General features: G+C 42.2%; 8 protein-coding genes and 1 long non-coding RNA gene across 38 annotated transcripts in view; 4 read left to right on the top strand and 5 right to left on the bottom strand.

The window, feature by feature from the left end:
- Window positions 1–33,874: 33,874 nt before the first annotated feature.
- On the top strand, window positions 33,875–41,835 carry LOC311445179 (galanin receptor 2b-like; the record flags this gene model as incomplete). Its single annotated transcript, XM_084537010.1, has 5 exons — window positions 33,875–34,263; window positions 35,923–36,652; window positions 36,932–37,063; window positions 39,655–39,936; window positions 41,662–41,835. The coding sequence occupies exons 1-5, from the start codon at window positions 33,890–33,892 to the stop codon at window positions 41,833–41,835; spliced, it is 1,692 nt and encodes a 563-aa protein (XP_084393136.1). The 5' UTR covers window positions 33,875–33,889.
- A 1,959-nt stretch (window positions 41,836–43,794) lies between these two features.
- Window positions 43,795–58,388, bottom strand: ROGDI (rogdi atypical leucine zipper). 3 transcript variants are annotated; one of them, XM_084536968.1, is made up of 11 exons: window positions 58,313–58,388; window positions 56,573–56,644; window positions 55,372–55,454; window positions 54,013–54,067; window positions 53,065–53,145; window positions 50,576–50,671; window positions 47,326–47,424; window positions 46,740–46,853; window positions 45,917–45,966; window positions 45,257–45,383; window positions 43,795–44,711 (listed from the first exon to the last, which is right to left on the bottom strand). In XM_084536968.1, the coding sequence occupies exons 1-11, from the start codon at window positions 58,352–58,354 to the stop codon at window positions 44,670–44,672; spliced, it is 861 nt and encodes a 286-aa protein (XP_084393094.1). In that variant the 5' UTR covers window positions 58,355–58,388; the 3' UTR covers window positions 43,795–44,669. The 3 variants fall into 3 exon arrangements, with proteins under 3 accessions (XP_084393094.1, XP_084393095.1, XP_084393096.1); XM_084536969.1 differs by lacking the exon at window positions 50,576–50,671; XM_084536970.1 differs by lacking the exon at window positions 47,326–47,424.
- A 729-nt stretch (window positions 58,389–59,117) lies between these two features.
- Window positions 59,118–86,378, bottom strand: GLYR1 (glyoxylate reductase 1 homolog). 7 transcript variants are annotated; one of them, XM_084536965.1, is made up of 18 exons: window positions 86,255–86,347; window positions 85,627–85,756; window positions 85,410–85,502; window positions 84,163–84,199; window positions 82,740–82,819; window positions 74,738–74,876; window positions 73,901–74,143; window positions 70,924–71,010; window positions 69,403–69,459; window positions 68,293–68,343; window positions 68,130–68,203; window positions 66,237–66,336; window positions 65,035–65,145; window positions 64,632–64,733; window positions 64,062–64,224; window positions 63,413–63,592; window positions 62,823–62,947; window positions 59,118–62,458 (listed from the first exon to the last, which is right to left on the bottom strand). In XM_084536965.1, exons 6-18 carry the CDS (start codon window positions 74,822–74,824, stop codon window positions 62,384–62,386), a joined length of 1,455 nt encoding a protein of 484 aa, XP_084393091.1. In that variant the 5' UTR covers window positions 74,825–74,876; window positions 82,740–82,819; window positions 84,163–84,199; window positions 85,410–85,502; window positions 85,627–85,756; window positions 86,255–86,347; the 3' UTR covers window positions 59,118–62,383. The 7 variants fall into 7 exon arrangements, with proteins under 7 accessions (XP_084393091.1, XP_084393089.1, XP_084393090.1 ...); XM_084536963.1 differs by lacking the exons at window positions 85,410–85,502; window positions 85,627–85,756 and having other exon boundaries at window positions 65,035–65,127; window positions 86,255–86,378; XM_084536964.1 differs by lacking the exons at window positions 85,410–85,502; window positions 85,627–85,756 and having other exon boundaries at window positions 64,632–64,727; window positions 65,032–65,127; window positions 86,255–86,378.
- A 1,327-nt stretch (window positions 86,379–87,705) lies between these two features.
- MRPS34 (mitochondrial ribosomal protein S34) lies at window positions 87,706–89,791 on the top strand. Its single transcript, XM_084536971.1, has 3 exons — window positions 87,706–88,076; window positions 88,169–88,211; window positions 89,062–89,791. The coding sequence occupies exons 1-3, from the start codon at window positions 87,759–87,761 to the stop codon at window positions 89,337–89,339; spliced, it is 639 nt and encodes a 212-aa protein (XP_084393097.1). The 5' UTR covers window positions 87,706–87,758; the 3' UTR covers window positions 89,340–89,791.
- A 2,581-nt stretch (window positions 89,792–92,372) lies between these two features.
- Window positions 92,373–161,334, bottom strand: MAPK8IP3 (mitogen-activated protein kinase 8 interacting protein 3). Of its 20 annotated transcripts, none has more exons than XM_084536978.1 (33): window positions 160,966–161,334; window positions 148,667–148,787; window positions 147,855–147,925; window positions 146,993–147,084; window positions 140,881–140,904; window positions 137,164–137,212; window positions 132,041–132,287; window positions 129,287–129,389; window positions 126,503–126,621; window positions 122,132–122,143; window positions 120,581–120,598; window positions 118,179–118,236; window positions 117,073–117,225; window positions 115,398–115,479; window positions 113,493–113,644; window positions 112,644–112,700; window positions 112,036–112,206; window positions 110,163–110,289; window positions 109,205–109,300; window positions 107,463–107,624; window positions 106,367–106,532; window positions 105,721–105,906; window positions 104,903–105,089; window positions 103,957–104,079; window positions 103,640–103,720; window positions 103,034–103,101; window positions 101,406–101,554; window positions 100,577–100,748; window positions 100,331–100,444; window positions 98,900–98,938; window positions 96,246–96,425; window positions 95,826–95,969; window positions 92,373–95,262 (listed from the first exon to the last, which is right to left on the bottom strand). In XM_084536978.1, exons 1-33 carry the CDS (start codon window positions 161,281–161,283, stop codon window positions 95,141–95,143), a joined length of 3,963 nt encoding a protein of 1,320 aa, XP_084393104.1. In that variant the 5' UTR covers window positions 161,284–161,334; the 3' UTR covers window positions 92,373–95,140. The 20 variants fall into 20 exon arrangements, with proteins under 20 accessions (XP_084393104.1, XP_084393109.1, XP_084393103.1 ...); XM_084536983.1 differs by having other exon boundaries at window positions 137,071–137,212; XM_084536977.1 differs by having other exon boundaries at window positions 137,164–137,215.
- A 9,121-nt stretch (window positions 161,335–170,455) lies between these two features.
- Window positions 170,456–174,513, top strand: LOC311445180 (lysosomal dipeptide transporter MFSD1-like; the record flags this gene model as incomplete). Its single annotated transcript, XM_084537011.1, is given in 7 exon segments — window positions 170,456–170,529; window positions 170,531–170,620; window positions 170,712–170,767; window positions 171,255–171,398; window positions 171,872–172,027; window positions 173,576–173,687; window positions 174,402–174,513. Coding segments are annotated over 7 exon segments (744 nt in total).
- A 791-nt stretch (window positions 174,514–175,304) lies between these two features.
- LOC311444992 lies at window positions 175,305–214,338 on the bottom strand. Of its 2 annotated transcripts, none has more exons than XR_014698156.1 (4): window positions 213,630–214,338; window positions 186,210–186,305; window positions 177,685–177,812; window positions 175,305–175,761 (listed from the first exon to the last, which is right to left on the bottom strand). It is a non-coding gene; the product is annotated as an uncharacterized lncRNA (long non-coding RNA). The 2 variants fall into 2 exon arrangements; XR_014698157.1 differs by lacking the exons at window positions 175,305–175,761; window positions 177,685–177,812; window positions 213,630–214,338 and adding exons at window positions 192,514–193,142; window positions 193,227–193,353; window positions 211,881–212,677 and having other exon boundaries at window positions 186,115–186,305.
- Window positions 207,809–211,907, top strand: LITAFD (LITAF domain containing; the record flags this gene model as incomplete). Its single annotated transcript, XM_084536992.1, has 4 exons — window positions 207,809–207,914; window positions 209,627–209,692; window positions 210,773–210,966; window positions 211,360–211,907. The coding sequence occupies 4 exons, from the start codon at window positions 207,809–207,811 to the stop codon at window positions 211,510–211,512; spliced, it is 519 nt and encodes a 172-aa protein (XP_084393118.1). The 3' UTR covers window positions 211,513–211,907.
- A 4,808-nt stretch (window positions 214,339–219,146) lies between the features above and the next one.
- The window catches only part of USP7 (ubiquitin specific peptidase 7), a 72,783-nt gene continuing 3,571 nt past the window's right edge, over window positions 219,147–288,358 (bottom strand). Inside the window, exons 2-31 of one of the 2 annotated variants that reach the window (XM_084537277.1) lie at window positions 260,072–260,176; window positions 254,061–254,259; window positions 252,550–252,688; window positions 251,741–251,829; window positions 250,975–251,083; window positions 245,410–245,540; window positions 242,428–242,482; window positions 241,821–241,901; window positions 241,643–241,733; window positions 240,697–240,779; window positions 239,590–239,699; window positions 239,119–239,275; window positions 237,891–238,035; window positions 237,171–237,301; window positions 235,966–236,100; window positions 235,690–235,791; window positions 234,932–235,037; window positions 234,454–234,546; window positions 233,414–233,481; window positions 231,346–231,446; window positions 229,810–229,963; window positions 229,031–229,098; window positions 227,724–227,832; window positions 227,555–227,632; window positions 227,169–227,269; window positions 226,558–226,657; window positions 225,581–225,700; window positions 224,227–224,298; window positions 223,240–223,330; window positions 219,147–220,515 (exon numbers count right to left, since the gene is read on the bottom strand). In XM_084537277.1, the coding sequence (XP_084393403.1) occupies window positions 220,409–220,515; window positions 223,240–223,330; window positions 224,227–224,298; window positions 225,581–225,700; window positions 226,558–226,657; window positions 227,169–227,269; window positions 227,555–227,632; window positions 227,724–227,832; window positions 229,031–229,098; window positions 229,810–229,963; window positions 231,346–231,446; window positions 233,414–233,481; window positions 234,454–234,546; window positions 234,932–235,037; window positions 235,690–235,791; window positions 235,966–236,100; window positions 237,171–237,301; window positions 237,891–238,035; window positions 239,119–239,275; window positions 239,590–239,699; window positions 240,697–240,779; window positions 241,643–241,733; window positions 241,821–241,901; window positions 242,428–242,482; window positions 245,410–245,540; window positions 250,975–251,083; window positions 251,741–251,829; window positions 252,550–252,688; window positions 254,061–254,259; window positions 260,072–260,176 (3,230 nt within the window). In that variant the 3' untranslated portion in view covers window positions 219,147–220,408. Of the gene's footprint in view, window positions 220,516–223,239; window positions 223,331–224,226; window positions 224,299–225,580; window positions 225,701–226,557; window positions 226,658–227,168; window positions 227,270–227,554; window positions 227,633–227,723; window positions 227,833–229,030; window positions 229,099–229,809; window positions 229,964–231,345; window positions 231,447–233,413; window positions 233,482–234,453; window positions 234,547–234,931; window positions 235,038–235,689; window positions 235,792–235,965; window positions 236,101–237,170; window positions 237,302–237,890; window positions 238,036–239,118; window positions 239,276–239,589; window positions 239,700–240,696; window positions 240,780–241,642; window positions 241,734–241,820; window positions 241,902–242,427; window positions 242,483–245,409; window positions 245,541–250,974; window positions 251,084–251,740; window positions 251,830–252,549; window positions 252,689–254,060; window positions 254,260–254,949; window positions 255,174–260,071; window positions 260,177–288,358 lie in introns of those variants that run through there. The other variant, XM_084537278.1, reaches the window with a different exon arrangement.

Genomic DNA, 288,358 nt, shown 5'->3' on the forward strand with positions numbered 1-288,358 from the left:
AGTACTTTCTGCAAAACTTGCTAACCCTGTCAGAGTATCATCTTTCCTCCCTAGTGGTTTTCAACCTTTTCAATTTGTGCATTATAATACATTTTCTTCTGGAGAAGAAATCCCCATATAAAAAATGTAGGTGTCCTACTCACAAGTATGGTTTACACAGTTTTCGTTGTACTTGCCTTACAGAAGCCTTCAGACCAGTTTGAAAACCATTACTCAGAAATTCAGCAACATGCAACTTTGATTTCTAACTCTCTAGGGAAAAAAATAATACTTAGATGGAAGCCAACCCTAACGTCTAGCTCTGTTGATGACCTGGGTAAATCCCTTTAAATTAATTTTGCTTTATTATGCTAAAAATCATCATTTGTGAAATGAGGGTTATGAAACACACACAGATCCTGTGGTGAATGGCACTGAATAGGAGGTAGGTGCTACTACTGATGAATTAGCTGTGCCAACAGATCCTTGAAAACAACATTTAAAAAAATACAAAACTTTCTGTAGAAACAGTATCCCATTCACTGGGATTTGCATTAGCACTTTGATAACAAGCCCAAACTGTGCATTTCTTTAGAGGGAGCAAAGAACAGCTTGTCTCTGCAGTCTATTTTAATTACCACCAAACTGCACTGGAAACTTGGCAATTTTGAATTTCATAACACCCATGACTGACATCCCTAATTAATACTATTGTTTTTCTCCTCTGGCTGAATTTCCTGAGTGCCAACATGCATAGCATACACAATAAACACACATTAAAGAAAATAACATCAATGTTAATCTCTAGCACAAATATATCTAATGCCTCAGTGAAGTGTACAGAAAAGGAGAACATTCCTATAAATAATGGATCGTTGTAGGCTGATGATCTTTACCATCTTATTAGTGTGGGAGGCTAATCTTTCCCCTCCTGTGTTGTTGCCTTTGAATTTTGGTACTGCATTGGCTAAAAGCATATTACCATCTCTTCTTGTCATTTGGCTTTGAAGTTTGAAAGTGAACAAACCTTCCAAAACAGGGAAGCAAAAATGGTTCAATGACGATATAATGCAAAATGCTCTGCTGTGTTAGTCCCTGACTAGTTCTGACACCAGATTTTTCTTTTAATTTCTGTAGTTTTCATGTAGATCTAAGGCCAGGAAAATTCACAACGTTATGCATTTTCTTCATGTTAGTTCACTCTGGGCACATCTCTGATGTGCAGTAGAGCTCAGATGTCCAGGGTATTACAAACTAACTCCAGAAGAAGAATTAGCATATTTGAAAGCATCATCCACACCCAGCTGACAACTGTCCACATTTTATTTATGAACAGATTCCAACTACAGTGAACTGGAAAGAACTTTTACGTATTTAAGTACAGACTTAGAGACTTCTTATTTTAAATGCTGGATGATGGAATGGTGTATGGAAATCTTACTGCGTCTTTTGTTCCTAACTCTGTAGACTGCTTTCAGATTTCTCACTTCCATGAGAACCAATAAAAAGAGAAAATGAATAGCATGTTGGAAAACGTATTCAGAAATGGATGCAACTGCAACTGTTGGAGTCTGTTCTGCAGCAGTGTTCAGCAAAACTAGAGGATGTATGACTGATTGCAAAATCTGTTCTTTTGGAGATTCGGCAAGAAAAGTTTTTTCCAAGCCCATGAAAATGTTAAAAATATCAGAATCTCAGTAAAATGTCAACATTTTCAATTAACTTAATTTAATAGTTTTGATATACTTTTGACTTAAATTTCAGTTTTTCTTTCTTTCAAATATCTGAGTTTAACTGAAATTTCAAAACAGGATAATTAAATCAAGCTGGAGGAAAACGTGCCATTTGAAAATAATTTGAAAATATAGTGGATGCTTCCACAACTTCAAACTTTACTTTAAAATGTTCTGAGCTAAACTTTAACAAGCTCTCTATTGTCAATGTTCATTAACAATGTTCTCTACTGTCAATACGTTCTGCAACTTATTTTTGGTTAACATGACTTTACAAAATTTCAAAATGCATATTTTTGCTTCACTTTCAAATCACATGAGAAAGCAAAATTGTCATATATACTTTATCCTAGTAACTGATTTAGCCATAACCTTGCTAATATCAAGCAGAGTGTCCATCTACAGGGTTTGCTTTGAACACTTTTATCACAAGGTCATTCAGTCAGTAATTCATTCTTTGAACACAATATTCAAAGTCCAAAAGCCTGTGCATGTCATATGTCTTTTTTTCATCTGTAATGTCATCTTCAAAGTCTGTGAAGAGCTTGGAAGAGACTATAGTCCCCTGGTAGCCTTGTGTTTCATGTTGTGTGGTTTAGAAGAAATGCTTTTATCAGGAAAAGTGTCACAAAAATTTCTTTATGAACTTCTCCAAGTTCTGTGCTTTGGTATCAGTACATTCCTAGAATCATCATTGGCACTGCCTGAATATTTCTCTTAAAACTTTGACAGGCTTAAACATATGGAAATTCTAATGATCTTTGCCTTATCCTTTTCACCTCATGACACTTTCTGCCGTTTTATTTCGCTCTTGATAATGCCACTTCCACAACCCCCTTTTAAGCAAATTCCTCTGAAAAACTCAGTGCAGTTGACAGCAGCCTCTCTTTTCATATTTCTTTGGAAGTGCTTTGGGAGATGTACTTCTAGTAGGCAGAGACAGATTGTCCCTTAAGCCATTTTTGGTGACAGATAACAAGAAGAATGACAGATGTGACACTAGGGACAAGAACATATATTTTCATAGGGTTCTGGAGAAAATATTTGTAATTCAGAAGCATTCTTGTTTGATTAGACAGAAACCCAGACTCTGCAACCCAGAATTTGTTGACTAAATGTCTTCAAGACATTGAAATTCTAAAATCAAAAATGTGAACTTAGAGCATAATACTAGCAACAACAAAAAATAACCGTAATAAACCACCACTGTATTAGTATTTGTTCTATCTATCTGCCCCTTCTACTCTTCTCCAGTCTTCTCTCACAGATTTCTTTTTTCCTTGCCTCTAATGGCTCTTCCATTCTACTTGTAAGCTAAAAATGTACCATCTACACTTTTTACAGATGCTAACATTTAAAATGCTACTACAGACTAAATGCAGAGAGAATGTAGTCCTACCGTGCAACAGCATCCCAGATATGCATGGAAGTTACAGTTCTTGTGGAAGGTATGTATTGAACCTGATATACGTGTTAAAACTGTTCTCCATTGCTCGTTATCCAAACCATTATCTGTTCCATTTGCCAGTGCTACAGGTGCAGCAGTATGTATGATCAACTTGGAATCTTTTCTGCTGTATATTATAAGGCTGTATCATCATCTCTCTAGATACACCCTGTTCATTTCAGTCTCATTCATTCAGCCTCACTGGCACTGTTTAAAACAACTTGTGACAACTGACATATGCTTGCCTTACCAGTTCAGCTTCAAGTAGTTATTGTGAGCATACTTTTTCGATTGTGTATGTAAAAAATAATAATAATAATAATAATAATGAACTATAGAAAAAAAATGTTATTTCTGAATACAGCTGACTCCACACCCTCATGGTAAGAAAAAAAAAAAAATCAAAATACTAGAAAACTGATTTAATGAGGAAAAAAAAATCTAAAAACCTAAACAATACCTACAAATGTGTGTAAGTATGAATTACTACACCCTTCAGGATAAATGTGCCTCTTAGACATGGGAGCCATTACTTCATTTATATTTTAGATCCAACATTACGTGAGTGTCAGTTATGATAATACAGGCTGATGGTCATGTCTGAGCTGTCATCGCTTTCAACACTGTTTGCCTCAGAAGGTTGCACTGTGTGGTATGACAGTTAAACACTGTCTGCTCTCATAATAATGACACTTGGGGGAAGGAATGGGCTTTTAGGAATTATCCATTTAATATATCCCTTTGAAAGTAACTGTTTCTACAAAATCTAGAGAGAAGCAATTGTGTTGATAGGAATCATTTCTTCTGTGTTCAACGCTACTGAAATCTGTGCTGTCATAGGAATTACAGTTTTTCATGGCTAACCACAGGAGAAGTAATAGCACAGGTCTCTCTGTTCATGACAGGGGACTGTTAGACCCAAAGCATTCATTGGCTTGACTACCTTGAGAGGCAGAAAAAATGCCTTCAGAATTCAGCACCATAAACAGAGATCAATCAGCTATGGCCCCTAAATTCCCCTCGGAAAAAGTAAAACCATGGGAACCCCCTAATTAAGATGCATCTCATGATTGGATAAGTTCATATGAAATCAGAAGAACCACAACCATTAGGATGTACAGATCACAACCTCTGCCATCTGTTTGTGAGTGGCTCATTTCAACGTGTCCCATTCCACAAAGACTACACAGAGGCTCCGCTCAGCTGCCACAGCTGATGCTTTGCTGTTATCTAGCACTTCAAAAAAAAGTACCATATTTAATTTTCACCTACAGACATTAAAACGAGCTTTTAAAATGGGATTTGTGGCACTCAGTCCTGGAAAGTAGGACAGTTATATTAAGATACATAAATGTACATCCATTGCTTCGCCTGAGCCAGATCTGAAAGTTTTACCATTTGCTTTTCTCAATGTCTTTCACAGTATATCTTAAAAATATATCATAATACGGTAGAAATGCTTTAAAGACCAAAATTTCTCCTCTGTCTCATGCATTGTCCAGTAAATAATCACAAATGGTTGTTAATCTATTCACTTTGTTAATGGGATCATGCCAAATTCAAGAAAACATTGCAAATAATTATAACTCACAATTAATCACCACACCCATCCTCATCTTTTCTCAGCCTTCCTTATTCCTTTTCTTTTTCCTCACCGACTGCCAGCTGCTGGTACAGATGTCATTTCCTGCCAGATGTTTTCATAAAAACCTCAATTATTATCTATCCAGAGATGAGACAACCATGCTATGGAGTTGTACAGAATTCTAAAGTCTGCACAAATCCAGACTTTGGAAGTATAAGAAAATTAATGAGATTGTATTGCTCCTCAGACATTGGTTTACCCAGTGATTATTGCTTGCAGGCAAAGGTTTCATCTGTGTGATTCTTTCTAAATGAAAGAATAAGCCAAAGATCTAGTTGTGCTTTTTTTTTTTTTTTTTTTTAAACAAAAGTGTAAAAACAAAAAAGTGTAAAAAAAAGAGGAACTCAGAACTCAAACCCACAAGAAAGAAAAATATGGTAGCAGCATGGGGGCTGCAGTCAGTCCATAATAGTTCCTTTCTGCTGCTGCTCCCTCCTCACACTTCTCTCTACTCTGGCCTCGTTTTTTTCCCATGGGCTGCATGGATTCAGGATTAACCTCTTTTAGCATGGGCTTTTCTCCCAGCAGCCGTTCCTGCCAGCAGAACCTGCACCAGCATAGAGGCTGCAGGTTCCTTCAGGGAATATCCACCTGCTATACCATGGGACCCTCCATGGGCTGCAGCACAGATATTTGCTCCCATGGGGTCTCTCCAGAGGCTTCAGAGAAATACCTGCTCCACCCTCATCTCTCCAGGGGCTGCAGGGGAATCTCTGCTCCACTGTCCGCAGCATCTCCTCCCCTCCTCCTTCTGACTGCAGCTTGCAGGGCTGTTCCTCACACCTTTTTGTTTCTCCACTCCTTGCACTGTGTGCACTTTCTTAAATCTGATTTCCCAGAGGTGCCCACTGAAGGGCCCAACTGTGCACCGTGGTGGGTTTGCACAGCTGGATCCCACTGTGTGCAGCGTGGGGAACCCCAGGGCCTCCACTCAGTGGCCCCCCCTTGGGCACCTGTACCAGAACCTTATCAGGGTCCCCACTGCAGAGTCCATTCACCCTCTTGGGTTTTTTCTTTGGATTGTATGACAGATGGCATGGATGTGGGAAGCATCAGAGCATCCAGATGGATAGAAAGGCTGAAGATTTCAGTGCAGGCAACCAACAGCATGCTCAAGAGAGTCAGCAGAACTGCTTAAGTACTAGACCTAGCTCTGCCTTGATAATAAGTCACAATAAAGATATAAAACACTCCAGGAATAAAAGCATTTGTGTTAAGCTTTTAGGAAAAAATAATATAAATGGAATTAAACAAGAGATGAGGTGAGTACAAAAATCTATGGTATTGAACAATAATATATCGTGCTTAGGTTTTGATCTTGCTCCATTTTAAGCTGCCATCACTCCTTTAACCTCTCCATTAGTGTAAAGTACAGCTGCGCAAGATACTGCCTGACCAGCAAGCCTTGCATCAGTACAATAACAGCTATAATAAAGGAATGAAGTTTAAAGCATTACCTTTTTCAGCATCTGAAAATACAGAGATTATTAAGCCTGATTTTCTTCAAAGCATTCCACCCTTCTAATGAGGTCTAATGAATTCAGCACCGAAGGCTTACCTACAGGTGCCTGTGCATTAAAAGTACAGGCAGTGTACAGACATAAACAGCACCTGCAGCCCTCTTCCTCAGGAGTGCTAAAAAAAGGTTTCCAAACTTCTCTCTTCAGCAATAGCTGCCTTGCTACACAAACAAATCCACACATACAACTATTGCTTAAAATTCCTAAAGGGCCAAGGAACAGGTCACAGCCCCAGCACCCAGATGTCTATGTGTATCACAAGCATTGATTCACTCTCATAACACACACATTGCTTCCCAATTCTTGGTCTCATCTTGGACTGCTTGATGCAGGTTGGCAGGATTGGTTTTATCCTTTGACCTGAGTCTGCGAGAAAAGCAGGAGAATCCTCAGCAGCTCCTATCTGATATTTACGGAGAAACACCATGCTCTTCCCAGATCCCAGCAATGAGCTCACAGCCTAAGAAGTCTCATAATGTCCTTAACAGCACAAAGGAAGCCTGAGAAATATTCAGAAACTGTATTGTGCCTCAGGCCAGGCCTTAATCCAGAGCCCACACTATGTTTTCCAAGTGAATATATATGAGCTACTTTTTCTGCAGCGTAAGACACTAGTTTTCATGCCCATGCTAGCTCTTTGAGCTAACAGATGTTCCCTGATATGACTCAGATTCAGCTCACAGAATGGAGTGGGTTCAGAGGAGATGAACAGAGGAGAGTAAAATCCCCTCAATACAGGGGAAGAGATGAAGAACAGAAACTGCCAAGGTGGTTTCACAGGCATACAGTGGCAGCTAAATGTTCAGAACATAGCTCCTGTGAGTGACCCGGTGCCTGTTGGTGCTCGCACCTATTTTGCCCAAGTCCAGGGCATTTCCTTTTCTGCCCAGATTATCCTCAGCATGCAAAGACTCTTGTTCTCCTGTGTCTTACTGCTTTAAGGCAGTTTCTCAGCATTGATTTCTACCTCTTAGCAAACAAGCCATCTAGTGAGAATTCACAGAGAAACAGCTTTAAGAAATGGTGCTGACACTGATTATTTTGTTACCCATGACAGCAACTCAAGGGAGATTTTTCTTAATATATCTCGAGAAACCTCAAAAAAAAAAAAAAAAAAAAAAAAAAGGGGGGGGGGGGCAAGAAAAAAAAAGCAACTGAACAAGAAAATAAACACAAATACAGCACATCTCACTTACTCTATTTAGGAGAATTCTTCTCCTGCCCTATATCTGGGCATAAGATCCCTAAAGCTACAACCTTCTCAAAAGAAAGCAACTAAAGACACTCTTAACCACATACACAGAGCAAGTAAAAAGGTCTTTTTCACTACTTAACTTACCTGAGAATGTCTCCATTTCCAACTCACTACCTTTCCTATTCTGTTTGCCTCCATAGGACTGATCTACTCTCCTGTTTCGAGCTCATGATGCAAAGAGAACTCCTCACAGAAAGCTGTTCCCCAGGCTCCTGGGCCTTTCAAGCTGCTCGTTGAGATTTATGCTTGTCCCTGAGGAATCTAGATATTTACCTACCCCCTGTGACCACAGGAGCATTTTACTCAGATCTCCAGCTGTGCCTCAAACTAAAAGTTTCTAATTCTATTCTTTAGAGCACCCAACACGTCTCCTGCCTACCCATGTCTTACTTCTTGTCTTGATCTGCGCAGAGGTAAAGGCGGATTTATCTAAGGTGTTCAGAGCCAAGGAGATGAGATTTAACAGACAGAATCCCAGTTTGCTGATTTTGTGTGTTATCACTAAACATCATTGTCTGGTTTTGCTTGTTGAAAGAGGAAACATCTACACGACAAACTACATGATCCTGAGACTAGGCTCTAATAAGCTGCATTAGGTTTAATAAGCTACAATACATAAAATATGTTTTCTGATTTAATAAATATGCTCTAAATAACAGATAACACTTGTGAGTCCTTTCATTAAATTTTGAATGTTTTCATCATAGATGACACCCACACAAAAAAAATAAGACATGAAATATAACAAATTTTCCTACCAAGAAACACATCTACAAGATCCATATCACAGCCACTCCTAACCAGAAGGCTCCTAATCAGACTGTAGGAATACCGCGAGCAGCATTAGCATTACGGTCACTGTTCACTGCTGGGGCACATTCCACTTGCGGCTTCAATTTTGGAGGGTACAATGGCTGAGTATGATTAATCAGAGTCTATTTGTTGCAGAAGCTAATGGAAGAAGCAGTGCTAAGCATTTTTCAAAAATGAATAATAACCTAGGTACGTGGCACCTGCAGGTGAAGTGAAGCATTACAAACAAATGAGGAATAATAGAGCTTACTTGGCATATAATGTTATTGTTTTATTTTAAAAGTGCAGAATAAGCAAACTAGAAGTAATCAACCTGAACACTTTCACCAAGTAAATAACCTTTAAACTTTCTGATGTCCTATAAAATAACATGATTGATTAGCATTTGCCTGAGTCTATCAAGGGGAATGGGACCTACATTTCATGAAATGATATTAGAATTTTACTTCTACCTTTTCTCCATAAAAGGGTAGAGTCTCCTGTTCAAGTAGTAAAACACTGAGTTAACCATTTTAACAGCCCAGATCTCACTAGTGTGTTTCCTGGGCTTATAACTTGCTCACAGAATTATTATTCACATCTTCAGAATTTCCAAATATATTTCTGGAGACTGCCAGCAATTTTAAAAAGAAATTACAATTAATTGTTTCCCTATATTTTTGTTTGTTTGTTTGTTTGTTGTTGTTGTTTTTTTAAATATGCATTGGTAGAGATCCATCTCACTAACAGAAACAGGATCATAAAGTTTCCCTGCTTAGAACTTTAATTGAAGAATTAATTAATTAAATAAATAAATAAATAAAGAGAGAAAGAGAGAGAAATTTTAAAGGAAACAAGGGCTGATGCATGTACAGGTGGTAGGTTTACATCAGGACAATACACTGTTTAGACAGGTTAGCAGTTACTGCTTTTGCTAGGTAAAACATTGCCAATTTGGTGATAGCTCATTTCTATGGGCTTAGAAATTTTGTTTTGCCAATTGTATAAATCCTACCCTAGAAATCAAAACTGAACCTGGCTTCATCATTGCCAATTTATCAGTTTTAACAGGTTTCATAACTACTGCTGGTTTCATAATTTCCAATCAGTTTTTTCTTCTCCCGTAACTTCTTGCTATAAAGAAGATTACTTCTATCATTTCTGTCTATCCATAAACCTCCTGAGCTCAAAATCTTTCTCCTGATGTGTCCTAATATAAGGAAGGTCTTCAAGGAGTTTGCAGTGCAAATACTCTTGATTAACACCAGAGAAAGAACAGGAAATTTATTGGCCACTAATTCTAGCCACTATATAATAAGTCCTATTTAAAAGAAGAATTAATTCACGGTATACATGTATGAGCATCTAAAAAAAGGATCACAAGGTATTTATATTTCTGAACAGTAAAATAGTCTCTTGAGTATTGGGACTCAAGAGACTATTTGCTTATTTTTTAGAATTCTGAGAAGTTCAGAAAGTTGAGAAAAATAGAACTTTTGGGTGACACCTACTGCCAAATCCTTTTGCTTTTATAGATCACACATCAGAAAAAGAAACGAAACACTTTTTTTTTTTTTTTTTTTGCTATGAGAAAGTTAGGGAACAGAAATTTTAAAATACTTAGAGCAATCACTATTAAATCTGAGGAATGCAAGGTGAATACATTGAGAACGTGTTAGATGTTTGTGATGTGAAATTGGCTAATATAAAAATCTTAGCTATCTTATTTCTCCTGAAATTAAAGTATATTTCTATGAGCTTTTTGGAAAACAATACAGTACCATTCTGCTCTGAAAGAAGTTAGATATTTATCAGGCAGGCTGACATTTGGGGTTGAATTTGCATTCAGAATACTTTAAATGTTCAAACTGAAAGGAGTGAAAGCTTTTGTTTTGAAAAACAGAAATATCACACTGGCAAAAGAGAAAAAGAGACAGTGAAAACAACTGAATGATTGATTGAGAGATAAACACTGCACATTATTGTTTATTCAAGCAGCTAGGAGCACTAAATAAGGTTTTCCTAATATCATTACTATGGTGATTAACATCCTTTTTCACACTTAAAAATCATTCCTGAAATTCAAGAATGAATTGATTTCTTCCTACTATAATTAATTACTCCACATCTAATTGCAGGAAGCTGCTTATTTTTCCAATTCTGCACTTGCAAAATAGTGGCTTAATTCTACCCCCTTTCATCTCCTGTTCTACACAGTATTAGTAAACACTGCTGGTGTCAGGATGATAAAGTGCCTGCTCCTAGCCTTTTTTTTTTTATAAAGAAAGCAAGATCTACCATCCTGTATCTCTTCCTCAGGAGAAGAAAAGTGGCTGGGTTTGAGTTTTAAAGAAAGAGCTCAAGAAACAGCATGGTAAAAATATTCAGTATGGTTTAAAAAGCACAGCCAAGTGTTCTGGTGTTTGCAATAGAAACACTGTCTTGAGAGTTTGTGTGGTTATAAGATACCAGGGGTCACCTGGGCTGCAGTTCATCAAATAAGTGTTTGAGAGAAAATCCCTACAAAAAGCAAAAGAGTAAAAATTGTTGAGTAGATATCAAGAATACCATATTTTGTTTTCAGAAACTTCTTGGTTTTTGTTAAGCTTCTTCTTGACAGAGAGGACAAAGAAATGGTGCTAATGTTTCCTGTTCATCAGCTATGAGCATTTCTTGGTGTGAGTTTGTAAGTAATATAATAGTGATTTATTTCTGCCATTACATAAACATGTTTTTCTTTTATTTTTGGTAGATTTCACTTTAGCATCAGCAACACTGGAACATTCTGTGGCACCACTAACATACTATATATGTAAACAACAGTGATAATCTACATATACTGAAATGAAAAAATGTGTGAAGTAGTTCTCTGCTCCCACATTTGCAACGAGAAAATTTTGGCAATAGTTATTCAGCACTGAAGCAGTTTGGAATCATTCTGTATTTCCTATGGAAACCTGGCATGTAACAAATTCTATAATAGTATAAATTTGGATTTTTTTCTTGATGTAGTAGGTACTCATTTAACACAACTTCATCAAAAAGAATCAGATGCAGAATACCATCATTGTATCAAATCAGATCAACATTTTCAATCTTTGCTTAAGGATGACTTCTCTTCAGTAGTTCTCAGTACTTTTGTTCTTTTACTGAAAAAAAAAAATAGTATATTAAGCCTTTATTAATACATTGCTGCAACATATTCTATGTCACCAGTGCAACCTTTGAAATATACAGAACTGGCTTTGAGACTCTTACCAACATCCAATTCCCAATGCACAAAATAAGCTAAGAAACGAGTTTCCTATACATATGTGCCCATATGTGCACATACACTACTGTTCTATGGCTGTATTCATGATTGATGGGTCAAAATGACTCTTAGCAAGTTTGCAGACAATTTTAAACCTGAGAGCACAATCAACATGCAGGACTGTCTCTCAAGGGGACCTAGCCGAGATGGAGATATGAGCTGACAGGGACAACTTCAGGGTCAACAAAGGCAATAGCAGCTCCTGCACCTGAGGGGGAAGAAAACCATGCAAGAGTGGGCTGAGCACAGAAAGAAAGCAGATTTGCAGAAAAGGGCGTAGGTATCTTTGTGTACAACAAGCTGGTGAGAAGCTAGAAAAGACCACCAATGGGCTTTGTAAGGTGTGTTAGCAGGACCGTGGCCTGCAGAACAAGGCAAGCAACCCTTCTCCTACATTCAGCACTTGTGAAACCACACCTGTGTCCAGTTTAAGGCTTCACACTACAGGAGAGACATCCACATAGAAGAACAAGAACAGCAGAGGCACTGAAGATGGCTACAATGACAAGACAAGAGACAATGGATATCCTGGAACACAAGAAATTCCCACCAGATATAACGAAAATGAATTTCAGCAGACAGATGGTCAAACACTAGAAAAGAGTATCTAGGGTACCCATCCTTGGAGCTATTCCAAACTCAACTGGACACAAGCCTCAGCAACCTGATCTACTTGCACAGCACGGCGGGTGGGATGGGAGATTTGGGATGTTCCTTCCAGCTTACATGACTGCATGAATCCATTAAATGTTTCACCCATGGAACTTACCGAGTAAAAAGAAGAATGAATAATCAAGTGTAAATAAAATCCTTAAAATGAACACATGTACCCTGATAATTTAATTTTTTTAGTGTCTTATTGCAGTCAAGAATCAAAACCCAATTGCGACAGACTCCAAAACCAAGATATTTCAGCACCCTGGGGTGTTTAAAAAGTGAAGGTACTGATAAAGTGACTGATAAAACACACAGAGGAAAAACACAGATTCACAATGAAATGGCTCTGAACAAAGAATCAAGCAGCAGTAACATCATGGAAGTAACAATACAACATCAGTAACAACATATCCTACACCTCATAATTAATTTCTTGTGTTAACCAAAAATTCAATAATCATTTCAATATGTTAAAATATCTTCCACAAATAAAATCTTTGTGGAAAAAAAACATGTTTTCAGAAGGACTTGGGTGATGACTGAAGAAAAAAAGCCAAAGGTGCACTGGCTGAAGAACTCATAATAAGAAGGATGTCAATGGCTGTAAATTGAAGGCGTAACTGTCTTCACTGAAAACTGTTTCATTTGTGCAGACTGGGATTGTCTTTCCTCAGCAGGTATTAAAAAACAAACATCTGTAATTATAAATGCTCTTACACAAAGTCTTTCTTCCAATATGGAGCTGCGTATTTTAATATTGCGGTGGATTAGAAATCATAGCTTTCTAAAAGGCAAAAAGAGTGTCCTAAAAACTATTTCCTCTTCTAAAATGCTAATTACCTTTAGATAAACAGCATTCCTGTGTCACATGTCAATTTATTCTAAAGGAAAAAAAAAAAAAAAGAAATGAAAGGAAAACTATACACATACTTAGACTACAATAATACAAAATTGCACCTTTTGAAAAGCTTTGATTGTTTCCTTACCGTGACCTTTTGCCTCTTTGAATTGCTAATTCAGTTAATGTGTTCATTTTGCTCTGAAATTTGCATTATGAAAATTACCAGACTTACAAGGTCCTCTATGTAGGACACAGTTTGCATATTTTGTTACAAAGGTTTCGTTTTACACTGGAAAACAGCAGGATGTCTTGAAAAGGCAGAAATGTAAGAAGTTACGTTAGAGTCAATGGTATAACATGGTGCTTGTTAACACTTCTTAAAAGACAACATGAAGATATGCATTATTTTTATTCAATTTGTTTATTAATGGAGAATCTAAAATAAGTCTGTGATCATTGCTTAGTCTTTAAGAGTAGCTAAGGACCAGTCAATTTGACTTACAGAGATGGCTCTTTAACAGCCATTTTATGGTATTTGGTAACTTGGCATTGGGTAACTCTTGCATTGGGTTACTAAACTCATCTGGTAATAGGGTTTTACTGCATCAGAGTTTGAACAAAACATTCACAAAGATTTTATTATTTCCTCTGATGGCCCTTACAGGGTAACAAGGCTGGGGAAATGGCTCTGTGCTGTAGTGTGTCCAGAGGGAATCCCTTCGGGCAGCTGCAAACAGCAGGCAGAGACTAAACACTTAGGACTTAGCAGTTCACCAGTGGTTTACGGACCATTGTTTTAGAAGTCCTGAAGTGATTTATGTGCAAGCAGCTCTCAGGACAATTGGGATGTCACATGTCCAAATAAACTACAAAGATTCTACAACACGTGCTTTATGAAGCAAGTAATTCATAACTTCTCTAAAGCCCTTAACAGTCCCAGTAACACAACAGCTATTGAAAAGGAAATATTAACACCAATAACTGACGGCTTGTACATTTCAGCATGAAATATCTTTTAAGTACAGAAGTTCTGAGAGCAGTTGTTTGCACTGTTGGCGGGACTGTCAAAGATAGTGCATATGAATAAAGAATTACATGCCACTAGGAGAGTACACTGACCTGAGTTACCCCAACTTCACAGATATGTTTATAGAAAAAAATAACCTGCAATTCTTGCCATGAAATGGTACTTTATGAAAGCAAAAATGTAAGACTGGTCCAACTAGACTACTTTATATTTAGCTGCCAAATCTAAACTCTAAAATCATCTGCTTGTCCACTTCCAGCCCCTGCAGGTGCAAGCAATACTCTTGCTAGGGACCCATTCACACACACATCTCCAGTCTCAGAAGTGCATGATGATGAATTAGGAAGAATTCCTTTACTGAGAGGGTTGTGAGGCATTGGAATGGGCTGCCCAGGGAAGTGGTGGAGTCACCATCCCTGGAGGTCTTTAAAAGACGTTTAGATGTTGAACTTAGCAATATGGTTTAGTGGAGGACTTGTTAGTGTTAGGCACTCAATGATCTTGAGGTCTCTTCCAACCTAGACAATTCTGTGATTCTGTGATTCTGTGATATGAATTTTTGCATCAAGGTTTTCTTTTCAGGATCACATGTGATGCTATTATATGGTATTTCTCATACCCCCTTTTAAAATGAATCAACATTACTCTTTGGATTCAATGTTACTGTTTAATTCAGATAGAAAGACAGAAAACACCACAAAACTAAAATGCCCCAAACTCCTCCCATACTATGATTCTAAAATTCCAACCACTCTTTAGCATTCTGCTTTAACACTGGTTCAGCTATCATTACTCATTTTGTTGTTTTCAGGCTTTCCTAGCATTACCAGTGCATTCCTGTTCCAGAGTAATATCAATGAGCCAACACACATCAGAAGTAGCAAACATCAGGGACTCAAATTGCAAAGTTTTCATATAAGCAGGTTAGAGTTAAGCAACGAACCCGGCACAAGTCATCAAGAAACTAAATCTTTCTAATGCATGAGAGCTTGGACTTCAGCAAACAGAGGTCTTTTAACTATGCTGAGAGCATCTAAAGCAGTTCTCTTGAAAAGAAGCTAGAGAGGCATCCTTAGAAATTCAGCGCCTACAGAAATGCTCTGATTTAAGTGCTGCATTAGCATGTTTTGAATGTTTTGAATGTTTATGCCATCTGTCGTTCACTGAAGATTCAGAGCACAATCTCTGAAAGCTAAAATGTCTTGCCAAGCTGAAAACCCACCTTTAACTTTAAAATAGCACTCAACCAATGAACCAATAGCTAAGATTACTTACAGTATATGGTTCTAACTGAACTTCAATACAATGTTTATTTTTATTAATATTTACTATTTATCCCAGTATTTTGTAGGAATTAATTTAATGATTAAACAGACATTATGACTATTAGAACAGATTTTTAATGAAGTAGGTCTAACAGAAGCTATCAGAAGGTCCTTAATTGAGAGGCAAATGTTTGACACTTTTCCCCTAAGTATTTCTCTTCTACGCTAGTACATTTTATTTCAAAACTTCCATTTTACCGATTCAGACCTAAAACACTGCTCAGTTTGTAGGCTGGATTCAATGTAAGCCTGTCTTACGAAGACACATTCCTTTGTCGAGTGGCTATTTCAGTCTCATTTCACTGGTGCAAAACACCTTTCGTTTTTTTTTCTTTCTTTTCTTTTTTCTCTCTCTCTCTCTTTTTTTTTTTTTTTTTAATCCTGTGTTAATAACTTTTGTTCCACTGGTTGATTTTTAAATTTTTCATTTTGGTTTTAGATCTATTGCCTAGTTGTAGGCAATTAATTTTTCAGCAAGGTTAGATTTGTGGTTTAATTTAACAAAAATGTTGGTATTTTAAGCTTTCTCAGAGATAATGAAACAGAACTACACCATTATTTGCTACTATTAGCATATTAATGGCTCATACTCTGTTCTCTTTTTAAGTCCTAGTTCCTTGCTTTCATTCCAGTAACACGTTTCTTTGCTGCACACATCAAGTGTTTTATCAATTGACACTGGGTAACAAACACACTCTGGCACATCCATTTTGGGCCTCACAGGTTTACTTTCTTCTTTACCTCTACTTTTGCACATTTGTTTACCATATTTCAGATGCTTGAGGCCATGATAACAATATAATAGAAATATTTAATCAAACTCACAGTTTACTTCAATTATTAAAAACAGTTTACTTCAACAATATTTGGCATCAGTAACAGCTATAATTCACTATAAACATTCAGCTGGCAAGCTTATTTATATGAGATCTTTGGTAGCTTTTAAATTGAAAATCATGCGGCATAAAATAGATATATAGATAAATACTGTAATTCTGAATTATTGGGCCACAAGTTTTTGTATACGTGCATGTATACAAATCTAAATTATCACCGGATTTGTTCCATTGCTATATATAAGTTTTAAATAAAATAGTTGCATCACAGAAACCTTGTATATTCCAAAATTAAGCATGAGCCTACACTGAATGAGCTTCTATTTATTTTCACCAGGAACAATGTTTCTATGCAAAGCAATTCTGAAACAGTAACTAATAATATTATATCACTTTGGAGCATTAGAAAATATCACCCGATATATCAGATTTTATCCCTTATATGATATATATATATATATACACACCCTAAAAGGAAGTGTTTGAAATTTTCAACCTGATATTAAACACATTCAACTTTCCAGGTCACCTTTTTTCTAATTGGATGTGTTGGCTCAACTAGGATTACCACACAGCTGACATGAGCAGGTCCAGGAGGTTCCTAAAGCACCTCGATGATAACTTCTTGGTGCAGGTGTTATGGGAGCCAACTAGGAAAGGAGCCCTCCTAGATCTGTTGCTGGAGAACAGAGAGGGTCTTGGGGGGGACATGGCAATTGATGGCTGTCTTGATCATAGTGACCATGAAGCAGATGAGTTTAAAATTTTTGGTGACACGAGGAAAACTGCCACCAAAACTTCAGCCCTGGATATGGGGAGAGCAGACTTCAGGCTGCTCAGGGAACTAGTCAGCAAGGTCCCCTGGGAAATTGCTTTTTTTCTTTCCAAATTATCAATACAGCCGATTAAACACTTCCAGACAGTAGTCAAGGTATAAAACCTTTTTCTTTTAGGGTAGTGCAAAAACAATGAGGTTGGTACCATTATCAACAGATAATTTTTTCCTCCAAATCAAGTATTGGTATCCAACTTTTAAAACATTGATTTTTAAAACTCCTTGCAAAACAGAGCAATGCAGAATTAAATTTTAAAGTAAGGACTTTCCCTCTTAATCCAGAAACCTAAAATTATCAAGCTGATCATTTTACATACCTCCAGTTTTACACTATTGTCATTCTGAACAAGGATTGAGCCTTAAAGCACAACGTTTGTGACTCAAAACACTAGAGGAACCACATTCCTACTGGAAATCACAATACAACTGTGGATTCTGCATCACTCAAAGAGATGTTATTTCCCAAAATAAAACCAAATCTTTCTTATTATGCAATTTCAGTATAGACTGATATATTCTTTGTTTCAAGAGCATGCCAATACATGGAATGGGACAGGGTATCTAGGTCCTAAAGGAACAGACCTGAAACATGCACAGTGAGCATTGCTTCCAGTGCAGCAACCCTGGGCACTGAAGTGAAAACATCAAGCACAAAAAGTATGTTGGAGCTTCCTCATTTCTCATCTATACTACGAAGTTTCTTAAGACAAAAAGATCAGTAACAAATCTCATGATCTCACCAGAAATTCCATGTTCAGCAAGTTTTCCTGAATAGAGTTACAGAACTATCTATCCAACTTGACATTTTTGTTTCTTTTAGAAGTAATTTAAACCACTGCCCATAATACAAGAAGTAGTGGATAGCACCCATGAAAACCAACTTCTCTCTTTACTAATGGACATCCACATTTTCCTTTGTGCATATCAAGTACTTGCAAATGACATATGATATTCAATCTTCATATGATATATATGACAATCTTTAATCAAACTGTACTGATAAAGTTTTTCTAGCAAGGATTGCAGCAAGAAATACATATTCTCTTAAATTATGCAGGAAATACAATCGCTAACACAATCAAGAATGTCTTGCACATGTAGGTCTCTTTGCTTTCTTCGTCTTCATGACACTGGCCATGGAACAGTTGTTAGGAAAAGAATAACAACAAATACTAAAAATTCATCATTATATGCAAAAATCTATTTGGCAAACAAATTTTCAGTATCACTCAGACTTCTCCCACCCACCTCAAAAGGGCTAGAGAAGAGCTAGGTATAGGGAACAGTCACAGAATGAAGGAACATATTTGTTTTCAAAACAACCTAAAAACAGAAGATGGAGTGGGACTATGACAGACGAGTCAGAGAGAGAACATGGATAAGCAGCAGTTGCTCATTACTTCTTCCTTTCAAATTAAATTAAAACCATCAAAAGGAATCTCTGACTGCACCAACTGAATAATCATATGTAAATTTAAAGATACTGCAGCTGCCAAAAAGATGGGCAGTTTCAAAAACTGATTATACAGAAGCATAAGAAAAAACTTTATTATGAGCTATTAACATAAAATAGATATATTGGCTTGTTAAGGAAGTCTTTATGTCATAGGTTGGTGGAATTTAGGAACATGTTAAAGGTTATTGTGCATCTTCTCTAGAATTCTTTTTCTCTAGAATACCCATTATTTGCCATTATTAGAATAAAATATAATACTGGAATTTTCCTGGGTGCCGTAAGACAGCACTATTCCAATACAAACTGGATTATGTCCAGGGAAAACAGATGTCAATTACCAGCAAAGCATACATATCATTCATCATCTATACTACTTAAATACTACGTATGTAATTTCAATTTATGTCAAGTTGGTGCTTTTCCAGTAAGGAATAAAGGTCTTGTCAAACAATAAAAAAGACATTTTATGTACCTAGTATTTCTAAGCAGAAAGAGTGAAAATATCTCCCAGTAAAGAACTGGGGAAAAAAAAATCAAATGCTGACAAGTTTAATTATTAAAAAATCTAATTTCAAAATAGCTTCTTTCATTATTAATGATACCTTCTGCCAGGTAAGAGTAGAAATGCAGAAATTAACCTTTACCAAATTCAATGAGAAACACCTTTTATGCATAGCAAAGAGACCAGCTGATTTGGAAAAGGCAGCAGTGGCAGATTTATAACACGGTATTTGCCTTGCAAAGCAAAACCAGAGGTAAATATATCAGACTACCACTGCCTACAAATGTCCCTCATTTAATACAGCAGAAGTTGAATCTAATGCAAAAAAAAAAAAAAAAGAAAAAAAGAAAAAAAAAAAAGTCCAGAAAAAAACAATTCTTAATGAGCAACAACGTGACAGTTCAATTTCTACTCAGAGGTAAAATCTTTGAATCCTCAGTAAGAGAAGAAAATGTTTCTCCAGATTGTGAACTACTATTTCCTATAAAACGTCACTAGATGGCACCTTGTCATCACACTTTAAACTTAGTGTTCCTCATGACTGTCATTTCCTTATGACAGAAAACACTAAACAGAAAATATTCTGGAGACATTTCAATTTACTGTAATTCCTAAAATACCGTTTTTACCACTATGAAATGCATACTGTCCTACCGCAAGTTCACTAAAAATACTAGAAAATTGTGTATTCATGGGTTGCTTGTCAATACATATTGCAATGTGCATTTAAAAGTGGTATCAAAACTATGACTGAGTTGAAAGGAGTCTTTTTTATTATTGTTTTTTTTACTCATAACTTAGGACTCTGAGCATACTGAAAAATTTCCGCCTGTAAGTTTTCCAAATTCCAGCGTGTAGAACTATCCCAAATTGAATAATACTAGTAAGAGGAAAGGTATTTGGTTTTCTCCCTTGCTTTTTCTGCAGCTCCCATAGGGTTGCTTCGTTCATCTTCCAAGTAGAAGATGAGGCATGAAACCAAGCTTCATTGCAAGCCTTCTAACATCAGTTTGGCTCACCTTTAATGAGGAGCAGTGCAAAGAATAACTTGCATCAAAGCTCATTCAGTTAATAAATATCTTCCTCATTACTTATGTCTTCCTTCTATGTATTGAGCCACTGTCCAGCCCCAGCTTTCCTTTCCACATTATAAAAATGAATGTTCAAAAACACGCAATGATCTCCTATCAAACTTTACCTGACATTTAATCAACTCTCTAGATTTTCATGCCTGCTAGCATTTGAATTTCTAGCTAGTAATTAGCTTTCTTATTTTTACTTTATTTAGACTGACATTTAACTACATGACTAAAGCACAGAGGAAATTCTGATAGTGAAAGGAAGGTTGTTAAAAGAACAATGCATAGCTTAATATCTCTACTGCCAGCCCAAACCACCACCAACATTTATCTTAATACAATGAAAAATTAAAATGTCAACCTCTGTCAACTTATCACTGAGATCTGCTTTTCTAAGAATAAAACAGCTATAACTTGCTGCTATAGGCAAAGCTAAACAGTGATAACAAAAATCATAATTCAGCAAAGTATGCACCTAATTTAATAACAATGCACTAGAAAGAAGAGAAAACGTGTATCAAAACACAAAGCTGGGAGGAGCGGCTGATAACCCATAGGGCTGTGCTACCATTCAGAGGGATTTTGACAGGCTGAAGGGTTGGGCCAAGAGGAACCTCATGAAGTTCAACAACGGCAAGTGCAGGGTCCTGCACCTAGGGAGGAATAAGCCCAAGCACCAGTACAGGCCGGGGGCTGACCTGCTGGAGTGCAGCTCTGCAGAGAGGGACCTGGGAGTGCTGGTGGCCAGCAGGCTGACCATGAGGCAGCAATGTGCTCTTGTGGCCAGGAAGGCCAACGGGATCCTGGGGGGGCATTCGGAAGAGTGTTGCCAGCAGGTCAAGGGAGGTGATCCTGAGAGAGGGAGTTAGGAGAATACAATAACTCACTAACCTTTTATGAAAGAATTTACTAACTTTTAGAAAAGGGGGAACTGAGAGAGGGAGTTAGGGGCAAGTAGAGATAGAGTGCTGACAGCATGCAACTAGGATGGTGCAAATTAATTAAAGCAAGAAGCCTTGGGCCCCTTTACCTAAGGTCAGTCTCATAATAAGAGTGTGAGCCTATCTTAAGAAACTGGTAGAAACTGGTCCTGCGGATGGACAAGAGCCAAGCAGCAACTGAGTCTGCGCAAAGACAAGAGGTCAAATAGTGGTGACAAGGAGGAGTCATCAATCTTCATCCCCACGACCCCCGACGACCACCACCAGAATACACTGCGCAGTGCAGATGGGAGGAGTTTATGGAAATGACTCCTTGGAACTAATTTTAATACAAAGTGGGGACAGGTTATGAATATGTATAGGCGTATTGTGAAACTTAATGCATATGTAACTCTTTACTGCATAAAACCAAGGCAAGTTGCTGTGTGAGGTGTGCACGACTTTGGCAGGACTACCACCCGTGCTGCCCAGTGCTGAATAAACATACCTACTGTACAATCTTACTGATTGTGGAGTCTGTTTTCCGCAAGTCAGTCCTCCCGTGGTGAGGACAGGCTGAGAGAACTGGGCCTGTTTAGCCTGGAAATGAGAAGACTGAAGGGAGACCTCATCAATGTGTATAAATATCTGAGGGCAGGGTGTTGAGAGGATGGAGCTGGTCTCTTTTCAGTTGTGCCCATCCACAGGACGAGAGGCAATGGGCACAGACTGAAGCACAGGAGGCTTCTGCTCAATATGAGGGTGCACTTCTGTACTGGGAAGATGACAGAGTACTGGGACAGGCTGCCCAGAGAGGTTGTGCAGTCTCCTTCTCTGGAGATATTCAAAACCCAGGTGGATGCCATCCTGTGCAAGGTGCTCTAGGTGATCCTGCTTGGCAGGGTGATTGGACTGGATGATCTTCAGAGGTCCCTTCCCACCTCAGCCATTCTGTGATTCTGCAACTATATTTTGTTTATCATTAAATTCCATTTATAGTTTATTTGAGGTTTTTCCTCTACTCAACCTACAATAGTAACACTATCACGTCAACTAAATGATATCAGAATATTTTCAGGGATATTATATCTTGTTAACAAGGCCTGTACCTCCAGCCACTGGGCCAACTCATCTAATGAGATTTAAAAATAAAGTGGTGTGTGATAGCCATGAGCAGTAACACAGTAAACAAATGAAAATATACTGAAGAGAAGTCAAGGTTCTCTACCTACTTCTAACTGCTTCTATCTATTGTGCGTTAATTAACACAGCAATAAATTTTGTATGCCTGGGTACCTCAAGGATGTAAAATATGATAAAATCCCACTTTAGCCATCTCAGGTAAAATTTTGATCTTATTCTGAACACAATTCACATTCAGTGAAACTAAAAAAAATACTCTTAGAACAAAATGATAGAGCTGTAAAGAAATGAAAAAATGTATATTTTGCAGCAGTTAGATTAGGTTGAGAATTCAAAAAAAAAAAAAAAAAAGAGTCAAGATTTTCACCACATTTTTTTTTTACTTAGATAAGTTCTACAATATCACGCAATAAATGCACAATGTACTTCCTGAGGCGATCAGCTCCGGGGTGGTCGCGTGCTGCAGCAGAGCAGGGGACCGAGGCGGGCAGGGCACTTTTCTGGCACTGAGGCCACTCGAGGCAGCCAAGGGAGCTGCCAGGGCCTGGCAGCCCTTGCGAGGGAGGATGACGAGGTGTAGGCGCAGCCAGCAGTGTGCCCTCCCTGGCCGTGTAAAGGCAGCCCCTGGGGAACGCGGCGGCCAGGATGGGCAAACAGGGTGTGGAGCCTCAGTCAGGGCATGAGGTGGCAGTGCATGCAGGCAGGGCACCCTCACTGCTCTTTTCCAACCTTCTTTCCCAATGGTGGTTGTAACCTGCTCATAAAGAGCCCGGCCATGGTATCCACCAGGCAGAAAACTGGAGATGCCAAGAAATGCATCTCTTGTGGCCTCTCCTGCCACAGTCATCGATGTGACTACTCAGACGGAGGGCTCAGGGAAACACGACGCCGTCCAGGTCTTGGGCTGCAGGGTGTGCCCGAGTCTTCTGTCCGTATCCAACAGCAGCAGCAGTGGGTACACCTGTGGGAGGTGTGCCCAGGCTGAAGAGCTGCTCAGCCAGGTTGTGGAGCTTTGGGAGGAGGGGAGTAGGCTGAGGAGCATCAGGGAGTCAGAGAGGGAAATTGACTGGTGGAGGCATACTCTGCCCACTGAGACAGACTCACAAGCCTGCCACAGCACAAGTGTCTCCTGCCACACAGAAGACAAAAGTTTCCCCATCCTGCAAGGCAGTAGGAGGGGACCTAGGCCAAGGGGGGGAATAGAGGCAGGTTCCTGTTAGGGTGGTAGGCGAGCCCTGTCCCTGCCCACCTCACCTTCCCATCTGCCCTTATATAACAGGTATGAGGGTCTAGAAACAATAGTCAAAACAAAGATGTAGATGAAAGCCCAACCCAGTTGGAAGGGGTGCCTAAGGCAAGGCAACGTATCCCTTGCATCAATATATCTTCTGTCAAAAAAGAAAAAAGGGTTATCATTATGGGGGACTCCCTCCTGAAAGGGACAGAGGGCCCAATATGTTGACCGGACCCAACCCACAAGGAGGTCTGCTGCCTCCCTGGGGCTCAGGTGAGAGACATTGCTAGGAAAGTCATTTGCCTGGTATGGCCCACTGACTACTACCCACTACTGGTATTTCAGGCTGGTAATGACGAAGTAGCAAGGAGAAGTCCGAGAGCAATCAAAAGGGACTTTAAGACTTTGGGGCAAATAGTTAAAGGATCAGGGGCACAGATTCTAAGAAAGCTTAGCAGGCGACCTTGTAAAATGCAGACAACTAAACTCCTTAGAGCAATTAGGTGAAAATCACAGTGTCAAGTCAAGTCAGATAAGTGAAGAAACATTACCACTTCAAACAGTAAAAAAGTCAAAATAAATTTGAAATTTAACAGGCCAGCAACTGAAGGCCATGTATTGTCTGTGAAGCATCAAATAAATTGTGAACCTGGATTACCCACTCAGTTGGGAATCAGGGCATGGTCCTAGTCATCAAAAAGTATGTAAACTGTGTTACGGAACTAGCAGGTGTGCTCTTGCTTGTGGGACGCCAGCCATTGCAATTGCAAATAAAACTGCTGCTTCACTGAGATCCTCACCTGAGCCTATGTTATTGGCTACAGAGTGTTTCTCACACTGACCTTCTGATAGGGGGGATCGATGTTGACAAGCAGACTCATCTTATTAACACATGGCTTCAAGACTGGTGCAACCAGCAGAACTTTGGGTTTGTTGATCGTGGGAAGGTCTACATGACATCAGGGTTGTTGGCACCAGATGGGATGCGCCTCTCTCAGAATGGGAAAAGGATTTTTGCCCAGAAGTTAGCGGAGCTGATAGATAGGGCTTTAAACTAGAGACAAAGGGGGAAGGGAATAAAACCAGGCCTGCCGGTGATAAGCTAAGTTATGGCGCGCTAGAATCAGAGGGACTGCGTACCGGTGAGGTCCTTCAGTCTGCTCCACAAGGTGCTGTGTGCAATGAGGCACATTTGAAGTGCTTCTACACAAATGCACGCAGTATGAGGAATAAAATCGATGAGCTAGAAGTTTTGGCCCAGTCCCACAGCTACGACATTATTGGCATAAGCAAAACCTCGTGGGAATAGTCCTGTGGCTGGTGTGTTGCAGTAGATGGTTACAGGCAAGGCAGGTGAAGTGGGGGGTTGCAATATATGTGAAGGAGGGGCTGGACCATGTGGAACTTGAAATTGGCGATGGCAAAATTGAGAGCCTTTGGGTAAGGATTAAGAGATGAACAAATAAAGGGGATGTCGTTGTGGGAGTATATTATAGACTACCTGGCAAGGATGACAGTGCCGATGAATTATTCTTTGAGGAACTAAGAGATACCTCGAGATCAAATGCCCTTGTGCTTTTGGGGTACTTCAACTTGCCAGACGTCAACTGGGATTACCACACAGCTGACATGAGCAGGTCCAGGAGGTTCCTAAAGCACCTCAATGATAACTTCTTGGTGCAAGTGCTATGGGAGCCAACTAGGAAAGGAGCCCTCCTAGATCTGTTGCTGGAGAACAGAGAGGGTCTTGTGGGGGACATGGCAATTGATGGCTGTCTTGATCATAGTGACCATGAAGCAGATGAGTTTAAAATTTTTGGTGACACGAGGAAAACTGCCACCAAAACTTCAGCCCTGGATATGGGGAGAGCAGACTTCAGGCTGCTCAGGGAACTAGTCAGCAAGGCCCCTTGGGAAATTGCTTTTGAAGGCGTTGGCGTCCATCAGTGCTGGTCAGTCTTTAAGCACTGCCTCCTAAAAGTGCAGGATCAGACAATTCAAAAATATTGGAAGTCACACAGGTGAGGCAGAAGGCCGGCCTGGCTGACCAGGGATCTTCTGCTGGAGCTTGGGCAGAAAAAGAAAGTGTACGGCTGCTGGAAGCAGGGTCAGGCAACATGGAAGGAATACAGGGACGCTATTTGCATTTGTTCATGTTTGTTTGCTATTTTACTCCCAGTACCTTTTCTCATCTCTGCATTAAAAACAATACATGATATTTGTTATTGAAATATAGGCATGAATTTTAAGAAATGGAGCCTGAGGATAAAGCAAAGCTATTTTAGTAAAAGGCAAACCTTTAAATAAGCAGGAAAGAGATTTTACAATAGCCTAGCCTAGGGGAAGGTTACAAAACCAAATAAAGAAATAGTGTAGCACTTAGACAAGGCACATAAGAAAAGAGACAAAAAGAGCAGAATCCTATCCCATGTATACACCTCTAGAATCCAGTTAGCAGTTCAATGACCTCCTAAAGCTTCCCAACAGTCATTTGTTCAGTTATGTTTTTGTAGCTCCACAGTCATAACTGGTTGCTTGATGAGATTTAAGAAAAAAAGTAACAATCATTCAGCTTAATGAAAATATCTTGAATTATTTAACTAGCTATTAAGCAGCTATACCTGTTAAGAGATATGAAATTGGATAGATCTGATTCACCACTGAGTAACCACTGTAGTTTTATACCATTGTAGCTCCAGCCATTTCAATGAAGTCTCAATTATGTAACACAGAAGTGAATTTAGTGATTTTTAGCTGCATTAGATTCTCATATAGGATCTGTCATTGGGAGCAGGAAAAGCAGTCAGTAATTATAAAAAGAAGTCTGAAAATAAGTCTTTCAACCTCTGGAACTGGGGCATTATTTAATAATTCATTCACAGATCCATTTGAATTCTCATCTGTCAACTCTCTTTTTACCACCAGATTGTTCTGTAAGTAATGAGCTGGCAACACACTCGAAAAATCTTTGTATTCCTTCTCATCCATCACAACAAATAATTTTCCAAGCAAAAAGAGAAACAGTGTAATTTCAAGAGAAATGAGCTCAACACTTAACTCATTATTTTTTATGCCGTGGTTGTGTGGCATCAGGAAATATCATGGAAAATATGAAAACCCTTTCTCTTCCCATCACAACCCTTTTCATGAGGTCAAAACATGCTGCTCTACTTGCCTTTATAACTCTACCCCAACCCCCAAAAAAGTAACACAGAAGCAATAATTAAAGGTCTGGAAGTTACAGTGGCTCAAGTAAGACAACTGAAATTGTGTTTTTAAGGTAGTACTTTGATGTTTGAGGACACTTTCTTACAGGCAACAACAACCAAAGGATACAAAGTTTAAACAAACAAACAAACAAACAAACAAACAAATGACCTTCCAGGTTTGGCCAACAAATTCCGTAAAGCCCCCCTGCACACACACCTGTTCCTCTCTTTTTAAAGGGGAGAGGGAGCTTTTCTCTAAGAGAAAGACTCACTTTGCGGTGGCTACTCAAACTTTCATAGGCAGTTCTAGCAGGCGGAAGCGTCAGATCCGAGAGGCTTGTGACGGAGCACATTGTCCCGATGTACTGGACTCGCACTGTCTGCAGTCACTGCCAGGCCTCCGGGGCCGGTCGCGGTGCCGGTCAGCGGGCGGCAGCAGAGGCACAGGCAGCGCGGCCGCCGGGCAGGGCAACAAGATGGCGGCCCGCGGCCGGGGGCTGCCCGGCCCGGCATGTTATAGAATCACAGAATCACAGAATTTCTAGGTTGGAAGAGACCTCAAGATCATCGAGTCCAACCTCTGACCTAACACTAACAGTCCCCACTAAACCATATCCCTAAGCTCTACATCTAAACGTCTTTTAAAGACTTCCAGGGATGGTGACTCCACCACTTCCCTGGGAAGCCCTCGGTAAAGAAAGGGTTGTTGGCCTGGGGCACCGCAGTGCTCAGGCATCCGATAGTCTGTCCCGTGGGGAACGGCCACCTCCTTTAGCCATGGCCTGCAGGTCAGAGATAGAGGAACTGAAACTGAGGAAAGGGCAGAAGGACACAAACAGAGAGAGAAAATGGACCACCAGTAGGGCGGTGAGACAGGGAACAGGACAGGACTTGTTAGAGAGCGGGACAGGGACAGGGAGCAAAGGACAGCACTGGAGGGGAAAAATTGATGCAAGGCAGAGAAGAGAGATCGAGAGAGTTAAAATACTAAAGAAGAAAGGACGGGAAAGACAGAAGAAAGGATACTGAAAGAAAGGACAGCCCAAGGTGATAGAGCAAGACAGGATGGGACAGGGAATCAGATGGAGAGAAAGACTGCAAAAATAGGGAGGGGAAACAGAGCAGATATATAGCTGGAAGAAAAATAGGGACAGGGAGCAAAGCAGAGTGATATCGTGAGAAACAACAGAACGGGGGCATCAGGACAAAGTTCAACAAAGGAAAAGTGTTAGGCTTAGAGGCAGAGAGACAAGGAAAGAGACAAGAAGCATGACCAGGGGATGGAGAAGGGCAAAACAGCAATAGGCAGAAAGACAGACAAAGAGAAAAGAGAAAAATGACAGAGGGACAGAGAAAGATTGGCATGGAGGGAGGACAGGGAATACAACAGATGGATTGAAAGAAGAAGGGGTGAAGAAAAAGTGTGATAAGGGAGTGGAGTGGGACACAAAAATATAGAAAAGCAGAGGTAGATGAAGTGGGGAAAAATGCTAGAAGAAGAAAGGGACGAAGGGGAAGGAAGAAAGCTTGAGAAAGAAATTAGTGATGGGCAGCAGAAGTGAGCGATGGAGAATTAAAAAAGCACTTATAGGGAATGGGACAGAGTGGGAGAGTAACAGGACAGGACACTGGGATAGAGAAAGGGAGGGGCACAGAGCAGGAGAGAGATGGAGAGAAAGCTGTAGTGTGAAGTGAGACCAGCTGTAGTGAGACCAGGAAAGAGAAAAAAACAGAAGGGCAGTAGCACAGACAAATGGAAAAAGGGTGAGCCATCTGAACAGGAGGCAGAGAACAGGAAATGGTGGGGCAGGCTGCCCCACTGACAGAAGGATGAAGGCAGAAAGGACAGGGAGTGGAAGGAGGGCAGGGAAGCAGCAACAGGGAAAAAGGACAGGGTGCGGGACAGGGGAGAATAAAAAGTCCTAGGATAGTTAGCAGGGGAAGGGAAGGTGGGAGTGGATGGTCGGGGATAGGAAGCAAGACCTAGCTGTAAGAAAATGTACTCATGGGGAGCTGGACAGAGAAAGAATGAGAGAATGAGATGAACAGGAAGCAGGGCAGTGGGATGCAGAAAGAAAAATAAAAAGAAGGAAAAAAAGTGACAATGAGCAGGATAGATGAATTGACAGAAATCGGAAGTATAGGAAGATTCTTTCTTTTTACACGGAAAGCCAGGAACAAAGGAGCAGGACAGACTGGCTAAGAATAAAGGCAGAGAAAGAACAGACAGAGAGGCAGAGTGAAAAGGGAATAGGGGAGGGGCAGAGGGATAGAGAACAAAACAGAAGGAGAGGGAGGAAGAATAGATGAAGATGGGTGGGAGAGAAGAACATACTTAGGGGAAGACAGGGAGGAGGACACAGGCATTGTGTAGGGGCAAGGTGCAAGGAAGGGCTGCAGATCAGGAAAAAAAAAAGGAAGGAAAAGGATAAAACTGATGAGTTGCGGGTTGGAGACAGAGGAAGAACAAAAAGGAACAGGTGTCAGGATAGAGGCACAGAGAGGGAAAAAAAAAACGACAGCTGGATGAAGAGATACAGTGAGAAATGAAGGAAAGGGCAGTGGAACAGAGAGACAGACAGAAAAATTAGAGAGCAGAAGCATGACATAGGAACAGGCAGAGAAGGACGCTGTAGAGAGCAGAGAGAGAGAAAGAAGCATCAGGGGCAGAGGGGAAAAGAAAGAAATACACAAAGAAGTGTGAGAGGGACAGAGAGAGGAAAAGAAGAACAGGGAGCAGAACACCAGGATTGTCAGAGAACAGCAGGGACAGGGAGCAGCACGGAGATGAAGAGATATTGTCAGGGACAGAGGGACAATGCAAATTTAAGAAAATAGAAGAAGCAGGGCAGAGAAGCGGAAAAAGGAGAGGAAGCCCATGAGACAGAGCAGAATCACAGAATCATCTAGGTTGGAAGAGACCTCCAAGATCACTGAGTCCAACCTCTGACCTAAAACTAGCAAGTCCTCCACTAAACCAAATCACTAAGCTCTACATCTAAACGTCTTTTAAAGACCTCCAGGGATGGTGACTCCACCTGAGTGACTCCCTGGGCAGCCCATTCCAATGCCTAACAACCCTTTGAGTAAAGAAGTTCTTCCTAATATCCAACCTAAATCTCCCTTGGCGCAACTTTAGCCCATTCACCCTTGTCCTGTTGCCAGGCACGTGGGAGAACAGACCAACCCCCACCTCTCTACTGCCTCCTTTAAGGTACCTGTAGAGTGCGATAAGGTCACTCTTTTGGTTCTGGTTCACTGAGCCTCCTTTTCTCCAGGCTGAACAATGCCAGCTCCCTCAGCCGCTCCTCATAAGACTTGTTCTCCGGACCCCTCACCAGCTTTGTTGCCCTTCTCTGGACTTGCTCGAGCACCTCCATGTCCTTCTTGTAGCAAGCAAGGGGCCCAAAACTGAACACAGTACTCCAGGTGCGGCCTCACCAGAGCCGAGTACAGAGCCGAGTACACTTTCCTAGCCCTGCTGGCCATGCTGCTTCTTATACGAGCCAGGATGCTCTTGGCCTTCTTGGCCACTTGAGCACACTGCTGGCTCATATTCAGCCAACTAGCCACAAATACTCCCAGGTCCTTCTCTGCCTGGCAGCTTTCTCACCACTCATCTCCCAGCCTGTAGCTCTGCTTGGGGTTGTTGTGGCCCAGGTGCAGGACCCGGCACTTGGCCTTGTTGAACTTCATGCAGTTGACCTCAGTCCATCGGTGCAGCCTATCCAGATCCTCCTGCAGAGCCTTCCTACCCTCGAGCAGATTGATACACACACCTAACTTGGTGTCATCTGCGAACTTACTGAGGGTGCACTCGATGCCCTCATCCAGATCATCGATGAAGATATTAAAGAGGACCGGCCCCAGCACCGAGCCCTGGGGAATGCCACTAGTGACTGGCCTCCAACTGGATTTGACTGCATTCACCATGACTCTTTGGACCTGGCTACCCAGCCAGTTTCTAACCCAATGAAATGTTGGGGTTTGAGCAAAGCAAAGAGACAAGGGTTGAGAGCTCCCAGATCCCCCTGAATCCTCATAATTACCCCATACCCATCTCCAGAGATCCTGCCAGTGTGCCCTGGCTGCAGGGCACAGCAGGACTGATGCACGGGGGTTTCACCGTGTGTGCACAAAGCATGGACTCACACAGAAGAGCGCCAGGGAGGTGGCTATGGATGGGTGCATGGATGTAAGCAGGTGCACAGGTGTGTAGGGCTGTGCGTGCTCGGTGCCAGCAGAGGGGCTTGTGCTTGCTGCCGGGTTTCGTAGCGTGCTGTGGGCTGTGCACAAGGGAGGAGCAAACGCTCCGTGTTGTTTTCCCGGGGGACACACGAGTGCCTGGGGCGTGCGTGGCTGCCAGGATGCGTTTGTAGGTGTGCGTGCACGCGGGAGCGGGGGCACTCGTACCCGTGCGTGTGTGCCCGGGGGTGCTGGAGCAGGGGCGGAGCGAGCTGTGCCCGAGCAGCACCGGCAGCAGCCGCAGCGGGCGGCGGAGCGGAGCGGAGCAGGTAGGGCCCCCCCGGTACCGCATGTGCCACCGGGAGCGGGGCAGGGCACGGGGGCGGGCGGTGCGGGAACCTGACCGCTGCCTTCTGCGGGCAGGGCAGCGAAAGGAGAGGCTCCCGGGACCAGACAGCCCCAGCCGTGGCCGTGCCTGCCGTAGGAGGCGGGGAGCACCGAGGCTGCCCGACCCGGGCTGGGCACAGGAAGGGTGCTGGGGGGCTGCTGCGCTCCCGGGCTGAGCCCCTGAGGTTGCCGAGCAAATGGGCTCTGCCTTGTCCCCCAGCAGAGCAGATGAGGCAGCTTTTTGCGGAGCTGCTGCACAAATGGGGAAATAGAGGCACGCTGCTGGGGTTGGCAGTGCCACCAGCAGAACGAGCCCAGAAACGCTGGCTCCTGAGCCCACTGGGAGAGGAAGCTCTAACTGCCTGCTCCTCCTCTCCTCCCTGTGCTGCTCTCTGTCCAGACCATCCAGCCTGTACCTCCCTCTTCCCATCGCTCCTGTATCTGTGCCCTTGCCCTTTCAGCCCCTGCCCTTCTTGGCCTTCCCTGGATGTAAGAGCTGCCTGTGCTGCTCTTAAAAACCTGTACAAACCTGTACAAACCTTACAGGTTTGACCTGCTGCCTGCCCCCACCTCTGTTGGTGTTTTTTGTCTGTGTTTTGCCCCCAACAGTCAGGCACTGAGAACCATTCTCCCTACAGATCCCTTACTGAACCCTTCTTGGAGAAGCCAGGTCTCTTGGGTTCCATTCCCAACTTTGCCATTGATTCAGTTCTCATGCCTCGCAATTTTACCTCCCCTAATGCATCACCTTTGCCCCTCCTAACCCTGAATAGCATATGCGGAAGAGGAAATTCATTGCCCATGGTCTCCTTTTTTCTCCGTGTTCAGCACTTGTCCCTCTCTCAGTCACTGCTAGTCAAGGCTGTTCAGAACCAACTGAGACTCAGGACCATTGCCCTAAACCCGTTCACAAAAGTGTAGGGAGTGAAATGTTTGCAAAATGCTTCCAAGGGACAACAGAGCAGTGGGAGGTACTGGCCACCTCGTGAGCAGACGCTGAACTGGGACTGCATCCAGGTCCCACTCTGTGAGAGATGTTCTGAATGACTCCTTGAGAGTCACTCACAATCTCAGAGCCATGGCAATATGACAGGTGGTATATATCACTTTTGAGATCAGAAAGGGTAGCACTGCTTTTACTCTGTGCCTGTTCCTGTCACTCTCCTGTCTGCAGGCAGGACTGTACACAGAGGTGGGAATCAGAAATTGAGAGGAATATTCATTTGTCTGCTACATTAGTGACAGCCCTGTCAGACCAGCCACCTCTTTACACTCACCATGTCTCAATTCCCATCTGTAAAGGGAAATTGAAACACTGCTTGGCCTTCATGTAGACAGGCCATGAGCCATGGGCAACCAAGCAGAACCTCAAAGCTGTGGCAAGGCTACATAGTCAGGCATCCAGGAACGCCTGCAGTAGGGGACCCATGCTCACATGCCCCTTGCAGTGCTTCTGCTTCAGGTGCTCACCCTGTCAGTGCTCACAGGGAGCCCTTGCCCCATCCCCTACCTGAAGGCAAAGGCACCAGCTAAAGCTCCATTTCTTTCAGAGCTGCTGCAGTCTCCATAGTCACAGTGAGCCACTGTTGGGCCACGCTCTAATAACCACAGCACATCCATACAAACACTGAAGAGGAGAAGGAACCCAAATTATGTGTTTTTGTTTTGTTTTGTTTTCCCCAAGGGGATCTGTGCCTATGTGTACATCTGATATTCCACCAGCTCCAGAAGTTAAATACATGCAGGCAGATTTCTGTGTGTGTGACAGAGAAATTCATGTTTCCCCACACAAACTCACCTGCTTTCAATACAAATGCTTATTTTTGGGGCAAGAGAATGATAAAGGAAGCCCAAGTCCTGAGGAGAGCTGCCCTATGAAACAGAGAGCATATATCTGGGTCACTGAGTCCAAATCACAGGCAGTCCCATCAGCTGTCCTCCCCAGAAAGTCCTCACTTGGGCACAACACAGAACTGTGTAGTAGCTGTCACTGCCAAAGGCATTTCCAGCCTGTGTCTAGCGTGCGATGTTTATTGTAGAACCAAACCAAAAGGGCTGGGGCCGGGGGTACTATCAAACCGCACATCAGTACAGGAGGAGCAACCACCTTAGCTCACCCAACGTGTTGGTTCAGGGCTGAAGCCCTGCTGCCATCACACCTCTGCCTGCCATCAGCTGGGAAGGGAAAATCCTGGCTCCATTCTCCCAGAGAGGAGGAGGCTGTTCCACCCATGGGGATGATATTCTCTCCTCTCTCCCAAACCTCACCTTCAGCATCATCAGCCCAAGGTGGCATCTAAATCTGGGGTATGGGTTCACTCCAGGGTCAGAAGGGGGGAGCAGGGTCCTCCTTACTGCCAGCCTAACCCTACCTGTCCTGCATGCCGGCTGTGTCCAGGGGAGCCTGCTGAAAAGCATGTGGGTGGCAGAACTGAGAACAAGGCTCTGTCTGTCTCCAGCCAGCCAGCAGGCCGATCAGACAATCTAAGTGTTTAATTGCAGTGTTTCTGCAGTCTCTCACACCTTTCCCTGTGTCACCACAGGCTTTAGCACCTCACCACGGCACAGAATGATGGAGTATGAGGACTTCACCAGCTTGGCTGGGTACTGGAACCCCTCTGACAGTTACCAGTTCAGTCCTGCTAGCATCATTGTCCCTGTGGTTTTCTCCCTCATCTTCCTCCTGGGCACAGTGGGCAATAGCCTGGTGCTGGCAGTGCTGCTGCGCAATAGACAAATGGGCCACAATACCACCAACCTCTTCATCCTCAACCTCAGCCTGGCTGACTTCTTCTTCATTGTCTTCTGCGTGCCCTTCCAGGCCACCATCTACTGCCTTGAAGGCTGGGTCTTCGGCTCCTTCATCTGCAAGGCTGTCCACTTTTTCATCTACCTCACCATGTATGCCAGCAGCTTCACACTGGCTGCCGTCTCTGTGGACAGGTAATGGTCTGGCGACGCCCCCCGGCTGGGGAAGGAGGGCAGTTTGAGAAGCTGGGTGGAGTGAGGGCATGGGAAGGCCATAGCCCATCGCCAACAGGCAAATCATTCAACCCCCAGTGGTGCTGGTCCATGCCAAAGGCAGTTTGGGGACCACTTTTAGCTCCTTTTCCCTACCAACCCCCAAGCAGCACTTCCAGCTCTCCTCTGTGCAAAGCTGGTGCTGCTCCTGCCTGCATTTTCTATAGGGAAGACCTGCCTTGTAGGTAGGACACCTGAGACCCAGGCTGAGCTCCACACTGTGCCAGGGACTCCCCCTCACCCAGCTCCACGTTACAGATGGCATGCCAGGGGCAGTGGCTATCCCCAAGCCACCACTGCAGGAAAGCATCAAAGCATCACATGAGGGCAGCAAGGTAACCAAAGAGCACTAAAGGAGAAGCCATATAAATATACAGGAGAGATCCCAGTCCTGTAACAAATCTCTTGTTCCCCTAGAGCTGCCGGCCCAGCACAGAAGCTGTTACCTAACAACTCTGCTCCCTCACCTCTCCCGAGCCCTCCTGGGCCCCACAGCAGCCTGTACAGAAAGGCACCCACACCGTGAGCCAAGTTTCTTCTTGGGAGATCACCCAGGCCCTGCTCCATCCATCTGAATTGTTCCTAAGGGCTCTGCCTTGTTTCCCCTCAGTGTAGGATTGCTGTGCTGAGCTCCACTTTTGGCTAAGCCTACACTGACGGTGCAGGAGGAGGAAGCCTGATGGTGGGAGCTCCCACCCTGATGGTGGGAGCTTACCCGTCTGGGGTAAGCTCCCAGCCTTGCCTGCCATAGAGAAAACATGTCCTGGTCTATCTCGCCCATTGTCCTTGCCCCTAAGGGTACTAAAACAAGTTGTCTGTGCTCACAACTTTTCTCCATCCCTTACGCACGAGCACCGAGCCATTTTCTCTCCTTTCTGACATCTTGCAGCTCCTGCTGGACTGCCAAGACAAACGTGGGAAAAGGGATTCCCCTTTGCTGCTTGTTCCCCCTCCTGCCTGAGCATGCAGCAGAGTTCTGCCAGCTTTGCTCTTTAGAGTTGTCTGGGGCTGGGGAAGCAGAGCTGGCTGTCACGCTGCCTCTGGACACCATGTGCTGGAAGAGGGACAGGCACCCAAAGGCAAGGGCCCACCTGCCCCGCCCCCAGTAGCCAGACTGAGGCACACACAGACCTGGTTACAGTGAGCAAACCTTTTCCCTGCCAGCCTGATGTGAAAACTGGAGCAGGCTGAAAATAGGCCCTGAGTGGGCAGAAGCCTGCACTGCATCCACCATCCAGTGAAGCTTGCCCAGGTCCCATAACCTCAGCTCAGACCTTTCTCCTGCTGCGTAGTTTCTGCCAAGCAGCGAATATCTGCATGGTCGTGACAGCCCCATTTCTGATCCTAGCGCAGGGACGTGACTACCCTCCCTGCACAGAGGTGTCAGCCAGCCCAGGCATCCCTGCTGTAAAGATAAAAGCTGTTTCACCCAGGACTCTATCTCAGATGGGGCATGAGATAGTACATAGGGCCCCTACTCAGGGATCTTCAGGAGAACAAAGGAAACCTTCTTGTTCCCTTTATGTGGCCAGCTACAGCTTGGCTGAACCATCAGCTGCGGTTGCTTTGCTCTCCCTCCAGGTACCTGGCCATTTGCTACCCGCTGCGCTCCCGGGAGCTGCGGACCCCCTGCAATGCCATGGCTGCTATGGCTGTGATCTGGGGCCTCTCCGTGGTCTTTGCAGGCCCCTACCTAAGCTACTACAACCTGATCGAGTGGGAGGCCAGCTACATCTGCATGCCTGACTGGGAGGAGTGGAGACGCAAGGTCATGGACACCAGCACATTTGCCTTTGGCTATGTCATCCCAGTGCTGGTCATCAGCCTCTCCTACACTAGGACCATCAAGTACCTGTGGACAGCAGTGGAACCCCTGGAGGACGTGTCAGAGTCCAAGAAGGCCAAACGGAAAGTCACCAAGATGATCATCATTGTAACCATCCTTTTCTGCCTGTGCTGGCTGCCCTACCACGTAGTCATCCTCCGATACCTCTATGGAGACTTCCCCTTCAACCAGGCCACCTATGCCTTCCGCCTGCTTTCCCACTGCATGGCCTATGCCAACTCCTGCCTCAACCCCATCGTCTACGCCCTGGTCTCCAAGCACTTCCGTAAGGGCTTCAAAAAAGTCTTCAGCTGCCTCCTGAGGAAGAAGCACCGCAACAAGGTGCACGTGCTGCACGCTGCTCATGCTGTGCCGCGCTTCGAGGCAGCATCGACGGAAGTGTCCCAGATGCACGGGGACAATAACCGGTGTGAGCTGAACCCAGACTCCCCGGCAGCCCCCTCCCGTCCCTCCAAGCACCTTCAAGTTTGTTAGTGGCCAAGCTCTGCACCACCTGCCCCCCAGCTGCGTTGCCAGCCTCAGGCCACCCTCTCCCACCCGATGAATGAGGATGCTGGGAAAGGCAAGCCAGAAACCCTGATGTCTCCTGCTTCTGGCTTTGCCATTCCTTTTCTTTCTGTGTGTCAACTGTTCTCCTAAGCAACGTACTACATGAAATGGACCCAGATTTGCACCAGATCCTCAGCCCACCTGAAGTTCAAGGACTAAATCTCCAGCTCCTCTGTTGGCTCTCATCCTTCCAAGTTGTCTACTCAGTGCTCCCACTACTCTGGACACATCGGCTTGTTGTCACAGTCTCTTCTGCCTCCCACTGTCCCATCTAGCCAGTGGTCCCCATGGAGTGTCAGGGGAGGCAGGCAGTGTGAGCAGGGCCAGGTGAGCAAAGGTAGTAGGGAAAGCAACTGCCACAGCCCGTGGATGGTTGCAATGATGGCTTTTGCACTGGATGTTCTGCTCTCCCAGTGACCAGGTCCTTCCCTGGGGCACGGGGTGGGCCACAGGCTCTCTGTGTGGGGGATGTTGCTGCTGTACATACTAGGGAGACATCTTTCTAACCCAAAGCAAATAAATGCACTTTATTAATCCAGGCAATAGCAGGAGCTGTGGTAGTCATCTGGGGTGGGGATGGGCTACCCATACCTCAGTGGGGCCTTTCTCCTAACTGGTGTAAATCAGTGTACCGCAAACATCATCACTGAGTGATGTCTGCATCCCAAACCCTACCTGGCATAGACTCATAGACCAGCACCTTCCAACCAGGGTTGGAAGGGAGCTTAAAGACCATCCAGTTCCAACCCCCCTGCCATAGGCAGGGATGCCATCCACTAGATCAGGTTGCCCAGGAACACTTCCAACCTCGTTTTGAACTCTTCCACTGATGGGGCATCCACAGCTTCTCTGGGCAGCCTGTGTCAGTGTCTCACCACCCTCATAGTGAGGAATTTCTTCCTAATATCTGATCTCAATCTCCCCTCTTTCAGTTTAAAACTATCTCCCCTTGTCCTGTCATAATCTGCCTGAGCAAGAAGTTGCTCTCCATCTTTTTAATAAGCTCCCTTTAAGTATTGAAAAGTTGCAATGAGGTCTCCCCGGATCTTTCTCTTCTCCATGCGGAACAGCCCCAGCTCTCTCAGCCTATCTCCGTAGGAGAGGTGCTCCAGCCCCCTGGAGACAAGCTACCTACAACACAGGCACACATTGTGCTCAGGAAGAGCAGTTGGAGGGACAGGGTCAGACACGAGCACAAGCACAGCACTGCTCAGCCCAGGTCTGACTGCCCAGATAAATACAGCCCCTGGCATGAGGCAGAGGTGGGGAGAGGCCTCAGATGGAATTGCCCAGGATGGCCACAGCCTGCTCACACCTAGCACCCTGCTTGTGGTCCTGAGAGCCCCCTCCAGGCCCCAGGAACAAGGACATGGAAGGACACCCAGCTCAGGTGTGTCGAACTCTCTCCAGGTAGCACAGGGTCTGGCTAGCCTATTTTCTACAGGCATCAGGAAAATGATGGAAAAATGGACATAAGATTCATTAATTACCATGTCACACTATGGTAGAACAGAGGTTTTACAGATGCCTCTCTTCTTCTGTAAAATATCCAGTTCTACTGAAAAAAATCAAGTGACTTTGATGAGAACTATTTTCTATAACCCACTTTGATTGGCACTGTCTACCAGATCATCCCTGAATGCTCGATTAGCATATGAGAACAATACAGAACCAGAATAATGCACACTAAGTGGGTTAAAACCCCATTAGGATGACTGTGCCACAGATCGCTGCTAGAAAGGGAGAATCAGTGCTGAGTGAGTACTGCTAGTGACGTGGGATCCTTCATCACAGCCAGCTCACTTGGCAGGCTGGGAGAAAGCAGGAGTTTGGCATTTCAGTCTGGCTGGATGCTGCCTGCTTGTGCCAGGGAACAATGAGAAGCCCAATTTGCAGGCTGGGATCTCAGACCTGGCTGGGAACAGGACTTGTACATGCTCAGAATGGTTGTACAGTTCTTTTACCAGGCAAGGTGACAGTCATTAAGGATTGGCAGCAAGACCTCCACCCTGCCAATGGAAGCGGCTCACATCAAAGGCTGTCTCAAATTAAAACAAATTAAAGGACAGCCCCAGAGATGGGAGCCTGCAGAAGCTTGGGTAATCCCAGGTTTGCAGGGGAGCAGGGCCCACTGTCTGAGCACACAGGTTCTCTGGAGTGAGATGAGGTCTAGAAATACCACCTGGTGGGCAGCTAACCTGAGCAGAAAGTCACTGAGTAGCTCCTTGGCCCCTTTCATGTACTGGTAGCAGTGTTTGCATTGCCTCCCCCTCTGCTTCACACATGGCCTTACTCCCTATGCAGGATTTGACTCCCAAATCTCTGTCACTTGTGGGCTGACCATACTGATAACCTGAGCAACATTGCCGATACCACTATAAAGTATACAGAACCCAGGGATCTAATTTTTAAAAAAAAAAGTATAAATTGCTCTCGCACCTCTCTTGCGCCTCCTAACACTCAACAATCACAGCTGCTGAAAGCACTCCATACTCTTCTGGGGATGCCCAGCAAGAGGGAGTCCCAATCCCAACATGTTAGGGGGAAGAGGGAAGGTCTGGGACAGTGAGAAAAGTTGAATCAGCAGCAGGAAGGCAAGGAGAGAGCAGAACAAGCAGGATGAGGGGATTCAGCAAGATGCTGAGTGATTTCGGAGTTAAAGTGCCAAGCATCTCCTACGCTGGCTCCAGCATTTTGGAGTCCGCTTCCTCTTGGACCAGAAGTCATTTTTGCTCCCAGGGGTATGTGAGACACAACACCTCCATTTTCACCAGCTGCTTAAACAAGTTCTTGCTCATGTCTGTTTGTACCTACCTAGCCCGTCAGCAAATAAATGCATTCTTTTGTCTCTTGCCCACTTAAGCTTTCAACCTCCACAACTAACTTTCTATCTGTCTGTAATCCACTCCGTCCTCTAGCCAGCCATGTGGGCAAATTTATCCCTCTCCTCTACTGCCACTACCCCATCCCAGCTTTCACAACCAGCAGCCCAGCAATGGAAGTCCTTAGGGACCAACCTGCGCCCTTACCTGTATCCTGAAGCTCATTACAGAGCCCTGCCACAACGCCTCCCCCCACTGCCTGCGCTACAAGAAGTGGGCAGGGATGGTCTTCTGGAAATGAAGAACAAACCAAGGTTTATGTCCCCCATGCCCCATCCCAGGAAGGAGAGAGGCTGTGAAAACAGGGGACACGAGGAGGTACAGCAGTTCTGCTAGAGCAAACACCCCGAGGACTGGGCATTGGCTCCGCCAATTCAAGTCAGCTTCAGAAGCAGGAGTCTCACCATGACCCAGCATCAGCCTCTGCACCACCTCCTCTCCTGAACAACATCAAGGAGATGGGACCAGACAGGCATGAAACATCACTTACTTGTTTGTGACTCCATGGAGCAAAAACCTGACTGCCAGGTCAGCTTGCGAGCTGTCATTTCAGATAGCACAAGTGCTGTCAAACCTGGGGCACACGTCAACACAATCCCTGTCTCTGCATTTAGAGAGCAGGGCTTTTCATGGGGAGGCACGAAGCCCGTCCCAGGTGACACTGAAGACAGTGCCCATGCAATATGACTTTGTGACGTGCGGGCAGAGCTGCTGGATGCCTCTCCTCTTCAGCATCAGACCCGTGCACACTGCTGGGAGGCATCATGCCGCTCGTACTTCCACAACGTCGTGCACAGAACTGTTCTAACACAGCTTCTGAACCGAAACGCAGCCTGTGGCCCCACTCCGCCTTCCTCTGTACAGGTGCACCACGCATCACCGGCTCTCTGGGCCATGCATCTGAAGAATCAAGCCAAAACCATTTTCAACTCCATTAACAAAGGCTGTGACAGTTACCAGCAGCTGAACATCCAGCCCTTATAAACTGGAGTCAAATCTTGCTCTAAATTCACACAACTGTAAGACCATGCATCTTGGTCAGCGTGGCTGCAGCCTGCATCTTTGCCTCACGGTGATTGCCCTCCCCTTGCACCACCAGGATGGTTTGTTCTGGCAAATTAATTTTACGTGATTTTTTTTTTTTTTTTAATGCAAAAACGAGAAGCACATCTCATTAGATTTTCTGTATGAGCAGCATTCATAGAATGGTTTGTGTTGGAAGAGACCTGGAAGTCCATCCAGTTCCAACCCCCAGCCATGGGCAGGGATGCCACCCACTAGATCAGGTTGCCCAAAGTCCCAACCAGCCTGGCCTTGAACACTGTCAGGGATGTGGCATCCACAGCTTCTCTGGGCAAACTGCCTCACCACCCTCATAGTGAGGAATTTCTTTCTAATATCTGATCTCAATCTCCCCTCTTTTAGTTTAAAACCATTACCCCTTGTCCCATCACTACACATCCTGATGAAGAATCCCTCCCTATCTTTCCCACAGGCCCCCTTTAGGTACTTGAAGGCTGCTCCAAGGTCTCCCTGGAGCCTTCTCTTCTCCATGCTGAACATCCCAGCTCTCTGAGCCTGTCTTCACAGGAGAGGTGCTGTTGGCCATTCCTCTGCTGATGCAGCTCGGGACGCAGTTGACCTTCCCTGCAGTGGCACAACGTTGGAGCGGCAGAGCATTCCCTCAGCACTACTGCACCTCTCAGTAATGTGTTGAAGGTTCTGCTAAGGAATTGATTTTTATGGCCTCAGTCAAGTCAAGCACCGTGGTCTGAATTTCAAAACTAGTTTGGCACCTCTCAATACTAAACAACATGGAGCACAAGTAACGGCAGAAAACATTGTCAAGAAAGGAGAAAATAAATTACAGCATGTCCTGTGGGTGCTGCTCTCTGACCCTGCAAGAGAATGCACATGGGGGTACAGGAGCCCACCAGCTGGATCGGGGCCTCCAGCCTAGCCCCTTACTTTACGCTACCAATAATCCAAACACGTACTAGAAAAAGTGCCTCTGTGGAACCTGCGTCATAAACATTTTCAAAGGCAGAGAGCCAAGGTCCGGAGAAGATATTTGCCCAGGTACTTCAATCCCCCTACAATGGGGACCACAAAAATGGAAGTCAGGTCAGCACCGTGGCCGGGGGGCCATCGCCACTGCGCAGTGGGATGCAAACCTCACGTTGTGCGTTGGGTGGAGGCAAGCAGGGAAAGCTGTAGAGAGGTGCCCTGGCTTCCACGAGCCTTCAGGTCTGCTCCGATCGAACACGGTGCCTCCAGCCAGACCCTGGCAACACCAGCCCACAGGGATTTCCCTGTGGGGTTTGTGAACCACTGGTACTGCCTGGCTGCTCCCAGCCGGGCAGTAGGACCAGGAGGTCTGGAGCCTCTGAAAAAGGGCAGGAAAGCCCAGTGGGGTGACCTCTGAGAACAGATGAGCTCTGCAAACCCTGCTCCAGCAGAACGGGGCTGTGGCAGAAAAGAGTTAGTTAGCAGCAGGGTTTGCTGGGAACGGAATTTCTTCCTGACAAAGTAAAAAGAAGCAGCACACAAGTCTATGCAGGCAAACGCAGAGCTCTCCCCACACCCCCACCCCAGATCCAGACTCCTTTATTTCCTTATGATACAGTTAATTGCAATCCAGTCTCGTGTTGCTGGACACATGAGTCCAATCCCTGCCACTCTGGGCTTTATGGGTTAGGTTGATGAAGCATGGCCTCACAGCACAGCTGCTGTGCATCAGAGCTGGAATCAGGACAGCCATTCCTCTCTGCCCACTCCTGCCCTCCAGTTCTAAAGGAGACCATTTTCATCAGAAGAAAACAACACGCTGGGTTTCACATCACGTCCCTGACAGCAGGAAGCTAAGCAGGAAAGGATGTGGCAACATTGATTGGATTTCATACACCAGGATGAATTAGAAGAGGAGCCTCCACCCACGTACAGGGAGGGTTAAAGAGAAGCTCAGACAGCTCCAGCGAGGTGATTAACTATAAAAATACTCTAATGCAAGAACTTGTTAACAGTGGGCAGTTCCCCAAATGTATAATCATTTTCTAAGCAAAAAAAAAGTCTGGAACAGAACAAGGACTGGTAAATGCATACCCTGGGTCATCACCACAGTTAGTTACATTAGTTACAAGGATAATGGACTGGAGTCAGTAATGCATCTGCTATTGAATTAGCTGATCCAGGCCTCTCTACTTTACACCTTTCATTACTAGCATACATGTACACATCCATTGGTCACAGCCTGATACTTATTTACAGGAGCTCTGTCTGCAACCTGCAGCATTAACACATCAGAGAAGCACAGTACCAGGTGTCAAGTCCTCAGACAAGGGAGGCAGCAGCAGTAACAAGGAAGCACCAACCCACTCAGGTTCCCATGGACCTCAAAAAAGGAACAGAAAGGGAAGTAACAGACAAAGTAGGCCACACATGCCTGGAGCAAGTATCTATAAAGGAAAAACAAAGAAGTGACATACCTATGTGACATACATGTACCTATTACTAGTCTCCATCCTTGGAGCTATTCAAAAGACATCTGGACATGGCTCTGGGCAAGTGGCTCTGCTTGAGCAGGGGTGTTGGACCAGATTACTTCAAGAGGTCCCTTCCGACCACGGCCATTCTGTGATCTCTCTCTCCCTTCTGAGCAGGGCACTCTGGATAGCGCTTGGAAAGCAACAGGATCCTGTATGCTGTCAGGACAGCCCCCAATGCCCCTGATTTCTTGCAGGGACTACCATGAGCCTGCAGTCTTCTCCTCAGTACAAATGTAGGCTCACGGGTAAGGTCCTCCAGCAATTAAGGCCATCGAAAACAGGCTGGATAGGTCAAACTGGATCCAGGCAATGCTTCCTCATCACTTGACAATCAGCTCCATGTGCTGATCCAGCCCAGCCACAGAAGCTACAGCTTCTTCCAAACATGACCATCAAGGGATTTTTGGCGAAGTGCTTCAGGTAGTACTCAGGTGTCAGACAGCACTGGCCTAAGAGCTACAGGCTGAACCAACCCTGGCCTTTTGAAGGGCTGCACAGCTCCACCCTGAGAGACCGCTACTGTCCTCCCTTCTCCAAGCACTAAAACAGCAAGCAAAACTAAAGCATTCACTTGTAAAATAGCACAGAATTTTTGGCAACATTCATTCTCAGCACTGACACTCCACAGAAGTATGGCAGGAATGAGGTTCTTTATTTCACAATTATCAATAGCAAGAGATTTACATACTGTAGCATTCATAGGTAGGCAGCAAATCATGGTAACATGGTACTCACTTGGAGTTTAATGACAGAATGTGAGACTGTACAACTGTGCTGAAGGTACAAGGGCAGCTTCAAAGGCTGGCAAATGAAAATTATACACTACATCAGGAAAAAATCAAAACCAAAAAAACAAAACCAAAAAGCAAGTGGCTCAACTAAGGCTTAGGAAAAATAAATAACACAAATGATCACATTGATGCCAGGGGAAAAAAAATAGTTCAAATAGTAGCAAATAAGAATTTCCTCAAAGGGGAAACAATAACGTGGGCATGACCAGAACAGATTAGAGAGAAGAGCTCTGAGCTAGTCATAACGGCAACTGGATGAGGCCACAGCAACATACTTTACTATATGGAGAAACATGCCCAGCACTTTTTTGTGGTATGTTGCATTAGTCTAACTTCATCCCTTCCCAACCAGCTCACAGTCCAGCAGTTAGTTACAGCACTGTGTGTAAATACAGTTACTGAGAGTGTTCCACAGCTCCCTGTCCCTTGTAAGGGACTAGGCTTGCAAAGTGTAAACCACAAAAAACACATGAGAAAGAAGACAGGCGGGAGCTCCCACCATCCACACTGCATTGCTTGGTGCCCTGCTCACGTACTGGTCCCAGACAAAGACACTAGATGTGTGTTTCCAGATGCATCAACCCTACCCTACGAAGGGCCACAGGGTAAACAAACCACACAGCACTTCTCACATTGACCTGGACTCAACAGGCAAATGGAAAACAAACAGGGAGATGCTCGAAGTGCCTTAAGCATTTGGACAATCCACAGAGAATTAATATGGCTTGTAGTTCCAGTAACTGGAGAAAACAGAGATCTGGAAAACAAGAAGATAAGCAGTTAAGTTCCTGGATCCCCTCAGCCATAGAAGAACGAACGCGTAACGAGTGTGTAAAGATTAAGCTTTACAGCATTATCCAGCACTGCACAGCAAAAGGGCAGACTTGTTACTGTTGTCACTAAAGATGCTCAGAGCACATTGATACTTGCTCAAGGTGACAGCCAGGTCAGCTGCAGAGCTGGAATTGAACTTTGTTCCCCTGGAATCTAGTTCACTGAACCTCTCCATGCCTCCTCTTCAGCACCCTGGCGTTTCCTAACATCCATCTCATGACTGAGAACACAAAAGCTTCTACCTGCTCCTTTCAGCCTTGTTCAGCAAACATCTGCCATGCTGCATTTATCCCAGATTACCGCCTGCTGGGCGCTGCCTGCCAGCTACAAGGCTCCGGAGCACTGACTCATTGCTTGTTTTCAGTTCACGTACCACTCACACAAATTAACATCACATCAGATTTTTAAACCTGAGATCCTCTCAAAATCCAGAGTTAAAAAACAAAGACCTTTCTCTAAGGGTGTTACCTTGTCCTTAAGTTGCTGGCAAAGCTGCAGTGAAACTGTGAAGAAGACGAGGGCATCGTTTAACCATGGGACAACACATTCCACTTTATGGACATGGCTGACTTCATACCGCTGGTTGCCAAACTCACTGGAGAGGAAAAAAAGCAGTTTCACACAAAACAGCACCAAAACAGAACTCAACCATCCTCCATTCTCACCCAAGGGATCAGAACGACTTCTACGATTAAAACAGCATCTGGCAAAGTTACAGAATGCGAACTCTCAGTTTATCTCTGACTGGATTCAGAATTACAAAAAAAATATAACAAGGTTCAAGTAGAAACACTGCCACTTTCCAGAGAGACATAACACAGGAAATGTAGATGGCAATACCAACAGCCTGATGTTCATTTTGGCTGACAGCTCTGATCTCTTGCAAAACTCAAGGCACTCTATGAGCGGCTGGAATCCTGAAAAGCCACACCTCCATGGTGGGATGGCTTGCACGACCAGAGTGCTGCCATGGATGGCCACAAATTCTTCAAAAGCGATAGGCCATGAAGAAGTGGTGGGGTAGCCTTTTTTGGCAGGGAGCGTGTGGATTGTCTTGAGATCTCATTTGGATCTCATCCTCAGCATCCTGCTATCCCTTATACACAGCCTTGTAGTAATTGTACTTACAACATGGCTCCAGGGTTGTGTAGAATGGATCCTCCAGCAGGCTTGAAGTTCTAGAGGAGAAGAAAAGGGTCATTAGGACTTTAAAAGTTAGCAAATTAATCATTTAGAAGACCCTATTATTTGCACTCACAGTAGCCTGACAAGAAACACCTGATACATATGCCTGAATATTCCATTCATATTGAATACAAGCCAGTTGATCCCATCTTGCTCCTTCAGAAAAAGCACATTCTACATAGTAGCTGAGTGCAATTAAGATCCAGATTTCAGAACAAGAAAAGTAAGTTTCCACTGACCAGAAGAAAAATAGGAAATTGATTTTAGGAAAAATATCTGTGTGGAAGGACTGCATCTCAGAAACCTTAAGGGTTTAAGTCTGTTTTTAGGGGACATTAAGTTGACTCAAATGCAACATGTGAAGCAGAAAAGTAACCATCAAAACTCTATTCAAAAAACCCCAGATGCTACTTCAATGTGAACTGGATTACTACAATTATACCCTTCCAAAAGCATGTAAAGTTATCAAACTATACTGTAAGATAAAACATTATTTGGCAAAAAAAAATAGTTTCTGACTTTCTTCAGAGTACTATTATTTTATTCAGAGTACTATTATTTTCTTCTTGGCTAAGTGGCCATGACCTGAACTACATTTAGAGCCAATGCTCTGACTGGAGCAGATCTAAACATAGACACAGTGTCAGTCAGTCACTTCTGCATTATCTTATGCTTATAATAGTGCACGAAATAACAGCGTGATCTCCTCATAGTGATGAGTAAGAAGGGGGTAAATAAACAAGGCTGAAGAGATAGCAAGCATCACCTTAGTTGTGCTGGGCTGTAGCACATGGAGTTGGTAGATGGTCAGGCACAGCTTATTGAGGTTAATGTAGAAATTCACAAGGATGTCTGGAGGCAGAGCAGGAGCGAACATTCTCTGGCAAGAAAGTAAGTTGGTTAACAGTGAACTGACCATTATTTCTAATGCTAGGCAATCACTAGCTTTTTATAAGCTATACTGCAATTATCCCACAGTGAGAGACATGTTAAGAAAGAAACAGATTGAGCAGCACACATGCAGTGGTTGTTCCTCTTGCTGCACTTGATCAAGTTGTGTTGGCATGAGTGCTGGTGACAAAATAGGATGGAGCAGTATTCATATGGGAAAATCATCCCTGAACAACCTTCCAGGGAAGGGAACAGAACTTCTCTGAGAACCAAAGTCCTCATGCCCAAGTCATCTGCTCTCCCACAGGAAGATACAGAAACAGCCAAAACCATTGAGCTCAGGGCTTGCGCTTCCTTCATCTCTCTCTGCCTCAGGAGGGGTTTCAAAAATCCACTTTCATCAAGCTGTAGCGTAACATCCTGACGCAGAGTATATGAGTCCTAGACTACCACACACTTACTGTGAGACCACTGGAGGCAATTTCTGGTAGAGTCAGAGTGGCTGGAGTGGTAAGACGATTCCGTGCTCTTGAGAGCTGTAACATCACAGCATCCATAAGCTGTAAGATAACGTACAGTACACTGCTGAGTGACAACCCCTGGATAGCTCTTGATAGCAAGGCTGTAGGATTTTGCAACAACCACTACCCCTTCCACTCAGGATTTAGGGACTTGGGAACGGACTTGCTAGTACCACAAAGACTAGCAGACAGAAAAACATCACCTAGACACAGATAGGACCCTGGAAAAGGTGTCAACCTGTTGCCATGAGTTATAAGAGACCATGACAATCATTTCTGCAAAAATACCAACCAGTAACAAATATGAAACTTTGGCAGCAGAAGAAATCAAAGAGCAAGACTCACACAGTGAAACTGCACCAGCTATGCCTGTCAGAAGTTGCAGAAGAAGATGGAAAGTGCTGGTAGTAGCTCCCAACTGAGAGGCACTGAGACACTCATCTGTCAGTCCGTTATGCAGTCAAGGGAAGTCTGCTACTTGCCAGGAGCTAAGGTCCAGGATGCTGCAGAGATTGCCAAAATTGGTAAAAGGCACACACCACTTCCTACTTCTTTTCCAAATGGGTACCAACAATATGGTACAGCACAGCCTGAGCAAGATCAAGCAAGACTTCAGGGTCCTGAGGTCACAAGTGAAAGGGACAGGGGACCAGATCATCTCCTCTATCTTGCCAGTCAGAGACAGGGGCATGGGCAGAAGTCAATGCACCATGCAAGTTAACATCCAGCTACATGCTCATGAGCAACAGAGAGAAAAAGCACATCTCTCAGAGTAGCAAGGAACACCCTAGCCCAACCCTCCAGAAAGGTTCTGCCAAAAAGGTTAGACAGTTTAAGACCCAAATGAAATGTTTCTACACAAACACACGTGGTATAAGTAACAAACAGGAAGAACTGACAGCCACTGCCCAGCTGGAAAACTACAACCTGACTACTATCACAAAACTTGGTGGGATGAACCACATGATTGGAGCGTTCCAACTGATGGCTACAAACTGTTCAGAAGAGACAGACAAGGAAGGAAAGGTGGAAGAATTGTCCTGCATGCAAAAAAAGAGGATTGATTGCACAGAGCCATCTTTAAAGAACAACAATACACTTTTGGGTGAAAAATAAAGACAAAGGGAAATGTGGCTGGCATCTATTATAGTCCACACACTCAACGAGAGGATGTTGATGAAGAGTTCTTGCTTCAGTTCCAGGAAGCACCAAACATGCAAGACCTTGATCCTGCTGGGTAACTTCAACCATGAAGACACCTGCTGGAAAAGCAGCAAAACAAACCACAAGCCATCCAGGAAACTACTGGTGTGCACTGAGGTTAACTTCCTAGTACAGGTGGTAGAGAGCCCAACTAGAGGACAAGCGCTGTTGAACCTCTTGCACTCATGTCCAGTTAATTCCAAACATGAATAAAGGCTTGGAAATGAGTGGACTGACAGCAGCCCTCTGGAGAAGAACTTGGGACTATAGGTGGGTGAGAAACTGAGTATGAGCTGGCAATGCACACTTGCAACCCAGAAAGTCAATTGTATTCTTGACTGCATCAAAAGAAGTATAGCTAGCAGGACAAGGGAGGTGAATGCCTCTATTCCACTCTCATGAGACCCCACTTGGAATACCAAATCCAGATCTGGGGCTCCCAGCACAAGGACATGGACCTGTTGGGGAAGGTCCATAAGAGGGCCACAATGATGATCAGAGGGCTGGAGCATCCCTTCTATGAAGACAGGCTGAGAGAGCTGGGATGTTCAGCATGGAGAAGAGAAGGCTCTGGGGAGAACTTAGAGCAGCCTTCAAGTACCTAAAGGGGGCCTGTAGGAAAGATAGGGAGGGATTCTTCATCAGGAAGTGTAGTGATGGGACAAGGGGTAATGGTTTGAAGCAAAAGAAGAGAGATTTAGATCAGATATTAGTAAGAAATTCCTCACTATGAGGGTAGTGAGGCACTGGAACAGGTTGCCCAGAGAAGCTGTGGATGCCACGTCCCTGGCAGTGTTCAAGACCAGGTTGGATGGGGCTTTGGGCAACTTGATCTAGTGGGAGGTGTCCCTGCCTAGAGCAGAGGGGTTGGAACCAGATGGCCCTTAAGGTCTCTTCCAACCCAAAGCATCCTGTGATTCTACAATTCTATGACAGATGTAGTGTAACTGTTACCACAAACTGAAGAGAGAACATCATCTGAAGAGAGAACTCATTACAAGAAAAAGCAGAGAAGATGAGATGAATTACTGATGCCACAGAAGCATTGACAAATATACCGTGAGCTCTTCTGAAGAGCAGGTATTCAAGGAAAGCAACCTATGCCCTAGTTCTCCCCACTACCACATCATAGATACAGCAACTACTGAATGGCCCCTGCCCCATCCATAACCACATATGAACTAGGGCACTACAGAACCAGCTCATCGTTGGTCCAATCCTGCCCGGAACACCACAGTTCAAATGCTCTATTCAGGAAGACTTATTTTTCCAGACATGGGAATCAACGTATGTCTGTTATAGAGCTCACGACTGCTAAGATAAAGGCATTAGAAATGATGTCTAATTACCCTCCCCCCCTTCACCCAAAATTAAAAAGGAGATTGGTAGTAAAAATTTGGCAGCCCTTGTGCATACAGAGATTTAAAAGATGTGGCTTTTTCATGTCTGATATTGTGGCGGGTTCTGAGTAAATCCCAGCTCTGGTCCAGAGAGCACAACCAAGCAGAGGGCTGGGCTTTACGCCACACAACAGCTGGCCTGTATCAGACAGCATCAACAAGTCATTGTTCAGCAACTCATTTTCATCAGTAAATTGTAAGCATGATATGTCATTTTTTCTTTGCCGATGACTGCATCATTTCTTCTCTCAAGAGCACTGAGTGACAGGGAAGAGCATGATCTACATAACTACACCATCCAGGAAAGATTAAGGGAGGTTCTCTCAAAACACCACTGCTGTACAACAGGGCACTCACTGCTCAGTTTACCATTCACTGTGATTTGCAACACTGTTACTGATGCTAGATTGATAATAGATTCATGTCAAATATGAAGTTTCATGGATACTCCTTGACGCACACATATACCAGGTACAACTGAGGAATCCATTTCCAGTCAAGACGGCAACACGCATTAAGTGTCAAAAAACAAATGAAGGAAAGAAACATGTATGTTCCAACTCAACTAGAGAGTGCTTTCTCCTCACCTTGAGAACCTCTGAGCCTGTTTTGAAGTGGTAGTTTACATCTCTCTTCATAAGCAGGTAAATTGCTTGGTTAACATGGTTTCTAGCATCCTGTATCTGCAAAGGTACAAATGCAGCACCATTATAGAAGCACTGTCTATAATACATGCAAGAAAGCAGAGGGTACTCTATCTCATTGGCCCTAAGAAAATGGTGACTTTTTCTTTTCTAAGAAAATTTTTAAGAAAATGGTGACTTCTCAGACATTAAGGACATTTTTCTATGAGTACCAGATATTTGCCGACACAAATCTACCAGTGCTGTCCAGACCCATTACCAGGTTCTTCACCCAAGGACCGGAGATTCTAAACAGTTTGAAAGCTACAGCATGAATTGTCAGCAAAAATACTGCTGCTGCCCCAAAGGAACAGTGACATCAGGCATTCTCATCCTGTGAGAACTCCAATGATGACTATTCAGGTAGGAATTCTCACTGCTGATGGCATATGGTGGTCAGGTCTAGCAACACACACGATGATTTATTCCTTAGAGATAAAAACAAATGACAAATTGTATCAATAGAAGAAATGAGCAGCAAACACTGATCTCTCCCACAGTGTCTATGGCATCATGCCAGAGTCCTGTACTTGTTGGGGTTGAGTGTTGTCACCATCCTCAAGAAGCTGCCACTGCATTCCTTGTGTGGAACATGACCAGACTCAGGACACAGCTAGCCAAGTTCCTCTTAAGCAAGACTGCTTGCAGCCAAGAGACAACTACGAAAGCAAGCTTGATAGGTGCAGCCCAGCGCTTTCACACAAAGGCAAACCAGAGGAGGAGGAAATGGACTTGTATTCAGTTCCGTGAAGCAACAAAAGAAAGAAAAAAAAAAAAAGAGGTAAGGCACGTGGAGAAATAGATGGAAAGGCAAGTTTGTACGACAGGTGACTGCTGGGAGACGGTTAACACAGCTTGGGCTATTTGTAGTTCAATGCATCTACACTGCTCCTCAGCAACATGAGATCTGAGCTCAAATTTGCAGTGGCCTCCCTCGCACAGATCTAGTCACCGTTTCCTTCTCACCATGGGCTCACGGATACTAGAAGAGTCCTGCTGCTCTGGAGGTTACAGAAAGGAAAGATGATAAAACCCACTGACAGCTTGCACAGATTCTGCAGGTACCGGGGCTATAACATCTCTAAACACCATCACCTCCAGTCCTTACATCTTCCAGATGCTTTTGGAAAAACTATGCGGTTCCTGGCAGTGCTGGCAAACTTGCTCATGCTGCTATTATAAGGACATGTATTTCCCCTTGAATTTGCTGTCTTTTCTAATCAAGTTACTAAGAACTTCTGTGCCTGTACCTGTGTTCCTCAGAAGTGTGCCTATACTACAGTTTCTTACTTATGACTTTGACCTATTTTGCACAAAGAAAAAGAAGAAGCCAGCTGGCACCATGCACTATGGAAAGATGCAATGAAGGATTCGAGATGGTCCTTTTCAATTCAGACAGGACAAGGATCTCCACAGTCACAGTAAATGCTTCTACACAGAGTCCTTTAGGTACTCACATTCCACATCTGAACAACGTTGCAACAATTTTTCCAAGTAAATAAAGGTGTTCTGCATAAAAGCTGGCAGAAGCCCATCAGCTGAGCACTGGTACACGACAGCCAAAATACCATATGGGCTGTGCAGTCTTAGCACAAAAGTTCCCTTGCCTTGTAAGGCACAAACCCACTTCATCTACACTTTGATTGTTTGCAATTCAAAGACAAGGCCCACCTCAATTTGCCATTAAGAATTCAAGCACACAATTTTCTAGATTTCTACAAAGTTACCCAGTAGAGTTTTCACTCCACTGCCAAAACAGCCATTGCAAACTGCATTCAAGGAACAAATGCACTGATCACCTAGAAAAATCCAGGCTACGGCAGAGGAAAATACACAGAATACACCTTTCTTCAATTTACTCAGCTATAACAAAGTAACTGTGGGAAACTGTCTTCAAGATCATCCACTAGATCAGGTCCTGGAAACAGATCTCTCAGCAGAACGGGGAAGAGATTCAGTATTCAACATCCATCGACTCCTTAAGGAAGAAATTCAGCTATGCTACAAGAGCACAATGCCGTGAGATCTGTTCTCATCATAAAGAAACGCTTCTGTAAGACAACGAAAGCAAGCTACTGAACCAGCTCCAAGCCACTGAAGTTGCTCTTTGTCCTGCTAGCCTGGAGTTTACAACTAGTCACGTACGACACACACACCCTTGGCACTCCTTTTAAAAGATCACGACTGCGATGTCGACAGCCTTCAGCTTGCTGGTTTTCAGGAACAAGCAGAACCCACTTCTCTCTCCTAGCACTATAACTCAATTTAAATGCACGTTTCCTCCCTCAGCTTTTACCACTGGAACTAGGTAACGCAGGACTTCACGCAGCCTTCACTGAAAGCGAGGAGGGCACACATTCTGCAAAGGGCTAGACATCTGAAGTTAACAGTACCTGCTGCAGTTTCCACTGCTTGTCTTCCCGAAACGCGAAGTGCAGAAGCTGATTACTTCTGGGCATTTTCAGATTAACGTCCTTGAAGAAAGAAAGAAAACATAAGAGCAAGCAATCCCCATAAGCCAAACACGGACGCTGCCAGTCCCACTCCGTTCTGCCTCCCACACCACTTTGACAAGCTGCTGAAAGAAGTTCTGGCACGACCAGAACCTCAGCCCTCTTCAAGGAAGATGTTAATACCAAGGATAAGCTGAAAGGCATTTAGTGTATCAAGAGGCAGGCAGGACGTACCGTCTCAACTCGGAAGGTCCCCGATGAAGTTTGAAAGTACAACAATACAGGCAATAAAGGTGAGGAAACCCCAGAAAAGTCAATGTCACCACTCGCCATAGGAATTTTAGTATCAGTTGGTATTACTACCAACGCATACCCCTGACAGTTACACTTCTTTCTTGTGGACAAGCTAGTAAAATTTTTGCAAAACAAGCAAGTCCAAAGGTTTACATAGTTAAGACTACAGACTGCCTCATCTAGCAGCCCTTCCTCCTTGCTGAAGACGATACCACAGCAGAGCAGCACATGCAGGCAAAGTCAGATGTCAGCTCTGCAATGAAGTTTTTAACAGAATTCAACAGTTGGAATCCTAAATCTAGGCAGCATGACAGTGGCTCAGAGGTTGCTATCATATAAATAACTCAAAGGCATCTCATATCCACTGCCTAGTTCAACTGGCACCAAAGCTGTGGTAAAACTGCATTGGCACTGCAGTGGTACGTCAATACAATTGAGGAAGAGGGCTCAAGATGCTGGATCTTGACAAATTTCAACAGTTGTTGAAACATTAAGGATTTAAGGCCTGTTAAGGAAGACAAAGAATACTTGTTGATCACTTGCAAAATGTAAGGATGACTTATGGTACAAAGCAGGAAGCATGGAAGTACTCACAGCTTGACAAAGGGCATCTCCCTGCAGTGTCAACACACCTTTTACCTGGTCTGTGCTGAAATGAGAAGAAAGATCTGAGCAATGCAGGTCACAAGAAGCAATAGACACCTACAGAAACTGCCAGCAGTGCACTGTCCCTCCCCATCCCATGCAGCCAGTCAAGGTCATCTCCTGCCAGGGGTCAGCTGGAGGATGCAGGTGTACTCTACACACACTTCCAGATCCCCAGTCCAGTCCACCACGCCCTACCCGCCCTGCCTAAAACATTATGTTCTGTTCTGAACCAGGCTTATTTCATGTATTAAATACTAACAATTTGGTTGCTGTTACAAACAGCTCTAAAAGGCATAATCACAAGATAGTATATGGATTACTGACACTGCAGTGTCAATGAATCACATGGGAGCTGAAAGCTAACAAAAAAAAAAATCCAAAAGTCCGGTAAGATGGCTCTTATCTACAGCAAACAGTGGGGGAAGACCGAAGCACCTGGGCCATCAAGAACTTAGTTTAGCCATACCTGACATTTCAATATATTAAACTCTTCAGATAAGCTCTTTAAGATCCACCTTGCAACAACAGTGAATAAGAACTGGACTCAGTTTTAATGCTTTAAGATTTGAAGAACACAACTTCCAAAAGCAATGCAGTAACAGTGCACCCTTCTTTAGTGCTCACCATGCTGTTTCTAAGAACTAAGGTGTGCTACTTTTCAGCAAGCTTGAAAGCTCCATCAGGGCACAGGTATTCAGACAGAGGACTATGCTGAAGATGAAAAACTGGACAGCTTTTTCAGAAGGACTGCATTTCTATAGCAGCTTATGCACAAATCTCACTTCGTTCTGTGCCTAAGAGATTTACAATTGCTATCTTAGGGAGATAAGGCAAAGATCAAGATTTGTCCAAGGTCTGTCAGAAACTGAGTCAAGAGCAGAACTCAAGTCTTGTAACTCCAATTCCCAAAGCCCAGAATCCAACAAACACACCTTGGCAAGAATGGCTGACAACAGTGCACTGGTGCAACACATCAGCACGTGGTCAGGAGTCAATGTCTGTATTATAGAGTTCAGCAGGGAACTGCACATGTCTGGCTATGGCAGCCCCTGGAACACAGCTACGACTTGTAGGGAACCTGCCACAAGAGTTTGTTTTTCCTTAGGGCAAGCTCTCACACTGAAGGAAGCTCCTTCGCTCTGGTAGCCCCACAGGGACCTTTACTGCAGATGCTCAGGTGACCACATCCCTTAGCAGCACCGGCAGATCCCAGGACAGACGCTGGCACGGCGCAGGCCAGGCACGCAGCACCCACCCTCGGCGGCCCAGCAGAGCAGCCGTGACCCAGCAGTGCCAGCCACTCACCCCGCCGTGCTCAGCACGAAGCTTTCCTGCTTGGCCGCACCTTCTGCACCGCTGGCGGGCAGGGCGAACCTGTGCGAGGCCTCCTGCTCAGGAGAGAAAGCAGAGCGGTCAGTGCCAGAGAGCCTACCAGGCCTGGCCCACCCGCAGCACAGGGAGAAAGGCGAGGCAGGAGCAGAGGGGAGGTGCCGGTGGGGTCCTGGCACAGCACAGCCACTTCTGTGACTCCAGCACACTGCCCAGCGCAGACAGGAGCACAGAGACTTCGGCCAGTGCGGATGTGCCCAGGGGCTGCCCACGACCTCTCTCACATCAGCCCGTAAAGACCAGCCCTCCTGACTGGTTATACTGGCTGCTATCTTTTAACCACATTTCACCTTTAGAACTAAGAAATTCTTCAATACAGTTACTTTCTGTACAGATAATGCAGGTTATCATCACCTGCTACTAAGCCATATGCTGAGTCAGAACTACTGCACTCTTCCCTCATTTGGCAACCTCCCCTCGCCTCCACATTTTTGCCCCTGCTCTTCCATCACACACTACCCCACCATAAGGGTGTTAACGGGCTGGGCCTATTGAAGACCAATCAAGCAGAAGAGCAGTGCTCCTGTGAGCATTCCCTCCTCTAACCAGCTCACTTTATGGCTGCCCACACACAGCTGAGAACAGCCCATACTCAGGCTGGCTGAAGTGCCACAGGCTGAGCTCAGCTGCGCGCTTCACGCCTCTGGAAGGGGCAGGAACTTGCAGAGAAGGTGGTGTACTGAGGGGAGGATGATTTCAGATGAGGAAGGCATGTGCTGCGAGTTGCTGAACAGGTAGAAGCTTGATAGTTAAGATTAACACACTCCTTTCCACCCTCACATGACAAAATTCTATGAAGATCCACATTCTCTGTTCCAGAAAATATTCACATTTAAGGCAAACACTTGTCACACATGCCTGGCTGCCTCCACATGGCTTTCCTAAGCAGTTCTCTCAGCAAAGAGTCAAAAACAGAGCAATCTGGGAGAAAACAGCTTCACTAGGAATCCTCAAAACCAGAGGACTGGCAAACACTGGACATGCCTGATGGCACTTTTTGTGTACTATCAACTCAGATTTTTTTTCCCCTCTAAGAGAAATCTACCGCCACTCCTCACATTGATGAGCCAACAAACAAACCCACAGCACAAAAACAAATTAAGCATGTTACCCTCACCTTCAAAATATCCTGCAGCTGTTTCAGAACAGCATGGACCTCTTCTTGTAAAAGCCATTTAAACTCTTCTTCCTACGTTGTGGAAAGATAGCAGTGGAATCATCAGAAATGTTCACCAAGTACTGGAAATAAATCTCAGACATATGGAATTATTTAAGTTGTAAGCATACTGTTGTGTGTGATGTTTATATCACATGCTAGTAGAAGAAAAATGTCTCAGTTGTATTCAGAGGCCTTATTCCCCACTTTTCCACCCCAGCCAAGTGAGTTGTCCTCATTTTTGTTTTAACAAAACAGCATTTGTACTAGTCACTGCATTGATAACCACAGCATTAGGAGATAACAGACAGCACAGTGTGTGGGTTTCAGATGAAAGTTCAGATTCTGCTGCTTCACACCCTGAGGCCTTTTTTTAAGCTGCTGTGTTGGGCTGACACCACATCTCCTGCTCCTCCTCAACAGGATGCAGGGAGAAGACAAGATTAAAAGCTTGTGGATCAAGACAAAGACATGGAGATCTCTTATCAGTTACCATCAGAGACAACTACAGTATAGCTTGGGTGAAGTTAACTTATTGCCAAATAGATGTTGAGAAACAAAGACAAAAACTAAAACATCCCCACCCTAATCCTGCCTTGAAATACATTTTACCAAGCAACAGCAGCCTAAAAATAAAACAAGCTAAATTAAAAAGTGTCCAGGGGAGAAAAAGACTGAAGATTCCCATCATTTGGGCAAAATTCAGTAACAAACAAGTTTGTATCTGTTGATACAACACCTCAGGTGTCGGTCAGCTGTCTGCTACAGTAAAGCCTGGATAAAACAGATCCCCGGAACACAGCCGAGCATTTCTGCTAAAGCCCAAGAGCATTCAGAAAATCATTGGAAAAAGCAGGGAAAGAAGCAAGTAAGGTATAGGGAAGAAATTTATGCTTGCTACCTTGTAAGACATGGGAAATTTTCCATTTGGAAAGTACTAGAAGGGAATGAAGTGAGCACACTGCCCCCAGAAAGTCAGAAAGCTGTGGCCAACACAGAATTTTAAGCCAAGTTATCCAAGCCCCAGGCCTAAGGTTTCTCTGCTCCTGTTTACCACGAGAAACGCGAAATGACTGCTGATGGATTTACTTACATGTACTTATGCAAGAGTTGTATGAACCAGGATTAGAACAAGGCCCTGTGTGTTTGAACACACGCCCACCCAGGAGGTGCACACAGCGGCACCAGGTAGGATTCTGTCCGTCCCCCCAGGGCACACCACAGACCGCCTTCATTTCAGAAAATCCTTATTTTCTGCGCTTTCACGTTTTGAACCCCGTGACTCCCCACCTACCCCGGGTGATCCCCAGGCTCCCCCCCCCGGCAGCCCCGCCGTGCCCGCCAGCTCCGAGGCCTCGCCCCCCCGGCGGGCAGGCCGAGGCTGGCGGTTATTTACCCGTAAACACGGCGGCCTCCGCCACCGCCGCCACCGGGTCCCTCGGCCCCGCGGCCACCGCCGCCCCCCTCGCGGCCCCCGGGGACCCCTCTGCCCGGCCGGCCCCGTCCCGGCGCCTCCGAGGGGCGGCTGCGGGGGGCTCGCACCCACCCGGCCGCAGCCGCACGCGGCGCCCCGGGCCGGGCGCAGGCAGGGCCCGGCTGCGAGCCGCGGGGGGGGCCCGCCGGTCACGAGCGGCCCCGGCAGCGCCGAGCCCCGGCCGCCTCCCGGGCCGCCTTGGAGCCCCCGGCGCCGCCCGCACTCACCAGCACTGCGCGCTCCGCCGCGCTCGCCATGGCCACCGCCATCCTGCCGCCCGCCCGCCCCTACTCGCTCCGCCCCCTGGCGGCTGCCGGCGCCGTGCTCAGCCCGGCCCCCGCCCCGCCCCGCCCCGCCCGGCTCCCCCAGCGCTCCCCTCAGGCTGCCCCACGGCCCTCAGCGCCGGCACAGCGGCTCGAGGAACCAGCCCAAAGAACCGCAAAGGAAAAAAAAAAAAACAAAAAACAAAAAACTTAATTTTAGCAGTACCTGAAGCACAGCACAGTCAGCAGCAAGCAGTACGAGCCCGTTACCTTGAGCCACGGCCTAGATCAGCACAAAGCAACGTTCCTGCACCTGCAAAAGCCTCGGCTCGGGGAGCTTGGCTTCAGCAGCATGGAAAGCCTGACTCGGTGCTGAGGCCGTGAGGCAATGCTCAAACAGCCCCGGCTGCTAGAAGGAAGAATGCTCCCAACACGGCAAGATCCCTCTGCTCAGACACCACAAGTCATAGGTATAGTTGCGGCAAAGCCCACGAACCAACAGACCTCAGCTGTTTGTTAAAACGGAGCCTTCACCATCCTCCTCGGGAGGATGTACACAGCCCTCCCTGCAAGCAGAACGGGAATTTAGCCTTAATCGTCCATCTTAGTGCCTCTGAGGAGGCCACAGCCACCAAAAGGCTCCCAGGTACACTGCTGTTCTGCAGCAGCTCAAGTTGTTTGAGGAGCACATGTTGTTTCTTTTTGTTTTTTTTTTTAAACATTAGAATACCAGTTTGAAAGGTTCAGAAACTGCCACAAGAACACTGTGTTACCAAGAAAGGTTTTATTCTTTTTGCCAGTAGCTTTGTTAATTGCACAAAAAAAATTTTTTGTTTTGCCATTTAAACATTTTCACACATCCTATGAATGACAAATGTTAATTAAAAACAAGGCAAAAATTAAAAATTCACAACCTTAACTATAGGTTCTATCATTGAGGAAAAGAAACGGCTTTTCTTACAAGCTTTTCACAAGTGTCACATTTTTTCTTTAAAAAGGAGGGAGTCAGAAAAGCAAATGGCTAAAACAGAAATCTTCATAAAAAGGAACTTTACAGAATTGTCAACAATATTAAGACAACATTGACTAGCCAGTTTTATTAGAGCATCTCTCAATCCACACCTTTCCCCCCTCTGCCCCTTCCCTCCCCCAAATACCAGGCCTAGGAACAGAGTGAGATCTATGTTCAGAGGCTACAGATATAAATAGAAGAATCCAAGTGAGACTATCACAAGTCAGCCTCAGACAGCATCTGAAACAGTCCAGTTTCCACCATTTCCACCCTTCCTCCTCACTTCACATCCACTTCAGCTCTGTCTGGCCTTCCTGTGACCACAGAGCTGGCTGGGCAGTGCTGCACCCTCCACCCATGTACCTATCCAGGCAGAAAGCTGCAGTCAGGCTTTTCCGGGAAAAGTTACAGTGTTCAACCAGTCTGCACCTGCAACTCCCACAGAAAGAGTGATATCCGTTTTGAGAAATGCACTATTTCTGGAAAACAAGACCTGCAGCAGAGATGCCTAGGGACCCTTTTGTAAGTATGGTTCTTTGAATTCACTATGAAATATGTCATGAGACTTGAGAGCTCCTTTTGCATTCCCACAGCTTCCAGAGGCACCGCCAAGTAAAAAAGAGGGAGATCCTTGATTAAACTGGCCCAGACCCATTCACCTTCAATCTAGTCCAAGAGGCTTTGCTGCACTGACCTGGAACTGTTCCACTCTCAGCAGAATCTGGGACAGTACCTCCCTTCCCCTCTTCCTTCCAAAATACATCTTACAAGACCTCTGGTCTTATCTCCTGTCCCCAAAATACAACTTCTCCCAGATGCCCTCAAAATGCAATTCATAATGTCATTTCTTAACTGCAGCATGTTTAATCAAGGACTTCCAGTGCTAATTGCTGTGTTTTTCTGGATGAGGGAAAGCAAAAGCAGGCTGATGGCTGGTTATCCTGGGTAGTTACATGTGCCTTTAATACAAGTATCTACATGTGGGATGACAGTTGTATTGACAAAGAAATACAGATGTGTAACTAATACTGCTCACACATACTACTGACAAATGGGCAAAGTGATGTCTAACAGATCTCTTACTAGATGTTTGCCACAGGACATGAAGCATAACACAACATTAGCCTACAAATAACAGTGATAGCAGGTGAAATATTCACTAAAATAACATTTACAACATTAAGAGTTAGATGTCATGTTTCATAATGAGCATCTGATGCTTTCTCTGTTTCTTAATAAGGTGCCCCTGAACCATATACACGTTGCACAAAGCAGGATTGGTAAGAAATCCTAAGCCACAGGAAAATTTCTTTAAACAGCCATTAAGTTCCTAGAAAAATAAGATGGTGGGAGGGGCAGACCTCAGGATTTAAAAGAACACGGTCTAATTTGAATGTGCTTTCTTTCCTTTCAGAATCCCAACCCAAGGGAGGAGATTGTGCCACTGAGAAGCGATTTTGGCCAATGTTTCTTACTGGCATTTTACTAACTCTCAATTCTAAAATGCAAAAGTCCTCCTAAAAGGCTAATACTGAGAATAAAAAAAGAAAAACAAACAACCATGCCCTGTGCATTTTTAGAGACAGGCATCCTTTGGACTCTGGGCTGCTCTGATAACCAACAATGAGATCATCTCAGCTTTTTAGCTTTGGCCTCTGCAGTTCAAGTCCCGCATTTTTAAAGTAAAGCTCAGCAGCAACCTTAGCCTCCCATTTTATCTACCAGTCTTTCTTGAAGTTATCTGGCCACAAGCAGAGTCACAAATAACAGGGAAAATTCTCATGCTGTGCTAGTGTTGTACTCAGAGTAGTAACACTAAGAACATGTATGGAAAATCTGACATGTATAAAGATCACTCACTAATCAGTACACAAAATATCCCTGTGAGGTAGGTAATTATCACCCACCTTGAAAGATGGGCAATCAGGCTTATAGATAAAATGACCATGAGAAGGCCAGAGAGAGAACATGGAAAGGAACTCAAGATCCTCCATCTCTGGGCTCTATGATCATTCCTCTCACCCCTTTCAGACTCTCCTTGTGACACTGCTACAATCCAAGACGCCTTTGTAATTACTGACTACTAGGGTACAAAAAAGTAAAGCAAATAGTGAAGCAACATAAACTAAGGCCAGAAGCAACTCCAAGGTTTGTTCCTTCAGCAAATAAAATACCTCTGGCCTAGTTTTAAACTAAATATTTCTCTTGCAGCTTTCTGTGAATATCTGTGTTAAGCTCCCATGCTGTTTGTGGGATAGGCAGCTGTGATTAGCCTTTTAGGAGGCCACATTTACACTGGTATTCTCATTTTCAGTAAAGTTTGTGTTCCCTAAGCTAGAGTTATCTGTGCAGGGGAAGACATGGATGCAATCTGTTCTTCTCAACAGTATGAAGAATTCCTCCATCAGGGTACTGGGGAGGTGGAAGTTTAAAAAGAAACAGAATCTAGACAGTGTTGCATGCAACCCCATTACCTTCTGGAACTGCCATTCTCCTCCACAGGAGGTGCTTTGTTCTCAAACAGTGGGTGATAAACAGAAATGCTCCTCACCTTACTTGGGACCAAGGACTTTACAGATACTCACAGGTAGATGGGATGTAATTCACCTGTCCCCTTGATGCAAAAAGTCCAACACACACGTTATTTCACAGCAAAGGAGAAAAGGGATCGTTAGAAACAGCATCTTGGACAAGCGTACAAAGAGGAAAATAAAATCAGCCAAGCAGCAGATTTCTGGCAGAGTTGCCTCAGAGCTTCTGAACAAGCCGCCACTGTTCTGTTCCACGACTGTCAGTGCATGGCATGGATTTTCTAATTAGACTGCAACAATCCGAGCCCCCTCCTCCCCCCCCCCCCTTCTGCCAGGGGAAGGCTGATCGCAGCAGCTGCCTCCATGGCAGATCTCAAAGTCTGTGTATAAAAGGAAATGGAGAGACAGAGATGGACTGGTCCAGAGTTAAAACCCAGTATCATAATAATATTAATCAATAATCATAGTATTTAACAGTAAGAATGGTGCAGCCTAGTGGATGTAGGCCCTGTACACTGCAGACATGTCGTTGTCTGATTGGTCCAATGCTTTTGCCCGTTTATAGACCTAGAGAAGAGAAATTAGAAAAGGATCAGTGTCTGCTTTAGTAAGAAACCTTTCCCTAGAAAAAGTACTTGCTGACCACTACAAACCAGAATACTGCATGTTACTTCAAATAATTACAGCATCACAGGTCAGAACAAACCAGATTTTGTTTAGACCATCTGTTTTTACTGATGTGATACTGTAAGGGCTTCTACCATTGAATCAAATTCAATTCCATTATTCCATCCTACTCCAAATATATTTCACTTGCTGTTTCCTCGTCTTAGAGGCCACCACATTCTTAGATTTTTGTCCCTGTTGACAAACGGCTCCAACTCTACCTATTGAAGAAACACTGAGTAACACACATCTGAACAACTCTCACCTCATTGGCAGCAGCTGCCATAGGAGTTGGGTGGTTGACAGAATCGCCCAGTGCAATAGCTAATCTAAGATCCTTCTGTATGTATTTCAGGTAAAAATCAGGTTTAAAGTTTCCTTGCAAGATATCTGTTGAGAGGAATGCATGCAAAATATAAGCACGACAAAAGTAAATCAAGCCTAATGCTAAACTTTCCTTCCCCATGCTGATGGCCAAGAACACTGCTTTTAGATGTTCTGTTTCTCCTTCTATCTTCATTAGGCAAATAACGTCACTATCACCCACTGACAAAGTTAGTTAAGATTTCTAAGCAGTTGCTCTCCGTTTCACTTATTACCCTGCCCCAATGAAATCCTCACTGTCAAGTCAAGTCCTAAGCAGGCAGTAAACAATGCAGAGCTTGGGCTGTATTCTCACAATCCCTGGCTATAAAGGATAAGGAACAGATCTCAGGTCTTCATTCCTAGCACGCTTAAAATACCTAGAGTCCCAGGCTGATGAAGATGGGATGGTTTTCTCCCTTCTGCCATTAATTGAAATGCTAGTAGGTTGTGGGAAATGTTCTATAATAAAACAACGTAAGAGAACTTTACTTTGGCACTTCTGGTCCAGGAAGATGCTGGCAAGTTGTCCCTGATTGAGGATATCCAGAAGGGTCTGTTGGGACTGACCAGTCACTTGAGCCAAAGTCAGTCCTTCTGCTATCGTAGCCATGAAGCTGCCTTGGACCATGTTCACAATCAGCATCATCTTGGCAGCATTGCCTACTTCACCTGGGAGTGAGACACACCATTGGGCATTCCTCCACAAGAGATGCAGCAGCCTTTCTCCCCAACCCCACACAGTATAACACTGCTAGACTCTTCATATTGATCCCAAACACACAACAGCTTCCTCTTTCCATAAAAGACTTTGGAAAATTTAGCCATTTCCCAAGCACTCAAAGGAAGGGGGGAAATCATAAACGCATGATTTAAAAATAAAATGCAACAAAGTCTCCAAAATGAACCAGTACTCCCCAAAAAAAAAAAAAAAAAAAAGAAAAATTAGGCTGGGGGCTCTGGAATTGGCCAAATTCCAGAAGAACATGCCAGTTTCCCATACTGCCCACGGAGACAGGAAACAACCAAACCCTCTCACCAACAGCGTACAAAGATAACATATATGCTTCTCAGACTCCTTGCTGTATACCCCAGTCCTTGCACTAAGAAGCCATGATCAGGCCCTTGGTGTTTAAGTTACCTAGAAAAAAAGAGGTCTTCCCCATTGCTTGGAAACAGCTACTGCAGTCCTCGTATAAACCCCTGTCACCAGCTGCCAGGATCACAAGCATCCCATCGTTTGATAGCTGCTGATTTCCCGAGACCGGTGCTTCCAAAAAGCGACCACCACGGGACACTATCACCTGGAAAAAGAATATCTCTGGTTAGCAGTGGATAAACAGCACACAAGGATCTTGAGTACACAGAACAGCAAACAAGCATTGTTTAGGGTTTCCCTGTCCTTAAGGAGAGGATTTTAAAGCACAAATAGCTTAGACACACAAACAGGACAGGGAAGCACTGTAATGCACCTAAGACAGTGCACTGCACCCTGCAAAGGGAACCTAAACACAAAAGTTGCCCTCGTACTCAGCAACACTTCCTGCACCCATCGTTACTGTGCGTATTTTCAGCAGCTGAGCTTGCATGCTTTTACCTTGTCAACCCCTAGTGGCCAAGAAACACTGCTAAAGGCTTACAGCCTGGAACAACAAGAACTGCCACACTGCTGCTGAGTCACAAGTGTTAGAAGTTCAGTTGATGTGATTACCTGGGCCAGCTCTGTGACTGTATCTGCATCCACGGTAGACATATCCACGTAACACTTCCCTGGCCGAATTCCCTGCAACACTCCACTCGGACCAAGTACCAGCTGTGAGGAACAGAAAAGCGGTAAAGCAATAGGGTGTCTGCAAAGAAACTCCAATCCTAAAAGCCCAAGCTAGTCTGGCACTGCAATGGTAGTCCATTAGAGGGATGTCAATATCTAACCCCCATGGATTATTTGGGGGTGGAAGAAGCTTGATTTTGTTGGTAGACTTATTTTTACATAGCTGTCCTACCCAGCATCTATGAATACCCAGGCTACCGTTGTCAGTAGGAGTCAGAGCTAGCATTCAGTGACTGTATGTTCCAGTCTAGCTGGTGGAGGAAAAGCAAGAGCTAATCCTTACATCCTTTGCTGCTTTTGGATCTGATACACAGGCAAAGGTGATGTCACAGGTGGAGACAACTTCAGCAGGGGTTCTTCCCAGTCGTGCCCCCTCCTGGATGAACAAATCACACTGCAAAAGTCACAAATCCAAACGTAAGAAAAAATAAGTACAAAGCAAATGAGGTCTCTAGCATTTTGCTGAAACAAACTCTACTGCTGGACCCAACCAAAAAAGTCAGGCATATTAACTACTTAGCAACTGGGTTATTTGGATTGTTCTTTGTTGGTTCATCTCCCAACATACAAGGGACTCTGTTGCAGCTTTTCTGAAACCCCAAGTGAAAAAATTCAAAAGAAAGGCACAAGAAAAGAGAATTCTTCAGTGAAATCATAAGAGACTGAGTACTGCGTTTTTTAGGAGAGATAAGAGCAAAAGAATTGGTAAGTGGACATAGCAAAAGGTGTTGCTGGACTGTAAACAGGAATATGCACAGCCGAGACTGACACAGGTTTTAATGGGCTGCTGTTTCAAAATCTTAGCTCCTTCCCACCACATCCCCTTATACCGTCCACGTTTTGTGATCAGAAAAAACTTTTAGTCCCTTTCAACAAAGTAGCCAGAGCACCCTTATTGCCTTTGATATTTTACAATATAATCTGTGTACCAATGTACCCACATTTTCACCTCCGCTACACAGAATAAGCGGCTAGAATGTGCGTAAACATTCAGCTTCATTTCCACTTTGAAGTCAACCCTTCCCATCCTCATCTTGTATTGTGACACACAATGGCTGCAAGAAAACCTTTTGCCACTGCAACGTGAGCAGCACAATGTATGTGTAGATGAAGCTGCAGTCAAGCAGAGCAATCTCACCACACCACTCCTAGGATCAGCTCCCCAGCACCTGGTCTTTTGGTCAATCTCTGAAACCTAAGGACTTAGATATTTAGATCAGCAATATTCCCAGAACTTTGTAGTCCTCAACAAGGATACAAGCAACCCCATAATTTAATACAAAATAGCAACGTGGTGGGTGACTGTTCACAGCTTCTAGGCCATCAACAAGCACTATGGAAGGAATAACAGAACAAGGTGCCAAGCATACACCTGTGTTTCCTTGGTGTCCTCTCCCAAGCACCAGCAACTGGTGACCACAGCCAGTAACTACATGTTTAAAAGAGTTAAGTACTGATGCCTACCTAAAGCCCACGCCTACCTACCTTCTCAGCAGTCCGGTTCCACACAGTAACGGTGTGACCCATCTTCAGTAAATTGGAAACAATGCCGCTCCCCATCAGACCAAGTCCCAGAAATCCTATCCTGAGGGGAAGACAAACATTAATGAAGAAAAGGGATTATGTAACAGAAAACAATGGTTGTGAGCCTCTTGTGGTCTTGGAAGTGATGAAGAGCAAACCCTGAAGCATCACCGGCAAAAAAAAAAAAAAAAAATCACACTACACAGACAGAACAACAGGATTTTTAAGCCACACGTTTCAAATAGGCAAATATTGTGCTTTAACAGCAAGCTGGTATTTGTTTTGCTTCGTAAGCAACCCTGACAATTTCCGGCAGAAAGTCTTAAGCCCGCTTCAGAAGAGTAGGAAAATATTAAAATAATAGGAGGCTAGATTCGTTGTTTTTAGTTATTACATTTTGTTGCTTGTGCTTTCTGTAGCTAGCTATTGCTATGCTGGAGAGAGGATGTGTTAATTAGCAGGTGCTTCTCTATTTTTTTTTTGAACAAGTTCGTGTGTACAATGGCTGGCTTATACTATTGAAAGATACATTACTATTTTTATTTCAGTAAAATCCAGCAAGAACTACTGCACTATGCAGCACACAGACATACCAGAGATCTAGTCCCTGCTCCACAGCTGTGATTTCACAGACAAAGAAAGGAACTAATAGCCCAGTACAGGTTAACATGAGTGAGACAATCCCTGACATCAGCTGCCTTTCCTCCCCTAAGCTGGCAAAAGTTTTGCTCCCCCCAGTTCAAGAAAAAGACAATGCACTAAGTTCCATCCCTGCCATTACCCCGCAATTTGAATTGTTTTGCAGTCATTGCTGCAAGGATCCTTTTATATATCATGCAGCTCGCTTCACACCAAAACCACAATCTGGCAGGAAATTCTGAAGCGTTCAGTTACATGGCTGATGTAACTTCAAACTGAAATCAGCCTCGCAGCTCCCAACAGTTAGCTCTTTACCACTAGCCACGCTACAGTCGCACTGTAGCTTTCGCAAGCCACCCATGCTCTCCCATCTAGTCACGCTATTTTCTGTTAGAGCAAACTACTTTAGACAATTCAGAGCAAGACACTACAGGCTCCTTAAACAGATCGACCACGGTCCACCTGTTTTCAAGGCTCTGGAACAGTCGTCATCTTTCTTTCCCAGCCCACGTCTGAGCCACACTTTCCTGAGAGACTGTTTTACCTGAACAGCTTCATTATTATTTTGGTTCCCCTTGAGTACAGTTGAGAAATGATATCCCATTGAGAACGACCCCAACGGCAAAGAGCAAGCTGTGGCCTGAACTCTGTTAGAACAGAGCGGAAGTTACAGAGTGACACAGGAAGCTCAAGTGAAGCTGCTCTCACTCTAGAAAGGAGAAGGGGGGGCGTTAGAAGAAACCAGAAGTCTCATATGCTACGTAGCAAAGCTCCTGGGCTGGGAGAACACACCTCCCTCTTCCGCTTGCCTTCTATATATGCAGGATAGCGATTAAACAACCCCAGTCAACTGCCACACGCTACCAGAAAAAAACATCTTTTATCCTTCTGCATCATGCAGCACACAGAAATACTGCTTCTTCACATTCTGCAATATACCCTACAGAAATAGGGCAACTGCACGAAAGCACTGAACTGCAAATATACCCAGGCCAGACCTTGTTTATAATTTTTCTACAGTACAGCTCCTGTTTTGTTTCCAGCTGCTTCCCTCCCACCTCCCCCCAAATTAGAGTTTCACACAATGACAGAAGAGGTCTCTAGTTACAGAGAAATGTTAGGTTTATTTATTCTCACAAGCTGAATATGGCTGCATGTATAAAGTGGGAAGGAGAAAAAGGAAGGGAAATGGCTGAAGTGCGTTGGAGATCTTACTTTTTGTCTGTGGGCGTGATACTGCCATTGACTGCTGTGCTGTCTGCTGCCTGGATGGAGGTTGATCCCGTTTCCTGAAAACAATGAAAAGCACACAGCTCTGGAGGAACTGTAAATCCTTATGACAATAAGGAAGATCCATCAAAGCCAAGATTTGCCTCACCTCTTCACAAACCTTCAGCTTCTTTGTGATGGCTTGATAGCACACAGCTGGCTGTATGAAGAAGACAAAGCATTCAGAGGAAGGACAGTGCTGATTTGCTCTGCTGAGTAAACAGACTACATCCTTGCTACAAAGAAAACAGGCAGCTCACCCACACACCATCTACAACACAGGAAAACTCTCAGGCTTCCTTCAACGGGTGAAAATAAAAACAAAAACCCACTGTAACATACCAAGTCATTCCCTTCCTACCCTACTCCAACAATTCAGACTTTTGTCTGAAGCAGGGACTAGGACCTCCTTTCCGCAGTTCATAGGACAGGCTCCCCTAGAGGCAAGGACTCAGGGCATCCCTACTCTTTGGCACATTTGAGCCAAAGAAAATAGAACTCCAGAGCCTGACACAGAGCACCTCGTCTCATACCTGTGCTCATTATGTCAAGGCAGCTGTGGAAGCCTTTTCATTAAGCTAAGGCAGCACATGGCTTACAACAAATCGCATGGTGAAGGCTGCCCCTACCTTGGCTCCTTATTTTCAGCTACTCTTAATCTGTCTCTGCCCAGATCCTCAGCCAGATATGTTTTTTTTCTATTTCATTTAATCTTCTCTTTTCCTCCAGATTTTCACTGGCTGAAGATAAAATCCTGCAAGACTTCTGACTCTTATGAGATAAATTGGCTGTTTTTCTGGTCACAGGAAGTTCTCCTCCCATATTAAGCTAAGTAACAAGTTTATCCAAATGAAGAAACTGGAAGAACAACTATCAAAGACAATCAAAAAAGTGTTTTTAAACAGAAAAACAGCTTTACCTAGCCCTCATGTTCAATCTGCAGAATTTAATAGAACAAGCCTGCCAAATCCTGGTGCTAGAAAATCTTTAATGACTTGAACTATTTGCTGTCTTCACTTCTAAATCATTCTAAACCTAGATGTTAGGAAGTAATCAAACTATTAGACTGCATGTGACAATCTCATTGCTACTAAGCCCCAAAGAACAGAATTTCAGAGCTGGTTACGCCTACTCCTTGTACTTAGCCCTTCATCCCAGCAAAGGGCAGGATGCCAAGATAGACAGATTAGCAGAATGATTCTGTCTGCCAAATCCTCACCTTCTCTGTCTGGCTCAGCAGGAAGTGATGGAAGTGTGGATCACTGTCCTTCACAGGCTACAAAAACAAAACAAAAACACAAAAAACACAGACTCAGAAACCTCCCAGAGTCACTGAGCAACCATAGCACTATTCCCTTGCTCTCCCAAGCTGCATGACAACAATAACTTAAGGTGTAAAATATTCACTATATAACAGCTGTATCAAGCAGCCTGTTTCAATTAAGCAGTTTACACTGTTTCATTCTCAAAAGTAAAGCCTCCCCTATCACAGCTTGACTCCATTCCCTTGGGTCCTACCTCTGGTCACCAGAGAGAAGAAATCGGTGCCTGCCCCTCCACTCCCCCTCGTGAGGAAGCTGTAGGCTGTGATGAGGTCCCCCCTCAGCCTCCTCTTCTCCAGGCTGAACAGGCCCAGTGTCCTCAGCCGCTCCTCATATGTTTTCCCCTCTAGGTCCCTTTTCACCATCTTCATCGCCCTCCTCTGGACACTCTCCAACAGTTTTACACCCTTTTTGTACTGTGGTGCCCAGAACTGCACACAGTACTCAAGGTGAGGCCGCACCAGCGCAGAGTAGAGCGGGACAATCACCTCCCTTGACCAACTAGCAATGCTGTGCTTCATGCACCCCACGATATGGTTGGCCCTCCTGGCTGCCAGGGCACACTGCTGGCTCATATTCAGCTTGCTGTCAACCACAACCCCCAGATCCCTCTCTGTGGGGCTGCTCTCCAGCATCTTGTCACCCAGTCTGTACGTATAGCCAGGGTTGCCCCGTACCAGGTGCAGGACCCAGCACTTGCCTTTGTTAAACTTCATGTGGCTGGTGATCGCCCAGCTCTCCAATCTGTCCAGGTCTCTCTGCAAGGCCTTTCCATCCTTTACAGAGGCAACAGCTCCTCCCAAAACAATTATTTTCCAGCTTCCAAGAAATTTCTTAAAACAGTATTCTGGGAGTTGGCTGGACACTAATCCTAGCAGTCATATGGTAGGCAAACCCATATTAACAGCAACAAGGACTAGAGCCCATGTATTTTATCTGCCCAATGAGCATCGTAAGCACTATTGTAGAATCATGCTCTTCTTACTCCGCCTTATTATTTAATTATGTACAAAATGGAAGGTTTCCAAAAGCTAGTTAAGAGTGAAATTGAAGTAAACTACCCTATACCACAGTATCCATGCAGGAGAGACTATCCACATCTTCCCTTCCAGTTTTGGGAAGCCAGTCACAGAAATATTTTTGAATCCAGAAGTACAAAAAACATGTGCAGTAGCTGAGGTGTGAATTTGCAGATGATTCCACAATGACTGAAATATCACTTTTCAACATACTTACTAGTTGCCCAGGAGACTGTCAAGCTTTGCTACAATACAGAATGACATAAAGAAAGCATCTTCTTGGTCCTACTGGAGAAAGGGAAAATCTCTACCACAGCTGAGATAAAAGGTTCTAAATCATCTTCTACAAGCTCAGTTCCTAGATCAATTACACTGTAAAGAAAACCTAGAGCTTCTCACCTCACTGACGCTTGGTGGCCATTTAAATCCAGCTACTGTTCCAGTCATCACTCTCTTCACTGTACTTGACTCTGGAATTGTGAGGTCCTAAGAAGATATGAGGAAGATCAGAGAGTTTACAACCTGGCTCAGTAGCTGGTAACAGCATGTTGATCATAAAATCATACACAGTTTTGAAAAGCACTACACATGCTCTTCCATGAAGAGGTAATATTGAAAGCACATGGTATTACCAATGCAGGTGATGTTAAAAAAAAAAAAACAAAAAACCATGAACTGCCAAGAATGGAATTCAACCAGTTACATATGAAGAATGGATTGTCCAGCAGCTGCAACAGTAATCATTGCACTTGTGTAATCATGCAGTGAGCAGAGAAACAAACACACTTGATCCAGCATTTCCCTCTGGTGGATGCAAAAAGCTAAACAAATGGGTAAAGAACACCACCACAACCAAGCACAGCTTTGAACTGTTCTAATCTTCTACTGTCACAAAACCAAAGAAAGTGGCCTACCTGCTAGCAGAAGCTTCTAAGTGTGTATCTGATACAGTCACGTCTGCTCAAGTTTGCAGAATGCATGAGACAGGAACTGGTATGTGGACTACTCCCATTCATTAACAGACCCCAATTTGTCATGTCATGATGATATTAATGCATCATTACTCTACTGTAAGTTTTAATATATGCATTCTTATGTTTTAACCTTTATCTTTGGAAATATGTTCTCACACTATATGAAGAGAGTGTGCAAGACTTCTATGTACTGGGTGTTATCTTCCTGCAATGAGGACTCAGAAATGAAACACCCTTTGGGAAAATGCATGGTGTATCTTGGTGCCCACACAGAACCATGAGAGAAGAGCACTTTGCAAAACATGTAAGAGCAAGACAGCTGTAGGTAACTCATACTGATACAACTGTTTCAGCTGATAGCAGGGACAATTTAGACTTCAGCCTCCAACCTCGAAGCGCCATTTCAGTCTAAGGGACACCTTTTGCACACTAAAATTCTCTCTTTAGAGACCACACTGCTGCTTCAACTGGCAGAGCATGGGTGAAGACTACTCTGATAACATATGATCGTGCTGGTCCTTTGAAAATATCCATATACACTCGAAAATGAGAGTATGTGAATGATCACGTATGCCTAAAGAGCATTTCTAGATAGAGCACACCTCAGCAACAACTGGATCCTTGAATTTTGTGCACACTAAGTGCTTGGAAAACAAGGATTTGGACTATGAACAAAAAACCCAGATCCCAACATTGCAGTAATTCAGGACAGTAACAAATGTTTTCTCCTTTTAGGACTAATATATTGGGGAAGTTATGAGAATAAGGCAAGCAGAATACAAGATTTTAAAGTTATTTCACAGGCTGAAAAATAGTGTTATGACATAATTTTATAGGGATTTCTCTAATTGTCAGTACATTACTTTTCTGAACTTGTAAAAGTTACTTTCCTAGAGAAACTCACTCACTTCTATGGTCTGTGGCCAAACATTTATCAGCTAGCTGGCCACCACTTTGTGACAAGCTGTTTAAACCCACCACACTTCTAATTCCCCAGTAAAAATTCTGGTGCCACAATTAAGTCACTCAGCATTCTCTCTGATAACCCAAAGCAGCTAATAAAGTAAAAACTAAGCATGTAGCACGTCAGCACTATCGGAATTCTCACAGCCATCAGTTTTGATCAATTTTGGAATGAACTTATCTCAAAGACAAAAGCATTTTGCATCAGAAAAAAAGGCCAAGGGGCTTATTGTAATTTGAAGATACAATGTGACACTTAGGAAGGAGAAAGTAAGTTCCAATAAAGTGTATTCCTGCCTGAGTCACTCTAATTATGAGTAAGAATTCACGAGTATGCAACCATTCCTCCCCTCTTCCAATTCCCTCCAAAAGGAGAAACTGATGGTGTCTTCTGCATGGTCTGATTTAACAGAACCTGGCTCAAGAAAAAAAAAAAGCCAGTATTTATTTCATCAGCTTCATTTTACTACCAAGGCATCAAGACAGAGTTTGCTGTTCAACCTGTTAGGGCCAATTCAGTAATAATTTTGGAGATCAAAGACTACCATCTTGAGTTGCATCCTGAGGTATGCTGAAAGTAAAGATTGTGAAGCACAAGAAAACATGATCCCTTTGAAGCACTGGTGAGCAAGCAGGCTGATGCAGAGTGTTATCAGCTGAAGTCTCCCAACAGTCTTCATCTGCAGTCTCCGATGGAACATACGCATTGTAAAAAAAAATCCACTGAAATACTTATCCTTTCGGAAAAGGAAGATCTGGACCTCAACACGGAGTTCCACAATAAAGAAAAAGGCTGGAACTCTAGATGACTGCTGGCTACTGTTGCTGTCACGACATCCAGACGTAAAAGGGAAGTAACAAGGATAAAATAACACTCTTATACTGGACTTTTGTAATGGAGGAAGGAAATAGATCCTATAGCACAGAAGCTGACACAAATAGAAATAATTCTTCTGGTGTATTCTCTCCATGCTACAAGAATTTCTTCTTTAAGCCTTTGCTCTTAAGAACACCTTTATCCTCAGTGCTTACTAAGAGTGTGTTAAGTGACTATAAATCACTTAATCGCACAAAGCAGATGAAATGGGACAAGTCAGGAATCAGATGAAGACCCACATCTCCTCACTAATCCTTCCCACGTAAACTGAATTTGAGGGATGGCAAGATGGAAGGTGGAATCTCAGGAGACAGCTCTCAAAGCCCTCTCCAAGATTTGAACAGAGCCATTTAGTAACTGCAATAAATTCACAGAAAGAATCAACAATGTGCTTGCCAAAGGTATCCGACAACCAATCGGTCTAGAAGAAGCAACATGGAGCAACTTAAACCACCTGATACTGAATTGACTCTTCCTGCTGGCCTGATACTTAAGGTGCCAGTCATTCCTAGAGTCCACCTGCAAAGTCCACAGGGCTCTGGCGGACATGCACAACACAAACCTTCTCATCCTTGGGCGGACGCCCCCGCTTTCGGGGGCTCTGATCCTGGGCTCTTTTCAAAGGTGACTTTGATCCTCTCTCTGACGATACAGAAGAAACCCTCTTTTTTCCTTCCCCTGTGCCCTTCTTCAACTTCCCTTCAGACAAGCTGGCTTTGCGTTTCTCTTCACCAGCAGATTGCTTGCCTCTCTCTTCACTGGAATTACGTCGATTCTTCTCTTCACTGGAGTTATGGGAAGATGCCTGAGAGATTACAGAATAGAAGATGGTAAGGAAAGAAGAGAAGAGCTTGAATGACTTTTATGTAAAACCAAGGATGCGAAGAACCCAGTGCTGATTATTATCAGGCAAACCAACAGCACGGTAACATGAAAACTAGGTATTTGTTAGCCCCTTGAAGTCAGTGAGTGAAGTTGCTGGTCAGTTCACCTGCAAAAACACATCAGTTTAAGTAACTGAGTAATAGAACAGGCTACGAAGATTCCCTGGGAGTGCGTGCACATATATGCACTTCTACTGTACTTAAGACAAGATCAGTAGATATCAAATTCTAGCCCAAGACTTAAGACTGATTTATAAATTCATCATAAGCAGATCAATTAGCCTCTTCAGTTTCTCCATCAGTATTAGAATACTTTTTCCCCCTCCTCCTCAAACAAGACTGAGTGGGGAAGAAGAGAGGATGGGGGGAAAAAAAGACACAGGAATGAAAACCATATCCCCCTCCCTCCCCAAACTTGAGAGAAGCAATGAACTCCTATCAGATAAAAGATACGTTTCACCATCATTCATACCAAGTCTTGTTTTGATGCACACGGTAAAGAACCACCCACTCACCTGATCCTTGCCTTTGGTTTTTCTAAGGAACTCCTCTACAGCATCCACGGCTTGCTGGAAGCGCTTACCCTTGTTAATCTTTATCATTTCCTCTTTGTGAGGGTGATACGGCTTCAGCTGCTCCACTTTGATCCAAGCACTAGAAATCAGAAAAAATAAGTTATATTCTCCAAACAGCAAACTCCTCCACCACTCTACTTCTAGAAATACAGATGCACTTTCTTCCCAAGAGCAATTGATGATAGCAACCCAAATTCACATGTTTGTGAATTTCTACAGCTTGGAGGACTGTAATGTCTGCATTCACTGAGAACTTACTTCTGGCACTTTTACTTGGGTTTCTCCCTCAGGTTTCACATCCTCCTGTACTAGCACTGCTCCCTTCTAAGCACTATTCACATACTCTGTCAGCAGACCAGCCTTTGGACATGGCCATAGGCACTTGTTCAGTACAAAGGCAGTCTAGTGGCTGTTCTTGTATCACCAGTAGAAACACCCCCAATCACGTCTCCATATTAGGTAGCCCCCAACACGAATCTGTTCGTAAGGCTGTTAAAAGTGGAGGTCACATAACAATTCAAAGTAATCAAGCCCTTGCTCAAACAGTGCAGAAGTGTCTGCAAAAACTGGAGAAAGAACAAAATCAGATACCTCACAAATGAAGTACAAACACCACAGCTCATTGCCAGGTGCATTTCTAACGTACCTTGACATTCTGCACAATAACGTTTTCACTTTTGAGGAAAAATAACTGTTTTCTTCATTGTTACTATCTGACTTAAGGTAAACTGGGACAGTAGCAGAGCATTCACTTGATCGCAGTTGAAGAAGAAACTCAGAAGAGCACTGCTGCTGAATAGGACCTCTTGACATTTCTCAAATGGGTAAGTGTTCAACTACAGGACGACAACTTCCCTTCCCTTCTTATTGGGAAGCTCTTCCACAACTCATTCACTGCAGCTTAAGGGAATACCTTTGCTTTCATTATTCCTTGTGGCTTTCACAGGGATTCGACTACTTTTCTCCCTCCTCAGACTCAAGCCTAGACTTATTAGCCACACTGTTAAAAAGCTACTTCCACCTTATTGAAAATATACCTAAGTTTTAGAAAACCTGTTTGAACTAGGATTTTTTTTTATTTTTTATTTTTTTTTTTAGCATATAGCAGCCCAGCACAGAGTATGATCCAGTTGAATTGATTTTCTCTGGTCCCCAAACATCCCTGTGTTACAAACATAATCTTGATTATACATTTTAAACATTCTCCAGTACTGTCTAGCTCCTGTAAGCAGGTGAAATGGTTTAACAGATGCCTCTTTAGAAATCACATCATGCAATTAAGCTTAACATAAAGTGAAAAAATTATAAAAGCAACTACTTAAAAGTTATTTAAAAAAATAATAAGTCAATTGCTTTTCTGGATCCTGCTTGCCCTCTCTTCATGAGTAAAGCCAGCAAAGTTTACTCTTCATGAGTAAAGCCTTTAAAACTTCACAGAGAACCTCACTGGCATTAACCACTTTTTGTAGTTAGAGCACAGCTTCCTGAATCTAGACTTAAACTTTTTTGTATCCCATACAGGGAAAGATAAGGTCTCCTGCTAAAACTGACTGCAGTAGCACCAGCATCCTTTCCATACTACCAGTCATAGCCTGGAAGCAGAACCCAGTACTCTCCTGCACACGAAGCCGAATCGTTTTGCTTAGTTCACATCATCTTCAGAACACCTGACTTAACATACCAGAACAAGTCATATCATTGCTTTCAGCCTAGAGCCTACAGTTTAGCAGCTGTTCAGAGAACCCCTCCACAGCTGCCCAGCTATCAGTGAAACATCCGAACACTCACTTTGATGCAAAGCCTTTCTGTGGGACACTGAGGGACAAAGCGGGACGAGGTGCTACACAGCATCAGCACTAAGTCTTTCCTTTGTGCATACAAAGGAAACAAACTTTGGGGGTACATTACAATAAGGCACATTAAGCACTGTTCCCAGATTTAAATTTAAAAGTAAGAACAGTTTTTTCTTTCATGTTGTTCTTTTAGGTCTCCTTCAGCCTGCACATGCTATCCCTCTTTGCTGTACATGCTCATTAGTTTATTTTCCCCATTACTTCTCCTTTGGGGTAGAGAAAGGCTGAAGCTTTCCTCTTCCAGGCACTGAAGGTAAATTTTGGTACTCATGCTCACAGGGGACAAAGAGCTAGAGATCTCAGAGACAAATTAGAAAGTGAAAAACAGTCTTAAGAGCTGCCTCAGGTAACATAACTGAGAAGGGTCTTTTCCTTTCCAGTTTACCCTTTGTGTGTCACACCTTGGATAACCTTCTGTAAGACACAGACATGGCTTTTGACACTGGATGTCCAGAAAGCATGTGTGTGTTTCAGGCACCTGAAAACTAATGAATAGATGTGTTTGCTGGGAAGTTGTTTACAGACCAGATCTCTGTTAAGCAATAACCTCACGGCCAATACTCAGATAGGTCTCCTCTAGGTGTGCTGGCTCTGGCTGGGATGGAGTTTGCTTTCCCAGCAGCAGCCCATACAGCACTGGGCTCCGCACTTGTAGCTAGAGCAGCACTGGTATCACACCAGGGCTGTGCCTGTTACTGAGCAGTGCTGACAAAGCATCACAACTCTACAAACCCTGCCAAAACCAGTAGGCCACAGGTGAGCAAGGAGTGGGAACAGGGTAGCATCACGGCAGCTGACCTAAACAGACCAAAGGGATATTCCACACTATATGATGTCACATCCAGCACTAAGAGGTGGGGAAGGGGATGGAGAGGAGGGGCTCTCATTATGAAGATGTCTGTCCTCCCAAACAACTGGTAACAGTATTGGGAAGCAGCGCCTCAGGACGTGGTCAAACATTATTCTCTACTTCCCATCAACAAGAAATGTTTTTTTCCTCTCTCTGTACTTCTGCACAGCCTTTGCTTGTTTTTCACTCCTTTTTCCTTCAAGGAAATTATCTTTATCTCAACCTGTGTGCTTTTTTCCCCCTGCTCTGCCATGGAACCCATGGGCTGCAGGGGGACAGCCTGCTCCACCTCCTCCACTGCCCTGGCTGCTTGCAGGGCTGGTTCTCACTCTTCTCTCCTCCAACTCCTGTTGCACAGCAGTTCTGCCCCCTGCCACCCCCACAGCCCCTTTCTTAAACCTGCTCTCCCAGAGGTGCGACCAGCATCACTTGCTGGCTCAGCTCTGGCCAGCAGCGGGTCTCTTTTGGAGCTGACTGAATTTGGCTCTTGTCTACGATGGGGCAGCTTCTGGGCTCTGCTCACAGAGATCACCCTGCAGGCTCCCTGCTAACAAGCCCTTGCCAGGTAAACCCAGTGCACTAGGATGCAACGTACAAGGAACTATTTTTCTCCTAACTTGGCAATGCATTAATACCCCCAGAAAAGGAATTAATGACATTACATTACTGAAGCTGTCATATTTAAAATGAGATTGCATTTATATTGCCGCACAGCGTCATCCAATATCCATAAAGAATGGATTAAATAGAAAGTGAAAAGACGTTAAAAAGATCATAGAATATCCAAGTTTCAAGGGACCCACAAGGATCATCACGTCCAACACCCGGGTCCCCGCAAAAAAAATCAGTTCGTGTGTCTGAGAGCATTAACACATTTTTATATATGAGATACATTTTAGTAATGGGCTTCTCTGCTAACTTCTTCATACTCTTCTGTACAAATGTGACTTAGAGCTGCATGAAAAACAGTGCCATAGAAGAGATACAACCAGAGACAGCAGATTCAAATCCGTGAGGGGAGCTTAGGACAGGTAAGATGACCTTAAAGCTCACCATTTTCTAACCACTCTTCCAGTCTAAAGATACCAGTTCTTAATGATACCTTGAAAAAAAAAAAAAAAAAAAACTAGAAAGATCGGAGAAAGGGAAGCAGCAGAAACTCCACAAATACTTTTTGCAAGCCTTACACTTAGGTCTGCAAAATGGTGGCACTGTATCTCCAAGGTTCTTTTACTTAGTAAAGCCTGGAAATGTTCAAGTTTACAGAGCACCAGTTCAAAGGCCCACACTAAACGTTAACACAAGCAGTCTGAAGTCAAAACAAAACTGCCTGGCTATTTGCAAGATCTGTGTTAGTGAGCAGATGACCAAGAAACACAATGCAGAAGTAAGGACAGGGTTCCTGACATCAAAAGGCAAAGCCCCAATTTTCATCAGTATGACAACTCAAACGGCAGAACAATCTAATTTGGTATGTAAAGATTTTAATGGAAAACAGCACAAAAATGATCACAGGTTAAAGCAAACATCCATGCAACTGAAAGGAAGGGATATTTTGCAGAAGAACAAGCAGAAGTTCAACATTGATAAAAGTTGTGTTAAATTCTTCAAATTTATGCAATAACAAAAATATTACAGAGTACTTAAATTCAAAAATATCAACAAGACAAGAACAAGTTTTGACTACAGTAATTTTCATCTATGGCACTCTGCCTACAGAGATGTCCAACGACATCCCAGCTGGCTCCGGCATACAGCAGCTCAACAACAGCCGAGCTCTGCATGGGATATGCCCAACCAAAAAAACAGCAGCAGTGTAAGCTAACCCTGCATCAGCTCAGCCCACAGCCTCTGAGTCTTTGAGGATTCCCAAAAAGTATCACATTCAACACCTGGCAAACTAATCACATGTTTTCTGATGTCAGGATCTCATATGATGTTTTACAAAGACTACTTCCATAAACTTCTTTCTCCCTGAAAACCACGGAGGACAGTGGCATAAGAAGAGGGTACGTGCTGGCATCACAACAGTATATGAGAGATGGGAAGACACTAAATGCTGTGCCAAGATTGTCAGGCCTAATGCAAATAGGTTGCAGATCATTAGTTATCTTAGATTACAAGCTTCTTTCATTTTTCCTTAGTATATCAAGCCAGGAAGTGACCCCTGACCCCATGGTATTTACTGACACTATTTAGTTTTCCTACCGATGCTTCAAAAAGATGCTGTGTGTTAAGAACAAGCTGCTCCAGCTTCCTATTAAGACCGATGCACATGACTTGCAAGACCATGACTATGACAGTATAGCTGCAGTGGACGTACATGCACACACGTCCATAGCCCTGATGACTGCAGAACTCTCCCTGATACTTCCATGAAGTAGACTGACAGCTTCATAATAAAAAGCAATGATTTTTTTTTCCAGTTCTGAAAATGTCATAATGAATCTCCTAACAGGCCATGAAATGTCAGAACATTTTGAACTGGATGGAGTACTCTAAGAATTTCTGTAAGACTGGTAGGCTATGGGCCTGCCAGCCTAGTAACTACTAACAGCAAAAAATAAATGCATACAGCAATTCTTGCAGCTGCTGCCCTTGATTACTAGAATGATGTACGAGTATTTCCTAAGACATGCCTGTAGCTTGTCATAGGAAATAGAAAATAAAAGGCGATCTGAAAATCTATTTAAGAACCACAGTTAAAAACAAAGGTAAGAGGTCAATCTTCCATTGCTATTTAGAAAGGCTAAAAGAAAATTGTAGTTTATAATCCATCCACTATATGCTGCTACATGCTTGTCAGTTCTATGGGCAAGAAACATCAACTCTTCTTGATTTTGGATGAAGAATCATTTTGATGTGACTTACTTTGAGGACAAATACTCAGAAAAAAAGTCCTGGGCAGACTAGGAAAGTCTCACTATAAGAGAAGAATTTAGAGAACAAGTCAATAAGAGGCATTACGTGAGCACGTGCATCACAATCAAGGAAACCACTTAGAATAGGACATGGATATTATATTACCACTATGAACACCAAGCTGCCTCTAACTATGCTAGAGCACAGGTGTACATCAGTTTAAATTAATCAGCAAATTCCTCTTCCACGTTAAAGCAATAAAATGACTGCAAAGCCATTCTTACCTTTAAGCAGCTTTCTCCTTAACCTTTGGTATGGGAAACTGGAGCCACATAGGTCAGAAAGAAATAGCTTTTCACTAGCATTTTGGAATTCCTCAGAAGAAAATAGTCTATCCATATTCTGAGGTTGCCTAACCACTGACAAACTGGCTGTCAACCACCCTCAGAAGTGTCCAAGAAGGACTCTACCCATTAACTAACATTGCCTTCACCTTACACAAACCGGCCAATAACCAAAAGGTCCAAACACCAAATCTGGACAGAATAAAGCAGTAACAGAAGAGCTGTAAAATTGGATCAATGATAATGTCACCCTGCAACCTTGAAAGGTATGGAAAAAGCAAAGCACACGAAAACAGGAGCAACATGCACTAGAATACCAGTATGAGCCAGTGTGGATTCATCACACTGTGAACTACAGTCAGTGAAAGGAGCTCTGCATGCTCCCATTTGTAATCCTGTTCATTAGATAGAGATTTTCTTAATTTGTTATTTCCACTGTTTATATATGTCTTTAAAAAAAGGTATTTGTAAAATGCATTAGTTTACTTACAAAAAATAAAAGGGTTTCCCCTTGATGCTCATATGTTAAGTGAAAGCACTTAAAATTTTCATGATTTGATTCTTTGACTATGCTCAAAGACAAGGATTTCTCAGTTCTACCACCACCATAACTCAGGAGAGGGCAGGCACACAAGATTCTCTCTCCTGTCTATCAATGTTACTTTATAAGAGCACCAAAGAGGACAGTATTTATTTCTATTTAGTTTTCAGATAGCATACGCAAGTCAAAACGAGCAAGCTTCTGAACTGTGATCATCTAGCAGGAAATGATAAAATTTCACAAGCAGCAGGGAGAGTGGGAAGAAGGCAGGCAGGTGTATGCACAAGCACTACCTTCCTGTGTTACATGATTGGATTTTCCCTAGTAAGAATACAGAATCACACAACAGACCCCAATTATTTTGTAGATCTGAACTCTACACTTGCAATTATGTTGCTGACCTCAGCTTCAGTACCACAAACACACAACCACTTCTTCTAAACTTGTCTTAATACAAAACACCTCTGTATTTGATCCAAAAACATGAAATTGAAGAAACAAGAGCAAATGATTAGGATAGAAAGAGACAGATCTCAGCTTTTAGAGCCTGATTAGCTCGAATATCCATTGGCTAACAAGAAAAAAAAAATCCTTTGCCCTCAAATCAACATTCACCTACCGTATGTTACTAGAGATCCTACAAACCTTCCTATTAGTGTGCAGCATTCATCTCTACCTCATCAAGTTTAGATATCAGTTCTTAATGGATTTATTTTTTTTTTTTAAATAAGCAAGAACATGGTTGAAAACAGTTCTCTTAAGCAACATCCATTTCTTGGTTCTTGTTACTCCTGTCCTTACCTGAAGTAAATGTGTTTGCTAATCTCCTGCAGGTTTCTCACTTATTGCATGACTGAACACCAAATAGCAACAAAGAAAAGAACAGGAAAACTGGAAACATAACATTCGTCTTCAAAAAATGTTGTGTTTTTTCTCTCCAGATTGTAAACATCTAAGTCCAAGACAACTATGATCTTGCATGCTTATTTGGAACCAATAAATTCTGCCTTGCAAAAAGAGAGTCTACAAGTTTTTGCTGCCTTATGCTACAAAGTCTTCCAAAGGTGCAGCAAGAACGTTTTCAGTCTTCAGGCATAAAAATACGTTCTTTATTATGAGTGGCAAGCATAAAGCCATGCTATTCTTCCAGCACAAAAATAAATGAATGCTCTTCACTGTACCTGTCTCAAACAGTTGCAAGCTAAAACCTAACCCAGGACCATCACACCTACTCCCTTACAAATGGCAAGCTACCAAGAAGTTTCCTTCACAGCAGCAACTAAAATCCTGGTGTAACTGAGTATAGAAGTCTTTCAAGTCTTCAAACAGCCACTTGCATGGCTATAGCATGCAGTAACAGATGGATTTTTATTGCATATAAACTAAAAACTTCTACAAATTCACACTTTGCCGTGTTAGCAAAAGTTTCTTCCATGAAAAAACACGTTATAGGGAACAGCACTTTCAACAGATGAAAACAAGCAGTACATACTGATCTTCTGTTCCAAAAAACTTCACAAAGAAGCACTTTTTTCCACGAGGTTTCTTCAGATCTTTAGGTGGATTAACAATCTAAAGGCAATTAAAAGTGAAAGTTAAAAAGCACATAAAGAAAGGTGAAACTCTGTGACTTCATTATCCGGCATTAGAACTCTTGTAGATTTTTATTTTTAAACCTAACAAGGAAGAGAACTTAAAACTGTTACAAGTCTTTTAATTAAATATGTAGCCCATATATTTCTTTAGATATGCTTATGCAGCAGCAGATTGAAAAAATACCCAAACTCCACTGATACATCACTACGTTCTTAGTGAGGTTCCCTCTCCCCAATAAGACAGCAATCTTATTAAAATTTATAAAGCCAAATGGCATTCATAAACATTTGTTCCACTTAGTTAAGTTTAAAATTCATATTCAAAATATTGTCCTTGCTCCCAAAATAGTTTACTCATGAAGTTTAAAGTATTACAGAAGAGAAAATCAGTCCTTCTCTTACACAGATGACACCTGAAAGACTGCAGGCGAGCCTGGTTTTAACCTGATTCAACAACCAGAGTGAAACCAAATATTTATAGCTGTCAGCCACATTAACAACACTTTTCCCCCTGTGGCATGCTTTTATCTCAGCATTTCCAGTCCTCATACCTACACCAAAAATAAAAAAGTTCACAGAAGCACAGAATATCCTGAGCTGGAAAGGACCCAAAAGGATCATCGAGTTCAACTCCTGGGGCCCCAAAGGACCACCAAAAAAAATAAAAAATAAAGATCAGACCATGCATCTGAGAGCACTGTCCAAACACTTCTTGCTCTCCGGCAGGCTCGGTGCCATGGCTTCCTTGGGAAGCCTGTTCCAGTGCCCAACCACCCTCTTGGTGAAGAACCTTTTCCTGATATCCAGCCTGAACTGCCCCTGAGTTTTTTCATGGAAACCGATGGCATGTAGAATTTAATTTCCTGAAATCTTTTGGGTCTTTCATCAGCAAAAACCAACTGAACCAGAAGTTCAATGCCTAGAGTTCCTCAAAAAATATAGCTCTAAACAATATCTTGAGAAGGCAAACTCTTTATTTCTATTATTTAAACCAGTGGATTTAACTAAGTCACCAGAGGAGGAAAGAAACCTGAGTTGCAGAAAGCAATAGTGATTAAATAGCTAAATCTGAGGAACACAATCAGTTCTAGAGCTGGATGAATTGCTTTTCATCCCATCTGAGCTAACAGCTGTTAGTGACAGGCTGAACTTCCAGATCAATTAAAACCCTGAAACTGGTTCACAGCTTAGACTCGAGGATTTGGTACATTAAAAAAAAAACACAACTAATACTAATCTTTAACTGAAAAGCTTTCAGGTAAAGCTTTCCCTGTACAGAAGGAAAAAAAAAAAAAGTGAATAAGTAAAAACCTAACTCACCTTTCCTGGCCATGGTGGATACCGGCCCAGCTTCCCCCTAAGGACAAATTAAAGCATTAGGCACTAAAATCAGAGATGGGGGGAGGGGGGGGGGGAAAACAAGCAACCCAGAACAAACCACACACGCCACCACCAGCTATTCCATTTCTATCTTATCTCATTACATCATATTCTCATATGAAGAGAATTACCATTTACAGACAAAACCTACCGTGATGGGCAAGGCACAAGCACTTGACACATAAGCATCATTATTGGTAGATACCTGTACCTAGCCAAAGTCCCTATAAAGTCTCCATGAACTCGGTGCACTATCAGAATTTAAGTCAAAAGAACAGCAGCAGAGCGACTGCCTGGAAGAAGGAGCGACATAGCCTTTATTCTTCTTGTAAAACTGGATATTCCATGCAAGAAATTAAGTGCCGATTCGGGCAATCAAACCAAAGATCAGTTCGGTAGCTTATTTCCATCAGGACAGAACAGTCCAGTAAGATAAGCATATCAGCTGCAGATTTCCAGCTCAGGCAGCTGAGATTGATAGAAGTTCTGATAGAAAAGCTCTACTGGCAGGACAGTAATGTCAGGACACCCGCAATAGGTGTTCCATTATCACTTCCTTCAGATGCTTGCCACTGCACGTGGTGGTGTGCTAAAGATATAAAAGAGCCAGAAGAAACGCAGAAAAGTTTATTTCCTATACTTGCAAATGTGTCCATTACAAGAACTACATAAAACTATTTTTTCCACAGAGGAGAAAAGACATTAGCCTTAGCCCACAGCACACCAGCTTTATTATCACCTTACCCTTGCCACTTACAGAGGCTGCAGTACTCTCACAGAAGCTGATCAGTCATTGTCTTGACAGAGAGGAGCAGAGAATCTGCAAAGCCTGCCAGCTCCTGAACAAAAAATCCTCAACAAGAGGCATTCCAGTCCCTCCTGAGACGGTAATTCCACGGAGAAGATTCAGTAGTGATGGTCAGGCAGGAAAACTGCCAAGAGCTATAACCACAACCACGTCTCATATCTGATGCTTGCATCCTCGTGCTGAACAGCATGTTCATCAAAACCTTTCATATGGTACTGTTTTACTGTTAGAGCTCTCCTACAGCCACTCGAGGGACGGTAGCTGTCTAGGCTGTCACATACAAAAGTAAAGCAGGATAATCTGCATTCCAACACCACGAGCACTGCATGGCCCAAATGCTTATTTGAAAGAAATTTTACTGAAAGGAACCTTTACTTACTTTGCTATAAATATTAGATAACTTCACAGCACTTTCAATTTTTCGGATGAGAAACTGCAGTTGTCGCAGCCTGGAGCGCACACTTCTTTTTATCTGAGATATAAATATAAACGCATACACCTGCGTGTAGGGGATTAGCTATTTCTTGCAAGCCCTAGCAAGAAGCCCTAGCCTGTCGAGTGAAGCAGAGCCTATGCACTTAACAATCAGTGCTTACAGGCCTTGATGGAATCCCCTCAGTTCTCCTGAGCAGGAAATACAAAACCACAGCTCTCCAACTATTTGAAGGTAAAACTGGAGTGACAAAGGGAAGTAGCTTCCGTGAGCTTCAAAGGAAGCATCCTAACCTGCGAAAACAGAAAAAAAGGTGCTTTCCCACGTTACTGCGCTGCTTTATTGGAGCACTCCCAGGGAGCAGCACCTCCGCCCTCACCGGCCGCCTCTCTCGCTCACTCCCGCTCCTTCTCGCCTCCCCCGAGGACCCCGCACCCCGGAGCGACCCCCGCCGCCCGCCCGCAGCCCCGCTCCCCCACCCGCCGCCTCCCCGCGCCAGCCCCCGGGGCCGAGCCCGCCTCCCCTCGGCCCGCTCCGGCCGCGGCCGCCCCCGGTCCCTCCTCAGGCCGCCCCCGGCGAGCAGGGCCCGCGCCGCCCCGCCGGGCCCCTCCTTCCCCGCGGCCGGCGGGTGACGGCGCTCGGCCCGGCCCGGCCTCGGCCGCGGCCCCGCCGCCGCCACGGGCGGAGCCGCAGCCCCGTTCCCTCAGGCGGCGCCTTCCCCGCCGGGCCGGGCCGTGCCGGGCCGTGCCGGGCCGCGTCCCCCCGCCCGCCCGGCGCCCGCCGCCACTCACCACACCAGGTCTCCGAGCCTCAGGCTCACGGCCGCCATCTTACCGACACCGCCACCAGCCGCACCGCGCGGGGCCTGCCGGGACAGGACGGCGCCCGCCGGGGGGCCGCGGCCGCGGGGATTGGGCGGCCGCTGTCACGGGGTCGGCCGGGGCGGGGCGGGAGGGGCCGGGCCGGGAGCGGAGGGGCGGGGCCGGGGCGCTCCTCGGGGGCGGGGCCGCGGCTGCGGCGGGGCGGGGCCGGGCGGGGCGGGGCGGGGCCGCGGGCACCCCCCGGGCACCCCCCGGGCACCCCCCGGCGGCCTTGGGCTGCGCCGCGCCCGCCGCGCTCAGCCTGGGCCCGGGCCCCGCGGGGGCAGGGGGCGGCCCAGGCAGGAGAGCTTCGCGCTGAGCTCGGCGGGGCGGGCGGCGGGCGCCCACGGGTCACGGCCGCTCTGCCGGGCCGCCAGGGGTGGGCGCTGCGTGCCCGGCCTGCGCCGTGCCCGCGGCCGTCCCGGGGTCTGCCGGTGCTGCTGAGGGACGCGGCCACCTGAGCGTCTGCAGGAAAGGTCCCCGTGGGGCTACCGGGGCGGCGGGGAGAGCTCGCCGTAAGGAAGGACAGGCGAGGCGTGACAGCGCTACCCGAGAAAACCCTGTCAGGATGTCCAGAGCGAAGTGTGCCCGGGTGCCAGCAGGTGCCCGTGCACTGCACTCGTATCCCCGGTGAACTGCATGGCCGACCGGCCAGTGTGTGCTTTATGAACATGAGCGTCGTTTGACACGGAGTTTTATTCTGTAACCTCCACACACGTCCCTTTCCTGTGCACATCTCTCGTCTGCTCGCTGACAAGACTGGTGTCTGTGTCTGAATGCCTTCAGTAAAGGACTGACAGAATTACCAGGATGGATGCATTTCCTTCAATATAAGATACGTTAAAAAAAAAAAAAAAAAAAAAAAAAGAAAACGAAACCGAAAAGAAACACCTCTGTCAGGTTTAATTTGCCAGTCTGCAGCCACAGTCCACGGGCTAACATGGCCAGACCCAAGCAGTGTTCTGCTTCCCCAAGGCACACGGTGGGGCCCGGCCCCGTTACAGTCGCTGCTGTCGGAGCGGTCGTTGCTGTGGGGGACTTGGTCTGGACTCAGGGAAGCAGGTCACAACTTGGCCTCATCTTGCTAAAACCTCACTAAGTGATTACCCGAACCCCTTCTGACAAGTGTGACGTGCAAAGGGACTGCGGTACAGTACAGCGTCAGGGCGCTGCCTGCGACAGCCCGGGTGTTTGGGCCCTCACCGCCGCCCACAGCGGGCGAGAGCCTGGGGGGCCCCGGGCGGGTCTGACCGCTCCGCGCCGCGGCCCTGCCCCAGCCCTGCCGGGGCTCCGGCCGGCAGGAGCCGTGCTCAGCGCACCCCGCCTGCCGCTGGGCCGGGCGCCTCCCGAGCCCCGCCCGCCGAGCGCTCCGCCGCGGCGCCTTCCGGGCCGGCAGGAAGCGGCGGGCGGGGCCGGGCCGGGGCCGCGAGGGGCCATGGCGCGCAAGAAGCTGCAGCGGCCCATCGCCGCCATGGCCGAGAAGATCCGGCAGTACCGGGCGCTGAAGGAGCGGCCGCGGGACTCGCAGCGCTTCGCCCTGGACTACGAGAGCATGCGGCGGCCGCTGACGCAGAAGCGGCTGCCGGCGCTGGCCTGGCGGGACGCGCGCAGCGAGAGCCGGCTGCTGGCGCTGCTCTGCCGCCTGCCGCGCTTCGGCGTGGGCCGCACGGTCACCCGCAAGTCCTGGCTCTGGGCGCACGACGAGCCCTGCTACTGGGTCGTCGCCAAGGTCCGGGCGGACTACACGGCCGAGGTAACGGCGCCGGGCCGCCTGCGGGCGGGGGGGCTCCGGGCGGCAGCCCCCGAGGCCGGCCCCGCGCTGAGCGCCTCTCGCTTCCTTTGCAGAACATGGACCACGGCAGGGCCTGGGGGTACCTGACCTTCAGAGGTAGGGGCTCCCCGCTGTCCTGCGGGCTCTGGCAGCGCCGGGGAACCGAGCGTGTGGGGCTGGGGGAGCTGCAGGAAAGCCGCAGTTTGTTTGTGTTTTATTTTTCTCAAATTTATCGGTAACAAAAAAGTTTTCATTTTTTTAGTTTCAAATGTTGGGGTCTAGCCCTCGCGTTCCCATTCTAAGGAATGTTATAGGAAAGCCAGTGCACCTTGGGCATGGGGAAAGGTACCGCACTGACAAGGCACTAGGTGAGGTGCCAGACTGCTTTCAGGCTTCAGAAGCGAGACACGGGATGAACGCGTGGGGACACCCCAGGTAAAATCATCAGTGAAACAGGAGCGCTGGCAAGTAAACTTACATTACCAGGATTTTAAAATAATACGTAGAGTTGTATGAGTGAATTTTCCAATTTTTAAAGCTGCTTTAGAAACGTAACTTATTGGAGTTTCTGAAACACTTGTCACCCGAAGCTTTTAAAGTTGTTGGTTATTTTTAACATGAAACTTCCCAGGGAGCCTTCATCACTGTAGAGATAAATTGCTTTCATTCTTACTCACGGTAAACAAAACAGAGAGAGGCAAAGTGATTTTTATATTACAAGTCATGACTTCTGGTCAGCACAGAACAATTTGCCTGATACCTTTTCACTTTGTTCGTGTTCTGATTTCCAAGGACAGAAGTGGGACCTCATAGTATAGGCTGAACATACTGTGTGATCTTTCCAAAGTTTCCTTTACTCTTGCCTCTTGTACCATCTGTGATACAGGAAAGTTGACGCTTGCTGTGTTTCGTGGAAGGAGTCTGTTGTTGAGAGCACTGACCACTGGTGTTCGTCATCTTTTCTCAGGCAAAACCGAAAAAGTAATGAAAGAGATCGACCAAGCCATGTACCATGACTGGCGTATGGTGCCCAAGCATGAGGAGGAGACCTTCAAGAAATTCACCCCAGTGCCAGAGGAAACCGTTCGGTACCTTCCATACCCACCTCTGCTCCGAGCCATGATCCTTGCTCAGTGGCAGAAAGAGGGAAGAGCAATCACAGAGGAGCCACTGATTGATCTGAAGAAGGCCGTGGCCTCTCACCTTCAGGAATCAAAGAAAAAAACTACAGGGACATCCGTGTAAAGTCTTGTTCTATCACCTGAGCTTCCCCCATGTTTTTGCTGCATGTGAACAGCACATCACCTTAACGAAGACCCACTGCCCACTGTGGTATGGTGGATCCAGGTTTCGTATTTTTCTCCACAGGACTGTATGGTAACCTCATCTAAAAGGAAAGGTGCAGAAACACTCAGATTTTTTTTTTTCCATAACTTCAGTTTCAGTCAGCAGAGGAAACCTTCTTGGTTCCCTGTATATTCTCTGAATTTGTAGCTCCTGTCACCCGGCTACAGTTCCTTGAAGTACAGTTTCCCTTACAGCCTGAAAAAGTATATTTCTTTTTAAAGAATGTTTTTCAGGTAGTTTAAGTACCTTTGTAAATCACAGAAAAATAACTAAGAATATCACTTTGTTTCCCAGAGCTGTGTGTAAATGTATCTCTCTGATTAAATAAATGATTTCTTATTTCCACAGTACATTTCTAAGAAAACTTGATATTTTTTTCCAATGCCTGGAGGTCATCATGATTAGTTGAGGTACAAATGCAGAACCTTTAGTTTACCAAATACAAGAGGGACATCAGACTCCTTTTACCCAGGGTGGAGTATCTGAGTTGCTTAAATATTATAGCAATGAACAATGTGGGAGGAACACAACTTTTTTTGGATACTGAGCTTTATTCCCAGCGATGACTGTCCTGAGATGAGAGAATCAGTTCTGGAGGTACAAGGTAGCTGGGATTGGCTTCAAACAGTAACAGCTAATAACAAACTAGCACATATTCCGGTCATGGTAAAAGTTGCAAAAATGCAACTCTTCAGTGCAGTGCTCAGAATTTCACTTTTTCTCACAGTGTTTGTGGCTTCTGCTGCAGTGTCAGGAGCTGTTAGGGTGCTGGGGAGTGGTTCTGTTCTGGGTGTGGTGAAGGTATCACAGAAGTTGCTCAGGTTAGGAACCCAGCTTCCTGCAGTAGGAGCTATTTGGCACTTTTGTCTGCTGCAGTAAATACTTGAGAGTTGCTGTTCTATTTGCAGCAGCATCCTAAAATCACGAAGGAATTTACTGAAAGCAAGTAAAAACTGGACTCTGTGCCCTTTCCAGTGTGTATGGAAGGCCGGGATAGCACAGAGTGATGTGTCCACAGCTACCAGAAGGGGGTTGTCAACAGCCAGGAGCAAATGGGTCAACATCGGCCACCTGCACTAGCATGGGGTTCCTCACCAAAGGCTTCTGAAACTTTAAGCTGCCATGGGATGAGGGTTTTCTCATGGGCTAAAAGCTGGTCCTATGGCAAGGCCCAAAAGCTGGGAAGAACTGAGCTCTCATTCCTCAGCCCATGGCAGGAGCTGTGAAGGGTACATACTAGTGCTGGTTCCCTGGCTTTAGAAGCAAGGGGAGTGGAAAATTCAGTGGTGATAAATGCACAAATACTGTTACAGGCTGTGAGACCTCCAGCTGCAGCTTGCTGCGGATGGAGAACAGCTTGTTTGTTTTCTGTAGCCTCCTTAACCATGAATGCATTTAGGTACAGCGCGTGCAGCACAGCTCCCCTGTGGAGGAGGCTCCCGTCAGGCACTGCTGCTCAAGGCAGGGCTGGCTCCTGAGGTTAAAGGCCTCCAGCACAACTCCTGCTGGGGCTCCTCTGCCTTCAGGAGGGCAGAGCTTTCAGGTCCCGTGACAGTGGGATCATTGCAGGGGGTCCTCAGCTTCTCTGGGATTAACAGGTGTCTTGGGTGCTTTTACCCCAGTGTTCCTCTGCCTGCTGCTCCTGCAGCTCTTCATGCCCCTGACTGCTTCCAGAATTTATGCTCGGCCTTAACAGCACTCCAGGACGGGGACAACAGCATGAGGATGTGTCATGGAGTAAAACCAAGAGAACAAGCATATGCTTAAAACCAGGCTCTCCCTCTCTTGCTTTCTCTAGGGAACAGCTGCTGCTCCATGGGGGAGGAAGGAATAAACTCAAACATCATTTCCAGCTCCAGGCTGGGCTGGAGCCACCGCAGGGCAGAGCAGGGAAATCCTGGGACATGCAGTAGAGGGGACAGAGGAGCTGCCTCGCCTACCTGCTTAAAGCACGCAGCACCCTGGCAGCCCTTGTCAGGCAGGGCTCCTGCCCTCAGGGCCTTTTCCAAGAGCTTGTTTACTGCTTCCAACATGCTACAGATTCACTTGGGTCTTGTAAAGCTTTGGACTCTTCCACTGGTCTTCATAGGGATTGCAGGTGGGAGGCCTAAATAGGCCACCATAGGCAGAGCAGTTAGTTGCAAGGCAAGTGACCATGTTCCAAGTGCTCTGTTCTCAAGCTACTGCACCAAACTATTCGTGTCACTGATACTACAGTGTGCTACTGTTTACAGTTTCACACACGTGCCCTAAGGATGCATAGGCAGTTAATGAGGAAGTAGATTCATGTAATTGTCTGGGAGGCCAGCAGCAAGGATCCTGCTTCATGCAGTTCACTCTACGGACTGACAGGTGGTAATTGGCAGAGTCAGGATTCATAATCCTACTCACTAATTTTTACTACTTTTCTGTCACTTCTTATCTATTACTGCTACGCATATCCTTTGAATGAATTCAACTCTAAAAAATAAATACAAACTTGTATAAATGCTGCTGAGACTAAGAGGAGCAGACAAGTGTGGTAAACTTTCTGCAGTGTTGAATGTCACTAATGCCTACTGCACTTTGTGAACCACCACCCTGTACTGACAGGACATTGGTAACTTGAGCGCTGAAAGCTGAGACTTGCCATGTTAACCCTACTATCTCACCAGAAGGGGACTCCACAAGGGCTGCTGTAGATAGCCAGCAGCTGAACAGTCCTTTTCTACCTTTTATATCGGACTCTGGGAGAAGCAACACATTGCACTTGCCTCAAGGGCATGCGGCTTGGAGGATCAGCACCTCCTGCTCAAGTACAGTGAGTAATAAACATCTCATTTCTTGCTAATAAATTGCTAAATGGGGGAGGCCATTTAAATATCATGATGTTATTAAAGGCTGAGTAGAAGTCCCAGTGCCTTTATACGAACACGATATACAGGCACTTGCTGATGTTAACACATTTATTACATACAGAACAGATATGGTTTGTTGTTTGATAGCATAGGGGAAAAAGCATGGGAACGTATTCATACAGCGGTCTCTTTACAGAATGCCATCTTCTGACCAAACAGCGGAGTTTACAGGCCTTAAGACACTTCTTAAAATCCTTTTGTAACATACAAGATACTTTACATACATCACAGTGGAGATATGACAGGGAAGTGTGGTGAAGCCAGTCAGTTCTCACCTTGCTGCCCAGCAGCCACCAAATAACAGAAGCTGACAGTAGAAAATGGTTCTACTTAGCTGTAGCTACCCCTCTTACGCATGTGCTTCTCTTGGAGGAAGACATGCATCCAACTGGAAAGGAACCTGTTGCTGGAGACTCAAGACCAGTTTCCTTATGTTGCCAGGGATCAGTGGGTAACAGAAGACCGAGTCACTTTTACTGATAAAACCAAATACAGAACAAACAGGTAAGAACATTGCAATTCTCTATTTTCATGTTGGAGGTTCAACAGAGCTAATAAACTGGACTTACTATGCCTTGTTTTTACCTTAAATTAGGCCAAATTATGAATTTTTCTGGGCCCTAATTAACTGTTAGATGTCTGTGGAATCTGCTAGCTAAATGTCTATCTTCTTGTTAACTTTAATGCATTCTGCGCCGTGACCCAAAGAACTTGTCCTAGCAGAAAACATTTGGGGAAAGCGAACAAGAAGTCTAGCATGGTCAGCAGTACCCCAGTGAGATGTTCCTGGTGAAACGTTCCCATTCTGCATGCGGGTGTCTGTTCCAAGAATCCCTTAGCCAAAGGCAAGGCAGAGATTCCAGTGTGTTGATGGCTGGAGGATGTTATCCAGCTGGTTTCCTGCCTCTGTGAGGAGTGGTGCAGGTCCATGCATCACGAGCAGTGCTCACAGGCAGTGCAGGCACCGCTGTGGCCCCGTGCTTTGGTACTTGAGGTCTCTGTTCTCTGGATGTGTCCTCTTAGTTCCTTGTGGAGAGGAACTGTGTGCCCCTGCCTTTTCTGAACTGTGGATTCAAAAAGCATTTCAGTGCTGCTGAATCAGGACAGACGTTACATGTTAGAGCTTCCCCAGTGAATACTGTGTCCCTGCAGCACACAAATAGCTGTAGACCACAAGCCTTGGGAGCAGCCTGGGTCATGGCAACAAGCGCAGGACACACCTGGGACATATTCCCCAGAGATGGAGGCGAACATCCCTGTGAGACCGAGAGTGCTGCACAGCTCAGAAAAATCAAGACGACCACCAGGATCTTCTCAATTCATCGCTAACAACATGCCCTTTGGAGGCAGGTCTGTCTCCACTGTCAGAAAGGAAGGACAAACCTCCACATCTGGAGCTGCCATGCTCTGAATACGGAGCTTAAAACTACTCTCCCTGACCCCGATTTTTGCTGCTTCTCCTATAAGCAGGACACACACTTACAATCCCACAGCACAGCTTACACAAGAAGGGCAGTCAAAATTTCTCTCGGGGTTGTCATTCTTTTCAGGAGTCAGAAATGTACAGCTTTTCAAGCTACTTAATAAAAAAGTCAGTCAGTGCTTGTGATGTAAAAGATGCTGGGAGATCTGGCCTCATTTCTCTTTTCCATGTGACCTCAGGTGAGAGACAGCCTGTACACCTGGACTGCATCTGCACACTTCCCGAACCTGACAGTCACCGTGTGAAAACAGCCACCCCCTTCCAGCAGAATGCCTGCAGTTCCTAGGATGGGACACATCCTTATGAGTCAAGGTAACCTCACCGTGTTAATGCAGAATCCACAGTACACCAACGTTATCTGCCCTACAGAGTTTAAAAGCCAACGAATGCTATATAGAGACAAATTTATCCTAAACCTTTCAGGCTCAAAAAGAATGAACTCAAGAGTTCTTTTTTGCCTGGCATTTCTAGGAAAGGGAGTTAAAAGTATTGCTGACTTCTCTGCTCTCAAATAACAAGGTTCCAGTACCTCTTTGTTACCATAGCTTCCAAAGGCCCCATGGCCTCCACAATCAAACACTTGCCACCCATCGGAGGCTACCACACAATTCTCTCTGGACACATACAGTCACCCAGCGCACTACTGCTACGACGACAGCAGCAGAAGAGGAGGGAGACTTTGCATCCGCTCGTATGGAGGATGTGTTCCCCACAGTAATGGCCCTGCCACCTTTTCCAGCCAACAAGCAGAAGTGCTCCTTTCTATTGAAGGCTCCTTGGACCTGGCAGCTGTCAGTCTGGGGGATATTATTCTGTGCTTTAGTGTACTCTGTGCATAGTGGATAAGGTGAAAAGTCCACTGGTGAACTAGAAAGGATTTCTTCTAGTGTTGTAGGAGTTGTGATTTACCACCACTGCTTTGGCGGGGGACACCAGGGTGACATACTACTTCTCATGCAGGTGGGAGCAAGGCAACCTGCTGGACAACCACAGCCACCACCAGTCCATCTCCCCAGCCCCAGGCAAAGTCTTTGCACAGCTCTGGCTCCAGGCTTCACTTTATCAATGCGCTGCCATTTCTCTTCCTTGTAGACGCCAGCTCCAGAGCAGAACAATAACCCAACCACGCAGAAAGCGCACAGGCCCAAGATGAAAGCTGCAAGTTCAGAGGTTAGAAGGGGGTGACAGTCCGAGGCAGGAGCCGCTGCAGTTGTCTGGGGTCGGTTTCCAGCAGTAGGTATAATGCAGACGTTCTGTATGTACATCTTGGCATTCAGGTGGGAGGAGGGACACTTACGTTGGTAGGAAAGGAGAAATTCTCACTCAGGGATATATGATACCTGCCACACAATAATGTGGCTCCTTTCTGCCTTAGAAAGTACTGGCTTCACCTGGGTGGCATCTCCTGCGTTCTCTTCTGTCTCATCATCTTCTCCATCCCCTGAAGAGAGAAAGCAGAGTAAGAAAGGCAGGACACAAAATCCCAAGTTATGCTGCCCTGGAATTCTTCAGAAGAGGTGAGTATCACTGCTACAGTCTCTGCAGCCTGATGACAGGCAGCATGAGTGCAGACCTTCCTGTATGCATATAGAACATCTATAACAACAAGGTATTTTTCTGAAGCAGGCCCATATGAATGGAACAAACTATCTGTAGCAGTAGGGTAAAATGCCCTTCTGTTTGGGGAAGCCAATGTTTATGACACAGTGCCACAGACCAGCATAGGTGACCACAGTGAGACAACAACGTTTGGAGCCTGTGGCACAGATGGTTTTATTTTTTTCATTCATGCTGACTGCATGGCACTACAAGCTCAGGCAGGGGCAGGGTCTGGCAGCCTTGTGCTGTGCAAGGAAAATGCTTGCTATCTGCTCCCACTGCAGAAGGTAGGAGAAAAACAGCCTTGCTTTCCAGATGTCTCTCCCCACAGCAGCGATCCTTCTCTCTGTGATCATAGCCCTGCACCCCTTCCTGTTACAGATGTCTCCCACTGCAGGCACTCACCGATCCGGAAATCGATGTACCCTTCTCCTCCACTCAGCACTAGGACATTCTTCAGCTTCTGCCCCTCGGTCTCTGTGGTTGCTGTGCTGGGGTTCTCTGAAGGGCTGTCCAACACACTCCCATTCAAGGTTGCGAGGACGTTCCCTGGGTCAGGACAGAGGTACCGTTAGTGCCTCTGCTCAACCCTCATGTATTTAACACACACAGATACAATTGCACAGGACAACTCCTTCTGCTGGTGAACTCTGGGAGACACTGCAGTTTAAACGACTAATGTCTGAGCCACAGTGACATCTGTGTGGCACTGATCGTGCTAAGAAATCGCACAGATAAGCTTTTGCTGCAGATCAGCTCAAGCTCCTGCCACAGAATGAACAGCAGCACAAGGCCCTCCTGAGGAAGGGCAGTGCTCATCCTTACCAGGCACAGAGACAAAGAACTTGACAGCATCACGGTGACCATGGAAACAGAGTTGTGCCTGAGCCATGGAGCAGTAGGGAATAAAACTGCTGGCAGATTTGTCGCTGTTGTCATCGCCATACACGTGGATGACCCCACCAGAGCGGCTGCCCTCTCCAGAAGTGGGTGATGTCTTGTTGGCTGGGGACAGGGAGAAGGAACATCGTTAATGATAGTTTTGGTCCCATTTACAGAAGGGGCTCAGTGAAAGAGAAAACTCATGAGCCATGAAAGAAAACCTTAAAGTTCAAGTCTCTTTAAAGGTCTCATAGAATAGAATAGTTCAGGTGGAAGGGACTTTCAAAGATCATCAAGTCCAACTGCCTAACCACTTCAGGGCTAACCAAAAGTTAAACCATATTAATGAGGTCATTATCGCAATGCCTCTTGAGCACTGACAGCCATGGAACCTTAGGAAGCCTGTTCCAGTGTTTCACCACCCTTACAGTAGAGAAATTTTTCCTCACGTCCAATGTGAACCTCCCCTGGCACAGCTCTGTGCTGTTCTTGCACGTCCTATCCTCAGTTACAGGGCACAGACACCAGCACCTCACTTTGCACTTCCCCTCCTCAGGAAGCTGCAGAGACAAAGGAGGTCACCTCCTGGCCTCCTTTTCTCCAGGCTAGACAACTCAGGTGTCCTCAGCCTCTCCTCATAGGGGAGGCCTTCCAGCCCTTTTACCAGCTTTGTTCTCCTCTGGACACTCTCTAGGACCTTAACACCCTTTTTATATCATGGAGCCCACCCAGAACTGCACAAGATACTCAAGGTGGGGTTACACCAACACTAAACTTAAGGAAGGGACCTTAAAGATCATCTAGTTCCAACCCCTCTGCCATGGGCAGGGACACCTCCCGCCAGACCAGGTTGCCCAAAGCCCCATCCAGCTTGGCCTTGAGCAGGGATGGGGCATCCACAGCTTCTCTGGGAAACCTGTTCCACTGCCTATGAGTACAGAATTTCTAAACCTACCCTCTTTTAGTTTAAAGCCAGTACCCCTTGCCCTATCATTACAATCCCTGACAGAGTCCCTCCCCAGCTTTCCTGTAGCCCCCTTTAGGCACTGGAAAGCCACTATAAAGTCTCCCTGGGGCCTTCTCTTCTCCAGGCTGAACAACCCTAACTCCCACAGCCTGTCTTCATAGGAGAGGTGCTTCAGCCCTGCGATCATCTTTGTGGCCCTCCTCTTGCCTCATTCTAATACTTTCACGGTTTCCAAGTCAAGTCCTTTGCTCATGCCAAGCTCTGAGCACACAGGCTGCTGAAAGCAGCCTCGGTGTCTGGCTGCAGGCCTCTCAGCCCAGTCAAGGTCACAGCAGCAGAGTACGAGCCTTCCTTTGTCCTTGAGTTAGCTCTTAAACAGAAGATCAGCTACTCAAGCAATGAACATCAGAAAGATAGATGTTCACCACCCACAGCTTCCAAGGATTTCAAAGTCAGCTCAGAGGCCTGCACCTTGCAGGTCTGAGCTCTCAGGATGCGGATGCTTCCACTCACCAAGGAACAGAGAACAGTGCTCAGAGGTCAGGACAGGAGATGCTTTCCTTCTGCAGGTACCCATATTAGTAAACCAAAAACAGTACTAAAATCATAAGGCTTCACTTTCTCTATTTCCAGGCAGAACTGAATTGCTTAGTTAATCATCTGTAGTTCTCTGTGTTGGCTTGGGCTGAATTTCAGCTGGTAAGTGGCTCGGGAACAAAGGAGATTTTTACCTAGCAGGTTCATGATAGGATGCTGAGGTAAATACAAATATTTGGACAGAAGAATGAGAATCAATGTGTGCAGGGACAAGAATATCCCTAAGATGAAAGCTCTCTGCACATCTCTGTGGTTTGGTTTACTGTAAGCATCTACAACTGGCTCAGCTCCTCTGACTGAGGGACAGGGCTGGTACTCGTGCTTCAAGCTTCAAGTTCAATATCTGGCTTCTCACAGTGACCAATACCAGATGCTTTAAAAGGAAGAGAGACATGCTGATAATGTTTCTGGACAGCCACAGGAACATCCTACAATGGGAAAAAATCTTCTTTTCTGACTGTGGAAAGGCTGAAGTATGAATCTGAATGGCGAACTCAGACCCTGCCTTAACTGGCACAAAACCAAACAATCTTCAGTATTTATCCAAGTCTCTCTTGTTAAAAGTCTTGGTTGATTATCTGCAGCTGTCAGGTGCCACAGCACCTACTACCACTGGCCTGGAAACTGATTAAGAGAAGCATCCTTGGAAAACAAAGGATGACCATGGAAGACCTTGGAAGAACATTCTACTCCTGCTTCTTGGAGCTGACTGACTAAATCTTTACAATCTCCATCTCAGACCTGACCTACCAGAACAAGGGAACTGATTCTGATAAGAGGAAAGTACCTTTGACACACAAAAAAGGAGCAATGGCTGATGAGATGGATAAAAACGTTTTGGCTATGGGAAATGATGACATTTACATTACTGTCTCTGTTCACTTTTCTCAGATGACTAGCTTAAAATGAAAGAGTGATGAGGAAAAATGGGTGGAGAGGTAGGATGTCAGGATGGAAGGGTAGAAAAATACGAATGCTAAGGTGAGCGGGTGTAAAAGGAGTGCAAGCTGAAGGAAGGAGGCAGTGGACTTACCCCGGAGCCCAAGAAGTTGGCCTCGGTGGAGGACTACAGCTAGGTACAGGGAGGGAGTGGGAACACACAGGGGCACAGGAAGAGATAGGCAGGATGGGAGAGAAGAAAAAGGTGGTTACTGGGAGAAAATTCAGGGAGCAACAGAAATGTATAAACTTGGAGAAACCACAACAAGAGCTACAGGTTTGATCAGCTTATACCAACACTGTTCTTGCTCATTTTGCTCTTATCATACGAGGATAAATATAGTATCCGAGACAGAAGAGGGTCCATGGTCACAAAGATCCATTGCTAAAGTTCTTAGTGAAAGTTTACAGCTTACCACATTTTTACAGAAGCACCAAAAGATAATGCAACTGATTTACAGCACGGAATAAGCTTAATTCAGAATTATGACAACAGTACCAAGAAAGAATGGGATCTAATGTAGTGATTCAGAAATGAGACAGAGTTTACAATGTACAGAGGACTCTGTCACTGGCTTCCTGGTGTCAGTCCCAGGGTCTTCAGCAACCCTAGAGGAGACAACTTCATCTCTGACTTCCAGGAAAATTACAACAGATTTGCTCCTCTTACACAAGAGCTATTTGCTTCTCAGCCTTCCTGTCACCAGTGGTGAGAAAATGTACATTTCACTGCTGTCTGTTGAAAGCAACTGCAGTCAACCTCAAATCCTACTCCCTCAATATATTTTGGAACAAATGTTCCACCAAGGAAATTAGATGCTGACCAGAAGGTACAGAACAGAATTACTGAGAGCTTCAATTCAACTTTCAGCTTTAGATATGTGCCTGTTAACTACTACTGCTAGGTCTCTTCACCAGGTTTAATTTGTGTTAGGATACTGATTTCTACTTGACTGATAAAAACTGAACCCTAATATGAGTAAACGCAGCTTTTCTAAGGTCAGCTTCTGAAAAATACTGTCATGGAGATGTCTACAGCAAATTAAAATTTCCAGGGAAATCTTCCTGGTGACTCAAGAGCCTCCTTTTGGAGGCTTGCTACAATTTCCAAGGCTTTGTTTCTCCTTTTTTCCAGTAGCTACAAAATCAGCTCACATCAGTCTGCTCTGTCAAAAGAGAAGACCATAGAGATTGTAGAGACATCATTGGTGCCCCAAGAAAAATACAGCTTCAACTGAACTGAAAGGAACAGTAACAAATCTCCATCTGGTTTTAAATAGGCTAAAAACATTTAAATGCACGCTTAGTTCCATAATTAAGAAACAGTTAAACCAAGGGCAAGGTAACTCGTACTCAGGACGCTTCTCTCTGAACGTGGCTATGATCAACGGTGTGTCAGGTTCAGAGGAAAAACATACAGAAAATATTAGCCTGCCAGGGCCATCTGCCACACTGCACAAATAACATGCAAAAGCACTGTTCTTTTCAGGGCAACATGGAACAGTCTCTGATAAAGATCACTTACTCTCAGTCAGTGGAATGGAGATAACAACACCATTCCCTGTCCCCACCCAGAGACGATTGCCAGCAATGAGCAGAGCTGTAATCCGTACAAAGGAGAAGCCCAGTTTTCCAGTACCTAGGTAAATGTGCATAAGAATTGTAGTTAGTTAAGACTGCAGGACTTTGAGCAAGGTCTTCTACTGAATTTTCATTTCTCTCTGATCTCAGTAAGCAACAGACTATTTACTGACAGTCCCTACTGCCTCACCTAGCATCTTGCTGACATAAGGCTCGATGTCAACATCCTGCAGATGTTGATGGCTGTGAGCATGGTAAAGCCTCAGGGTGGAGTCCAGGCGGATGGAAACCCATACTCCATCTCCAATCCATGCCAGCTGTCGCACCTGGCTCTCGCGCCGAGGGTGGGCATCAAAGGATTTCTGAAATGCAAAATAGGTGGGCCGGTGTGAGTTCACAAAAGATGTGCAGTTATCTGCACATATATTCTATTTTCCTCGACTGAGATTGCATGTTTGGGTTTCAAAGCCCTTGGAAGAAAATGTATTAATGGCAGAAGTTAACTATAGTATACAGAAAATCCCTTGTTTGAAATGAGGAGTTGCATGGCACAGAGTTGCAGCTTCTCAGAGGACATGGGCTTTGCAGAGCACTTTGGGAGCAGGAACATTTAGAAACCAACTGCTTTCAATGTGATTGGCAGAGAAGGTAAGGACTTGCTAACTACATCCATCATTTGTGCCTCATCACCTACAGATGGAGAAGTCTTAGACCATACATGAAGGAGAGCTGTAAAGCACAGGCATACATTTGTACAGTATGTGATCCCATAGCATTAGTAAAGACAAAGAAAGTCCTCAGTTCAGACTTATCTAAAGATTTAAGCTCTGCAAAGGGAGGAAGGATTAAATGCCTCTCTGGCAGATTGTGTCATAAGATGACCCAGACTGACAGTTTGACAATTTTCATCCTACAGTCAGCAATGGACAATAAAAATGTTCTGTATTTCCATAGCAGAAAACAGCGAGAAGAATAAATACAACACAAGTATGTGCATACATACACATTTGCTCTCATACCTCAATCTGCATTGTCTTAGGTTGAATAACGTGGATTTTGTTCTTGTAGCCACACCAGACTCTGTCATACACAACAGCCATGCAGCGGATAGAATGGTGAGTATGGCCAAGGTCCATGAGGTGGTAATTACTGAGATCCCACTGACCATCTAAGGTGAAAAAACAAGGGTGAAAAACAATGCAGCTCCTTCATGACATGGCAGTATTTAACAGAATCCTCTTGCCTTTCTATTTATATCTAGGAAAACAAGCCTAGCTGATACTGAAAAGCTGACCTTGCTTATGTCTGTGAACTTCCCATCAACCCACAAAACCACTTCAGGCACAGCGTTATAGTTACCAAGCACATGCCAATAGCACATAGTTTAGTAGGCTCCCCAACTCAGGCTAATTTACACATCCCTTGACTGTAATGAAGTAAACACCCTTCCATAACAAGTACAACAAAAACAGCAGGGAAAGAAGAAAGACAAGTTAACAAGACTATGTGGAAACTTAAAAGGAAAAGAAGCATACAGTCTTTATGGTAAGGCTTTCTCATATCACAGACAGACATCATTATTTCCCTGAAGTGTCAGGTCCAGGCTGAGGAATCAGATCTTCCTTCCCTTGGTTTTATTTGCTACCTAATCAGGCAGATACTTTGTCTTTTGCAGACAGATTGCCTCTAGGTGATGAAGCATTATCATATTTCTGATGGGAACATTTTGTATGTGCCAGTGGCCAGGACTGAACTCAGGAGACAGGCTGAATTGAAAATTAGATTGCACAAAACCAGAAAATCTCTGCATTTCACCCTAGCTGATAAACTGCTACTCAGTGAACAACTGAGTAATATATTCTTAATATACAAATATTATTCCCAATTAGCAAATTCCCATGAGCCTCAGGGTATGAATATAGCTTAAGAACTGCTGAGGTTAAAGGGAAAACACAATCTCCAACAGTGAAGAGGACAAGAAATACAGAATTCAAAAAAGCGTCTTGAAATGACACGATTAAGGCATGTCAGGTTACTCAGACATCTTTTTTTTTTTTCCACAAGAAAAGTGAAATGCCAAGTGCAATATGAAGGTTCTATTTGTTTGGGATTTACAGACTTCCAAAAAAATCCAGCTCTGTCTTCTGCATATGCAGAGACCAATTCCACTGTTTACAGAGAGATCCATCTCACCTGGAAAGCAGCAGGGCTGTTTGTACTGCACAGGTGATCTGCTCAGGTACCGCTCACCTGAGCTGTTTGGAGCTCCCCGTGTGTGCACTGTACAGTTGATTTGTGAACGCCCAGTAACACTGATTATGGCCCAAATGCATTAATCTTGCCAAACATGCCTCAAACAACTGTATCGCACGTGTGTTCCTAGACATGTTACAATCACTCCACATGTGCTTACACAGCACATACACACACTTGCTTTTCCCCCAGAAAACCTCAGGAAACTATGCTAAAGTATGTCTTGGGCGTTTCAGGTTAAGGGTTACATGTGTATAATAGCTACATGTATGCATCTTAACCACATGTTTGTACTCTAGCAAGCCAGCACCTTTCCTTCTTGACTAACTATAGCATTTAATTCACTGCTGCACTCTTGGCCAGCTTATTTTTCTTTTATTATATTGATCTTTACCTTCTCCTCGGTGGAATATGGCTAGTGTTCCATCTGCCAGAGCAACAAGGACCCTTCCCTTCACATGCCTGAAATCACAGGAAAGTACTTTTTACAAAGTCTGTGGAAATAAAGAACTTAACAAATCCTTTCTAACTTCCACGCAAACCTTCTTCATATTCTTTCTACAATTCCCATTCAGTTAAGCACTTGCAGGAACATCCTGTAATGGCAGAGGATTGTTCTTACTTATGTATAGTAGGATTAACCAACAATTTCCTGTTTAGTTTAACTTCTCTTTCACACTTTAAATTCCCAACAATTTCAACAAATTCCACCCAATTTACACCCTTTTGAAATTTTGCTTTTCTCTTTCCCACTTCTTTCTTCCCAATAGTGCACTTGTCCTGTAGCACCTCATTCACAGTATCGGGTCAGGTCTGCAATTGAATGGGGTAGTGGATCAGTACAAGGCTTTCTAATAACAAAATCCTCAGGAAACTTTCCTCACAAATTGATGTACTTAGAAGTGTAAGGAAAAAGACTGACAAAAAACTATCACCCCAACAAAGACATCACTCAGTCACCAAACCTCCTCCTTCAGCATCCCTTGGAGTGCACACTTACACTAGACTCAGTACGGAGTCTTTCAGCTTTATTGAGTGCAGACACTTCTTCCAGTTAGACACCGCAGAGTGCACATACAACCTGTAAGAAAGGACAAATCAGGGAGGATTAGCAGCAAGGTCCCACATCTTCAGCCTGATAAAAGTAGGACACGAATGTGCAATGTGAGGTGAAATCACAGTGTCCATGATGAGCTGAGGGCTCAGAACTCGTAACGAATCCCTACTGCAGAAATGAAAAGCAAGCTAGATGTATGAGGATGAGTAGAGGCCAGAGGACAACTGAGACAGAAACCTGCCAGCCTAAGGGGAACCTACCAGCCATTCTGTGCTCCCAGCCACATGGTGGGGGCAGCACTGGTGCAAGTCCCAGCAGCATCCCCATTCGGTTCCTGATCTGGCAGTACTGTGCTCGACTCTGTCTTCAGCTGACCATTCTCCCTTAAGAGACAAAAGAACATTGTTAGAATTGTTTATGAACAGCAACGCACAGAATGCCCATCTGCACTCACAGGCTGGCACTGCACAGGCAGATAAGGGCATTTGTGTATACACATCACATCCACAAAAACACTTCAGTGTTTTTCAATTGCTTGACTCCTGAACATGCAAAACTTTTTTCTCCCCCAAAGCAAATAGCCAGTGCTTTACAGCCATAGAAGTTAACTTAGTGTTTAGCAGTAATTTTCTCTGTTCAATAATTTCTCTGTTCATTTCTAACTTCAACAGAAACAACTGAGAATGACTTTCAGGAATAACTGGAACAAGGAATGACTTAGGAATGACTTTCATCCCAGATTTCCACCTTACTCCTCAGTCCATCACATCAGACACATTTATCTTAAGAAGTTTTGGGCAATGACTTTCTTCATCATCTTTACAGCACATAATAGTTATTTGTTCTTTCTTCATTATCTTTACAGCACATTAGAGTTACGACTGGAATGAACACAGGATCATTTTCACATGTCGATCAATAAGGTCCTTTGGTAAGAACATTAAGTGCACGTGCATTTAAACTCAAAGAGATCAAAATTTTTGCTCTTTAACAGCTGATACATAATCTGCTGCTGTCTAAACCATGCTTATTTTCATTTTGTTTTCTTCCTCTCCTTATCATCTCACCTGCAATACTATTTGGACACAAAATTGAAAAAAAAAAAGTTTGACACTTTATCAGAAGATCAGGCTTATTCTCATAAACAGCTTATAAAAACAGAGCTTGTAAAGAACTGTACTGACACATTGGCCCCAGAGCGCCTACCCATTCTGCCTAAGAGGTGCCTGCACAGGGACTGGATCCGTAAACACGTGCTCTGTGAGGGGCCCAGGCCGGGCTTGAATAGGGTCTGCTTCACTTGTACCATTCTCTGGTACCTCTGTAGCTTCTGTTGCCTCCTCTGTGGACTGGGACTGGTTGATCTTCCCATTGCAGACAGCAGCCACTTCACCTAAGAGACAAAGAACAGTGGGAACTGTACAAAGGGCTGAGGACTGAGCTGTAAGCTTGTTAAAATCATCTATTTATTTATTTATTTATTTATCCTTCTTTGCCAGATACAATCAACCCCAGAGCCTGCATCACAGATAGCAGTTTATCCAGAGTGTTTGCTGCTCTGATGGGAAAACAGAGGTAGTTTTCAAGTAAAACACCATCTGTGACTAGTAAAACATCAGGAGTTCTCCAAGGCTACCACTGCAGTATGGAATCAGCAAGAGCATTATTATGTTTTCCATACAGGTTTAATTGACTTAACATGAAGCCATGGTTGAGAGGAAAAGCCACAGCTGAGAGAAGAACAGTAACAAATTTAACAGGGCAAACATATAACCTGTCCAAAATACTCTGCTATATTAGCCCCACAGCCAGGTTGCAGGATGGGGATTCGCTTGGAGAGAAAAGAAGGGCTCTAAAGATAAAAGTACCAAAGGGACTTTGGTCTTCATGTACTGCATTAAGAAACTTCTTGAGATCTCTGAAGTAGTTCAGTCAGGGGCAGAAGGATGCAGCTATAACACTAGAAGGTCATATGGAACTAGCTGTAATTTGACTGCCATTAAGTTTTATATCCCAGAACTCACTCTGTCCCTTGTCCAGCACAGGTGTGTCACCACGCGAGGAACAGTTGCTTCGTGGCACATTGCAGCGGGTTGCACAGCCCACCAGAGTGATTCCTGCCAAGACACCATCTGTTCCAGATGATTCTTCAGGATTTACATCTCCCTCCAGAAAGATCTCGCCTGGAGGATAATCACTCTCACTGGCCGCTGAAGGGCAAAGAACAGATTCTCCCATGAATCTAGCAGCCACTGCTAATTTAAATGTAGCAGTACTCCTGAGATCACCACTTGGAGGGAAGACACTGATCCTCGAGGTTCACTAGCCCCATGGAGGCACCACAACATCAGTCAACACTGTGGCGAATCCCCTCATCCCTAATCCAGGACAGCTACAGAGCCCTCCCAAACCTGGGCAAGGCTCACTCTTGCTCCCAAGAGACATCCTTTACATGCCAAAGAAACCACTTAGTAAATGCTCAGGAGTGAAGGATCTCCATAGAAGTGTCCTAACAAGAAGGCAAGATCTTGAGTTACAGTTTTGAGGGAAAATTACAGAATGCAGCAACATCCAAGGGTTCATTCTGAAGTGATGATGCTACATTTGTCACTCCTTAAGTGGAGAAGGTGACCTTGTGCAGATCACAGACAGTGTATGGACCATACTTACCAGGGATGCTGGAGATGCAGAGCACATGAGCATTGCAGACAGTGAACTGGTCCACTACTGTGCCAGGCTGATTGGCATCAATGATTACAACTTTACTTGTTGACAGTGTACTGGTGAGAATCCAGACACGACTGGATGTGGCATCCATTTCATGGAACTCCTTTGCCTTCAGGAGAGCAAACACATGGGCAGAATCAGCGCTCCTCCCAGATCAGACTGAGCATATTATCACTTGGCAACATTTGCGGATGCAAAGACAACAATACCAGCTCCAAAGATCCAACTCTATCTCTAGCCAGTGCAGATAAACAATATGAGCAACATCAATTGCCTTCACATTGCTGCACTTCTATCTGGAACAGAGGCCAAAAGCCTGTCTGGCTCCCTAGGGCCAGGGAAATTTGGCCATTAATTTGTATTCTGAGATATCTGACTAATACCACTGAACACTCACTTTGGACAGAATACCATGAAGCTGGGATGCACTCAAACTATCAGCTTAAGCATGCTGATCACCGAAAGACTATATGACAGCAGTGTGAGACAGCCATGAACAACTCCACAAATCAGGAAGGATAAAATGCTGTATTATCTGTATAAGTATCTGTATTCTTATACTAAAAGCAGAGCCAGAATATATCTCAAGAGCTTCAATTTCTGAACAAAATGAACTTACAGACTTGTCTATACTCTTCATGTCTATACTCTTCTTAAAGTTTTTTGATGATGTTGTTTTTTTCTATTTCTTTGTTTAAATTTACAGTGATGAGGACTCCACAGTCTTCCTAGCAAACTTGTCAGTCCTTAACTGTCCCCATTATAAGCAATTTTTTCAAATATTCCAGGTGTTTCAAAAGCTGAAGCTGGAAAGTTCTATCCTGGATAATTGATCCCAATTACATAGGGTTCCTGACAGAACCTTACCACAAACCTTCCCCCACAAGAAAGAATCTCAGAAATACTGCAACAGTAGTGACAGTAGAAATGACTTTGCTATATATGTAGTAAGTACAAAGGTACTGAGAAGAGAGGACATGTAAGAGATGGAATGAGAAAGAACACTGGAGGAAAAAAAAAGTCAATTCTCTTTTCTGACCTTTTTCTTTTCAGGAGAGGTATGGTTACTTTTATTGTTCTCGCTCTCTACTTCCCGATCACAAGTGAGGGGATCACGTCCAGGATCCAGTTTCTGCCCATTCCCAGACTCCTGCTCCAAAGGTCTCCACCCCATGAGATTGACTCCAGCTGCACACCACAGCTAAACAACAGAAACAGAAATCTGAAGCAGACTGTGTAAACATACCAAACAACTAAAACATTTAGGTAGAAACAATAGATCCTGTTGATTTCTACTAGAGGACATAGTCACACTTGATGTAGGTAAGAAAAGGGATCTCTGCAATCTAGCAAAAATCACCAAGTTTTTAACAGATGTGTCAAATATTTAAAAATAAAAATAATAAATCAGGTACATAACTGGAAACAGTTTTCTGAAATGTCCTCAGTTTTTCTGAGCATTCCTAAGTGATTGTAGCAAAGCAAGATGGAAGCTGCTACTAGTCTGGGGTACAATAAGAAGCATTATACTCAACCTAAGCTGACAGTGACTGCACACCCAGTGCACTTCTGATCCTCAGTTCTCCTCCCACCCTTGTACTCTTCTGTCTCCTCACATATCCCTTAGCCCAAAATCAGTGCTTGCCTGATCTTAGAGACCTATTCAAGGAACTAAGCCAGCAAAAATTGTCCTAAAATAATCATAAAAGAAATATACTGAACAGAATATTATCTAAAGATCACATCAACCTTCTAAAAACAAGAGCATTACGAATTTTCTTACAACTTAAATATCACAATGAAGTCTAAAATCAGCACTAAATTTTGGTGAAGTTAATGGTAGACTGCTTAGTTAGAAACAATTAGTTATGGCAGATAAATGTGCTACCTGCAGAGAAAGGATCACTTATTCTCAACTGCAATTCTACTGAAAATATTCTAGTATTGAGTGGGGTGGTTTTACCCTGCTAGGAAGCTAAACTCCACCACAAACACTGTCTCACTCCCCCTCCTCAAAGGAAAAGGGGAAGAAAATATGATGGCTCAGAGGTTGAGATAAGGACAGGGAGATCACTCGCCAATTATTGTCACAGGCAGAAGAGACTCAATGGAGGGAGATGAATATAATTTATTGCCTATCACTAACAAACTAGAACAGTGACAAACTAAAACCACTTTCCCCCCATCCATGCTTGACTCTGGCCAGCAGCGAGTCCCTTTTGGAGCTGACTGAAGCTGGCTCTTATATAACACGGGGCAGCTTCTGGGCTCTGCTCCCTGCAGCCCCCCTGCTCCTAAACACTTGCCATGTAAACCCAATGTATTGATAGACACAGCTTCACAAAAATCTTCTCTAGCTTCTTTTAGCCTTTTAACTGCTAACTTTATTCCCAGTCAAGAGTGAAACCCAAAGGAATGATGATGAAATGTGTGATTCCCCACTCTGCTGTAGAACACATCTGCCCCAGAGCCTTATACCCTAAGGAGTCTTAATAAAAGCTTTAAATAGTATAAGATGTTGCTAATATTATGTATGTCTCAAAATAAGCAAAACCTGTATGACAGACATGGGAGCTGGCATCCAGAATCAGCTGAGAATTATGTACGAGTGGTACTTTTCCCTACGTACACTAGAAACCACCATTCCTAAATGGGAAGCGGAAGGTAGGATTTGGAATGAATAAAAAATGCAGACTGTTGTAAAAACTGTGTATTTAGCAACCAAGTTCTGTTTATTCCATGTCCACTTCTGGACTGCAATTGTGTGCAGAGGCAACATACCTTCATTGTTGGATCCTTCTCTACTAGTGGGCGACAATATACAGGCACAGGGACATTTTTCATCCGATTATCTTCCTGACCACCATTGGGGCTCAGCTGTGGGGAAGAGGAAATGGAAAAGACAGTACCAAGGCATAACCACTAGGCTATGCTAACTGCAGTGCAACCAATATGGCAAAAACAAACTTCTTAGCCTCATGGGTGGGTGCCAATAGCAGTTGATGCTTCATCTGTCATCTTGCATGAAAAAGTCCCTACAGGAATGGGAACTTGAGAGACTGTTTCTCTCACCATTATATGGTGTACCAGGTGTGGTCAGCTGAGGCTATCCGCTGCACTAGCAACAGACAAAGGGTTGTTAAAGGACACTCCCTGTGCTGAAGTGCGCAGAAGCCAGAACACTGGCACTCTGTTCCACCATGTTCTGAAACTCCTCCACTTTCAAGCCACACTACAAGACTCCTTCTTTTTAGATGATCTTTGACCAGAGTTAAAGGAGCCACAGGCCAACAAATGAGGCTGGTGACATTTTATTTTGTGTTACTGCTGGGGAGAATAGGGTGCAAACTGCACTACGTTTGTTTTTTTATACTAAACAACTAGTAGAGTTCTCAGAGTATAAATTAAATATCTGATGTTGACTTCCAATGATAATAATGAAGGAAATAAAAAAAAAGGACTGGGCTCTGGACAAAGACTGATTACTTCTGTTTTAGACTAGGTTCTTTCAGCACCTTCACAAAGAAGAATGCTCCCCTATTGACTGCAGTGGACATACAGAAAAGATTAATTTATTCAGTGCCTGCAATTATATCATACGGAAAAGACATGCACATAATACCTCTAACTGGAGGTATTTAACAACTATGGCTACAGTCACCAGTGGGAGAGTTAGGTTTTCACTGGTATAACTGAGAAGGACAGTGTCCCCTCAGCCTCTCTAGGGAATGGTATCTACCTGTTTGTACTTGGCAGGGAGACTCCAGCCACAGGCCTGCAATCGCCCGTCATCATTCCGCACATGCTCCCGGACCTGGCGGTACTGCTCCCGCTTCTGTTCACGACGTGCTGAGGATGTGCAGTCACTGAGGAGAGAAGCAACAGCGTTACTTTTCAGTCTGTGGTTAAAAACACAGGCAGTAGGTTAAGGGACTTTGTCATCATGGGGAGAGTAAACTCAGACAAAAGAGTTTAATACAAAGCAGTAAAAATCCATCTTTGCACAAGGTGAAAAGGAGACGCAGGAAATGAAAGGAAAACTCTGTTATGAAGCAGACATTGGCAATCATAATCTCTAATTCCCTGTTACCTGAATAATGTGGCAGGCCAAATCATGATCATCTCCACTTCAATCTTCCAAGAGCCCTTCAGAAACAGAATCAACTTTCCATGTGACCATTTATGAGATAGCAACTTTTGTTTAGCTGCTACAGTTTCCTTATCTAAGGTCTTCATGAGGTAGGCATTTTGAGTTCTTCTTTATTATAGTCAACTAATTATATTTCTGTCCATTTTTAAGCTTTCACTGCTGACAGGGAAAATATGTACTAATTACTATTGAAACTGCAGCTTTCAACACAATGAAGCCAGCTGTGGCACAAGTAAGATGAAATATTGATCTGTGAGCTCTTAGGATACAATTTAATATAAAAAAATGCTGATTGAATATCAGTTCTATCTCTCAATAGGTTTTTAAAGAATCACTCCAAGGTATGAACATCAGAAAAAAATCCAAGCCAAAACAAAAACACCTCTGCACACATGTAATGACACACATACTTAAAACAAAACCCCTAAACCATATACTTAAAAATTATATTTAAATTATTATACCTAAAATAAAATTTAAAAATATACTTAAACCAAACCCCTAAAACAAAACACTCTCCAGCACATGCTTTTTCCCTTGGGGAGAGGATGAGAAAACAAATAGCTTCTGACAGCTGTTAGACACACCATTTCATGCAGTTTTGAAATGCCTGAGACAGCACACGCAATGGTTACACTATGGTAACTAGACAAGAACAGAAGAAAGGCAGTGGGTAACTATAAAATATAAATTTAACATTCTATTTTTTTCTAAAGAAAATCTGTGTACTCACAATTTATTGACTTTCCAGCAAACACCTGACATTGCAGAAGTTATACTACTTTACCATCACATTCTCCAAAGTCCTTCCACAAAAACACAGCACCTACAGACTGTACAACCTCACAGCTGTAGGACACAGACACTCTGAAGTCAAGTAAAGCACAGAATAGTTTTCCCCTTCGTGTCAGAGACATAAATGACAGGGAGAAAACTCTGCAGTAGCAATATTTAGAGGCTCTTTTTAGCATACTTAAAATTAAAATCAAATATTGTGTCACAAATGTGATGTTGAGAGAACTTTTGTCTTTACCTGAAGAACTTTTTGACTTTACCTAAGTCTCTGTCAACAGGGTTGGGCAAGACACTCTCCAAAACACTGCCTCTGCACTGCCAAACTACCACAAAAGTCCTACTTCATTCTTTCACACAGTCTGCAAACATGAGGACAGAACTAGTGTTGAGGCCGACCCGAAGGCCAACAGCAATCCCTGCTGAGATGAACCTAGAGAGGTCTAGGAAGCCATAGTAGCCATACTTGGGGAGAGTAAACTTGCTGTGAGTTAGCTAAGCTTATCCATGCAGTACAGTAACTGATGAGTGAAAGATCAGGGTGTTAAACACACGAAACATTTTAACAGCACATAAACTATTTTTGCAGTGGAAAGTAGCTTATTTTAAGAAAAGGTGCTATCTGAGAGAGCTATGGGGGAGCCCGTCTTGGTTACAGCATGTGACTCACTCTTCAGGGAAGAACTCCAGGGTGCGGCTGCCAGAGGAGATCTGGCACATGGTGTGACTGCGACGCTGGCTGAACCCTGCTGTCGTCGGAGACTTGTAGTGGATGTTCACAGATGGGTAGGTCCTCTTTGCTGGTGGGGGACTTGAAGAGGAACTGAATAGACGGCTGAAGCTAGGGACAGGAAAAGGCCAACAAATATTAGAAACAGAGCAGAGATTCACAACAGGGAAAGCACAATGCGTGCTACTAAGGTAGGTGCTTTAAGGTACTTTAAGCCCTTCATGAAAACTGCACTTTTAGCTTCCAAAACCAAAGTCCTTCTGAAAACACCCCTTTATTCAAACTGATTCTGAGCATACTTAAGTTTCCATCCCAGGGCACTCACAAGCCCTTCCAGCTTGTAAAACAAAATGATAGGGATGTTCAGATCTGATTTTCATTTCACTAAAGGGCAAAGGAATCCCTTGAAGGCAAAAGGCTTCAGCTAAGAATAACTTTAGTTGACCTCTCATTAACATCAGAGGAAGAATCTGTTAAGATGCTACATGAAGTAGAAATGACAACACTTGCCCTTTTCTTAATCTTACACAGGCCACCAAAGAACTTACAACTGCCAGATGGTAGACTTCTTCTTCTCCTGGACGGATGGGTGCTCACGGGAAGCTCTAAGGATAAATATAACAGAATCAAGTTAATTTCAGCACCTTTTGCCCAAATTTCTGCCAACCAGCAGGCCATTTCCATTAAAGAAACCATGCCACAACTCAGAATTCATTCTAGAAACTTTCTAACAACGTTTAAAACGCAGAGGAATTGACATGCAGTCATTTTTATGAAAGCACACCCAGCTACTTTATATTTCAATACTAATATTTAGTGCAAATAAGAGTGTTCAATGATTTATCATAGAATCATATAACATTTTGGGTTGGAAGGAACCTTAGAGATCATCTAGTTCCAACCTCCCTCCCATTCCTTCCACTAGATCAGGTTGCCTAAGGCCTCGTCCAACCTGGTCTTGAACACCTCCAAAGACAGGACACCCACAACTTCTCTGGGCAATCTCCTTTATTAACTCCCTCCAACAGTATCACTGCCACAGTATTAGTCTGGTAATTACAAACCCCAGCATCACATTCATTTTAAGCCACTGCCAAAGGAATTAATTAATTAGAAGTAACCCTGTTCCCTCTAGCTTCTAGCTTAATTAGCACACAAGAAACTAGCAAGACAAACAGCTGCCCGGTATCTCCAAATAACAGTGGCAACTCTTGATTTGCAGCCCACATTCAGGAATATGAGAAAAAGAATCAGGTATTAGGACAGAAGAATTTATTATTTGGAAAACTTTCAGAACTTCTCCCATATCTTGGTAAGAGCTTCAAGGCTAAAAGCTCGAAGTCCAACATGGCCAGGTTTTGTCCTAAATGGGAATGTTCACCAATATCCAGCCTCACCTGATCATCTCTGTCCACCTGACAGCTTCCTGGAGCTCCATCAATCTCTCTTTGTATTGGTTGCGCTCCATCAGAACCCTTGCCATTTCTACGCGGGTGAAGCGACGTCGCTGAGCTATGGGAATGTTGTCCTGCAGAGGGGAGGAGCACTGCTTCAGCCAACAAAAGATGGAAGGGGATTGATGTTAGTATAGGGCAAGTCAGGAGATGGAAAGAAATACTTGTTAGTGCTCTTCCTTGTTTGCTTGATTACCCCCTCCTGCCTTTCCCATTTCAGGTGCTAATTCTAGACAAGTGATCTCCAAACCATGGCCCACGGACCTCTGGGTGTTCTGAAAACCCATTGAAAGTAGAATTAGAATCATCACCAAACTGAAAGCCCTACCCAAGGCCTATTGACATTAAGGTGTTTTGGTAATCTGCAAGGGATTTTGAGAACTGACAGTGGTCCCTTGGTCCATAAAGTTTGGAAAACAAGGATTTAGTGAAAAAGATTCAGTAGCACATTCAGTTAGAAGCAGCAGGGAACACCAGGTTATGTTCTCTTTCCCTTCACGAGGACTAGGAAGAAGGCATTTTGTTAGTACACACTGATAAAGGTACAGGGCACAAGAAATTACCGAAAGGCTTTTCCTTTTTGGTGACACAATTTAGCCTTCCAGCGAAGGCACGTGTCACTCTGGCTTAGAAGGCAACAGCAAAGAGATTCTAAATGCCTCTTCTAAGGAGTGGAAAGTGAGAATAAGACTACTAAAGTGGGTAAAATATCTGCCCCAAAAGAAATTCTAACAATTTTGGGAACTCTTTACTACAAGTGGCACTGGGTTGTGTCTAAACTGTGGCAACTCCCAGTCACACCTTGGTTGATGCAGTAGTGCAGAGAGCTGGACCAACACAAAATAACTAAGTCCCTCCTCAGCCTCCCTTGACTTGGAATAAATCTGTATGGGCACTTAAATCAAGAATTATACACATGAAGAGGAATTTTACAAACATCATCTCATTAAAAATATAAATAAACAAACCTCCTATCAGCTTGTATTAAATAGAATCCAGTTCTCTTCAGCATTTCACAAGAACAACTTGAAAACTTTACTACCTACCTAAATTATCAACAGACTAATTGCATCCCAGTTAAGTCAGGAGAGTTAGACTAAAATTAAACTTTGTTCAATACCTCCTGGACAGGAAGAACATGGTAATATTGAAAAGAGGTGTATCTAATTTCCTGTCCTAGCAAAGGAGACAATTACAGGGGATCTCTCTCTTACCCTCTGGTTTGCTTCTTTTTTGGCTACAGTGGAGTTTGCTGAAAAGCCTTTATCTCAGCCAAAACAGCCTAAACAGCTGTCATGAGCCTTCTCTGCCTGTACTCTGAAATAGGCAGTACTGGCTTATATATATAAAATAATGAGGAAAAACAATTTGCAAGACTGGAGATTACAGAACTGTTAAAAGAAGACAGTTACTGCTGCAAAGCTGCCTATAAAACCCAAGTTTCACTGCACAAAGTCCTCACAGTTTACAGCTTCCCTGCCAACATGAGATAAGGTCTTCTCAAGAAGGCTGACTATCACAAGACCCTGTGAGAAAATACTAGACTGTCATTCAAAAGTGATGAAAACCAGGTAAAACGGGAAGGTGCTGAGCAGGGTGTTGCTCAAAAACTGTTCTGCTGAAAGCACACCATGCACTTTATTGTCACTGTGTCAGCTGTTCATCTTTGCCAGTCTACAGTTTGCAAGTCGTATGGAAAGGTAATCTCATGGCAACAACCTGCAGTTCACCAGCTTTGCTCTCATTGTTAACAAAGAGGGATCAGTCTGCATCTCAGGTATCACACATGAATAGAGTAGTAGTACATAAACCCCCTTTCCCCACAGCCATTTTAGTAATGTAATATACCAATTCTGTACAGAGATAGCTGCTTACATCCTCCACCTCCTCTTTGGGTTCTCGTCGTGCAACAATCGCTTCAGATTTCACTCTAGGAAACAGGAAGAAATGATCAAACCAGCAAGTAACACTGTGACTACAACTGGTGGGCTCTCTGTGAGGTGTTTTGGGGAAAGAATCATCTGTTCACAATGAGAAATCATGTGGAGGGAGAACTGGATGCATCACAAGGCACCCATTCTGAGATGCTTCTCTGATACGATTCCTCCCCCTTGCAGCTTGTTACTCTGAACAGCTCCATTGACATCAGCCCCTTTCTTTGGAACACTTGATTTAAGCACCAGGCCCCAAAACACTGACCACCAGAACAGAACTGTCAATTGCTATTTCTGAACCATAATCTATATTCAAATGTTTGATGAGATCTTAATCATGTAAAACTGAGCCATCATAACAGCTAATGCTAGCTTAAGCTTGTCTAGGCTGCTTTTCTTTTCAGTGCAGTGAAAAAGCCTCTAATATGAAGATCAGTTTGCCATAATGGTAAGGAAGAGAACACCAAATATGTTAATAAACTATTTAAAGTATTTATCTGAATGTTTCTAATTACTTTAAACCCCATACTGAAGTTCAGTCCCATTTGAATTACAAGAACTTCTATTAGCAAGAAAGACAGTGTGGAAATGCCATCTCTATCTCCTAAAAAAAAGCACACTGGACAATTAGAAGTCCATGTCCATACTGCATAATATATTACATACGTTATGAGAGATTCAAAAAGGCATTTTCAAAAAAATCTGATCTACTTCCACTGCTAGTGAGATTGCCTTCACTTCAGACAGTTGGAAGAGACCAGTCTGTGTTATTCTTAGTGACTCCGTGCTCAAATTACAACGTAACAGAGATAACCTTCCAGATTCCAGATGCAAACTAAGCACTGTCCACTGAATCTGAGATACCACAGTGCTGATAGTACAGCTAGTTAAAATGTAATTATTTATCTTCGAGCCCCACGGGGCATGCATAGCCTTATGGATATGAAATCTTCACAGGCTTTGCTAGGCATACAGGCTGAGGTTTCTCTAGTTCAAGTGGAAAATTAGAAATGGCATGTCTCCAAATGCTACCTGCATAGGGCTCTAAAATCTCTTCTCCCTCTTCTTACTTTTGACTTGAACACTGAAACAATTAAATACTGACATTTAATCATTGTTTGTGGGAATCTGCATGAGCTCTTTCATTAAATTAGTGGGCATTCATCCCTCTCAAAACTGTCTTGGCCACTGCCAGCATCGAACTTTTAACAGTTTCCTTCAAAACAACTGTTTGAGAAGTTCCTTTAAAAAAAATAAAATAAAATATTGCAAATTGAAATTATGAACGCTGCAGTCTGGGGAGCCTACATTTGCAATCACTGCGATGGAATCCTAATGTTGGGGAGAAAATTCTGCAGGTTTTCTAAGGTTCAATAATCTTTCAAACCAATAATAAACAATCTAAAAACATTAGAAATAGCTCAGCCGCATGCCATAAACCTTGAAATGCTCTGTAAGGTACCTTTGAATTCCAATACTAGTGTCCATGAGGGAAATACAGTAAAACTAAAAGAGCAGGTAGATTTACCTCTACCTGATGATAGAGCTCAGGTTCTCCCAGTTCCCTGGGGCAGCAGTGAATCACTCACCTTTTCAGCTCTTCCTCCAACTCTTTGACTCTGGTTTCCATTTTGGCTTTGGCCTGCTTTGTTGCCTCAAGTTCTCCCTTCAGCACCTCTTGCTCTCCAGACAGCTGGTCCACCTTGGCAATCAAATCATTCTTCACAACGTTCAAAGCATTTCTTAAAGGTGTGAAAGGGACAATAAGCAAAAATGCCCAAAAACAGCAGCCGTCCATAAGAGAGACTTGAAACTAAACTCACAGGCACTACAAGGAGAGTTGAAATGAGCACATTGAAATAACTGTCAGTCTATAAGTCACGAAAAAGCACATTCTGGCAACAAAGAGGTGCAGAAGAAAACAGAAGTCACCATAGTTGGTCATGATGAGGTTTGTGTAGTCCTGCATTCTGACTGACAGACCAACATCAGGTGCAGGAGGTTCAAGTCTATTTTAATAGGATTAAGATTCAAAAAACACCTTTCAGAACTTATATTATCTGTAGTTGTTGATAACTGTGGGTGAAGGTGACAAACATAAGCACTTCTGATCAATTCTGAAATATCTTAAAATCTTTAAAATTAGCAGCTTCCCACCATAATTCAACTGTTACCCTTAGGATTACTTTGGCTTCCTCTCCCCTGTTGCTTAGCTTCTTTACTATCTAGTTTGCCAACCTTTCGCACAGGATGAACCAATTACATTGTCTAGCTCATCTTTATCAACTATTAAATCTCTGAAAACTCTTCTCAACAGTAAGAAAGTTTTCTTTCAGAATACCAAACCTTGCAAGTAATAACTTAAAAATTGCAATATCCTCACAGAGGCCCAGACCCATCTAGACTCCCACTGAAGTTAATGAAACGCTTGCCACTGATTTCACAGGTGGAATCAGACCCTACAGGCACATGTCCAGAGACATCACCCAAGTGCCTACAAGAAAGAAAACAGCTACGAAAGTCACTCAGAAGAGGAACTTCTCTTCTGCAATTCAAGATACAACACGTATTCAAGAGAGCCTGCTAGATAAACAAGCAAGCCCCAGTGAGGCTGGGGTTCTCGCCAAGACCTACTTCAGGATGATACCTCATTTACAACCAGGCAGACAGTTCAGAGCATGCAACAGTTCCTTACTTGGTCTCCAGTAGCTGCGAGTTTTCCAACAGCAAATTCCCCACTTCTTTGCCCATTCCTGAAAAATAAATAAATAAATAAAATAAATAAATAAATAAAATGGTCAGGCAGGTTTCATCTGCTTTCCTAGAAATACGAAGCTTGTATGGCACTGACTGACTCAGACTTGAGGAAGAGCATTTGTTTTTGTTAGGCTTTCCTACACTTCTGTGTCCTGCTATGGAGAGTGGAGTGCCTCTTGCTGGAAGACCATGCAGCACAAAGATACCCACATGTCCTTCAGCTAACAGCAAAAATGCACACCTAGCTTCTTACCTCAACTTTAATAGAATCCCCAGAGAGGGACAGAGCAGAGACCTTCACTAGTACTAGTTAGGGGAAATTAAGTCAATAACTCCTGGTACAGCCATGAGCTATTACAAACATTTTGTTCACTCATACAGGAGAAAGCTAGAAGCTCATGGGTTCTTCAGAGTACAGCAGAACACTGCCCAAACTGCTGGCCAGATCTGCACAGCAGTGCTCTTCTTCCTGTCTTAGTTAAGTCAAATACCCTGCTTCCCAGAACAGATTTGGGATCATGGATGTGGCCGGTCTGATACACATGAAAGGCTTCCCATTATCAACCTTCCACCACTACACTTTTAAAAGGACTTTGAATTGTCCGCTGCTCCACTATTTAACAGTTCTCCCATAAGTGCTTACAATTTGGAGTCTCAGGCCCATCACTTAAGAACCAAATTCAAGAAAGCACCTAGATCAGATGCACTGCACTTCCACTTGGGCACGAATGTACAATAGCTGCAACGTGCAGGTTAGGTTCAAAGGACTTTGAAAAGTCTGCAGCTAAGAGCAAAGATTGAATTCAATATTTTGTAAAACCTAACGGAAAAGAATTTAGGGACCAAAACCATAACTGGACTGTTTACTGCTACCGGGGACTTGCCGAATCCCAGAATCAGCTTCTATTTTACAATAGGAAACAGAGGCTACCTGAGCATATAAGACACAAAGACCTCTTCCTTTCAGGGGACAGTGCTGAGGGTTACAGCTTATTTCTCAACACAAGTCCTAGAGCATTAAGAGGTATCACAACAATCAGTGTTTGTGCTGAAGTGCTCCTTGTTCAGCCTTCTGAACTACCTCTTCCTTTCCAGTAAAGGCATCAGCATTTTTCACAACTGTTATTTGCTCGTTAATATTTACAATAAAAGAAAAACAACAAACTTTAAGTAAATGGAAGTTAGAGAAACATGGAAGCATACAAGAAGTGAGAACACATCACAACACCCCAACAAACAGATCCTCCTCCCACAGTTAGATGGGATGAATTTATGATGGCAAAAGCAAATTCCTAGCAGGAATGAGTAAAAAGCAGCATTTTATTTATTTATTTTTTTTAAATCAGTGGACAGATAATTAATCACTTTGATGTTTCAGGCAATATGTTCTTTGGGTAGTGTGTCAAGCAATATCACAAACAAGATGTGACAAGCAGTAACTGCACTGTGAACTGAAGTGCATTTTTGGTTTGGTACAGTAAGGTATAGCCTTTTCTTTCAAGACATTTATGTTGTTCAGAAAATCCAGAGGTCACAGGATATAGACAACATTTATTAAATGTTTCTCTCATTCCTTTTTAGCAAATGATCAAACAAATATTTAGCCAGTTAGACATTAAAATGGTACAAAGATGTTATGGGTGCTGAGGAACATAAGAGGAAAGCATTCCTCCTTGTATTTTGTTTTTTTTTTTTTTTTTTTGGACTGTTTTCCTTCTGTTCATGAGTTAGTTATCACTCCTTGGGTCTGTCACAGGGAGAGAAAGGAATTCCGGTGAAGAGGGTGAGCTATTATCAGAGAACTGAAGTCATACAGTGCCCCAGCCATCAGTGCCTTCACAACTACCTATTTTGTGTGACACAGTCACAGCCTGATGCTTTAACCAGGGAGAGGTATGAAGGGCTTGCTTTGCAATAAAGAAATGGGTGAAGCCATCCCACAGCCACAGAGTGGATACTATGAGATAACTTCATGCAGGCTGTAATGAGAAAGCCTTACTCATGGGGAAAAAACACCACTGTAGAGTGACCAAAAGGAGAAGTCTTTACTCCTTTGTGATGTGGAGAAAAGGGGAGAGCCATTCCACATTCTTAGAGTTGGGCAAACAGTGTGAAGCATCAAAGTGGGTAATCAACCACATCAAGAAAAAGAAGAGAAACCTCAAATCACCACTCAATGACCAGCTGCGTCCTGCTTTTTGGAGAGGTGATACCACCATCACAAAAAAATAATGCAAGGTAATGCAAGACACATGGAGAGATGTTGGGTGAATGGAAGAAATTTAGAAATAAAAATACAGTTAAAAAAAAAAAAAAAAAGAAAAAAGGCCTTCGCCTTACCAAAGAAATCATCCCGTACTATGAGAGCCATCCCATACGAGAAAGGGAACAGAAAGATATGGGGACAAAGGGAGGAAAGGAAGAGAAAAAAGCAGCCATTAAATACGAATCTGTAAACAGCAAACAGAGCAGCTCATCAGCATGTGTAAACGTGTGTGGTGCCAGTGTAAGTGATGCTGAATGTAAACTAGTCTACACCTTGTTCTTCTGCAGCATAGCCTAAGCAGTTTTACACCTAAGATTTTAGGACAAGCTCAAGATGAACTCATTTTTTTCTTCCATCTTAATAATTTCACCTGGACTAAACATCTTCAGGTTTCCCATCCCCACGACAGAGGTAATTCAACATACATTACAAATAGGGTGCAGGAAGGATAGGGGCAGGAGGGAAAAAAAAAAGGGGGGTAGGGGGAATATCAAAGTTCTGTCCTTTTTGACAGGGCCAAACCCACTTTGTTACTGAGATCAATTCTTACTCAACTTCAGTGTGATGCTTTCTGAGGAAAAAAAAAATAGAAAAAGTGGCTTACAGTAAAAGAGTAAAAGCAATTCATACTAAAAGAAAGAATAATGCCATTCTTCCTTTTGTAACCTTACAGACCCAACATCAAGAGGTGTTGTGCAGAGGAACATGACAGCTCAACACTGCACAGTATTTTGTGTTGTGTGTTCATAAGTCACCTGCCTTTATTGTAGGGAAACTTCATTCAATTTGTACTGAAATCACGAGAGATCCCATTGACTTCATCTGAAATTTTATCAGGGCCCAACTGCATTTTATGGAAAGGTGAAAATTCTGCAAGTCTAGGGCCTGCTGACCTCCTGATGATAAGAGCATGGCTCTAATGCAGCAAACCTTCTTTACAAAAATGGAAGAGAGATATCACTTCAACTCCTACCAGAAAGACAAAGCTTAAAAAAAAAAAAAAAAAAAAAAAAAAAGACAGAGGCTCTGTCACTCTCTTATTCCTCAAGTAAGTCTTTGTTTTCATAACAGCCGTGTCAGAAGAGGGCCATTGTGCATACATTATGAGAGATTCAAAAAGGCATTTTCAAAAAGTATCTGCTTCCACTGCTGGTGAGATTACTGCTAGTGAGCGGCCTTCATCCAAGCAGAGGGACTCCTCACAGCCTTGTTCACTTGAAGAAAAGCAGGAAGCAAATTTAATTCTGTACCCACTTGAGCTCTGCTCAGAGCACAGCACTCGTGCAGAAAAAAGGCACTTTGCACCCCAAAAAAAAGGACAGCAGAGTTTTCTGAAGACCTTGAGAGACAGGCCAGTGTAATATAGTGGAGCAAACCTGCAGAAAGCCACACCAAAAAAAAGCAGATCAAAATGCAGCAGGCGTGTGAGCACAAAGCAGGGGTGTCCTACTGTCCAGAGACCTGTCAGTGCAAGGAACCAAGCAAGGCAAAGGTGGGAGAAAGTCTGCGAAGCCAACCGTGATTGGACAAGAGCAGGGGAGTATCACACGTGTATACCATGTCATTCAGTCTCAACAAGAAAAAAAGAAACAAGAAAGGAAACTGAGTGGAGGAGAGATACACACCTGAGAACTCCCCTATGGGCCATGTCCAGCGAAGCACAGAGAGACAAGGGAAAAAAGGAAGTGAAAAAATGATCAATCACTGACTAAAAACAACAAAAGAAAAATTTTGTTTAAAAAAAAAATTGACAATGATTCAGCCATTTCAATGTCAAAAGGCATGAAATAGTAAGGACAGGACCTGCCATGTCTGTAGATGGCATGACTCTACATACAGGACAAAAAAACTAAGGGAAGATAACCCAGGGTACAACTGCAACCACAGGCCTTAGCTACCCCCAGTTTTCTATGCATGAATCTCAGGCAATCCCATATTGGTCTGGGTAAACCTTTATTTTCTCTCTAATGTAGTAGTAAATGCAGAACAGCTATTTTCCACTGTCTTCTCCTTTCCCCTCCCCTTGCAATACATCTCTTTTTAGCAACCAGATTTGCTGAAATTAAATGTGCACTTCAGTGATCCATCAGTATGCAAAAGACAATCAGTTTTATTTCAGAACACCTTTTTTTCCCCCAGTGCAGTGCAAGGACTTGGTTTGATAATCCAACTTTTGTTTAAAAGAACATATTAGTGGTAAGTTTACATATATATATATATAGCTGAATTTCTGTCTTCACCTCAAAATCCCTGTTATTTGAAGTGAGGTTTTAATCTCCAAAGCACAGTTGGAGTCCTAAAACTGAAAGGACTTCACACGGTCCACAACTGAACCACTAGTCCTCTTCCACATCCAGAGTCTCTCGGGACAGTGAAGAGCAAGGGAAGAGTACATGAGAAAAGAGAGTGAGCCCACCCAGGATTGGTAGGAAAGAACAAGCAACTAACAAGTGAGCAGGGAGGCAAACAGCCAACTAGGTGGTGGCAGCGTTCCTAAGGCTGCAGTGAGAAAGAAGGGAATTAGGAGAACAATTACCACTGCTAAATAATTGTTCTTGTTCCACATATTCCTCCAGAATATACCCTATACAAACTAATGTGTGTACAATGGTATTACAACATGGGGAAAAAAACAGGTTTTGTATTCCAAAATTGCGATGAGGAGTGCTGCTTTTGTACGAAGAGATTAGAAGTAGTTTAGAAGATATTCTGAAGGCAAGAGTGAGATTTTCCACTGAAGAAACAGACCTGTCTGCCAGCTATTGTTCAAGGGTAATTTTTCCAAGATCATTCTACTCTGAGGTCCTCTTTAAAGATGTTTCTCTTTCTTTAAGAAACTGAGTCCAAAAGGAAAGAATATTCTTGAAGGCTGATTTCCAAGCTTTGAGAAAGACTAGAGGAAGAATGAAATTTTCACTTTTAAGTGTAAATGAAGTTTACCAATTCTCTAAATAAGACCCAGAAAGAAAGAAATCTTTCAGATTGTGGATCTTGTTTCTTATATCATGTCCATAGAGCACAATTTCGTCTGTGGCTCTTCAGGCAAAAAGTTACAGAAAAGGGAACAATTTACCTAACAAGAATGGCAAAGTTTTGTATAATGTTGACAAATCTGTCAGTACTGAGATCTAGACTTTTTCCCTCCAATTTTATGAGACATTCTTGGTGCTTTCTACTGTGAAAAGACAAAAAAAAAAAAGTGTTTAAATCTCATTTCTAAGTCAGAGAAATACAGCCTCTCGGATCTCTCTGCCTTCCTTCCTTTATACAATCCTAGCATGTCTGATGTCTGTTCATTTCAAAGAAAACTTTCATGTGGGCAAAGCTGGTAGCCAGAACTCAACAAAAGGAGTAATTAGATTTACATTTCTGTCACGAAACTCACTCAGCGAACTGATTTCATCACATATCACCTCCCAGGTCTGGAAAGGAACTGGATGAATCCTTCCTATTCTGTTAGCATGCCATGCTATCAGCTGCAAGAGTTTTGCTGCCCTGCAGAAAAAAACTACTCCTAATAATAATAGCATTATCCAGGAAACAAACCTTTATTTTTGTGCTTAATGAAAAGAGAACAAGAAATTTCTATTTCCTTAGCAAAAGAAATGTGAATATTAAGCAATCCTTTTTTTTTTTTTTTTCCCCACATGTATTTGGTAAGGTGAAAAAGGACAAACTTTAGAATCACAGATATATTTGGGTTGGAAGGGTCCTTAAATATCATCTAGTTCCAACCCCTGTGCCATGGTACACCATCCACTAGACCAGGTTGCTGCAAGCCGTATCCAGCCTGGTCTTGAGCATTTCCAGGGATGGGGCATCCACAACTCCCGTGGGCAACCTGTTCTAGTGCCTGACCACAATGACTAAAGAATTCCTTTCTATGGAATAACATTATTCTTAAATTTAAAAATTAGCTCTGTACATATTCATGGTTCAGATTTTAGGTGGAAACAAATCTGATCTTCACAAGCCATACTTACATAGGCAGTGTTCAAAGTTTCTGTACGCTGTTTATTATACAAGTGTTAACTGCCAAATAACTGATGACCCAAGATCCGGAATCAGTCATTGATCTTTAGGCAGTCTTACTACTGGAAGAGAAGAAGCACCTTTGACTAACTGGAAATGTAGTGATATAACTAGCATGGTCTCCAATTGGGCAACGAAAAACTTTGGCCCTTTGAAAACAACAGCCTGTATTTCTCACTGATCACTGGGTTCAGGATGTAAGCCAAGTGGGGAGTGGATTACCAGACGACAAATTTCCAGAAGTAGGAAGCAGGTTGTCCCAAGCAGTTAATACAGTTAGTCATTTTCCTGAAAAATATCTCTTAGAAGTTGACACTCCCTGAAGCCACAGCCATTTCAGGGAGAGGTAGAAAGCAGCAGGTGGCACAGAGGATATACGTGATTTAGTGGAGTGATTTGTTTTAGTCATCACTCCATGCACAAGAGCTATCTTGCATGCTGCAGAGCTTACACCATGCTTTCAAAAAAATAAAAATCTAGCTATATCAAATAGCTATTGCAAGAGTTCTGATAAGAGCCTGGATCTCATTTTTAAATTCCAGTCACATATTTGCCTATAACAGTACCACTTTCAGAGATTTTGCCTTAGATAAAGCAAGAAGTGTTATGCTAACCTAACTTTTGAGTCTTCAGTCCTCTTCTTCATAGTTAAGTCTACAGTGAATAGGTTAAATTCGATCCTCTCTGCAGAAACATACTCTTTCAGAGGGTCATAGTACAAGATTCATTCAAAGGTGATACAAATATCTCCCTAATTTAAGTCTTACAAAGATGTGCTGCTGGAATTCTGTGACATGATTCAACTGATTCTGTTCTAGATATATATCCAGAAGTTCTTTGATAAAAACTTTTTCCAGAACCAAAGTAGTAAGATTATCCAAACACTCTGGTCACTAACTACCAGGAAGATAACGTTCACTTTCAGATCATATCTCTTGCTATTCAAAGCATAAATGACATACTGTAGGAGTCCTCATGTCTCTTACGTCTCCTTAAGTGAAACAGCAAAATTGAAAGTGAGCTAAACTGTTATAAACTTTGTCAGGTGCTTGCGCTGTCTGGATATTCAAAGACCATTCATATCTTCCTGATTCAGAAAAATATTCAGAAGGAATTAAGAACATGCTTAAATTTTGTTATGAATTAAGGTCTACAAACTCAGCATCCAACACCAGAAAGCATGACAAGGGCTCAGACTGCTACCTGAGACAGAGCTGTTCCTCTGACTGCCTCAAAGTCCTAGTCGGGAATACAGAATATAACCAGACTTCAGATATTAAAACCTCCTTCAAAATTAGCTTTAAAGATGAATTAAAATTTCTCTTAGATTGTCTATAAAAGGGTAAAAACTGCAATATAGACCATGATATTCTCATTTTAAAATAAAGAAAATCTATAGAATCATAGAATATCCTGAGTTGGAAGGGACCCATAAGGATCATCAAGTCCAACTCCTGGCACTGCACAGGTCTGCCCAAAAGTTTAGACCATGTGACTAAGCGCACAGTCCAATCACTTCTTAAATTCAGACAATTGTTCCTTTAAATTTCAAAAACTTAACAAAAGGAGTTACTTTCTTGCATATTTCAAACAAAACCTTTATTCCAAGTGAAGTTGCTAGTGTGCAAAATTATCGAAGTGAAAATTTAGGGGAGGAAGTGGAAGGAGCAAATTTTCTCTCCAAACTGTTCATGTGGGAGAATCCTATGGAGAAAAAAACACACCTACAGACAGACTAAATAAAAGTTACTTAGATACTAACTTAAATTGTTGGATAAGCATTACTGTACTACAGGCACATATTTCAGGCACAGTATGTCCCAAATTCCATGCCATTCCATGCTAAGGACAGACATCCAAGTCCCAAAAAAAAAAAAAAAAAAAAGAGAATTTAGATGCTTCTAGAAGCTTAATAGAATTGTCATTGTATCAGAGAAAACAGAACGGTTCTAACAAGTTTTTACCTAGCAGATCTGCTCCTTCATCAACATCCCCAATAACCTCGGACCCTGCTGTGGAAAGTTCATGATACAGAGAGTCCGTGTTGATGCCGAATGCTTTGTTCACAATCCCCTGTGTTGGGCTGTTGTTGGAAGAAGAAAAAGTAAGGACACTTGTTACTTGACAACATTTGAGCTATCACATAACTCTCTGAAATACTGAGCATTACAGAACATTGAAGTCAAAACTCTGAGAGTACGTTCTGCCTGTTCACCATAGGCTGACACAGGGAAATTAGTAAGTAAAGAAAAAAAACATATTTTATTTCCTATATCAAGTACAAGTACCTACCATGCACAACCTCAAAGCTTGCCTGGTTGATTTCTTTTTACATCATGAGAGTTGATGACAACTCAGTATCTCACAGAAACCTTTCAATTCACAGCAGCTCTGAATTCTGACTTTTAACACTGTGCGATGGTTCCCATACTCCTATCAACTTCAAAGCAACCTTCAAAGCAGGTAAGATAAGCAGATCAGATAAGGACTCAGATGCTGAAAACAGCAATGGTCTTTTTTCTTTGCCAACTAGTAAGTGAAATCAGCCTGAAGGTTAGTTTCTTCTTTGGGTTCTAAGTGCACAAATGCTTCTTCCTATGTCAGCAAAATGTATTTCGTTAAACGTAAATCAAAGTTAATGTTATCTAATCACATCATATGGGAGTGCATTTCCACATCTTACTGTCTTCTCTACCAAGAATCTTCTCATATTCTTTGACAATCTCATGGCTTAAACAGAATACAACTGTTGCAGAAAGACACAGTGAGCAGGAGCGAGGCATCCTCTAAGATTGTCAGTGCTTACTACAAAAAATGGGATTAAAGTGGGTATAGACACGTCTAAGTGCCCTGCCTTGTACAAGGGGAATCAGCCAATATGTAGTGAGGCTGCGCAATTTTTCCAGCACTCTAACATAAAGGTCAGTACCAGTGGATATTATCTCAAGTCATGTGGCTTTGTTCTTAGCTAAATCAAGTCTCTGTGATCAAACATGGAGATTACAGATGTGTTGTGTTAGCTGTCTCTGATATTTGAGAGGTAAAACACAATGCAGATAAAAGGAAAAAAATAGAAGTTTTAATTACAGAGCTACCCAGGAATCTGAGAACACTAAGGAATTACAAAGTTGATGCAGTCTAATAGACAGTACAAGCAAAAAGAAGCGAACAGCATTCAAGGTCTGACTTGAAGACATAATTCAGCTTCAGCACTCCACTTTCTGAAGCAATACATCTCTCAAAAGGATTCTGTTTTTAAAGCAGCAAGCCCACAATTCAGCAGCTCCAGAGTTATCTTGTGTCTCCTCTGGTTTTCTGCCTCTCTACGTGGATCAAAGATCAATCTGCATGAAGAGCTTCCAGTGCAGCAATACTCTCCACTCCTTTCTTTTCTTCACGTTCAGACCAATTATCAATCTGATCACATCAGTCACTTTTACTTGTTTGGCTACCTAGATTCCTCCTGCTGCTGACCCTAAAAATTGTCCATGTACCCTACGTATTCTAAAGGGAACTTAATTGTGTTTCACTGGTGAGAAAGGCATCTGTTATTGCTGCTCACACGCACTTTTAGAGGACTAGAAGATGGTGCTCAACAAGTGCAATCCAGTCCAGATTTGGTCTGTGAGATAATTTTGCCTTAACTTTATCAGCGTATTATTTTCTGCATACCTGCAAGAGTTGGGGGGTTATTTTTGCTGGTGTCCTGCTAAATTACCCACTGGACCAGGGTAAAATTAATGAACCCCATAAAATTAATCTCTAGACCTTCATAAAATTGAAACAAGGAACCTAGACTTTGTTCATTCTAGGTTAATGATATCTCACAGAAATGTGGTGCCAAAATTAACAGCCTTTAGGGAGCCTCCCACTGAGCACAAAAAGGGTGCTAGACAGGAAGGGTATCAGCATAGGAGTTTGGTAGAAGTTCACTAATTCAGAGGACTCTGTCATGGTCCTGAGTGCACTGATGGTCCAAAATTACTCTGACCAGCCTCACCTTAGACCTGAACACAGCCACCTTCTGTCCACTAGTCCAAGGGCTCCCTTCAAGCTCAGGCCTGTGCCTACTGTCCTTATCTAACCTATGCTGTAGGTGTACTTGTCTTCAGTCCTGTGTCCTGCTGCTCCTGTGTCCCTGCACCTAATTCATCCCCTTCCTTTGTAGGGGACTGCTTATGAAGCCCATTACCAGGGCCCTGCTCTGCTCTCCCTGCTCCAATCTTGCAGGATTGCACCACAGTCACTGCCCTGCTGGGGTCACTTCTGCTTGTCCTCCTTCACAGATCAGACCTGCTCCTCTTCCAACACTTTTTTTTTTATATACATAAAAAAAAAGAAAAAAAGAAAAAGTCCTGGGATTTCAAAACTGAATTCAGATCTGATCTCATTAGATGAATGCATCTTTTTCCTCGCATTGAAAACTTACGCCTCTGTCCCCTTTGCCTGTTTAAATGTTTTGTTGCTACATTTCTCTGTGCTCCTTGATCCTGCAAGGCAAACTAACCTGTCTCAAACAAACCTCATTCAGTTTGCACAGATTGCACAGATCCTTCCACAGATTACCAGCTCATATTAGCCTTTCATGGACAAATCAAAAATAATCAAGACCCCACACATTTGCACTAGGCAGAATATATGGATTTTCTCAAAAAGCTCCATCTTGAACTCTGTGAACCATGGCATCCATTCTTCACTCATCACAAAACCAAGCTAAAGAGCAAACAGCAAAAAGTCACAATCTGTACCTGTTACCAGTGCGTTCCAGGCGGGGATCTTGACACATATCCAGTTCTGGTGTCGAATCTATGATGTCCTGAACATCGGACCACTCATCACTGCTTCCCATACCTAAGGAACACAATACATATGGTTTACAGTATCAGTGCTCCTTGAAGGCACTTTTTCAGCTTTGAATACCAAGGCTTCAAAACTTCATGGTTCAATGTACAAAGTGTTAAAATAGGAACAGAAAGTGGCTGATCACCTTGAGACAGAAATGCAACAGGGCTGGGAAGGTGCCTTCATGATTCATTTTAAATTTTAAAAAATAAAAAATTATTTTTTATATAGCTTCACAGAGATTACTCTAGTTATGAATTGGCACTGGCTTATTTTAATAGAAATAATTTGTCAAGATGACTTCTCAAGTCTACAACTAGTTTAAATATCCATTACAGTGAATTTTTACTTCAAAAATGTGTTGTGCAACATTTGAAATCGTCTGTTTTCTGTATAATCTATAGCTTAAAGACAATATTTGAAGAACATAGGGAAAATAAGAAACTAAAAAAATAAGAAATTAAAAAAAAGAATCCTGTTGTCAAGTTACTCATATTAGAAACCAAAATGTTCAAAAACTCAGGCTTGGACCTATTCTAAAAAAAGCAATATAAATACAGTGTCTGTTTACACATAAAATTCCCGAAGTATTGAAGACCTCATATGTAAACTATATTAGTCCCTTAACTGTTAGACATGAAATCTTTAACCTTTCCAAACTTCCTCAGCAGCCAAATATACCTAGCCCATGACACCCTGAGTGTTGATTTTACTGTTTTAGGCTGGCATTGTGGACTTGCTGGCAACAAATGTCATGTTGAAAACAAAGTCCAATGTGTATTTGTTGACAAACTAGGCATCCATACACGAATGGTTCCCCACCTCACAGAAACAGACGATTCCTTCTCTTTATTTTATAACCTGGGAAGCTTTTCTGCAAATCCCTTTTTTGTAGGTTCTGCTCTTAGACATCTGCATCACTGACAGACATTTTAATTACAGATGAAATACCTAATTAAAATTCAAGTATCTAAGTTTCTTCTCAGCATGGAGACATACTTCTGCATCACACGTGAAAAATAGTTGAAAGACTGAATATGCAGAGCACATAAGAAACATACACCTATCTGCTTTGAGCAGATTCCACAATATGATAATTTCAGCAAGAAAATTTAAACTTTCGTATACACATCCACTTTAGAGTTGCATGCATATAAAAGAGACCTGACTTGGACCCAAAAAAACTATTGATGGTAAATGACCATATAAGCACCAGCTGTAAAATTAAGGATAATTATTTATAGTGAACTTGAACTACTGCCCTCTGAACTCTGAGAAATACTGTAGGACAAACTTTTATCTGAAGAAAATTAAAACTCATCACTCAAATTTCTCCTTTCTTGCATTTCTTGTTCTAGCTTATTCTTGTTAGGTACAATTCCTGGTTTCAGCCACCAAAGACATCCATACTCAATTTCTCTTTTAATAATGCTCATAATGACTTGCATTGGCCAGGATGCACCGGAAATAACAAGGAGGTTCTCCAGGAGAATACTATGGGAGGTTTAGGCTGAATATTAGGAAAAAATTCTTCACTGAAAGGGTTATGAAGTATTGGAAGAGGCTACCAAGGGATGTAGTTGATTGACCACTCCTGGAGATCTTCAGAAAACATGCAGAGGTAGTGACATTGCTCAATGGTGGACTTGTTAGTACTAGGTTAAAGGTTGGCCCAGATGATCCTGGAGGTCTTTTCCAGACTAAATGATTCTATGATGCTAGCATCAAAACCCATTTTTTCATATGCTCCTGCACAGACTTTCTTGTTCATTTTACAGTCCCTTTGTATTTAAGCTCATGACCTGCAAAAACCAGACCACTACTCATTTCTGAAGGTTGCTGCAAATCTAAATACAATACAAGCTGGGAGGTGCTCTGACACTACATTGGTACAGCTATATTGAACAGCACTGAAAGTGGCTTTTATCATGTTATTACATCATCTTCTTTCTTTAAACAGTCTGGTGCTAAAGGCTTAGGTGATGGCTTTCTTCACAAGAAATAATTAATTCAGTTTACTGAAGCACTCCAGGAAGTGGAAAGAAAACAACTGAAACTTCCAAAGATTTCTTGTATGAGAAACAGACTAAAAGAAAGCAGCTTATTTAGCTTAGAAAAGTGGCTAGATAGGGATATAATTGCTATTCTGAAATACAGAAAGCTGTAGGGTAAACACATGGAAGGGAAAATAATTAGTTAACCCAACTGATAATTTTGGCATATGAACAACTGGATGTAAAATACTTGTGAATAAATCCAGAGAGAAAACTAAATGCAAGTTTTTAACTACTATACTGATGAGGTCCAGAAATAGTGTTCCAAAAGCTCAGACTGAGATGGGACTTACCCGTTCCTGAAAGGCGTTCAATGACATGAATTAAAGCAACTGCAGGGAACTGAGCTCAGTAATCCATTGTCATCCTGTGTATTATTTGTGAAACTATTTTTATTACTGACTTTTCAAAACTTGCGACTCAGAAAATAACTCACATCCAATTAGTGGTTTCTCTACATATCCTTCTAAGTAAGCTTGTCTCAAATTCTATACCTGTGAAGCTGATTACCCTTCAGTCTCCCAGCCTCTTCGCGTAACAGACAGACACAAGCACTGTGAAGGCAATTACTTTAACGACAAATTAAGCAAGCTCCAGCTTCCATACCTATGCTGACATTCCTCATCTCCTGTGTAACCTGGACTTCCATGTTCCGACTGTTCCGCTTTTCTCGTGTCCTCTTGTTGCCCTTGGTTGTGCCATTGTATTCACTGATGGGCTGGATGCTCTCGTTCAGGGGCGTGACAGCAGCAGAGGGCACAGATGACGTAGGAGTGTTGGACTTGGTTCCTGTGGTGCTCGGTGTGGCAGCTGCCGAGGACTGCCCAGATTCAGACATTTCATCTTGGGGGCACTATAGAAATTCCAGGACAGGGAAAGAATAAAAAGGGAAAAGCACAGGTAGATATTTCAATTAATCTCCTATTTGCTGGAATATGGCTGCCTTAAAGTATTACGGAAAATGAGTCTTGCTCACTGTGCCAACTAAATGTCCATCATTCTCTGGTGACACATAGCACTGCAACCAAAATGAAGGAGTGAGTTCCCATGCTGAACTCAGGAAGCAAATCCTACCTGTGAAAGGACTGATAACCTTCTTCTTTTACCATTTAAGACAGGTCTTCACAAGTCTTATCAGTATGTGACCTCTTCATCATGCACCTCAAGGAAGATAGCTTTATCATAACTGAAAAGCACCTGCAACTGCCACTGACTATTGTGGAAGCTGAAGGCCTTTGGCACTTGCAGTAAGCTAGGTCGGTGTTTCCCAAGACTGGAAGGCAAAATGGACTTTGCTTTGGAAAGATCTGAAGTGACCTCTTAGATGATTTGGAAGCTGTCATGACAGTAAGCAACTGAACTAACACAACCAGGATGAGAATCTCTAGTGTTGAGACAATGCCAACATATTTTTGATGCCAGACTGCAGAACCAAAGTGAATACCAAGCTGGGATAGTCTCACTTTATTAGTGGGGGAAGACCTATGTCCCCACACCACATTATGCGGAAGCTAGCCAAGCATGCCTTCAGCTTGACAACACGATAGGAACAGATGTGGGCTCCCCAGTTACAAATGACAAGACAGGATTCAGGAATTCAAAAATCAAAAGCTGACGAATCAACACAAGAGATGGATTTCCAGTGTGAAATGTACACAAATGGGTCTCAACTCTACAAACATTACAGCCCCATTTCTTGTTTAACACCTCTTGAAAAACACGGGAGACTTAAGGCTCTGTGAGGATTTTATTACTGTGCCTCTTGTTTGTCAATTAAAGCAGCACTGCTTCAAAATCAGCCAATTAATGTCTTAACCAATGCAGTGATCATTCCCAGAACCCAATGAGATCTCCCCATTCTTCACGGTAGCCTGCTCTAATTACTGCCTGCAGGGAGATGACAAAAGTAATTTTGAAAGCTATATGCGATAATGAATTGCAATTGAGTGCAGTGACATTCAGTATCTGCACACCCAGACTCAGCTATAATCTGTATGGCTTGTCTCTTCCCTCCTGTGCAACTATGAGAAAGATTCTGGCTCTGCTCAGAACCTGCTTCAAGGCCTCACAAACCTTGGAGCTGTGATGCTTCACTCATTTGTAAGTCTTGTTCTACTGTTCTAATAGTAACTGCACAACATGACAAAAAAAAAAAAAATCAAATTCAAAATGGGATGAGAGAGGTCTGAAATAAATTAACCCTTTGCAGCCTTTTTTTTTTAAAAAAAAAAAAAAATCTGGAATCTTATTAACATCTTCCTTTACAGACTGGCCTCTGTATGCTGATCTTAAAATAGCCTTCTATACATTGTACTGTAGAGGATTTACATTGCATTTGCACACTTGTATCAGAAATTAAGGTTTCTTAAAAAATATGCTACCATTGAATACTATCCACGTTTTGTTTAGTTTCTGCACTGTCAGTCTGAATAGCCCCCATATTCCCACATGGATGTTCAAATCGTCTCCCTGCACATTTGCTGATTTTACCGTCAAAACTGTGACTGAGACACTTTACTTAGGCTGCTACAGGTGGAAACCACACTTCCCACATGTACTTCATATTCTTGTTTTGTGAGCTACTTTTCTAATATGTAAAGAAAATAATAGGAAACTTGTTTTTTAAGAAAAAAATATGATCCAGTAAGCCTTATAATACTTCAACTGCTATTTGCCTGTTGTGCTTTCTACTGTACAAAGGGACAAAGAGTACCAATTGTAAACTGTAATCATAAAACCTCTTCCCTCCCCTCCCCCCAAACAAAACTTCTTTTGGATGAATGGATTCAGAGATCTCCTTGTATGCACTGTAAGTCTGTAAGCATAACCAAAGTCCTTGAGGATCTTAGCACTGTAAAAGAGACACCCAGATGGGTCAACATGTCATTCCTTGATCTTCAGAACTAGATGTTGTTCAGAAATCCTACACTATTATTGTCTATGCTATATACAGTGCTATTTATACTGGATATTTATCCTGTAACTTCTTGTTTATTGACATAATCTTTCCCTTACCCGGAATACACCCAAGTGAGTAATTACCCTGGCCTTTCATTTATTTTTGGTTATACATCTGAATTTTATATTTATCTAAAGTACGTTCTTTATCAGCCTACCAGCCTGCCCTGGAGAAATTCATCTCAAATGTAAACACTACAAAGACACTCCTCTTCACAGTCCAGAAGGTCTATTAAACTTCACTGGTATCCTCCTTCTATTGTCCTGATTGCTCCATTAATGCTAAATATTCCACTAACCATACAGGTCTCCTCTGCAGCCTAGGAGGCATTCTCCATAACCCATAGCTCACACAAAGAATACTCTCCACAACCACCACTTACCTACAGCCATACCTGTCAACCTCCTAAACATCAAATGTGTAGTAGTGACCTCCAAAATGCATTGCAAAGGCCCAACATTCATAGCAGTCATATGTCACCATGAGTAGCCACAATTGTATGGTTATAACACTGAAAGCATAGTACATAAAAACAAAAACGTTAAGGACTTTCAACTCCAAATTATTATATAAAATAAATGTACAACTGAATCTAAAAGTAAAGTAATAAAAACAGCAGCTTAAACAGAAAATAGTAATAAAAAGTAGAAAAGGACACTTAAAACATAAGTACAGTATGGCCCCATGAAATAGAAAAACTAGTCAGAAGAGTCAGGATATACAGATTGGGAAGGTGAGTTACATGTGTGCAGTCAATGTCAACAAAATATCAAGAGCAGCTGAAGAGGCAAAGAGTATACGAGCACTACTGCTGAGATTTCAGTCATGCAGAATAGTTGAGAAATAGCACTTCAGTCAGAGTAAGTAGCTTGCACAAGAAAAGTTCTGCATTCCAAATTGCAAATCTAGCAAGTCAGTTAATCACTCCCTTTAATTATTCACAGGTTTGTTCCATACTCTTAGGAAATCCACCATAACACATTAACCATCCAAGTCTTCCATAGCCCAAGCTCTCTATCTGCAAACTACCAGCTGTCCTCCTTCAGACCTGCTGATTTTTTTTTAACAAGCACCAAAAAAAATCCCAGCACTACCCATCAGACACATGTAGTATCTGACTTCAATAGCATAGTACTACCTCTGCAACCAGAGGTAGTACCTCTCCTAGTACAGCAGGTAGTACAGTTTCCTGTAACCAGAAATTGACTTTTTGTCTGACACCACCAAGAATAAATTACTAAATGATCAAAGCAGTAACCCTCCATTATCTGAACTTGGAAATCAAAGCTTACAATTTATTTGCATTCCTGTTGTATTCTCCTGCAATGGAGATGCCGAGTTATCAATGAGATCCACTCAACTATCACTAAAAAGCTTCCAGAAGCTCTGCAAGGGCATGGCTTAAAGAATTATGCCTTCAGAAGTCTGGAAGGTGGATCTAACCCCAGCTTCCTACCAACTCTCCTATAAAAACTTATGACTGCCACACATGCCTCATCACTAGAGAGCTCAAGAGCATGTCCATACCATAGCACTGACTGGAGACCATAGCACTGACTGGAGACCCCAAGGAACAGACTCCTTCCAGAACTAGAAGTATGGTCTCTGTACATTTTGGTTGCTGCATGCATCCCTGCAGCAGTGGTGTGTTGGCACAGCACTAGTCTGTCTGCAGTAACGCATTCATACCATATCTTAATTTCCTCATCCTTGATTATGCTATTGCTCCATGGCAATGCTACCTATTAATTATAGGTAGAGTCTTCAGAAACGACTGTAGGACCTAGCAAGCATTCTGGAAGTTGCTACATTTCCCAAGACTCTGTGCCTTTAACACTACAGCAAGGGTTCGGTTTCAAGTCCTATCCAAAGATCTTGATTTTGGATTTCCAACTTCTGCAACGGCAGAGGCTTGACACAGTGCTAAGCTCTGTGCTGTGCTGGGCCTGGCTACTTTCCATTGCCTGTGTCAAAAAAAAAAAAAAAAAAAAAAAAAAGAAGTTGCTAAAGTTGCTGCTTCGTGTTCTATGTAATTGAATTTGTCAGAATTTCTTGAGCTATGCATCAAGGAGGCCACTTGGATGTAAACAGTGTAAGTCTAGAGCAATGGACTAGATGTGTGAGAAACCGAAGAGCTTTAAGCACAGTGCAGGACCTGGGCATACAGAGCTTTTAGTATCCCTTTTTACCAAACACAGGAAGGCCAGAACAGCGATAAGTCAAGAAGAACAAACAATGAAGAGCAAGTGCAACCCAGTCCCTGGCCCCAGCTGAGGTACAAAAGCACTGGTCTTATTGAGGGGGAGAGAAGGGTCAGGTTTCATCATTTCCTCTCCCAACTAAGACAAAAAAGGTGTAGGATTTATCTTCTCTAAATTACTAACTGCCTCCCCACACATTCCTTTCAGCTTCGGGCCAGCCAAGTAAAGGAGATTAACACTGATGCAAGGTGAAAAAAGAAGCATGAGGAGCTATATTAAATCCCTCCCATACTGTATGCCAGATCTGTGAAAGGATATCCTCCCACCTACAGTACAGCTACCACCGGAGTAAATGCACAGCAGGAAGAGGCTGCAAAGGGTTATGGACACGGATTTATCTCCACCTTAATGAAAACATGGGATGCTATTGACAGTGGAAGAGTGGGAAACCCTTGCTCCGTGATGGTCTATAAAACCTTGTAGCTGGAGTTGGACTGCAGCTGGCCGAGGTCACTCAGGTGCCAGTGGTCCAGTGTTGGGACGATCTTGGCCCCTATCTGCCCACGTACCATGCCATCCGCGAGGGGGAAGACATTCAGAGAGTTAGGACGTTCCTTCCTGCTAAACAGAGAAACAGAGAGAGAGGGAAAGCCAATCTGTTAGCTGCTTACAAGGGTCTTACACAAAAGAAACAACACACCAGCCTATGTGAAATAATTATCATTAGAAACTGAGTCACACTCCTCACTTAGCAGCTGTGTGGATTCCCAACCCCACACCTCCAAAGGGTTGTCTGTTCAGACCCAGGGTGTCTATTGGTAGAGCCATGAATCTTCCTGGGGAGAGTCTAAGAAGGCAGAGGCATTCAAATGACCAAAACAGGCAAAAACAACTTCACTATCAGTATAAAATATTGTGGGGAAATGTAAAATGCAGAGAACTGAGCTGATTTAAGCCAGTGTATCCTCTGAGAAATGGAGGTGCTGTGAGCTTCAGTAGACAACTCCCACAAAAAAAAAGAAAAAAAAAAGAAGATCCCAAAGATTCTAGAGATGTCATCACTGAAACAGGAAAGAGGCTTAAGTGAGACATCTACGTGTCACTTTGTATATTCCACCCCAAATCTGATTTGCACCAACAGCAGAAATCAGTGGGTTTTGGATCACTTCAAATATTAAGCAAGACAAGTAATACTTGGACTCTCTGATCCCCTCTCCATATCCAATTATAGCTCACTGAAAATTCAGAATTTAAAGGAAGTTATAAATGAATTCATATGGCCAGATGTCTGTAACTGCATTCTCTTCAGCCCCCTCCTTTATTGCAAATGTAGGTGATTAGCTAGCTTGGATCTGATTCTGAATATACAAGCTGGTACACGTTTTGAGACCAAGTTCTAGTGGGAAAAAACGTAGAGCAATCAGTAGAAGTGGAAAAGGCTGAAACAGCATGCTGAAACCAGCATCCACTTTCATGCCGGAGGCGCAAGACCGTGGGGACAGACCACAGCTCCGCTTAGTGCATCGCCCCAGCAGCCTCTGCTAGCTGGACTAGTGGCCTTTGAGATGAACTGAGCTGATCCTGTGTGGCATTAACCCAAAAAGAGTTTAAGTGATGGTTTGTCACCTACTCCTGGATAGGACTATTCACACTTCACTGCAGGTTTCTGCTTTCTGGTGCAGAGAGTGATGAAATCTGCCATTCTGTACACCAGCATTTATAACAATAGACCTTTATGTACCTTTCTTTAACGATACTCAGCACTGGTTTAAATTGCTATGCAAAAAATGTTTGGCTGTGCATAAAGTAGTCAGCTCAAACTGCCCAACTGCCAATGTTAAGGCTTGGAAATCAAAGAAGGAAGGTGTCTAATCAGCACTGACACTCCAGAAACAGGGTACCAGTGAGCATCTCCTCAAAAGACAGAGATGTGCTCCCCTTCCCCATCAGGCTCCAAGCCAACGCTGTGCAGTGGTGTTCCTAGACACAGAAATAATTTTTGCTAAGACTCAGCTAAGCCACAACCACTTCATCACAGGGTGGGACTGGATGACTTCCACAGCTCCCTTCCAACCCAGCCTGCTCTGTGATTGTGATCTGTGACTGTGGACAAAAGGACTGCAGCAGCACCTAAGGCCACCCCAGGGCTTACTCACACACACTGACACGGGCTGGGGCACAAGCCAGCTCATTTATGAAGAAAGAAAGTGAAATGTCTAACAGAATAGAAACGTGTGGAGAAACCAAATAGCCCAGCCTTTCCATTCTCAGCAACAGAGCATGCTGCTCCCTTGTGCCACTGCAGCTTCTGCTGAGGAGTAACTGCTTGCCGTGGCCCATCTTGGGAGGGAAGAGAAGGAAGAAAGGTGTTTTCAGTGTTGTCCAGAAAGGATATTTGGAATGCACTTTTCCTAAGAATCTCCATTAACATTTTCTCCTTAAAATCCTAAAGGTTCATATATGGAAGTTTCATAGATAAACCCTCTTACAAAAGCAGCACATGTATGTGAATTTTAAAGGAACACAGATCACAGACATTATCTGGCTGTATTCACTTTTGCTTATAGAGAACACACTATTGCAGTTTGCCCAAATACTGATTTATCACCTCCATCCTGCCATTTACTCCTGCTCCTAATAAGTCAGGATGCAAGATTTGTGACAAATCCCATTTACCTCTGAATGGCTTCCTGCATTTATCTCTCCTTATCCTACCTCTGACATTGAAACTCCGAACAGTTTCAAACAGCTGTTTTAAATTTATAAATAACATGCTAGGGAAATTTTTCCCCTTAAATGAAATATTCACGCTGGCACTGTACCCATGAAAAGTATCATCAATTATACACAAGAGATTGTTAAACGACTCAAAATTAAAAATTAGAGCTTTATGCCACAAAGACAAAATTCCTACTTTGACAGTTAAAGACATAACTTCTGAAGGGTCCCAAAGATTCTACCCTTTGTCAGTTAGAAAAAAATATATTTCAGGCCATTTTCTGAGCTGCTTTAACTATTAGTTTTTTATCTTCCTTCTTTCTTCAAGTTAGAAGGGTGGTCCTAAGGGATTCATTCTTCACAGCTGTATGTAATTGGAGAAAAGTCCCTAACGCTCTAAAACATTATTTAAAATAATTTATTTCTACAAAACAAGTGGTACAGTTAGACTATCTAACAATATGCTATAAACGCTTTTGTGATTAGAGTGGTATGTCCTAATGTGGCAACACTGCCATATAAGAAATACCAGCCATCCCAAACATGCTGACACAGATATTGAATTATACTTCCTCTTCAGGTAAGCTTTATTAGATTTCTTTTGCGAGCCCCCAGCTTGTTTCTACATTCTTATGAAAACACATTTAACATGCTAGGAAATGTAGCACCATGCTAAACAAAGAACAGAGGTATGAAGTCCCAGCAGCAGCAGAAGTTGTAGGATCTTCAGGAAGGTTGCATCAGTTTTAATGTAGACTGTTAGGAGAACTGCATTCCAAATTTCCTTTCTGAATTTTGTTGGAAACACTTTCCAGCCTCTTCTGCATCTCCCAGAGAAGAGCAAAAACTGCTAACTTAAGCTTTGCAGTACTGGGGCTGACTTTGCCAGTCTTCAAAGAAGTTTAGAGTATCCTCAAGGTTGGCATAAATTCTGAGTGCTCACTACAACCCTTTGTACCTTTACACACCTAAGCCTTTCTGGTACAGGGGGACTCAACACTTGGTTAGTTCCACTTCATGTTACAAGATAAACAGCAAACACCTCTACAGAGGTTTGCAGTAGCCAAAACCTGGGTGAGAATGCTCCTTCAGTAACATCCTACAGCTTATAAAACTTAACAAAACAAAGTTTGTCAACATTTAAAAATAAGAACTGCCCTCTTTGTAGGCTAAGGGGGCACAGAACTCACTGCCTAGCCCAGAGTCAGATGTGCTTTCTGAGAGTTACTAATGACATACATTTTCTGCCCTGCTTAGAACATATGCGTATTTTGTACTCTTTCAATAAAATAAGGGAGAAAATAAGTTCTGGGAAGTGAAGTGTAAATATCCAATCGCACAAGGCTGATCCTGTTTTGGTACAAGCTTCTTCTTGATGTGGCAGCTTGTTGCCCTCCGTTTGCATCAGTTAAGGGAAGTGGCACACATGAGCAAGTCTAATGCAAATGTCAGTAAACAAAGAGGGCAAACAGGCCAGAACAGTACATTTCCAGCACCACACCACTGCCACTCAACTGCAACCTCCAAAACCACGATTAACAAAATTAAGGTGCAACAATAGAATTTACCTTTTCCTCCATGACTGGCGATGACTGCAGTGACAAACATAACAGCCAAAACACAGCAGCAATCACACAAAAAGCAAGACAAAAAGAAAGAAAGAAAGAAAGAAAAACAACTATTAGAGAACAAAGGTCATGCAAACATGCAGCCCTACAAGAGACAGTGTAAAGAGACAGTGTATGCATGCGCCCTAAATCGCGCTATGTGAAGGTGTGCAACACACTCTTTACCCTCTCAGGTGGCAGTAAATACCCCAAAAGTTCTCACACAAACTTCTCTCAAGTGACAGACAAACACACTTTGGGTACGTATGGTCTTACGCAAATATGCACCTTCAGAGCCTGCCATACATAAAACACCCAAGCACATTCATGGATGAAAATAGGAAATGATACCTGTATCTTCCCCAAATCAGTGCACCAACAAACACAAATAGTGGTGTTCGTCCACACACAGCTGTGCGGTGACACAAAAACACATCTTTAAATGCTTGTGCCCAACAGGTAAACGCAGCACATGCTTGAACAGTGCAAAGCTTGAAATGAAGGAACAAGTCCCACTTCCCACTGGTTGTTCCTACAAACTCAGATAAAGGCCTGTCAGGGACTTTCACAGAAATACAGTGCTGCTTTTTTTTTCCCCTCTTCCAAGAGACTAGCAATATGCCACACTTCAAAGCATTCATCCAATACAAAGAAGCAATTCCTGAAAATTCTTGAAAATGAAACTTTTGCCCTTCAACCCTTAGAATGGTGGCCCTGCAGGTAAAACCAACAATGCTTTTCGCTATCCATCTCTTTCACTGAATGATGACATAAAGTCACAATTAATTTTAGCTTATTTGAAAATTCAGGAAGGGAAATCTCATTAAAACCAATTTCTACTGCGTACTCCAATCCAAACTTGGCAGGTGCATACGCATAGTGCCTATTTAAGGAGGGAGGCCCTGAGCATGCTTTTGCCTACAGCACCTTTAGATTTTATCATCTAAGTAACTGCACAGATATATTCTTATTTACAGAAGGATAAGTGGGAAGGGAAACAAGCCTAACCTACTCATACCATTACAATTGTGACCAGGATTAGACTGGGGCAGTTGTAAACAAAAAAAGTAGTCTGATGAGGATGTCTTTATGAACATCTGCTCTCACACTCAGAAGAGCACCTATAATCTACTGGCTCTTTTTATACCATGTCTCCTCTTTCTAGAAGAGGAGGAGAAGAGACCCATCATACCCATCTCTTTTACCTAGAGACGGTACTATCTGTCTTTTGATATTTTTCCTACATAGATTTTTATATTTTGGACAGTTCATTTGGATATTAAGTATAATCTGCAATCAGGCAATGGCTAGGATGCCAGACACCAAACACTGTCGTCTGTAATTGTTTTTGTTCTTCTAAACCATTCTCTGTTGGGACACTGATTTATTGGTTTGCAGAAACATAGTACTGAGCACTTACTATTTAGACCACTGAACAACTACCACAACCTTTATTTCATCCTCTCTAGAAGGAATACTGTAAGATCCTATTTTCTGAAAGGACTATTTGATCCTCAGAAGAGGAAGGGTAATTAACTGTGGCTTTCCTTCCTTTACATACACACTGTAAAAAGGTTTTGGTAGCCTTACAAATGAGATGATAAATACCTTATCAACCAAATAAATGAAGGATCTCTTTTTGAGGTACCAATATACATGTATTCCCGCTGCAAATTATTCTTGCAGCCAAGCCTACAGAAGTATTTTTAATTGATAGCGAATGTAATGAAGTAACACTACTCACTGTTGTTTGTTTTTGTTTTCCCCTGGGGGAGCTTGAGTCATGCAGCAATTGTGATTTAAGTACAATTGTCATTTTAGAAAAACAGATCCAGAGAGAAGGCATGTGCAGTTGACCAAATTTCAAGTTTTGAAATGCTTGGGATTTCCAAGACTATGGAAAGAGCTCATCCAGACCAGAATGCTCCTGGTCCAATTCCTTATAGATCTGATTAAGAACTGCACTATAAATCAGAGAGCACATGTAGAAGAAAAACTAGATGAGTCAGTCTGCCTTTCAAGTTGAGGTAAAGGCTGTTTAAAACCATGATCTTGCTCCCCCAAGATGTTGCTGAATCTTCTCTGTCTAGTGGATGGCAGGGTAGCTGTGCTTCTCTTCACAACAAAAGAAACAGAAGCACATGTGGACACTTTACTTCCAGCTACACTGTGCCATGTCTGCTCAGCAGCTCACAGCCTACCCAGTCTCCACCTGAGACATGGAAAGAGTAGCAAGATACAGATGCAGACATCAGCACGGCTGCTCTTTCTGTAAAATGTCCATGAATTTCAGATGGGCAAGCTCAGCTGGACTGAAAATGTGAGAAACAATCAGCAGCCAATAACACAGGCTCGAGCGAGGATCTCAGTGAAGAAGCATTTTTATTTGCAATTGCAATGGCAGGCATCCTGCAAGGAGGAGCGTGCTGCAGGAATGCATCATAACCTTATATCCCCTATTACCTGACGCTTGATTCCTCCCATTTCCTCACTGGTGGAGTACTACAACATACTAGACTCTTTTTACTATGCTATGTGTGTACAATTTTATTTGGCCAACCTTTAATTTTTCCTTTCTCCCTTTTTATTTTTAATTCTCTCACGACTGGAGGGGCCTGTGATTCTTTGTTTTTGCTGATTTTGCAGCTGCTTGTTTTTCTTTGCTGTCCTTATTTTGGAACAGTGGGACCTTCCACTGTCCCACTGTGTGCTTAACACCCTGGCCACATACTGTTATGCCTGCACAATCACTTTCGAATATGCAAGGTTAGTAGAATTTTCCACTGCAAAAAGACAACTTTAAGTCTCATAACAAGACCTAGCCTACCCTGTTTATCCTCTACCACAGAGTGTCTAAGAGCTTGTGTAAAGTCATCTGACAGCAAAGGCACGCAGTGCAGCAGAAGCCTCAAATACGTATGTTTTTGTAGTAATTGAGCTCATTTTCCTTCTGCATCCTACCTTCCTTCCAACAACAGGTCTACGGAAGGCTTTGCACCGTATTTTCCACATATGCAATGATGTTACATTGCCAAAAGTTGTGAACAAAACTATTAATGCCATCAAACTTGTGTGCACACCACAGGGTCACAGAACCATCTAGGTTGGAAGAGACCTCCAAGATCACCGAGTCCAACCTCTGACCTAACACTAACCAGTCCTCCACTACACCGTATCACTAAGCTCTACACCTAAACGTCTTTTAAAGACCTCCAGGGATGGTGACTCCACCACTTCCCTGGGCAGCACATTCCAATGCCTCACAACCCTTTTGGTAAAGAAGTTCCTCCTAATATCCAACCTAAACCTCCCCTGGCGCAACTTCAGCTCCTTGTCCTGTCACCAGGCACATGGGAGAACAGACCAACAATACCACCAGTACAGAACCAGAAGATAAGCCCCCCAGCCCAGCAGGATGCCCCACCTTCCATTCATACACACCACTCGCATAAAACAGAGTGCTAGCTGGGGAAGGAATATCAAGGCTGTAGTGAACCTGGAAGGAGTCTCAGGCTATTTACCAATGTTCTAAAAAATCATGGTTTTTACTACTTCCTTTTTGCATCCTTCAAACCTCTTTCATGTGGGGAGGCAGGGGGCTGTCTCTTTTTCCTCTCCCTTTTTCATTCTTACAATACTATTTCGGCAGTTTGAATTCAGCCTTCCCCAGAGCCGTCCAATTCAGCAAAAGGAAGGCACTGCTTCTAGGGTACTTGTATTTCTTAAGCCAAAGCCTGAAATTTCCTTTCTTCTTCATTACCTCAAACCCAACTGACATTTATTCTTGCTATCTTTCTTCATTAGCGATTTTGCTCTTTCTTCACATCCGAATTCTGCTTACTGCTCCTCTTTCACATTTCCTTATCCCTAAACGGATGATATCATTCTCCCTTCAAAAATGTTCATGACTTTCTGCTTATCAATTTTCCTAGTTTTGTCATATCCATGTCTTCTCCCAGGCTGTCCTTTGTGTATAGTCTGACATGCCATACCTTTTCTTAGCCTAATGCTTTCCAAAGATTTGGTTTTTGAGAGAAGCACAGCAGTATTAACTAAATGAAGTTCGGAGTTATTAAGAAAGACCAGTCAGACGTATTTTCTAAGACATAAGACAGGACACACCTATCGGGCAGTCTTTTTTGAGTACTCCCATGCAGCTGCTATTCCCCTAGCCAACAATGCTCTAATCCCATCGCAAAAGGCTACCAGATCTGCCAAGGCGCCGTTTGCCCTCAGTGAAGCCATGCTGACTGCCACCAGTCACCTCCTTATTTGCCATGGGCCTCCACGCAGTTTCCAGGATGATCTGCTCCATGATCTCACCAGGCACACAGGTGACACTGACTGCCCTGTAGCTCCCCAGCTCTTCCTTTCTTCTCTTTTAAATACGGAGGTTATGTTTCCCCTCTTCCAGTCAGTGGGAACTCCACCAGACTGGCACAAGTTCTCAAATATGATTGATAATGGCTTAGCAACTTCGTCTGCCTGTTCCCTCAGTACCCTCAGATGCATCTCATCAGGTCCCATGGATCTGTGCACCTTCAGGTTCTGTAAATGGTCTCCATGCTGATCTTCTCCCACAGCAGACAGCCCTTCATTCTCCAAGGTCCTGCCTTTACCTTTTGGGGCCGAAGTTATGTGGCTGGAGCTCTTGCTGGCCAAAAAGTCTAAGACTTTGGCCAAAAAGTCATTGGGTACCTCAACCTCCTCCGTATTCCAGGTAACCAGGTCTCCCATTTCCTTCTGGAGAAGGCCCAGACTTTCCCTACTCTTCCTTTTATCACCAATGTACCTATAGAAGCCTATCCTGTTGGTCTTGATGTCCCTGGCCAAATTTTATCCTAACAATGCTTCAGCTTTCCAAACCTGATCCTAGGCTGCTCGGACGATGTCACTGTATCCCTCCCAGGCTACACGCCCTTGCTTCCACCTCCTGTAGGCCTTCTTTTTCTGCTTGTGTTTGGCCAGGACCTCCTTGTTCATCCATGCAGGCCTCCAGGTGTTTTTGCCTGAGTTCCTCTTTGTCAGTATGCATTGCTCCTGAGCTTGGAGGTGACCCTTAAATATCAACCAGCTTTCTTGGTTGATATTTTGGTATATTACCATATTTGATATTTTTGGTTTCTTTTCTCTTACCTCCAGGGCTTTGTCCCATGGTACTCTATCAAGCAGATCCCTGAGGAGGCCAAAGTCTGTTTTCCCAAAGGCCAGGGTAGCGAGCGGGCTAGTTTAAAGCCCATTAACAGAAATAATAATTTGTGAGACATAAAAATCGCCACAGAAAACGTATTTTTTATGTCTCAGTGGCTCAATAGGTTGTGCTTATTCTGAGTAGATTTATATGATGTTTTGTTTGATTATTACTTCTCTAACCAGTACTTATGAAACATTGCTTTTTTTTTTTTTTTCTTTTCTTTCTCACCCCAAGGGCAGTATTACTGGTATATAAAACACATCTGTAATGAAATCAATGCAGTTGCAACTTTTGTGCTTTAAATTTGGTCTAAGACTACAAAATACTAGGGCTTTTGTGTACTGAACTTCATTACTACTACTGTCATTCTTTAAACAAAGGCTGTTTCTATGAAAATGGGGGAAAATCACTTTCTTTCTCATAAGTAGGTCTATTGGGTGACTGACCTGCAGAAATTTTCCCTTGACGAAATTGAGGAAAAGCTTTTATAATGGCTAATGGATTTAATTGCCACAGTTTTGCTGGCTATCGCACACATGCACGCAGGCATTCACACAAATAAATACTCTCTGCCACCTCCATTCAGTTTACAGATAAACCTTTTACATGCTACCTGAGAATACAAACATATTTTTCCAGATGTCCTCCACCCATGGCAGTGTGATAAGGTCTAAAGTTTCTAAATGAACACAAAAAACTCCTCTGTCAAACCTTAGAAAACTTACCTACAACTCACCCACAACCATTACAAAAAACTTCAGCTACAATCCATGCCCAGAGGGAAAGATCCTTCTTCTGGTTTGTTTCTCTGTCAAATACGTGCACTCAGTTTACAAGTTCCTGGATGGCATATGTTATACGGAGAGGTTATGGCCCTACCTTCTCCCAGGTACACTGCTCTCAGTTTGATTATTTCCGCCAACCTGCTGCATCTTGGATCGTTCAATGTGCTCCACGTAAGTCTGGATCATCTGCAAGGAGAAAAAAAATCCATGAGCCAACCACAACAGAAGAAAAGACTCAATTTCTGCTTTTGTTTGATTTTCTCAACCATCCGTTTCTCATCTCCCTTTTTCTTAAAGAACAAAACAAAACAGGTGAAATAAGATGACACTCCTCAACTTTGCTCTTCTTCTAAGCTGATGACATAATTGAATGGAATAAATTGACAGAAAATCTGTCAGAAAATTATGTCAGAAATGACTTAGGATTAACCAAGAACCATGAAAAAACATATTCAAAATTAATGTAAAAGGTATCCTGGAGGCTGGTTAGTAGCAGGAGATGAGGCAGGGGGGCTCTCTTCATAGAATAAAAACCTGGTGACTTTGCAAGTGACCTACAGAGGTTATCTTGTCCAACCCCCCTACTCAGGAAGGACCATCCAAAGCAGGTTGCCCAGGACCACACCCAGATGGTTTTTGGGTATCTCCAAGTATGGAGACTCCATAACCTCCCTGCACAAACTATGCCAGCACTTCATCAAATGCACAGTAAAGAAGGGCTTCCTGAGGTTCAGACAGAGCCTCCTGTGTTCCCTTTTGTGCCCTTTGCCTCTTATCCTGTCACTGGGCACCAATGAAAAGATCCTAGCTCCATCGTCTTTTCATCCTTTCTTTAGATACACCTGATGTTCTTCAAGATTCAGAAGCTCTAGTACACTATGGTAAAGATGAATTTTTTGACATGATTTTATGGGCAGGCTAAGAGTTTGTTCAGAAATAATGAGATGATAGCCTACCTCTGTGTGACGCTGATGTAAAGCATTATACTCTTTCTTCATTTCTGATTCACGCTCTTCCAGTCGTGAAACTATCAAGAAAAGATTCCAACCATTAGCTAACATACAGATCAGTCTCCCCAGAGCAACTAGAGAAGTTTCAAAACTTATACTACAAAACAGGCACACTTTGTTAGAAATGAACTCTTATCTACTGAATGAAACAAACCGAAACAGAGTAATGCAGATTAGAGTCTCTGGTTTTCATTACAAACTTACTTCATGGGTACCAGCATGTTCCCAAAACAGGCAGACTGGGCGGTGCAACAGAAGTGCAGAAAAAGAGCACTAGCCAGGTACCCTATAAATGTGGTGGTTTATCAAATTAAATTATCCTCTGGGGTGGGTGCCTCCCAGCTGTTTGAGTACAAGAAGCATTAGACAAAACATGATGGGAACTTCATCCAACAAAATGCAGCTGCACCTGTTAAGAAAGCACGTGCATATAAAAAAAAGGAGGTGCTGTTCAAGCGCAAGAAGAAACTGGAAGCCAGGTACAAAAAGCTTTACCAATGGCCCAAATCTTGCAGATGGAGAGACTAAGCACGTTCCATGCCAGAGAAACACTGAATCCTCTGATAAATTAGTGTATCTATATCCCATCCTTTAGATGACTCAATTTTATACCTAAGAAAGGCATAGCCAGAGATTTCAGCTTTTGCATAAGTTACATTAAAACAAACAAACAAAAACATGAAATATTTGCACAATAGCTGTTGCATGGTCATATAAGGCAAACTGTATAATCACGTCTGGTGCACAACTTTGCTTACTCTGATCTGCGTAGTTTTTGGTCTTCAGCTCCAACTGTCGAGTCTGAAATTCAAGGTGTTCCACTTGGATTTGTAGTTCTTTCTTCTCCTGCTCCAGTGCATCTTCAAACTCTATAAACTTCTGTATAGGGAAAAAACAGGAGGCAAGAATGAGAAATAAACATAAAATACATTTGCTCTTTATGACTTTGCCCCTTCTCTCTTCCCTCATTAAAAAAAGCATAAATTTTAGAAGAGGAGATAAGAATTTCTACGTACTGGAAGTAGTACAATAGCATTTAACTGAGCTGAAGAAGGTATCTTACAAGAGAAAGTAAAAGATGCATTCTGTGTATAATTAACATATAAACTATGGTCCAACATAAACCAGTAAACCAGTGCAATTCTATCATCTTCAGTAACATTTTTTTTTCTCATGCCAGGTGGAATTTTGATGCCTGTTTATTTTATGTCAGAGAAGACAAATTCTATGTCTATGGTCATATATTAATGACTACGTATGTCAGAAACCTTCTTCAGAGTGATTTGTGTATTTGTGCAGTTTTAGAAAGCTCTGACTGTAATTCCTGCTGTGCGTAGGTTTTGCAGGAAATCTGCAAGTCTTGTAGAAAAACCTATCCACAGCTGTCAGACTTCATAGTGCCTTTGCAATCCACTTCCCAGAGCTTTAACCAGAGGTTAGAAAAAGTAAAATAAAATATAGAGAAGAAAACTAACAGTTAAAACTGTAAAAATTAGAGTAATGTTGAATGAAGTGATTCTGTAACTCTTGAGTCACTGAGAAATTCCAAGAAGTCTTACTTTTGACAATTTCATAAGTTGTGTTACAGCCTGAATCAGTGCAGAAAGGAAGAAGTAGCTGTTGGGAAGCAAAGCTTCCCAGCCTGATGAGAACTTGCAGGAAGGAAATCCCAGGGAGCCTTCCCCCAGCCAGACACCACTAACCCCAGAACTTCTGACATCTCTTCCCCCACTCCTCCTCTTCCATGCTGGCCTTATTGGGGAACCAGTCATAGGCAAGGAGCTCAGAGTAACCTCAGTGCCCAGTGATCGTTAAATACCCCAGCAATGAACTGGAGAAAGGCTCTGATATGTGGGAGCCGACCAAACATGACCAAGTAAGCGGAGGAAAAGATTCTCGCAGCAGAATTCGATGAATTTATATTTTGAAAGAAAAGGCTTGGCTTGCCACTCTTGGCAAAGAAGGCAGGGAAGGGATCATCTCTGATAACTCTGATTAGTAACAACAAAGTGTCAACAGCACACACAGCAACACAGGTTACTTACTGCAAAGCAGTAAGAGCTGAAGGAAGGATTTTTACACACATACTAACCTCGTTATGAAATCACAACAAAATAGTACCTAATATCAGGCTCAGATTTCTGTAAAATGTTACTTTCGACCAGGGACTTTAGTCATTCTCTATATCAGATGCTATCAATGTAGAGCAGAGAAAAAAATGCTAGAAAAGTAAAACACACAAAACATTCCATTTAGCTCCACTATAGTGGACTGATACTGTATGTGACTCTAGATTAGAGCTGTAGTCACAGCTGCTTTCATGACACATTTAAACTAAACGTGGCCCCTGGAAAGCAAATGCCACCTTCAAATCTCTAAGTATATTTAAGCAAGCCTAGTTTTCATGTTGTACGTGGGCCCATGAATGGTTCTGTACAGCCAACTAACACGTACTGCTGCAATAACTTACCATCAGTATTACTAGACTAGGAAACTCAATTAGTACTGATAGCATTACCCACCACAAGCACATGGAACAATCCATACAGCTCAGAAGACGTTTGTTCTGTTACCCATGCACACCCTCTCCACAGCAAACCACACGTAAAGCACAGGACCACCACACTTACAAGGAAGGTCACTGAAGCTATCAAACCAGCTTTAGAACAAATCCTTTCCTGACCTCGAGGATCCAAAACTTCTCTTTCATCTCTACTGTGCCTCATTACATTATTCCTAAACAGCAACATCCATGGGAGGTAAAACCACAGCACCAGCTCTCCTCTCAGAGATTACATGTGCACATAATCATACCACGCTGCAGGGTGTCTTTTTTCTCACTTCATGTCTTCCATTTAGACAAACTGCAGAGACCACTGGAGCAGCCCTACAGCCCCTTATTCAGAGCTGCATAGGAAGAGAGCGAACAAAAAATAAAGGGGAGATCTCTAATCTACATTTAAGATGTTTTCTTGAAAAGAGCAGGCCTTGGGAGAGATAACTCAGGATTATGAAGGGCAAACAGCTCCGAAGCACGCTTTGCTGCCAGCCCTACAGCTCCTATTCTCGGTATGCCTGCAAAATGCCCCTTAGGCTGGGTTCTGACAGACTCATCACAACACGTGTACAGTGAACTGCTGAAATCTCTGTTTAAAACCATGAACACTGGGAAGGTAAGATTGCTTTCACCCTCCTCTGTACCCTGCACAGGGCAAGTACTGCCCTCTACAAACAGCGACTCCCTGCAGAGCAGAGCAGTCCCATGGAGCAGCAGCAGAGCCCTCAGCCCGTCTCTTTGGAGACTGCAGCAGAAGGGGACGTGGCAAATACAATTTTAAAGAGTAAAACCTCACTGGACTCCAGGAGACACAATCTGGTTGAAAATCATTTAATAAGATTCCCACAGAAATTAATGCAATTAAATATAGGGAAATACTCTTTCTCTGGGGTTTGTTAAAACCCATCACATGAAGCAATACAGCCATTGACTACTCTCAGGTAAGCCACGCGCACATTTTCCGTTCCTTTTACTGGAATTAGCAGCCACAGTGGAGACGTCACGATGCTGGTGAACTGGATCCTCTCTTCAGGTGACTGAAAGGTCCCATCATTTATCATTCCTGTTGACTTTAAAACCCTTCAGTAACTTCATCTGAACAATGAGTCAGTTTTTATTCCTACAACCTGTATTTATAGAAACATGCAAAAACACTTTGGTCATGTCTTATTTTTCCTGCACTCGCTGTTCTGCAGTGCTTTTAATCCTTAAAGGCGCTTTTAAGTTTCTTTTCCATTCTGCCCAGATGTATTACAACACATTTTATTTTCCCCATAGCTTTTTTGATGCAGTATTTTCTAGAAATACCAGAAATGTTAATACCTTTTTTTCCTCTCTATATTCTTAAAAGAGTTACTGGATATCTCAGAGGCTACGCGTAGACTTTTTCATTAAATTTTAAGACTGTACAAAGTTTTAGACTTTTAAGTAAAAGCATTTTCTCTTTGAAATGTCAATTCAACATTGAAACCACTTAGTCATTAACAAATATCCAGTGATCTGCTTTGGGGATTTTAAAAAGGGCAGATTTTTTCTTGAAACTCTTTCCAGAATAACTATATCATTTCACACCGAGTGAAAAAAAAAATAACCAAGACAGTTACACTGAGCACAGACCTAACGAAGAAGTTTAACTGGGCTTGGATGACTGGTCTAAGCTATACCAAAAAATCTATCTTCCTCCACCTGCTCTCAGGGATTTGCTGGAACTACTCCACGGTAAAGCTCTGCTGACAAACTTAATTACGACCAATTTCTAAATCCACATCACATCTCACGTCTTCAGCTTTCACTCTTGCTCAGCTCTTTTGGCTCGAGATGCCCACCTTTTCCTAACTCTCCATCCAGGATTGTGCCACCCTGCTCAGGCAGGAATCATGTTTTTAGTGGCAATAAAAATTAACTTACTTTAAGGAAAATAATCATGTATCTCTGGGCAGTAAATTAGGAAGCAAAAGAAGGTACAAGACCAATTTTATTCCCACTACGCAGGTCATCTTTAAAAGGATTCCTGGATTTGTTACTGCTGTTTGGGCTTAGTTCAGAGAAACTGAAAGCTTAAGTCTTCTCAGGCCTGTCCTGGTCCCTCCGGATGGCACCTTCCCTCCAGCGTGTCCGACCCCACCACACAGCTCGGTGTCACGGGCAAACTTGCCAAGGGTGCACTCAGTTTCACTCTCCATGTCACCAACAAAGATGTTCAACAGCACCGGTCCCAGTACTGACCCCAGAGGAGCACCACTCGTCACTGGGCTCCACCTGCATACCGAAGCCCTTTGACCGCAACTCTCTGAGTGCGGCCACCCAGCCACTTCCTTACACCAAGCGGTCCGTCCGTCACATCCATCTCTCGCCAATTTTCAGACCAGGATAGCATGCAGGATGGTGTCAAGTGCTTTGCACAAGTCCAGGTAGATGACACCAGCAGCTCTTCCCCTAGCCAACAATGCTCTAATCCCATCGCAAAAGGCTACCAGATCTGCCAAGGCGCCGTTTGCCCTCAGTGAAGCCGTGCTGACTGCCACCAGTCACCTCCTTATTTGCCATGGGCCTCCACGCAGTTTCCAGGACGATCTGCTCCATGATCTCACCAGGCACACAGGTGACACTGACTGCCCTGTAGCTCCCCAGCTCTTCCTTTCTTCTCTTTTAAATACGGAGGTTATGTTTCCCCTCTTCCAGTCAGTGGGAACTCCACCAGACTGGCACAAGTTCTCAAATATGATTGATAATGGCTTAGCAACTTCGTCTGCCTGTTCCCTCAGTACCCTCAGATGCATCTCATCAGGTCCCACGGACCTGTACACCTTCAGGTTCCTTAAATGGTCTTAGATTTGGTCCATCACTCTATTATTGATGTCACCCACTAAACCATGTCCCTAAGCACCACGTTCAGCACTTCCTTGAACACCCCCAGGGACGGTGACTCCACCACCTCCCTGGGCAACCCATTCCAATGCCTGACTGCTCTTGCTGAGAAGAAATGTCTCCTCATTTCCAACCTGAACCTCCCCTGGCACAACTTGAGGCCATTCCCTCTAGTCCTATCACTAGTTACCCATGAGAAGAGGCCAACCCCCAGCTCCCCACACCTTCCTTCAGGTAGTTGCAGAGAGCAATGAGGTCTCCCCTGAGCCTCCTCTTCTCCAGACCAAACACCCCCAGTTCCCTCAGCCGCTCCTCACAGGACTTGTGCTCCAGGCCCCTCACCAGCTTCGTAGCCCTTCTCTGGACATGTTCCAGGGCCTCAATGTTCTTCTTGTTCTGAGGGGCCCAAAACTGAACACAGCACTTGAGGTGCAGCCTCACCAGAGCAGAGTACAAGGGGATGATCACCCCCCTAGCCCTGCTGGCACCACTATTCCTGATACAAACCAGGATAACGTTGGCCTTCTTGGCCACCTGAGCACACTGCCGCTTCATGTTCAGGCGAGCATCAATCAGCACCCCCAGATCCTTTTCCTCTGCAGTTTTTCAGCCTCTCTGCCCCAGGCCTGTAGCGCTGCATGGGGTTGTTGTGGCCAAAGTGCAGGACCCAACACTTGGCCTTGTTGAACCTCATCCCACTGGTCTCTGCCCATCAACCCATCCTGTCCAGGTCCCTCTGCAGGGCCTTCCTACCCTCTGGCAGATTGACACTTCCCACCAACTTGGTGCTGTCTGCAAACTTACTATGAAGCTGACTTACTGGCTGGAGTGGCTGAAATTCCTTTGTCCTGCTCTTCAGGTGCTCTCCTGGTGACCCATGAGCCTTGTCCAGGCTTTGGGCAACTATCACTGACACCACCATCAAACTGGGAGGAGCGGGATGTATTGGGGTTCCCCTCTCCCAGCAACCCTGGTTTAAAGCCCTCAAATGGATCTTAAAAAGAAGTAACAGCTCATATTGTTTGCTCAGAATAATTTTACTTGAAAAGTAATTTTAATAACACACTGCTATTTATGAATATTAATAAACGTCATATGCTTAAGTGACAGAAAGAGGATGAAGGATCTATGTTTATGTGGAGGATCTACGTTTGGATATAGTATTTTTTTCCCCCCTCAAAGATTACTGAGAATCAAGCAAGCTTCCCGCAGGGCAAAGACTAACAGGCACTGCATTTTGAAAGCCTGATTCCTCATAAAGAACTGATTCAGAAATACGTACCTCATGGTCAGGTGCTATTGCCTATCACTGTTCTGACAATCTTCTTAAGATTAATCAAACTTGTAAACTGAAGGATCTCCAAATGCGTTTCATATAATCAGTGTCAAATTCATATAACACATTAGAAAATAGTAGAATAGCTGTTTTTAGTAAGTATTGTTCCAGTAACCATTTGTCAGCTATAAATACCTCTAATATGCTAAATATATATATATAGTTTTTGCATAGAAGAAACATTCTGTACAAAAACATGTTACGGGGGAAAGACCAAAAAAGGCGAGGGAAGGGCACGCTACTTCTGTGTTTACACAAGTAATACCTTGGAGTTAGGCAGAGGAAAAATACATTTTTTATTTTAGCTTTTAATCAGCATTTGATCCACTTGATATTTACATAGCTCACCCAGTATAAAACAATCACCCACAAGCTTCAGAACACACCTCCTGTGTACCCCCAACAAAACCCTTCCAAGAGATTGTAAAACAAATGATCTCGTTTGTAGTTAAGATTTGACTATATTTGCTTGAATGTCTGCTGGCAAACTCTTATTCTTAAATCCTCTGGTACCTGTACATCAGACTTCAGACAAGCTTGGCTCATCACCGACAGAATGACATCTCTCTCCTGCATCACAAAACCAGAGCCAAGTGGTCTGCCACCGAGAAGGATCCCCCAGGAGATGAGGTCCCAGGACCAGCACTGTGTATTTATCAAGATGCTTCTCTGCTGCCAGCCTGGCTTTAGTTCACTCTGTTATCCCAGATCCACAATCTGTCAAATGTCTGCTGCTATTTCTGACCAAGTGACACCCAAACAGGGAAGTGAATAATGGCAGACTGCTGTCCATAATACTAAAATCACACTGCAGGAGATGGGAAAGTGGTCATTGCTTCCTTTCCTGCTCCTGTCCTTCCTCAGCCTGACACAGTGGAAGACCTGCCTGCAGAAGTTTAAGAGCAATCTAGAAGTCCAGCAAGTAGTTCTTCAGTGCAAGGAGGCAATTCTCTACCCTCCCGTCTGACTAGACAAGAGACACCATTTACTTGTTTCCCAGTGAACGTCCCCAAGCCATCTTATAGATACTTCATCCCTTCCCTGTACCATTATCATCTGCATTAGCATTAATCACAGTCCTGCAGCAGGTGACAGGTAACACAAAATCACATCCTTGGCTTACAATCCTATTTGGTTTTATTGCTACAATTTTCTGTAAGGAAAGCATGTTCAGAATCAAAAGACTTCCACCTTGCACACAGCGCACACACTGACAGAAGGCTGAATCACAGACGAGGTTATTGCTGTTGCTACGGATAGCTTGTAAGAGTAGTTTACCAGGTAAGAAAGAAAGGAGAAAAACGAGAACTTACAACCAATGCTTGCCTACCTAGGTATGAATCTGGAACACAGTTCTCCAGGAACAATTTTTGTTGTTGCTTATTTTAAATATATGGAGTTAATTTTATCATCTTCAGTGTTATGTTTGAGTCATAATTTTCAACACTGTATTAAATTCTGAATCATGTTCAGCTCCTGTCCCTGACAAGAGACATAAATATGAGAAAAGATTATTAATACCCCAATGATTTCAGGTTTGCCTCACCCAGAAGAGGTGATCACTTGACAGATGCTCACACTTGCATTGCCCTTTACTTCTGAATAGTTAAATGGTTTCTTTTGGAATCATGTAACAAGAGGGAGGTAAGTGTCACAAATGTGACACCTAGTATTAGCGGGCTCAGTAGAAAACCATCAGTACAATCTTACAGTATTTTTCAAGATAACAAAGAAACTAGTTACTTCAGGATCAACATTAGTAAATCAACACAACAATAGAGGTGGACTTGAGTTAAATTGGAAGAACACTACAGATAGGTACAGATACAGAACCTTACAGATTCTGCTGCTCATTCTGTTACCACAATCTGACACTGCCCACAGGCATCGGGAATGGAAGAGCAGGAGTTTGAAAAATGTAAGGACAGATCTTGCACATGGCTGGTTGTGAAGTTAGTCTGCATTTCACGCTTGCCAGTTGCTTTCAACTACATTTCGTGAAAAGCATCCAAGTGATATGCAAAGCCTTTCTTTCTCTGACATCTGTTATTCCTGACTGCTTTTCCCCTTCTGACACTATGAGGTCACCATCAGGCTGCAGGATCTCCCATTTAACCAGCTATCCGGGAGTTCCGATTTCAGGGTATGGAAATGGGAAGTGCCTTCCCAGACTGCCATCGTTCCAGAAACAGAAAATACGAGGCAGAAAGGGAGAAAGCATTCACAGTGGAGAACACCAGAAGTTTGAGCACAGAGCCTCACTTTCAACACCTTACCTCACCATCTTGTTAATTAGCCAAAGAGGGAGGGATCATATTTAAAGCATCCCTTAAACTGGGCTGAGGGCAGTTTTCAGAAGTTTTTCTGTTGCTTAAGATGCTGACACAAGCTAGTGAACTTGCAGTATTGCCACCCAGTTGAAGAGCTCTTTAAATACCTCACATCCCACAGAAACCTGTGGAAATCACAGCACACAGCTCTCCAAAGATCGCTTTTTGCCAAAACAGTGATTTGCTAACAAAACACCAAAGGCATCTCCAACTATTTCATAAATACAAAACACTGGTAAGCAAAAGCGGTGTTACTGTAAAATAACAGTGCAACCAGCAAACCTTCAATAGGAACTGATGGCCACGGCAACGTGCTGTTGGAGTACAGGTATGTTGCTTTTCTTCGAAGTGGGATAGTGACACTCACGGATCTCCTGCACGTTCCACAGCAACGATGCCATCAAAGCACTTCCACAGCCTCAGCCAGGTCTGACTGGACACTGACAGCGAGAGAAGCCTTTGCCAGCTGCAGCACGGCAGACTGCTGTAACAAGCACACCAGTGCCTGTCTCCTCATTCCTGGAGCTGAACAGAGGCCCAGGGACTGACTCAGGCAGCGCCAACGCATCACGCCTAGAAACAGACCTGCTACCACAGGAGGAAAAGTTATTTACAGCTCATAGCCGCATTTACTGAGACCAAGGTTTCTTCAACCATTTTCCAATGCTCCCAGGCACCGGAGTGCCCCTGTGCAGAGCACTAACTACAAAAGCCATTTATTAGGGGATCAGACCTACTAAGCAGCACCAGGGACTTCTTTTTACACCACGCATATGTGCATGGCAAATGAACATTCATTAAAAAAATTCTAACGAGGATTAACTCATGCTGCAAATCGTTAATTGGCTTTGCTACTAACTCACTCTTTGTTCACCTGGACTGCCACTACCTTTCCCGTGCAGTACGTAAAATCACACTGGAAGCGGTTTTCATGCAATGAGATGCCTGCAGACCAGCGCCACACCTGACAGAGATCCCCATCACTCTTCTGCACTCCAGGAAGCAATGCTAATGTACCACGACCAACCCTGCACTTCACATCTTACAGGTTGTGGAAGCTTTTACGTGCATTAACACTTGCCCAGTCATCTAAGAGTTACACTCCGCATACGACTGTGAATCTCTGCAGAAGACCATACTTAGGGCACAGAGAAAAGAGGTTTACATAACACAGAATGTCTCATTAACGATGGACTCATTAAAACTTGTTTTCCTTGTGTTTTCTTTGCTGGTGTCTCCTAGATCCTTCCTTGTCCCTGTTGGAACTCAGCCCCTTCCTGAGCAGACACCAGGCAAGCAACATTTGCTGAGACTGGATGGGAGCCCTGTAAGGGCAGAGAGGAGCCAAACCCATGTGTGCCCAGTCCCACACGCTAAACGCTCCACATGGCTTAGCGGCAGCCCTGCTCTGCCAGCCTCTTCTGCAGGTAGGGCCTTCAAAGGCCTTTTGGAGAAACGCCAAATGATTTTCACAAGAAAAAGATACTGAGCCTTTCTGTTTTCCCCAAATATTGCTGAAAGTGGTTAGCACCGTGTGAGTTATTGGGGTAACTGCCTCACACTGCTCACATAAACTTCGTCGCAAAAAAAAAAAATATTAAAAAAGACTCAGACTTACAAAATGGTTTGAGTTGGAAGGGACCTTAAAGATCACCCAGCTCCAACCCCCTGCCATGGGCAGGGGCACCTCCCGCCAGACCAGGTTCCAAAGCCCCATCCAGCCCGTCCCTGAACGATGCCATGGATGGGGCAACCACATCTCTGGGCAACCTGTCCCAGTGCCTCTCCACTCTCTGAGTGAATAATTACTTCCTCATATCCAATCTAAACCTACCCCCTTTTAAAGCCAACACCCCTTGTCCTATTGCTACGATCCCTGACAGAGTCCCTCCACAGCTTTCCTGTAGCCCCCTTTAGGCACTGGAATGTGCAGGGATAACGTAGGAGAACACTCACTTGTTCTCATAAGAAGTACATTATCTATTCGCTGTTTTTTTTTGTTTGTCTGTTTTTGTTTTGTTAAAAAGTCTCTTTGCAGACACTTTTGCCCACTTCAGTTCAACTGTGCATAAGAATGACGGAATACTTTTTAAATCTTGGCAAATGGCATTCTGCTCTGGTTCCTGAGCATCGCTTGCAGGGACTGCAACTGTTGTCACTTCATTTTTTTCCAGGGACTTGGAACACATGAAGAAAACGCTAGAGAGATGCTTGAGAGTAGAAATCTACCCAAGTCCAAAGATGCAAGATCATCCCAAATGTGCTGTTCCATTTCCCATCTGAAGTCCCATTCCCTCCCCCCTTCATCCAATAAATATTGGGCTTTCAAACATTTTTGTTTCTCAGAAGCTGCAAAATACTGGCTCTGTGGAATATTTAATAAGTCAAGTTCCAAGTACTCCGTCACTTTTAAATCCTTACATGCTTTCATAAGAACTGTAAAGATTTTTTATTGATTTTATTAATTAAAATATCAGACCATTAATACATAATTAAAATTAGGAGTAAAACTTTATTTGCCTGATTCTAGCTTTTGGCATTAGTAACGGACCATTGGTGCCCCCCTCATCTTTATGTTAGCAAGATTCTTGCAAGTCATTATTAAGGAACAAAAACACTTTTACAGTGTTTTACAGTTCCGGAGTTCAGAAGCTATTTCATTAATTACCTCTCAGCAAATCAGAATATGATTCATAATGATGACTACTGAAGTTTAAATCTTTTGCTTGCAGTTTAAAAGATGGCAAAAGATGACTTTGCAACTAGTTTTTTGGAGAAGTGTAAATGATATGGCAGGCGATGGACTTTTTCTACCACCAGTGCTTTAACCCATCTCACAGCCCATTACTATTACTTTAGCAGGCTAAATAGCACACCTCAGGCTGGCAGACCTCATTTATGGCCAACAAGATGCTCTTGATTTCGGCAGAGACAGGCACATGTGTAGTGAGGGGAGACAGTGCAAGTCATCTCCCCTCTCTTTTGCGCCTACGCCGAAGTCTCTGCAGACCAAGGATCTGTCACCTTCCATCGGCAGGGTTGTTCTCCCCACCATCCACTTGGCCATCCCCTGGCCCAGATGAGCGCAGTGCTCACAGGAGGTAAACCTGTGCTCCAGGGAACTGCAGACTCTAACTCGGAAAACTATTGTTTCCCAATGTATGGTTTTGGAAAAAAAAAAAAAAGAGTTTCAAAAATCAGATCTTTAAATATAATTTTTGCTCCAAACAGCTTACTGCTGGCATTGAAAGGGATGTTTGTCTGCACTAGACTGCTACAGTGAGGCAGGCCACCATTTTCACATCAGCTTGACATGGCTCAAGAAATTAACAAGAATAATTTTTTTTAAACCACAAACTAGTACGAAATTTCAAGCCACGTATTTGCTGCCGGTGCTGTAGAGTGCATTCTTCAAACTGACAGCGCCGCAGCTATTTCTGATTCATTCTCCTTCCCCCTTCCGAGCGGGCGGCTGGGCAGCCCCCGTCCCTGCCCGCTTGGCTCCAGGCGCACGGTGATGCAGGGGAAAAAGAGCCCGGCTGTGCGCGCAGCCGGCGGCGGGGCGATGGCCGCTCCCGCAGGAGGCAGGGGGCAGGGGGCCCCCCCCGGGCGGGCTGGCGGCGCTGCCCGGCACCACCGGGGCCCAGGGGGCCGCGCTCTCCCCGGCCGGGCCCCGCCGGCCCTTCTAGAAGCGCCCCGCTCCCCCTCACGGCCCCGGCCTCCCCCCTCCGAGGATGCGCGGCCCCGCCGGCCGCCGCCTCACGGGAGGCCCCCCGGGACCCCCGGCCCGCCCTCGAGCGCCGCCCCCCGGGGGGAGGCCCCCGCTGGGCGCTGGATGCCCGGCGGCGGGGCCGAGCGGGGGCCGGGGGGCGCCGAGGAGGCGGCGCGGGGCGGGGCTGGGCCGGGCCCGTTAGGCCGAGCCCGGCGGGGGGGGGGGGGGGGGGGGCTCGGCGGGGCCGCGCTCACCTCCTCGGCCTGCTTGCGCAGCGCCTTCTCGCGCTCGTACTGCGTGAGGAGCTGCTCGTTGTCCTCCCGCAGCAGCTCCAGCTCCACCTCGTGCTCCTGGTTGTCGGTCAGCACCGAGTCCAGGTTCTCCAGCACCGTCACCACCAGCGGCATCAGCTCCTTCACCACCTCCTCGTCGTAGCAGTGGATGAGCCGCTCGAACTCGCGGTAGATGCTGTTGGCCAGGCCCGACACCCGCTCCGACATCACCGAGCCCGAGCAGTAGTCGTCGCCCGGGTACCCCCCCACGCCGCCATCGTCCAGCTGGATCTCCAGCATCCTGCCGGCCTGCGAGCGCCGCGCCGCGCCCTGCCCTGCCCTGCCCCGCTCCGCCGCTGCCGAGGCCGCCGCCGGGCTCTGCTCCTCCGCCGCCGCCGGCCGCCAATGGGCGCGAGGCCCCTCCCCGCCGCGTCACGGGGCGCGGAGAACGCCCGGCACCGCACGGCGCAGCCGCGGGGCGGGACGGTCTTGGGGGGGGCTCCTGGCCCCGTCGGTGTTCCCTCAGTAGCGCCCAAAGCACGGCTGCTTGTCCTGGTGTGGGCCCTAGGGCTGAACCATTTCAGGGAGAGCAGTTGTCCTAGGCCCGGACACATCAACAAGCCAAAGAGTGGAAAGGCTTCTAAATAAATGCTGTGGAGGCCAGAAACTACTCGATTCTTCCCGATTCACACTTTGGGTTCTCCATCACCTAGCACAGATGTGAGCTGTGCTACCTGATCTGTCTGCTGTTCAGTGTGAGGTCTGATTAAGGAGGAATCCTGGAGGAAGGTGGCATCTTCCAGACCAGAGAGTGTTAGAATCTAATTGTGCAACCCAATTACTAATGCAAAACTTCCAAACACGAGTTTTTTCCTTGTGTCCATGAAAATCAGGGCACTCCTTTACCTCCATACATGTTAATGGTTTCAATTTAGGTACTCAGTTATACTTCCCCAGGTGAGGCAGCTGTAGCTTCTGCAGTGAAAGGAGACAAGGCCCTATTCAGACAGGAATACTGTCCTGCAGCACCATCAGAGATTGTGCTCTTGTGTCCCTGGGGGGCTCACTGCCCATTCGAGGGTCTCAAATTACTTCTGAAGTACAGAAGAAGCTTCCTACAGGCAATTTACAAATTAGGGCTACAAAAGTGATTAGGGGACTGGAGCACCCGTTGTATGAGGACAGGCTGAGAGAACCGGGCCTTTTTAGCTTGGAAAAGAGAACTAAGCAGAGACCTCATCAGTGTATATGAATATCTGAGGGGAAGGTGTCAAGAGGATGGAACGAGGCTTTTTTCAGTTGTTCCCAGCAACAGAACAAGAGACAATGGGCACAAACTGAAGCAAAGGAGGTTCCATTTCAATATGAGGGGGCACTTCTTTGCTGTGAGGGTGACAGAGCACTGGGACAGGTTGCCCAGAGAGGTTGTGGAGTCTCGTCCCCTGGATTGCTTATGCCCTGCCATGCTGTCCCTCCAACAGGAATCTGGGTGGCTGAAGTCCCCCATGAAGGACCCGGGCTTGTGAGTGCGAGGCTGCTTCCATCTGTCTATATAGATTTGCATTCGCTTGATCTTCTTAATCATGTGGCCCATAGCACACTCCCAATATCATATGTCCAAACTAAGCCTCTCCTGGTGTAACTTCAGGCCATTTCCTTGCATCCTATCAGTTGTCACCTAACAGAAGAGATAAACACTGCAGCCTCCTTTCAGGTATTTGTAGAGTGTGATGGCATCTCCTCTCAGGCTCCCCTTCTTCATACTAAACAGCCCCTGTTCCCTTGGTTGCTCCTCAGAACACTTGCTTTGAAGTTTACTACCTAAAACTAGTTTTCTAGATCTACTTTAACACTTTACAGGATCAGAACTCCACCTTTTTCTCTGTATTATATTGTTTCATTTTTTCTTTATTGATACCCTAGCAAGATTTTCCAGAACAATTACATTCATGGTAGATATTAACACCAAAAATACATGCAAAGTCTAAGTTCAGGGTATTTTTTGATAACAAGCATGTAGAATTTATTAATTAGAATCACAGAATCACAGAATATCCTGAGTTGGAGGGGACCCATGAGGATCATTGAGAGATCATCATCCTGGCTCCACACAGGACCACACAAAAATCAAACTGTATTTTAGAGTGCTGTCCAAACACCTCCAGCAGGCTTGGTGCTGTGACCACTGCCCTGAGGAGCCTGTGCCAGTGCCCGACCACCTCTGGGTGCAGAACCTCTCCCTAACCCCCAGCCTGACCCTCCCCTGTCCCAGCTCCATGCCGTTCCCTCGGGTCCTGTCGCTGTCCCCAGAGAGCAGAGCTCAGCACCTGCCCCTTCGCTGCCCTCGTGAGGGAGCTGCAGGCTGCCATGAGGCCTCCCCTCAGCCTACTCTGCTCTGTGCCAAACAAACCAAGTGACCTCAGCCTCTCCTTGCCCTCTACCTTGCCCTCTAAAGCCTTCACCACATTTGTTATGCTCCTTGGACATTCTTTAACAGTTTTATGTCCTTCTTATACTATGGTGCCCAAACCTGCACACAGTGCTTGAGGTGAGGCTGCACCAGTGCAGATCGGAGTGGGACAATCACTTCCCTTAACCAATTTATTTTTCTTGAATGTTAAATTGATGAGCAGATCTTGAACAGAAGGCAAAAAAAGATTTCCTGATTGAGGCCAAGATGATCTGGCCTGTTCATCTCATTCTAAAAAATAACTTTGGTCTGTTTGCTCCCGGGACTATGAAGCATAGAGCAGAAACAAACAAACAAGCAAAACAACAACAAGAAACAACAACAAGAACAAAAACCACACACACACACACACACACACACACACAAAAAAAAAAAGAAAGAAAGAAAGAAAGAAAGCTACATTATAAGAAAAATTTGGGAAGTGTAGCCACACAGTGTTCCTTTGGACACTTACTATTTACCCCTCCATACAAAAGCCAAATGCAAGGAAGGGTATCTCATGGTAAATTAAGATGTGTCACCTAGCGTCCTGGTTTCAGCTGAGATATTTTTCCTCCTCGTAGCTGGTATGGTGCTCTGTTTTCTATTTAGGATGAGAAGAATGCTGATGACACATCAACATTTTAGTTGTTGCAGAGCAGCGCTTGCATAGAGGGAAGGACTTCTCAGTTTCTCACACCGCCCTGCCAGCAAGGAGGCTGGGGGTACACAAGGAGCTAAGAGGGAACAGAACCAGGACAGCTAACCCCAATTCACTAAAAGGGTATTCCATACCATATGGTGTTATGCTTGACAGTAAAACCTGGGGGGGAGTTGGCTTGGGTGAGCTACTGCTGCTTAGGGTCTGGCTGAGTATTTGTCGTCTGATGGTGAGTGATTGTGTTGTGTGTTGCTTCTTTCGTATATTCTTTTGTTATTATTTTACCTTCCTTTTCTGTCCTATTCAACTATCTCAACCCATGAGTTTTACTTTATTTCCCCCCAGTTCTCTCCCTCATCCCACTGACCCACTGCGGGGGGGGGGTGGGGTGAGGGGAGCAAGTGAATGGCCATGGGACACTTAGCTGCGTGCTGTGTTAAAGCACAACACCTAGAAGAGCAGAAGTGTAATAAAATGCACAGAAGCTCTTGATGTTTTCAGAAACAGTGCTATTTAATGTTCTATTGTAGCCCTTCTAGACCTGATATCCTTCCATGCTAGTGAGAGACAGAGAAACATGGAGCAACTTGAGAGTAAGCAAATACACAGAAGCATGGGTTTTCCTGCCGTGAAGATGCCTCCTCCTCCACCTGCTTAATGTGTGCACTGAGGATTATCCTCTCTTACAGCCATTTCAGGCTCTGAGGTGAACAGCACAGATCATCTGATGGTGGAGCCTCTGGCAGCATCAGAAAGGCATCTCAGAGCTCAGCAGCAGAATGACCTCACTGGGAACCCATAGTGCCTGAGAGAAGACATTTGCTGGTCAGTAAGAAAAATATGAAGTCATGATAAGGTTATAGCAAAATATGTTAAATGATTAAATATCAATGCTCCAGTTTCCTCTGTTTCCAGAAAAAATATGCAATTCATTACATTATTAATTAAAACACATATTACACTGAGACTGTTAAATCAAAATCACTTAACAGCCTAAAAACGTTGTACTTACTATAGTTATACTTTTACCCAACTATTTATGACTGAAGATATAACAAACAAGCAAACAAAAATAGAGGATCTTTTCTTTACAAAAAGATGCAACAAAATATGTCACAAAGCCAATTCCAGTGTTTTCTCTCACATAAATCAGACAGTTGGAAACAAAATGCAAATATTGACACATGCTTTAATGAGTTATGCATTAAACTTAAAGGACTGTACACAAGACGTAAGGAGTCCTTGAGACTGAGGCCTTGGTAATATAAAATCCAGACAAACAAGGGAAAAGATATATCAGAAGAGACTGCCTGTTTTAAGAAATAAAACTGAAGCTGTAAAATCAGGAAAAGTGGCACAAGGACTTCAAGGGCATGGGAAGGACTTGATACTACTTTTGACAAGCTTTTTGTAAAACCAATTTAGAATTATCTATGTAGGTTTTTATGGCAGTTCTGTAACCGGGACTTCTGAGAGCTTCAGGAAATAACAAAAGCTGTGCAGTTTTGGAATAAATTTACAGTGAAAGCAAAATATTATGATCATACCTTTATAGATGTACAGTTGTAGGAACCAGACAATAGTTACCAAAAAAAAAAAAAAAAAAAGAAGGAATTACAGAAGAAATAGATATCTATTGGATAGAATAAATAACCATAGATTTCAGGTTCAGTATTCCCAAATGATTTCTGAATCATAGATTTCTAATAATTCGTGTCTAGATCCTTACTTATGGATTCAGCAGGAAAGTATTTCACTAGGTCATACTCAGAAAGTTACCTTTAACTGACAAGACACTTGAACTATGTTTGTGCCTGTCCCTTTCCTCTCAAAGACAAACATCTTGCAACATATTGTTTCTTACCTGCTCCTGGGAAACTACCTTGAATCTAAGTAATTTCTCAGTTGGTGAAGAATACCAACTGCATTTCCAATTTCTTTGCACAGCAACAGTTTTGCCACTTTCTATACTAACCCGATTGATAAAGCAGCTCATCTCAAAAAAGCAGGTTATCTCAAGCAGCTCAGCTAAGAAGTACAATTTTTGACACTGTATCTACCACAGAGCTTTCTAGAAATAATATAAGCTGAGACAAACATTCATGCCTCTATCACAAACCTCTCACAAGTACTTGACCTCAACATTACTAGTCCTATACACTAATTCTTCCTAAGGTCTCATGAATTAAGCACACTTCCAGTCTTTGCTTCAGATCATTCATTAGCTGGTGCTGAAAGGGTCAGGGGTGGTGGTGTAAAATTCGAAAGGTTTTGTGACACATCCAATTCACATAGTATGGCAAAGTTTGATTGGAAGGGGGAAAATATATATATATGTGTATGTATATGGCAAACAAACAACCCACAACTAAAATCAATTTTTATTCCAGCATATTATTAATCTTCACAACCTATATGGTTGCAACACAGGTTCCTGAACTGTGATACTAATATCTCTAGTGGCACAAGAAGTGATACAAAGTCTGGTACAGGACAGGAAACTGATGCTGCTCCTGGCAGTATTACTGCTGTTAGCAATGTTCACAGCCCAATGAGAAATCTGAGGATCTGTGGGCTACAGTATACTACACATACATATTATTTGCAAGTCTGGAATCTTTGATCTGTTCTTTGAATTTAAAACATAGATCTGTAGCAACATATTGACAGCTGAAAAGCTCTTTCATATGCCATTTATAATACTTCCCAGCAAGTGTTCTTCATGGAAATATAAAACAGAAGCAAAATGGGGGGCAGCATTATTAGAAAAAAGTGTACTCAAGAGCATTTCATTGCTTTTGTAAGGAAGCAGCTGGAATTAAACCTAGTTAGTTTCCTGAAAACCTGCAAACCATTAGGAAAGTCTAGTTTTCCAAGCAATCACACACGATTGTTTATTTTATATATGTATATACATATATATTCACACACATACACACACGCATGTGTGTTATTGTTATCTGGACACTTTTATTTTCACTAAATGCTTCTATACAAAACTTCTTTAATTGACCAAAAGTTTAAATCACAAGCTAGTTCTCAGTGTAGCCACTTCGGCTGGGATGGATTTAATTTTTTTCTCAGCCCATATGGTGCAGTATTTTAAACTGGTAATGGAAACAGCATTAGCTCATTAGCTTTTTAACTGGTGCTGAGCTGTGCTTGCATAACACCATGGCCTTCTCTGTTTCTTTTGCAAGAAGAGAGGCAACACAGGTGGGGCTGCTGACCCAAACTGACAAAAGGGATTTTCTACACTATATAGTGTCATAGAGTTTGAGGGGAGTTTTTCTGAAGGTATCTGTTTCTCAGGGGCTGAATTAACATTGCTTTGTTGATGCTGAGAGACTGCTTTTGCATCATTTGTTGTGTTTTCCCCCCACCCCCCACCCTTAATTTATTAAACTGTCTGCATCTCAACCCGTGAGGGGTTTATTCCCTTTCTTCTGCCACTCTGGTTCTCTCTCATCCCACTGTGAGGGAGGAAGCAACGGGCTGGGAGCTTACCTGTCAGCCGGGGCCAGCACAACAGGTAATGGGATAGGATGCATTCTGTGCAAGTAAGATAATCATGGGATCACAAAATTATTAAGGTTGGAAAAGACCTCCAACATCATCTGGTCCAACCATCACCCTACTACCAATGTCACCCACTAAACCATATCCCTAAGCACCACGTCCAACCTTTCCTTAAACACCCCTAGGGACAGTAACACCACCACCTCCCTGGGCAACCTTTTCCAATGCCTTACTGCTCTTTCTGAGAAGAAATTGCTGCTTCAGCATTGTCCTACAGGCCAAGGAAGTGAGAAACTATAGTTTAGGATAAAATCAAAAATTTCTACGTGGTAGCATAAGTGATGTCTAAAATGACAGAATTTAAAAAATGGAGTACATGTTGCAATCTGACTCCCATCACAAGTCATATGCTCTTAAAATTATTGAACTGTTGTCAGTACACACTGCTGTTGATGTTGCATTTGCTACCTCAAAAAGCTTTGTCTCTTTGAATACATAAATACAAAACCATAAAGAACATTTTGCTACGTGTATCCAATTATACAACTTATTATTACTATTGTTTTTCAGGGTTGCTCCTATCTCATGCTGTGTATGGTTCATGGTTAAGCCAGTGATACAGGAGTAAGAAGAAAATTTCAGATTATGAGATCCTGCTGCCTGCTATGAAGGAGAAGCATGCCGTGTAACCCTCCTCGTATCTTCATCGAGCTGTATTTTAAAATCAAGAAACTCACTAGCCCTCACTGTTGTCTTGTGAGGCTTGCCTTATTCAATTCCTCTTCATGCATCATTTGGGCATAAAATATTCTTCAGACAACAGGGTGAGAAAGACAAATATACTTACCTTTTTATATTTTTCCCCTATGTCTTTTCACTACCAGGGCCCTGCTTTTCCGATAACTATGAAACTAATTTATTTGTGTCTGATTTCTTTCTATCTTCTCTCGTGCAGTATTGTCTATTGGCTTAAGTAACTGATCTTTCTCAAGTTCTTACATGAGAGACTTCTATTAATACACCCTAAAATGTCCGCTTTTTTAGAGCATCATATTTTAGATTTACCTGCATTTTCTGATGCCAGTTATAAGCCGGTTTATTCCGTGCTGTTGCCTACACGGCTGTCCTTAATCTTGTATTTATGCATTGGAGTTCTTCCCTTTACGGGTATGAGTTTTAATTGGGTTTACCGTATTTCCTCTTTTTCAGTTTAGGATAATCCTGCCGGCCGGCAGAGGCGCTCGCTCCCTGCCAGCCCCTGGGACTGAAGGCGCTGCCCTGGGGCGGCGGGGAGCGGGCGGTGCTTGGGGCCCGTCCCCGTCCCCGTCCCCGTCCCCGCTTTGTCCCGGAGCCGAGCAGCGGGGCCAGGTGCTCAGTCTGGTGGATGGAACCACATGGACCTACTTGTTGCTGTAAAAAAAGATGGACAAAGCCAGGACAGGCCATAAGGTATCTGAGAAGTCTTGCTACTGGCAGGAGATCTGGAAGTCTGAAACCTGTTGCTGCTGTCCAGTGATTGTCAGCTTTCTGTCCAGAGGACCGTTTGCTACACTAACGAAGCTCAGTGTTTGAGAGGTGTTCACAACACTTTGCAATTAGAAGACAGCTAGAATTGATCCTTAGTACCTGCACTGGACTGAAAGACTAGAGATGTTGGAGGTAAAAGTCTGGAAAAGGCTTTCTGGGTCCTCAAATCCAAACTGCAGGTTCCACATCACAGGTTTAGCAGCTAGCTGAAAGAGGGAGCTGTGCTGTGAGATCACAGGAACTCTCTAAGGGCTCGGCAATGTAACAGCTAGCAGTATGTGCAAGGACTAGGGAATTTTGGTGCTCAGGGGTTAAACTGATAACCCGGTTAATTTCTTTTTCAGTCCATCCAAGGGTGCCAGAGCCCAAAATTCTAACACGAATTCCTGAATACCTGATAGAAATTCTTACCCGACTCGTTTACCTGCCATTATCAGTCTGTTTCATACCTTTTGAGAGAGATGTGTGCCACCTGCTGGTAGGTTAGTGTGCGTAAATTCAGAGTCGCTGTCCAGTTCTTTTGTCTTCTTCCATACCAAGGATGGGATTACATGTACATGTATGTACAGCTTGTATGTAACTTTTTTACTTTTTTTTTTTTTAATGCAATTAATCTGTCATAATTCAGACAGTGAATTCCAGAGTAAATTGGGTGCAGATTTTTGTTGCTTAAGAGAAAAGGGCATGAACAATAAACGAATAAATAAATAAGGTCAGTACTTAGTCCTTGTTCCATATGAACTTCTGTACGTCTGTGGGAGAACAGTTACTTGTTTGTGCCTTCTGGTGTGGAAGACCTGGCATCCACTTAATAATACAGGTAGATTTTTAGTAGTTGGAAGACCTAGTGTTGTTTGTTTTTTTTTTCCCTGATCATGCTTTTGCTTTTGAGAAGATGTTGCTCTCCAGTAGTAGAAGCAATGTTATTAAATCATGTTATGACTACCAGTTTCCTACTGTTCAGCAAAAACTTTATAGCTGTGAATTAAAGTTGACTATTGTTAAGTTTCATATTTACACACTGCTTAAGACTTTATAGTATTTTACGAAGAGCCAGATCAAGCTAAACTATAGCCAAGAAACAAATGAATCAAATAAATCTCGTGCTGCAGTCTCCCGCAGTATAGAAGTGCTGAGCCCGGCCATGACTGCCACAGCAAAGGAAAAGAAAGACATGCCAAGGGCCAGTCATTTCTCATTCAGCAAGGGCTGGTTTTCTCGGAGACCTGAGTCCTCTAAGTCCTGGTCATGGAACTGGGAACTGAGTGGGAGAAATAAAAATCTGGTAGGCAAGAAAGGACTTCAGTTTTAAAGGAATGCTTAGGTCCGTGTCTGCTGCCAAACAGAGATTCTCTGACTTGTTTTGCAACTTGACATGCCCCAATGGCACAATATGGACACAACAGCATGCTGCACTATGTTGCAGGATTGGGAATGACACCTACGCAATACAATTTGCTGTATGCAATCTACGCTTGGATGTAAATCACTTTTCTCTTTGAGGGTTGGGGCAGTTTGCTAGTTGCTCCCTAGCAGCAAAACAAAAATGTTCCTGTTCTTATTTTCTCCTAGAAATGCAGTAGTGGTTATTTTGGCTGGATTCCTAATTGATAAACTAAGAAATCACTGTAAGTCCTGAGGATTAATTATTTTATTTGTGCACTGAAGTGGTATTTCAGACTGTCCTTTCTGTGCAAAAGGATGATCCATTTTGGTAAGATAATAGAGGTATGGGAGAGGGGTCACAGCTTTGTGTGGTGAGTGCACAACTGTTAATTGAGCAGCTCCATGAATGCAACTGAGACCTTTTAATCTTTTGACCACTGACTTACCTCAATTTACAGAGCAATATAGTAAACATGCTTTTCTCTGGCATGCATATAACAGGGAATTATCTGTTTTTGATGGGACAAACTGATAAAGTAGTGTTTTGTTCTGTGTTCTGACATTTGTTCTAGCATGTGCCATTAACTAAGGCCCAGCAGTACCAGCAAATGCAGTTATGCTCTGTCTGTGTCACAAAAGTTAGCATCTTACAGGTGATGAGTAGATAGAGGCATAAAGAAAGAAATGTCTGTTGAGGTTTGTGAATTTTTTTTATCTGTTTCTTCCTAATTGGTGTATTTGTTTTCTCTCTTCTGACTGTGCTGGGATCATCAATCTTTGCCCTGGGCTCACATTTCAAGGGGTCACCATATCACCTACCAATGATGCTAACTGGAAGACTGCTCTTTGGCTCTGGGAATGGGTCACTTACTCGTAAGAAACTCACATTCTTAATTAAGCCTCACCAGAAGGTCATGATACATTTTTATTCTGCCTCCTAAACCCTAGATCTATCAGTCTTCTTCACCTGCTCTGCACCAGAAACTTATGCTGGTAACAGAAGAATACTCTTCCTTGAAGGATTACACAGATTTTGTATGTGCTGAAATGGTTGAAAGGTTCCCTTCTAACAAGTTTGTCCTTTTCCCAGAGGTGGGGACTGCCCTGTGACTGCTATGCCTTTGGGGTTATTTTTGCTTGCCTTATTTGAGCAATAAGTTCAACTCCCATGTCCCAGCATGATTTAGTACACTTTAAAATTGACAGCAAAGTTAACAAGTACTACTTCCATTTGGGATGCTCAGAGATCTCCTACTCCAGCTAAAGCACTAGCTTGAGAGGCTGTGTTCACTGCTTCTGGGCAGTGCTCTTGGTCTGTTCAAGAAAATATTTTTTTCTTTTCCAAGTTTTTCAGAATCGTATCACATCCTTCTGGTTCAAGGGGAAGGAACTAGTACTGGCATTTGGACTGACTCTGTCTTTCTCCTGTCTTGGAAGTGTCCTCAACTTCTTTACCCAGCAGTTTGAGTCATGGTATGGAATGCAGTGGACACTCTGGGGAGGTGAGTTTCTTTGGGGCTTTTTTTTTTTTTTTTCCAGACCTGAGGCTAGACTGTTTTGTCTAGTTATGAAAAGTACCTGAAAGAGATAGTGAAGTTAGCGGTAAGGGGAACATTGTTTTCCAGTTTTCTGTACTGTTTTCTGTCATTAGCATGACTATGTGATAGAATTGTATTTTCTTCATAGATGCCTGGAAATCCCCTCTAAAGCTGTGGTGTTAGCTTAACAGTTTTGTCTGCAGCTTTCTCCAAATACTTTAACATCTACAAGCACAGTTATTCAGTACTTATTGTACGTTTTCTCCCACTGAGTGAATGGAAACTTAAGAGTGAAACAAAATAAAAGGATCTAATGTGTTTGTTCTGTATTTTGGCTAGGAGAATACTGCTGGTTCTGTAGCATTTTGTGTATTGGTCTCGGTGAAAGCTGTCTTGCACATGGACTGAACTAAAACACAGGTTTAAATTACTGTAAGAAGCAGAATCTGCCTTACATATTTCTTAGTGAATCTCTTCTAGGGCCTATATCTTTAGAAAATTTCAGTTCCTGTCCTCTCTTCTGTGCAGTGAGATGAGATCTGTCTGTAGGGGAAAGGATGATCTATTTCACACTTCAGTTAAGTAGTGTGACTTAGGTACTCTGTTATGCTGGAATGGTGGTTATGAAGACCTGCCTCAGGATGTGCTTTTTGGACTCAGGGTTTATAGGAAATTGTAATTTCCCAAACAACGAAGCAATATGGGCCATCCTTGATGAAAAAGGGGGTGCATATGTGAGATAAATCTCTTCAAGAAACTGAACCCCTTGTTGCTCTCTTCTGCTGTTGCCAGCTCTCAGAGAGAAGTTGACAGGCATGGCTTGTTGCATCCCATACTGACACCATTAGTTTCGTGCTCAGGCAGCATTTGCAAGCACAGCACAGCGACTTCAGTAGCTCCTACAAGGATAGACACACCAGACAGTGTGTATGCATCACAGATATTGCTTTGACTCTTTGGAAAACAAAACAAATATCGATCTTTCTGATAGAAGATGCCCATTGCTAAATTTGCTTCTGGCATTTCCAGTGTAACCTGACTCACTTCTCTGGAGCTGAGCGTGCTATCAGGTCAAATTGCCGTGTTAACTGCACTTGGTCAAAGAAGTGAAGACATACAACCTGGCCTCCAGTACCTCTTCCTTCTCATGGGGCCATTGAAGTTTCTGAGTGTCTGGATTGTTTTAACCTTGGGCTCGTTATGCACAGACCTGTTGCAGTTTAGGCCACGTTATGACCATAGTCCAACAAAGTGTCTGTCTTTAGAGATGGGTAGGGCCTTAGTGTTACAGGCCTCAGGCAATTCTGGAACAGGGAAACTTAGGGGAAAAAGGCCTTGAGAACTGTCTGAGAGGATGATAAGAGGTAATGGTCTTACTATGAGACTGCAGTATTAATGTTGAGAGAAGCCAGGAATACGAGTCACAGAGAATTCTGTGTATTACATGCAGCTGATGCCGTCATTCAGCTCTCTACACTGAGGAATTTCTAACATTGACTGTGTCTGTTCCAGGTACTCTGCTCTATGTGCTTGGTTTTGTTTCAGCACTCACAGTCAGCGTGCTAGATAAAGTGGGTATGAAACAACTTGGCTTGGATGGGTTATCCAGCAAGAACCCAAAGTGGTAGGTTGCGCACAGACAGCTTGTTCATTTCAATCTTTGAAAGGCTGGGCTGTGTGACCACTGCTTTTGCAGTGCAGGGAAGCCTGCAGTGGTAAGAGCTGGTCCTGACCAGAAGAGGGCATCATTAAATCTTGCATAGTACTTCACGTGTATCTGGGGATACGGTATCTGCAAACCACGAGGCAAACGCAGGTTTTCTGTTTAGAGCATATGTATTTATCCTGGGTAAGGATCAGGGGAAAGGTGAACAAAGCCTTCGTGGTGGGGGTCTGTTACAGACTGCCAAACCAGGATGAGGAGACAGATGGGGCATTCGACAAGCAGCTGGCAGAAATCGCACAATTGCCAGCGCTTGTTCTCATGGGGAACTTCAACTGCCCAGACACGTACTGGAAATACAGTGCTGCCCTGAGGAAGCAGCCGAGGAGGTTCCTGGAGTGTGTGGAAGACAGTTTCCTGACTCAGCTGTTAGGGAACCTACTGGGGGGTGCCCCACCAGACCTGCTGTACATGAACAGAGAAGGACTGGTGGGAGGTGTGGTGGTTGGGAGCTGTCTGGTGCAGAGCGATCATGATTATGATATACATCTGTATCATGATATATATCATGACTAAGATATATGTCTATTCTTGGTGAAGTCATGAGGGGGGTCAGTAAAACTGCTACCTTGGACTTCCAGAAGGCAGAGTTTGAACTTTTTGGACACTTCATAGGGAGCATCCCTTGGGTGTCAGTCCTAAAGGGCAGAGGGGTCCAGAAAGGCTGGATGCTCCTCAAGAAGGAAGTCTTCAAGGCACAGGACCAGGGTGTCCCTATGTGCCATAAGATGTACTAGCAGGGAAGAAAACTGGCATGGCTGAATAGGGAGGGAATTTTTTGCCAAGTCTCTGGGAGAAAAAGAGAGTTTATGTCCAGTGAGGGAAGGGACAAGCAACCTGGGGAGAGAACAAGAAAGTTGCTAGTATATGCAGGGAAAAAAAATCAAAAATTAGACAGCTTCCTTCTCATTATGACATTCTTACTGATTTATATATGTCAGTGTTGTGACACCTTTTTAAACTATTTTTTTGCTGTGTTTCACCTAAGGTTTTGCAGTTTTGTTTTTCTTTTTAACTGAATAGGGTTTAAGGAGGTATTCTTTGCAAGCATAGCACATGCCAAATTTCTGTTAAAGGTGTGTGAGCTGTCTTTCAATTCCCTTTTACCTGCTGTACTCCTTTAGAAAAGGAGCAGCAGGTAATTCATGCAGCAAATTCATGCAGCAAGTAATTCATGAAATCAGACAGAAACTGCCAAATATTTTAGGGTTAGGCATGTTGTCTGTTCATTGGTCCCGTGATAGACACCTAATATTCAGCTCTCAAACCTATTCTTTCAGACCAGTTGTCTTCACAGCCAAAAGAATACAGGCTTTTACTTCAGGAAAAATAATGTGTATGAATTGTGCTGAAGTAGAAATACAACAAAGATAAACTTTTCTGCAAAGTAAGCTCTGGGGAATTTGCATTGTTTGTGGACCAATATGACTTGTCTTCTCTGTGTTTTTACTTCACGTGCATTAGGCAGTCTTAAAGTAACCCAAACCCCATTCTAGTGGCCTTAAGGAAAACCTTAAATAACAGTTTACCATTTGTTTTTTATTTTGTAAGGACCAAATACGTGTCAGAAATAAAATATTCTTCCCTGCTTCCCCTTCAGTTAGCATTTTTTCTCCCTTACTCCTGTGTTTATATTTACTCACAATCGTTATCACAAGTTGCATCACCAGCCACCACTGCTTGCTCAGCTGCTCCCTGCAGACTCACATCCTCAAGCTGCCCCAGTCTCTGCCCTTCCTGAAAACTGCATCTACATTTCCAGTGGGTGTCCTAGTAGACTCAGCGCTGCATTTGGTATCAGGCCAATTTGCTATGAACTTGCCACAAGAAGTTGAGAAGCCATTCTTTACAGGGATCCACATGTGAGCTTGTGCCAAGTTTTGCATTATGCATGCTGGAGTGTCAGGCCAAGAACTGAGAGGCAAGGATCAATAACATTTGAAGACAAGCTGCAGTATCCCAGCTGAAGTTTCCTCTGTGAGGTAGAGAGTATAAAGGAGAAATTTACCTACAAGAATGATACAGGGCACAAAACAATCAATAAACACTGAACAGTGCTTAGTATACAACCTACAGCATGTCACTATGGACACTAATATACTACATCTCACTACTTTACAGTATTAAATTAGGAAGCTTTTTAGACTATAAAACATAAAAGCAGTTGCTCAAGAAACGTTACTATGTTTAGACAGATTTCCAATTTTCAGCTGGAAGAGGGATCAAATTGACTCATATTTTCCTAGGGCTGAGAGATGTGATGATCAAAAGATGACTGCAAGTTAACCAGTTAGACTACTAAGATGGCTTTTGACTAATATAGCATATATATAATGTTGTGCTATCTGCAGCTATTTAAATACCTTTGTTTTACCACACATTTGATAATAATATTCATAATGATGAATAATTATGATAATGATCATGCAATTCATAATGATGACATACTGATAGTTAATTATAGGGGGAAAAAATGGAAGCTGTGTTCTCTCCAAATTAACACACAGCAAAATCTTTATCATGAAAAAGAGACTACAAAACAATCCTATCGCACATGAGTGGGCTGGGTTGTTTTTATGACCTGCCTTCACAGATTGCAGCTGCCTGGGGGAAAACCACAAACACCGAGTGAGCGTGTAGACAACATCACTTGAACATTTGATAGCTGCAGCTGTTGATAACTGAAATGAAAAGTTTGGTGGTTTTCATGGACAGTTTATGGTAGAATGTTTCTTACTCCCTCACTATTTGACCATTCAGGAAAGGATATTTATAATGACAGGAATGTTTACAAAAACAGCAAAGAACTCCTGAAGATATTTAAAATATATTTTTTTTCAAGTTTTAGCCCATTCCCTTGACTTACGCTTCCATAAGAAGGGGTAAGTCAATCCATTTTGCCATACCTTTGATACTGTCATTATTTTTCACATCAAGCATTAATCTGTTTCAGTTTCTTCAAATATCCTGCATTGAAAAGTGAGGCTAACACAGTCAGAAAATGTTGAGTGCTCTGAACCACTGCCATCTTTGATTTTCAAATCAGGTCAGCTGTTGTTGAGTGCTGATGATTTGTGGCAGTTGTCAGCTCCATGGTTAATGCCTCTTTAATTTTATGGCTTAAAAGAGAATTGTTACAAATCTAGGCAAAAAGCTTTCCACCGGAAGATCAGAAAATGAGTTACAGATAGATCACCTGACATGACAGTTGTGTGATCGGCTAAGTGGTGAGCTCAGACAACCAGGCACAGAGGGAGGAAGAACCCTGCAGCAGCATGCAGGTATTTGGGATTTATACCACAAATTCAGAATAGGAGAAATTTTAGAGAATTGTGACAATGAGCAGTTTAACAGAAAAGTGATTAAGTAATAAGCTAATTCTATGATTACTGAGAGACAATAATTACTTCAAGTGGCATCTCTTACATGAAATGTCTTTATCTTTCCATCATCAGACTCCAGAGGCATCTTTGTGTTGTAAATGAGGGATAAAAGAAGCCATTTAGCTCTTACTTTGAGATGAAAAGAGATTTGCTGGTGATGTAAATCCCACTTCCTTCATCTCTCTTGTCAGATTGGTAAACAGCAATATATATTATAATGTGATATTACATAATAATAATAATAAACTAGGGAAGGATTGTTCATTCGATTGATGGCCTTTCAGAAAAAACGCATTTCAGTTCTATTATCTACCATGCACAGACACGTATTGCTCTCCTAGTCCATAGGGAGGTAGGTTTTTCTGTGAGCTAAGCATTCATTCAAATATGTCACTGGATAATGAAATGATGACCATTATTTAAAAGATAACCATCTCAATAAGGTGACTGCCCAGAAGGTGACATTTAAAGTATATTTTGGGGAAACAAACAAACAAACAAACAAAAAAAAACACCTTGAGGTCTTCTGAGTAACTGGAGTGCTATCTTCAGAATAAGCTCCATTCTCCTCACTTCCTAGGCCGTCTATTCTATGTAGATCCCAAACTGCACAGAGGTCATGTCTGTGTTTCAACTTTACATCCTGCAAAGAGCTCTGTTCATTATCAGTGGATTCTTTGTCATAGCTAAGATTAAACTGGCAAAAATAACTTTACATCCCTAGAGCTGAGGTTACTATTTCTTTTGGAAAAAGGCTGGCTCTGGTTGTATGACTAGACTGGGCAGCTAGATTCTTCCAAGTCACTCTTGTAAATTTAAAATCTTCCCAGCCAGAAACAAACAAACAAACAACAACAAAACTGGATTTTTTTGCTAGAACTATTAGGTGAAAGAAAACGGAAGAGAATATGATGGAGAAATCAGCACAAACCTCTGGTGTCGTAGCATCTAGAGAATTCTCTGTTCTCCTATAACCAGAAGGTTGTAGTAGAAACTGTGTTTATTGTCCATGTAACAAGGTGCTATTACCTGTATTTATGATCAATGCAATAAATGGCTTTAGAATATTTGTGCTTGTTTCATTTTAGCTATCAATCCCATGAACATTTTCACTCCCACACCAGGAAGAGACAAATACATTCTCCCAGCAACATTTCTTAATGTACGGTTACTTGTTCAAATCTAGACACGAGTAACGACACATTCTTTGTCTGCATCTGTGCCCTCATTCTTTCTTAAAAATCTCTGCATATAAAATATTGTGTACACATTACCATGAGTCCTCTGAAAATTAACAATGGCAAGTCATGTCTGGCCAAAAAGGTGTTTCCACAGGCTAGCAAGCCTGCCACTCAGAATCACAGAATCACAGAATCACAGAATTTTCTAGGTTGGAAGAGACCTCAAGGTCATCGAGTCCAACCTCCAACCTAACGCTAACAGCCCTCCACTAAACCATATCCCTAAGCTCTACATCTAAACGTCTTTTGAAGACTTCCAAGGATGGTGACTCCACCACTTCCCTGGGCAGCCTGTTCCAGTGCCTCACAACCCTTTCAGTGAAGAAGTTCTTCCTAACATCTAGCCTAAAACTCCCCTGGCTCAACTTAAACCCATTCCCCCTCGTCCTGTCACCAGGCACGTGGGAGAACAGGCCAACCCCCACCTCGCTACAGCCTCCCTTGAGGTACCTAAAAAGAGCGATAAGGTCGCCCCTGAGCCTCCTCTTCTCCAGGCTGAACAAGCCCAGCTCCCTCAGCCGCTCCTCGTAGGACTTGTTCTCCAGGCCCCTCACCAGCTTCGTCGCCCTTCTCTGCACCCGCTCAAGCACCTCGATGTCCTTCTTGTAGCGAGGGGCCCAAAACTGAACACAGTACTCGAGGTGCGGCCTCACCAGAGCTGAGTACAGGGGGACGATCACCTCCCTAGCCCTGCTGGTCACGCTGTTCCTAATACAAGCCAGGATGCCGTTGGCCTTCTTGGCCACCTGAGCACACTGCTGGCTCATATTCAGCCGACTATCCACCATCACTCCCAGGTCCTTCTCTGCCTGGCAGCTTTCCAACCATTCCTCTCCCAGCCTGTAGCTCTGCTTGGGGTTATTGCGCCCCAGGTGCAGGACCCGGCACTTGGCCTTGTTAAACTTCATGCAGTTGACCTCAGCCCATCGGTCCAGCCTATCCAGATCCTCCTGCAGAGCTTTCCTACCCTCAAGCAGATCGACACACGCACCTAACTTGGTGTCATCTGCGAACTTACTGAGGGTGCACTCGATGCCCTCGTCCAGATCATCGATGAAGATATTAAAGAGGACCGGCCCCAGCACCGAGCCCTGGGGGACGCCACTAGTGACTGGCCTCCAACTGGACTTGGCTCCATTCACCACGACTCTTTGGGCCCGGCTATCCAGCCAGTTTCTAACCCAACGAAGCGTGCGCCAGTCCAAGCCAAGAGCAGCCAGTTTCTTGAGGAGAATGCTGTGGGAGACGGTGTCAAAAGCCTTGCTGAAGTCAAGGTAGACCACATCCACAGCCTTTCCCTCATCCACCCAGCGCGTCACTCTGTCATAGAAGGAGATCAGGTTCGTCAGGCATGACCTGCCTTTCATAAAGCCATGCTGACTGGGCCTGATCGCCTGCTTCCCCTTCAAGTGCTGCATGATGACTCTCAGGAGGATCTGCTCCATGAGCTTTCCTGGCACTGAGGTCAAACTGACAGGCCTGTAGTTTCCTGGGTCTGCCCTCCGGCCCTTCTTGTAGATGGGCGTCACGTTTGCTAGCCGCCAGTCGATTGGGACCTCCCCCGATAGCCAGGACTGTTGATAAATGATGGACAGTGGCTTGGCCAGCTCCTCTGCCAGTTCTCTCAGTACCCTTGGGTGGATCCCATCTGGCCCCATCGACTTGTGCACATCTAAGTGCCGTAGTAGGTCACCAACCAGTTCTTCATGGATAATGAGGGCCACATCCTGCTCCCCATCCCCTTCCACCAGCTCAGGGTACTGAGTATCCAGAGAACATCTGGTATTGCCGCTAAAGACTGAGGCAAAGAAGGCATTGAGCACCTCCGCCTTTTCCTCATCTCTTGTAACTAAGTTTCCCCCCGCATCCAGTAAAGGATGGAGATTCTCCTTAGTCCTCCTTTTTGTGTTGATGTATTTATAGAAACGTTTTTTGTTATCTTTAACGGCAGTAGCCAGATTGAGCTCCAGATGAGCTTTGGCCTTCCTAATTTTGTCCCTGCACAGCCTCGCTACTTCTTTAAAGTCCTCCTTAGTGGCCTGCCCACTTTTCCAAAGCTTGCCACTCTTGCAAGCCAGCCAGATTTAAATATTTGATGATCAGATATTGCATTAATCCTCCCAATCAATTCTTTTTGATTGACCTGCAGATGCTTCTTACACCAAACAGCAATTAGCTACACTTGCTAGGAAATGAATAAGGCAGAACTTACTGACCTGTTCCATTAGAGGCACGTTGAAGCTATAAAAGGGGTAGACTGCATTGAAATAAATTGGCTTTTGGCTTTTATAAAGTGTTTTCTTTATACCCTTCATCTTGGTGGCTTTTTTTTTTTTTCCCTAGAAGTAAATGAAAAGGAAACTTTTACAGAGTTGAAATAGGCAGAACTCTGCCTTGGGAGGTAGTGGGCAGGTCTAAATTCCACATATAAAGAAGAACATCTAAGAGATGTTTGCTTGCAGATCTGGCATGTGTAAACCACACAGTGGATGCATGCAAAAGCAGGCACAGGTTTTGGATTTGGCCTTGGAATAAGTTACAATACAACCACATAGAGTATGCGTGGGCTGATGTACTATAAAAAAAGTGACAGTCAGAAAAGTGTCTTAAGTCACCTTTTGAAGTTAAAATACTTTCATCCAAATATCCCTCCTCCTCTGACTGGGATTCCTAGCCCTTCCTCTCTCCTTTCTTCCTTCCTTCTCTCCCTCCCTTCCTCCCTTCTAGAGCCAAATCTCTCTCTTAATAGCAAATCTCTCAGTTACTAGCTGAAGGGGCAAGACGCTTGAGTTGAATATGAGAGCTTTCAGCTGAGGTGATTCCCAGGGAAGATGAGACTATTCTTCAGCCTTTCTCTCTTGGCTGTGCCTGTTAGCTCAAATAGACTCTACAAGTCATCTGAAGAGTTTCTTGAGTACAGGACTCCTCTCATCCAGAAGATTCCCCTCATCAATAGATGATACTGTAATTCACATCTGGATTAACAAAAAAAATACATTATTTTTAGCAAATGGGAATGCATCAACAAAGAGCTCCAGGACTGAAGAACACAGATATCCGCAAGGGATGTAGATGCCAGATGTAGGTTCAAATCCATTCAGACAGAAAAACAGATCAAATCCCACTTCTCCTATATCTTCGGTGAGGTGTCGAGTTTTATGACAGCTTCCATTGCAGAGAATAGTTCCCAAGATATTATTTTGCTCTCACTGAAGCCGACAACAAAATTTGTCTCCTACTGGGATCCCAGCAAGGCTCATAATGCATTCAACAGCTAAAGAAAAAAAACTGTGAGAATAGCAAAGTTAATAGATAAGAAAAATGCTAGGGTGGAGACCACTGTTATGGGCACAATGGATGTAAGTTTAACTGTGACATTAGCACAGCTTTCCTTTGGGCCCAGAGTTTTATATTCCACATTTGACACTTAGATCATGATGCAAATACTTGTGTCTAAACAATAGAAGGGATTTATTATGTGATGACTCAAAGGGCATCAAAAATTGGTTTGAAAGAGAGTCAGATTTCTGGATTGCAGAAGTAGAGAAGTGATCTATACAAGGATAAAAACCTCTCCTTACACAGCAACAGGATTGATCTGGCTTATTATACAACCCAGTAAACAGTGGTGCTGCTGTTTTTGTAACTGCAGCTCGCCCTTATGAAAGAAGATTGTTTATAGTTTTCCACAATGTTTGCAGGCTGTTTTTATGGCACTTCATATTTCTTAACTGCAGAATGGAACAGAGACTGGGAAAAAAATGTGTTTTATTTCAAAATGTTGTACAATAAAGACTATTGTAGTGTCCTTTGGGTTAAGTCCAGGACCATGGTGACAACTGATGTCAGATCTATCTTCTTGCAAGGAGATGAGTGGGATGAGCTGATAAAGGTGAATGCACTTAAATAAGGTTGCACAGTCCTCAGACTGTTTTTATAGATCAGATGCCTGATAAAAAGGCTGATATTAGTTTATTGGGGTTGAAAATGCATGGTGACATTAGTAGTCATGTTCTCCTGTAACTGCATACTTGTCCTTTTAAACTGGTGCTGCGTTCACCTTGGAAGAAATCCCTCAAATCGTAGAAAGAAAGGTTCCAGTATAGTAACCCATTTAAACTTACACATCAGTACATTGTTAAATGCATCAGATACTGCACTGAGAAATGCAGGAAACTGCCACTTTCTGTATTTTTTTTATCAGCAGAAAAATTCCTATAAGGTTCAGTAATATGTCAACTGTCCTTGATGCAAATAATTCAATATAGTTTCTGCAAGTCTGTGCAAGGTAAGACTCCAAACTCAGACAAAAAGCTTAGGGAATAACAAAACTGAGTGAAAAGCTTTCATCTAATTTTGAATCTTCATCAGAAGATCAAATATGAAGATGTTCAGAAATACTGGGGGGGGGGGGGGGGGGGGGGAATGGAGGGGATGGGATGACACAAGTCCAAATCTGTACAAATTTGGCAGAAAAAAGGATTTTGTGTTTGTATCACACTAGAGTATGGAACGTGTAGTAAAAAAGACAAGAATGGGCACATACAAAATATCTTTGTTGCTCAAAATGATTCCTTTTTTTGCTTATGACGAGCTTCAAAGAGATGGATATTGTGTTGCAGAAATGTCACATCCTTGTTGTTTTCTTAGGGGATATTGCATTTTTTTCAATGCCAACATCATGGCAGCTGACAGGAAAAAGGCCAAGATAAGGATGCTTTCATCAAGGAATTTTCTATACTTGCTCTCCTTCCACCAGTCATATTACCTCAGAAAAAATATATTCAGTGGGATAGTATAAGAAATTCCCAGATAGCTTGTTTGAATTAAATTATATTTTTAAAGGGAAATTTCTTTAATACTTCCTACTAGTTTGTCAAAATGTTTCCATTTCATCCATTTCTCACACTTACAGCCACATAGCTGTCTTCATGCTTTTAACTCCTTTCCATTAATCTGTAAATATCTGCTGAGAATCTGGAAAAGATTGCACGGTAAGTCTATAGATAGCCACTCCTCTACGATAATATTCAAGAACAATAATCACATACGCATGCATACGTGGTTTTAAGGTATGATGTATTAATGACAGAGACAGCTTTGAAAAGTGTCTTATATTCTTAAGCCTCTTGAAAAGAGGGAAAATACATGTGAAGCAGAAACATTTACTAGCTCTGATTTTTTCAGAATGACACTGTATTCAGTCAGGTATGGAATAAGACAATATCAGAATTATTTCTGTTTCAGTTTAAATAAATGGGAGCGTTCTTACCAGCAGAATCAATGTCACATAATAAGCACTAAAGAAAGAAGAGGGCTCCTGTTCTTCTCTAGGCTTTCAGTAGGTATCAGAGATGTGTCTGGGTGATCAGAGCAATGCAGTACTCCTCTTGGTTCTTTTTTTTTTTTTTTTTTTTCCTCCTATTAAGAACAGAAGCCTTGTGTTTTTCCATTAACCCTCCACATGTAGCCTCAAATTCTGGACTGACAAACTAGAATTTGCTTTAACAGGATGCACTTGTTAATCATACAAGTCTTTGTATGTGTTGCAATTTTTAGCCCAGACTCATAAGTGTTTCGGTCGCCTTGGGTCTGTATACATGAGAGAAATAAAATCTTAAGGCAGACACAGAAGGAAGCACTCACTGAAGTAACTACAGTGAGCAATAGGGTGATTCCACACTCTGACATTAAATCTGCTCCTATTCCACCAATGCTACCCTTCAACAGCCTCTGGCAATCCCATCTCAGTAATAGGTTCAGACAGCTAAGCTTAATTATTATTATTAGGTTGTGAATGTCTTAAATTCTGCATTATGGCATACATGTTTTATGCCAGATAAAATGCTCCATTTGGTGCAATCTGTATTTTTCAATTCAATTCATTTTTTGTTTGAGCTGATTCAAAGTGAAATTATTTTCAATTTTTCACTGTGGCCATGCAATCGAAAAAAACAGTCCTTCAGACTTACCACTCTGTTGCCAGGTACCAAATTGCTCAGTCATGACCTACAGACTCAGTTATTCTTTTGAAGAAATTAGCCAGAGTCTCAGATATCACTTGTTTGAAGCTATTCATGATCTATACGTATTGAAAAGAACAAAAACTAGATATTATTTATATTTTCAAGTTCAGAATTATTTTTGCAGGTGTTTTTGTAGCAAAGGAAAACGTGCTGACAAAAATGATTTGCAAAAGAAGCTATTTAAACTTGACAGCATGTAGCCACCCCAGCAAAACCTGTTCTTTAAAACTGGGAATCAGCAGACACATTGCACGGTCCCAAGTTGTAGCATTAACTCTCCTAATTTTCCTTGATTTGGTAAAGCTGGTCAATCTATGTCTTAGCTTTTCATACCATCATGTGGAAGAAGTCATAAAGAAGAATCTTTCAGTTCAAATAGCAGAAGAGTTTGCATCAGCCAGCTCTCTGATTTCATTTGATTTACTCCACATTATCTGAGGAACTCCCTCTCCTCAAGTCCCATGCCACAAACTGATGCTTTTCTTCCATCTTCTCAAACTGCATGCATTTCTCTACTTGTTAAGTACTGTGTTGTTTCTTGAGCAGATTTATGGCAGCCAGTTGTTTGCCACAGGCAGTGAAAGAATTGGTACATTCTCTGTGGAGCAGATAGAGAGCCAGACAGAGCACAGAAGTGATGTGCCTTTGATAAGGCAGCTTCACAGCTTTGATGTTTCCCCTCACTCCTTTTCTCTTGTTAGTTAACTCCAAGCCTACTTTTTCGATGGAACATGAAAAACGCTCTTGCACTGGAGCAGCCTCAGCATTGCTTTTGGGCTCAGTTTACCTTTATGACCAATCTCCCACTATCTTCTGAAAAGCAGGATGAAACTCCAGTGTTTAACTCCTGTCTGAGCTTTGCTTTGCAGTGATGAAGCCAGCAGAGGTGTTGTGAGGTCTAATTACTTGCCAGTTGTCAAGGGTTCAAGGATTTGGTAGAGAGACTGTTTTACATACCTAGTTTTAAAGCCAACATGGCTTCAAAGAGGCCTGCCTGAGGTCTTTCTGGAAGCATTGTCAGGCATTACATTCTCCCTCCATTTAGGCATCTTGCTGAATGTTACAAATCAGATTGGTTTTCCTCCCAAACAACCTTCAAAATCTTTGCTATTCCTTTCCCTCACTCACTGATGCAGCCCTCCTGTCATTTGTTTCAGAGGGAAGCCAGGGAGTCACATAGGACCAGACTGACAAATTCATTTAGCATTGCTGCAGAGGTCAGCCAGGAGTGACAAGACCCTCTCAAGCGCTAAAGATGCTGTAAGAGAAGACAAAGCTTTCCTCATCTGAACACAATAAAGAAGACAGATATATTTGATTAATGACCAATAAACACACTGGGTTTATAAAATGCAGATATCCACAAGGGAAGCTGAACCTACATTTTCTAGTTTAAAGAAAGTTTGGTATTTTAAAACAGGTCTGTTAAGCAGGGGAAGGAAACTTGTGTTTAACAGCACTGACACATGAAGGCAGTCACCAGAACAGGGAAATGTGCCTTTACAGTGACTGAAGAAAAATACTCTCCACAGGTATGAGTGTCGTCATTTAGATATGAACACGTATTCTAGGAAGAGCAGCTAAGTTAATACTCTTCAGCCTTAAAAGGTCCCATTTTTTTGCTAGATAAATACAACTAAAACCTATGTAGTGTATAAATTACATGGTACTTCACCTGTTTTTAGACCAGTACTCTGGATCTTTGCATAACTGCATGCCAGGAGATATTCCAGCACAAAATAAGCCACCAGCAGCTCATCTCTTCTGAAATACCTGATAGTAAGTGTGCAGAATGACCACGGGTGAACTGGTGCCAGCTTACAGCATGTGTTAGCAACACTGATGGAAAATCCCATGTCAACGACTTGGCTGCAATGATACAAGTCAGAAAGAACAATCAGTAAGCTTACATCATTTGATACAAACAGTCCTTCGAAATGGAATGTCTTGCCTGGTAGTTCAGGTGTAATTCTGTGGTTATCTTGAGACATATCACAGATTAATGCAGAGCAAAGCAAGACTGGCCTGTGAAGGAACTTCCACACTAATAATGAGAGCAGAAGGACCTGTCACTTGTGTGAAGTTACCCTCTCAGAAGTTAGGTAGGATCTTGGTAGCATTTCAAATACAGTTTATGTTGGAACAGATGGAAAGCAGCAGTGGGGAGATGAAAAGGACCTAAACTGGGTGGTTAAGAGTGCTTTAACTCAAGTCACATCTTAATTTGCAAATGCTTTTCAAATGTTGAGCCCTTCAGTCATAACAAGCTCTTGTGGAACACAGGGGTCTTTTATTTTCTCCATTACACAAGGAGAAAAGTGGAAACGTGGTGAGCTTACACAAGCTCCAGGCAGGTAACATGGAAAGAAAACATTTCGTGTTGTGCCTATGGAACTCAGATCTATCAGTGGGAGCTTCAAGCACCAGTCCGTCATGTGTATCTCAGAAGATTTGATTCCCCAGGGATTATACAAATGAATTACACAATGAAGTCTAAAAGCATTCATAATATTGAAGGAAAGACCCTTTGCTGACTGGCATGGTAGAAACATGCTGTGTGCCAGCCCAGCTTTGTACCTCTCTTGAAATCAGTGTCAGGGTTGTTTATAGCTGAGTTGTGGAAAGCTGGAACAGCAAGTGGAAGATGCTGAAAAAAAACAAGTTTGCTGAGATCCCAAGCCTGGGACAATTTTCCAGAGGCTGGGACTGATCTGAGACACAGCCACAACCACTGATTACAATTGCTGTGTTCCTTACTTAAGCACAAACGTGTTACAGGGCTCCACGTGCGTGAGTTCAGCTTTAGTGCTCTACCATTCCTTCTCAGTGGAAGCAAAGTGCTCTCTACAAATGTCTGGTCAGAAGAGTTAAGGAAATTAATTAATTAATTAAAGAAACATACTCCAATACATAAAGGAACAGATGATCTCATGTAACTATCCAGACACAGGTATTTTAAAGGTCTGGTTTCTCATGTTGCTCTATATATCAGTGTTTTTCAGTGCCTGTTCTGCAGGCCTTCGGGATATTAGGGGTTATTTCTTAAGTTAACAGAGAAAAGTAAGATATTGCCAGCTGTGAAAATGCACCGCCCCGAGGCCAACAGCTCAGTGGTCTTCCACTCACAAAAACTGTAAAGCTGCAAGGCCAGGATGTTTTCATTTCTGCCGATTGTGCACCCTATGTTCAAGCCTTCTATGGTCAACATCCCGGTAACAGCTGAACATTTACTCTGCTGCTATTGCACACCATGTTCCTGCCTTCTAAAAGATTTAAAAGCTCACTAGTAGAGGGTGAATTTTAAGAAACACACCTATCTTTTGGCTCTATTCTTGACTGAGAAACTGCTTGTATTAGTTTCCCTCATGGGCTCCACTTAAGTAAACACAATTAAGGCTAAATGCATTCTCTACTGTATAATCGTCAGCAGAAATTGCCTTTTGCTTTTAGTTTTGTCTTTGGGTGTATTCTGTTTTAGACACAAGCCATCCCTTGCTAATTAGATGCTGCACCTCAAAACCTGTGTTTGAGTGGTGGACAGGATTGCATGCTCAAAATGACAGCACAATGTCATTACCCAAAAAAATATGCCAAAAGATTTTAAATCCTGTTCTAAACTTAAGCCAGAAAGGATGTACTGCTAGCTGGCACACCCAGCTGGCTCAGAAGGAGCATAGGATGGTGGCACAGGGTTCCCAGCAACACAGAAAACAATCTTAGCATTTTCAGTTTTCTTCTTCATTGGACTTGTTTTGATAGTCATGGCATAAGACTTTGTCAGGAGTACATGTAGAAGGTCTAAATCAACACTCCCTGGCTTTATCCTGAAAGTGACTTTTGCTCTCAGATAATGCCAACAGGACAGTGCTGATAAACCACCCTTCCAGATTAACTTGGAAGGGCAGTTTGTGTGTGTGTTTGAGGATGTGTTGTTTAGTTTTGCTATATGTTCTGCACAAGGTGTGTTGCAGGGAGGGACACACGCTATGAACACAGCTCCTTCCAACAGATCTTGCTACAGCCTCTCCTTATGAGAGGATGAGAGGGAGGATCTAACTCCAAACTCCCCAGCTCCAGATCCCTTGTGTGCACACTTTCTCACAGAATTACTGAAATACCAAGAAACACTGTCCTAAGCCCTAAAAAGGGAGACCTTACAGTGGGTTGTTGGGATGTACAAGGTCACTGCTCATTTTCTCTTTCCCTCTTTTTGCCCTCCATGCTCTGCTTTACCCTGACAAAGCCCCATGCTGCGCCCCAATGCAAGAACGCTGCTTGTTAAGAGCAAACAGCAAGCTGACAAGATCAAGCAGAACGTGGCTGATCACCCCATGCAAAAGTGTTCATGAAGTAACATCTGGGTCTTTCTCTGTTGTCATTCATGTAATTTGGGTTTTGTCAATTCTGCTGATGAATACTGTTACAACAATCCAGAGACAGGTTGTGATGGCAGATGGGAAAGTCTCACTCAGCTGACAGAGAAAAAAAAATTAAAAAGTAATAATTGTGAGCTTCTCAATGCACTGGCCTATCTGACTGCTGTGAGAAACTATTAGCCATTTTACCATAAGCCATTGAGAACAGCACTCAAACAACAGCAGAGCAAGAGAAATACTTCTATTTGCTCTGCAGAAAAAGCTACGTATTTCACAGCAATGCCACTGACAGTTCTCCTTATCATTATCATTCACTTTAACCTTTCCTAAGAAATAAAATGAATTGGATGTCAGGGACAAATGGGTCTGACAAAAAAAAAAAAAAAAAAAGTATTTCTTGCCTAATGTCTTTGTTGTTGCCTAAATCCTACCAGACAGAGGTACCAGGAAACAGCTGTGTTATAATATGTTGCTGTGACCACTATTTTTGCACAAGCCCATGTGAGAGCAATGCAAAGCATTTCCAAAGGTACCTAACCTCACTTACTTTTGCTTTATTATTATTTATTGAGAAGAAGGACTCCCTCCAATCTAGGCTGCTTGAAAGAATCATGCTGTGTTCGAGTTAACCTCTCTCTGATCAGTCACTTGCATGAATTCCCTCTCTTCCAGAAGTGAGACCATTTGGTTAAGAACACCAGTATTTCTTTTGATCCTTCAGTCTGAAATATCTGACAAACAAACAGAGAACCTCAGGTACAGCAACAAAGTTCCTGTAAAAACAGTGCACAGTGAAAGACCAGAAAGATCTGGGAATGAAGGAGGCTGGTTGTTTTCTGGCAGTAAGGAGGGGCTTGGTGCCACAGTGTCACAGTAACAGTGCTGCGACCCAGTGCTCCTGCTTTCAGTCCTTAAAGGAGGACTCCTCAGGTCAGAAGCATGTTACCTTTGAAGAAAGGCAAACAAAGGACAGACGTCTTTTACCAAGAACCGATTTTGCCACTTCTCTCCTCACAATCCTAATTTGCACATAGATGCAAAGCAGGCAGTACAGGTATTCTTGATTAACTTTCCGCACAGAAAATACTGCTCTCTGGAATGGTCTCTAAGTTAAAAAATATTGATGATTTAGCACCTAGTTTCCAGGTGAAGTAGGAGGCAGGTATGTACATACTGGGGAGACATAAGTCTTTCCTTTCTGACAGACCAGGGATCACAAAGAGGACTGAAGGCAGATGTTGGGAGTGGGACTGGGCTGCTCGGTAGTGACTCAAAGCCACTGAATCTGTCTCAGGACTCTGGTTCATCTCATATCACTCCTAATCAAGTAACAGCTTCAGCCTCCTGCACAGCACAACCTGCTCCAGCTGACTCATGTCAAAGTTTCACCCCAAAGCAGTTCTCCGTATCTTCTTCTTTTTTTTTTTTTTCATACTAACATGACTCCAAACCACTTAAAAATAAAGATTACATTACAGAGTTTAAGAGATTTCAAAACTAAGGTAAACTAAGTAACTGAAATACTCCATTCATCTCCAACATACCCCTGTGCTGCCACAACGATGGCTCCATCTCTCTAATGCTGCCGCCTAACAACGCTCACGCAAACCAATTAGTTTCAGTTCCACTTTGTTGGCAATATTTTCATCTGCTGGGGCTGACATTTGAACAACCTTTTAGAGAAAATAACTTTTTTTTTTTTTTGTCTTCTCTTTCTGTTTCTATACATGCATACAAATGCACACGTTCACACAGCCTGCCAGAACGATCCCCAGTCTCTGTACTTATTGGCCTAAGTAGTCTGGTGGATTTTTAAGGATGCGTGATTTCTGGTCCTTGGGGGATGGTTTTCAACTATTTCACTGTCACCAGACACAGGAACATTTAATGGATCTCTGAGTAAACCAGAGCAGTTCACCATGCACGTGTGTAACATGCTAGCTACCAACGATGATGCACTATGCACAGCTAAGTCCTTGTGTTTTCATAGCAAAGGAAAGTGGATCAGTCTGGTTTTCATTTGGCCACAGTGATCACATCTACCATCCTCTCCGGGCTATGTGCCTACTTTTTCATGTCACAGTGCCTGCAGAATGAGGACTGCATTAGAAAGGGTGGAATTTCAGCAGTTAAATAGGATTGAAACCTGAAATAGCAGAAAATTGTTTTAAACTACTCCACTGAGCAGAAATGACTTATAAATGCGGAAGGGACATACACCAACATGAGGATGTGTTTTCACAGCCTGACAGGAGAACATTAAGCAAGTTCTACAGTACAGTAAGTACCTTAACAACCATCCTACTTACAGCTGATTTGGGGATAATTCCCTCGCTGATCTCCTGTACTACTTCTGCACACATTTAACTCTGCGAGTCATCCTTGGCACAGTTCTAGGCACAGACTAATAAATATTTGAACGTTGCTGGACAGTGCTTTAGGGGAATTGTTTCAGGCAGAAGACCCTTCCTTTACAGTAAGCTATCACCTCTTCTGTTTCCATCAAGAAAAGCACTGAATATAAAGTAGATGGGATCATTTTGATTAGTAAGGACTTGATACCTCAGCTGGTGCTCAGGAATAGGGTCATTCAGCTGTGAGTGGGCTCTGGGATCAAATCCAAAAATAACTTGAAAGGTACCTAAATTATAACAAACTAGATTATGAAGGACTGTAGGTTCTGGCCTCAACTTTAGCTAGAGGGAAAAATAAACAAAGAAACAAAAAACCAATCTCATCCCTAGGCAGATCTTTGAATGTTCTATTTTGAACTCAGTGATGGAAAGGATTCATAGCTTTCAAATGGTAGTCTTCACGTAGCATACAGCAGGAAGAAATACTGGACTAAAGACTATTTGTAATTGACCACTAAAGGACATTGCTCTTTCTCCTCATATTTTTGATGGAATTGACAGTAAAACATCTAAGTAGATAGCTTTTTTTAAAAAATGTTATTTATTTACTTATTTATTTATTGTAATTATATTTCTGGTAAGTTATTCCATAAAATCACTAAGGAGATATCTCAGGATAGCAAATGTGAATATATTTAAACCCAAAGCTTCTGACAGTGAGAAAGAGACTTGATGTGTGTGTGTATTTGTCCTGTCACTCGCTGAATCAGAAAGCGCTGGACCAACGCAGACTGCAGGTGGCAGCATCCAGTAACCCAGCTGCAGCGTGAGCTGAGTCCAGGCTAAAGTCAACACAGGGTTTTCCTGGGTTTGACTCTGTGTCCTGTACCACTACAGCTTGGTTTCCGTACAGTTTCCGTTCATTTTCCGTTCTGATACAATATAGAGTCCAATAATTATTGTATCATTAATCTATATTTTAGTCTTCAACTGTGTTCCTCACTCAGTCAAATCTCCCAAATGGGATAAACATGCAAAAATTCTTCCATTTTTCTCCAATTAGTATTTTTCCTACTCAATTTAGGACTGTCGGACTTTACTGTTGTCACTCCGTTGTCTTGCTCAGAAGAAACTTTCTGCTTCCATTTTTCTTAACACAAAATCTCCTTGCCATAATAGTCATCTGCGCTACAGCCACTGTCTGTTCTTGCTGCAAGCACATTCCCAGTCAGTGTAGTACTCCACTCTGGGAGTAATGTTAATTATTGGCCCAGTTAATTAGGAGACTCACTATTACCCCTGGCAGCATCCCCCATCAGTGTGGGCATGGGGCCCTGCAGCACCCACCTGGCTCCTCCCGGCTTCACGGACCCGAAGCTCTTCCTGAGAAACAGCAGCTGTGGGACACTGCCATATTTCTGCCTTTGAAGTCCCTTTTTTTTTCCTGTTGTACCTGATATGTTCGCATTGGCCTTCTTTGTATGGAGGATCCCGTGCAGGGGACACAAACACCTGTAGCAAGATTCCTCACTGAACTCAGAACTAGTCTGCAGCCTTGACTCAGCACAGTCTGCAAAAGAGCGGGTGTTTTGGGCCTGTTTAAAGCATACTCAATTTCCTTTCCATATTGCTCAGTTTTCTAATTAAAACAGAGAGTTCTAGGAACAAGTTAGATGTTTACTCCTCTGACTGTGCCAAAGTTAGTAATTAGACAACAATTCAGTCGTCCAATCACATACGCCTCCCTACATCAGAAATATCTCTGGCCTCCAACCTGGCTCTAGCGATGAGCTACTTCCAGCATCTCAGTCTTCACCACTGAAGTTAATTAGTTGGCTGTAGATCTTTATAAATAAATTTCTAAAATGCCACTGAGGTCTAAAGGTCCACTCCTGCTTCTTCTGAGATCAGTGTGCTGTCTCTAAGGCAGTTTTCTCACGTATCACAGACAAATTCTTTAGATTCCCATTGTCTTCCTGAAAAGAAAGAACACCAATGAATTTGAGCAGAAAATTTTACAACTCTTGGACATGCCAAGCACATCCCAAGTGTATAATCACCAGTGTCAGCACTGCAGTCATGCCAGCAAAATGAGCTTTGTCTTCTCTGCATGAAATTTCTTGATTCTTTATCTTTTCCATTTTGGGAGTCTATTCCTTTGTGGTTCTGCCTCTTGCAGTCATTAAGCTGTAATAATAACCAGGAGATGCAATTTAATTCTTACAGGAGGATTTCTCTGCTGCAGTGTTTCACGCGGTGGTACACTACGGCAAGGCATGAAGAGCTCAGCAGTAATCTTGCAGCTCCCAGCTGACTTCTTGGAATCTTGTCTGCCTTGACCAGGCCAAAGTGTGGGATGCCAGGTTGGAAGCACAAATATTACTGTTGGTAGCAGGGATGTATTAACATGAAAGTAACTTTTGTTGTGAATATAAGGACTCCTCAGCTAGCAGAACAGTCTCCCCTTGAAAACCATTAACAGCCAAGCTGGTCAAAAAGAACAAGCATTAACAACATACTTTAAATAACTTCTCCATCAATTTTGAAATGTCATCATTGACTTTTTCCATGTCCTGTTTCAGAAATACCATTTTCAGATATCACATTAAGCATCAAAATTAAAAAGAAAATAATAAATCATTTTTCATAAAGATATTCCATGCAAACAAAGGAAAATCTTCAATAACTTTCAATGATTCAATGATTGACTTTAAACTAAACTGTTAAGCTTTTTATACCTCACATCATCAATGAGTAAGACTGTGTGAATGCTCCAATCATGTTTTCTGACATCTGGCTCAGAGCTCTTAAAACTGTTATATTAAAAGAAAAACAGAAAGGAAAATCGCTGCTAACACAATTAGGTAGTGGTCCCCACTGTGGCTAGGCACACAATCCAGCTACAGTGGGCTGAGGTTTCAGATCAGCTTTAGCTACAAAGCATAAATGGATTTTTCAGTTTCCCGAATCACATGTGGCTGGTTCTGTTTTATACATCTTATTTTAATAGGCATATTACTAGAAAAAGCCCATGTACAATTTTTCATATTGCAGATCATTTTTTTCATCTGGAAACCATTGCATATAAGTAGTTTCTGCTTTGTGTTGAGCTATGTGTCACTCAAGCATTTACTTTGCATATTCCAGCAACATCTGTAGATCTTATCTGAAAAGAGTGATGTTTCCTATCTGAGTCACTGTTATCCTTCTTGTGTAATCAGTGTTCTAAGAAATAGGCTGTATTCAGATAGCAAACAGGACAGGTAAGTTCCCAGTCAATAGGATGTATGCTCATCAATAGTGAATTGGCATTTTAATTGGGAAAGGAATGTTTTTCTATCTACGCTATGATTTTAGAAGACAATAGCAGCAATATTCACAGGTATTGAGATTTCTTGAATTACAAAACAGTCAGCTCTAGATACAATTGATTGCAAATAAATGTTTCCTGACATATACAGGACAGGAATTGTGCGCATGAAGTCTCTCTTTTTTATAACTGCAAAGATGGTTCAGATTTTTCGCCAAGCTAACAGACAGTTGCTTTATTGGGAAAGGGCCTTCATTCATTATACATTTTCCAATATCAGAGAGACTATATTAAAATATGCATCGTCTGCAAGAAGATCTAAATTCAACCTTGTTTTTGTCATGTTTTAAGAGACATTTAAGTCCACTGGGCTAGACCCTGAACACCAACCAGCAAGAGACACTCGTGCTTCAAAGAACACAGGAGCTATTAAAAGGGAATAAATGCAGGAATACATCTCTCAGTCTCATCCACCTACAAGATAGGAGTACAGTGTAACCTAGCTGGTTGAGTGCTCAATATCCAGAAGTGCTCTGGCTCCGCTGGCAGTTTTGCAGAAATCCCTGGGTGAGGTTTTACAGCCTGCATCACATACAGTGATCCTTCTGATCTTAACTGCATGCTCACAGCATCTACAGTCAGACCTAGTGTAATCAACCACACACAGAAAAAAGAAGAAAAGTCTTGATTCCAGCTGTCCCATCACATGAAAGACTGTAAGCAAAAACAGAGGGGAAAAAAATAAAGAAGTGTCAACATAGCAACGATCTTTTGTGATGGTAGAGAAAGCAATCAGCTCTGATGGACTCATTTATAATGATTATTACACCCTTGTTTGTTTCTGATAGCATACGTGATATTCAGGGGAATGATATAATTATTCAGGGGACCGATGCAATCTCGCTCCTTGCTAAGCATTACATAGTTGCTCTTAGAACAAACAGCATAATTAAGATTGCAAAAGAAAGCCGGCGATACGCAGGTAAACAGAGGTTTAAAATCACTCACTTCCCCCACCGACTGAAGAATCATGGTGGGATTGGTGGGTGACCACAGCAGGGAGGAAGGTGGGTATGTGAGGAAAAAAGAGGTACCTTTGCATCCTCCCATCCCACCTATAACAAAGGCTGGAGATGTGATAACGTGGATGCCAAATAGCACCTGGAAGAGGCAAAACAGACCTCTCTCTCAAGTGAGTGCCTGCCTCCTGTAGGCCTAGAAACAGCCCCAGGAGCTTAAATAGCTTCTACTTCTTTCATAAGCATCAACTTGGCAGTATGTTAAGCATTAAAGCTGTCCTAAATATTTAAGCACTTAAGCTGCCCTGCACCGCAGTAAGAATTTTTTGTGCACAAGCACCTTTGCATGCACTCAGGGTTCCACCACTTTTTATTCCCCCTCTACTCTTCAGGAGTTAAAAATGAAAAGGGGGTGGAGGAGAAGGGGGAAAAAAGACATCTCTCCCCAAGAAACGAGCCCCTTCTCCCACCAATTAATTTCCTGTTTAATGGCAGCATCTCCAATGCAACGGTGAAGTCACTGAAAAGCAAGGAGTGAAAGATTTCAGGGCTACTGATTACCAGCTTCATGACAAGAAGAACATACATAATCACTAAGCTAACATTTTTATATGCAAATTATAATATATTACATATATAATTTGTATATATATTATAATATACTCCCCTGTCTCACATGCTATGGACACTTACTTTTAAAACCAAGAGAAACAAATGAACATTTTTGTACCCCTGACTTTTATCCCATGCACACTCACAAACATGTTGCTGAGGTTCAGATTGCAGGGACCATCTCAGAAGCATCATTTCACAGATATTTAGCTATCATAAACAAAAATAAATAACAGAAACAAAAAGAGACTATTCTTGTTACTGCTTTGTCACCTCCTTCATTTCTTTATCCAGTACAGAGCTTTCTTGCTAGATCCTAAAACACCTCTTTAAGGAATGTATGTTGCAGCATGAACATGCAACTGTATGAACATCCAGCCTCTGCCTATACTGACAAGTTCTTGTATGGAACCACTAAAAAGTCAGGTGCACATTACATGTTTCTCTAATGCTAGCAGGACTTTCACCAGTACATATCTGAATACACTGAGATGCATTCTAACACATACTCTCTCTGCCCTGTAACTTTCTGGATTTCTGTGCCAGGCAGAGTTTCAGAAGGCTCACTATCCTCTCCATTTCATTCATTTTATTATTTGCTCATCAACATCATTCCTTCGTTTTTGATTTTCACCAGTGCAAAGCATGTTATGCATGAAAATAAATAAGGTGTTTCTAAGAAAACCTTAAACCAGCCCTAGTGTGCTAGCAGAGGGTCAGATTTTTGCAGGTGGATCTGTAGCTGAAAGGTTTGAGACAACTGGTGACTGAATAACTTGTGCTGATCTTTGTATCTCATGGGAACTGTGCATTGTTAATGACTGCATCTGCAAGGGACAGAAAGAGTAAAGAGACAGAGTGAGAGCTTGTGCTGGGTTAACCTTCGCTAAAAGCCACACTCCTGCCCAGCTGCTCACACTCCCACCTCAGTGAGACAGGCAGAGAAAACAGGAGGAACTGGAATGGGAAGGCTCATGGATTGAGATTAAGACAAAGAGATCGCTCGCCAGTTATCACGTTGGGCAAAACAGGCTCAACATTGGGAATATTAACTTATTGCCATGTGAAATACGTATTTTCAGGTAGTTAGAAACAAAAAGAGAAATATTAAGACACCTTTCCTCCCTCCACTTCAAAGCTTTGCTCTTTCATTGCTGACTCCTACCCACCCCAGTGGAGCAGAGGAACGGGGGGCTACCAGGAGGCCGTAGCAGCTCCTCCCTGCTGCTCCTTGCCCTGCTCCCTGCAGGGCTGCCCGGGCTGCAGGAGCGTCTCTGCGCATGGAGCCCCTCCTGCCCTCGGCTCACAGTGAAAACACAGCAGTGTGCTGAGCTCTTACCAGGCACATGGGGACAAGGATTACTTCCCCTGCCCATCAGCGCTGGCAGTCTTATTGAAGAAGGGGCTGCAGAGCAGGAAGCCCCTGACCTTCAATGATCAGGAATTAACAATACTTAGCAAAAGGTTTAAAACTAAGGTACGGCTGACAAACTGCCCATGAGTAAGGGAAGAACAGAGCAAAGAGCTGCGTCCTCCAGGTTTTTATGCTCCTTTTGTCAGCATGGCTTGTAAAGTCACGTAAACAGAGATTTGTTGTTGAGAATGGATGATTTATTGTTAATGGATGATGTTAATGGTGAAAGCACATCTCATTCATCTCTCACCTGGACTCAAAGACCAGAACACTTGCCCAAGTCTGCCTCACTGTCAGGAACAGAGGCTCAGCACTTTCTGCACAATGCATGAGCTACCTTTAACCGCCCTCAGAATAGCAGCAGACTCCCCTGACAAGCCCCAGCTCTAGGCTACTCTCAAAATATGAAGGGATGGCAGACACTAAGCTTGGCTGATCCTAGTTTTGCATTTCATGTCTTTGCTCTTCCCCAGGTTTCCTGTGTGATACCAAGCAAGTTATTCACTCCTTCACTCATGTAAAGGGAATGGTCACAATATTATTACACAATTTAATTCGAACAGAGACGTTAAATTGCTGCTTTATTCAAAGAGAAATGCTTTGAGTAGATGTCTCTTGACAACATTTTCTTAGGGAATGTTTTATTTCTTAGGGTCCACTGGTCATTTCTGTTGAAGGAGAAAGAAGATCACTCCCATGTGTATGGCTAAATACCGTAGGCAATGAAGGATGTTTGGATTTAATGGGAAGATGTGTATGAGGTTAAATGTCAAGAGGTATATCTATAATGTATAACTACAATAGGTAGTGAAAAGGTGTTGAAGATGAAATCTGGGATAAGTAAAACTGTTATGGCCTGACTACAGTCCCCATTCCTGACTGTCCTGTGCCAGTTGGGGTGGGGAGCAGATAGATGGGTTGGGAACAAAGGAGTGAAGTTAAGCTTGGGAAGGAGGGACTGAGGGAATGAGTTTTAGCTTTGGTCTTTCTCACCATCCAACTCTATCTTAATTGGCAATATATTAAATTAATTTTCCCCAGGTCACCTCTTGTCTTGCACATGATGGCAGCTGGCAAGTGATCTCCCCATCTCAGTCCATGAGCTTTTCTATCTTACCTCCTCCCCATGTCCTGTTGAGAAGGTGGAGTGAAAGCGCAGCTGGGTGGGGGTCTGGCAGCCAGCTCTGGTCACCCAGCACAGAGATAAAGCATTGTTTGCACAGAAAGTCAAGCTCAGACACAAACCTAGTTACCAAGAAGATCATAGCTATAATGTCAATGTCTACCACCTGGCCCAGGTGTATTTGCCGATCTAGGCATCAACACTTTATCAGTCAGAAAGCGAAACTGATCACTGACTTCAAGAACAAAATGTCAGAGCCCCAGACCCAACAGTACCTATGGATTTTCGTCATTCTGTGTGATGGTTTGGTATAGAAGTATGACAGGTTAGGTTATCCTCTTCTCTCTGTTGTCCTCCAGTTAACCCCACATTTCTTCTGATTATCCTCATGTAGGCTTCAAGATAGCATGAAATAAACTCAATCTGATATTTGAAAACTATCTGGGAAAAACTCTGGTGCAAGCCTGTCATGCAACATTCCTTTTCCTGCAAAGCAGGTGTGAGCTGTAGGCTGGGATAATTATACAGTGTCTACCAACCTGACTCGCTGGCTTCTTCAGCTCCATACACTGCTGAGGCATGACGGCAGGCCATGTCAGTGGTCATGTGTGCTACTTGCTTTCCTAGACACAGCTGCACTGGAAAGATGTGGATGAAGTGAACAACTTTTGAAGCATTTTTGCTCCAAAGACTTGCCAGAGCTACCTAAAGGTAAGAGCTTTCAAATTACTTTGAATCAGTACTGTGTTTACTCCTTACAAAATAAAGAGAGGGATGTGGCAAGGATAGGGCAGGGAGCTCAAGGAATATGACAGCTGTGGCTCTGGGCTGTTAAATGTTAACTCTTTATAATTACATTGTCAAGCTTCACCAAGCTTTGGAAATCTGGAGGCAAAGATAGTTCCAAGGATACTTTACATGAAGATGAGAAAAGTAATAAGAATAGAAAGTTAGATTAATGCACCATAGGAAAGGGCTTAGCTCACACACAAAAGCAGGGCACAAACCTGCTTTCTACAAATTGATGTTTATCCATAACTTGGTTGCTAATTGCTAGTCCGGATGCTATATCATGTCACTTAAGCTGTTCTGTCAGCTTTCAAGTGAAGGACAAGTTCTGGACATTATTTTTAGCTGGACATAAATGAAATGCTGGCTACCCACGATTAAATGCTCTCGGTAGGGAATGTTAATCTGTAAAATAATCAAATAAAAGATGCAAATATTTACCATTTTAAGGTAAGGATGAAGTGCTGAAAGCAATTGTATAAGGCTGCGCTCAGTTCAGGCAGCTAGAAGGGAATGTGACAGCCAAAACCGTGCCAAGACAGTGCCAAGGCAGAGACTGAAGTTGGTATTTCCTATCTTCTGCTGCTTGCTCAAATTTTAAGACACAACATAACCACATTTGGACCATGTTACTGCAGAATGGACATTGTATCTCCTTGATACAGTATTTCTGTATACAACAGAGCTGAGCAAAGCCAAGACTAATTTGCTTATCATCACTGCTGCGGAACAGGAACTGAACCCATCTTTTTTTCCCCTCAGCACAGGTTAACGCACAAACCACTGAACAATGCTTCCTTTTGGTGGTTAGTACTCTATTTTTGGAATGGTAATTAGGGAGGGAGAAGGTCTAATGCAATCTCATGGCCCAATCCTCCTCATTCTTCACAAGGGCCCTTTAAATGAGCGGCTGGTCATCTGAGGAAGGCAAGGGATTATGCCTCAAACAGTAAATTAAGGAGCAGGTATTAAGAGAGACATCTTGTTTACATCAAAGGTTCACACAGAAATCAGTGACAGATCTTATTTACTATTTTAATTAATAACCTTCACAGAAATATAGGAGTGGCTAATAAAACATATGAATGAAGACACAAAGTTGGGAAGCATAAAAACTGTTGCACATGGAATGAGACAGCCTAGACAATTGTCGTGACAGAATTTGTATCTGTTGTAATGCTACAAAGCTATACATTTAGAAAATACTATCAGGAATTTCAACTACAAGTTCATTAGTAGGAAATTACATCAGAGGAGAAAGACCTACTACTGGCTGATGACAGCATAAATACAAGTCACCAGCACAATGTGACTGTAGAAGAGGAAAAAGTACTCTGGATTATACTACAGACAGCATTTCCACTAAATATAAAAAAACATTTATACCACTATATAGGTTGAGGACAGAGCTCATCTGGTCACTTATGTCCAAGAAGGATGAATTTACTGTACAGAAATGAGGACACAACAAACTGTGTAGTGCTGTGAAAGGCTGCAAAGAGATAGAAAAGCTCTCTGGGGGAGAAGGACTTTTCTAAAAGGGTGATTCTGGCACAATAAGAAGCAGGGATAAGCTCCCATGAATAAGTTTAGGCCAGAAAGTTTGTAAAAGTTTACAATATTTTGAACTGCTTCAGAGGTGAGAGCAGCAGGAGCAGATGTACTAAATTATAAACTTGAACTCCCTTCAAGGAGGAATAACCTAACTTAAACGTCTGACCTGGGACAGGACTGGAAAATCCAGGGAGTCCCTGCCTAGGCAGCAGTGTGGTGAGTCCATGTAGGCAGGGCCAGGCTGCCCTGCACGCTGATTTGCATGCACAAATGCTACAGCTGCCTCTGCAAGCCCAGCAACCAGGCGACCAGCCCTCCAGGTGCACATTGCAGCAAATGCACTAAAAGAAGACAAAAAAAAAAAAAAAAAAAAAAAAAAAAAAAGGTTTCAAATACATTTGCATTATTGTAACCATTTACAGTATCATGAAGGATAAAGGTCTTGCTGCAGATTGGTCCAAGAGCCAAGAGCTCTTTCTGAGGAGCTCAGCTCACCAACATTTCACTCTTCAGTAAATGTTTCCTAATTTTGTGAACAACAGTTATTCTTTGTGCTCTGAACTGCCATTTAAGCCACTGTGACTTGGATTACACATAAATATCTCCTTGTACACAAGGGAGAGGAGGAGCAACATCTACCTACGCAATGACATTCTGGGTTCTTGCCCAGCTCTCTGGGTCAATAATGAAATCCTTTTGATGGCTTCAACAGATGAACAACCAACCTCTTCCACTGACCACCTGGAGCAGGGCCCTTACATATTGGCTGGTGAGTCAATGCAGCCAACAGACAAGCCAGTGGAACCAAGTGAAGAGCTTGCAACAAGCAACATGGTTCATACACAGCTGAATCCCCCATAGCTCCATCCTCTGCACTTGAGAGAGGAAGCTGGTAGCCTGATATAGGCTTACAAAGCAGAATAACCACAGGATTAAAACTGCAATTCCAGAGTAAAGAACTTGAAAAGGCAGCAGGGTAGCACAGTACTTTCAGAGCATCCTTCATTGATTTCATTGACAGGATGTCTACATCAGACATGCTGAATATTTTTTTTAGTGTCCAACTTTTTATATGCTGCCTGCTGTCATGTCTTTAAGCTTCTATTTTAAGAATACAAATAAACATATACCTGAATGCTGCTCCCCAACTCTGTTTATCTGTATTAGAGCTGGAACCATTCCTTCCTGAACATCTGAAAAGCCTCGGCACATTGTGAATGTTACCCTAAACAACAAACTCTGGGCTAATGGGAGAAGACCTCTCCACTGAGGAATTTGGTGTTTCATTGCTGGCTGAAAACTAGAATTAACTGCTTCAATACAGTAAAACAGATGCGCTCAATATTATTCAAGCCACAGATACAACTGCATGCCAACAATGGTGTTTTAATGGTCAATCTTTAAAATAAGAGAAATTGAAATTGTTTCATAAATGCAACTGGAAGGGCTAATTGCCCAAGGAAACATGAAACCAGCAATGAGAGGAGAGCAAGAACACATCACAGCAAAGTAGCCTTTGGACTAGTATCCTCCAAAACAAGAGATCCCTGGTGAAAACTGCTATACCTCCACGCATCCGTGAAACCTGCAGATAACTTCCTATAGGATTTTAATGTTAATATTCCAACACACAAAACTAAAGTCAATGTCAAATCCCACACTGACATCAGCTGGAACAGGGAATAAACATGTTTCTCACAAAGCCTCTTGTTCCTGTCCTCCCTAAGATTCTGGATGCCATCGTGGTAGATGACGTGACAGCCAGATAGGATAGCCTCGTGCCAGCTGCCATGGTACGGATCCAGCCCCTAATGCCAGCCGTAGCACAGACAGGGTGCAGACAGCCCTTTGCCACTTTAGTCCCTCTCACATAACCACTTCTGCCTACATTTTCTCCTCTACTTGAGAAGAAGTGCTGGCTGTTTTGTGCTGCTACATCCACGACTAGGTTCTGGGAGTAGCACCACTGCTTCATCTGGAATAGAGGCAGGCCAACGTCAAGTGCTCTTGAAAACACTTTGGAAACCTCATTTGGAGTCTGCAGTACAAGCCCAACAGTTAACCTTCTTGCTAAAAAAGACTCAGTTAAATATGAAAATGATTAGAAAACCCTGACCAGTTTTCACCACAGTACCACATCATTTTTAATTAGACCAATCCACTTCTGACAGAGAACTGCCACAGAACAGAACAGAGAGGCAAAGGAAGCGTTACCTGGGCTCTGACACGCACACACCTGCCAATCCCATCCACCTCTTCTCCAGGCTATAGGTGCTGAATATGAATGGAGAGGAATTAGTGCTGCAGTCAACTTCAGTTCCTCAAATGAAATCATAAATATGTCATTGGCACAGGCTCATAAGGCTAAAACAAAGGTATCAGCATTCAGGCGATGAGATTTTGGAAATGACAGTTCAGTAACTCCCAGTTTATGTTCTGCTGAGCTACACTTCAGTCAAAATGGACACAAATCCCATGGGGCAGACACTCCAGTCTCACGAACACCTCCATTTCAAGTACCACAATGTCACCTTAGGAGAGGTGCTTGTGGAAAGCATAGTCCCATCAAAATTGGAAAAAATGCTTTTGAAAAGTGAAAAAACAACCAATTTTCATACACGCAAATGGCTGCACTTCTGCCCATCATTGCAAATACACAACAACTGAAAACCCCTTCTGAAAAAGATATAGTAAAGACAGGAGGAAAATCTTTGTTCTCTTTGCAACTACTTCACCTATACATGGGAGGCCAAATGACAATTCTCTCAGGACTCCTGACAAGACTGTCCTGTGTGCCTTAGTTTCCCCTTTGTATAGCACAGATGATAGGGCCTGTGCCTCTCTGCAGGCACCTAGAGACGCATGTCAGATTAGTCTCATCTATGGGGTTATTTAGTCATTGGGGATGCTCGGGAGGGGATGTGCAGAGGTGTGGGTGAGTGCTGGAGAGTGCTCCCTGCCACGGAGTTCTGCATTACACCAGCTTTGCTTGGCTGTGCGAGCGCTGCTCTTCACACTAGAACATGAGGGCCTGGAGCAAACCCAGAGGAAGATGATGGAAACTGCCCTTGCCTATTCTCCCCTAGGACACGTCCTTCCTGGAACATAAAGACTTTGCACCTTCCTTTCTCTGAATTGGATCTTCATATATATGCCTCAGGGCAGGATTTGCTTTCTCTCTCTCCCCCCTTTCCCTCCCCCCCCCCTTTTTTATATATATAATACTAATTTCCACAGGATTTAAAGTGAGTTTTAGTTTCCAGTGCAAACTGAACCTGCCCACATGCAGAAGAGACTCAGACTTCAGAGTAGAGAAGGCACAGACTTGTTTCTGTGCTCCTGGGACTGCATGTTCCTGCCTGCAAGTTAGGTACTTTTCCTTAATTCCTTAAGCCAATCTCAGGAGCCCCCATGTCAGAAGCACGCAGGGCTCTGCTCTGCCCTTGCAGAGAGCTCTTTGCTCAGCATGGCTGCAGACAAGACACCTACACCACCTCCCTCTGTATTAAGTGCGGGCCTCCTACATGCTGCGCTGGGTTCTGGAGGACCCAGATGACCTCATGTTTATAATATGTTTATAGGATGTTTTCCTATTCTTTCCTATTCCTCTTCAGGAGTTGTTGCCTGACAGTTCTCCTTACCCTTTTTTCCTACAAGGTTCCTTACTAACACCGCCCATTCTCTGCCATGCCTTCCTTCCCAGCAGTCACCTCCGAGTGGAGAGGAAAGGCTCCAGCTATAACCCATGGCAGTAACACTTACAGATTTGGGGGTCTGCAACCCGAGAGGGCTCTCAGACATAACAGGCCCAGTAGCAACCAAGAACTGAGAGTGACCGCTTCCGTGGTAAATAAAAGGGCCTCTTGAGCTGCACAGCGCGCTCCAAGGAACGCTGCTCTGAGCCTCTGAGCTTGCAGCGCTCAGGCCTGGAGGTTAGCTAATCCCGGGGCACTTCCTCGCAGGAAGGCTGAGGGAACTCCTGCAGACACTGGGCCCAGCTGCCCGTCCGGCTGGAAGCGCAGGATATCCCGAGCCAGAAGGGACCCGCAGCTCCTGCCCTCCTCTGGGGCAGGTGCTCCACCACAGCACATGGGGCAGCACTATGAGCTGCCTAACGAGACACTGAGGGCGATGCACGTCCAGGGCACCAACATTACCAACACCTACAGCCTCAGAGCTCGATGCCTCTGAAGCACAGAGAGGGTCTCCTCCCGTATTCCTGGTTCTGCTGCCAAGTCAGACGTCACTGGTTTGTCTCCTGCGTCGCCTGCCCTATGCATTTAGCTGGAGCTGTTGTACCAATACCTTGCTGGGTGGAGTAAGCATTAGTCAGTTAGCTTGCAGTGTTCTCGCTATGTTAACCATTATTATTATTATTATTATTATTCCCTCCTGCTCTGGGCTTCATGACAGGCCTTTTGCCTGGGCCTTCAGTCACTGGATGAAATTCAAAATCCCTTCCTTCTTTTTCCTGTTTTACGAGTGAGATGAATTGAGCAGAAATGTCATCAGAATGGACACCACCCAGTATTTAGTGTATGATGTTTAAGTACCAAGATAGCAATAAGCCAAAAAAATTGAATACACTCCCTAATTTTTTGCCCACTGATCCTTGTGCTGAAGAAACAGCTCACGGGGGCACCAACACTGGCTAATGCAACATTTGTCTGTTATAGCACTTCTGAACCTGCAGTCACTGTTGAGACTCTTCTCCATTGATCATGGCCCTCCCTTGGCTCTCACTGCATCATCTTACCCAAGGCCTCTCAATTCTCAGCTTTTTTTTTTTTTTTATTCTCAGTGAGATCCTCTTGCAGGTTACCTGTCAGCCCATTGATACATCTGACATTCCCAGTCAGGTTTAGTTTCTCTATATCAAGTATACTGAGATACACTTTTCCCCATCCCTCCTCTCAAATCAATATATTAGCAATTTTATCCAACTTGCTTGGCCTCAACATGGCCAATATCGTGTTTCTGATGTTTTCTCTACACCACCCCACTTACTAGCTTTATTATTCATTCTGCTACCATTTTCACTTCCCACTCATCCAGATCCGTGACAATTGCAGCACTTCTTCCTTAGTGATTCTTTTAAATTCCTTCTTTTCTTCCTCCCTAGGGCTGGTGTTTCATTTCATCACCCCAGACCCCTCCCTTTTGCACTCCCCCCCAACACACACTGAAAGCAGGCCTGCTGAGAAATTCTGCCTTGTTCAGAAATTTCCATGCTCCTCCAGTTTGACCTCATGTGCAGCTTGTGCCGACTTGCCACATGTTACATTTCTCAGTCTCTACTCACTTACCCAAATGTCTCTTAACATAATCGCTCATGACTGCGTGGGATGGCCACAGCCCTGACCCAAAACAGGGAAGGCACCTGCATGGTGACAGAGGACATGTAGTTGGACCGCAAGGTGCTCCGTGGAGTTCCCTGAGCAGCAGCAACCCTGTGCTACACTCATTCGGCAGCCCTCAGAAGCATCTGGCTGAGGAAGGTGATTCTCGCCTTCTACTATCTTGTGGTCCCACCTGCAGTGCTGCTGGGACCCTCAGCACAAGGGGGACAAGAACCTGTAGGAGAAGGTCCGGAGGAGGCCACAACAATGATCAGAGAGCTGGGGCACCTCTCCTGTGAAAAGGGGCAGAGATTAATGGGGCTGCTCAACCTGGGGAAGAGAAGGATCTGGGGAGACCTTAACACAGCCTTTCAATGTATAAAAGGGGCTTGTAAGAAAGACAATGGAAAGACAAAGACAAGCTTAAAAAAAAAATAGTGCCTGTCTGATAAGATAAGGGGCAATAGCTTTAAACTGAAAGAGTAGAGATTTAGATTGAATATGAGGAAGAAACATTTCACGATGAAGGTGGTGAGGCACTGGAACAGGTTGCCCAGAGCAGCTGTGGAAGCCCCACCACTCTAAGTGTTCAAAGCCAGGTGAGGATTTGGGCAACCTGGTTTAGTGAAGGATGTCCCTGCTCATGGCAGGGGCACGGACTAGGTGATTTTTAAGGTCCCTTCCAACCCAGACCATTCTGTGATTCTATCTTTGGTGCTTTTTGCCCCATTAAGCTTTGGTGCTTAATGAGTAATTAACACCTTTCTATTCACAGTAATACAAACACACATCTGTAGCTGCGTCCTCCTCCTCCTCCCCCTCTCCTGTGTTGTGAGCAGTCCCTGCTAACACCTGCAAAACACACATACTTTGTGGCCTAATCTTGTTCAGAGCCTCAGGTAGCACAGTCATATTTAATGATGATCTTGCCCAACAGAAGCATGTCACAGTAGTGATGAGACAATAGTTTCACGGTACAGAACTGGTCATAGCAATGGTGATAAGGTTGCACAATAAGCACATGAAAGATCCAAATTGCCATGGGTTGCACAGTTGCACGCTCTGACTTAATGACACGTGAAGGGATTTTACAGATGCTCTGAAGTGTGATCTTCCTTTCCTTGATCATTTTGACAATTCATAGGAAAAAAAATACAACTTTTCTCTGAAGGTAACACTTTCAGTCCCACTTTGCGTAGTGTTTTCTGGGTGAACAGTTTTATCTTTCCAACACAAAGAAATATGTAAAGCGATATTGTAATTTCTGTTCCTCCTTCCCATTTTCCTTATGAGGAAGTGTAACAGTAACTGACCACACTTCAGTCTGTAAAACAGCTAGAACATTAGAACTGCTGGTTTTCCTCTATGTGAAAGCCAAGTATAAGAACTAGGAATTACAGAAGGAGGCACTGACAAGTGCAGGGCACTGAAAGTCACTTACAGGAGATGTTTTGTACTGCTTTTGGCAGGTGAACTACAGAGATGGCTAGTGAGAAGCAACGTGTGGAAATTCCCATGGTTATGTATGAACAGCATCAAGAACCCTACAGGCAAGAACCCTCTGCACCAGAGTACTGCAGCCAAGAGGGTAAGCAGCTTTTGCCAGGAGGAGGTCGGAAAGAGCGTGCTCCCTGTGGCTGTGGGGCAGACACTGATAGCTGTTTTCCAGAGCATAACTAAGCCACCTCATAAAGGGCCTGGCTTTGTTAGGACATGATGGGTTTAGAAGGTGCCTGTGCCAGTGTATAAAACCCAGCTTGAGGTAGGCAAGCTGGTATAGTCTCCTAATGGGCACTCCACTTAAAATGGAAAGCACATATATTTGTGTTGGTTTAGTTACTCATTTTCCTAACAACAATTGCTTTACTGGAAAAGGAGTTGCAGACGTCTTTCTACAGTAATTCCGTATTCCTAACAAGCAAGTGTTCAGCCAGCAAACTCTGTACACAGACTGGCTAGGTCTTACTTAAACCGTGATCTAGTTTTCCAGAGGACTGGTGTCTTCCCAAACACTCCTGCTGCCCGGAGCTGCTCTTCCTAGATGAGTCAGTTTTGTACCTGTGTTGCGTAGCAATGAGCAACCCCTCCCCAGTGCCATCTCACAGCGAACATCACGACTGAATTGCTAGCATTGCAGCTCCATGACTGCAAGCGGGCACCGAGAGCTGCTGTACTGCTGGGTTGGCTTTTTGCTCTGAAACTGGGCATTGCTCTCACGATGACAAGTCTCTCAACACTGCTTTGTCTTCTGCCTGCTGGAGCCCATGCTCATTGAAAGACACTGATATCAGTGGTTTTACCTCTTCTGCCTTCCTGCTATTGAGGAAATAGCCACTCACCAGACAGGAGTGGAGCAGAAACCAGAAGGGGAGGTCAGAAGGTGGCTAACGAGGCTAGATGTGTGAGCATGGGGCTTCTGAACGTCACTCATTTCAGAGCACTTTACTCTGATCAGCACTTTGTACACATTTTTCTTTACAAAGAGCTCTCTGGTTTCTTTCTAAACACTCAGAAGAACTTACAAGAGGTTGGGGACAAAAAGCCTCACTTCCTAGAGACAGGCACTGACACACCTAACACTGAGCTGCACCGTCTTGTCCCTGCGTAGAGAGCCACAGAGGAAGCAGATTCTTCACAAAACATCCCAAGTGATAATCCTCTTATACAAAAAAAATTCCTCTTTTAGATTGAGAGGAAATTCTTTACTTTGTAATTTCTTACAAATTTCTTTTTCTACAATTAAGCCTTCCATCTCCCCCCAGAAAAACAAAAACAACAGAAAAACTAAAAAAAAAAAAAAAAAAATGAGGTGTCACTCATCAGGTACTTTTTTTTTTTTTTTTTTTTGTAGAGCCAAAGATATGTTGGAATTCCTTGGCTGGAAACTGAAGCTGGATAAAATTCAGACTAGAGAAAAGATTCCAAATATTAATAGTAAAGGTAGTAATCATTAAAACAACCTAGTTAGAGGTACTGTTGATTTTGTTTTTAAAATTAGACAAAGCGTCACTCTGATGCTATGCTAGAGTAGATGCAGTCAAAGAATTCATGTTGAAAAAAGGATTTGATTTCTTGGCTTATGTTGTACAGAAAAATGAGACCAGCTAGTCACTGTGGGCTCTTTTGGCTTTAAAATTCTGTGAATCAAATCAATATAATTTGTTCCCTATCCTGTACTTCACTGAGTCATGTCAGCCTCTCCTGTGAGGCACCTTCCAATGCATCTGCTTTGACTCCAAACAGGGCTTTTGGGAGGCATGAGCAGGACATATTTTTGTGTTACTGTTTTTCTTTTCACAGGGGGTTATGAATATCCTCCTCCTCCACCTTACTCCTATCATGAAACAACCACTGTTGAACAACCAGGTATGTGCTGGGGGACTGTGTTTCTGACAACGATCATAATTCTACTGCTAACAAAAGCAAAATGGTTTTGGTTTTCAAGTCTACAAAGATGGAGTTTTCTGAACAATCACAATCTAAGAAGATGGAAAATTTCCCCAGAAATGTTGGAAGATAACCTAAGATGACAGACTCAGACTCATTTTCCAGCAGTTGCCAGTCTGCAGAAGCACTCTTTTTCTGAACCAGCTAGGACTTTCATAATAATTATTTTAAGTCCAGTTTATTTTATTGTTCCTTTTCTAGTAACCTTTATTTAAGTGGACAAGCTCAAAGGAGACACTGAGGAAAGGCTTCAAAGAAAGTCAAATACCATCTCTTATGGGAAGGAAGGAAGATGTGTGTGTTTTTTAAAATACCTAAGACCAGGAGACAAACTCAGATATCATACATCCTACCTGTCTAACAGACACCACCTTCCCACTCCCAGATCTTTGCTTTAGGCTACAGTTTGAATGTACCCTTAACTTGTTTTAGGAGCCTTAAAATGGGATTTTTCACTGAAAATATTTCTGTAAAATCTTTCTTGTAGCTACAAGGTGCACACTTCTCAAGGAGGTATAACTGACTCAAATCCAGACTACAAAGACACGAGGGAAGTTACACATGTTACTAACTGAAGTCATGCTGGCATATGACTGATAACGTTTGTATAATGTAGTAACTACTTTTCTGAATTTCTTGTAGTTACTGAAAAGCCGATCCAGAAAGCTCCTCTATATCCTTCAAATCCTTTTCTTCAGGGAGAACACACTTTTTCACAGTATGTTAAATATCAGAAGATAAACTCTCAGTGTCACCGCTTAGCAGCGGAGATTGCCTGACTGTAGAGATTTTCCTGTAGGCAGTTCCCTGCATATGCCTTTATCCATGTAGATACTGGTTGGTAGAAGGAATGTGTTGGGATACATGGAACAAACATTACAGTAGCTCTTGTGAATATGCCTTTAGTCGATACTAGTAACAGAAGTGGCTCTAGACTGGTCATTTTAAGAACCTACATTCTACAACTAAGGATTGATAATGTGTAAAATACTCCACATCCTTCTAATTTTGCTGCTTCTTGTTTCCTCTTAAACTCAGTTTACCTGGTGTCTCAGCCTCCGATCATAGTAGCAGGAATCTTCTCAAGCAGACCAACATCCACAATATGCCCTTCCTGCCGCCAGCACATCACCACACAGGTCACCTACAGGCTGGGCAGACTGTCTTACCTTCTGTGCACCAGCTTGTGTATGGTTGGGTAAGCTTTCATGTATACATCAGAGATTCTTCGTAGCAGAAGTTTAAAAAGATAGATCCATTAAAAAATAAAATTCTAGTTAATGCTTATATAGACAGTTAGCCCTTCTCTGTACAACCTAAGAAGCCAGTCTGTCCGTACTAGACACAGTCATCATGGCTGCCAGGGATGCTAAATTTAATCAAGTACGTTATTACTTTTCATAAGACAAGTAAAAGATTATTCACTTCCCTATCATAATTCAGAATCAGACTAACACATAAGGTGTTAGCAGTGAAGATGATTAGTCTTTGGGAAGATAATTTAAATATTAAGAAACCTGGGAGACAAGAGGATTCATGCTGTGAAATGGCAGACAAAAAATAGAGGAAGCCAATAAAAAGAAAAGTTAGTAAATCACTTCATGTATGTCCATTTCCTCTTTGCCTGTAGGTGCTGTTTTGGATGCTGCTTTGTACCTTTCTTCGTGAAGATCTTCAAGGATGCAGACCATTACTGCCCATGCTGCCATTTTCATATTTATAGATACAAAAGACTATAGGGACAGAGTTTATGCAACCAGATGATGCCAAGTTTCTGTTCCCTAATGGTGTAAGATTCCACATGTAAAACTACTGCCAGGAAACCTATGAGTAGGCTTTGGTTCTGCAGCTCTCTGGCTAAGTCATCTGGAGTTTACCATCCCATGGTTGGACTGACTTCAAAATGAAAAGCCTTAAAGACTAATTTACATTTTCACTTATTTCATGCTCTGTTTGAATAGTTCTCTTGAGTTATAAAGTGACCAGCTAGTGAATACTTCAGTGCTGCTACTACTACTCTCAGATCTCCAACCCAGCTGGGACACAGACTTTTCAACCCACCAGTAACCAAGAGGCTTGGACAAGCACGTGTTAGAGAAGCACTTACCTTATATGCACTAAAACTGACTGGTCGGGATTTTTTCTGTGTTCTTTGTATGTGACCTACCCCTGCAGGGCTGTGAGTGGTACAGGGGTAGCTGGTTATTATTTATTGATGAAATGCTGTTATGAGATTTTCATTGTTGTGTTACATATGAGATACAACAAATTTCCCATGGCTGAAGGCACCCTGCTCATGCTCCGGAAGATCTGTAGAAACCACGCAGCTAGAAGAACTATAAAGCGTCCCATTTAGCCTGACATTATTTGATGAAAATCTGTGTTTTAGTTCTTCAGGGAAATAAGCCATAGAAAGAAGGTAGTCTTGAGAGACTGGGGTAGAGGCAGCATCCCAGCACTCACCCACTCCACAGAACCAAACCCAAGCACTGATGCATCGACGTCTCCTGAAGGACAGGGCGGCTGCAAGAGCCTCATACCACTGGGGAACGGAGTCAGGCAAGCTGGGGAAACCAGCCTGCGTAGTGGTGTGGAGGAGGCCAGGCCAGAGGCAAGGCAAAAACTTCCCCAGCTACGACCCAGCTCGCCGGGAGCACGAAGCGCGTTGCTGCAGAGCTGCTCCAATCCACCTGCGACATCAGGAAACCTCCCGAAGCATTTGACCACACCACGCTGTTCATGAGCCAAGCCTGCTTCTTGTGATTCTTTCAGCAGAACATACGATCTACCTGTGCTCTTTCCCACAGCTTCTATACAAAATCATCACAAATTCAAACTTTCAGTAATAAAACAGCCAGAACTCCCTAGTCAGCTTTCGCCTCTGCGCTACCGACCTGAGGGAACCCCCGGACCGCCCCTGTTCTCCTTTCCCGCCCCCCAGCCGCGCTCCCCGGGCACCTCACGGCTCCTCCGGCCCGGCCTCCCCGCTGGGGCACCCGCCTCAGACCCGGCCCCCGCCCTTCCCGCGCGGCTCTCGGCCGCCCCCTGGGGGGCCCAGGCCCCCGGCGGGACCGAGCTCCTCCCCGGGGCAAGCCCCGAGCCGAGCCACGAGGGAGGAAGGAGGGACGGGGCTGGGCCCAGCTGGAGCAAGGGGGACAGAGGAGGCACGCGGCAGCCTTCGGCTTCCACCAAACCCCGGCTCCTGGGTGCCGTTCGAAACCCGCTTTGCCTGAGCAGAACGCTGTTCTACCTCATCGCGCTGGGCCTTCTCCAGCTGTTTTACACAGGAGAGGCAGAGCAACCCCACAGGCTCTTAGCCTGAGGGTGCCAGGACTTCCATGTGTCTGTGTCCCACCAGCACCCCCATGGGGGAGCTTCAGTCCCTCAAATTCAGAGCTACTGCCACTGCCGAAACTGCTGCACCGACCACACGTGCACGGGATCTCTTCTGGACTGAGACTCAGATTTGTTAATCAGTGACGCTGTGATGGCTATCACACAAGGACAGTAAGAGCGTAATCATGCTTTAGCCTACTTTTAAGGAAAGAAAGCAGTATCTCTACTTAGCTTTGAGGTTGTGCTCGTTGTAGGAGAGCCACAGGTGTACAAGCAGACTAGAAATGAAGAACATGGAGAACCAGGTGCAACCAATGCCCTGTACACAGCAAGCACATAATTCAAAACTTTTTAGTTTCCTTCACTGGTGTAGCTTCTTCCATTTGCATTATCGTTACAGCTTCTAAATTTGTCTTTCCACATCCCTCTACATATCTGCAACTATATCGATCTTCAACCATGTAGAAGTGACCACAGTCTTTTCAAGCAACTATTTTACTGTAGTTCTTACTGTACTTACAGGTTACCGTATAGCCAGGTTGGCCTGGCTATAACCTGTTGTATTTGAATGCAACATCCTCTCACTCCTCGAACACTAACACGAACTGTGAAGCATTAAGGCTGTAGGGACAGACAGGGTAGGTCTGAACAGGGGCACCCTCTCCTCACATCAGGCACAAAGACCATAGCCGAGGTGTGTTGTCAGCACTTGCTTACATCTTCCATGGGCTTCCTCAGACCTTCTGTGCTTCTGGAGAAAGGAACCGTGAGGCCTGCCTGCCCAGATCAGACACCTCACCTCCCTTCTGCTGCCCGTGCAGATCGCACATGTCCAGATCACTGGCTGAGGGGAGGCAGCACATGAACACTGCATTCATGAAGCTGCAAACAAGTAACTTGTGTGACAGAAGTAAAACCTTGCAGCCTGAATGCTTAACAACAACTCCGGCCTGCTTTGGAAGTAGCAGCCATTTTCCTTGTAGAAACATGGGGTCATGTTTTTAATGAATTTTATAATTGCAGCTGCTTTTGGGAAGGTTGAATAATAATAAAAAAAAACTAACAAGGGATTGAGGTTTTAATTAATGATGTGCTTTCAAAAACTATAGAGTTGTAACAAAAAAAAAAAAAAAAAAAAAGAAAACAAACCCACACATAGAGCCTGTATTTACTGACAGTCTTAACACCCAAAAAACTGCTAACTTGAAAAAGCCCAGAAAGGATTTAAATGCGACTACAGAGAAGATATCACTGCTGCTAACAGAAGGAAGTTCAAAAAGTGAGTGTTGTGATTTCTTTTGTTTTCTATAACTAGACCTCCCCACACCCTAAAATTTAGGGACTGTTTGCTTCCACTGGTTATGTACTCTAGATACACACTTACAGGAAGGTCCTTTAAAAAAAAAAAAAAAAGTACTTTTTTTTTTTTTCCATAGACAGTCATTCTATTTTGTCTGTGAATCTGATGAGAAAACTAAAACAGACCTTTTTTTAATATGTAAATAAATACCAGCCAGAGTTGGCCTACATGCGTACATTGGCAACGCAGCTTATTCAATACCACACGTATGACAGATAATCATAAGCTCTAGGTAGCATCGACTCTTGATTTTTCCTGAATTTGTCCCTGCTACAGCCTAACACTGCCCCAATGGCACCCAGTAAGCGTTCGCCAGCAGGACGCAGTTTGTACCGGCTGTACACGAGCCCCGATACCCGCGCTGTGCTGCCAGCGCTCCAGCGGGTGGCAGTGTTACAATTCTGAATTCTGAAAAAGTGAAAGCTGTAGGTTTGAAGAATGCATCAGAAATTAGTTCTCAGAGTGGCATTCCTCCTTGTGCAGTCATCTTAAACTACCTGGAGCTCGTCTTTATTACAAATAGCATCTATCTAGCTAGTAGCACATTTTTAAATAGATACAGCTGAACTACTGTAGATTTGTGCATGCGCTTTTGAGGAGCATATATAAGTATGAGAACTCCAGTGTTTGAGCAGAGAATAATACAAGTGTACTTTTTTTGCCATGTTGTATGAGGTAAGTAAAAACCATTACACGACTATTTTCCAGACAAATCAAACTCATGTGTAGCCCAAGCTAATGTCTGTGCTACAGCAAGCAGCAGGCTGATGTTTCAGCCTGGCAGACACCAAAAATTGAAGACACCTCACCTTTTTGATGAGAACAGCAAAAAGCAAGAGACACTGTTGAAAACTGTTGCTAGTAACAGAGCAAGTGTAATTCAGAGTTCCACAGATCATCACCTATCATGCTTAAATTGATGCAGCTGGGCATCAATTAGCCTAAGCTGTGATTTAGTGCCAGAATGATCCCATGCAACAAACCTGTCATCAGTTTTCCTCAGGACTTGAGCACAGCAGGTGGTCAAATTATGCTACCTGGAAACAAACTGTCCATGATCTGTATCTGAATTGTTTTCACATTAAACAATCTGATAGAAGTGTTCAGTACAGCCCTGAGGGCAGCGGTACATCTTGACCCCAATGCATTTCTCTTCGTCTACGGCTTGTATAAATGCTCTCATTAAACTGGCCTCTCCCAGCTACTTGTTCCCTGTCCCCGGCATCACAGAAACACAGAATCATCTAGGCTGTAAAAGGCCTTCAATATCATCAGCCAGCTCCCAGGCTGAACACATTGGTCACCTTGCTACAGTAGGATCTCTGCAGAACAGCACAAGGCTCCAGTCAGAGGAATACAGCTAAAAAGAGGCCTCTAGACCACAAAGGATTTCAAACAATTTGAAGACTGGGGGGAGAGGGGAGAAAGGGAAGGGGGGGGCATACCAGTGAATACCAAGCTATTAAACTAGCTGGATGCAGGGAATTTTACTGAAGAATACAAAGGCTTTTATAATATTGACATCATAAACATCGACCTAGAAGCTCTGAGAGCAGTACAAGCTTGGTAGTAAAATTTCTCTGGTGAGCTATTTCCATACAGGAACCTTCATGGTGAATCCCAGGGACCTGCACAAAGGCCAGACCCAACACCTCCGGCCTTCTCAACCCAGTGGCAGAAGTAACAGGCAAGGAAGGCCATTCTAGGGGCTGCCCTGGCTTTCATATGATAACAAGGTCAGTAAATCTGCATCCTCCGGTGACACAGCCTCCTTAATCACTTTGACCTAACAGGAAGTAACACCACGATGGTAAAATCCACAAGCAGCCAAACAGACATCAGCCAGATTTTTTCCACCATTTCAAATATTTTTAAATGTTAGGTTTTCTCTCAATTTTAAAATCTGTCTGTGAAAGAATAAGCTTTACCTCTAAATAACAGTGAATACACATCAAGTTGGATAACATTTAGAAGGCAAGTGCAGAAACAAATAACCCTGAATATATGCATAACAGAAAGAAATGATGCATATGATTTAAGATGTGCGGAGGATATTAGCAAAAGTAGTCAAAACATTTTTGCTCCAATATCTGGAGGCACAATAGCTTATGCAAGTATTTTATAAGAAAGGCAGACTCCAGCTACTGCCTGGTGTAGCCCCTTTTTCAGATCCTAAAGGCCAGGCTCATGTAAAAGCAAAGGATAAATGACACCAGGCCACGCACATGCTAAACCCTGACCCTTGCTACCTCAATATCTAAATGCTTGCTTAGATCCTCTGAGGAAAAACAGGAAGAGCTGAAACCCTAGGAATTGCTGCAGAACTCAGTATTTACCCTCTGGCCAAGTCTACTTACATTATGAATGTCATTCTTGACATGATTTAGTTGAGTTTTGCAAAATTCATCTCCTCCATCTAATCAAAATCACCTTGACTTCTGAGCAACCCTTTCACTTTTGTTTCTTTTCAAAAAAGGAACGGACAAGACACAAATCCAATGTTTACCCTTATCTATTTTATTTACAATATATACAGTTCCTACAGAAAAAAAAAAAAAAAAAGATTTCTCACAAAGGTTATCAAATAGCAAAACACAGCATCGCTTAGATCTACGTACTGATGCCTGCAGCCAGCACAGAGCCTGCAGGACTGAGGGCGGTCCAAGCTCCAGGTCCGAGGCCCTGGGGAGCAGCAGGCTGGGTCCCAGCTCCGAGGGGCAGCAGCTGAGGTAGATACAGCACCGGGCACTGCATGTCCTGTGGCATGACATCGGCCTGATCCCTCTGACGTGTCTTGCAGCAGTATGAATTCGTCCTGGTGCTAAGCAAGCCTTCTTGTATAAAGGGTGTTTTTGTTGGCTGTCACTCTCTAGTCAAACTATTTCACTGGTGTGATTTGCTTAGATTTCACAGAATGCTTTGGACTCCTTTAGAATAAAAGGCACTATTGTAAATCTACAGGAACAATTCTTGCTATTTTCAAGAATTCAGACGGGCCATTAACATCATGGTGCTCTGATCCTGTGTACCATGAATCTACATCCTTATTGCTTAACACTTATTATCATTAAGTTATTTTAATGCATTTGCTCTTATCCAGATAATTCCAATATCTGAATTAGAAATGGAAAGCACAGTAGCTTTGAAGACTGCACTATTGTAAATTTTTAGAATGAGCTAAACAAAGATACTGCACCTGAGAAAACCTCCATTCTTCCTCTTCATAGCTGTGTGTGTTTCTACATTTGAGTAGTAAGTTATTTGTGCTCCATTTTTTTTTCCCCATAAAAAACTTCCGTTACTGGAAATAGTGCATACGGAATGCCTTAATGTATTGTCTTTTCAAAATTGTTGTGGGAATTGCACAAATACTGAAGCATGTAAGAACTAGTCATCTAAAAATCAAAAGGCACACAAAATTTACTTTGTTAGCAGTATTTTCTTCTGAAATAGGAAGTATTGCGATTTCATAAGATATTCCCTAGAAGCTGCCAGAATTCCATAAATTAGTGCTAAAAGTTAGTGACATTCAGATACTCGATTTCGTATCTGTCTACCATAACAACGAATTCACAAAATATAATTAGGGCGTACTACCGCTGATCGGAGTTACCTAATTTTACAGATGTATTTTGAATACAAACCCTGATATTTACTGAAAGCCTGTAGAGACAACCCAAGTACTACTAGTGAAAGTACCAGTTGTCTTGGATTGCGTTACCTTTCTCACCAGTTCAATGCAAATACAAGTCAAAGGAAACCTTGATCCATTTAAGGCATGCTATTTAAGCACTTCCTTCTACCTGTAATCTATGTACTCAGACGACAAAAGCAATGTAAACTAGTTTGCTTTGACTGGGAATTGGAGACAGTTAAAAGCACCACGGCATATAAATTAAAAAGAAATTTAAACACACCTAATATTGGAGATTAACGCATTTTTAAAGCTAAATGAACAAAATACCTTAAAATTCAATTTAAAAATACTTGCTGGTGTTTTCAGTTATCACCAGCACCCACATCTCAGAAAAGAAAGTATAAAGGCCATCACATGTATACAACCCCTACTAAATGTTTATTGGTAGGTCTGAGAAAAGGAAGCTTCTAAGAACTTTGTTTTGGTTATGAATACAGGGAGCACACTACAGAGGAAACCTATCACTCTATTAAGGGAGCTTACCTTTAGAGACTCCAGATTTTAATTTCACACCATTTATAATATTAGACTTGAGAATCTGGACGACAAAATTTTGTACAGGCAGGCAGAGTCAAGTCTACCACAAAGACTCTACTACAAGCTTTACAAACAAACTAGCAAAATAATTTTTCCATTCATAGTATTTGTACATGGTTCCTTCCAGGAAAACCCTTCTATTTGTTAAGCTCAAATGAAACTAGTTAGGAGGTAAAAAAAAAAAAAAAACAAGACACCCAAAAACAGAACAAAACAAAAAAAGAAAAAAAAAAATCCAAAACCTAAAACAACTGAACACAAAACCCCACAAATTTCCCCCCAAACTCCAAAACAACCAATATGAGGGTTATACAATTGTCAACACTGAAAACAAGAAAACACACCTTTAGCAAAACCCCACAAATAAAAGTACTTTCCCAGAACACTATTTCCAGGGAGAAGAGAAAATCTTCTTCAACTTCCATGTCATCACTCACCGAAGAAAAATTTTATAGAAAATTTTATTCAACATACAACATTTTCCAGCAAAAAAAGGCAATATACAGGAAGAGTTGTTGTACACTGCGGCTACAGAAACAAAATAAAATACTGGAAAAAAATGTAAAATTAAGTGTGGATTGCTGATTCTATCTTTACTGCACTCAAAACTAGACACGCGGCTGGCATTAGCTCCAAAATAAAAGGAAGCAGTCTGGGGACTGAAATAAAACTACACACAATGAATATCAACATCAGTGAAATTCACTTGCAGACTCACCCAACAAAATTAACCTCCAAGTGTTAAATTGTACATGTTCATTCATTAAATATACAATTTCAGTTTTTCTTTTTTTCTTTTTTTTTTTCTTCCTTTTTTATACAAAGTCAACAGCTTACTAAATACTAGTGAGCATGCCCCTCTGTGCTAAAAGGCTATTTCTTGTGTTTTCCCCATCTCTTCCCATGTTAACTAAATTAATGATATTTATAATCCTTTCACTTGCTTTTGCCAACTTTGAGTGTCATTCTGTTTCCCAGAAGATGGCATAATAAATTGCAACTGTATTCAACAATGGTTGATAATTTAATAAAAAGTCCCAAATATCTCATTTTAGGAGTCAGGGCATCCACTTGGCAAAACAGGATGCAAAGTAGTGACTAAATTAAATGAAAACTAGTTCATTAAAAAAGATTCTATGCAGCTGGAGGAGACAAAAATCCCGAATAAGTGCCAACAATGTACACAATGAAGTAGAGATTGCTATTTATTGATGATGTGAGTTTTTTGCATTTACAAATGCACAAAAATGTCATTTAAAGTATAACTGAAGGAAATAAATCTGATGTGAGTCTAAACATAAGACTTACTAGCTGCAGTGATGGTGAATACCATACCAGGAAGGGCAGCCAGCCAGCTTATGCCATCTATAAACGTACTACAGACAAATATTTTGCCAATGTCAACTGTTCTACTAAACTCTTCCCTCATTATGCTGACAATTGCCTTGCATTACGTTTACCATAAAATAACTCTCATTGGCATCCAAGCTTTATAAAAACACCTTCATTTTGCTCAAAAAGGGCAGTCAATAGATACAGAGAAGCCAAACTGAACAGCCTCAACAAAATAAAATTAACATCAGCAGCAAATCCTCTTGCTGAAGACTTCAGATATAGTGCACGTGTACCAAAGTTCTACAGTTGTTAAAAAGGTGCACACACACACTTATTTTTGTCCCTTGCCTTGACAATCTGGTTAAGTAAGTCAGTTATGGATTTTAATAGCTTTTTCAAGGTAAGTGTAGCGACTTCTCTTTGGGGCTTTATTGAAATGGTCAAGCCCTAGCCATGGCCTTGGATGAGACATGTTGCCTAGAAAAGAAAAGAGAAAAAAAATGAAGTTTTTAAGAGTAAGTTGAAAAGACTCCTTTACACAAACTACTCATGCATGCCCCTGTTCAGTTTGCTAGGAATCATACAGCATGGAAGAGGGCTGCAGAACACTCTTATAATCCCCAGCCATAACAGCTGCTTTCCTGACCACAACTTTCCTCCCAGTAATATTTCTACAACTGTTTTCTGCATCAGGTAGCTTGTTTTCCTCCTCTTCAGTCACTTACAGGAGTTTATAGCAGTGAAGTATATGCTAAAGTTAAAAAACAACAAAAAACAACCCTTGCTTTTGCGATTTATAGCTAGAAGCATGCCAATTGAAGTCAACTGGAGTACCACCTTTCACAGAAGTGCTAGGTGGTGCTTGAAAGAGGAAATCATAATCTAAATATGATAACCTATAGTATTTGCCACAGTATAAGTGATTGCTGCTGTATTAAGCTATTCTTATCACCTGGTTTAAGTAGGAACATTCTTAAAAACATGTAAAACGCAAATTATGAGTTTATTAAGAAATCATGTAACCGACCTTGTACTTATTTTCTGAGGAAAAAATTAGTCATATTTGGACTATGCAGAAACCATACAAAATTTTTCACGTGTTCAACCCAATATTGTTTTTACCTACTGCTAATTTTCATGAAAAAACACATTCCATGTACTTCTTGCAAATGGAAAATACTCCCTTTTAAAATGTCTTCAATGGAGAGCATCAAATGTTCTTTGAAGTGAAACGATAATGGCACAAACTAAATAGCCCCCCAGCAAGAGAGCACACTCCTATATTTCAGGACATCATCTGCAATCACTAAAGCATAAAACACTTGACCTTTCTGGTTGCCTGCATCTGCATTTTTGGTTGTATTTTCTTCAAATCAAAATAATTTTCCTTTTAGACGTAATGGTCAATGTCCAATGTAAAAGTACTGCCAATCTGGCTGAGATCACCTTAATGTCTTTTAAAGAAAGAAATGAAATCATACGCTGTTAGCACAATTGTCATTAGAGTGCATCTTTACAAATGGAGAGGGACAGCATTGATTGACACTAACTATGTTGATAAAATTAGTGAAAGCCAAACCTTCAGTTCAGTAAGTTCAGCACATGTTAAAATCTGGTATTTGTAGAAACTTGTGAGCCCTACACCTTGAAATACTATTTAGATAAGAAGTCATTAGGACATCATATCACCCAACAGGAGAATCTTGTGGGGAGTTAATTCTATCAAAGTTTATAATACCAAAAGGGCAAGTCTCAAATGGAAGCCGATTAGTCTCAGATTCCCTGCAGCTGCTTCAAACACTAAGTTCTCCCCTTTCCAATTTCTTCCATGTTTTGTACTTTTGACCTAGTTACCTAGTCTTTCACATTGCCTCAGCAATACTGGCTCTAGCTTTGCTCAGAAAGTCCAATAACTTGTTTTGGACTATTGCCTTCCCTTTCCCTGCACTCAGAAAGATGACTTAGAACAAAATCAGGACTCTGCCTGATCTGAACACACAAGAAAGGGCTTATTTGCCCACTGACAAATGTCTACTTCTGAGTTAGTCATCCAGAGACCCCCCACAATGCGTGCAGAAAACCAGGTCCCCCCAGTGACATCAACCACACTTCCCTCTGCTCACTGATGGCCTGTTCACATGGAGACATCCAAAGTTTTGGCAAGTCCCCTCATATTCACAGACGTTAGCCTTAAACCTGGCTGTATGACATACCAATGAGATGACTTCTTGCTAGGTCCCTATAAAGTACTCATTAACACTACAGGCCTAATTCTATATGGATTTTCAAATAAATGGACAGTCACAGGAAATCTTTACAACTGTTATATAAGTCCAGAGCTTGAAAAACATCTGAGCAAATTTGGCAAATTTGGGGGGGAAGACAACTCATGACTTTCAATACAGCCCTAACTGCAATTTCAAGGATGTCATTTCCAACTAAAACTCCCCAAAGATGACTGTGGTGAGACTCCTCAATGAATAACCTGGTTTCTTGCATGTGTATATTCCTCAGAGAATAACGCTTTAAATATCAGTTGAGTAAATAAGATGGTAGACCACCTCCACTGACAAATTCAGAACAGAGCTGAATTTGTAGTTTGGTGAATCTTGTCTAAAGAATCTAAAGAGCATCCTAGTCACATATGTAATATTCTTGTTAAATTCTACAGATTCGTTAAAGGTATCAGGAAAGAACAAGAAATGTCTTCAATGAATATGAGAACTCAAATACCTCTTTGTGGCACACTTAAGGAGCTTATGAGGATGCACCTTCTTATGTTTTAGGAGTAACATGAGCACCTACTCCAATAACAATGTGAGAATCAAATATACAAAGGAGAAGATGGGCAATACAGATACAGTGCAAGTAACAGAACTCTCTTCCGTAAAGTATGCTGTATGGATATTTGACCCATCTGGTTGCTCAAATGCTGGTTGTTCAAACGCGAACTTTTAGCTCACAAGCAAACACTATGCAGTGATTTATATGTCTACAGAATACATGTATATATTCTCAAGACAAACAGTTAAGTGTGAATACAAGTATAGGCAAACACTTGCTTAGTTACTATATACAGTGTACTTGACATACAAAGAACAACCGATCTGTTTCTGCATTCTGAGTTAAGGATAACTGCCTTATAACTGGCAAACCTGACTTCAGCAGGTCAGAATAATAGTCAGACTGAGAACAACTCACCAGGTTGGGGCTCAAAATCTTTCAAGTTCACTTCATACTCATCTTCATTGAGATACTGGTGTCGGCCCATCATTACAATTGCAAATTTGAACTATGAAAAGGAAGAAAAATGTTAAGATACTGTACTGAAATAAAGCCTCTAAGTCTAACTTCACAGTATAAAACACAGCTGGTTATGAGTGGTATTCTTCAGGGGCTGATACCAAAGTCAATCCTGTTTAAGATCTTCATCAGCTACGTAGACAGCAGGATAAAATGAACAGTCAGGAAATCTTGAGACTGCATCTGGAATACTGTGTCCAGGTTCAGGCCCTCTAATGAAAGTGAGTTGGAAACAAACTGCAGTGGTTCCAGCAAAGGCCAGTAAGACAGTTAGCGGGCTGTAGCACGAGGCATAGAAGCAGCTAAGGGAAACGTTTATTTAGCTCGGAGAACAAAAGGCTAACAGGAACATCCAGTCTTCCACCAACTGAAGGGTGATACAGTGAAGACTGAGGCAGACTTTTCCAAGAGGTGCACAGCAAAAGGACAAGAGGCTACTATCACAAGCTGCAAAAATGACAAATTCTGATAATTCTGATCTCAAGTAAGAAAAAGACCTTCACAATGACAGTGATATAGTTCTAAAATAACTGCTCAGAACATGGCAGAATTCCCACTCTTGGGAATATTTAAATTGCAACTAGGTAAAATCCTGAGCAACCTGACTTAACTTTAAGCTAGTTCTACTCTGAGCAGAAAACTAAAGTGCATGGCCTCTTGAGCTTCTGTACTATCCAAACTTTTTATAGGTTGTTCAGCTATTTTGCTTTTACACAGTACTAGTCCTACATGTTCTGCCTAATTATTCTCAGAAAGGTCATTAGGGCAAGCAACTGTTCTACTAATCAACATCTACACTTATCCCTAATTTACAGTTTTCCAACTTTTTGAAATAAACTTAAGAGTCTGCCTTCAGCAATAAAACTTCTTCCAACTTGCAATTACCTTTTCAAATTCTTTTTCTTGTATGTCCAGCATTGTCTGAATCCGCTTCATAACTTCTCTGAAGTGTTCACCCTAATGATTACAAGATTTTTAACATCAAAAAACAAAAGGGGTACTGTAAACATGTCCTACTTCAAGCTACATCAGAATACATTGCATATCTTAATCTCTCAGTTATTACCAAAATTACTGAAGTGTCAACACTACTACAATAGAGTACATACAATGTACAACTTTCTATAAACTCGGCATCTGCGAGTCTTATCAATTCATCTTCATGCAATCTATCCCATAAATTGACTTGCTCAATATATACAAGTCAGGTTAAAGTTAAGAAACAAAGTTAGAAAATTAGCAGCAAAATAGGGATTTAAAGAATGTACGTATTATTATTTTTAAGTGATCTTTCCTAAGCATATTGCTTCTTCAAACCTCTACAGCTGTGATGCTTCCCCTCAACTAGTAAATTTTATAGTATTTTTCTGCATGTTGTGTATATAAGCTGCTTGAAATATAATACCAGACAGTGTTAACTTAAAGATCAATAGAGCTATCTTAGGGAAATGCAGTCTCCACCAAAAATTAACACAAAGATTTTACTCTACATTGGTCAAAAATATGGAAATATGGTAAAATGACACAAAGATTCAGAGATTCATTTCTCACTCCAAAACTTTTATGAAACTATGTAATTTTCATATAAACTAGCAAACAAAAACCAGAAAAATTATTTAAAAGCACAAGTGCTAACTGCCTTCACAAAAACACTTTCCTATTGAAAGAAATAGTGTGACACTTGGTTAGAGTAGCAACACATAAAAATTTAATATAAATTAAACTTTCAAAATTAGCTTTCATTCTTATATTAACTTCCAGCTCTGGAAGATAAAGCATACCAAATTATTAAAGTTATGAAATAAATTATAAAACGCAGTCATCTTAGAAAATGCTCAAGAAAGCAACCTCACTAATTTGTCATAATCATTTGTCTCAATAAGAAGCCGAACAACATTGGCTTCACCACTTCTGCCACTAAGTTTACATCAGAATTGCTAACACAGTATTAGAAATCAGATTCTACTTTTATTTTAATATTACATATACAGCATGTCAATCACCAGCTTGATGTTCACGACCTAAAAAGGCTCACTGAAACACTGAACAATCTGAGGAGAATCAAAGGAGAATCAAGACAGTAAGGGATTTAACCACAAAAATGCATGTATGAGGCAGAACTTTTTTTTTCCCCCCTTTTTTTAAACAGGAACAATTTTTACTAACTCTATTTCTTTTACAGTATTTTAAGAAACATCAGAAAGATTATCGCATAAGGAGAAAAGGGAGGCATATGTACCTGGTGTATCCTCAGCAAGAATGGAATTCCAAATGTCCCAAAAACCTCTTTGTGGAAATGTGCCACTGTGATTAGCATCTCATTTTCTTTATCTATATCTACCTGGTCCAGAGGAATTTCCTAGATACAGACATAAAATTAAGACTGCAATCAGCTAAAGATTCCACTAAAAAAACCAATATATTAAGTAACTAAATGCACAATTAATGTATTGTTACTGATGCAAAACAAGTCTATTTAAAAACAATTAAAGACAGACCTTTTTTTGACAGTGTCATCTCCCCACCCCCATTCATCTCTGTCACAACAACACTCGAGCTTCCCCTATTCAGTAAAATACTCTCTTGGCTTTCCTGGATGGCTTTTTTGACATGAAATCTTCCATCATCTGTAGTTATAAAAATATTACAGACCTTCTCTTGTCATCTTTTCATGACAGCTTTACATTGGAAGCTTACTATTCTTTTTTTCTTTTTTTTCTTTTATTTTTTTTTTTTTTATCTTTGAGGCAAGTTAACAGATTTGCAAGATGAAATGTTTAGAAAAATCACACTAAGTAACAAGATTTGACTTCAGAAGCTCTAACTTAAAAAGAAAAGGAAGCAGTCTTCTAGGATACGATTCTGCATATCAATGTGGGTTCCAAGCATGAAAATTTGCATGATGAGTCCCCACACAAATCTTGGAATTAATTATTGCTAAGAAGGCAAATGTTCTCAAGACAGGCCCTTGCCAATTGTTCATGTTTTGTTATATAAACATATGTAAAGATTGAAAGAATGGAACCATTACAGGGTAGGAGATGGAACAGAGATTTTAGAAGGATCATTTTTAAAATATATATGTATAATCATGTATTCTTGCTTGCTGTAAGTTATCACAGTATTTGAAAAACAGAATCTAGGAAAAGACAATAACCACTTGAGATAATTTCTTCTTTCAAAGTTTTAAAGTTTCTTAAAGAAAGTAGTATTTACCTCTATTCGAAACGTTCGACTTGTTGCAGGTGACAAACACTCTAACAGCTCGTCTTCCTGATGGACACCAATTATTTTGTAACTTACAATTTCTAGCAGCCTTAAAAACACATGAACAGAAAAAAACCATTAAAAGGGGAGGGATGAAGGGTGGTGAGGAAAAGACAAAAAACAATGCAACATTAGTTTCTCAAACCTTAAGAAGAATTAGTATAGTCAGAACGTAAACAGATACTAGGATTGAATTTTCAATTTTAGCAGTGCAAGGGTTTTACTAATTTTTAAACTCTCTTTAAATGATCTCACTTTTCTCTCCTGAAAAGTGAACAGCATGAATTGGAAACAATTATTAAATTGTGAATTAATAGTTGAGATTGATGAATCTTAAGCATCTCAAGAATTTATTTTTTATTTCATGAACTTACATAGCTATGTAAGATTCCTATTTGTATTTAATAATAATTCTCTTAAATGGGACTCCTGAATCTTTTAATTTTTTAACACAACATTAGACTTCATTACATAATAATAGTTTTCACAGTATTTTAAGTTCTATGGATACTTTTCTACATACAATCACATAGAGGAAATACAAAATCTTCCAGCTTTACCTTAATTTCCCTGAACCTTTTTCAGAGAGTTCTACAACTTTTTTACATTCTTCTAACAGGTCCCGCACACACCCATGCTTATCTGGATATACTGTTATTTCCTAGGTGGTATTTAGAACAGAAAAGTGATTAGAAAACCTGAAAGTGTAAACAACCATATTAAAGCACAGAAAACACTGGATTTTTCATCAAAAATCCATATTTAAAACATAAAAGTTACTGAAGTGAACAACTGCTTCAATTTTATTTTTTTTTTTTTGTTAAGAACTGGCATTGTTTTCTATAAGGTGCATCTCTGTTCTAACTTGGTGTTCTTCAGAGGCAGCAGAATGTACGAACATTCTTCTACAAAGAAATTATAACAAACAACAGCCAACCTCACTCACCTCTTCCCTAAACTGGCTATTTAGCCATATGCATTTAAAACTTCTTCTGTTTTCAAAGTCAGTTATTTTCATTTTGAGCTTAAAGAAGAAAAGAGAAACACTTTAGGCATACTTTGTACAGGGCAATTTTTTATTATTATTCACACTAACAAAAACAAAAAACTCTTACCTGTTGATAGTAAAGTTTTTTAGGTTGCCTAGGCTTGAAGAACTGCAGAAGATCTCTTAAAGTACCTTCATAATTATGCCTAAGAGGATTGCCAGGGCCATCCCTATAACTACAGAAGAAAAAAAGAAAAACAAACATCTCTTTACAATCCATTGCTGCTCAGTAAATCAAAGTACCAAGAACATTTTTATTCCTGGCTACTAGTTTCACGTAATTGCTAGTACAGGCTAAGCAGCATTATATCCAATGCTTTACTGATTTTTAGAAACAGGCAAGCACAGGGCAACAGAAATACTATTGCTGTACATGTTAACTCACTTGGATGTTTAAGAGTTCACCTTTAATCCTGCAGAGTGGCAGACCTACATTCCTCTGAAACTACTAGTATAGCAGCACTGAAGTCACCTGATTTAGATTGTGAAAGGTTAATTTGTGGGGCCATATGACACAGCAAAATTCCAGAGTGACCGAAGCCCAGTAAACTACAGAGCTATCCATACTGATACAGGCTCCTTGATGAGGAAGGGAGAGACCTGAAGGTTAACGATTCAAGAGCACTCTACATTTACATACATACAATAAGTTTATACAATCTGTGTGCACGTTATTCCTGCAGAATATACCTATAGCTACTAGTATGCTGTTTTCTGCTGCAGTTGCAGTTTTCTATAGATTCAAATCCAGTTTTACACAACTGTGCCCAAAACCACCACTTCAAACAGAAACAACCCTTTTAGCAGCTCTGTGGGATCACTGTCATTGTACAGGGTCTGGACAGGATGAAGTTATCTTTCCTTATTTGCAGACTTCCAGGAAATAAATAGTAAAAATAAAAGTCAGAAACAAGTAGCTCCTGCATTTAAAGCTTTAACAGCAGCAAAAATCCTGCTTTCACGTATGCACTTATTTCTGGCGTCCTCCATTCTAGACATCTGCATATTCTGAAATAGCACTTCCATTAGTTTAATAAACTTGACCCATACCATAAAGGCTCTGAAACAATTAATAATTTCAGAAATTTTAATTAAACAACAATTCTTTAAAATGCTTTTTTTTTTTTTTTTTTTAATTGTACTTACTACAATTCTTATAAAATGAACAATTCATGGGGTCTCTAGAGCCAACCACTGTAATAGTGAATTGTCTATGAAACTTGCTGCGTGGGCCGGAATGTTAACATTATAACGATAAAAAATTAGTTTACAACATGGAAAAGCTACAAATTAACTGAAACCTACTTATTTTGGGGCTAAGTATTTTAAATAATACTTTAGACGCAGAACACCAAACTAGAAAATTTGTCTTACCCTTGAGACTTGAAAAACTGTAATAACATTGGATCCGTATTAAGTCTTTGTGCAACTGTCTTTGCAACCTGCAAACAAAAATTTGTTTAAGTTCTGTGTTTTTTCAGACAGTTGTGGCACTGCTCTACAGTCATACAACGACAGAATGCTTAAGGTTGGAAGGTCATTTTTAAGGTTGGAAGGTCATTTTCTAGAGGTCATTTGGTCCAACCCCAATCATTCATTATTCTACTTCAAAAATGTCATGCTAGAGAAATAATGGGAGAGACCCACTATGTCTACTCCAAGAAAAGAAGAAACTACTATTGCTAGCTTCTGAACAAGTGACCCAGAGTAAGAAAGAAAGGGAATGGGAGGGGAACATGTCTCTAATTACAATAAATCACTGTCACCAAAGGGCCACAACAATAGCTGTACTCCTCTTGTTTTTCATTATAATATTTTTTAGGAAACCTGTATTCTTTGTTCTTTGAAGATTTTCACTGTTCTTTAATTCACTCAAAGGAAATTTGCTTGCTGTGTTATATCACCATGTTGTTCCCATCAATATTTTCATGCCACAGCATGAACTCCAATTAATAAAATAATATATTTTTTTAAGTATTTTCTTCTCAGAAGCATTAGTGGCTTTCTTATATTTTTTTTCTTACCATAATGCAAGAAGTGTACAAGAATGTATCTACTCTTCCCTAAAAATATTTATAACATGCTTTTGAACTAATGCAGAAGTCACTTCCAGCACAAGGAAATAAATGCAAAGAAACAAATAGGGTACGTGCCTGAAAGTAGTTCATTCTATTGGATAAAGTAACTACAAAGCCAGGGTCATTGGGGATGGTTTTATCACAGAAAATGACATCCACTCGATGATAGAGGTCTCTGAAGTATTCCTTAGCTGTTGGTAGTTCGCTGTTATCATTTTCTGGATCGTCCCTACAAGAGCAGACAAATGATAACACCATTACACATTACATTGTTATAGATACATGTAGCTAGGGCTCTTAAACAGGTTCTACAGTAAATCAGTGACAGTTGAGAAATACAGAAATAAAGTTAAGAAACCTTTTTAAGGAGCCACCACTTGTACACAGTATAATTAATACAGTCAGTAGTGACTCACACCCTTGAGTATTTCTGTGCGGTGCACGAGTCAATGCACTTGCACACCGTGCTCTCTCATTTGGCAATCTGGCAATAGACACTTCCACTCATTTCACAGCAGCATTCTAACAACGCTCTTCCCTCCCTCTCCACCCTGGCACATTAGTGTGTGTCTTTATTAATGCTGCCAAAACTTTCTGTATACCCCTGTATCAATTGCTTTGCACAGAGGCCAGATGTACAACAGCACTCCTTGAACCACAGAAGCAAAACAACCTGCACAGATGCTGGTTTGGGTCACTACTGACCGGTACCCCTATCTTCTCAGCAGAGAAATAGCACCAGGGTACAAGCTGTGCACTTACCCAAAAGTCAGCAGCCAGCCAAAGGTGCATAACACCAACTGGGTCAACAGGGAATGCGAGTTCCAAGGCATGACATGAGAAATACATTCATCTCACATAATCTGGGGTAAGAGTGCTGAAGATAGACTAGCTGGCTTCCACCCACTGTCAGCCCATGGAGAGAAACAGAGCAACACAGTTGGGTGTGACCATCAGGAGTGAGAGCATTGAAATGCTGATTTATAGCCCTGACAAGCTTAGGAAAGATCCCTTTAATGTATAAAGAAGCAGGAGTTCTCCTGTTGCCTTAGAGAAAACTCCAGTCGAAGCACCAGTACACCCAAGAGTTGCATACACTCAGGCAAACTGGGAGCATCTCATCACCGCAGACCAATATGGAACTTAAAGTGAGCATGAATAAAAGGAAAAATGGAGAGGAGTTCAGTTCTAAGTTGAAAGGAGCTCCAAGTCAAGAGCCTTGTACAGCACTGGTGGTACAGAACCCAAGGTCTGAAATTCCGGTAGGCTCTTCACTGTTTGGGTTACAGTGGCTCCAAGTAAAAAGCTGCAGAACGCAGAAGTAATGCTGAACCACACTCTTTGGTAATAGTGAGACGTATTTCAGTATTTATGAGCATTAGTTTTCTAAACTAGGATGAATTTCCTTAAATTATGTAAAGTTATAATTAAAAAGCTATTGATATTTTTTTAATTTCCCCTTTGAATGAACAAGTGAGAACTGCTGAGAATGTCTACTGCTGGAAAACTATACTTTTCTCCTGTTAGAGCACTAAATTAAAGGAAGTTCTGTTTTCAAAGTGAACCAGGTGATTTAATTGCAATCATAAGCCTGCCCCTTAAAATACATACTTCTGAAACACTATGATGTCACCATCCATGAGTTCATCAAGGGCTTTATCAAGAGATACATCATAGTCTTGAATCCTTTCTGTTAAATTGGGTTTAACTTCCTGCAACAAAAAAACAAAAATTGTTTATCACACAGAATGAACAAGAGACAAAAACAAAAGTCACAATAGTAAACGTAATCAGACAAGATAAATTTATCTTCTTTCAACTGAAAGAAGTGTGCGTGTATACTTTTTTTTTTTTTTTTTTTTTTAATTAAATGCAATCTTAGGTAAGGTTCACAGCCACCTCATTATTATGGATGAAAATGCTTATTTTACCAATACTTTACCTTAGGATTCTCACTCAAGTTATCTTAAAGTATTTTATCATTCAGTATTATTATACCACTGAAATTTTGTAAATTTCAGATTAATTTTCTACTCATGCAGCTTCCAGAAAGATTGGAGAATACTAAGCATGCTTACTAATTTTAATAATACAGTATTTTTGTAAAGGAACACACACAAAAAAGACAACAAAGCCCAAACAAATGTTTATATTATAAAATTATATATATACATATTATTTTTACTTGTAGGATAACCTCCTGAGATAAAAGCACCTGCCTATAACTAGAAACAAATGCAACCCTGACCAGTAAAGGAGTAAAAACGTTTTACGTATTGTAAGGTGCATGTGATTTTTGAAAAGAAATACATACAGCAGTACCTGACAGGTCTGCTTTATAGCATGGAACTGCATGTGTGCCCCTGGAACCACCAGAGAGAACAGCAGGACAGCTAACAAAACAAAAAAACAGTTCCTTGTTCTTACTATAATAAGAACTTTGCCTTGGCAAGATCTGTACCTTCGGTACTCATTAAATACAGCAGTTGCAAAGATTTGTTAATATATTTCTATTACAGAAATAGTAAAGTATTTTGTCTGCTGACTTTGAACTTGTGGAAGGAAGGAAGAAGATGCAACATTTTCTCAACTCATCCGTCTAAGAGGGGCACTGAAAATACAACGGCCAATAATGTTGGCATCATAGCTCCTCTAACACTGAGATTTGGAGGATATGCACAGATTTAGTATTAGCAAAGTTGTACATGTAGGAGTTTGTGTAGAGATTTTTTTTTGTTGTGGTTTTTAAAGCCTCAGACTTCTAGTTTTCTAATATTAAATCTGTTCCAAAGTTCACTATCTGCTGATACTCTCTTGCAGCACTGTAGACCTCAAAACTACTAGTTAGAGTACTTATGACTTATAAATTATTGCTGTTTTTTTTTTTTAACCAATAAAACTTTTTTTTCCCCACCCTCTAGCTACAGAATGTAAGGGACAAAAACGGTAAATCAATACTTTACCACTTTACTTGATCAAGTCAAAATATTCATCCCTTCAGTTCTCAGGAAAAATGTATTGGTTTGACAGAACCTTGTTAACAGATTCGTGCCTCACAGTGTATTATAACATACGTGTACATTATTAGTCACTTTTATGCACCTTTTAAATATTGAGCTTCAATTTTCAAGTAGTGTTTCACCATTTGGTTTCTTTTAGATTGACCGGTTTCTTTTAAAGAGTTGGGAACACTAGTAATGTACTTAAGTATATAAGATAACACAGTGAAACAGATGTGCAATATCAAAAGTTCAGAAATGTGCATTTTGATTCATGGAATAATTTTCATTTGAAGGAACCACTGAAGGCCTTTAGCTAAACCTCCTACTATAAGCAGAGATAACTTCCAGTTTAGAGCAGTTTGCTCAAGGCCTCATTCCTTCAGGTGCTGGAAATGTCCCAGATTGCAACTCCACAGACTCTCCTGATGCAAGTGTTCCCTTCTGTGTGAATGACTGGATTTATGAGTGACAGAACTGTGTCTGTGTTGTACATGAAAACGTTAGGTCACAACTGCCATGCTAAGCTTTGCATCTCAACCTACTTGGTTATTTCTTTGTTATTATCCACAATTTAGAACATTATCAAACAGTGGTCCATCCTTAAGAAAAAGACCCCAAAATTTGCTACCGGTACAGCAATAATGATTTTTACAATAAACAAGTCTATTGATCCAAACCTCATAGAGGATAAGGTTAGTTTCTTGTGGAAATCCTGCTCTCTCACACATAACTGGAAGCAAGTCACCTAGTGGAAAAGAAAAGGAGTGTGAAATGCATTGCACTGTAACTGCTTGCAAGACCTATCTGTGAAGTAACAGAGAATCTATTTTCTTTTGTTCTGGTTAAATAGTTTTAAAATGCCTTTCTAAGGAATGGAACCTTCTAGGCTAAAGCTGCCCCAGATATTTAATATCTGGGTTAAATATTGAAATTTAACCCAGAGAGAGATTTTAAGGTTTTCTTCCACTTCATCTGAACAACAACAACAAAAAAATGTGCAAGGCCATCCAAGACCAAGGAAATTAAATTACAATATTCCTTCTTCAGAGATGGATTTTTATTTTTATTTTTTTTGAAATCACATGGATAAAATGCAAAAATATGAAGCACTGTACAAATCAACAGAGTGCGATATTCAAAATGACAAAGTATCTTAACGTGGTGGCCACTTGTTGAATTCTTTAAATGGATCCATATGAAAACCAAGGCTCACAGCTAAGTAAACCCAAGCAGCTATTCTCAGGCTACCATTGTGACAATGAGTACAAGAGTACTCAAATTGCATATGACTATTTTAAGAGTGATTGCAAAGGTCCATTCAGCAAAATAACCTGAAATAAAAAAAAACAAACTGGGGAGCAATATCATATCACAAAACTTTACAGTAAGTCTGAAACAACTTTTTATGTTCAGCAACACCTGAAGAATACTGTTAAACTAAAAAAAAAAAAAAAAAAAAAAAAAAACTGCCAGCCAATGCTGCGTTAAGGCAAAACTGTCAGGCTTGCAGAAAGTTTGTTTCACTGACAACATGGGAAAGAAAACCGTACCAGAGAACCAGCACTGGTGTTGGAAGAAATCAAAATTCCAAAATTCCACTCTGTGGCCTACATTTGACTTCAACAAAACAACTAATTATTAAAAATAAATTAGATATACAATCCATCGTCTCTAAAATTTTTCAATTATAATAATGAATTTGAATTTCAGAACTCACGTATTTTACAGGATATAGGTGTGTAGATATGTCCACAATAATTCAAACTCCGAGTCTTCGGATCATACATTTTCAGGAACAACATTACATCATCTAGAAATTAAGACAAGATTTATTTTTTTTTCTAAGGAGTATTTGACTATGTTTGGAAATAGTCACCCAAGTACTTTTCTTTAAACAGCAAAGTGTGTCTTTCCTTTATTCATTTAATTAATGCCTTTAAAATATTCTTAAATACTGAATTTATATAAATCTACCTGCATTTATGAAAAATTATTCAGTGATTCTAAAAGCACTTGAAACACACCTTGCACTTAAAGAAGAATCAAAGAAAAAAAAAGCACAAGACAAACTAATTTCAGCACTGTAGTTTGATGGGTACATCATTGACATCATTGAAAAACACAAGTACACAAGGTTTCTTGACATAATATCCAAAGTATTTTGCATTTACTCGAGTTTTAGCATATATGCTTACGATCTTTATCGAACTTGGGTAATGTTGCTCCAGTAGCAGCCATCTCTGGATCTACTGTTTCCAAAAATATTGTCCATGGATTTTCATTGTCACTGAGCTCAATCATCTATGTAGATGTGGAAGAAGAAAAAAGTCTCTAGAGAATGTAATATAAACTAATATCTGCATTTTCATCAGATAGGAGAACTTTCTGACATACTTTATGAGTGAGATTTTTTTTCTTTTAGCTGCACTAGTGACAGAAAGTTTATGAGAAGAGAAACAATAACAGAAAAAAACTAAAGAGTTTTAATGAAGCACAAACGATAGGTTTTACTTAAAATGGACCTATTTCTTTTTCATTTAAAAGTATACCTACAGTCATCTCTGTTATAGCAAGAAAATTACTTCACTCTATAAAAATAGAGGACAGGGAAACCAATCCCTTTCTTGTGGCATTTAAGCACAATGTTTTACATCTTAAGTGATACATTTTGTTAAATCCATTGCTTCTGCCCAAATAATAGACGACTAAAAAGACATTTATGTTTAAAATCTAGGATATAAACCATTATCATGTCTTTTCTTCATGGAAGAATTATGCACCACAATCCCCCTTTCCACCTCAATCAACCCACTATAGCCAAAGTCTTCTCAAATATGAAACTTTACCAGACAAAGGCTAAATTAAAACGCTTAAAAATCTGATGTCCCAAAGTTAGGATCTGAAATCCAAGAATCATGGACGACATACATGTTACTTATCAATGAATACTTACTGTTTTATTGCCATCTGCTTCATTATCTAACATTGCAGGTCTTTTCGTTCCATTGCTTCTTGCTTGCATTGGCCATAATCTGATCTGATCCTGTGGAAATCCCTGCAATAAATAAAAGTTGTGACAGGAAACAAAAACGATTAAGATATTTTTATTAAACCAAACAGAACTTCTATTTTAAAAGGTCTAAACTATGACTGCTGCTAATACATGGAGAAGATAAAAACTAACATATCATAATATACTAAAATAGATAGCCAGTCACAGAAAGCTTACCATTGTTTGAGAGAGGTTTTGAACAAATTCCGTAAGCGTGGAGTTTTTTAATACTTTGAAAACAGTATACTTCACTTTTTCTTCATCGTACATATCATTGCCTTGGTGGCCACAGAACTGATCCTCTGCTACTATCTGAAAAATTACATTTAAAGGTTACTATTTGTATTACTCAGCTCCACAATACAATATTTTCTTTTGATGCTTTCCTATGCAGTGTCATTGACTCTATTGTTGGCATCACATTGCTGACACTATTTGTGTTCTCATGAAGAAAATTTGAAAGCATACAGATTACCATGGAATTTAAAAATTGTGAATCAAATCAGTGTAAGTAATCAATGTACAAATCCTGAACAATAAGACACCAGTTGCACTTAGATCCCAATCTTGGAAACACGTACATGTTCTAAAAATTCTAAAAATGTTGGCGCTTAAAAAAAGGCTTATTTTTATTTTGTGCAATACACAGAGGATGACCTAAAACATTCCCTGCATCTGCTACAACTCCCATGTATTCTTTTTTAACAGAGAAAGTCCACACAACTCTGCTAATCTCTCCACTGGAAATAGCTCTAGTGTAAATGTAGTATGGAACAAGCCAACCTTTACCAATAGCTCTACATAAGAACTCTAGAAAGAACATGCAAAGAAACATGGAAGCAAATGGAAAATGGGTTTTATTTTCTTCTGCCAGATGGGCTCTGGAAAGAGCCCTAAACAGGGTTCCTTAAGGCAATTCATAACAATCTAGTCCATCTGGCTTTTCCAAAGAGATAATTGCAAATATAAGCACTCTCTCCTTCTGCTTCTACTTGATGAGCTCAGTTTGGCAGAAGTCCAGCCTTGCTGCCTATGGCAAGATACATTCTAATTTTAGAAAATAATTCCTGAAGGAGATAAAAGTGCAGTGGCAGGGCAGCCATTTAAAATAACCTACTCATTTTCCTTTCACCTGAACTTACTATTTTTCCTTGCAAGTAACTTTTCACAGCCTTCTAGAGAAAACAGAAGTGCCTGTAACATGCTTTTATTTCCCAGCACTGTACAATTTGTTTCATCAGTACTCAGTGCACATGTAAATATACTTACAGGCACTGAAATTATTTCAGTTCAAATGCTACTTCCAACACATATTCAAGAGTTGAAAATATTCTGAATTTATTTGGAAGACAATTGTAACTTGATCTATTTCAAAAGCTGACCTGCACTTGCATGTAGAGATGAGCTTCCTGCCTCTCCTTCCTCTTTTGAGCCTCTATTCTTTTCTCTTCTTGTAGCCTTTCTACAAGTTGTTGAGGAATATCATGGTCCGTAACAGGCTGCAAAACTTCACCTACAAGACAAATTTTGTTATGTCATTCTGAAATTTACATCAAACAGGGTTTTCATGCACAATTGACTTTTCTCTGAAGAAAAAAAAAAAACTGCCTTTTTCATCTTTTAATTAAAAACATGATTTGATATCATCATGTTTTGGCAAAATAAGTATTTTCTATCCTGAGCCAAAATGCATGATTTCCATGAAATATGTATCACAGACTTCTGAATTAGATATTCACTTCAGGATTAAAAAAAAATTTACCACCACCTGATTGTTTTTAATATACATATATCTACATATTTATAATGGATTGGATTTAATTTCCATGAGTCACTGATTTTTCATCCTATAAAACAATTAAGGATGAAGCACTCTGCTGATACACAGTCTTGTCTTACTGTGCTAAGACAAGATGCTGGAGGATTAGAACACACTTTCTAAAAGTGAGAGAAAGTCTGGTCGATCCCCACAGAATCTATAGATGCCATCTATAACTAACGGAGCCCCTTTGTATAAGAAGGCTGTCAACAATTCAGAAATCAAATACATATCTAAATCCCTCTACCCTATCTAATTTGGAACACACACAGGGTATACATACTTAATTTTGATTCCCTGATGTAAACCAACATGTACGCATTAGTACAGTGTCGTACAGATAAGTCATCATCATGGCCTCCGTAGTTGTGTTCAATCGCTTCTTCCTTTGTACATCTTGATACAACATCATCATCAAATTTACACCACTAGAGAGAAAATTTTACATAAATATAACGTTTTACACAAAAACATGTTCTTGAATGATAAATTAATCCTATTTCTGGCATGCCTTTCAGCTCCAAGTAATTAAAATTTCTCTTCAAGCATCACGAGTTTAGAAAATTCTACAGTTCGCTGTAATTTGTGTTACCTGCTATCTGCACTCAGCATAAGGGAGGCCATAAGTACCTCCGACTCATCTGAAAATCTTACACTGAATATCAAAAGCTTTTAGCCAGATAATTATACAAAGGATTCATCTCAAGACTATTCCTGAAGTATTTCACATTTCTATATGAAGTTCAGATAGCTGGCCTTATTTTTATTAAATAACACAATGCAATGATGCACCAAATACCTGGTAATTATTTGTAAATTTGACATAGTTTACAGGAAATTTTAAATAAAACCAATAAAACCGATTAATAGTGAAAAGACAAATAGAAACAAATTCACATTAAAACCTGACTGCTCATTTTACTGTGAACAGTCATAGACACACAAAACCAGTAAGCTCAAGGGAAGAGGCACCTGACCCATAAACATCGAATCTGATCAAGTCATCTAAACCTGTAACAGACATGCAAAGACACTGAATTTCTGAGTCACAGAAACATTAGGAAGACTCATATTTGCTTCAGCATTAAGTCTGAGAAATGCTGGATAAAAGTTGCTCACTGTAGAAATTCAACACACAGACAGAAGACTGAAGGGCTTCCCTTAGTCTTTTGCCAAAAGCCAACAGCAAATATAAAGGTGCTCTCTTAATAAGGCAAGTGATGCCTCCAAATGCAAACTTCTCCCCTAAAGAGCAAAAGAAAACTAGACATGAGGGCTGCTGCTTTGTCTTTGTAAATCCAAAGCAAGTTTCCCAAATATGTTAGAATAGAAACAACAATGACAAGTATCAACCTACAAACTACATCAAACAGAGATATGACTTCACTAACTGACCATGCCAGTACTCTCTTCTGTTAGAGAAAGAAGAGCTGCAAAGTTTTTCCCATTATGAAAACTGCAAGTATCTATTTACATCACACAAATATGTTTAGTTGTTTTTGAATACTCACTTTGCCATCACCCTTTGGATTTAAGTAAACAACATAATGTCCACCATGGTTATCTCCACTGTGTACTAGAACTGCATGAAGAATGTAATTTGCAGGATCTTTAGGATCTGTTTTTTGCAAAAATTCATCTAGTGGCAACTGTTCAGGGAACTCAAACCTAATTTTGAAGAAGAAAAAAACTACATTAAAAAACTACATTTGTTTGCATTATGTTTAAAACAACAGCTACAAATGGCAATTACAGTTCTGAATGACAAATTCAACACTTTAACATTCAATTCGGGGACCTCTAACATATGCCTGGACACACACCTCCCCCTTGGAACTGATTCAAAAATAGGATTTTGCCCTTATTAATTATTATTTATTATTATTATTGTTTACAAAAATACATTGGCTGGTCTAAATTCTACATCCAAAACTAAAAGCACACAAAGAAAAATGCACCAAAAAAATCTACCCCAAACTCACCTATCATTTATCTTGATGTTCTGGTCAGTCTGAGGATCATACATAAATCTCATGAGCTGTAGGTGTAATACTGGTGGCAATGTGAGAAACTTCACACCCTTCTCTGCCTCCTAGACGTTTTAAAGGAAACAGAGGGTTGAAATTGTAAGATTTTTAGCAATTTGACACACCTGCCTGCTGAAGATATTTTTCTTTAAACTTTTATTTTATAGACTTGACACCATAATGTGCAAAGAATAGTTAACTTCCACCCCAGTTTTGAAACATCTTAATGCTGCAGTCCTCCCATGAGCTCCTCCAGTAACATCATACAAGAAAACATTTCATTTAAATTTAGGTCATTCATGAAGCACATGTGAACATAGCACTACGTTACGAGCAACTCAGGTATAAATGAAATTAAAAAGAATACTGAGGCAAAATCTCATTTCTGATCAATTCTGAATTTCGTGTCCACTGTATCCTGACAACAAATATTTCACTATTATGCTGCTTTCTGAGAACACCTAATAATATTTACCACATTACTGACAGAAACTGCTATAGGGAAGCTGCAAAAATAAGCTCTAGTAGAAAAAGAAAAATTGTAAAAGGACTACTACTCTCTACAGTAGATGCTGCAAAGTACAACTGAAAAGCTCAGAAATGTACACGTGAACAGTCAAAATTCCACAGGTGCACTTGATGATGATATAGAAATTGCCTCTCTAAAGTAACTTTCAGAACTATGCTTTTTTGTTTGTTTGTTTTGTTTTACTAGACACAGAAAAGTGGGCCACTCTTAGAGAAAGGATTTGAATAATTTCTCAGTCTTGAAAATCAGTAGAGAATTTAACAGTAAAATCATTCTAGTCACTGAAACTGTTACAGGTACAAAACCAAAATTCACTGCTGAGTAGACTTTTAAAATCTAAGCTCTGTTTTGAGAAGTCTAACAGCAACTTAGAGAAGCTATGTACAAGCTTGCCTGAAGAGAAAAATGGCTAAGATCAGTTGATACAACCTTGAATGTAGGTATCAGTAGCAAAGTTTATTGGCCACTGTAGCTTTGCTTTATCAAGGACACAAAAATAAAATTTAAAAAACAAATTAAAAGAAGAAAAATACCTGCAAGCCGTGTTCTCCTGCATCATACTTGTTATCACCATCCAACTGTTCCACTGCAACATAGTCAATGAAGGACTCAAAAACTAAATGAAAAGGATTGGGAATAATATGGAAAGAGGAAGAAAAAGTTAAGTTTACTCTAGCTAAGGGCTTAACATTATATTTATCAAATAACATTTTAAGACACTAGAACTTGTACTTGAGTATTTGTCTTTATAAAAATAAAAATTAAAGTTTTACATTGTTCAAGAATATCAAGAAACACACCAAAATTGGAGGGGTATAAAATTTCAAGATTTTAAAATCAGTTAGAACTGCCTGCCAAATGTATTCTCTCTACAACTGTTAAGTAGCAAACTAGATAATTTTGTTTGCTTGAGTCTTACGCATCCTTTTTCATGTCTTGTATGCCAAATACTTGGTGACCACTGATAAATGATCAACGTTATGCTATTCTGATTAGTTTATTCTTTTTTTTTTTTTCCTTAATGCTATGGTCAGGCCTAACAATGAACCTATTACCCATAAGTTCATCTCCATACATAAATTATAACCTACAGCGATAACACTACTGTTATTAACATGTCACTGATGCACTTCCGTGACACTAGTAAAACCTCTAAATTCAAAGAGTTTCATGAAAATATCTCAGAGAATTAGGCGGGAAGGAACAGCGTAGTGAAAAGGGAGAAAGGGAAAAAGAGTAACATAAGCAAAGACATTTTCTACAGAAAATGTTTTCAACGATCTGTCAAAAAGTAAGACCCATTCCTCTGAAATTAAAACAAGGATCCTTCAAAGTGATGAGCAACATCTAACCCATTTGAAATCAGCAGGCACTAAACAAACAGGTATTAAACCCATCTGGTAACAACAAAACAGAACAAAACAAACAGCCCAGCATGTTGAAGTGTTTGATTGGTGCATATCACAACGCATCACTTACTATTTTTCTTTCCCTTTATACTTAGTTGGATGTCATAATAATCTTCTATTCGTTCAGATCGGTAGTCTACATGTTTACATTGGATATAAGACTGTAAACAAAAACAAACACCATAGAATTTCAATGTACGCAAATAACAGAGTTAATTTTAAGAAGTACTAACAGGTTAAATACATACCACCATCTTCCCTCTGAACAATTTAGGAATAGTGCCTTCTACACACGTGCCTTTCATTTTATTTTCCACGTTATCAAGCAACTGAAAGAAAGATCAGTTTTTACATAGGATAAACATGCACAGTTGCTAAATTCAGTCATCACATACAAATGATTACTATACTGATTAAACTAATTCATTTGCATAAAAACAAAGTTTTAGTCTATTCATACTGGCATCTCCTTTTTTAGTCCTCCAAATTCTCTTCTTTCCCCTAGAAAATGTTTTGAGGGCTACCCCAGCTACCGTCTTTTGGGTTTGGAAAACCTCACAAATTAAGTGATGCACCTGCATGTTCAAAGTTGCATTCCTCTCTACAGCAATATAAGGATCACTAGAATAGGTGTGTTCTATTTATTTTCTACCTTCCCTATCCTTCACAAACTCCTCACCCTCAAAAGGTCACAATTAATCCCATTCTTAAAAGAGAGAAATAAACCAAGGCACATAGCCTTAATTTAATCAGTTAAGCGTCACTATTACTAGGAATGTTACTGTATTGTATTATATACACACAATATCAAGAGACAATTCTATGATACATGAGTAAGAAATAGCAAAAACATACCACTCGACATAATTCCTGGACATCATGTTGCATGAAGCTGTCTAAAGTTTCCCACCTTTGTAAGGCAAATCAATAGAAAAATTACTATACCATAAAGAAAATTTACAGCTCAGAAGTAATTTTCATGATTTCTTCTCATACCAGGAATTTAATATATAGCAAGATGTATAGACTAAGATTTAGTACTGCCTGGTGAGCATGCTTTTTAGTTCTACAGCATTTACTTGGCCTACAGCCTGCTTCTAAAGCCATTTTTCCTTTCAGTAAGCCCAGCTCAGAGGAGGAAGGGGCAGTGAACCTGTGGGACATTTTGGCAGCTGCTTTGCACGCACCTGCCTTTTCTTTCTGTGGTCCTGGTAACAGGAAAGCAGCCCATGCCACTGGAAGAGGCCAGGGTCAGGCAGTTGGTAACAGAATTCTTCTGATCTAAAAACTTTTTGCAGTTCATGTCAAAAACTCAAGAGGAGACCTTGGACCAACTCACTTCTGTCAGAAAAGTTCCCACAACAAACTTCTAGCTGCCTCTGTACAGAGCGCCCTTCAGGTGCAGCTAAGCAGTGCTCAGGGCTTATTTGTGCACATCAGAGGAAGCAAATGGACTTATCCTGGCTCCTTTGTACTCATCTGAACAGTTACTCTTGGATTCACAGTAACTCCAAGGATGTAGCCAGCTGCCTGAACACCACCTGTACTGTATGTACATTTGCAAGCAGTTGTGCAAATGGAGGAACGAGTGCAACATAGTCAAAATGCCTCCACAGTAGCCAAAATGGTACACTGCAGCAAAGATGTTCAGTGCTACTAACTTAAATAAAAGGGAAAAAGCATAAAGGAGCTGTTTTTAGTTTCACTGTGAAATACTTGCTCCTCAAAACTCTTTATATTTAAAAAGCATCCTTGAGTTCAAGTCTCTGACAATTCCTTTTGCAACAGCCATCACTCCCACTATATAAAAAAGGCTATATTTACCGTAGGCTTCAGCTCCTGTGTGAGCCAAAGGTTCAGCCCCGGCTCTTGAAGCCAGAAGCACAGGGCTGATCAGGAGCAATACTAACTTTATTTTCCCCTCCCACTCTCTTCTCAGTGACTCATCTGCATTGTCACATTGCAGCATGCTGCTCCCAAAAGCATGCCAAAACAACTGTGTGGGGGTCCCCACTGGAACAAGATCAATGAAGTAATCCATTGGGTAATTAAGAATGGAAAATAGCCTCCTGAATCTCCAAGCCTTAAATGCTTGCCAGCTTGAAGGACAAAAATCAAAGAAAAGGTTACATACTAATATTAGGACTTTTAAAAAGGAGGTCCTGCAGACAGCATCACTTTCTGCTGAAAAAATCCAAACTTATTTAGATTCTACAGAAACTCATAATACCCAATAAATATACACAGCATATAGCTAGGTCTCACAAGGTCAGAACCCTCCCTCTCTGACTTAAAGGAGGAAAAAGAGCAAATCTTCAACCACATTCAGAAGTTCCTTCCCAAGAACAAAGGCAGGCATGAGCACATTTTCAGAAGCTTACTCTCAGGTACAAAATTAAGCATGTGCAACACCCTCAGGAAAGATCTCCTCATGCACCTGAGGATGACACAGTTAAGATACTAACTCAAGATGAAGTATTTATGATATCAGCAAGTCTTTATAGGACAGCAGGAGTGCTGATAAACTAAGCATACAATGTACCAGTTGGAAGAGGATACCACCAGATAAAGATACAGCACTGAGGTTACATTTTAATGTAACCTCAATGTAACAATGTAACAAAATTTCATTTTAAAGTCACCTCAAAACATGAAAAGAAAAGAATAGCTGTAAGGTTACGAGAATTTTATCAGGACAGACCTCTTCTACAAGTTTTAGCAGAAGCTGCAGGATCAGAGACCTCAGAAACGTGACTGTCATGCTGACCACTAGGACAGCTATGTGATCATGTAAGATCGTATAATTTAATTTTCTAACTTGTTTTCAAACAAAAAATCCTTTCAATACTATTACAAAGGATTAGTTTATAAATACAGATGTAGCAAAATAATGCAAACAATAATCTTTTAGAATAATTTTTAGCTAAAAACCCTCCAAATTCATAGGATGTGCAAAGAGAAAGCTTGTAGAGGTTATGCTAATCTTCATCTTCTCTCAACTTCTGCTCAACCAAAATATCAAACTAGTGTAAAAAACAAACAACAACAAAAACATCCTCAACACAGCTATATTGTGTAATTCTGTCTTCCGTATATCTGTACATTCTAGATTTAAAATTATACGTTGTAACACTGTCTCACAAGAATTGGTACCAGACCAAAGAAATACTGGGCAACAAACTGGATACTGGGGAAAAATGAAAGTAAAAACCAAGCTTTTAATAGATGCATTATGAAGGAAAAGAGGGTGCAAGAGTAAAGAAATCGCGAAGAAATATTTTGTGTGTGTGCTCTGACACCTTTACTTCACACCATGGGTATTCCTTTTAAGCTTTAAATCATGAAACAGAATATGGGATAAGCGTTTCTAAACTGTGGACAGGCAAAAAGACATGCATCTTTGACGTATAATAACAAAGCATTACAACAGTCATCAGTGCTGAACTAACAAGCTGGAAATGCAAGTTACTGTTATTTCCCTAGATTGAAAAACAGAAACAACTCAGACACTAACAATACACGAACTTCAATATTTCAGCGATGCGTTTTGTTCTCAATCCTACTTAGATAAATGTGTCACAACTTTCAGGTAACACGAACCCCAATCCCACTACTGATTTGTTTGATGACTGTGTACCTCCCACCAATCTGACTTTTGGATCATCCAGCTTTAGGAACGATTATTACTAAAAACCTATCCAACTAAACTGAAAAACTAGCAGTTAACATATTGTATTAATATTTCTCTGCACTTCTCTAAAAAGTCTAGTTTAAATAAAGCCTTTTTAAATAAATGCTATATGAAAACAAAAAATAATTGAGATTTCTGAAACTTACCCAAAAGATTTTGTTAACTTTTTAGTTCCAACTGGTTTGTCACTATGTTGTAGCTCATAAAACACTCTTTGCAATGCTAGAGGAACACTTTTGGATGAATCATCTCCTTCAGTGGGCATCATGTACACTGCCTGAAAAAGTATTCAGTTCAATTAGTATCTATGGAAAAGTTCATTGCTCATATTGTTGAATACATCCTTTCCTCTTCAGTGACTTACTTCATATAACTCCATTTAATCACTCCAAAAGAGTCTGAAAAAAAATCTTTTACTGTAGTGTAAAAATATTAATTGTCTGGAATCACTCTTCTTAGAGCACAGTGGTTAAAGGGATCTGAACAGACTCCATTCACGGGAACGTTATCTAAATAGTTAAACTCCACCCTAGAAAAGTAAATACACCGAAGCATTCAAAACACATGAACAATTTATCACACTTTGTATGCCTATGCAATCATCACAGTAGGACCAGATACACCGAACAACACTATAGGATTTTAAAAATAGTATTGCTTTTGTGCTTTAGCTTGGTTCTGTGTGAATACTGCCATCTCCATTGGGGGAAAACAACACATGGAAGTACAAACAGCATCAATCAGGAACACAGAAAGGGTCTACGTGCAGGAGAAGGATGCCAAAGGACACTCAGATTCTCCGATACATTCCTTCCTACTTAACATCACCAGTGGTAGCAACTGAAGTAAAAGCTCAACAATTCAATTCACTGATTCTACCAAACCAGGAAGGATTGCAAACAAAAGTTACACAACTAGACCAACAGGCCTTCAGAAAGTTCGAACTGGCAGTGAAATGAGATTCATTGAAGAAATTGTACACCAATATATCTAGGGAAAAGTAACAGCAAAGAAAAGGTATTGACTGAGAAATGCTCATTTAAAAATTGTGACTGTAAAAAGAAAACAGAGGCAACTTCAAAAGGAGATAACACTTGAAATAATAGACTCTGATATTAAGTAGTATAAGAGAAACATCCTGTTAAGAAACAGGAATATTGCCAGCTGAGTTTTTGCCTGTGAAACAAGAGAAGCGTACAGCTTTGTGCACGAAGCACTGAACTGGACCTCAGCTCCTCTCACTCCATTTCTGTCAGCCTAGATTTCAGATGTGTTCAGCACATCCACCCTGCGCCTTATGTTCCCTGTGTACAGAACGAGGTTAGTACTTCCAGTGTGTTGCTCAACTGCTGGGGTAAACACATTCGTTGTTAACACAAATGCTCAGTGCAGAGGTAATGGGAGCTACAAGACAGACATTAGATACAGACACGGCTGACAGAAAAATACAACTTAATGTCAAACAAAAAAATGCCAAAAAAAAGGCAATAAAATATGTTAAGATATTGACTGGCCAGTCAATATTTAAAAATTTCTGAACGTCCACAATATGAGTTTTCAAACATGCAGAAACAAACACTTGAAGGATGAGAACTCTATGAGACTATCAGCTGACCAACCACAGTAGTAAGATGAAATAAAACAAACTGAAGTTCCTTCGTAACTTTTTACTGAAATACTGATTAGTTTGGTAAGGAAAGCAAACCCCTGACATTTGGATTTTTAAAAAAAGTTAATTATGCAACAGTAAAGCAATGTGATAATTCGTGTCATTTTATTTCTTTTTGAATTTTATATTTTACTTTCAAAATTTAGCAGTAAACTGAGATGATATAAAATAAAAACATGACTGAACACTAGTAGCATTTAAATTTACATTTGTAGTTAGTTGTGAACTACATTGTCAAGAGCAATATCTACAGACCTAGAAGGGCAAACACGCTCAGGCCCCTTCCCAGTTGAGTTCCACATATCTCCATGAGCGGAGACCCACAAGCTCTCCACACACGCTAACATTAAGTTTGACCACCCTGATTGTGAAGCACTGTCAGAATCTTGCAGAATTAACTTAACCTCTCCCCAACCCCAGCTTATGAACCCTTTTATAAGCTGGTTGTCGCTGGCCCAAAGAAGAAACAGGAAATACCTGAGTGACCAAGTTTCAAATCCATCTTTCAAATCTAATCAGCCTGTATTAATTGTTTTTTATAACTTGTAAACAACCACTCATAAAAAGCAAAAATTTAAGAAGTTGCTTGCTATGTTTAGGCAAACAGGATTTGAAAATCACATAAGGAAAAAAATCAAATGTAACTAGTGCAGATACATGTTCTTAAAATACTTTCCGTATATATTTGTCAATAATAAGTATTCGAATGCTATTGTCATGAACATTCTTTGTGACAAACCCAAGATGATACTATAGCAGGCTAAAAGTCAACCTAGTGATTGTCACTATAGCTATCTCCTTCCAAAATGAGATAAATGGGAGTTCAGAATACTGTGATGATTAAACAAAATCAGGTCCTTTGCATTTAGTTCTTATTTGGTTTCCTCTTGTACTATCTGGATGACTAAATCCTTTCCTGTATCTCTCAAATAATATTAAATCATTTATTTAAAATTTATTTATAATGACTTCATTCCAGATGCAATTGGATAAAAGCACCAGTTTTATTTCTTCTGAAGTTCTAATATTTTACTACAGACTGACATCTAACATACAGCCTGCCTTTGGTTTTTCCTTCTGTATGTGTATATAAGCACAACTGAAGAACACATCTCAAAAAGCTTAAGTGTTTCTTCAAGCTAAAACAAACCACAATCCTTTACAAACCTTTATTTTCACGTTTAGCCCTCACAAACCTTGAAAACTTGATCTCAAGATCAAGGAGTCAGGCATTTTGATCCATTAGAAAAAAGCAGCATCTTTAACACCTGAGAAGTTCCCTCAGGAAATGAACACACAAGAATGACAGGAACATGTAGAGGCAATGGCTAAAAGCAACAGACTGGGATACAAGGAAAATCTTAGATTTTTATGTCGTAAAAGAATGCTACAGACAAGCTTGAAGACAGTGCTTAGAGTCAAAGACAGTTACTTAAAGAAGGGAAGAAAGCACTGTGCTTTTGAAGGTATGGTAAAATATATTAGCTAAATCATTAGCTAAATTAAGGAGAACAGATCGGGGAGAAATGTATTGCACCTATACTTGAGATTTTAGCATTGTTATGTAAATGTTCTGCAACATGCTCACAACCTGTAGGGAATTCTTCCAAGAGAACCAGCAAAGAATTTTAAAACTGACTGGCTGAAGCAACACTGACTGACTGGCTGGGGGCACTGATGACAGGCACAGGAAACAACATGAAGTGGTCTGAGACCAAATCTGGACTCCCCACTGTCCTTTGTTAGAGTAGACTGAACTTAGGTGCACATTACCCGTCACAAAGATATGTCCTGCTTTATTCCCTACCACAGAAGCCACCCGGCTGCTAACAAAGGGAAGTTTTGTTTCAAGTACCAAGGAACCCTCTAACTGCTGTTTGGAAACAGAGCAAAGAAGGAAAGATGTCTGCATTCATCCTCTCCCACGCTTCATCAGAGGGTTTGACTTCCCATAAATATACGCTTGCACTTGATATTGTTCGTGCTTTCCCAGCTCTATTCCTGACAGCATTTTCTCTGTTAACAAACCTCTGAATAACAGTAATAAAAATAATTATTTCTCATAAGTATGGAGGATTAACAGAAATAATGGAATTGGTGATAATTAGCTGTTTTTAAAGGAACAAATTTGTTCAAAGTGAAAATAAATATGTTGTAGAAATTCACGTTTGTTTGGTTGGTTGGTTGGTTTTTCAGACCAGATAGGTAGTGATTCTTCTTTATCTGTAGTGACAGCAAGTGAGTACCAAAAACTGCCTAAAACAACCACTACTGGTTCTTTTGGTTTGGGGGACTCTGAAAATCTGAAGAATAAGCAGAGAATTAGGCATCCAGTACCATCTCCATTAAGGTATCTGCAGTTACCAGCTAGTAAATTAAGCTCTCTCATATGGTTGCTATCCAGATATTAACAATCCCTAACAGCTGGTATTTATTTTACAGCCTGGGGAAGAAGTGCAGGGGAATGCCTGAGAAGACTAGTTCAATTGAAACAAAACTGTATCACAAAAAGCATTTTGTCACAGAACAAGTTTTCTTTGTGGTACATACTGATTTACTGGCTGCAAGACATTCTAGAAAGGAAACACTCAATTGGATTAGATGTAGCTATTATAAAAACACATTTTTCTTTCAAGAAATATGAGGTTGTCCAAAAAAAAAAAATAAAATGCACAAACATTACGAATGCTGAGCAAAAACCAGGCATTATAACAAATAAGCTGAATGGGTAAGTTACACCTCTTGTTAAAAAAAAAAAAAAAAAGAAACAGGTGCACAACATAAAACAAGTCAAGTACTTATTTCTTGTGCATGGCATTGGTAAAATCTCAGTTACAGTCTACTGAAGCTCAACATGCCATTTTTCTGAAACTCTGAAGAGTAAGCAGCACACTGTAAAAGAGAAAAAAAAAAATCCCAACTGGGGCTCTTACAGGCCACTGTCTTATCATTATTATTTGTATCACAGTGAAGAATAGGTATAGGAGAAATAGGTACTGGAGAAGAGAAAGCTTAATGGAACAACCTAGCACACAAAAAAGAAGTCAGAATTCTTCATTTTCACTAAGAGATACAACAGGTGCAAATGGCAAGAACACAAAAAACTTAGGTAAAACTACAAGAACAAAATACAACAGAACACTAAGAATGGCAAAATAAACTTCAAAAATAGTTGAGAGTGAAGTGTTTATTATTATTATTTGTAAAGAATAATAGTAACTAGTAACAGTAGAAGGATAAAGTAGGATCAATAGGACACTCCAATAAACTAAATGGTACCAAGTAGTATAATCTTCTAACTAGCCACGCTTCAATAAAGTAATTTACGTTTTTTACCCCATTAAGGCTACTGCACTATTTTGAAATTAAACATTATCTTGTGCATTTCATCCTGTTTCAGTGAAATATTTATTAAACGCATACTCCAAAATTTTACTCCTTCCAGCAAAGAAGTACCATCTGCAGTAAATAAGAAAACATATGAATGAAGCAAATATAAAAGCTGTTTAAGTTGCTGAAATTATAATGCTTTCCCATCACTACAAAGATTCAAACCACAACAGCAGAAAATTCAGCTATACAATATAAATTAAAAGACAGAACAAATGAACCTCACAGGACGTACTTATTTATCTTTTTATGTTGTTTATGGGCTGAGAAGTCATAAGTAAGTTTTATAGTTTAACTATTTAAAGAAAGGAAAATTACTTTCCTCCCATCTGCAAGAAGTAGAATCAGTCTTTGTTTTCCCTTCAACAATTCAAAGCAACATTTGCACATAAGAAAGTCTAGGAAACACCCCTTCACTCAGGTTTTTCTACCAGGTATTCTGACTACATTCACAAAAAAACAAGAGCCTATGCTCAAACTAGAAAAGGAAACTTGGGGTTGAAGTGCAGGAAGCAAGATGTGCATCAGCATGTCACCACTTCCGTAATAGGATAAAGGAGGCAAAAGGAATAGAGATGCATTCTGAAGCATTTAAATATAAATGTTCTAGATATTTCAATTAGCAATGTCATTTTTTCCACATACTAATTACCTTTCGTAGTTGATTTGTGAAAAATAAAGTCTGTAACAAACTGTTCATGTAACAAGTTGCTCCCTGGTTCTTCAAGCCAACATATCCTGTGTGCTTCTTTGAATCCCACCTGGAAAACAGCAGTTAAAAAAAAAAAAAAAAAAGAATTTTATTAACTGTAAAGAGCACTTCTTCTAAGGTAGCACTGCTGGTAGGTATCAGCTACTCTTCACTATTACTTAAGGTTCAAAAAAACAGACTACATATGCTTTCCTACTGCCTGCTAGATTTTCTTTGTCAAGATGCTCTATATGGTGGAAAAAATATTTATTATGAAAGTGTACTGAAATCCAAAGCTATCCTTTTAAAAGCAAGTCTGCATTCAAGTAGAACCAATTTGTTTAGAAGTGACGTGAAGCAGAATGACTCAGACAAAGCAGTTTTAAAACTGTAAACCAAGGGAAGATAGATAGGAGAGTCACCTGACTGTATCTGAAACTCTTATCAGTTGTAAGACCAGAAATATAGAGGCTACATTAGCAGACACATTAAATCACAAATTAATTTGTACAGAAGTAAAAGTTCTACAACACTGTAATATAAATTGAAGTTTAATCTTGACAAAAATGTGTATGACTGACGAAAAATACTGCTTGCGAGAAATAATCAAGTAAACGTGACAAAGTAAGTGTCAAATAAGCTACAACTATTAATAACAAAGTACTTGAAAACCTCAATGATGTAAAAATATTAAAATTAAGAATTATTTTTGAACAAAGATACTTACGCCACTCCATGTGGAGCATCTGCTTGAACGTAGACTTCAAAAGTAACTTTGTCCTCTTCTATAAAGCCTTTTTCAGGATCAGTAACTTCCTGTAAAACCAGAATGACACAGGAATATGAGAACTGCAGAACTTCTCTATATTACAAGATGACTGTCGTGAAGCATCCAGTTAGGCATTGCCTAATTTCCAAGCCTAACCTACCAGTAATAATAAACTGAAGGGAAAAAAGAAGAACATTGGCAAAGCTGTTTTTCAGCTTAATACACTTAGTTCTTTTTTAATGTCTCAATACAGGAAACTCGTTCCTGGCTTTTAAGGTTTTACAGTACTATTTCAATTTCCTGTAGATAATAAGAATCCGTAATCAGAAGTTGGGCTTCTACTTGAAGAACATTATTCCAGCCAGATGAAAGATTAGAGGGCCAGCCTTTGAAAAGGCTTAAAAAACTGTCTCAACTTAAGATAAGCCTTAGCAGTATTATTAGTGCATTAAAGTATCTATATACATATACAAATAACACATGGAAAGAAAGTCTGCATTGCTTCAGAATGATGATGCCACTTCCCCCTCCCCCCCAATAGGCATTCAGATACACAGAAAATAACAGTGAAGGAATGTTTATGTCATACTGAAAGTAAAATCAATCTATAATAACTAAGTACAGGAATTCATACGAAACTGAAAATAAATCTTCAGCAATGATTAAAAAACAGCTTAAAAAAAATCTATAGGTATCTCAGGATCCAGGAGTGCAAGTTCAATATTGTATCTATAACGTAATAGATTAATGTACGTCCAAATACTTACACTCCAGGCCATGAAGTTGGAAAAGCCCCAGTCATTTTCCTTATGAAAGAACAAGTGACTAATACGACGGCTGAATGATTTTTCATCATCTTTGTAGTTTATTATCTTGAGAACTGCTTGCGCGTGACAAGACCACGACCTATAAACACAGAAGACACATTTGAAACTCATTCAAAACCAGCTTTTTATAGTCATTAAAACATTTTGTTAGTTGGTTGGGTTTTTTTTGGTACCTTACTTTCACATTTTTATTTTTTCTTATTAGATGTTAAGATTTGGTTAATTATTTTCAAGGGTATGAATTCCTGGGGGCTTCTGAGGGTGCATTATGAACCTGAAGCTGCAACAGAGGTTCTCTTAAGGCAACAATATTACTAATAAAGTACTGCTGGGCAAGCACAGGTAACAGTAGTTTAAGAAGCTAACTGATCTCAAGGTAAGCTGTTTCTAACCTACTTCAGCACAGATGGGTAAGCCAACTGAAGGTGGTCTTGGTGTCTCCAGAGTGTGGTAACTCAGCCTCTAAGGAAAGGAAGAGATTCTTCTGCGTTCCCTCCCACCAAATAAATTCCGCTATCCTCTTAATCTGTCTTCAGTAGCATTTCATTGTGACCAGTCCTGTTAAAATTCATCTCGCTTATGCAAAACGATCAGACTGAACAGTTCAAACAATGCCTTGTCACTGTCTTATACAGTGGCACGAGTGCTCCATCAGCTGTGCCTTGTTTGATATACTTTTAAAGATCACATTGTTCTTTCCCTGTGATTAAACGTGTGTGAGATGAGCATTCACCTCTTAGGTTACAAAAACGATGTGAAAAAACAACTGCTGTTATGCACTGAGCTGCAAACTGTGCAAGATTTCATGCAAGAATAAAGTTATCTTACTGGAAAAGATACCTTTGAGACATCTGCTCTCTAGCTGCATAAGGTGCAGTAAATGCCTAGAAATTTTATTTACCTTCCTAATTTCCTGCATTATTTGCCAAAGGGGTAAAAGATAGCCAATTTTGTTTGGCATAAAGGAATCTAAGAACATGTCCATGTCCTCATATTGGCCAATGAGCAATGAACTCTGTTTAGGAGATACCTCAATGCACTGTTCTGCCTCAGCTGCTAAAAATTACCTGCTCATGCTATTTACAGGCAGGATCTATAGCTCAGCAAGGCTACTGAAACTCCAGCAGCTCTTCAATTTGAAGTAAACTCAGGACTTCTCACATGCTAAGAGAACTGTCAGTCAAAGACTTCCCTCCAGCAATCAAACAGATATATATATAAATTCTACCACAAACTTGCCTAAAGACTTATACGCCACTTTTATTTTATTTTATTTTATTTTTATTTTTGAAGGGAGGGCGGGACAGGACACGACTCAAAATCTGACAAGCATTCTTTCCTCTCAAAGAAAGATTGGTAGATATTTCTTTTTCCACAGATGTCTTCATTTCTTGCAATACAGATTAAGTAGTATCAAATGAAGACTTGTAAAATAATTAAAAGTGTCTTACGTGGAGTCGGATTCAGCATTGCACTGTAGGAAGAATCCTACACTTTTTTGGTGTGGTCTGTCCGGGTAGAGTCGTGGCATAACCATGATCTTCCATGGCAAATTCCGTACAAAGCAGGGAGGACTGAGAACTGACTCGCTCAATCTGTTGAAGCGTTCGACTGTAAACTGAAATGTTGCTTCTGATCGCCAACTTGTATCTGTAAAGTACACAAATACATGCAGAGAGCATTTGAAAGATCTGATGGTTTGCCCTTCAAAATAATTTTCAAAAATCCTGCAACATGGGTGTGTTTTCTGTAGTGAGATTCTGAAAGCAACCAAAAGTCCAAAATCCAGTGTCGTTTAACTCTTTAGCAACTGAAGTTTCAATTTTCTTATTTTGAAAAACACACTGCAACAGCATTCAGGAAAACAACATTGAAAGACACATTCCTTCTGTACTGTTTCTTCTTAAATCATTTTATTACTAGAATTTGCTACCACTTGATTTTTTCTAAAGCTGTAGGTACAGTAAGACAGAAATATCAAATGCGTTACAACAAAAATCACATCCCACTACCTCCCCTTTTTCTGCAGTGTCTTCACAGATCAGTTCAAGTCAGTTGTTGGCATGAACCAAGACATTTGAAGGATTTTCACAATCTGTTCTACTGGCCTGTCAATACCAAGTCACCACTTAGCTGGTTTCTGGTTGCAAGAGTATTTTTTCTAAAACAGATCAACCTCATACTTTTCTTTGACTTTCCTATCAGATAAATGAAGAATTTTTTCAAGACTAGGGTCCTGTTGCTCTTTGTTGTATGCAAGTTTTAGAGATTTTTAGCGGTCTAAAAGTTAAATCAGACAGTTTTTAATGTTGCTTATTTTGACACACAAACTAATTTTGCCTTCTTCCCACATCCCGGCTTCTTCATATACCACAATCTGTTCCACTTCTGTTGTACAAAGCTGTAACAGGGTGCTGGAGACTGCGACAGCTTCAGGAAGGCACAAGACTGGGCTCTTTTTTGTTGTGACATGCCTCATATTGTATATAGGGAGAAAAAACTCGCAACTTCTCTCAACATTTTCACAAGGCAAGGAACACGTACAGTGCGTGCACGTGACGCTCCCCTCCTTTTACTTTCATGGCTCCAACTTAACATCTGCAGAACATGGCAAGATTTGCTTCTGGGTGTGGGTAAGTATGAGCAGCACAGGGGGTGGCACACGGCATGCGGGGTCCCAACGTTATTCCCATGTCACCCACAGGGGTGCAGAACTGGAGCAGATGTGTCACATGCAGTGACGCCCGAAGCCAAAAGCACTGAGGTACAAGGAACCAGAAACTGGACCATGAAATTAGTGACAAGGTGCACAGTATACAACAAAGGTTGCGTTTTGGTACTTGCAAAGCAGTCTTTCACTTGGAATGCTTTGTGTAACACCAAAGATTGTGTTGAATGGTGCTTTTTTTTTTTTTTTTTTTTTTTAATGCAGGCAAGTCCTGGTTGCTACCTTGTTTAAGAAACTAAACTCTTTTGATTACAACATGCAACAGTGTAAAGATTATACACTTCACAAGAAAATTACAAATTTTGTCCCTAACTGTGCAGAAGCTTTGACAGGTTTCATTCTTTGCCCTTGCAAAATGGTTTTCTTTCCAAGCAGTTATTCTACTGCTGATTTTGATCTTGGCAACAACAGTTGGTCTTATTATCCCTAAGCTTTCCTAATTAGATCTCAAAAGTAGCAGCACTACAACAGAAACCAGCCAACCGATCTGCTTCCTCTCCCCTCCACACCTGTAATAGTCTTGGTAATACTCAGTGCTCTCAGCTTCCTCAACAACAGAAGAGTTCAAAGGATTGCCTTCTCCTCCTTTTCCCTACACACAAGTATAGCTAACCAGTAGTTTATCACCTACTTTGCACCTGTTTCCTACCCATTTTACTCACTGCTTGTTGAGAGAATTCAGGCAGCTGCTGTTCTACCAGCAAAGCAGCTCCACGCTTACAAGCTTCTTTGCAGACACAAAGAAAATCCTTCAAAGAGTTAACAATTTAAGAATCAGTCTTGCGTCATGTTTCTCAGAACAGCTCGAAAACGCCTCCCTGTTCACTACCAAGATCAGTCCTTTTGGACTTGGTTTAGGCGTCCGAAAAACGAGCAGACCAAGTTTGCTTTCTGCCTCCCTTAATGCAGCTTTCAGAGCACTTCAGTACAAGGATGCAGCAGTGCTGCCACGTTATCTGCTAAAAAAAAAAAAAAAAAAAGGCAGCCCACGCAGCATCTGCAGATGCTTCAGAGCAAGTTTGCCTGTATTTCTTGATTCTTTTCAGGAAAGCCTGTGTGTGAGACCTCACCAGGGAAGGGCACTCTTCTCGGTAGAATATTTGAACAATCACTAGAAACCACTCCACAGAAATTCAACCTCGCAGCAAAGGTCAACCCTAAAATAGAAGTTTCTTTATGAATACAAACAATCCCTAAAAACAACAACCTTATTTTCCTTCCAGAAAGTCCACATTTTTAACAAGTGCAATTGATTAAAAACAAGAATTGTATTTAAAAGAAATTTCTAAATGCTAAGTCTGATTAATATATTGAGCACATAAGCAAAACCTTTATTCAACACCACAAACATATCCAACAACTTCTAATAAAAGGCTGCAACTGGCAGCAGGATATTTTCTTAGTGACTGGCAAGTAAGACTTTCATAAATCATTGAAATACAAATATGACACATGAACTTAAACACAAGACAAAAAGAACAGACCCAGCTAACAATGCCTGCTGAAATTCCATGCAATGGATTGTGTTTGGTAGGTGGAAAAGGTTTGGTCACCAGTGAGATGAATGTCACGCATAACATCGTGATACAACAAAGATCCTTCAAATCAGAGATCCAAATACAGAACATGATGCATTTCAAGACTTTGTACATGTTTAAGTATTTTTACCTTTGAGAAAAGCAGATTTTTCTCTTAGTAGATGTTGCTACCTTTAAAGTACACTGGGCTCATTAAAATATTTTGAATGTGAATTATTAATGGAGAAATTGACTGGATATTCTCTGAATATTTCAATAGTGATCCAAATACAGCATGCAATACTAGCATATGGCTAAGACTTATGCTTCTGAAACCCTCCTAGCCTCCGTAATTCTTCACCAAAATGAGACTCAGTGGGTAATTTCAATGCTGTGAGTTTATTTTGCTAGGGACCTTCTGCCTGAACCTCAGCTTCAGAGGGAATTTATTCTATTTACTGGTTGGAATGCTGATGCACTTCCAAAACAAATTTGATCAGAGCCCCCTTTTTATTATTTGCAAATGTATACATATATTTGCAAAACTGCTATTCCACCTCACAAGGCTTGGTTCATGGAGTCCTTGTCTGTACAAAGCATGGCACACTCCTTCAGCTGGTTCTTTTTAATTGCCAAGACATCATACAGGGCAACACCAGGTTACAGTCAAACCCCTTGTAAGAATAAAGCTCTGTCTGAAAGTCCAGTTGGCAGTCCACTGCTGCCCCAATCACATGTTACAATGCCAACAGTGAGCTACCTAGCAAAAGGGATGAAAGCTGCACTTTTCCCACTTTATCAGTCTTTTTTTTTTTTGTGGTCTAAGCATGAGGAAAAAATCACCTTAAAAGTTTCCTGAACTCAGAAATTCACTAGAAAGTTGGTCTCTATGATCCAGTAAGCAGCATCAACATTTTATCCTGCTTTTCGCTGTTGCAGAAACCATTTAACTCACTTGTGAATATTCTTACTGAAGCAGTGTCTGAATTCTCTTCAAGCATTGCTTTTCAGCTCAGATTGGTCTCACTGCTACAAAAAACAGCAGTGGAAAACAGCATGTTTAAAGAGGCCAGTGCCTCCTCCCTGCATTTTTCCTATCTTGTGAATCTCCCACGCTGTCCATTACGCATATACACCATGCTGCAAACCAGGATAGCCTAGGAACAAACAGCAAGGCAGCAATTGCACTGATGTGTAAGTAATGCAACAACAAGCAACTAATCTGGTTTACAAGGCTTGGAAAGGGCATCATTCACTTATGTGATGCAAGTCTTCAGGAATGTTTTTGCAATTACGTTTTGCAATAACCCTACTTTCTATCTGTGTCAATGTAGAAGTATCATAACACCAAGATGTATCCAGACACTCCTTAATCAAACATGATAGTCAAGAAATACCAGAGTAGTGCTAAATCATCACATTTTACCCCTGAAAGGTGTCCCACAGCAGAATGGACCAAAGCTCTTGACCAAACTTGAAGTCCACCACAACATTAGTACTGCCACAAACACAGAAGCTTTCACAAGCCTTTTGCTGAATGCTTTCAGATACTTCTTTTCCTACAGCAGCACACTGATTGTCTGAGATAACTCAAATATTTGGTAGATGACAACTTTGTTACTGTAGCTTTTTGATTAAAAAGTCAACGTCATTCTGAATGAAGAGAGGTGCATAGCTGATTACTTGCCATCTTTGATGCAGCTTGGGCTTCAGTAGCTGCTTCAGCAGCTTAACTTCCTTTTGCTTAATTTGTGCAAGTATATGCGGTCAAACATCTGAAAAAATTTTTGTAATAACTGACCAATAATATTAGCTACTGGCTACACTGGTTCACTGCTATCAGGTTTTCTAGCTATAAACACTTTTACCAAGAGCATGAAATTCAGAGCCATCCTTGCCAGTCAATCCACTTGATCTCCTCTTGCTACCCAAATACCAGGACCCAAAAAAAGATGCGTAACATCTTTTAACAGCAGGTAACTTGGTTTTGATCAAGACAAAAAAAAATCTCTTTTAGTCTTGGTTAATTACTCTTGAATTCCTGATTTGAGAAATCAAAGGCCCCCTTGAATGACAATCAACAAAAACAACAACAAAAACATAAGCTAAACAGACATCATGTTTACTTTTTTGCAATAATCTGATCTTAGGAAGCTTTATCTTTGCCAGTGTTACAGAGGCAAGTCAACCATGAGATGTTTCTGTCTTGAATTTAAACCATATTCTGTTCATGGAACACTACCGTTTTTTATCAGCATTCCATCTGCTATTGGGTTCCTTGAACACATGACAGCAAGCACTTTTTTTGCCCTTTACACTCAATTTGTGTTTTTTTCTCAAACAAAAAACACAAAACACTACCCACAAATATTTCAGCATGTCTTTGAGTACGTAAGACTTCCTAACTCTCACAAGACAGCATGGGACAGAGAATCAGAGAGAAACAGGTCCCATTCAGATTTTGTCTCCTTTCCCCCAGTTTAATTTTTAGTTCTTTGAAACAGGAGCAGTTTCTCCTCCTAATACCTTCCGATAAGAAATAGTATTACATACTTTCTTCACTAGATATAACAGATTTAAGTGAATTAAAAATGTGTTATCTTTCTTTAAGTAAGGCTATACATATCTACTTATAGTAGAAAGAAAGTTTACACCTTAATTTTTATTTAGCAAGCCAAACAAAAATTAAAAACCTAACTGCTTTCCCCTTTCATTAACAGGGCAGTAGTACAGACTTGTTCCCTTGCAAATCACAAATGAAAGTGCATGAGAGTTGGGGGGAGAAGTGTTCCTCAGACGAATAGTTAGCAGTGACTGATCATAACTGATCACAGCTGCCACCTGACAACAGCATAGGACAGATAAGGACTCTAAACGTCCTGAAGGGATTGCATAACTGACAAAATTACAATTCAGCAAAGCACCAGCTGCAGTGTGTTTAAAGGAATATATCACAAAATATAACAACAAACAGTATCACTTCCTGCAATTTTTAAATGAAAAAAGAAAAACAAGTAACAAACCCTCAGATGCCTAATCCTACTGTATAGCTAGGTCATAAGAACACCTAAACAGAAAAAAAGCAGTAACTACTGAGGCTTTGATTTTCTAGTGAGCTGTAGTTTAGAGGACACACAAGACACGGAGCATTTTGTTCTTAAACTCCTAAAAATAAAGAAATAAGCAAGCTGCATGTTTTCATCAAATATTTACATACCATCTTCCATGTCTTCTTCGGTGTTGTTATGTCCATCAGCCATTGCTACATTCCCATTAATGACAGGATTTTGAGTAATTCTTGGAGGATCATCTGCATCTCCAGCTAAAACAGAAAAATAAAAATATGTATATTATTCAGCTGTATTAACATTTCTATCTCCAGCAATGTTTATGAGATAGACAAGACACAAAAGGCATGCTTTTTCCTGCAGAGCAGTATCCACTAACGCTGTAGTGCAACTATTGCACAGGTATGCATCTAACTGTAAAATTCCTCAAAGAGATAGACACTTAAGGATTGAGCAAAAAGTCCATGTTAATACAGAACACAAATATAAAAAACAACTTGATTCTTAAACTTGCAAATGGCATTACACTCAGTATTTCTTAATCATGTCTTGTAAAAAAAAAAAAAAAAAAAGAACCTTTAAATGGCTTTTTTTCCTGCCATTCCACCTTTTTATAGATATACTTCTAACATCAGACATGTACATTAACAATCTACTTCAAGGCTTCTTCAGTGCCACTGCTTTTTAAAGAAAAACTAAACATTTAATTAAAGTTGTGTTTTTAAATCTTACTTGGAAAACTTTGGAAGGAAAATCCTTTCCCCTCTCAGGATCATCTTAGAGGTAAGATTTTGCAGTTTCTAGCCACTATTGCTACTAAGTTTTGCTATGATAACCATTTTAAACATGTAAATGCCACTAAAACAGGAGATGTGAAACAACTCTGTGAATCATAGAACAGAGTTTCAGAGATGAATTGCTTCAGCATCTTCCCGATGAACCCAACAACAGAACACCACTTTGCTGCACTGCTCTGCACCAGAAGCTGACTGATCACTTCAGCACAGTTACTGCCATGTGCTTTTCCTCCATATACATTCTTGAACAAACGCTTTCCCATTACGGAATCAAAACTCGGCCCTCCTTTGCTGCCAGCCCATGGGCACACATGACCCCAGAGGAAGAAGCCCGTGGGCAGCCCCCAGTCAGCGGCCACCCGGCGCCTCCCCGCGCCCCGTCAGCACCTTGGACAGCAGTACCCGCTTGGCCCGGGCACCCACAGCCCCCAGTGCCCAGAGGAGGAGCGGGGCTGGGGACTGGGCGTTTGGGGGGATTGGGACAGGGGACAGGTCACTCGGGCCCCTCCTCCACCCACTGCTCTCCCTTTGCCCGTTTCGTGCCAGAGGAGCGACTAGAAGAACGTGCACTCGCTGCACGATGCTCACCGACCCTGGACGTCCTGAGAAGCCAGAGCTGAGGCCAAAGCTGCTGCCAGCTCAGTGAGAAGCAAGGTAGCATTGGGCTGCCTCAATCCTCCCACCACGTTGGGTGTTGCTGCCTTCTTGCAGTTCACAGTACAGAAGGAAAGAGATGCAAACGACAGGCGTTCCTACCCTGCTGTTACTGCAGCAGCAGCTCTGCGAGGAAACCCCCAGAACAAACAGCCTCTGCCTTGGGCATCAGCAGAAACCCACCTGAGGTTTGTTCCTGGACCAGACACAAACGACCATAAACTGTGACACTGACCCCTGACTATCAGAGGCCTGGTGGGTTACAGCACATCTCACCGAGGCGTGAGTGCTATTTAAATGCTGCAGACGCACAGCATGCAGTGCCCAGACTAAAGCGTGTGCCTTCCTCACCTCTCCTGAGAAGGATGATAGCAGGATCAGTTATGAAGCAAAGTCTGGGTTGCACTAGACAGAGGTTTGCAGAAGATTAAAGAAGCCCATGCTGGTAGGCATCAATACCAGCAATGCTACAGCACAGAAAGTTCAAATAAAAAGAACCCAACTGCAACAGAATCAGGGAGGGAGAGGTTTAAACTGCTGCAATTCAAGAAGAGGGTGACAAAAAGGAGAGTAAAAAGTACAGATCACTAAGTTTATTTCCACAGCTTGCTGCCTTTTTTTTTTTTTTTTTTTTCTTTTTTCTTTTTTTTTTTTTTTTTCTTTTTTGTTTAACAGCACGGAACAAGCCTAAGAAGGAAGCCATCCATCCTCTGGGTCACTTCTCCTCCCTGGGAGCACCCAGCCTGCTCGCAGCCATACCGCTGCTCACACACCGAACTGGAACAATCAAAGCCCAGTATCAAAGTTGCCATCAAGCTAACTTCATATCCAGAAACAAATTGAAGCAAACCGTTGAGGAATAGCTGGTTCTTCACCAACAAACTATTTTTCTCGCAGAGAATTTAAATGTTGAAATCATGTTTTATTGGGAAATATCCATCCTTAGCCAACTCTAGAGCTGTCTGTGAGATACTGCTCTACGATCCGCACGCCTGGGAGCAGCGTGCAGGGAGAAAACACAAGCTATCACAGCAAAAGCAATCAACTGAAAAGATACAAGAGATGCAGCTTCTGAGAGATACTACTTAGTGATAAGATAAACTGAATCACAATGCATGCTGCTGCTGCTTCTCCTGACAGATATTGACACACATTTTGTAACACAGCCTTAAGATAGGGAAGACAGATAATAGTAACAAATGTTTTCGGCTGCTGTGAATAAAGGAAGTTTATGATTTCTAATAAAACTCAACAATTACTGTAAATGCTTTGCACAAAGCAAACACAGACCTTGTTTAAGAGATTTGCTAGCAAGCAGTATGACAACATTTGTTTTTGAACCAAGCATTGAAGTATTGATGTCTTTCTCTGTTGTCCTTAAGAGGAAAGAAATGTCAAATTGCACCAAGATTTAATTAAAAAACAAAAAAAAACAAAAAACAAACAAACAAAAAAAACCACCAAAACCCAAAACTTTTCTTAGCCTCAAGCCAAAGAGTTCTTAGCATTGTACAAGGCTGGATGAAGAAAAAACACCTGTCCACACAGGTCAGGAAGGCCTTCCTCCCGAACACACTGCTGTCTTCAGCACAGCTTAAACCACATTGGGTCAACACCACCCAAGTCATGTCACCCGTCAGTTCCTAGACCAGAACAAACAGTTGTAATTGTATCCTTGAAATAAAGGCACAAAATAATCAACCAAAATTTAACATAAACCACATAAATGAAGAAGGTAGTACAACAAAGCATAAAATGGCCTTATGAATAAGGAGTGTCTTCAACTCCTGAAATACAGTACTACAAAATACTAAATTACTGTAGCCTCCAATACTTTAGACAGTGTCAGTAAAGAACACTTGTTTTCTATCTCCTAAAATGCAACACTTACAACTGTTTAGATATTGTACTATTAGAAAAAGGAATGTAGGACATGACAAACAGTGATGACAAGTCAAACATTGAGGGTTGTACGCAGTTTTCTATCTATTCATGCTACTGCACTACTAAGAAACAAAACAGCTCCGGATGTTCGAAGAGGGTTTCAGCAGTTTGGAAGTTCTGTTAGCATCTGAAAAGACACACTTCAGATACCAGCAAGTTTGAGCAAAACAGCTTTTGCTTATTTTCTGAAAGATCACAAATGTTGAAGTGAATCAAGTCTAAGAAACTGGCGTATGCAACCAGAAAGACAGTGGGACATGACAGTACAGTTTAGGAAAGTGATGAGAAGCAAGTCACCTTACACAGATAAGTTACTGGATCATACACGAATTACTGTGCATCAAATTACTGTGTACTCATCACTCATTAACGAAGTCTATCACTAAAGAGTTCAGATGAAAGCCTGAAAGCAAAGTGGTTATTCGAAAGTCAGAATTCTCTGGAGCTACAATTATGCCCAAGGATGCCAGCTCTTACGGAAAGCATTTTTTAAAATCTCCTCATTATGGACAGTGACCTCAACATCAACATAGGTAAATACTCACAATGTTAAGTAATCAGAATGAAAATAGCAAAATGATTGAGAAAGCCTGGACTCAAGAAAGCTCTTCAGATGGATTCAGCTGGTTTAGTAGGATGAACTCAGTGTCACTGTAAGATGTATTGCTCTATTGTTTTACTGTTCACAATGATTCAAATCTACAGGGAAAGAAAACTCAAAGAATGTTGTATTTTTTTCCTGTTTATGAGAAAGCAAAAAAAGATTTTGTCAAGATAATGTGGCCTCTGAAACAATATGAGGCCTGTTATATTCGTACTGAAAAACATGGAGAATTTCATGCATCTCCAAGATACAGGATAGGTAGCTCAGCAGCAAACGTGCTTCCAGTCACAGGTAAGCAAAAGCCACAGACTGACCCCGCTATGGCAGCAGTTATCTGGTAGCAGTATTCTGCCATAGTTTAAGGCTGACAGCAGCGAGCTACTAACCTCACAGGTTTCAGTCATGACTCGTGTGATACCAAGTACTCACATTTTGAAAGATTACAGTGCTTCTCATTAGCTTTTGGATCTGGCAGCCAGAGAGAAGAAACTGAAGCAGTCTCCGTAGCAGGTTATGAAAAAATTCTGTTTCCTTTTGAGGTTAAACAGACCACAGTTTTGGAATAGCAGTGACACTAAAAACTTATGGTTTATCATATATGGTTGCCTCATGATGGCAACCACCAGCATTGACTTCCCCGTGTCTCTACGGTTCATACAGACCTCCATGCAGAACCTCCACGACTACTCCAGAAAGGACAAGCAAGAAGCTCCAGCGTTTACAAGGAAAGGGAAGTCCTACGGCTGCTTGCTACTGGCAGCAGCCTCAGGAGCTGCCCTGCGATGCTTCAAGATGCAGGATTCTGCCTTTATGGGGAGAACAGTGAAAAGACCAGCCTTTCTCCCCCACTGCTGAGTGTTCCAGAATCTCAGCCTTTGTTACTTCACGGAAGACTTTAAAATGCCTTTTAATACCTTTTTAAAAACACGGACTATGCAAATCTCACTTAAAAATTAGTGAAATCAGTCTTGCAGCAGTCAGATTACACCAGCATCAGAGGGTATCAACCACGTGCTGAACATAAAAGCCTAGGCCAACTTTCCATCTCAGTGCCAGAATTCATTGGACCACTTGAAGTTGGAAAAGGACTTTCTGAGGCAGCTTTGCTGAACTGCTGGTCCACAGTGCTTATCACAAGTCCTTTTCAATTTAGGGAAATACGGTATCTTTACAGGATTTTTTAAAGTAGCTATATTAAAATGCATTAGGGAGTACATGATTCAAAATACCACTACCACATTGATAATACCACACAGCTGAAAAACAAAAACAAACAAAAGCCACACCATTGCTAGAAATCATCCTGAAACAGAGCTCAGTGATTTTAAGTGCTATTTTAAATAATCATGTCTTCTGCCACCACACTGACCTCTACTAGACACTGATGAGACCCATTCCAATAACCTTAAAGAATATTACTTCTTGAAAGCAAACAAGAAACTTCCAACAATGTGGAGAAGATGAAAGAATAAATATCCACCTTCCATGGGAAACGATTGTGCAGACAGGTTACTTCACAGCCCTCTGCAGCAAAGATTCCCCAAACCATAAGTGGTGTGCAGGAAGTCTACTGAGTCAGTGGAACCGGGTTTTATACAATTACACTAGAAGTTTACAAAACAGTCCGTGGGTTTCCAGTGACCTGCTCCCCAGGAGCCTGGAAAGCCCTGCTGTGAAGGCAGAGTACCAGGCACCACTCCCAGGAGGCAGGGGGTTAAACACACAGCAGACACAAACAAACAAGTTGCGTGATCTCAAGAAACTTAACTTACAACACCCAATCTTTGAACAACTAGAACTGTTCAAAGAAAAGATTTATAAAATATTCCTTGGATGGAAGAAAGCGACCAGCTTGCTCTGGAAGAATTCAGTCTTTCAGATGTGAGAGAAAATATTTGGCCTCTAATCCCTACCTGCAGTTAGCGTACAAGCACTACTTCTTACCTGCACAAAGGGACTCAGGAGAAAGCAAATTAAGCAAAAAGTGTGCTACAGCTCCATTTTTTAAGGCACTCTGAGGTTGCTGTAATGAAAACGTGAAAATGCAACAACCAATTTCCATACTTTGACTGCCTTTCAAAAGGCATCCAAAAAATAAAGCAGGTGCCACCCCAAACATTTTCAAAAGATGGAATAAAGAGATGGAACTCACGTCGGCCAGGTAGAGGAGGAAGGAAAAAAAGTAGCTATATCAGTAAGATCCTGAAGACTGATGTGAAGGTATAGATTGTTGCTGCTACAGATGTTTCCATGACTTGTAAAAAAAATCATGCAATTACAGCAAAGAGTTTTCATATTAGCAATATGGTGGGCAATTTGTGCCCCCCCCCCCCCCATTTTCTTTTAATTTTTATATTTTTCCTTCCCTTTTTCATTACTTGATTCATTGTCAAACGGTACTGTGTGCAAGCCCTTAAACTAGAAAGCTATAAAGGACACTAAGTAAAACCTAAGGAGAAGCATCAGAAGGCAAGAGGTGAGCTCGCACGTGAAGAAACAAAATGTGTTGTGGTCACAGGAGGAGAAATGACGTGTAGTGAGGGAGGGAGCCATTGTTTAATGGTCCTTGGTGCTTTCAAAATTTGCCTTAGCGAATTTAGTAGAAAGAAAATAGAAAAGACATTTATTCACTAAAGAGAGAACAAGTAGCCAATGTTAGTTCTTTAAAAAAAATAGTTATACAGAAGTCTCTTGCCCTGTAGCTGTCATCTGAAGCAAATAATTATTGCACTATTGACTGAATTGCAAATCCCCCACAGTCAGAAACGATGCTACGCAAGACAGTAAATGAAGAAAACATTATTGGGATGGGAAAACTTCCTGGAAGCAGACTCATCCCTGCCATGCCTACAGAACATTTAACAATGACTAGACAGACAGTAATGCTGTAGCCACCGCTTATTACACTGATCAATCATTATATTGCTGTTGTCTTGTATTCCTATCATTACATCTGCCTGTTAAAGAGAACATTTTGACAAAATACAGGACGGCAAGAGTGTTTTTATGGCATGTCAGTGTACCTAATGAATCCAAAAAGGTGTGATCTTAGTAAGTTACAGGATTGTTACATCCTCAGATAAACCAGAATTACTCCCCTAAGAAACTTCTGAACACCAAACGTGCATGAGAGACATACCATGGTAAATAATATCTGAAACGTCATCCTACTAAGAAAGCTATCATTACTTGAAAGTAAAAGGGAGGTACAATGAAACTTCACGAATAGAAAAGTAGCTGAGAACAAACAGCCTACATAGAAGCAATTCCCTGAATTAGGCAGATAAATGAGTTGCTGCAGCAAATTGCTTATATTTAGAGATAACATTTTGTTTTGTAAAATGCTTATCAGTATGCTGAAGCCTTAAAAAGGCGACTAATTTTTTTATAGACATATATAAATCATTTAAGGTATTATCAATACAATTATTCAGTGGATCAAAAGCTGCCATTTAAGAAGTCACCACACCTCCCCAAATTTACTAAACCAAGCAGTGACTAAATTACTGCCAGCTTTCAGCAGTTTAACTCATCGCTTTATGAATAATTCAGTGTCAAATGAAAGACTGCATGAACCAGAGTTCAGCTTGGACACTAGCAACACACCTATAATTATCCAACATATTTACAACTTTATACTTCTGCTGGAGCAGTTTCTACAGATTGCTTTCTCAACGTATTTTAAGAAAATTTTCACACACTTTTAAAGCTCGAAGTGTTTAATAACTTGGGGTACGCAACAATACCAGTGTGACTTTTTTCTTCAATACAGTGATATTTCTCTGAAAGATGCCAACCTCTCACTAACCTGTTTTTACCCCTTCCACAGTGCCACAAGCTCCTCAGCAGTCATCTGGGCAAGAGAAAGTCTGCTGAGAATCACTCCATAGTTTGTTTTATTAGTCTGCTGAGCTTTGCTAGCTTAGGTTACACGTGTAGAAAACTACCGGACCCAGAAGAAAAAGGAAAGACGACTGCTTCTGGCTCCTATGTAGTACTCAAAACAGTAAACAGAACAGTTGACAAGACAAATAATTTTCTTTCACGACACGGAAAGGCTGAAACATCAGAAGTATCACGACCTATTATTGCAACAACCACTGGACTTTCACTGCCTTCTGTTCACGCATCTAGAGGAGCACGGCTAGAGAAGCAACCATCCTAACTCGTTAAGTCTTGTCTCTGCGCATTCCAGAGATGATAGCATGATTACATTTTTGCTGAAGACAAGGCACTTGATCCCAACCTACTGAACACACCCTAAACAATGTGTTTTTCCAGTATCACACCCCTCTTCATGTTTTACTGCTCTACTGACTAATTAATTGACTTATCTCTTGCAACAACAAACACTAATCTCTTCGGCAATCATCACTAGAAGGGCTGAAAACCTACTTAAAGAAAAGTGAACTTCTAACATAGGGAAAATGATGCATTCTCAACTGAAGCCAGGGCAGTCCAAGCATCACGGAGCACTTCTGTTTACCTGTGACGCTACACTCAGCATGCCGCAGTGCTGTGATCACATTCTTTGTGTTTTAAAGAGATACAAATTAATAATTAAATAAGCTTATTTGGATAGTACTATGAACACACTATGGGGCTCATGATTATGCTCCCTTTAGCCTGATAAACTTCTCTTTCAAGTTTAGAAAAGCATACGGCTCCACCACCTGAGCCAGCCTAATTTTGACCTGTCAGTCAGCTACATACATACCCAGAACTCACCTCTGTATCATCTTGGCTGAGTACACTTCCCAGATTCTAAAGTTCTGGGTTATTAAAGCAAAATACCATGGCTGAATTCTTGCTACAAACTTAGAGCAACAAAAAACCTTTGCACTTGTAACAATAATAAAGAATATTACTTTACCCTTTCTTAAAATGAGGGTTAGTATGATTATATACAGTACTTGTACAACGAGCTCTGGAAGGTAGGATGATTTTGTGTAGTTACTTTTGTAACCTAGTTAAAACATCATTAGCCATCACTTTAATTTCTGAAATACTCATTGAGGATGCATTTGTGCTTACAGGAATCACTAATTGTGCTGCTCACTGCTAAACACTGTCTGGGCATACACTGAGCTTTCCTGACACCAGTGGCAGCATGGAGAGGTAGCATGGGCACAGGAAGTCTGATTTTGTCATAATACTGACATGATTTTCTGAAACTGAAAACATAGTTCGTCTGCCCATGTTAGAGTTTAAAAGCAAACCCAATTTTCCAGCAGAGAGCATTAGTGGATAATACAGATTTTGCACTGCAGTGACACTAGCACACGGGATGGGGGGATGATACGACGTGGACCACTTTTAGCCTCATACCTTGTCTGTAAGTAGGACTATCAGTAATTTCTTGCCCAGGGTCTGTTTAGAAAAAACACCACCACCACACCACTAACAGATCACTCCACGCTAGACGAAGTGCAGTCTATGCACATCGGAGACTTCACACCTGAGATCCAACACCATCGGCACTTCTTCCCATGACTCAGAAGTGCTTTTAGTGGTCTTCCTTTACCATCACAGGTTTGCTAGCACTGATTCTGTTCCATCTCTTCTTTACACACTGCAACATGCAGAAAAATGGGGCAGGACACAGGGCAGGACCACAGAAATCTGATGTGCTTGTTACAGGCTCTCAGTAGTTCTGAGAGCAGCCTAGTAAAAAGGAAAGGCAAACAAACCAGACTCTGGAGAACAACCTTAAATGCTGTTATGTGATTGTGAGAAAAAAAGAAAGTGGAGTTAATGGTATTTCTTTCTCATTGGAGAACACAAGCAACTCTAAATCTAGGCTTTTGTGCTGAGCTGTGAAGGAGTCTAAATCAAATGTGCTCACAAGAAATGACTCCTCTTAGCCTAATTATGCAACTACTAAACCTGTTTTAAAGGTAACTATTACAGCATAGCAGCTATAACCACAAGCCAAGTCACCTACAGACTTGGTCTGGCAGATCTATGGCAAGTTTCTGATGTGTAAACACTGCTTGGTACCCAGAGCATGGGGACCTAGGACACTTAAGCATCATGCACGTACTGCTCAGTTTGGATGCACAGGTAGGAGGTCTTGGGACCTGCTATCCACAGTATCTGACTGCATTGTTCTTGAAGTGGTACTTGTATGAAAAACAACTGCCACGGGCTCTAATTAAGCGTGCTGAATGCTACAATGATCTGAACTATTACACAGAAGCAAAGAGATACGCTTTGTTTTATAAGGGAGAACTGTACATGCCGCTGTGTGTGCTGGTTTGTCTTGTACACTTAGCTTTTATTTTGTAGTTAAAACGAATTCAGAATGAGGGCAGAGAAAACAGAGTAGATATATTCATTCCCCGTACAGAAAAGGTGACTAAATGAGGGTAAGGAACATGCCAGACAGAACCTGGGGCAGGGAGACAAAGGATGCCCAAGAAAATGATTATTTTCCACTTGCAAAGTAAGGGGCATTACATTAAATTCCATGAAATTTAAATTACGGTAGGCAAGCAAATAAAATAATTTTTCAAGAATCACATGAAATATACAGAGGATGCTGTGGAGCTCAAGCCACCTTACTAGCACTTTTTGTCTCAGAAGCAGCGGTGTGGGTTCAAAACAGGAGGTCCACAAAGCAGAGTGCTACCAGCGGCATGGGGGGGGCCTGGTGGGGACAAGGAGCAGTGGTGGGGAGGGACACTACTGGGGGTGTCCCCAGGTCTTACAGCTCAGGGACATCCTGGCCTGTGGATGGTGCCTCTGCTTTTGAAAATTCCCTGTGAGGGTGTCCCTCACTTTTCAAATCAGCACACATCGCCGGAGTTTACAAGATCCCAGCAAAGAGTGCCACCGTTTAGCTGTCGTACAAAATAACTCTTTCTTTTTGTTTTCAACCTACCCTCTGATGTTGCATTTGACATTCTCCAGTTCTTAAACTGCTGCTTCTTCTCCTTCTGCTACTTGTGCCTTCCAGGCTTTTATCGTATCTTTCCTCAGTTATCCATGAAGGTAGTGCCAGACAGCTGCTTCCTAGTCTATATAGTCGTTACAGCTACAACAGCCATTTAATACTTTTGATGATTTTTATTTTCCTTGTTGCACTTTTTTTTTTTCCTGGACCTTTTCAAAATGGAGAAAAAAAGCAAAAAAGCAAGGCTGTTAAACCAGGCTGCACTCAGTATTCAAGATGCAGAACCACGGTGAACTTATACAAAGCATATATTATTCCCATTCACTTCCAAAAGCAAAGAAATGAATGGAAGATGACTCCATCAAAAGCTGTTAAAACATGAGGAGGCAGCCTAGGGAGCTTCAGAAAACCCTCAGGGCGCGGGCAGTGGAGAAGTGAGTGCTCCATGTCTTAACATTCACCATAGGCATCTGCTGCTGACAACCCTCAAGACACAAGGCACCAGGTTACACACAATGTTTGCTTAATACAGGATGCCTGATCTTACGGAGATATGTGGGGTTTCTATAAGAAGCTTTTGACCCAAAAAATCTGTAAACAGCCTAAACAGGAACAGCGTAGGAAAAAAAATCCAAGGTTCCTAACTCAGAAGACAGTTTTAGACCATCTATAATCCTTAGTGTGAATACAACTTTGGTGTTCAGACTAACGGAGCACCTGGGTTGTTTCCCTTCCACTTCCAGAAAAGCAATCCCGGCTGCTGGGGCGCACCCATGTGGAAGGGCTTTGGGGCGCAGGCTGAGCCCCGGCTCCCCACCCAGCCCTGTACCCAGCGTGGGGGCCTCCCCTCCCATGACTCCCTCCAATTCCCTCTGAAGGTTTCCTCCTCGCTCGACCTGTGGCCACGGGGCGCTGAGCTGGGCCTGCGGGCATCCAGCCCCTCAAGATGCAGCCAGTGCTGGGGTCATGGTTACACGTGGGGGTTAACGACAACAAAAGCCCTGAATGATTTCAGGCCTTTACGGGAACTGACATACATGCACACATCCACGCCTGCCAAAGGAGGAGCTCGTAAGGTTTCCTCAGAAAGGCAAGGAGCGCTGCCACCAAAAGCATTATTTCCTCGTGGAATTCAGTTTGCAGCATGTTTAGGTTTAATAACACAAGTTGCGAGCAAACATATTCGTAAGCGATGATTTTAAGAGATTCCTACTACAAAAATCTGTGCTTTGGGTTAATCTCACCATTCATTTTCACTGTAATTAACAAAAAGTAATTATGCTGTCATCTAAAACTAACAACCGCAGAGTGAGCAAAACAAGAAACGTTCCCTTTTCAGAAGGGATGCTTTATGATGGGCTAGAACAAAACAGTTTCTTGTCCAAAATGCAGATTACAGAATTTCTATATTCCACCAGTTCCCCAAATTCCGGAAAGATATTGTTCCCATGAGTTTTTGAGGTTGTTATTTAATAAGCTAAGTTTCCAGATCTCCCTTGTTAGCACTTTTCCACGTTTGATAAAAACTTCAGCTGGACAACAACAACAAGCAGAAAAGGACAGACCTGGCTCTGTTCAGCCTGAAGAAAAGAAGACCAAGGGGGAATCTTATTAATGTTCATAAATCCCATATGCGTGGGAGACAGAGGGATTTGGCCAACCTCCTTTCCGTTGTTTGTGGGGACAGGACAAGGGGCAACGGCCACAAAATGGAGCCCAGGCAGTTCTGCACCAACATGCGAAAGAACTTCTTCATGGTGAGGGTGACGGAGCACTGGGACAGGCTGCCCAGGGAGGTTACTGGGTCTCCTTCTTTGGAGATATTCAAGGCCTGTCTGGACGCCTACCTGGGCAGCCTGCTCTGGGGAACTTGCTTTGGCAGGGGGGTTGGACCCGATGATCTCGTGAGGTCCCTTCCAACCCCTACAGTTCTGTGTAGAAAACCCATCCTGCACGTCAGAAGTAGGCCCATTTGGGCAGCAGTTTCTACAAAGATTTTTGGGGTCTGGCCACTCCCAAGAAACCACAGCCATTACACTTCTGGCTAGCATTAATTTAATGAATCATCTGCCGAGTGGCTGCTCTGCCTTTTCAGTCTTTGCAGTACAAATGCTGGCAATCACTGAAAAAGCCTTAACACGGGACTGAATCCAGAGTCTTCCTCGGTCTTCACAACAGAATCAGCAGGTCCCAGCGCAGTTTAGGCTTTGCTCAGCATTCACTTTTACATAAGATTTAAACTTGATTTTCCCTTTCATTCTGACAGTAACCTATTTTTTTCCACTGCAGTGCTACTGTGGGCAAATAATTACTTGGGCTCCAAGAAAGAGGTGGTTATTGCTGGAAAGCATCTGAACATCAGCTTCTCCTTACTGCTTTAAAAATGGAATTTACTACACTGAAAACATCCAAACACCAGCAGGCACCAACATCAGTATTAAACCATGTTGATTATTTCATACTATCTACATGAAGAACACCTCTCTTTGTTTAAAGAAAGTTAAGCCACAGCTCCAAAACCCTTTCCTGTAGAAACTTTAGGACTCGCTGGCATGGGCTTCCATTATTTACAGAGGAATTCATAGAAGACTGCAGGACAGGAATTTTCTAATTCTCACTTAAACACTCCACTGACAATTTTATCGCTTTTTTTGTCAGCAGCTTGAAGCCTTTTTTTTTTTTTCCCCTTTTGAATGAAAACATAAGAAAACTTTTAAGAAGTAACCAAAAAGTTTTTCCTGTTTGACTACTCAAGCGTTAAACATCCACCCAATTGTTCTGGTGCCAAAGGGCTGCCACAGGACCACATAGCCAACTTCTCATATTTGTTAAGCAAACACAATCAGAAAAGAAGTATACTTTGTATTTTAGAGAAAACAATATACGTACACAGAAGGCACAATGCTGCAGACATTTTGAGGCCAGATTTCTCTTCCAAAACCTAATGTAAATGCACCAAAATCAATGAGGCAGAAATACTGCTGTAGATGCCCCCATATCTGCACCAGCTGAGAACAGCTACACTCAGGTCTCCAAAAATCAAGCATCTTGGAAAACAAACAAGAATGAAAAGAATACCTACTGATAAACACTGCAACACCTGTAAATCAGCAACCATTTTAATGTGATTCTTTATCACAGACACAGCTTCTTGAACTGTACACATCATGCAGTATCATTTGTAGCTGCATGCCTCAAAAATACATGGTTTATGCAAACTGTGCAAAAAAAACTATTTTAGAAACAGAAATTTGAGAGACATTCAAGAAATGAGGCCATCCACCTAAGCAATTTAGATTTCACCTTGCAGTCCAGCCAAGTGACTGACAGGTGTGGAGGTGATGCTTTGGACAGACTTTGTTTTATACGATGGGGCTCTTGCATATTGCAGCTCTCTCATTAACGCCCCGATGTGTCAGAACCCCAAATAACTATTTCTCCATAACCCTCTCTCCAACCCATTCCAAGGTTAAGAGCACTTCATGTCCTCCACAGCCTTTTCTCCCCTGAAAGGCATTGGATTTCCCTCCATCAGGAGCCACCCCACTGCACCTGCAGCGCCCTCCCAGTACCTCCAGCTGATTGGAGGCAGCATTTCAAAGTGTCCATGCCACATGCTGAGGAACCTTTAGCTCTTTACTTCAGAGCCTTCCTGATAAAGCTTTAGTTTAGTTTTCTTTAAGAATGGAGAAAGAATACCAAGTTGGACACAAATTTTATCCCTTTGAAAAGCCAGTCACCTCACATGGGGCAATGATAACAACTAGCACACTGCTGAGCAAAACTGCATTCTGAAGAGTGAGTTTTACTTTACTGTTTACACATTTGTTGTGTATTTGCTTTCTTATTTATTGCATATTTCATTTGTTGCTCCACGAGCCAAGCCCTCAGACTGTATTTCAATAGCATTCTGGACAACCATTCTCAGAGCACAAAGCCAACAAAACAGACTTGAAAATGTGTTTTAGAGCAGCTGACTACTGCATGTCAGCCACTGAATTAAATCTTTCTTACGCTCTGCAAAACACACTAATTCCACAAATACACTCCCAATCTCAATACTCTATTCTTTCTGGCAAATCTTCCTAACTACTGCTATTTTTGCTCCATTGCTTGCACCACTCATCTGAAGCAAATTTTGAGGACTTCCAAAATTAATTACTGCCTTCCTGCTTTGCCTCTGGCAAGAAGCTGGTACAAACATCACCACCAAATTAAGCTGTATCTCAACCCCCTTATTCTATTGATGATGAATGGTTCTTCCTTTGTCTCAGGAAACCCGTAAGTCCCAAAAGTCTTCTCCCCACCCTTTATTTTCCTCTCAAATGATATATCGCTTGTGGCTTGTGTCATCATCAGACATTACAAACGAGGTGACTGCTCACGCACCGCTGGAACAGAAACCCTTACTGGTTGCACTCTTCTTTCTAGGCCACTTACACTTCTAGCTGTACCTTTATCCCACAGATGCTGTCAGTATTTTATGTATATCCTTGGAGCATGAAAAAGCAGATTTATTTTTTCCAGTCCTCCCCATTACTGGATCCTCAGTGCATTTCCTCTCTTCTTCCCAGACTCCTTTTCCATGACTTGGAAACCTAACACTTTTCCTTGGAGGAACAGAGAAATGGTGAGTGTAGGACAGGGCAAGGCAGCTGATCAGAAGAGAGGACAAAAAACAAATGCAGAGAGAGAGGTATGCCACAAACTGTTCAGAATGAAATTCCTGACACTTTAAAAAAAACAACAACAACAACAACAACAAAAACGTATTATTCAATTAAGAATCTATACAGATTTATTTCTCCTTTCAGAAGCAGTCAGGACACAAAATAAGGAATCTTCCTTAAGAAATAAAGTTCATTAAAAACATCGACAGCTAGTATAAATCCTTTGAAGGTTTCTCATCTACAAGTTTTTTGTTTGTTTGTTAACACCATGAAATAACAGAATTGAAGCAAAGAGTTCCAATTTGAATGCCATTACATTCAAGTTTGGGAAAAGGAAAGGAAACAAAACCCAGACGTTATGGGTCAAAGTCAGAGTAAGATACGGATTTATGAAGGATTACAGAGTAGATTTGCAGAAGCAGCAATAGTTTAGCTGCAACTTTTATTCACAGTGAAGTACTCTTCCATTTCTATGGGATACTCTATTCCATTTCTGCAAGGAAAAGACATGCCATGCCATGCTTCTGCAGTAAAGAATAAGAAGATATAAGAGAGAAAAAGAATTAAGACAAGATAGACTTGAGGCTGAAAGGAGAATGCTTTTTTTGCTGGAGGTTACTGGGGGGAGAAGCTGCACTCTGGGGCAGAGCACTCAGACCTGCAAAAGAACCAGCAAAAGCAAACCCTTTGATATGATATTCAGTTATTTCACCTCCTTATAAGCACCTGGGTTTTTGTAAGTGGCAATATGTTGTGTTTACTGGTGTGGCAACACAACACTGGCATACTTTTAACAGCTAAGCTACACAAAGGAAATTCATCTGTGCACATGTAACAGGAGAGCCTTTCTTTACCCGTTTCAGCTTGTTCACTAAGGCCAACAGACATGATACGCTGTCTATAGTTTTACCTAGCAGATACACCTGTTTTTTTCCTACTACATCCTTTGACCATTAAAATGTTAAAATAAAGAAATAAACACACATGCCATTTGATTAGCTCATATGGCTAAGTTTATGTATTTTAATACTCCTGTGGATGCTTTATTCCTGATGCATTTTCAGCACATTTTAAGATCAAAGAAACCCCCCAAAACAAGAAGAGAGAGACAAAGGATGAGTGAGCAGATGTCTGTCTCACTTGGGCTTGGATTGTCTTGGTAAACAAGAGACAGCTCTAAACATCCAAATGATAACCTGTGGGATGCTAGACATCTCCTGGACTTTATTAGGCTGTCTACTGTGCTCTAGGAACTTGCCTCTCTAGCAAGGCCCTGGGATTTATCCCATACACTGTTGTATGGCAGAAGAGAAGTCATCCACCGCAAGGACCATGCTGCACACAGATACCCTGCTCATTAGTACTGAGCTGGATGATCCAGGACAAAAATAGCGTGCCTTCATCAAACAAATCGCTGCCAGTACCACCCTCTGCCCTATTACAGTATTTGGTAAGTATTGAAACAAAATGCATGACCCCAGAACACAAAGGGAATCCTTCCAATATCACTTATAGACGCTTTGTTTCTAGATTTTATTATCAGTCCTACCATCGTCCCTACCTAATAGCTGCAGTGTTCACAGCCAATTTTTTTTTTTTTAAAGTTCTTTATTTTCATTCTTCCCTCTTCTGCAAATATCAATAGCAACAAACTCCTCCTGAGTTCCACAGGCACACAGAAACGCTGGAACTGCAGCAGTACTTACTTGCTAGCACTCAGTCCAATCCAGCATTCCTGAAGTCCAACTGCACTTCAAGTCACCACAACCTTCCTTCCCTGATCTACTGATTCCTAACTCCCCCTGAGCTTTGGTTCCCCAGGGAGCATCCACTTGAACATGGGAGCCCAGCTGCAGGGGAACCAGAAAGGCTGTCCCAGATCCACCCACCAAACGCTTCCCCTTCCAGCCCAGCCCATCCATTTGCACACATGCAAACTAAAATTCATGACACTGGTGTCCAAAGCACTCTGGCAAAATTATGGGATCCTTCTATGTGGGAAGTTAAGAACCTGTATTAAGTGACAACCTCCAGTTCCATGGTAGCATTGCATGTGCTGGATTAATTGCACGATGCAAGCCCTGCTCTAGGGATGGCTTTATATGTCATTTTTCTATTTAGTTTATTGAATGTACTTTTGTTTGTTTTTAAGGAATACCATTTTGAGCATTGCTGGGCATGCAAAGTTTTCATTTGATTTATGTTACCAATTTTAATAAAGATGCAAGTAAGTCAAAGATTGGAGCAGATAAGAGGTAGCTTTTTCAGTCTGTTCTGCAAGCAGGGAGTAAAACCAGAAACAGCAAGATTTTTTTCTTTAGTATTATTTTACTATTACTACTATTATTCTTGCAATGGTCCTTTACATGAATCCTTTATCCAGGACGAAAGCCGAGACCGCTACCCTTCAGTTCCTGTGCTGGTGCACTTGGTTTGTCAGGTCTCCAGCAGAGCTCCCTGGCAGCAGCCCAGGAGCCAGCCAGAGCTTCTCAACACCCAACTCTCATGCATCCACTTATGTGGTTCCTAATCCTTGTGATTCCTTATCGTAGGGTGAAAATGGAGTCAGGGGGAGGAAAGCAGTAGACAAAAAGCACGTTAGTTCTAGGTCATTTAAGTATTTTTGAGACCAGATTGTGTTTTTGAGCTTTGATTAGAAAGGAGGAGAGGATTGGTAGAAATCAAGGCACGCACACATCCCCAGAAGAGCTGTTGCTGGCTACACTGGTACTGTAAACTTCTTCAATAGTAATATACATTTCAGTATAGCTGTAGCAGCCTAACTCCAATCCTCATATTTGATCACTGCTTGAAAAAAATGTATCCAAGATAACCGGCAGGGCCCTGGGGAATGGGAGATGCATCTCTCGCTACTGCAACAAGTGGAACTATAGCATTTTATTTTCTCTTAAATCTCACAAGACAGTTAAACAACCTGGCTAGGCCAAAAACCTAAATTATTCAGGTGTGTCCAGGTACTGAACTACCATTAAAATGTTACTTTAAAACAACTTGTGCTGCTGGTGAATAGAAGAGACACAATCTGAACACTCCTGAGCAGACCAGCAGGCAGCTGCATACCCTCACCCCCCAACACATGACCTACAGTTACAGATCCCAATAAATGGCAGAGAAATGTGGTGGGGCAAGGAAAGTGTTCCAGCTCCCAGAAAACGAATGCCTAAACCAATATAATCAGGAGTCCTTTAAATATGTTAACTTGACGAGTTGGGTTTCTATAGCGCTAGAAATTCGGCGTTATCCGTCTGAGCACAGATGCCACTCCTAGCCTGGCAGGGGATCAAGGCACTATCTGAGTGGCAGCAGGGGAGAAGGAACTGATACCCCTCTAGCCTCTTCTCTGTTTGGGTCTGAAGAGCACCTAGACAGGGCTGCCACCAAAACCGAGGGACTCTGCCCATAAAATAAAAGCAGGAGATCCCAGGCTGCCCACTTCACCAGGCACTCTTCTGAACTCAACCAGGATGTAGGCCAAAATTATTATTTTCAAAGTAGTGACCTATTTTCAGAGCTTGTTCTCCCAAGGCACCCTCATCTAGGAAACAGTGGCTTAAAGTAGGCTTCTGCCATCCCCAGAACAATTCACCCAGCTTAGAGACTGCTCCTAAGGAAAGAGTGCTGCCAGAGGCAGGGTGATGGGCAGGTTAACTGGTGTTGCACACCAGGCAGCTATGGGCAAGCGAGGCACCCCCAGCTGGAGAGCTACATTACCAAATTAGCCCCCCACCAAATGTCTGAGCATGATATAGAAAACAAAAGTGAAACACAAAAGTGAAACACCACCAAGAATGGGTTTAACACTCAGAAGTTAACTAGCTTCTCATGGTATACAGCACTCTGATATTTAGGGCAGAAATGACCCATTAATTGCTCTACAATTCCAATAGCTTCAAAAAAATGTCTTAGATCAGAACACACAAACATCTCTTTATTGACAGAGTTGTATTCTGCCAAAATCTCAAATATTTTTACTGTCTGCCCATCCTTTGATTTAATAAAGCACGCAGCTGAGGTGCTTAATGTGCATTTCAAGGTATATTAAGACAAGAGATCAAAAATGAACATTAGCCTCGTTTACCTCTGCCAATATGTTACTCAAGCTACACTAACTAGACCCAGTCTAGCATTAAGATAGTTTTGTATTCCCAAATCTAACCTGTAAATAAGGTGCAAACAGCAAAAGATACTTTAACTTTAAAATGACCAAAATTACATGCATCTCCTCCTATAACCTGTTTATTTCTGAGAAATGTTTAACTCTGAACTCTCCTAAACAGCCTGCTACAAACTTGTAAGATCCAACCACATTTTGGAAACTGGCAGGTCTTGTTTAGGTGAGGACAATTAAACTGGCCAGAGAGCTAGGCTCACGGAAAAGCCACAGTAAGCACTAATGCCAGGTCTGAATATGACCTTGAAATTTTTTAATCACTGTATTAGAAGAAGAGCTGGCTTGGGCAGGAGGTTTCCCTCCTTCCCAAATATTACACTGTGATTGCTGGAGATCTTAATACATACTTTAATCTAAAAATAGTAACCCATTTAGTATAGGTGAGAAAGCTGAAGATCCTTCAGATGTATGTTCAAGTTGGAGAATTCAGGAGTATTTTTAGCTCCAAGGAATGCCCTTGTGCAAAAAAAAAAAAAAAAAAAAAAAAAAAAGATATTCAGAAGCAGACCTATAATGGGAACAATTTCATCCCCAGACGTGGTTCGCATCTGAACAACATTCAATTTTTATAATGGTAAAACCAGGTGTCAGTAGTAAGAACTAAGTTTTGATTTACTACTCATCCTTGTCACCTTGCTACAGCCCTGTCTCCTAATGCATTTACTGGGGGAGAAAGGTCCCAGTGTCAAACAAAGGTTCTTGGGAAAGTTAAAGAAGTTATAGCAGTTATCAACAGCTTAGGAGTTCTCTCTCTGTCTCTCTCCTGCCTCCTCAATCAAGCTGGCCCACTTGTTTGTTAGGCCAAACAATAAGCTAGACCAGTGAACTGAGCTAGGTTAAAAATAAACCCAGAATAAGGAAGTTACTTTAAATTTCATTCTCTTCATTCGTCTTATTTACCACGTACTCCCCCATACAGTTGTGACAGTGCAAGTGAGGGGGCAAAAGAGAGGTGTAGAGGTGAAACACTGCTCCAGAAGATACCTGTTCTCTGCAGGAGGGTCAGCATGAACTGTACACAAACTCTTCTCCTGGCCCCCAGTAGCATGTAAATAGTAATCTTAAAAAAAAGTCAAGTTTAGCACCCAGATGAAAATCCAAACCTTTCCCTGCAGCTTTTGCCCAGTACTGGGTCAGGCTCCTCATCCTTATAGACACTGGTGTCCAGTGGGCAGCTGCACGCAGGAGATGTTCAGCATCGCTGAGCGCAGCGAGGTCTGGCAGCATGCACATCACATCTGCTAACTGTGAGCAGGCTTCTGCTGTACTCGTTTAAGCAAAAGTTAGGTCCCAATAATGGTATTTTTGAAGAAGTGGGCCTTGATGGTGTGCTCTGTGTTGAAGTCAGTGCTACCAGCGTAGCTCGACTCACAGAGGGATGTGTGCATGCTGAGGCTCACGCTCAGACAATTTGCTCATTACAATCAGTCCAGTACTGCGATTCCCCATGGGTTTTGTTCTTCACAGGTGCCACAAAGTATCTAAATGTTGACTCAACGTGAATTCAAGTTATCAAGGTCCATTTATACAAATGATTCCAGTGCAGGAATGCTTTTGTAAGATGACCAGCAGACACTTGCTGACGAGAACCACTGGAGGCACGGTCTCTCACTGCATTAGTGTCAGCACCTCTCAGTTTGTTATATTGAAGGCTGACGAAAGGTCTTAATGAATTAGTTGAAATGTCTTCTTAACCCAGCAAGAGGTCACTGACCACAGCAGCTGAGGTTTCATGCTGAGACTGCAGGTCTGCAGATACATGCTGTGGGTCTGCATGCAAAGACAAGGATGATCAGGGGCTGCTTAGGGGCAGCAGTAGGTGAAACAAGATCCATGGCTGCACAGCTTCCCACATGTTCTTCCCTTCCTTCTGTGCCATTACCAAGATCACGAGACTCCTTCCCCAGCAGAGATGCATTGCTAGGCAGATGAATTACAGAGCACTCCTTCCTCCAGAGAGGAACCCCAATAATCCCTTCCCAAAACAGATCCCATCCCTCCCATGCCAACCCTTTCCTACTTCGGAAGCTACACTTCAGGGTGGAGGGTGTAAGCCAAAGCATAAGCTGATGTACACAAGTTGAAGAACAAGACAAATCTGCTGAGAACAATAAAGTATCTTAAAATCAGTATGAAACTGATATGACACATTTGAAGAAACAAGCAGTTATCAAATTCTGCAGTCGAGATTTTAAAATACAATGTTTAAAAAAATCATTAAGTTGCTATTTCTGGCAGATTCCGGTTTGATTTAACTACTACTTAATTCCTCAGCTGTAAGGACACCTTAAAGGAAGAAAAAAAAAAAAGCACATGCTTATGGTTACCACCTTTGTGGCATGACTGAGATACTGCACAGCACTGTACTAGTTTTTAAGGGGATCGCATTATAGGTGCAGGGTTGAAATCCAAGTAGCATCTGAAACAGTCACACTGAAATAGAGGAGCTGAAAACCACACAGGAAGAATGAGCAGAGGGAAAGGAAAGCAGAAGAGAATTGTGAAACACCACTGCTGCAATTGCTACTAGCAAGGAGGGTTTTGCATGTGGTTTGTGACCCATTCTTTAATTCATATAATTTACAGACACACTTGAGTTACCTCTGTGTTCAAACTGTGAATAGTATCTATTCTCCTCCAGAAATTACCTTCGACCTTCAATGTCATTAAGTAACACTTGACTAGGTGAACAACTCTTCAGAATAGGTTAGCTCTTTCCCAAAGAAGAAGGAAATGCAGCTCTCCATAGCTTGATTTAATGAACAATTAAATGGCATTCACACAGCCTGTGCTTAAGCAGATCCAGAATTCAAAACTCCCTTTAAGAAAAATTACATCTCACGTTGTCTTCAGATTTGAAGCCTGTAAACCTATATAACAGCATCTGAGCGTCTAGACATCTCTAAAATCCATAACAGAAGCAAAACAGCCATTTATCTAAATAGAATAGTTAAGACATGCTGTGAAGGCAAACTTGTGTCTAAAAACTGTTAGCTGATTACAGTTACCAGAAATATCCTGGCAGTACGTAACTGAGATGTATTGCATGACTATTAAACAGCAACCACGAGGAGCTGGCTGCAGCAGAACAGCCTGGGCTTACAGGCATGAAGGAAGAATGCAACTTTTTCTCTACATCCAAATGTAATGCTTCTGTTCTTAAAAAAAAAAAAAAAAAAAAAAAAGACACACAGAAGATGCAGAAACCACCTTGCCTACCAGGACTGCCAACTGTGCCTTGACTGCCCAAAACAAAATGTATTTCTAGGCAAGAAAAAAAAGGGTTGGGGGGGCAACTTACCATCACCTGACCAGTAACCTCTTCATTCTTTTCCAAGAATCAGAGAGCAGTGATACAAAGAAACACAACAGGTCACTGCTGAAATACTGCAGAGTCCTTAATGCACTTCCACACAAATACCCATCCAGTTGCAGGGGCTGCGGCACCCCAACAGGAACGGGATCAGTGATGGTCAGCATCGCAGCTGCTGGACAAAACAGCAACGTGCATCCCGTGATGCTTGCAAATCCAGGTACCAGCAGCAGGGCAGCCACAGCCTTCCTGCTCCTGCGACCTGACCTGCACACCAGACCGTTCATACCGGCACAAGCCACAGCCACGTGTTACCCCATGTGTTACCCCCACGTCCAGCGCAGCGGAGAGGTGCAGAACACAAGCTGAAAGCACCCTGCCTGGAGCAGAGCAGCCCAGACACAGCACCAATCCCCCCCATGGCCACAGCAGCCATGTGGGAGATGCTCAGGAGTGCAGAAGGATCATCGCATGGCCTAGAGGTGAGATCCTGCCTGCAGCCTCAGCGCAAGATTCACACCAATAACTTCCTATCTAGGCAAAGAAAAATGCATTGATCTTACACGGAGACTCTTAAAAATATAATTCCCTAAATTTCCATCATTTCTTAAATAATGTCTCTGCATATTAAGTGTTTTACCAATGCACTTACTATACATGTAAATTCTGTGCCTTTTTAACTGAAGAATTGGCCATTTTAACAAAGAAATACCCACTACTGAACCCTATTTAACAGGAAGAATATTAACTCACAGAGATGGATTTGGAATTTAGAACTGCCACTAAGTTTGAACAGACTTTCACACACTCCTGCTTTTATCCAAACCTCCATCCAAGTTCTGCTGGCCAATGCCAGTGATGTTAGAAAACAGACCTCTGAAAAATACAGGAAGCAAAATCTCTACTGGGGAAACAACTATTCCTTTTTTCTTTTTTTTTTTTTTTTTTTTTTTTTAAACAGAGCTCAAAAGAAGTCCATCCAATTGTTATACTCGTATAATGTTGCAGTTAGAGCCCTAAAGAAAAGTTTTCTTTAGATCTTGATAAAAACGCACATGCACAGCTAGAGATGTATTTTTCAAGAACACTATTTCAGTTGCACCTTGCGAAATCACTAGACAATCAAGCTTAGAGCTATGGCAAACACTATTATCAATGATACTCCTACACATCCTTTCAGATTTACAGAAGGAAAAGGGAAATTAGGAAAAACAGCATTAAGATTTTTCACAGACTTTACATTTAAATCAAGTATTATAGGAATGCAATCAACCCCTTAGCATACAAAACATAGAAGTTCTGTTTTCCACCTCTTTTAGGGAGTTACATATAAAAGCTGACTGCATTTAAAAAATAATATGAATCCTATCTCCCAGGCCACAAACTACTGTGGCCCTGCTATAGACCTGCTCGGAGCTTTCCTCTCACAGGACATTTCAGCTCATTATTCACACTGTCTTCCACTGGCTTGCAATACGCTTTGGAGCTGTCAAGGTGCTGGTTTCATTGTGGGACCCCAGGTGTTCAGGCCACCTGGAAGGCCACCTCGCACACCAGCGTCCACAGAGGAGCAAGCTGAGACGCTGGTGCCTTCCCTGCCCAGGTCCAAGGGATGCTCCGGGCACATCTCTGCAGGGCAGCGCTCTGGAGCTCGCTTTGTGGCAGCAGGCAAGGAGAGCTGGACTTGCCAGTGCTGGGTGTCCCAGCCTCCTGAGATGCTTGGTGCAACAAACTGTCATGGCTTTGCTTAAATCTTCACAATTAAACGGGTCAGGAATGACTTATTGCACTAATGCCAAACACCAATTAAAACCAAACTGAGACATGCTATGCTGCTTACATCACAGGATTTTAGTTTTACCAAAATTTACCATCTTTATTCTATGCTATTTTAAGTGATTTTGCTTGACAAATACACGCATGCTGTTACACTGAACAATCAAGCTGTGTTATTCTGGATGCACATTAAGTCCAGCACAAACCAGTCTTCAGGTGTGCTTTTGTACTCTGAAAAGTACTCCAAAGAGCACCTAGGCATCATAGTGAGAGATGCGGAAGAGTGAAATGGCCTTCCCCAAGCTGCAAATATTCAGTACAGTTTAGCTGTTCTCCAAGTCTATCCACTTATTTCCATCTGAATTGTTTCTGGTCAACAAAAGCTCAACCACCTAGTGAAAGTACGCAATATAAAGCAGAACCACACGGGATTTCCAAGCTGACCATTCCTCATTTTGCTGGCAATTCATTCAAAACCTATTCTGATCTCTCAGCATTTCTAAACCCACAGAGCTTGTTTTACTACAATCAGTAAGCATAGGTCAAAAAAGGGGTTAGCAGAAATATTGAAATGCAAGTGTTAAGTTCAAACCTGCAACACTGTGCACAGATACATTATGCTACAGCTGTTGCCACTGATTGGGTGCACTTTTACTCTGCACATACAGCTTTTTGCTAGTGTATCAGGATACAATACTAAAACTATCTGAGCAAAATGCACTAAGTATCTGAAGTACTAATAAAGGAAGATTTTAAAGAACTACCCTGAGTATTTAATAACTTGATAAGTAACATAACCAGCCTACAGCCCCCAATCTACACACCAAGGCATTTTATATTAAATGTTAATCTGCTGGTTACATCAAACTAGCACCTAACAGATTTTCTATATATACTAATATGCATAAATCTGTGTTTGAAAAGAAAAAAAAAAGACGCTGCAGTTTACTCATACCTTTTATTGCAAGCTACCCAGTACTTTCCTCCTTCACAATCAACATTTTACAGCCACGAGATACAAAGTTAAGCTAAAACAACTCATCTAAGACATCTCAAAGCACAAACTAAAGCAAACAATGCCCTGTTTTAAATGTATAATCACTTAAGAAAAAAGTGGGTGCTTCACAAGCTCTAAACCAGTTCATTTTCACCCTTAGCCCAAATATTGAATGATGTCATGCAAGATGTACTGGCTGAACTGGTTTAACTGCCACAGGCTGGATGCACTGCGCAGATTTTTTGTGATAAATTATTCTGCAGCTCTGAAACCCATTCAGTTAGTCTCAATCAACCATCTCCATCTGCGGTTTTAGAGTTCGGGACTATGCTGCTTTTACACACAACTTGCTCCATCACTAAATACAGCGACCGAGTCCGATAGGCAGCAGATTTTGCATCTGTTCTGAATTCAACCAGCAGCAAGCAACAGTTGGGATAGAGCAAGGAGCTCTGATACGTACTGGGACGTGCTGCATCCTGAAGAGCGCTACCTGTTTCCTTCTGCATTTTACATGCATTTACCATTACTTGATTTAGTTCACTTCTCCTTCACAGAAAGTTTACTAAATCTGAGAGCTTTTTAAGCACTTATTTGACAAAGAAAGCACAGAAGAGAACCAGAGATAGTCGGCATTCTTCTGAAGTCCCCTCCGTGCCATCTCCTCACAGCTGGCACGGAGCAGCTCTCCAGGAGGGATGCAATGCACGCCACTTCCCGAGGCCAGGCTCGCCGTTTCCAGAGGCACTACACATTATCATTACAGGGCATAAGAGACCAGGCCTGGTTCTTCACTCTAGCCATAACCTCGGAATTAACTTAATTTTGCTTGTTGTCTGCTGCATCAGCGCTTTTATCACCCCTCAGTTGAGCATCATCCATTTCTTGGAAAAACATGAAGGCTGGAGAGGGGAGGGGGCAGGAAGAAGAGAAAAACGAGCAGGTACTTGTGTTCACATGATGAACCTGGCCTGCGTGTTCTCCTTGCGAACATACAGCCCCCTTCCTCAGCACAGGGCTGGAAGCAGTGCCGAGGACAGTGGAGGAGCTCAGGGAAGAGGGATACGGGCCATCAGGAGCAAGGCACACCAGGGCAGGCAAGAAAAGGACTGAGCCCCGTATTATGTAAGCAGCTGATACCAAAGTGACAGGGATGGAGAACACTAATGAGGACAAAATACTAGAGTATTCAGAAGACGGGCAAAAAAAGCGTTATGGATTTGTGTCCAATCTCCTACAATGGGACAGAAATCCAGTAAATGCTGTCAGCAGCCAACAAAACACGGATGAACAGCAAGGGCCGCAAACTTGCCATTGCGTGGACGCTGCGAAAAAGCATGATTTTAAATTTTTCTTACACACACACAGACATCTCCTCCTTTCTAAATAGCTTGCACTGTTTCACCTGGAATCCAAATCTCAGCATTAAACTAGCCTAAGTAGGGAAATGCTCAGAGGACAGCAGCACCAGGGAGGATGCAGGGCTGCACAAGGAAAATACAAGCCTGCAACCTCAGCTACCCATCACCACGTGTCCAAAGGCTACACTACGCCTGCTACATCTGAAACGAAGCAGCCCTAATGCGAAACATACATATGTACACAACTACAGGCAGAGGCTGAAACTACAAAGAGGCAAATTCAAACTATAAACAAGGGAAACCTCCAGTTATTAAGCTGCAAATGAGACTTTCCATGGAGGCAATGAAAGAACCTTATGAAATACGTAACTGTAGATTTGTATTAAGCCAAGTTCTTTGAAGCTCAACGAGACACATTTGTGCAAAGAAGTTCCCAAGGAGGCATACAGAACACAAGGGGATTTGGGTTTGATTACACCTCACAGAGCAGCTCACCAGCAACTGAGCAGCCCTAACTCTTTGCATGATAAAGCAGCCTACGTAGCCTACCTTCAGTACAGAAAAAAATAGTATTTGTTTTTTTTCCACTAAACTTATCTAGTATATAAACAAATAAAATATTCTGTGGAATAATTCACTAAATTAACATCTTGAGAGGGCAATTATCTCAAAGTCGGGCACTGATGGCTAACGCGCACACTCCCAGGATGTCTCAGTGCAAAGGCAGCCGCTGAACCAGAATCACATGCTTTATGCAGCAGTGGCTGAGGGGTGCTGGCAAAATCCATTACTACTGACATAATTTGGTAAAGACAGGCTGCTTGAGGTGGCAGTTTTCTTGTTCCTTCCCATCCCGATGCCAAACCTTCACCGTATTAATATAACACTAAACAAGGCTGCAGGGAGAACCAAGTTAAAAAGTAAAGAACAAAGCTACATTAAAAAAAAAAAATCAATTCCAATCACTTTATGGTGACAAGAAGTTGCGCTAGCACAAATGTTGGGGAAGGGTACAAGAAGAGAATCATCAGCAGCAAATGCTGTTTTCTAGCTAAGGAAGCTCTCATGTTTAGCTGAAGGGACAAAATGTTTTCCTACACTTCACATAGATTTGGTGCTTCTCTGTCCATGCATCACTACCACTGTACCTTAGTAAGGCTAAAGCTGATTTCAAACACAACATCCACATGAAGACTACATATACAAAGAGGTGATTCACAACATCACATTATT

Source organism: Aythya ferina (assembly GCF_964211825.1).
Source record: "Aythya ferina genome assembly, chromosome: 15".
NCBI lineage: Eukaryota > Metazoa > Chordata > Aves > Anseriformes > Anatidae > Aythya > Aythya ferina.

Bases quoted from the DNA above. Each gene is read 5' to 3' on its own strand.
- ROGDI (XM_084536968.1), bottom strand. From the start codon at position 58,354: ATGGCGGTGGCCATGGCGAGCGCGGCGGAGCGCGCAGTGCTG. The intron at 54,068-55,371 runs GTGAGTGGCTGG...TTCTCATTTCAG, and splicing joins TTCGTGCTGAGCACGGCGGG to CACAGACCAGGTAAAAGGTG. The intron at 46,854-47,325 runs GTAAGTGTGTGG...CTTTCTTGCCAG, and splicing joins TTGCCTCCAGTGGTCTCACA to AGAATGTTCGCTCCTGCTCT.
- GLYR1 (XM_084536961.1), bottom strand. From the start codon at position 86,292: ATGGCGGCCGTGAGCCTGAGGCTCGGAGACCTGGTGTG. The intron at 71,011-73,900 runs GTTTGTGTTGTG...ATATCTTCTTAG, and splicing joins GTCCGCCCAAGGATGAGAAG to GACCTCACAATTCCAGAGTC. The intron at 68,204-68,292 runs GTGAGGCAAATC...CATTGTTTTCAG, and splicing joins AGCTGAAGGTTTGTGAAGAG to GAAACGGGATCAACCTCCAT.
- MRPS34 (XM_084536971.1), top strand. From the start codon at position 87,759: ATGGCGCGCAAGAAGCTGCAGCGGCCCATCGCCGCCATGGCCGAGAAG. The intron at 88,077-88,168 runs GTAACGGCGCCG...CTTCCTTTGCAG, and splicing joins GGGCGGACTACACGGCCGAG to AACATGGACCACGGCAGGGC. The intron at 88,212-89,061 runs GTAGGGGCTCCC...ATCTTTTCTCAG, and splicing joins GGGGTACCTGACCTTCAGAG to GCAAAACCGAAAAAGTAATG.
- MAPK8IP3 (XM_084536972.1), bottom strand. From the start codon at position 161,283: ATGCTGGAGATCCAGCTGGACGATGGCGGCGTGGGGGGGTACCCGGGC. The intron at 148,788-160,965 runs GTGAGCGCGGCC...TTCCCTATACAG, and splicing joins TGCGCAAGCAGGCCGAGGAG to AAGTTTATAGAGTTTGAAGA. The intron at 95,263-95,825 runs GTGAGTGCCTGC...TTCTCTCTTCAG, and splicing joins GTACATCGATTTCCGGATCG to GGGATGGAGAAGATGATGAG.